The sequence below is a fragment of the Schistocerca americana genome, chromosome 10, assembly GCF_021461395.2.
Source record: "Schistocerca americana isolate TAMUIC-IGC-003095 chromosome 10, iqSchAmer2.1, whole genome shotgun sequence".
Classification (NCBI taxonomy): Eukaryota; Metazoa; Arthropoda; class Insecta; order Orthoptera; family Acrididae; genus Schistocerca; species Schistocerca americana.
The window spans coordinates 108848013-109136370 of record NC_060128.1 but is presented as its reverse complement, the minus strand read 5'-3'; the positions used below and the strand labels follow the sequence as shown (position 1 = coordinate 109136370).

Sequence of the window (288358 nt, the reverse complement as noted above, 5' to 3'; positions counted from 1 at the left end):
GGAGGTTGGGAAAAAAATGACATTTCCACAAAAAGAAAACGAGCGCACCAGCCAGGGCCGGAGCGCACGAAAGTCAATCTGAAGATCGCGAGACGAGACAAGGTCTACGTGTGCGCCGGAATGTGTCTGGCTACACGATAATTGCCGTCTCCCCGCAAGACTGATGGACCGGTAATTAAAAATCGACGCTGTGAACACAAGTAGTGCGTAGCAGTTTTTAAATGCACTATGAAGGTCAGTCCGCAGTTGGTACCTCCCGTATGAACTGCAGTTGCAACACGAGGAAACATAGCGGAATAAGTGGGGGTTTGGACGTCAAATGCGCCGTCTTGGAGCAGCAGAAACGCCACAGGACATTTTAATTCCCACTGTCGATAATTTTACAAATAAGTTCACAAAACATTGTCAGCATTATTGCAGCGAAAGGCAGGAAGATCTGCGGCGGATAGGCACTTGGTGCAGGGAATGGCAACTGTCCCTTAACATAGACAAATGTAGTTGTTGTGATCTTCAGTCCTGAGACTGGTTTGATGCAGCTCTCCGTGCTACTCTATCCTGTGCAAGCTCCTTCATCTCCCAGTACCTACTGCAACCTACATCCCTCTGAATCTGCTTAGTGTATTCATCTTTTGGTCTCCCTCTACGAGTTTTACCTTCCACGCTGCCCTCCAGTACTGAATTGGTGATACCTTGATGCCTCAGAACATGTCCTACCAACCGATCCCTTCTTCTAGTCAAGTTGAGCCACAAATTTCTCTTCTCCCCAGTCCTCTTCAATACATCCTCATTAGTTATGTCATCTACCCACCTAATCTTCAGCATTCTTCTGTAGCACCACATTTCGAAAGCTTCTATTTTCTTCTTGTCCAAACTATTTATCGTCCATGTTTCACTTCCATACATGGCTACGCTCCATACAAATACTTTCAGAAACGCCTTCCTGACACTTAAATCTATACTCGATGTTAGCAAATTTCTCTTCTTCAGAAACGCATTCCTTGCCATTGCCAGTCTACATTTTATATCCCCTCTACTTCGACCATCATCAGTTATTTTGCTCCCCAAACAGCAAAACATACTTAAAGTATCTCATTTCCTAATCTAATTCCATCAGCATCACTCGTCTTAATTCGACTACATTCCATTATCCTCGTTTTGCTTTTATTGATGGTCATCTTATAACCTCCTTTCAAGACACTGTCCATTCCGTTCAGCTGCTCTTCCAAGTCCTTTGCTGTCTCTGACAGACTTACAATGTCATCGGCCAATTTCTTCTCCATGGAATTTAATACCTACTCCGAATTTTCCTATTGTTTCCTTCACTGCTTGCTCAATATACAGATTGAATAACATCGGGAAGAGGCTACAACCCTGTCTCACTCCGTTCCCAACCACTGCTTCCCTTTCGTGTCCCTCGACTCTTATAACTGCCATCTGGTTTCTGTGCAAATTGTAAATGGCCTTTAGACAAATGTAATCTATTGCGAATACATAGAAAGAAGGATCCTTTATTGTATGATTATATGATAGCGGAACAAACACTGGTAGCAGTTACTTCTGTAAAATATCTGGGAGTTTGCGTACGGAACGATTTGAAGTCGAATGATCATATAAAATTAATTGTCGGGTGCCAGGTTGAGATTCATTGGGAGAGTCGTTAGAAAATGTAGTCCATCAACAAAGGAGGTGGCTTACAAAACACTCGTTCGACCTATACTTGAGTATTGCTCATCAGTGTGGGATCCGTACCAGGTCGAGTTGACAGAGGAGATAGAGAAGATCCAAATAAGAGAGGCTCATTTCGTCACAGCGTTATTTCCTAAGCGTGATGGCGTTACGTAGATGTTTAGCAAACTCAAGTGGCAGACTTTGCAAGAGAGGCGGTCTGCATCCCGGTGTAGCTTGCTGTCCAGGTTTCGAGAGGGTGCGTTTCTGGATGAGGTATCGAGTATATTGCTTCCCCCTACTTATACCTCCCGTGGAAACCACGAATGTAAACTTAGAGAAATTCGAGCGCGCACGGAGACTTTCCGGCAGTCGTTCTTCCCGCGAATTATATGCGACTGGAACAGGAAAGGGAGGTAATGACAGTGGCACGTAAAGTGCCCTCCGCCACACACCGTTGGGTGGCTTGCGGAGTGTAAACGTAGATGTAGATGTAGCATGACCAGGAAGGATTCAGGATACACACTCATAGCAGTGAAAGTTCACAAACATGAGAAAATAATTTTTTTTACATGAGAAATTTCATCTTTTTTTTTACTTACTATTTGCTGCATTTGTTGCTGTAGGTACACTTTTCTTCATAAGTAAGAGAGATTCTTCAATCAATTTTGCACAGCATACAAACTCACACTTACAGGTGTATCAAACTTTAAAAAATGGTTCAAATGGCTCGGAGCACTATAGGACTTAACATCTGAGGTCATCAGTCCCCTAGAACTTAGAACTACTTAAAACTAACTAACCTAAGGACATCACACACATCCATGCCCGAGGCAGGATTCGAACCTGCGACCGTAGCGGTCGCGCGGTTCCAGACTGAAGCGCCTACAACCGCTCGGCCACCCCGGCTGGCATCAAACTTTAGATTTGTATTTAATTTATAAAGAAATGAATGAACTGTTATATTTAAACTTCATGTTTACAAAAAATCTCAAATTTTATAGTCAATTATCTCAATTTTTATCACAGTTTTTAATAGATTTCGGAAATTCTGGCGTTTCATACACCTGTAAGTATACGATATTGCTGTGCCTGTGTTATTCTGATCCACTGCGCTGACCACAGCCGTTACATCAGATGAAATCGCAATTGCGAATAATGACTACCACCAGCTGTAGAACGGAAAAACGACAATGAAAATTTGTGCTGGATCCCGGATGTCCCGCGTATCATGAGCTTTCGCCTAACCATTTTTTTCTTATTTTTCGTATTTTTTTCTTTTTTGTAAATTTAATATTGCCATTTCATACAACACTAGCATAGCAACGCATAAGCAAACCAATTTTTAAAAAAAATTTATAATTTTATTTTAATTTTGTAGTTAACTGTTTAATAACATGAGGAAGAAAATAAAATGAAAAAGAGTGTTGGCAGGAGTGGCAATCGAACCGGAGCCGGCTGGTCACCTTGACCACTTTTTTTCATTTTTACGTTCCTCTTCGGGAGCATAACGAGAATATTAAAGGTCGTCCCGTTATGACGTAAGGAGACTCCATGCTATAGCCCAGTGCGGATTTTACGATGACTGTAGTTTCGTCGCTGTGTTTCCGTTGTTTGTTCAATCTCATTAATAAAAGGAACTGGAAAGAGGTTCGTAGGTTATCTTCTCATGTCATGGATAATCCAGCTGCGAGGCGGGTTATGGAATGCGTTCCAAAGAAAATTAGAAAATTATTGTCTGTATTTGGGTTCTTCACGATCGCACAATGTCGTTCGTTGAGGTAGTTCAAAATGTTCAAATGTGTGTGAAATCTTATGGGACTTAACTGCTAAGGTCATCAGTCCCTAAGCTTACTCACTACTTAACCTAAATTATCCTTAGGGCAAACACACACACCCATGCCCGAGGGAGGACTCGAACCTCCGCCGGGACCAACCGCACAGTCCATGACTGCAGCGCCTTAGACCGCCTGGCTAATTCCGCGCGACGTTGAGGTAGTACCAAAAATTGGGTACTGTCTTTTCGACACTGCCGAATAGCTAGTGAACAGCGTAGCCGCTAATCCACGTCACAGAGTTCGTTTTTGCCCTTGGAAAGTACAGTCCATCTGGGAAAAGAAGCCGCGTGGGATTAGCCGAGCGGTCTGATTAGGCGCTGCAGTCATGGGCTGTGCGGCTGCTCCTGGCGGAGGTTCGAGTCCTTCCTCGGGCATGGGTGTGTGTGTTTGTCCTTAGGATAATTTAGGTTAAGTAGTGTGTAAGCTTAGGGACCGATGACCATAGCAGTTAAGTCCCATGACTTCATACACATTTGAACATTTTTTGGGAAAAGAAGTGCTCAGGTAGTTATCCTGTCGGGAGTCTTGCGTGTGATAAAAACCAATATCTGACGCACCAAATACCAAACGTCCTCTGGCGACCCGTATTACGTCCATTTGGCTATTCATGCACGACTCACGGCCACACCCAAACTTCATGTGCCATCAACCATGCGTCTATGATCTGTACTCGCACTCCATTATATATTCTCCCGTATACATCAGAGGCTGTACTTGAAGGTCGCATACCCGGTATCCGCAGATAAACACACTACTGGACATTACAATTGCTACACCACGAAGATGACGTGCTACAGACGCGAAATGTAACCGAGAGGAAGAAGTTGCTGTGATATGCAAATTATTAGCTTTTCTGAGCATTCACACAAGGTTGGCGCCGGTGCCGACACCTACAACGTGCTGACATGAGGAAAGTTTTCAGCCGATTTCTCATACACAAACAGCAGTTGACCGGCGTTGCCTGGTGAAACGTTGTTGTGATGTCTCGTGTAAGGAGGAGAAATGCGTACCATCACGTTTCCGACTTTGATAAAGGTCGGATTGTGACCTATCGCGATTGCGGTTTATCGTATCGCGACATTGCTGCTCACGTTGGTCGAGATCCAGTGACTGTTAGCAGAATACGGAATCGGTGGGTTCAGGAGGATAATACGGAACGCCGTGCTGGATCCCAACGGCCTCGTATAACTAGCAGTCGAGATGACACGCATCTTATCCGCATGGCTGTAACGGGTCGTGCAGCCACGTCTCGATCCCTGAGTCAACAGATGGGGACGTTTGCAAGACAAAAGCCATCTGCACCAACAGTTCGACACCGTTTGCAGCAGCATGGGCTATCAGCTCGGAGACCACAGCTGCGGTTACCCTTGACGCTGCATCACAACAGGAGCGCCTGGGAAGGTGTACTCAACTACAAACCTGGGTGCACGAATGGCAAAACGTCATTTTTTCGGATGAATCCAGGTTCTGTTTACAGCAACATGACGGTCACATCCGTGTTTGGCGACATCGCGGTGAACGCACATTGGAAGCGTGTATTCGTCATCGTCATACTGGCGTATCATCCGCCGCGATGGTATGGGGTGCCATTGGTTACACGTCTCGGTCACCTCTTGTTCGCATTGACGGCACTTTGAACAGTTAACGCTACATTTCAGATGTGTTACGACTAGTGGCTCTATCCTCATTCGATCCCTGCGAAACCTTACATTTCAGCAGGATAATGCACGACCGCAACTTGCAGGTCCTGTACGGGCCTTTCTGTATACAGAAAATGGTCGAATTCTGCCCTGGCCAGCACAGTCTCCAGATCTCTCACCAATTAAAAATGTCTGGTCAATGGTGGCCGAGCAACTGGCTCGTCGCAATACGCCAGTCACTACTCTTGATGAACTGTGGTACCGTGTTGAAGCTGCATGGGCAGCTGTACCTGTACACTCCATCCGACCCAATGCCCAGGCGTATCAAGGCCGTTATTACGGCCAGAGGTGGTTATTCTGGGTACTGATTTCTCAGGATCTATGCACCCAAATTGCGTGAAAATGTAATCATATTTCAGTTCTAGTATATTTCTCGAATGAATACTCGTTTATCATCTGTATTTATTCTTGGTGTACCAATTTTAATGGACAGTAGTGTACGATATTACAGAGCCGGTGTTATTCTGATGACGATTCACTGCGGCGACCACAGCCGGACGGGCACAAATTTTCAATGTCGTCATTCCATTCTACAGCTGGTCATTATTTGGGCCATAGGAAACAAAATGGCTGCCATTTGGAAAAAATTGGTATTTTCCATCGATTTTTCGACTTCGTCGGCCAAGTAAAAATATTTATAGTTGATGGATCGGAATAAAAGTGGTACAACTCCTAGACAGTTTAGTTAGCTTCGTCGGAAACAAAGAATCGTGCCAATCGGTTCAGTAGATTTGAAGCTACCATACCGCGCGATAAAAAAAGTCAGTTCCAAAAAATACGTGTTTGAAGTTTTGACTACATATAAATGCATATTATGCAACTTACGTCCAATCTGCTATTCCGGGTCCATAAAGTAGTGCTTTCTCTGCCTCATAAAGGGCGTTCTGCTCGATGTGGGCCATCCTGCGCTGCTCCAGAGCCGCTCGTACAGCCGGTGACAAGCGGTTTTTGGCCGCTCGAATCCGGTGGTCGTCCGAATGCTTGGCGGACTGCGTCGAATAGAGTCCCAGTGTGACGTTCATCGTTGTCATGGTCTTCAGAATTGCTGAATACCCTTCGTTGATGCTTCTCTGCCAGGAAAGTCGCAATCTCCAGAGTCTTCGAACCAGAATGCCAGTGCTTGGGGGCTAACTTCCAAACGGACGCGTTCAAACTTTCATTTGAATTTTGTGTGTTTCCTCCCAAGCACCGGTACAATAACTCGTCCTCCGAAAGAAAAAAACACTGGTGCTTGAAAAAGGCCGATTTCAGACCGGTGAATTTTTTTGTTCAACCGCGAATAACAAACATTTCCGTTCCGTATTCGGAAAAATCGTTTCAGGGGTGGATTCCAAACACTTTTATGGATGCAAAAATGCAATTTTTAAAAAATCGATTTTTGGAACCAAAAGATAGTAAACCTCCCCTTAAATTTTCGTGACCACCTCTGCCAACAATCAAATACTGTGGCTAAACATTAGCAGACTACTGTTTACAATTGTTTCTCGTTCTTAATGTCTGTTGTGTCCACAGAACAGCTGTTTTAAGTAGTAAATATCACAGTGCTGCCACAGCATCAGGAAGGCATTTTCAAACATTTTTCTGGCATTAAAGGCTTAGTTGTTCCGATAATATGATTCACTTCGCCTCGTTAATGTAGTTTTGTTTTTGTTACACGTTTTGAAAGCGAAGTATGTGATCTTGTCAGTGCTGCTCTTGTAATCTTGCATTTTCCACAATACAGAATATCGGAACTGATTTCTATCTATGGCACCTTCGAAAATGCTGACGGCATATTTTGCTATATGTGGACGGTATGCAATATTTCCTTGTCACAGCATTCACGCAGAGTTTCGATGATAGGAAATCAAAGGTCAAGCTACAGAAAAAAAAACAACTACATTAAAAGAAAACAACTTAACTAATTTAAAAGAAAATTTCCGTTGAACGACTCCCCTTACCAATGAAGTGTGAATCACTTACACTTTAGACTACAATCAGAATGGCTAGTACACCAGTCAATGGTGCAAGCACGAATAATTTTATCAAAACAATTCCACCAGAAACTACTGTTCTACACATACATCTACAGCTGCATAGATACTCCGCAAGCCACCGAACGGTGCGTGGCGGAGGGTACCCTGTACGACTAATAGTCGTTTCCGTTCCTGTTCCACTCGGAAATTGTGCGAGGCAAGAACGACTGTGTACGTGCCTCCATAGGAGCCCTAATTTCTCGCATCTTACCTTCGTGGTCCACGCACTGTGTATCTTGGCGGCAGTAGAATCGTTGGGGAATCAGTTTCAAAAGCCGGTTCTCCAAACTTTCTCAATAGTATTTCTCGAAAAGAACGTCGCCTTCCCTCCAGGGGTTCTCATTTGAGTTTTTGAACGTTTGTGTTTTTTTTGGTTCTAATAAAACCCCATGCCATTCCAAGCATGTGTGCCAATTTGTACGTCTCTATCTACATTATTGCGCGATTTATTCAGTTTTCAAATTTATACTAACGCGAATTCCTTAGAGACGAATGGAAAATCTGATAGAAGCCGACCTCGGGGAAGATCAGTTTGGATTCCGTAGAAATGTTGGAACACGTGAGGCAATACTGACCCTACGACGTATCTTAGAAGAAAGATTATGGAAAGGCAAACCTACGTTTCTAGCATTTGTAGACTTAGAGAAAGCTATGGACAATGTTGACTGGAATACTCTCTTTCAAATTCGGTAGGTGGCAGGGGTAAAATACAGGGAGCGAAAGACTATTTACAATTTGTAAAGAAAGCAGATGGCAGTTATAAGAGTCGAAGGACACGAGAGGGAAGCAGTAGTTGGGAAGGGAGTGAGACAGGGTTGTAGCATATCCCCGACTTTTTTTTTTTTTTTTTTTTTTTTTTTTTGTACCAGTCTACTGACTGGTTTGATGCGGCCCGCCACGAATTCCTTTCCTGTGCTAACCTCTTCATCTCAGAGTAGCACTTGCAACCTACGTCCTCAATTATTTGCTTCACGTATTCCAATCTCTGTCTTCCTCTACAGTTTTTGCCCTCTACAGCTCCCTCTAGTACCATGGAAGTCATTCCCTCATGTCTTAGCAGATGTCCTATCATCCTGTCCCTTCTCCTTATCAGTGTTTTCCACATATTCCTTTCCTCTCCGATTCTGCGTAGAACCTCCTCATTCCTTACCTTATCAGTCCACCTAATTTTCAACATTCGCCTATAGCACCACATCTCAAATGCTTCGATTCTCTTCTGTTCCGGTTTTCCCACAGTCCACGTTTCACTACCATACAATGCTGTACTCCAGACGTACATCCTCATCCTCAGAAATTTCTTCCTCAAATTAAGGCCGGTATTTGATATTAGTAGACTTCTCTTGGCCAGAAATGCCTTTTTTTCCGTAGCGAGTCTGCTTTTGATGTCCTCCTTGCTCCGGCCGTCATTGGTTATTTTACTACCTAGGTAGCAGAATTCCTTAACTTCATTGACTTCGTGACCATCAATCCCGATGTTAAGTTTCTCGCTGTTCTCATTTCTACTACTTCTCATTACCTTCGTCTTTCTCCGATTTATTCTCAAACCATACTGTGTACTCATTAGACTGTTCATTCCGTTCAGCAGAACATATAGTTCTTCTTCACTTTCACTCAGGATAGCAATGTCATCAGCGAATCGTATCATTGATATCCTTTCACCTTGTATTTTAATTCCACTCCTGAACCTGTCCCTTATTTCCATCATTACTTCCTTATAGAGTCTTTCAGTGTATTCTTTCCACCTATCTTCTCTTTCCTCTGCATTTAACAGTGGAATTCCCGTTGCAGTCTTAATGTTCCCACCGTTTCTTTTAATGTCACCAAAGGTTGTTTTGACTTTCCTGTATGCTGAGTCTGTCCTTCCGACAATCATAAATTTTTCGATGTCTTCACATTTTTCCTGTATCCATTTCGTCTTAGCTTCCCTGCACTTCGTATTTATTTCATTACACAGCGACTTGTATTTCTGTATTCCTGATTTTCCCGGAACATGTTTGTACTTTCTCCTTTCATCAATCAACTGAAGTATTTCTTCTGTTACGCATGGTTTCTTCGCAGTTACCTTCTTTGTACCTATGTGTTCCTTCCCAACTTCTGTGATGGCCCTTTTTAGTGATGTCCATTCCTCTTCAGCTGTACTGCCTACTGCGTTATTCCTTATTGCTGTATCTATAGCGTTAGAGAACTTCGAACGTATCTCGTCATTCCTTAGTACTTCCGTATCCCACTTCTTTGCGTATTGATTCTTCCTGACTAATGTCTTGAACTTCAGCCTACTCTTCATGACTACTATATTGTGATCTGAGTCTATATCTGCACCTGGGTACGCCTTACAATCCAGTATCTGATTTCGGAATCTCTGTCTGACCATGATGTAATCTAATTGAAATCTTCCCGTATCTCCCGGCCTTTTCCAAGTATACCTCCTCCTCTTGCGATTCTTGAACAGGGTATTCGCTATTACTAGCTGAAATTTGTTACAGAACTCAATTAGTCTTTCTCCTCTTTCATTCCTTGTCCCAAGCCCATATTCTCCTGTAACCTTTTCTTCTACTCCTTCCCCTACAACTGCATTCCAGTCGCCCATGACTATTAGATTTTCGTCCCCCTTTACATACTGCATTACCCTTTCAATGTCCTCATACACTTTCTCTATCTGTTCATCTTCAGCTTGCGACGTCGGCATGTATACCTGAACTATCTTTATCGGTGTTGGTCTGCTGTCGATTCTGATTAGAAGAACCCGGTCACTGAACTGTTCACAGTAACACATCCTCTGCCCTACCTTCATATTCATAACGAATCCTACACCTGCTATACCATTTTCAACTGCTGTTGATATTACCCGATACTCATCCGACCAGAAATCCTTGTCTTCCTTCACTTCACTGACCCCTACTATATCTAGATTGAGCCATTGCATTTCCCTTTTCAGATTTTCTAGTTTCCCTACCACGTTCAAGCTTCTGACATTCCACGCCCCGACTCGTAGAACGTTATCCTTTCGTTGATTATTCAATCTTTTTCTCATGGTAACCTCCCCCTTGGCAGTCCCCTCCCGGAGATCCGTATGGGGGACTATTCCGGAATCTTTTGCCAATGGAGAGATCATCATGACACTTCTTCAGTTACAGGCCACATGTCCTGTGGATACACGTTACGTGTCTTTAATGCAGTGGTTTCCATTGCCTTCTACATCCTCATGTTATTCAATCTGTATACTGAGCAAGCAATAAAGGAAACAAAAGAAAAGTTCGGAGTAGGTATTAAAGTCCATGGAGAAGAAATAAAAACTTTGAGGTTCGCCGATGACATTGTATTTCTGTCAGAGACAGCAAAGGACCTGGAAGAGCAGTTGAACGGAATGGACAGTATCTTGAAAGGGGGGTATAAGATGAACATCAACAAAAGCAAAACGAGGATAATGGAATGTAGTCGAATAAAGTCAGGTGATGCTGAGGGAATTAGATTAGGAAATGAGACACTTAAAGTAGTAAAGGGGTTTTGCTATTTGGTGAGAAAAATAATTTATGATGGTCGAAGTAGAGAGGATAAAAATGTAGACTGGCAATGGCAAGGAAAGCGTTTCTGAAGAAGAGAAACTTGTTAACATCGAGTATAGATTTAAGTGTCAGGAAGTCGTTTCTGAAAGTATTTGCATGGAGTGTAGCCATGTATAGAAGTGAAGCGTGGACGACAAATAGTTTAGACAAAAAGAGAATAGAAGCTTTCGAAATGTGGTGCTACAGAAGAATGCTTAAGGTTAGATAGGTAGATCACACAACTAATGAGGAGGTATTGAATAGAATTGGGGAGAAGAGAAACTTGTGGCACAACTTGACTAGAAGAAGGGATCGCTTGGTAGGACATGTTCTGAGGCATCAAGGGATCACCAATTCAGTACTGGAGGGCAGCGTGGAGGGTAAAACTCGTAGAGGGAGACCAAAAGATGAATACACTAAGCAGATTCAGAAGGATGTAGGTTGCAGTAGGTACTGGGAGATGAAGGAGCTTGCACAGGATAGAGTAGCACGGAGAGCTGCATCAAACCAGTTTCTGAAGACCACAACAACAGCAACAAATCGAAGTCGACCATTCGCCTTACCCACATGATCATTCCACCTCATATCGCTTTCCAACATTGCGCCCAGATATTTAAACGACTTGACCGTGTAAAGCAGGACGCTAGGAATATTTTATCTGAACATTAGAGGTTTCTTCTTTCTACCCATCCGCAATAACTTACTTTTTTTTCATTTACAACTAACTGCCATTCATCACACAAACTAGAAATTTTGTCTAAGTGGTCTTGTATCTTCCTAAAGACAGTCAACTTTGTCACATTACTGTACGCCATAGCATCATCAGCAAACAACCTCAGAATGCCAACTACCTTGCCTGCCAGTTCATTTACGTATATAGGGAACAACAGCGGTCCTATCACACTTTCCTGGGGCACTGCTCACTGTACCTTCGCCTCTGAGGAACACTCGCATTCAAGGTGAACAACATACATCTACATCTACATGGTTACTCTGCAATTCACACTTAAGTGCCTGGCAGAGGGTTCATCGAACCATTTACATACTACTACTCTACCATTCCACTCTCGAATGGCGCGTGGAAAAAAGGAACACCTAAATCTTTCCGTTCGAGCTCTGATTTCTCTTATTATGATGATCATTTCTCCCTATGTAGGTGGGTGTCAACAAAATATTTTCGCATTCGGAAGAGAAAGTTGGTGACTGAAGTTTCGTAAATAGATCTCGCCGCAAAGAAAACCACCTTTGTTTCAGTGACTGCCACCCCAACTCGCGTATCATATCAGTGACACTCTCAACCCCATTGCGCGATAACACGAAACGGGCTGCCCTTCTTTGCACCTTTTCGACGTCCTCCGTCAATCCTACCTGGTAAGGATCCCACACCACGCAACCATATTCTAGCAGAGGACGGACAAGTGTAACGTAGGCTGTCTCTTCGGTGGGTTTGTCGCATCTTCAAAGTGTTCTACCAGCAAAGCGCAGTGTTTGTTTTGCCTTCCCCACTACTGGGCTCTGTTACTGAGGAAGTCTTCGAGCCACTCACATATGTGTGAACTTATTCCGTATACTCGTCGTTGTGTTGGCAGAAGAGCCAACACCGTGTTACTAGAGGAGGCCGAAATGCACGCGTTTTAGCTTACGCAGGCTGGAGTAAGGAGGGAAGGACTATACTGACGTGAGGTCTGGAACATGACAAGGAAGAATTCAGAAAGCGGACGTAATTAGTTTGATACTTAACTTTAATCCATTAATGATGAACGTCGCTCTTGACGCTACATGATTCACAATATCATCTGTTAGCAACTGAATATGGCGCCTTGCTAGGTCGTAACAAATGACGTACATCTACATCTTCATGACTAGTCTGCAATTCACATTTAAGTGCTTGGCAGAGGGTACATCGAAACAGAATCATACTGTCTCTGTACCATTCCACTCCAGAACAGCGCGCGGGAAAAACGAACACCTAAGCCTTTCTGTTCGAGTTCTGATTTCTCTTATTTTATTTTGATGATCATTTCGACCTATGTAGGTTGGGCTCAACAAAATATTTTCGCATTCGGAAGAGAAAGTTGATGACTGAAATTTCGTAAATAGATCTCGCCGCGACGAAAAACGTCTTTGCTTTAATGACTTCCATCCCAATTCGCGTATCATATCTGCCACACTCTCTCCCCTATTACGTGATAATACAAAACGAGCTGCCCTTTTTCGCACCCTTTCTTGTTACGTGTATACAATACAAGTGGAGAGGTAGAGTCATAAGCAGATTTACCAAAGTCTTTATTAGCAAGTTCAAACATATGGTAGGTACGATAGGCAATAACATTTCTATCATTAAAACTTTCAAGTCCAGGTACACTAGACACTCCACTACCACCTCTCACAATGGCGACAGTGAACCATCCATTTCTATGTGAGAATGTGTCGTTTATGTCCAAGCTAAAATTAAGTGAACATCCAAGAAATACAGCAGGTCCATCGACGAGAGCGTGGGCTGAAGGCTATGCTAAACTGTCGTCTCTGCCAATGAGAGCGTATGTAGTCAGTGAACCATCGCTAGCAAAGTCGGCTGTACAACTGGGGCGAGTGCTAGGAAGTCTCTCTAGACCTGCCGTGTGGCGGCGCTCGGTCTGCAATCACTGACAGTGGCGACACGCGGGTCCGACGTATACTAACGGACCGCGGCCGATTTAAAGGCTACCACCTAGCAAGTGTGGTGTCTGGCGGTGACACCACAGCTCGTTCCTTCGTTAACAGCCTGCAATGGGGCACCGTATCAAACGCTTTCCGGAGATCTAGAAATATGCAACCTGCCTGTTGCCCTCCATCCACAGTTGCAGTGTATCATGTGAGGAAAGGGCAAGCTGAGTTTCGCACGAGCGATGCTTTCTAAAATCGCGCTGATTCATGGAATGTTTGGCCATACTAAGGCAAGGCGGCGCATGCCTCTGGAAGCGCGGGAGTCGCCCCCCCCCCCCAAAAAAAAAAAAAAATTCACATCCCATTCCACGCCATACCAGACTGGCAGGCGTGAGGGGCGGGCAAGAATAACCGCAAGGCGCACAGGCGCAGACGCACCTTAACAAGTCATGACAGCTCCACTCATACCTGCCTGATGATATAAAAGCACTCCGACCGCCGTGTCATCCTCAGTAGAGGATGCGGATAGGAGGGGCGCGAGGTCAGCACACCACTCTCCCGGTCGTTATGATGGTATTCTTGACCGATGCCGCTACTATTCAGTGGAGTAGCTCCTCAATTGGCATCACGAGGCTGAGTGCACCCCGAAAAATGGCAACAGCACTTGGCGACCCGGATGGTCACCCATCCAAGTGCCGGCCACGCCCGACAGCGCTTAACTTTGGTGATCTCGTCAATGCAAGGACCAGAAACGAATTAGTTTACCAAAACGTAAAAGTACTCCGTCTTCAGGCCACGAGTGGCCTACCGGTACCATCCGACCGCCGTGTCATCCTCAGGGAGAATACGGATAGGAGGGCCGTGGGGTCAGCACACTGCTCTCCTGGTCATTATGATGGTATTCTTGACCGATGCCGCTACTATTCAGTGGAGTAGCTCCTCAATTGGCATCACGAGGCTGAGTGCACCCCGAAAAATGGCAACAGCACTTGGCGACCCGGATGGTCACCCATCCAAGTGCCGGCCACGCCCGACAGCGCTTAACTTTGGTGATCTCGTCAATGCAAGGACCAGAAACGAATTAGTTTACCAAAACGTAAAAGTACTCCGTCTTCAGGCCACGAGTGGCCTACCGGTACCATCCGACCGCCGTGTCATCCTCAGGGAGAATACGGATAGGAGGGGCGTGGGGTCAGCACACTGCTCTCCCGGTCATTATGATGGTATTCTTGACCGAAGCCGCTACTATTCAGTGGAGTAGCTCCTCAATTGGCATCACGAGGCTGAGTGCACCCCAAAAAATGGCTACAGCATTTGGTGACCCGGATGGTAACCCATCCAAGTGCCGACCACGCCCGACAGCGCTTAGCTTTGGTGATCTCGTGGGAACCAGTGTATCCACTGCGGCAAGGCCGTTGTCACACCAGCCTCATGATATACGTAAACAAATGTAAACCTACAGAATCTGTGGATGAAACTACAAAGCTGTCAATATAGAACCACTTACGAAACCAGATGGCAGTTATAAGTGTCGAGGAGCATGAAAGGGAAGCAGCGGTTGGGAAGGGAGTGAGACAGGGTTGTAGCCTCTCCCTGATGTTATTCAATCTGTATATTGAGCAAGCAGTAAAGGAAACAAAAGAAAAATTCGGAGTAGGTATTAAAGTCCATGCAGAAGAAATAAAAACTTTGAGGTTCACCGACGACATTGTAATTCTGCCAGAGACAGCAAAGGACTTGGAAGAGCAGTTGAACGGAATGGACAGTGTCTTGAAAGGAGGATATAAGATGAACGTCAACAAAAGCAAAACGAGGATAATGGAACGTAGTAAATTAAATCAGGTGATGCTGAAGGAATTAGATTAGGATATGAGGCACTTGAAGTAGTAGATGAGTTTTGCCATCTTTTGCCAGCAAAATGACTGATGATGGGCAAAGTAGACAGGATACAAACGTAGACTGGCAATTGCAGGAAAAGAGTTTCCAAAGAAGCGGTTTTCTTAACATTGAGTATAGATTTAAATCTCAGGAGGTGTTTTCAGACAGCATTTGTATGGAGTGTAGCCATATATGGAAGTGAAACATGGACGATAAATAGTTTGGACAAGAAGAGAATTGAAGCTTTCGAAATGTGGTGCTACAGAAGAATGCTGAAGATTAGATTGGTAGATCACATAACTAATGAGAAGGCACTGTATGGAATTGGGCAGAAGAGGAATTTGTGGCACAACTTGACAAGAAGAAGGGACCGGTTGCTAGGACATGTTCTGAGGCATCAAGGGATCACAAAGTTAGTATTGGAGGGCAATGTGGAGGGTAAAAACCGTAGAGGGAGGCCAAGAGATGAATACACTAAGCAGATTCAGAATGATGTAGGCTGCAGTAGGTACTGGGAGATGAAGAACCTTGCACAGGATAGAGTATCACGGAGAGCTGCATCAAACCAGTCTCTAGACTGAAGACCACAACAAGAACAACAACAACAACAACAACAACAATAGCAAGACAGCAGCGATCAGACCGATGTGCAGTACTTACATACACTCCTGGAAATGGAAAAAAGAACACATTGACACCGGTGTGTCAGACCCACCATACTTGCTCCGGACACTGCGAGAGGGCTGTACAAGCAATGATCACACGCACGGCACAGCAGACACACCAGGAACCGCGGTGTTGGCCGTCGAATGGCGCTAGCTGCGCAGCATTTGTGCACCGCCGCCGTCAGTGTCAGCCAGTTTGCCATGGCATACGGAGCTCCATCGCAGTCTTTAACACTGTTAGCATGCCGCGACAGCGTGGACGTGAACCGTATGTGCAGTTGACGGACTTTGAGCGAGGGCGTATAGTGGGCATGCGGGAGGCCGGGTGGACGTACCGCCGAATTGCTCAACACGTGGGGCGTGAGGTCTCCACAGTACATCGATGTTGTCGCCAGTGGTCGGCGGAAGGTGCACGTGCCCGTCGACCTGGGACCGGACCGCAGCGACGCACGGATGCACGCCAAGACCGTAGGATCCTACGCAGTGCCGTAGGGGACCGCACCGCCACTTCCCAGCAAATTAGGGACACCGTTGCTCCTGGGGTATCGGCGAGGACCATTCGCAACCGTCTCCATGAAGCTGGGCTACGGTCCCGCACACCGTTAGGCCGTCTTCCGCTCACGCCCCAACATCGTGCAGCCCGCCTCCAGTGGTGTCGCGACAGGCGTGAATGGAGGGACGAATGGAGACGTGTCGTCTTCAGCGATGAGAGTCGCTTCTGCCTTGGTGCCAATGATGGTCGTATGCGTGTTTGGCGCCGTGCAGGTGAGCGCCACAATCAGGACTGCATACGACCGAGGCACACAGGGCCAACACCCGGCATCATGGTGTGGGGAGCGATCTCCTACACTGGCCGTACACCACTGGTGATCGTCGAGGGGACACTGAATAGTGCACGGTACATCCAAACTGTCATCGAACCCATCGTTCTACCATTCCTAGACCGGCAAGTGAACTTGCTGTTCCAACAGGACAATGCACGTCCGCATGTATCCCGTGCCACCCAACGTGCTCTAGAAGGTGTAAGTCAACTACCCTGGCTAGCAAGATCTCCTGATCTGTCCCCCATTGAGCATGTTTGGGACTGGATGAAGCGTCGTCTCACGCGGTCTGCACGTCCAGCACGAACGCTGGTCCAACTGAGGCGCCAGGTGGAAATGGCATGGCAAGCCGTTCCACAGGACTACATCCAGCATCTCTACGATCGTCTCCATGGGAGAATAGCAGCCTGCATTGCTGCGAAAGGTGGATATACACTGTACTAGTGCCGACATTGTGCATGCTCTGTTGCCTGTGTCTATGTGCCTGTGGTTCTGTCAGTGTGATCATGTGATGTATCTGACCCCAGGAATGTGTCAATAAAGTTTCCCCTTCCTAGGACAATGAATTCACGGTGTTCTTATTTCAATTTCCAGGAGTGTACGTTACGAACAACATAACTATACCTCTGTACATACTCTAGGTAAACTACCATCTAAGAGAAGGCACCCGTACTGCGCATAGTGATGCAGGTTGCACTAGGTAATGACAAAAATGCGAGATAATCTTATAGTACAAAAGTATGATAATAAACTCTGAGCAGCTAACGCGAATTAACACTTCATTAAAATGTCGTACTGTGAACTACAGTCCCTGGCCCCATTATTGGACGCCCCTTGAGTTGTTAACATAATACAGGTTTAGTATGTACAGAAAGCTGCAACGACTATAGTACCGGCCATTAAAATTGCTACACCACGAATATGACGTGCTACAGATGCGAAATTTAACCGACAGGAAGAAGATGCTGTGATATGCAAATGATTAGCTTTTCAGTGCATTCACACAGGGTCGGCGCCTGTGGCGACACCTACAACGTGCTGACATGAGGAAAGTTTCCAACCGATTTCTCATACACAAACAGCAGTTGACCTGCGTTGCCTGGTGAAACGTTGTTGTGATGCCTCGTATAAGGAGGAGAAATGCGTACCATCACGTTTCCGACTTTGATAAAGGTCGGATTGTGGCCTATCGCGATTGCGGTTTATGATATCGCGACATTGCTGCTCGCGTTAGTTGAGATCCAATGACTGTTAACAGAATATGGAATCGGTGGGTTCGGGAGGGTAATAAGGAATGCCGTGCTGGATCTCGACGGCCTCGTTTCACTAGCAGTCGAGATGACAGCCATCTTATCTGCATGACTGTAACGGATCGTGCAGCCGCGTCTCGATCCCTGAGTATACAGATGACGTTTGCAAGACGACAACCATCTGCACGAACAGTTCGACGACGTTTGCAGCAGCATGGACTATCAGCTCAGGGACCACGGCTACGGTTACCCTTGACGCTGCATCAGAGACAGGAGCGTCTTGCGATGGTGTACTCGACGACGAACCTGGGTGCACGAATGGCAAACCGTTATTTTTTCGGATGAATCCAGGTTCTGTTTACAGGTCGCATCCATGTTTGGCGACATCGTGGTAAACGCACAATGGAAGCGTGTATTTGTCATCGCCATACTGGCGTATCACCCGGCGTGATGGTATGGGGTGCCATTGGTTACACGTCTCGGTCACCTCTTGGTCGCACTGACGGCACTTTGAACAGTGGACGATACATTCCAGATGTGTTACGATCCGTGGCTCTACCCTTCAGATGGTTCAGATGGCTTTGAGCACTATGGGACTTAACATCTATGGTCATCAGTCTCCTACAACTTAGAACTACTTAAACCTAGCTAACCTAAGGACAGCACACAACACCCAGCCATCACGAGGCAGAGAAAATCCCTGACCCCGCCGGGAATCGAACCCGGAAACCCGGGCGTGGGAAGCGAGAACGCTACCGCACGACCACGAGATGCGGGCACTCTACCCTTCATTCGATCCCTGCGAAACCCTACATTTCAGCAGGATAATGCACGACCGCATGTTGCATGTCCTGTACGGGCCTTTCTGGATACAGAAAATGTTCGACTGCTGTCCTGGCCAGCACATTCTCCAGATCTATCACCAATTGAAAACGTCTGGTCAATGGTGGCCGAGCAACTGGCTCGTCACAATACGCCATTCACTACTCCTGATGAACTGTGGTATCGTGTTGAAGCTGCATGGACAGCTGTACCTGTTCACGCCATCCAAGCTCAATTTGACTCAATTCCCTGGCGTAACAAGGCCGTTATAAAGGCCAGAGGTGGTTGTTCTGTGTAATCATTTCTCAGGATCTATGCACCCAAATTGCGTGAAAATGTAATCACATCTCAGTTCTAGTATAATATATTTGTCCAATGAATACACGTTTATCATATGTATTTGTTCATTGTGTAGCAATTTTAATGGCCAGTAGTCTATTTGGACATCTAAATGAAGTGATTTAATTTCATCAAACATTAGAGATTACTAATAACGTATAAACCACAGTTAAATGTTCAATAAGTGGAACTAGGTGTAAAACTTCTCAATCCTGCCTCGTGCATGGATGTGTGTGATGTTCTTAGGTTAGTTACGTTTAAGTATTTGCCAAGTTCTAGGGGACTGATGACCTCAGATGTTAAGTCCCACAGTGCTCAGAGTCTTTTTTTTTTGTTAAGTCTCATAGTGCTTAGAGCCATTTGAACCGTTTTGAGCTTGTTTGGAGTCTCCTGGAAGACATCGAATCTTACAACAGCTGTTCGTATAGTCTTTGCGTATACCGCGCACCCGTAAAGGACACTTGTTACCCTACCTCGTAGTATCAGGGAATCGTGGAGACATTGCAGTGTTCTTACGCACACGGTGTGCGACATTCGGTTCTTTTGTGACGTTTGGATTTCCGTGGCGCCAGCGACGAGCTGTTGCGTAGCGCCGGGAGAAGGACAGCCCTGTTCTTGGCCAGGACCAGAGAAGCAGGCTGCCCTTGCCGCTTAACGGCGGTGCGGCGATTATGTGGACCCGGTAATTTGGCCCGCTTGAGCACTGCGGCCTCCGAGCTAAATACAGGGTTCCATGATGTACGACCCGTGCGGCGGCCGTGATCGCTGCGCTCCCACACTACGCCTGAAAGTCGCGAGGCGCGCCTTTTAGCCAGCTATACGGGAAGACAGAGAGACCGACGCTGCCGCCTAGTTACACAGTAGTTAAAAGCGAACGTCCGGTGCGGGCTGTGATTGTCGTACGGAGATATCTTGATGCTTAAGGGGAGCCGGAACGTCCTATCTCCTCCACGTTAATTTCACCAAACACACTACTGGCCATTAAAATTGCTACACCAAGAAGAAATGCAGATGATAAACGGGTATTCATTGGACAAATATATTACGCTAGAATTGACATGCGACTACATTTGTACGCAATTTGGGTGCACTGATCCTGAGAAATCAGTACCCAGAACAACCACCTCTGGCCGTAATAACAGCCTTGATACGCCTGGGCATTGAGTCAAACAGAGCTTGGATGGCGTGTACAGCTACAGCTGCCCATGCAGCTTCAACACGATACCACAGTTCATCAAGAGTAGTGACTGGCGTATTGTGATGAGCCAGTTGCTCGGCCACCATTGACCAGACGTTTTCAGTTGGTGAGAGATCTGGAGAATGTGCTGTATCCAGAAAGGCCCGTACAGGACCTGCAACATGCGGTCGTGCGTTATCCTGCTAAAATGTAGGGTTTCGCAGGGATCGAATGAAGGATAGAGCCACGGGTCGTAACACATCTGAAATGTAATGTCCACTGTTCAAAGTGCCGTCAGTGCGAACAAGAGGTGACCGAGACGTGTAACCATTGGCACGCCATACCATCACGCCGGGTGATACGCCAGTATAGCAATGACGAAAACACGCTTCCAATGTGCGTTCACCGGGATTTCGCCAAACGATGCGACCATCGTGATGCTGTAAACGGAACCAGGATTCATGAAAAAAATGACGTTTTGCCATTCGTGTAGCCAGGTTCGTCGTCGAGTACACCACCGCAGACGCTCTAGTCTGTGATGCAGCGTCCAGGGTAACCGCAGCCGTGGTCTCCGAGCTGATAGTCCGTGCTGCTGCAAACGTCGTCGAACTGTTCGTGCAGATGGGTGTTGTCTTGCAAACGTCCCCATCTGTTGACTCAGGGATCGAGACGTGGCTGCACCATCCGTTACAGCCATGCGGATAAGATGCCTGTCATCGCGACTGCTAGTGATACGAGGCCATTGGGATCCAGCACGGCATTTCTTATTACCGTCCTGAACCCACCGATTCCATATTCTGCTAACAGTCATTGGATCTCGACTAACGCGAGCAGCAACGTCGCGATACGATAAACCGCAATCGCGATAGGCTGCAGTCCGACCTTTATCAAAGTCGGAAACGTGATGGTACGCATTTCTCCTCCTTACACGAGGCATCACAGCAACGTTTCACGAGGCAACGCCGGTCAACTGTTGTATGTGTATGAGACATCGGTTGGAAACTCTCCTCATGTCAGCATGTCGTAGGTGTCGCCACCGGCGCCAACTTTGTGTGAATGCTCTGGAAAGCTAATCATTTGCATATCACAGCATCTTCTTCCTGTGGGTTAAATTTCGCATCTGTAGCACGTCATCTTCGTGGTGTAGCAGTTTTAATGGCCAGCAGTGTACATTCCCGCTCCGTATGATGCATCAGCAGCATCCTCTTCTTTTTCTACTGTAAGTTTTCTTTTCGCAGGTCTCTCGTTCCCTTTTGCTGTAGTTGTAGACTTTTGTCTCTTCTTGCTGCACCTCTTAGTCTTTCCTCGTCAATTAGGTGCATTGAGGAAATGGTGTTGTGCCCTGGTGGGAAACCTATTCCTTTCAGCACATCACATTTTGTAATGTTTCCAGCATTGCATGTTGCAGCTGTATCATACATTCCAAAGTGCAATGTTTTTATCTGTACAAACACTGTTTTTGGAATCCTAATCCAAATTAAATTGTTTATACTTTCATTGGGATTTTGTGTTTTCCCATGTAGGCACTTTTCCAATAAATTCGTCTGTGACAATTCTCTGAATATTGGCTTAATTACATCAATTACAGCATTTGGCAAATTGTATTTGATGTGTTGGCAGAAGAGCCAACACCGTGTTGTTAGAGGAGGCCGAAATGCACGCGTTGAAGCTCACGCAGGCTGGCGTGAGGTCTGGAACTGTTAAGGGAATTATAGTAGCAAATAAAGTACGTAATTGATGTAATACTTAACTTTAATCCATAATTGAAGAACATCGCTCTTGATGATACATTAATTATAATCTCAATATAAACTGGTAATGGGGCCTTGCTAGGTCGTAGCAAATGACGTAGCTGAAGGCTATGCTAACTATCGTCTCGGCAAATGAGAGCGAATTTGTCAGTGTAACATCGCTAGCAAAGTCTGCTGTACAACTGGGGGTGAGTGCTAGGACGTCTCTCTAGACCTGCCGTGTGGCGGCGCTCGGTCTGCAATCACTGACAGTGGCGACATGCGGGTCCGAAGTATACTAGCGGACCGCGGCCGATTTAAAGGCTACCACCTAGCAAGTGTGGTGTCTGGCGGTGACACCACAGTATTTATGGTCATGTTCCTTTCCTCATTGGTACTGACACCACGAGTCATCACTTGTGGGACATAGCGCATGTTGTGGATGCTTACTTGTTTTGCAGTACGAAAAAATAATGCCCATACTGCTTTCCTCATATGTTCAGCGCTTCCTGTGTTTTGCGTAGCTGCACAACCATAATACCTCTCCAATCTCTCTTTGTTTCATCTGTCAGTCTCCCTCTTCTTCCAAGGGTCTTACCAACACTAAGCTTCTGGGATCCTAATGTCTGCTTCAGTTTGCACAAGTGAGTCCCCGTGCACCTGTGCACTTGTCCGGTGCACTCCTGTTTTTTAATGTGAATTTCATTGCCACAAGGTTCGAGTTCCTCTACAGTGTTACATCCATTAGAACCACCATCCCATAAATAGTTAGTATATCCTACATTATACCACTCCCCTGACCTGGAAAAAATTCTTTTGACGCCCTCTATTTCTATCGCCCCACTTGTGCCGTGAAAAATTGCTTCCTTGTTATTGCCCTTACGTCTACAATGTTTGGAGAGAATAGCAACATCAGTAACTTAGCGCTGACATCGATTTGTTGTAGAATCATGGAACATATTTTGTGTTCAGTCATAATGACCTTTCTAGACTCTGAGAAGCTCATCAGCAGAAACCAGCACGGTTTTAGGAAACAGCGGTCATGCGAGACACAGCTGGCACTCTTTTTGCACGATATTCAACAGGCTCTAGACACCGGCTCCTAGGTTGATGCCATATTCCTCGGCTTTCGAAAGGCGTTCGACTCAGTTCCGCACTGTCACTTGCTCCAAAAAGTGCGCGCTTACGGTCTATCCGATGACGTATGCGGTTGGATAGGAAGTTTTTGACAGACAGGGAGCAGTATGTCGCCCTGAACGGGGTGACTTCAACAGAAACAAGCGTAACTTCAGGTGTGCCCCAGGGCAGCGTAATAGGTCCTCTGCTTTTTGCGATTTACATAAACGATCTGGTTGATGGTATTGACAGCGGCATTAGACGGTTTGCCGATGATGCTGTAGTCTAAGGAAAGTAGTATCACACGAAAGTTGTGAACAAATTAATGAGGATTTGCAGAAAATAAATGCATGGTGTAATGACGCAGTTATCTCTCAATATTAGTAAGTGTAACGTAATGCGTATAACAAAGCGAAAATCCCCATTAATGTACGAGTACAAAATATATGCCCAGTCTTCGGAAGCGGTAACATCCGTCAAGTATCTGGGTGTGACTATTCGAAATGATCTCAAGTGGAACGATCAGATTACGGAAGTAACGGGTAAGGCGAACTCTAGATAGCGGTTTATTGGTAGAATCCTGAAGCGATGCAGTCCTTCAACAAAGGAAATTTGCTTACAATACGTTAGTTCTTACAGTCTTAGAGTTTTGTTCGTCTGTATGGGACCCTTACCAGTTGGGTCTCATTCAAGAGATTGAGAAGGTCCAAAGAAGAGCGACAAGATTCGTGACTGGTACATTTAACCATCGCGAGAGCGTTACAAGTCCTATAGAAAGTTTGAAGTGGGACACACTTGCAGATAGACGACGCGCTAAACGGAAGGGGCTGCTCACTAAATTCCAAAATCTGATCTTCGCCGAGGATGTAGAGCACCAACTTTCAAATCGCGCAATGATCACCATTCAAAGCTAATGGAAATCAGAGCTCGTACTGAGGCGTTCAGACAGTCGTTTTTCCCTCTCGCGATCCACGAATGGAACAGAGGCGGGAAATATCACTTTGGCGCGAATAGTGCCCTCCGCCACACGCCGCCTGGTGGCTAGCGGAGTATATACATAGATGTAGATGTAGCAACTGTCTCCACTGGTAGCTGTCACGACTCCATTTAAAGATTTATGACCTCTACGTTGCCGTGATCCATCTAAAGCAACGCTAAATCTCTACAGTTTCCATTATGTCACAGCCTTCATTGTTGCTTCTAAAATGGTAATTAGCGTTTGGCGTCATTGGCCGGGGGGCCCCTTACGGGGCAGGTCCGGCCGCCTTGGTGCAGGTCTTATTACATTCGACGTCACATTGGGCGACCTGCGCGCCGGATGGGGATGAAATGATGGTGAAGACGACACAACACCCAGTCCCTGAGCGGAGAAAATCCCCGACCCAGCCGGGAATCGAACCCGGGGCCCTTCGCACGCAGTCCGTGACGCTGACCATCGGAAGATCTCGCCAATTCATTATAAAATCCGAACTTGATTGGTGGTTTTGGCAAGTTCATAATTCCACATAACGTTGTTCCTGCAATACCGCTCCTTCCTATGAAAAGAAAGCCATACACTAGCCTAAAATTTATGTCATGCACCTTCTTTCCACTATTATCACTACGGTAAATACTATCAGAATTATAAAACGAAATCTCTGCACCACATTTGTCTCACTTCAATAACATTTTACATGCCAAATCAATGCGAGACATTATTTTCAATTAGAGTCCTGTTTCTTTGCAAACTTGGCATAACACAAGGGTTGGAACTTAAATAGTGGCAACTATTTATTTACAGCTCGTACAAAATAGAAACGTGTTTCAAACTTTAACTGATCTTCATAATAGTCACCAGCATTGTGTATAGCCCGTTGCCAGCGATGTGGAAGTCGTAGGATACTCTTAGCAGCGCCAGTTGTGTTGACAATTCGAACGGCGCGGTCTATTGCTCGACGAATTTGTAGCAGTTCTGAAGCGAATGCCGTGAAGTGTTTCCTTCAGTTTAGAAATAAAGTTGAACTGACGAGGGCTTAAGTCAGGGGAGTGCAGTAGGTGGTATAGCACTTAGCAGCCCCATCAGTCAAACAAATCAGTAACAGCTTGCTCTGTACGTACTTGAGCATTGTCCTGCAAAATGATGGCCAGGTCTTGCAGGAAGTGTCATCACTTCTGTCTCTATGCTATTAATTTCTGGAACACAACCTACGACCACCTTAGAGACAGGAGGGATGACACTGTCTGCAGGAGCTGACCATTATTTTGCAGGACAATGCTCAAATACGTACAGTGCAAGTTGTCACTGATTTGTTTGACTGATGGGGCTGCTAAGTGCTATACCACCTACTGCACTCCCCTGACTTAAGCCCTAGTGAGTTCAACTCGATTTCTAAACTGAGGGAAACACTTCACGGCATTCGCTTCAGAACTGCTACAAATTCGTCGGGCAATAGACCGCGCCGTTCGAATTGTCAACACAACTGGCTCTGCTAAGAGTATCCTACGACTTCCACATCACTGGCAACGGGTTATACACAATGCTGGTGACTACTTTGGAGGTCAGTAAAAGTTTGAAACACGTATCTACATTGTACGAGCTGCAAATAAATAGTTGCCACTATTAAAGTCCCGACCATGTTCTAAAGTATTAGACAGCAAGAAAATGTTAATTATTGCATTCACATCATTACTGTCACTTCCACACTTTTCATTTATTTCTTTTTTTTTTTTTTTTTTTTTTTTTTTTTTTTTTTTTTTTTTTTTTTTTGCTGTCAAAAAGTTTCTTGCTGGAAGAAGTTTACTCACACAGATTTGGAGTCTTTATGAATCAGATGGAAACAACAACAAAGGATTTCTTCTTCCACTCATTGCGTCTTTTCTTATACACTCCATTGCTGAAATGTGGCGTATTTATATCCATTAACCAAATACGTAAAACAGATACGAGAAAAATTCGACAAATACGCAAAATTGCTGAGCCAAACAACATGCACATAGCAAACCTCACAAGTCAACAAACACGGCGCTCCGTTTATGTTAACGGATGTGAACATTCACTTGTCACAGAGATCAAGGCCTACAACGTTGGAAAACAAAACACTGGCAAATTCCGCCAAGAAACGCTGCCTAAAGACAGGGAGCGGTGGTGTGAGAGAAGAGAGAACACACGGACTCGCTACTGCCATTAACGCGGCGCGGCGCATCAACTTTGAAACTACAAAAAACGCACTTAAAATTCACTTAGAAGAGTGAAACTCGATTGGTTTTAATCATAAAACTGGAAATAATTTTACAATGAAAAAACCCAAAAATGTTAATTTTGCTATTTTCATCGTTCCAGCTCCCATTAAAAGTGGGTCCGATTTACTCTTGAAAAGAATTAGTTCCAATTTTGGCCACCAGGTGCCAGTCTGGCCTTGTGCGCTGTCTGTTTGACGCTTAGACGTCCGCGCAGTCATTTACAAGCCCAAACGCTGGTGAACAGTGTGGCTACAGAGAAGAGTGACCTTCCGCTGTTAGTGAGACTGTTTCATATGAACGGCACCTATTACGGTACCGTATTGAGACAGTATCGGCGTCTGAAAGGTCTGAAAAGAAAGATACTGTGCCATTAAACGGTACAAACAAGATGACAATGAAATTTGACAACACGGTTGAGCTTCGTGTGGCACCTGGAAGAGGAAGACGTCCTCTCCCGGTGGAAGTTGGTGACGAGGTCGCCGTTGCTGTTAACTGATCGTGCAGTGTCACGAGAATTGTCCATCACGTGGTCAACAGTACGGAAAGTTTTGCGGTCTATTTTAGACTGCAACCCGTACAAGATACATCTGGTACAACAGCTGAAGGCTGACGATCTGCACCAACGTTTTGAATTCTCTCTTCGGTTCCTGGCACGGATCGACGTGACCGGCAAGTCATCTATGAAGTGGTGAAACACCCTTCACTCTACAGCGTGCACTGAATACACAGAATTGCCGGATTTGGGGTACTATTAAAACCGCGTGTTGTGTACGAAGAGCCACTACACTCGCCGTATGACCTTGTACAGTACCTGAGTCCTTCTGCGGAACAGCGCAACTGTTTGGAAACCACTGTTCCCACGAAAGATGGGGCAAGATCTCGTGTCCCTCGCACTGTCACGGATCCGCTGACTGCAGCCTCCCACGAACCGAGGTCGGATTAAAGGGTTGGGGGGGGGGGAGGGTGAGGCCTAGGCCGGTATTACACTATCAAATTTCTTTGTCAAAGATTTGCTCAAAGATGTGATCAAATATTCCGTCAAATATATTTGACAAAGATCTTTGACGTAGCGCTAGAAGGGGTATTACACTGTCATCAAATTTTTCGTCAAAGTTCAAGATGGCTGACAACAACTTATTAACCGCAGCAGTTGCGCGTACCGCAGTTGCATTGTGTGCACATGCGGAAAAGAAGTGGAGGAAAAAAAGGAACCGTACATACGAGGTTGACAGTCTTAAATTCCCGGTATTACAACTTGATAATAAATTCAGTTGGGAGGAGCACACCACAGAACTGCAGAAACGCCTTAACAAATCTGTATTTCCAATTCGAGTGTTAATAGCAGACATAGGCAACATAAAAATGAAAAAGCTTGCATACTTTGCCTACTTTCATTCCATAATGTCATATGGTATAATATTTTAGGGTAAATCTTCAAGTCAAACAAAAGTTTTCAGAGTCCAAAAGCGTGTAACACGTATTATTTGTGGAGTAAATTCACGGAAGTCCTGCAGAAACCTCTTCAAAGAACTGGGTATACTAACTACTGCCTCTCAGTGTATTTACTCTTAATGAAATTTGTCCTAAATAATATATCTCTTTTTCCAACATCAACTCAATTCATACATACAATACCAGGAACAAAAATGATCTGCACAAGGACTTAAAAGCACTTACTTTAGTTCAAAAAGGGGTCCACTACTCAGGAACACTCATCTTCAATAATTTGCCAGCAAACATAAAAAATTTAGTTACAAATAAAGATCAGTTTAAAAGGAGCCTGAAAGACTTACTAGTGGTCAACTCATTCTACTCCATTGGCGAAATTTTTAATAGAAACAAATTATGTATTTATTCATACTATTAGTATTGTTATTTCAGCTTTAAAAATTGACATGTTCCACATCCACGAGGATCTCCTCAGCACGGATCTATGGAACGAAAACCTAATCTAATCTGGGTGAAGCCGTGGGTTTTACGACGACACGATAAAAGCATTCAACAAAACTCGTTACGTGAGCTTACAGTGGAAGACGTCAAGTCAAGTCGTACATCAATTACTTAAAAATGGATGAGCATACATTTCTGTATGTGCTCAGTGAAGTGTATCCTCATATCACAAAGCACAATATTCACTTAAGAACTGCTACATCTGCAGAAGACAGGCTCACTGTAACGTTCCGATTCCTTGCTACAGGAGAGGGTTATGTTACGTTAGGTTAGGTCAGATCAGGTCAGGTCTCCAACCTTCGTAATCTATTTTTGTATTCAGGGTGCCTCACGTTGTAAAGCGCCTCATCCGCTTCAGACATCTCTATTAATTTTGTAGTTGTCGGTACACACCAATCGTATTTACCGGCTACGTCTATAAAAACACTACAGACGACAGAACGCTACAGCGATGCTAGCGCTCCATGTGGTAACATGTCACACTGCAGTGAAGTGTGAACAGAAGACAAGCGATTTCTTTGATCAAATCTACAGCGAGGCCCTAGATTTGATCAAATATTGGACGACATTTGACAAAGTCCCTATTACACAATCAAATATCTTTGACAAAGATATTGGACAAAGAAATTTGATAGTGTAATACCGGCCTTAGATGCATTTGAAACATTTGAACCAAACTTCGCTGGGGAAGGTGTAAACTTCGTCTTGGGTATTTTGTCTATTTTTATCAGCATGAGTTGCACTGTATATTTCATATAGTTTGCGGTAGAAGTGTACCTAAATCGCTCTTTTTACTCATTTTACATTTGTTAAATAAATTGAAAATCACAAAATTGTAGAACTGAAAAAAACGCGTCTGTCACTTAGCGGAATTAAAGTTTCTACTGAACGATATAAAGCCGGCCACAGTGGCCGAGCGGTTCTAGGCGCTTCAGTCCGGAACCACGCGGATGCTACGGTCGCAGTTTCGCATCCTGCCTCGGGCATGGATGTGTGTGATGTCCTTAGGTTAGTTAGGTTTGCGTAGGTCTAAGTCTAGGGGACTGATGACTTCAAATGTTAAGTCCCATAGTGCTTAGAGCCATTTGAATTTTGAACGATACAAACAAGTCAAGGAAGACGAAATCAGAGCGGTGGGGTTTTTGTCGAAGCTTCAAAGACGGTATCGGCCTTTCGACGTGTGTCAAAGGCGGCTGTGGGTATGGCGAATAGTCATACAAACAAATGTTGGTAAATAATAATGGGAGAATTGCTAACGTTTTAAGGTTTTCCGTTAAAGTTTAGAGTTACACTGCAAAACACGACAAAACTGTATACAGTTTTTGTCGTGTTTTGTAGTACAACTGTATACCTGTAACGTCGCGAAGCTTACAAATCGTCAAACCCTTCCACCACCATGCGCCATCCCCTCCAAACTTTGTCGACCCCCTCCGTTCCCCCTTAACGTGTGACGCAATATGTGTGTATGGCCCCTTACGTGAGTAATGTGAACCACTTGCAACCAGCAATAAGTAAAGTTACGAGTGGCTACTTCTGCATAAAGTCCTCAAACGTGAATGGCAATTTTCTGTGTGGGTAGTGGGCAATCGTTAAGAGGCTGGATGGTCTCAGTGGAGAGCGAATAAGGTGAAGTAAATAAAGTCGTGTAACAAGGCGTGCGCGACTTCACGTAGCGGAAATTGCTCCTTTCGAAGCGAGTTTGCGATTTATTTGCTTTACAAGGCGTCGGCCTGGAACTGTATGAGAAGTCTTTTCCAGAGTTCAGAAGCACCGTATCAGCTGTCCACTGCACCCCTGAACTGCGAATGCAATTTGGACCACCTGCTACTGGTATCGAGGTCTGCAGTCCAAAGACTGGTTTGACGCAAACACTCCATAACCTCCGCACTCTCATCATCCTCCCCCCCCCCCCCCCCCCCCCGCCACGCACAGACACACATTTCTTTCCATTACCAAACTCAAGACTTTTTGATGCTGCCCTAGTATGTATTCTATTAACCGATTTCTTCTTTTAGTCAAGTTTTTGCATAGATTTATTTCTTCTAAATTTCATGGAGTACCTCCTCATCTGTTGTTTAATCTATCCGTTTAATCTTCGGCATTCTTATGTAGCATCACATGTGGGTAGCTAGCAATATATTTTTGTCTGAACTGTTTATTGTGCACGTTTCACTTCTGTGCGAGGCTAGAGTACAGCTAAACATCTTCAAAAACTGCTTCCTAATACTTAGACTCCTACTAGATAGTAGCTAATTTCTATTTTTCAGAAATGCTATTCTTGCAGTTAGAGTTTGCATTTAACGAGGCAGTGCTGTAAAATAATGCCTTTCAAGTCTATCAGAATTTGACAGTATAACTAGAACAAAAATTTGGAGTTCACTGGGAACTTTGCCTTCTATCCCACAGTTTCAACGACATGAAAGACAAGCTAGAAGATCTGAAATCTGCAGGGAAGGAAATTGGCTTGAAAATTAACGCCAAAAAAAACTAAAGACATGCGGGCAAATGATAACAGAACTGCAGAGCTTAAGCTTGGGAGCCAGATAATTGAAAAGGTGGATAAGTTTTGCTACCTTGGAAGCACCATTACACCAGACGGCGGTGCAACTGAGGACATTAACAGCCGCATCAACAAAGCAAGAGGAGCTTTTACAACTCTACGCTCTCTCTCTCTCTCTCTCTCTCTCTCTCTCTCTCTCTCTCTCTCTCTATATATATATATATATATATATATATATATATATATATATATATATATACAGGGTGAGTCACCTAACGTTACCGCTGGATATAGTTCGTAAACCACATCAAATACTGACGAACCGATTCCACAGACCGAACGTGAGAAGAGGGGCTAGTGTAATTGTTTGATACAAACCATACAAAAATGCACGGAAGTATGTTTTTTAACACAAACCTACGTTTTTTTAAATGGAACCACGTTAGTTTTGTTAGCGCATCTGAATATATAAACAAATACGTAATCAGTGCCGTTTGTTGCATTGTAAAATGTTAATTACATCCGGAGATATAGTAACCTAAAGTTGACGCTTGAGTACCACTCCTCCGCTGTTCGATCGTGTGTATCAGAGAGCACCGAATTACGTAGGGAACCAAAGGGAACGGTGATGGACCTTAGGTACAGAAGAGACTGGAACAGCACATTACGTCCACATGCTAACACCTTTTTATTGGTCTTTTTCACTGACGCACATGTACATTACCATGAGGGGTGAGGTACACGTACACACGTGGTTTCCGTTTTCAATTACGGAGTGGAATAGAGTGTGTCCCGACATGTCAGGCCAATAGATGTTCAATGTGGTGGTCATCATTTGCTGCACACAATTGCAATCTCTGGCGTCATGAATGTTGTACACGCCGCAGTACATCTGGTGTAATGTCGCCGCAGGCTGCCACAATACGTTGTTTCATATCCTCTGGGGTTGTAGCCACATCACGGTACACATTCTCCTTTAACGTACCCCACAGAAAGAAGTCCAGAGGTGTAAGATCAGGAAAACGGGCTGGCCAATTTATGCGTCCTCCACGTCCTATGAAACGCCCGTCGAACATCCTGTCAAGGGTCAGCCTAGTGTTAGTTGCGGAATGTGCAGGTGCACCATCATACTGATACCACATACGTCGACGCGTTTCCAGTGGGACATTTACGAGCAACGTTGGCAGATCATTCTGTAGAAACGCGATGTATGTTGCAGTGCTCTCCGATACACACGATCGAACAGCGGAGGAGTGGTACTCAAGCGTCAACTTTAGGTTACAATATCTCCGGATGTAATTAACATTTTACAATGCAACAAACGGCACTGATTACGTATTTGTTTATATGTTCAGATGTGCTAGCAAAACTAACGTGGTTCCATTTAAAAAAACGTAGGTTTGTGTTAAAAAACATACTTCCGTGCATTTTTGTATGGTTTGTATTAAACAATTACACTAGCCCCTCTCCTCACGTTCGGTCTGTGGAATCGGTTCGTCAGTATTTGATGTGGTTTACGAAATATATCCAGCGGTAACGTTAGGTGACTCACCCTGTATGTATATATATATATCACTGAGGACCAAATCTGTGCTCCTTTATGGATGTGAAACATGGAAAGTGACAAAACAGTTAATCGACAAGCTGCAGACATTCAACAGATGCTTGAGGAACATCCTGGGGATACGGTGGCCAAATGTCATCTCTAGCGAAACTCTTTGGGAAAGAACAAACCAGAAGCCAATTGAGCTGCAAATCAGAAGCAAGAAATGGCGATGGTTAGGATGTACTCTTAGAAGACCAAATGAAGATATTGCTAGAGAAGCACTTGACTGGATCCCGCAAGGCAGGCCCAAAATGACATGGAGACGGTCAGTTGAAGCAGACGGCCATCAGCAAGGAATAGGATGGGAAGAAATGAAGATTACTAGCAGAAGACAGAACAAGATGCTGATCCTTTGTTGCAACTCTATGCTCCACATAAGGAGTTAAAGGAATAAATAAATAATAAGACTGTGTGTGAGATCTCTTTAGATAAAAGAAATTTTAATGGCATCGTTCATCTTTGTTTTGAGTAATAAATTTCTAGGCATGAAAAATAGTCACCCTGGCGACGAACAAATTTCTTGCAACGAGAGGCTGTTTGATACCGTTACTGTAGGATATTCGTTGACGGTGTGACAACCTCACCCCAGCTTGTACCGCTTCATCACTAAGTCCTGGAAGATGTTCTTTAAGTTTTGGAAACATGAAAATCGAATGGAGCCAAGGCGGAATTGTATCGAGGATGATCGATGACAGGGAACCCGAGGTGTCAGATTGTTGAAGATGTCGCAGCGCTCTGCCATTGTCATGCTGAAGAGAGGGCGCTCCGCGTGTGTGGGCGAACTCTCCCGATTCGTATTTTCAGGTTTCTGAGTGTCTATCAGTGCTTTCCAGAGATTGTAACGGTGCCTTTAGGGACGAGTTCCAAATGCTCCATGCCTTGAACATCTCAGAAGACGGTGAGCATGACTGGCAGCTGCTGGGAGGTTCTCGTTCTTTTTTGGCGTTGGTGATCCTTTTGTGGAGAAATTCTGTCGTTTTCGGGGTCAAAATGGCTTGCCCAGCTGTCATCACTTGTCACTGACCGTCCTCACGCAACTGAAACTGTCCACAGATGTCCAGTCTTCTGTGTTTCACGTCAAGAATGAGCATTCGAGGCACACACGACGCGCGTACCGCAGTTCTGCAGTGGTGGCCTGCACACGCTCTCGTCATACGCCACGCTTACCTCTGTGTTATCCGGCAGTTTTCCCTGACGATGAGTTCATCAGCCCGATTCCAATGAGTCTCGTCGACTGTCGTAACTGGTCGTCCACCCCGAGCTCAGCCACAGGCGTCGAGGTTAGCATAGGGTGTCCATTCCATTTTCATTGAAAAAGGGGACATTTAAAATAAATTAGAGAAAAACCTGGGACAATGAAGAAAAAAAAACGAGACATAAATATTGTATTGACTAAATACACACACAAGATTACCTTTACAACGAGCACTCAGATGATCCCAAATCACTTTTTACAATTGTTCTGCTACTCTATCACCGTACTTTTCACTTTTATGTACTTTATCAAGAAGTGCATTTTCGTTTGAAATTGTACCATAAAAGTCAGTACACGATACACAATTAAAGTGTTTTGACAATGAGCAGGGACCTCACTGTTTCAACTTTCATTCTGTTTTTTTCATCTGACCACAAAGAGTTCACTAACGAAAACACACGTTCCACAGCAGCATTTGACCCAGGAATTGCCACACAAAACTCCACCAAATGAATCATGTTTTTCATGTTAATGTTTTTACTTTTGAAGTAAGCAAATATTTTACACCACGTTGCTCAAAAAATGGTTCAAATGGCTCTGAGCACTATGGGACTCAACTGCTGTGGTCATAAGTCCCCTAGAACTTAGAACTACTTAAACCTAACTAACCTAAGGACATCACACACATCCATGCCCGAGGCAGAATTCGAACCTGCGACCGTAGCGGTCGTGCGGTTCCAGACTGAAGCGCCTTTAGCCGCGCGGCCACTCCGGCCGGCCAACACCACGTTGCACTAACACTTTCTTTGTCTCCTTCTTCACTTTTTATGAAGTTCTGTGCACATGAAAATTCATCGAACAGTTGGTCTTCATCAACAGGAAAATTTGGTACAATACTTTTAACAAAAACACAACAGTCCTGAATATCCTTCCACTGTAGCTGCTCCTTTTCAGTATTAAACCAGTCACAGGCTTTAAAAGGTGTCAGAAATCGTTAACACCATTCTTTAATATACTCAATGCAAGAGTCGTAGAAGTTGTCAGCATAAATATGAAATTGTTCTACAGTAATTTCACCCTCTTCTTTCAGCTTTCTTAGAGTCTCATATACAAAGGATGTGAGAAATCTTTCATATTTTCTACATTGTAATTTGCCTAATAATTTGTTTATTTCTTGAGAAACTTCCACTATTGTGTTTTCTTGTTTCTCAATACATTTAACTGTTGTGGAGAAAGGTTTTAGCTGACTAACAATAAAATGTAGAAGAACAATAGACACAGGGTTATCAAAGAATTGTTTAAGGATAACAGGACACTTATCAAGGGAAATGAAATATGATTTCAAAGCAGGAAATACCTCTATAATTCTTTTCAATGCTGGTAGCAGAGATAGTCACCTTGTCTTGCTGTGCCCAAGTACAGTTTTATATTCATTTTCAGTAAACTTACAGAATGACTTCAGAGATTCAACACTTATTGTATATATGTGGAAATGCTGGTAGATTTTGTTTACAATTAATTGGCAGTCGATGGGTAGGCAATATGAGCCAGTTTGTAAGGAATTGTGCACCACATGTGCTGGACAGCCAACACCTACTATAGTATTCACTGTGTTGTGTTGCAGTTTATAGAACAAATTGTTTTTTCTTTTCCTCTGCTTACCACCAAAATTGGTGTTAGTGTTGTCTGCAGAATCTGCAATCACCTTTCCCTCAAGATCTTATTTCTTTAAAACCTCCAGCACATAATTCTGAAGTAAATCTGAAGTTTCTCCAGCTAAATTAACCAATTTGAGCACTTTCACCGTGATGCCATTTTCAGGGTGAAAATACCTGATAAGGAGAGGAACCAACTTCAAATCCAGATGATTCGATGGAACAATCATTGCAGAAATGAATCGAGTACTTTTCAGTTCATTTAAAACCTGCTGAGCTGCATACGGTGCAATAACATTTGAAATGATTGCATTACATCCACATGTGAATTTAGGATTGAAAACTTTTTTAGTAATTGCTGTAGTACAGTCCATTGACTTAAAGCTATGGTAATGCATTGCACTGTGGTACGCAAACGTAGCTTGTTGTGCTGCTAGCTGCCTATCCATTTCTGTTACTGATTTTGAGTTTACATAGTAGTCACTCACGCATTTATTTGCTCTTTTCGTTTGATCACTCATGCGATGTTTCTTTGTCTTAATGTGATTCACAATATCAGACCTTCCACCATGACCAATAGCAAATTTTGATCTGCACAACGTACATTATACAGTTTCTCCACTACCAGTGATAAATGGAAACTCGCTTTTTATATTGCTGTTAAAATTACACTTTCGTTTTGGCATAATGAAACAGTGATTGCACAGTGCAAAACATTAACAGTGTGGTGACGAAAGCCAGAAAGCAAGTATCAGTGGTGTAGAGTATCTCTGGACCGAAAGGACAGATTCTGAGGATCGATTTAGAAGAGAAGAATCTTCGTTGTTATTCGTAACCTTTATGCGTGTAAAATTACTTGCGATTTTTGACACTTCGGTACATGTTTGGGATATAGTGAAAGTCATCACACGGTTCCTAGTGTAAATAATTGCGCAGTTAATAGCAAGTCAAACAACCAGTAGCGTAAAATACTCTAGCCAAGCGGAATCACAAAAAAACGGGACATTTGAGCGTCCCCAAGAAAACTTTCGGGACAGCGGGACATTCTGGTAAAAAACGGGACAGTCCCGGGAAAAACGGGACGAATGGACACCCTAGGTTAGCACCACCGCTAATCATTACGAGGACGCACAGCCCAATGGCGTACATAACGGATGACGCTACAATCATTACAGGTACACGGCTGTCATTCCTCTATGACTTTAGATTCGAGGCACGTCTTCTACGGTCGGAAACTGGTTCACAGCATGCCGTTTCTCATGAACCGACAGAGTCACGTGACACGCCGCCATGTTACACGCTACAATCCGGAGCCCTCTAGCGGCAGAGGGCTGCAACTTGAGTAAGTGGACCGGGAAGGTCGACGTCACATGTAATACCTCACCCGACGTTGAGAACAGATAAAAATTTCGGAGGCACTAGTTTTCAGCTTACCTATGTATAATCCTATCTACTTCTGCCCTTAACAGTTATTTTGTTGCCCAAATAGAAAAACTCAGTCACTGCTTCAGTGTGTCATTTCATTACCCATCCCCTCATCACTACCGGATGCATTTCGAATACATTCTGTTGGTATTTTTTCACTTTTTTGATGGGTCTAACGTCCCGTCGACATCGAGGCCACTAGAGACGGAGCACAAGCTCGGGTTGTGTCAAGGATGGGAAAGGAAATCGGCCGTGCCCTCCCACAGGAACCATCCCGGCATTGACATGGAGCGATTTAGCGAAATCACAGAAAATCTAAACCTGGATGGCAGGACGCGGGACTTTGCCGTCCTCCTCCCAAAAGCGAGTTCAATGTTCTAACCAATGTGCCACCTCGCTCGGTGTCGATTTTAGTTTTATAATCTCTTTTCAACACAGTGTCCTTTACTCCAACACCTTTACCGTGTCTTACGGAAATGCAACGCCATCGTCAACCCTCGAAATTTTAATTTATGCCCCGGCCTAGTAATAACAAACAAGGTAGGAGTTAAGACGCAAAGGAATTACAGAGATTGGCTGCGAGCGAGCATTGTTTGAAATCAGTGGCGAAAGCTGAAAATTTATTGCGGTCCGGGATTTGAACCCCATTCTCCCGCTAACTAGAAAAAAGCTCTGACCTCTTTTTCCCCATACCTAGGACGTAAAGGAAGGGGCCAGGGGGCAGAGTGGGCAGGCAGCGCAACCCGAGACCTGGCTACGGTATTCCGTCACACCTTGAGGACAAGGGAGTGGAGTATGTGGAAAACCAAAAACAAAGACAGATACTCTATTGTAACAAATAAGCCCTCGGTCACAAAGATTAAGTCAAAATTGACCTGGTTTCGACGCTACTATGAGCGTCGTCTTCAGAATTAGACTAACTGCACTAAAACATTAGGTATATAGTACATTAGTCTTGTTGCAACCCTTGTTCACGGTACGAGCAGCCCTTAGCGGCTCGCCATCTCACAAGTGTTCATGATGTCGCCTTTTCGGCTCAGATCTTTTTTAATATATATCTTGTAAGTACTGCATCTTTTCGAGTCAGTACAAACTTTAATTTTAATAATGTACTATATACCTAATGTTTTGGCGCAATTAGTCTAATTCTGAAGACGACACTCATAGTAGCGTCGAAACCAGGTCAATTTTGACTTAATATTTGTGACCGAGGGCTTATTTGTTACAATATAATTCTGACACGGTCACTGAACCATAGCAGCTATGTTCACCGATACTCTAGTTTACAGTCATTGAGCAACAATTGTGTTACTTTTTCACTTTATTTTATTTCAAATGTTCAAATGTGTGTGAAATCTTATCGGACTTAACTGCTAACGTCATCAGTCCCTAAGCTTACGCACTACTTAACCCAAATTATCCTAAGGACGAACACACACACCCATGCCCGAGGGAGGACTCGAACCTCCGCTGGGACCAGCCGCACAGTCCATGACTGCAGCGCCCTAGACCGCTCGGCTAATCCCGTGCGGCTTATTTTATTTATTTATTTTTATGTATACATGAGGACTTCTAGTCAAGTGAATATAGGGCTATGAATACATAATCAAATAGGGATGATGCAGGAGTAGCTTTAATAATGAACAAAAAATAGGAACGCGGATAAGCTATTACGAACAGCATAGCGAACGCATTATTGTGGCCAAGATAGACACGGAGCCCACACCCACGACAGTAGTACAACTTTATATGCCAACAAGCTCCGCAAGTAGAGAGCAATGTATGATGAGATAAAAGAAATTATTCAGATATTCGGTAGCTCAGATGATAGAGCACTTGCCCGCGAAAGGCTAAGGTCCCGAGTTCGAATCTCGGTCGGGCACACAGTTTTAATCTGCCAGGAAGTTTCATATCAGCGCACACTCCGCTGCAGAGTGAAAATCTCATTCTGGAAACATACCCCAGGCTGTGGCTAATTCTGCACGGAGCATAATTTAATTATCGCTAACACTCAGAGAAACGGTTCAGTTTTTCTATTTGGGCAACAAAATAACTGTTAAGGGCAGAAGTACAGAGGATATACATGGGTGTGCAGAAAGGCAATGCCTCCGTAATTTTTATTCTGTTCTCAGTGTCAGGTAAGGTATTACATGTGACGTCGCGCTTCCCGCTCCAGTGAATCGAGTCACAGGCATCTCTGCCGCTAGAGGGCTCCGGATTGTAGCGCGTAACATGGCCGTGTGTAACGTAACTACGTCGGTTCGCGAGAAACGGCGCGCTGTGAAAGAATTTCTAATCGCAGAAAACGTGCCTCCAATCTAAAGCCATGCAGGAATGACAGCTGTGTGTGGTAACGACTGTAGCGACGTCCGTCATGTGAGGCATTGGCTTGTCTGTACTCATAATGAAAGAAGGTTGTATACGTGGAAGAGACCTGAAGACACCAGGTTTCAGATAGATTATACGAGGCGTGTTTTTTAAGTAAGTACCGTTATGAAATTTAAAAAAAGACGTGCTAAGATATCTCAATAATTTTATTTTTACATGAAAGCCTGTACCTTTATCTACTTTTCTACATAATTTCCGTTAATATTGAGGCACTTGTCATAACGTTGTACCAGTTTTTGAATACCCTCCTCATAGAAGTCTGCCGCCTGACTTGTTAAGCACTGCATCACCACTGTTTTGACTTCGTCATCGTCTTGAAGACGCTGACCGCCCAGGTGTTTCTCCAAGTGCAGGAACAGATGGTAGTCACTGGGCGCAAGATCGGGGCTGTACGGAGGATGATCTAGAGTTTCCCATCGAAACGATGTGATGAGATCTTTGGCCTGATTCGCCACATGCGGACGGGCATTGTCTTGCAGCAAAACGATGTCCTTGCTCAACTTCCATGGACTGTTGCTTTGATTCTGGTGTGACGTAGGCCACCCATGTTTCATCACCCGTAACAGTTTGGCTTATGAAATCATCACCATGGTTGTGGTACCGCTCAGGGAAAGTCAATGCGCTGTCTAAACGTTTGGTTTTGTTCACATCCGCCAACATTTTCGGTACCCAACGAGCGCACAATTTTCGGTAATTCAAGTGCTCGGTCACAATGCCGTACAAAACACTACGAGAAACATTAGGAAAGTCATCCCACAATGAGGAAATCGTAAAGCGTCTGTTTTCTCTCACCTTATTGTCTACTTCCTGCACCAAACTTTCATTACCGCCCGAAGGACGCCCACTCCGTTGTTCATCGTGCACATCCGTACGGTCATCTTTAAATACTCTCACCCACTTTCTTAACATTCCATCACTCATAATGTTTTCTCCGTAAACTGCACAGATCTCACGATGAGTATCGATCGCTTTTAGGCCTTTAGCACTAAGAAATCTTATAACAGCCCGTACTTCACAGTAGGCGGGACTCACGAGTATCGGAGGCATCTTAAACACTCAGTACACAACGTAAACAAGGAAGAATCAGACTGTATTGGCGTCAGTGCGTAGATTAAGGTACAGGCTTTCATGTAAAAATAAAATTATTGAGATAGCATGTCTTTTTTTAATTTCAAAACGGTACTTACTTAAAAAACACGCATCGTACAATTGTAAGACAGAGATTTAGGAACCATTATGCACAACGCTGTATTATAACCACTACAAGGTGAGTCAGCAAGAGAAGTGAATCGGATACAACATTACCAATTACTATGGCAGGATAGGGCTCTAGGGTACGATATATTAGCAACAGTACCACCCTCAAGGAGGAAACCAATACGTGCTGTAACTGTGGGTGCGTAGTAGAGCGCGTATTACACCACAGTCGCTGTAACAAAGTATGATTGGAAGGTCTTTAGGATGGAAACCATGCATTTTCGGACATAAGTTCATTAGCCTTTTTTGTTCCATGTTCTCTCATCGAGCAATCCCTGGAGTTTGTACACCCTGGGAAAAATCATCCTGCCCCATCGAGAGCGTTACTTATGCCACACTTCTTGACGCATGTAACAGTAATGTCCTCTCTCGCTCTAGACCACCAATGATTTATTCGCATATACTCTTGTTTGATTGCACGTCGTTTTAAAGCTCCCTTCGGCGTGAATTCATGTTGGGTTTCGTCCATCATCCATTTGTTCCATTCGTCTCTCATATACACTTTAAACGATTTATTTGTCGAGACATCAAGAGGTTGCGATTGCGAAGCAAATCCTCCCGGAATAACGGAAAACTTTGTATTTTCCTGTCTCAGTTTCACTTTCACAGAATTTTTCAAATGACGGTTAAACAGTTACAGTAGCTGACGCATCCACAGCGCAAGATCTGATGATGGCACGTAATTAAAAGCCCGAAATCCGTCAGTAGTTAACATCGGCTGCGATCAAGACTGCATTTAAATAAATTTACTGCTAAACTGGTCTAGCACAAGAAAAGAACTCTTCTTCACTGAAGCACCTCTCTCGCACTCGGTTAATCCACAATTTCATACCAGCCGCGTCCATCCAGCCATTGTTGTGTACGTGAACAAAACCTGGAGGTATTTTAGAAGTTTTTGGCGTTGTTCTGCACTCGAAAATGACCGTCGGAGTAATTTTAGTACCGTTTTCATGTCCACTTGTTGTAATCACAGGTTTAGTACCTTTCTTGGCAACAGTTCCGTTATTTGGCACATCAACTGTCAAAGGAGTTTCGTCCACATTCGCCATTTGGCTTCGCTCCACAGTGGTTTCCTTTCGATGTTGAATAATAAAGCGAGTATTTTCTCTTCAAACTCTTGCGGCATTTTCTGAGACTTCATAAACTCCACCTTTAAGGTTCTTAAGCTTCATTGCAGCGCTAGCGTACGACCGTGTATTTGAATAATTTTTGTATTAATTCCAATGCCATTTTGACGGTGTCCTTGAATCGATGACTGGGTGTTGTGTGCTGTCCTTAGGTTAGTTAGGTTTAAGTAGTTCTAAGTTCTAGGGGGCTGATAACCATAGCTGTTAATTCCCATAGTGCTCAGAGCCATTTGATTTGTCCTTGAATCCAATTCAACACGTCGCCTCCTAGATTCGGCCACTTTGTATTCGTCCTCTATTTGCATATTTAATCTTCCTCATTATTTCAGTCCTCCTTCACTAGCCCGACAAACTTGAAAGTTTTTTTTTTCTGTTGGTGGAGAGCCGAAATGCCGCTCAGCTGTTCGGTTTTCACGTTGTTTTGCATACGCTGTTACTTTCAATTTGGAGCCCGCATCGTACAGTACTGGCCATTAAAATTGCTACACCAAGAAGAAATGCAGATCATAAACGGGTATTCATTGGACAAATATATTATACTAGAACTGACATGTGGTACATTTTCACGCAATTTGGGTGCACAGATCCTGAGAAATCAGTACCCATAAAAACCACCTCTGGTCGTAATAACGGCCTTGATACGCCTGGGCATTGAATCAAACAGAGCTTGGATGGCATGTACAGGTACAGCTGCCCATGCAGCTTCAACACGATACAGCAGTTCTTCAAGAGTAGTGACTGGCATATTGTGACGAGACAGTTGCTCCGTCACCATTGAACAGACGTTTTCAGTTGCTGGGAGATCTGGAATATGTGCTGGCCAGGGCAGCAGTCGAACATTTTCTGTATCCAGAAAGGCCCGTATAAGACCTGCAACATGCGGTCGTGCATTATCTTGCTGAAATGTAGGGTTTCGCAGGGATCGAATGAAGGGTAGAGCCACGGGTCGTAACACGTCTGAAATGTAACGTCCACTGTTCAAAGTGCCATCAGTGCGAACAAGAGGTGACAGAGACGTGTAACCAATGGCACCCCATACCATCACGCGGGTGATACGCCAGTATGGCGATGACGAATACACGAATATTCTGCTAACAGTCATTGGATCTCGACCAACGCGAGCAGCAATGTCGCGATACGATAAACCGCAATCGCGATAGGCTACAATCCGACCTTTATCAAAGTCGGAAACGTGACGGTACGCATTTCTTCCCCTTACACGAGGTATCGCAACAACGTTTCACCAGGCAACGCCGGTCAACTTCTGTTTGTGTATGAGAAATCGGTTGGAAACTTTCCTCATGTCAGCATGTTGTAGGTGTCGCCAGCGGCGCCAACCTTTTGTGAATGCTCTGAAAAGCTAATCATTTGCATATCACAGCATCTTCTTCTTGTCGGTTAAATTTCGCGTCTGTAGCACGTCATCTTCGTGGTGTATCAATTTTAATGGCCAGTAGTGTATAATTCTTACATTGTAGTCCGACGAACTTCATATTTCTAGGCAAGTAATAAAATTTCGATATTCACTCCTTGTGAGTCCGTTATTATTATTACAACATCTAAATTCGTGAGATGGGTAAAACTTTTTAAAAATTTATGAGACACAAGAAGACACGTTCTGTATAAACTTACATAATATGGCTGAAGTATTCTTACCTTTATATTATATCTCCATTTATTAAAATATAATAAATATATTGTTCATCTTTTTTACTAAAGAGTTCATAGATGGCGCCAAATGTCAGTCAGATGCATGGTTGGTGCAATTCGGCTATTCCGCTATTGATACAGAGGGTACTAACCTCATTATCCCTTAAAACCAATTTTCCTTGTAAATGCAAAGCAACCCCGATCAACAGGGACATACATGCATTGAACACAACATTAGTGGTATGTAATATACAAACCATATGAGTTAAGCCAGCCGGCCGGTGTGGCCGAGCGGTTCTAGGCGCTTCAGTCTGGAACCGCGCGACCGCTACGGTCGCAGGTTCGAATCCCGCCTAAAGCATGGCTGTGTGTGATGTCCTTAGGTTAGTTAGGTTTAAGTAGTTCTAGGGGACTGATTACCTCAGTCCCATAATGGTCAGAGCCATTTGAAGTTAAGCCATTACTTGTAACTTTTTTATGACATCATCTGACTACGTACTTCTTGTATTCTTAACATTGAGAATGACTAGCTTATAGCCGAAATCTAGATCTGCATAATAAAATTTAAAAAGGACGACTCATTGCTGCAATCTATACTTTACAAGACACAGCATACGTGTAAGGTCGAAGTGACAACTTTTACATCAGTATGAGTACTAACCGTCGTTACGTTAATTGTAATTTTGTGCGTGGTTATCGGGTAATTGTCGCGTTAGTGGAAGGCCTCAGTGGAGAGCGACCTTTGTTGAATGCTAATGGGGCGACGTAAATAAAAGGGTGTGTAACAAGACGCGCACGACTTCACATAATGAAAAGTGTTCCTTTCGAGACGATAAATATCTTTTCGACTGCTTTATTGTCGTGGTCGGCTGCAAAAAGAGACGAGATGGAGCGTGGCGTAAAAAGATTAGGGCTGCGAGGCGGGACTGGTTGTTTGGAGGTCGGCTGGTCGCCCCCCCGTGTGTGTGTGTGCGCGCGCGCGCGCGCGCGCGCGCGGGCCGTGAAACACGTTCTGGCTGCAGCGGCACATCCCAACTGCACCCGGTGGCCTTCCTCAAGAGCACAACACGTCACAGCAGTAGCTCGAACCAGACCCAACTTTGTCCGCCTGCTGAGAGCCAGGAAGAACGCCGCGAACACACACTCAGTGGTTCACACCTGCAAGTCTTTCGATCGCCCCGTACTAAAGTACGCTGCACCAGTACGGATGGCAAACAGCGGAGAAGATAATGGCAACAACAAAAAAATATTACAAATTGAGGGAAAGATGAATGCCAGGACCAGAAACGTATTACTTTACCAAAACGTAAAAGTACTCCGTCTTCAGGCCACGAGTGGCCTACCGAGACCGTCCGACCGCCGTGTCATCCTCAGGGGAGGATGCGGATTGGACTGTCTGCCATCGGGTGCCCCTAAATGGCAGGCATCACCGCATAACAGCCACGCTATGCGAGAAACAAACCGACAGCCAAACAGGAGAAGACATCAGGTAAACACGCCGAAGATTCCAGTCCATTAATAGGAACCTTTCCTTGCAGAGGTCGCCGCGACATATCCGGCCACGGGTGCCTACGCCGGGTTTCTATTGGCTCCAGCTCACTATATAGGCCCGGCTGGTCGAAGGCAGTCCACTGCTAATGGCAACTGCTATGGCAGAGTCTCCGAGAAGATATCACCGAAGCCGTTGTACTGCACCACCGATCGAAGTACCAGCCGACTGAGAGGAACCACATCTCCGGCTAGATCGACGGACGTCTACATCTATTGTACAGACAGCTATTGTATTGTAGAAGAAGTTACGTTCAATAAACTGTTGGAGAATACAACACGGATAGGAGGGGCGTGGGGTCAGCACATCGCTCTTTCGGTCGTTATGATGGTATTCTTGACCGAAGCCACTACTATTCAGTCGAGTAGCTCCTCAATTGGCATCACGAGGCTGAGTGCACCCCGAAAAATGGCAACAGCGCATGGCGGCCTGGATAGTTACCCATCCAAGTGCCGACAACGCCCGACAGCGCTTAACTTCGGTGATCTCACGGGAACCGGTGTAGCCACTGCGGCAAGGCCATTGCCAAAAGCGTAAAAGTACGACCGTTAAAGAAAAGATGGCTTGAACTAACCGCCGAAATTGACTCCAGCCAATTACAGAACAAAACAGCGACACCAGAACTCCTACAGAGACAATACACAGTTCTCATGTACCGAAAAACGAAATATCCCTATCCGACAACAATCATTGAAACTTGCACAAAGGCAACCGATACAAAAACAACAAATTTTACCATCACAGATATATAAGGCGTGCCAGCCGCTGTGGCCGAGCGGTTCTAGGCGCTTCAGTCGGGAACCGCGCTGCTGCTACGGTCGCAGGTTCGAACCCTGCGTCGGGCATGGATGTGTGTGTTGTCCTTAGGTTAGTTAGGTTTAAGTAGTTCTAAGTCTAGGGGACTGGTGACCTCAGATGTTAAGTCTCATAGTGCTTAAAATGGTTCAAATGGCTCTGAGCACTATGGGACTCAACTGCTGAGGTTATAAGTCCCCTAGAACTTAGAACTACTTAAACCTAACTAACCTAACGACAACACACACATCCATGCCCGAGGCAGGATTCGAACCTGCGACCGATGCGGTCGCGCGGCTCCAGACTGTAGCGCCTAGAACCGCTCGGCCACTCCGGCCGGCTCATAGTGGTGGTGGTGGTGGTGGTTAGTGTTTAACGTCCCGTCGACAACGAGGTCATTAGAGACGGAGCGCAAGCTCGGGTTAGGGAAGGATTGGGAAGGAAATCGGCCGTACCCTTTCAAAGGAACCATCCCGGCATTTGCCTGAAACGATTTAGGGAAATCACGGAAAACCTAAATCAGGATGGCCGGAGACGGGATTGAACCGTCGTCCTCCCGAATGCGAAGCTCATAGTGCTTAGAGCCATTTGAACCATATATAAGGCGTCAAGCTAAAACACCTTCTAGAAGACGAACCTAAAGAGTAACACGACATTAAAAAATATGGGGACAGAGCAGAACAAGTAACCCCACGCTGAACAACCGTAGAAGATATAAGCAATAGAAGACTCAAGACATCCTTGCTGAGGCTTTACGGAGCTTTCCCTCAGCACTGGGGCAGATGGCAGGATCTTTACCACCCTACCGCCCGAAAGAAAGCAGTTACGTAGGAGCAGGTAGTCGAAAGAGTAATAGGAAAATCCTACCCCTATTCAAAATAAAAAAGTGCCAAAACAGCATAATTAAGTCAATATAAGGCGCCAAAGAGCAGATGTCCGCCTCCCCCATTCTGGGAGAGGAATGAAAGAAAAAAATTTCCAGAGCAGCGGCGGCAGATCGCGGGACTTTAGGCTAGCGAGGGCTAGCAGGATTGTTTCGGTTCGGATGGGCGTTTCTGCGGCATGGCATCGACACTTTTGCACATTGATGGGGAAAAAAATCGCAACACAAAAAAATTAATGTAGAGTAATGAAATTTCGGCAATACATTTGTCTACGTAACATAATTAAGCGATTAATGTTGCAAGATCACTGGCTAATATAAACGCGACAAACATCTGTGATGCTCCTCAGACTATTGCAGTTGACAATAATCCTGTTCACAAAACAGATTCCTTTAAATACCTAGGAGAGTGGATTACATACAATGCAAGAGAAAAGACAGCTATAGAAACTAGAGTGCACAAAATGGAAAGAGTGTTTCATATTACCAAAAACGTTTATAACAAAAAGTCCTTGTCCTGGAACAGGAAATTAAGACACTACCAAACACTGGCCAGACCTGGAGCTCTGTATGTGGCAGAACACTTAAACTAACAAGAAATGTAGATGAGAAACTACAGAAGGTCGAACGAAGAATTTTAAGGAAAATACTGGGAGCTAAAAGAAACGGTAATGCTGAACACAGGTTAAGACCAAACAGAGAGCTGTACTTGAAAAGTGAAAAACTGACTGATGTAATGGGGAAGGGAAGACTACAGTATTTTGGATGGATCTGAGCACTATGCGACTTAACTTCGGAGGTCATCAGTCGCCTAGAACGTAGAACTAATTAAACCTAACTAAGGACATCACACACAGCCATGCCCGAGGCAGGATTCGAACCTGCGACCGGAGCGGTCGCTCGGCTCAAGACTGTAGCGCCTAGAACCGCACGGCCACTCTGGCCGGCTTACTGTATTTTGGACATATATTCAGAATGGATGACAACAGACTAACCAAGCGGATATTCACATTGCTCAACAGCTATAAATCCAAGCCTGCATGGTTCATAGAGACTGAAAAGGATATGGAAAGCGCTGGAATTACAATAGACACAATAGAAAACAGAACACATTTCAGAAAGGCAGTTCAAAAGGCAACTATACGAAAAGGGAACAATGCTCTAAAAGGATGAAGGAAATTTGGAAACTAAGGTAACCTAATACAATGAAGACTAGCCAAAGTTGATTTTCGTACCCTCCAAATGGGTTATTCGAAAGAAGAAGAAGAATAAGCGCAAGATAAGGCATTGCAAATGTGAAATGCTGGTACATTAATAACATGTGAAACCGCCAGAATGTTGAATGCAAGCATCCAAATGCGTATATACACTCCTGGAAATTGAAATAAGAACACCGTGAATTCATTGTCCCAGGAAGGGGAAACTTTATTGACACATTCCTGGGGTCAGATACATCACATGATCACACTGACAGAACCACAGGCACATAGACACAGGAAACAGAGCATGCACAATGTCGGCACTAGTACAGTGTATATCCACCTTTCGCAGCAATGCAGGCTGCTATTCTCCCATGGAGACGATCGTAGAGATGCTGGATGTAGTCCTGTGGAACGGCTTGCCATGCCATTTCCACCTGGCGCCTCAGTTGGACCAGCGTTCGTGCTGGACGTGCAGACCGCGTGAGACGACGCTTCATCCAGTCCCAAACATGCTCAATGGGGGACAGATCCGGAGATCTTGCTGGCCAGGGTAGTTGACTTACACCTTCTAGAGCACGTTGGGTGGCACGGGATACATGCGGACGTGCATTGTCCTGTTGGAACAGCAAGTTCCCTTGCCGGTCTAGGAATGGTAGAACGATGGGTTCGATGACGGTTTGGATGTACCGTGCACTATTCAGTGTCCCCTCGACGATCACCAGTGGTGTACGGCCAGTGTAGGAGATCGCTCCCCACACCATGATGCCGGGTGTTGGCCCTGTGTGCCTCGGTCGTATGCAGTCCTGATTGTGGCGCTCACCTGCACGGTGCCAAACACGCATACGACCATCATTGGCACCAAGGCAGAAGCGACTCTCATCGCTGAAGACGACACGTCTCCATTCGTCCCTCCATTCACGCCTGTTGCGACACCACTGGAGGCGGGCTGCACGATGTTGGGGCGTGAGCGGAAGACGGCCTAACGGTGTGCGGGACCGTAGCCCAGCTTCATGGAGACGGTTGCGAATGGTCCTCGCCGATACCCCAGGAGCAACAGTGTCCCTAATTTGCTGGGAAGTGGCGGTGCGGTCCCCTACGGCACTGCGTAGGATCCTACGGTCTTGGCGTGCATCCGTGCGTCGCTGCGGTCCGTTCCCAGGTCGACGGGCACGTGCACCTTCCGCCGACCACTGGCGACAACATCTATGTACTGTGGAGACCTCACGCCCCACGTGTTGAGCAATTCGGCGGTACGTCCACCCGGCCTCCCGCATGCCCACTATACACCCTCGCTCAAAGTCCGTCAACTGCACATACGGTTCACGTCCACGCTGTCGCGGCATACTACCAGTGTTAAAGACTGCGATGGAGCTCCGTATGCCACGGCAAACTGGCTGACACTGACGGCGGCGGTGCACAAATGCTGCGCAGCTAGCGCCATTCGACAGCCAACACCGCGGTTCCTGGTGTGTCCGCTGTGCCGTGCGTGTGATCGTTGCTTGTACAGCCCTCTCGCAGTGTCCGGAGCAAGTATGGTGGGTCTGACACACCGGTGTCAATGTGTTCTTTTTTCCATTTCCAGGAGTGTATTATGTTGTACAGGTGCCGGATGGCAGGCTGTGGGATGCAGTTCCAGGGCTGTTGCACTTGGTCTGTCAACACAGGGATGATTAACGCTGTTAGTGAATAATGCTGGAGATGTCCGATGCTGTGCTGTATGAGCTCGATTGGAGACACATCTGGTGATCGAGCAGTCCAAACCAACATGTCGATAGTCTGCAGACCATGTTGGGCTATAACAGTGGAATGTGGGCAAGCCTTATCCTCTTGGAAATCAACGAGCGTTATCCTCCTGGAAACCACCGAGCGTTATCCCCTTGGAAACCACCCTCTCGAGTGCTGCATAACAGGTCAAATCACCAGAGGTATAAATTTGCAGTCAGGGTGCATGGGATAACCACGAGAGTGCTCCTGCTGTCATACAAAATCGCACCCTGACTGTAACTCCTGGTGTAGGTCCAGTGTGTCTAGCATGCAGACATGTTTGTTGCGGGCCCTCAACTGGTTTCCTCATAACCAACACTTGACCATCACTAGCACCGAGGCAGAACCAGCTTTTACCAGAAAACACAACAGACCTCCAACCTGCCCTCCAATGAGCTTCTCATTGCTGAAGTCACAAATGTTGGTGGTTTGGGGTCAATTGAATGCACGCTACGGGGCATCTGGCTCGGAGCTGCCCTTGAAGTAACCGACTTGTAACAGTTCTTTGTGCCACTATGGTGGCAACTGCTGCTCAGATTTCAGCTGCAGCTGCACTAAGATGCGCCAAACCCATACAGCGAACACGGTGATGTTCCCTCTCGGTAGTGCGACATGGCCATCCGGAGCCCGGTCTTCTTGCTACCTTACATTCTCGTGACCATCACTGCCAGCAGTCTTGAACAGTGGCTACATTCTTGCCAAGTCTTTTTGCAATATCGCACAAGGAACATCCAACTTCTCTTCCCCCTGTTACATGACCTAGTTCAAACTCAGTGAGGCATTGATGATGGCTTCTTTGTTGCCTTAAAGGCGTTCTTGACTGTCATGAACTCAACATATCAATCTCAAAGGTAACCTATGCTCACGACCGTTATAGGAAACTTGATTTTCATCCCCATAGTGGTGCTGCTATCGCTACTCTTATTCGCCTGCCGCGAAATTTGAGTAGACACGTGCCTACAAGCTTTCGTTTATGTCGCTCAGTGTTCCGATCATTTTTCCGTTAGTGTATTTGGTATTGTGTGGGCGCTGTTGCAGACACTATGAACCCAAGATGTTTACATGTGAACCGTGTGGGAACAGTTTGTGTTGGGAAATGATTCTTGGAATCATAGATTCATGGATTCGTTGGATCCATTATGTTTTCTTTCTGAATGTGAGGAGTATCCGACAAAGAGCCACACTAAATTTTATGAATGTTTCCAGACGTGGAGACTTACACCTAATGTTTCTAACAAGGAGACCTTACAGACACGGAAATTTGAATTTGGGGTGAGACTTGGTAGGTTAGTAGTACACCTCAAATGTGTGCGATCACCATTTCTCATCAGACCACCGAAGTTAAGTGTGTCAGGCTCAGCAAGCACTCGGACGGGCGGCCGTCCGGGTCTGCCGAGTGCTATTCGCAAGCGGGGTACACTCGGCACTCGGAAGGCCAGTTGAGGAGCAGTGCGATTAAGAAGTAGCGGCTCTGGTGACGACAACTGACAACGGCCAGGAGAGTAGTGTTCTGGACACATGCCCCAATGTTTCTGAATCCAGTAACGACTATCGGCGTGGGATGACATTGCGGTCAGTCCGTGCCATTAGGGTTTTGAGGCCTGTTCGGATGGACATTATGGAACCGTTGTGGGCGGTATTGGAGTGCAGACTCTGGAGTAGATATCCTCCTCCCTCGTCACTACAGGAGTTAGAAGAGGTTCTGATCGAAAAGTGGCATATCATTCCACTGGCGACTTCACAATCATTATATGTCAGTATTCCAAGAAGAATTGCAGCTGTATTATGGGCAAATGGGGGTGCAACACCTTTATTAGTAAACCATTCCCAAGTAAGTACAGGTGTTCACATTATTTTGCCTATCTCCTATACATGGATATTCTGCAAACCACACTTAAGTGTCTGGCAGAGCTTTCATCGAACCATGTTCATAATAATTCTCTATTATTCCAATCTCGGAAAAAACGAACACCTACATCTTTCCATTCGATCTCTGATATCCTTTATTTTATTATGATAATGGTTTCTCTCTATGTAGATCGGAGTCACGAAACACTTTCGCAGTCGGTAGAGAAAGTTCGTGACACTCACTCACCTATTTCGCAATAACACAAAACGTCAATGTTAAATTTCCTGCCATCCTAATGGCCAGAAACTTTCTGCTTTTATATCTTTGATAGATAGAGCCTTTAGAGTCCCTATGAATGACGAAGACAGAATGACTGAGCTGAACATCGTGAAACAAATAGCCAGAACTAACAGATATCACCAAAACGTTGTCAATAAATTAATACGACAGAAACAGCGCGCGCATGCAAGTAAGAATACCAAAAATAATATTACGAGAGCCACAATACCATGCTTCGGTGATATTTCGCAAAAAGTGGCTAACTTTTCAAACCTTTTAAAGTTGACACCGTTTTTCAGACCAATAATAAGCTGCGGTTTAAATTAAGAAATAATTTGCAGCAGGAAAGCGATAAATATGAGACAGCTGGAGTCTATAAAATTCAGTGTAACACGTGCAAGGCAAGCTATGTAGGCCAAACTGGTAGGTCCTTTAAAGTACGTTACAAAGAACATAGCGATGCTTCCCGGCTTAATAATTTCGAAAAGTCAGCTGTAGCCACGCATATTTGGGAAACGGGACACCCCATTTTGGGAATAGATCAGGATCTCGTAATTTTATATAGACAGGACAAAGGCAAAAAGCTGGATCTACCAGAACAGCTGGAAATTACGATACACAGCGTGGATAATCAGAACACACTGAATGACCAACTAACTGGTGATACAAATAACTTTTTCAAACATTTCACTGGTTTCTTTTTGTAATTTTTGACATTGACATTCACAACCACGACCTCTCACCCAGTATGGATAAAATCAAAATTCAAAACGTGCTGCCCTTCTTTACTTTCTCGATGTACTCCGTCAGTCCCAACTGACTGTACTCCAAAGGAGAGATCTGTTACATTTTCTAAGTGTCCTGCCAATAAAACGCAGTCTTTGGTTTGCATTCCCCACAGCATTTTCTATGTGTTCTTTCTCATTTAAGTCATTCGCATCTGTAATTTCCAGGTGTTTTGTTGAATTTACGGCCTTTAGAGGTGACTTATCATGTAACTGAAGTATAACGGATTCCTTTTAGCATCCATGTGGATGACCTCACACTTTTGATTATTTAGGGGCAATTGCCAATTTTTGCACCACATAGATATCTTTTCCAAATCGTTTTGCAATTTGTTGTGATCTCCTGATGACTTTACTAGACGATAAACGACAGCGTCATCTGCAGACGAGTTAAGACGGCTGCTTGCATACAGTGTGACTTGGCCCCACGCTATTTTCATCTGTTTCCAAAACTTAAAGAACGCTTTCGAGGACTTCACTTTGACAGTGATGAAGTGCTGCAAGCGGAGGTGAAGTTGCGGCTCCGTCAACACAGTCAAATAACAAACTTGTCTCGTGTTGGGAAAAACATCTTCGCTTCCAGGGTGACTATGGTGAGAAATAAGTATGTTGACATTAAGAATAAAGATACAGAATATTAATAACGTTCCTTTTATTTAGAAACCTGCAAGAGCTTTCACATAAAAAATTCGGTGGCGTTAATAATGGGGGCACCCTCCTATATAAGAAATTTAGTGCGCACCTTACAATCCCTTATTTGCAGTCTGAAAGTTTTCTTTGCCTTTCCCTGCCTTTTACGAAAATATTAATAAATGCAGTATATTGAGCACTATTTTCGTTTATTAGCCATACAACTAACGTAGAAATCATATTATTACGTAAAAATTTTTAGAACAATTTTCAAGGGAAACAGCGACCTTTATAATATTACAACTTGTTTCAGTACTTACAGTCGTGATGGTATTTAAGTTGCTTAAAATAAAGAGCTTAAATACGGCTACGACCGTGCTTATTGAAATAACTTGTAATATTATTATACATTACTTCCCAAGTCAGCATCCCTTTTTCTCAATACTGACGAACCGTACAGGCATGCATGAGGTATCGTTAAAAAGGCTTTTTAACCGGCTTTTGACACTGCATGTCGATTTTGCGCTAAAATTTACTATTTGTGGAAAATTTTAACGTAAAAGAGACTTAAATGGATACTGTTCTTTCGAGAACAGTGACTATCTTCATATACGTAGTTAAAGGCTACCCAGCCATTGACCTTCGTCTGTGCGAATGCGCACAGGTTGCCCCGATCTCTTACGGGAATCGTCACCTTAGGGTGCGCGAGTAATGAGTGGATGGGCAAATATCTATTAGGTACATTACGTATGTAGGCTGTGGACAGTAGGGAATGTGGGTCTCACGTGCAAAGGATAAGTCCCTGCAGTCGCGCTATTCATCTGTGTCCTCGGTGGCTGAGATCGATGCCGGCACGCTAGATCAGCGTGTTCGGTCAGAGAGCTGGTTGGCCTCTGTAATAAAAAACTGAGTGGAAGGGTCAACAAGCGAACTTGAACAGATGTCATGTGATTTCCGCAACGACCAACCACAACGATAAAAGAAAGATGGATCGAGCGTCTGCCATGTAAGCAGGAGATCCCGGGTTCGAGTCCCGGTCGGGGCACACATTTTCAGCTGTCCCCATCGAGGCATATCAACAACACCTGTCGGCAGCTGAGGGTTTCAATTAATTATCATTTATTAAAGAGACTTTTGACTACCATAGGAAAAGGGCACCATGGATGACCTACTTAATACCTGTTTTTATGAAGCTAACTTATTACATTAGGCCTAATCACGAAAAAGACTCCCTTTTCATGTTAGCTTATTGCAAATACCATTTTATTTGTTTTAATGTACTTATTAACCGGATCATTGGTATACAGCATTGTCATAGATAATAACCGTGGCCATTGTCGTAGTCTGTCATCATCCCCCATCGTACATGTTGACTTGTGTAAAGGAATATACCTTCCGAAACGACAAACATATTTGTCATTGTCGCCTTGAATTGTGATCTACCTAATACTACTAAGGCCTAACGTTGTTGCATGACGTTGGATGTGCAGTTATATTCTCAAAATGCAGTTAGTGATGCACCGGGTGCCGGCCGCTGTGGCCGAGCGGTTCTAGGCGCTTCAGTGTGGAACCGCGCGACCGCTACAGTCAAAGGTTAGAATCGTGCCTCGGGCATGGATGTGTGTGATGTCCTTAGGTTAGTTAGCTTTAATTAGTTCTAAGTTCTAGGGGACTGATGACCTCAGATGTTAAGTGCCATAGTGCTCAGAGCCATTTGAACCATTTGAACTCACCGGGTAAGAAGCGAACACTACGTCCTAACCTATACATTACGCATTTATTTACTTATTTGTATTTTATATTCGTATTTACTTCAGCAACAGGTAAATGTAAATATTGCGGTCGAAAATTACATGCAATACCGGTACGTCGTTAATTAAAACTAGAAACTGCGCAAGTTTCACACGGGTCCCCTGGTAGAAAAAATAAAATATAATGAAAAAGTTTCCATGTAGGGACCCGACCCTACCGTTACCGTTCTTTCCGCTGCCCCAACCGCTGCTTGTTAACATACACAGAGGTGGCGAAAGCCACGGGATAGGGATATCCACATATATAGATGGCGGTAGCGTCGCGTACCCAAGGTATCAAAGGGCAGTACATTGGCGGAGATGTCATTTATGCCCAGCTGGTTCATGTGAAAAGGTTTCCAACAGTGTTATGGCCACACGACTGGAATCTACATCTACATCCATTCTCCGCAAGCCACCTATCGGTGTGTGGCGGAGGGTACCTTGAGTACCTCTATCGGTTCTCCCTTCTATTTTGACAGGGAGCTAGACCCATAGGTCATTCAACTTCGGAAATCGTTTGGTAATTAAGTATTCCGAGATCCACAGTGCCAAGAATGTGTCGAAAATACCAAATTTCAGGCATTGCCTCTCACCAAGGACAGCACAGTGGCGACGGCCTTCCCTTAACGACCGAGAGCAGCGTCGTTTGCTTATAGATGTTAGTGATAACAGACAAGCAACACTGCGTGAAATAGCCGCAGAAATCAATGTGGGACGTACGACGAACGTATGCTTTAGGACAGTGCGTCAAAATTTGGCGTTAACGGGCTGTGGCAGCGGACGACCGACGCGAGTGCCTCTGCTAACAGCACGACATCCCCTGCAGCGCCTCTCTTGGGCTCGTGGCCACATCGGTTGGACCCTAGACGATCGGAAAACCGTGGCCCGTCAGATGAGTCCCATTTCAGGTGGTAATAGCTAATGGTTGTGTTCGATTGTGGCGTACATCCCACGGACCCACGGACTCAAACTGTCGACGAGGCACTCCTCAAGCTGGAGTTTGCTCCATAATGCAGACGTTTTCAGGTTATTAGCGTAGAGTTTTCTTGTTTGGGAAAGCAAATAAAAGTGTCATTAATGAATATCTTCATAAGTCAGCACCAAGCATTCACTGCTGGACAGAAAGATATTGAGCATCTTTGGTTGGAATTTAAAGGTACTGTCCACCACCTGCTAGAGAAGTATGTGCCTAGCAAAAATATAGGGGAGGGAAAGGATCCACACCGGCCGAAGTGGCCGTGCGGTTAAAGGCGCTGCAGTCTGGAACCGCAAGACCGCTACGGTCGCAGGTTCGAATCCTGCCTCGGGCATGGATGTTTGTGATGTCCTTAGGTTAGTTAGGTTTAAGTAGTTCTAAGTTCTAGGGGACTAATGACCTCAGCAGTTGAGTCCTATAGTGCTCAGAGCCATTTGAAAGGATCCACCTTGCTACAACAAACATATTAAGAAGTTGCTGAAAAAGCAGATAATTTTGCACAGTCGTTTTAAAGTCGTCACTGCCCCACTGACAAACAGAAATTATGCGAAATGAAAGCAGCTGTCAAAAGGTCAGAGATTCCTTTAACGAATTTGAAAGCAATATGTTATCTGCATATTCTAAAAATAATCCCAAAAAATTTTGGTCGTACGTAAAATCTACGAACGCTACAAATAATTCAATACCTTCTCTTGCTGACAGTGCAAGATGATAAACAGAAGGCCGAAATTCTAAACCTAGCTTTCAAAAACTCGTTTACGGAAGAGGACTGGAGCACCATTCCCCGTTTCAATTATCGAACAAGCGTAAGGATGGCTGACATAGTGTTTAGTGTACCTGGGATTGTAAAACAGTTAAGATCCTTAGACGCCAGGAAGGCATTTGGCCCAGACGGTATCCCCGTAACATTATATGTTGACTATGCTACAAATATGGCACCATTATTTCCCATCATCCATGAGACATAATTAGGACAGCGGAAAGTTCCACGGGACTGGAAGAAGGCCCAGGTCATAGCAATCTATTAAAAGGGTAGAAAATCGGATGCACATAATTACCGGCCAATTTCACTGACATCTACTTGTTGTAGAATCATGGAACATATTTTGTGTTCAGACATGATGACCTTTCTAGACTCTGAGAAGCTCATCTGCAGAAACCAACACGGTTTTAGGAAACAGCGGTCATCCGAGACACATCTGGCCCTCTTTGCGCATGAAGGACAGCGTAATAGGTCCGCTGCTTCTTACGATTTACATAAACGATCTGGTTGATGATATTGACAGCGGCATTAGACGGTTTGCCGATGATGCTGTAGTCTACAGGAAAGTAGTACCACGCGAAAGTTGTGAACAAATCAATGAGGATTTGCAGAAAATAAATGCGTGGTGTAATGTCTGGCAGTTATCTCTCAATATTAGTAAGTGTAGCCCGCTGTGCATAACAAGGCGAAAATCCCCGTTAATGTACGAGTATAAAATAATTGCGCAGTCTTTGGAAGCGGTAACACCCGTCAAGTATCTGGGTGTGACTATTTGAAATGATCTCAAATGGAATGATCAGATTACACAAGTAACGGGCAACACGAACCCTAGATTGCAGTTTATTGGTAGAATCCTGAAGCTATGCAGTCCTTCAACAAACGAAATTGCTTACAATACTTTAGTTCGTCCAGTCTTAGAGTATTGTTCGTCTGTATGGGACCCTTACCAGATGGGTCTGATTCAAGAAATTGAGAAGGTCCAAAGAAGAGCAGCAAGATTTGTGGCTGGTACCGTTAGCCATCGCGAGAGCGTTACAAATCTCATAGAAAGTTTGAAGTGGGACACACTTGCAGATAGACGACGCGCTAAACCGAAGGGGCTTCTCTCTAAATTCCGAAATCCGATCTTCGACGAGGATGTAGAGGTTATATTATTACCACCAACTTTCAAATCGCACCATGATCACAATTCAAAGATGAGGGAAATAAGAGCTCTTACTGAGGCGTTCAGACAGTCGCTTTTCCCTCGCGCGATCCACGAGTGGAACAGGGGGTGGGGGGGGGGGGGGGAGGGGAAATATGAATTTGACGCGAATTCTGCTCTCCGCCATACACTGCTTGGTGGCTAGCGGAGTATATATGCAGATTAGACTAAACGATTATTTTTGATACTCGTAAGCTTTCTGGTGTAAAAATAGGGGAAAAAAGTGTAATAAATGATTTGTTTCAATTTTTTGATTGATGACACGAAAATTCCGTTCCAAGCAACCGACAGATCACTGTCATTTTGCCACTATGTACATGCTTCGAAACTGTGTTTACAGTAATGTTTTATGTTTCTGTGATGTAGTTCATTTTGTTATTTATTCTGTCATCTTCTCGCTACATTAACAAGATATTATTTAGGTTGTGAACTCGCACGTTTCTAGCTATAGGAATAAATCGTGGAGTTTCCAAAGAAACTGAGGTTATGGGGAACACAAAAGATGTTTCACTTCGGAAAGTTTCGGGTGTGGTAGCACTTCTTGCTGAAAATCGTTATACGCAGCAAGAAATTGCTGACAGAATGAGAATATCACAGAAAACTGTCAGAAGAATCAAAGTTACAGTACATAAAGGTGGTGAGTACAACCCAAACAAGATAGGAAAATGGGGATGTAGAAGGAAAATCAGTCCTAGAACAATGAGAAGACTTTCAAGTGGCAACAATGGAGTGTAAACGTATTTCTACAGGCATGAGCCATCAGCTGAGAGGTTTGGATGTTGAAGCTTCACCTGCGACAGTGAGGAGGAGTCTGTTTGAATGTGGAAAAAAAACAGAAAATCACACCTACCATGAAAACCAAAAGATTGTAGTGGGTTAAACAACTTCAGGTGTGGGCAAGTGAGGAATGGGCCAAGATGTATGCAATGATATGGTAAATTAAGTGGGTCTCATCTCTAAAGTTAGGAGTTTTGTCGTGAAATTGTGATGTATTGATACTGAGGAAATGCACATTTGAATTTTGGTAGTGTTGAGGTCTCCTATGCTACTATTCTCAACTCTTCTAACTGGTAATTTTATACACATGCTTCAGGAATGCTTCACTGATGAACCTGTATTCACTGTGATGGAAGAAAGCAGTCAGTATATTCGTCGCTGACCTGGAGAAGTTCAAAGCTGAGTGTGTGCAGCAATGTGTGAAGCATCCAACTTCCGTTATGGTCTGGAGTGTGATGTCTGTGAAAGGTCCTGGCAGATTAAACATTGTTGAAGGGACAATGAGGCAAGAATAATATAAAGAAATCCTTGAAAAGGAACTATTCTCCCCCAAATAAATGAGTAGTTTCCTAAAAAAGCTGCCATTTTTGTGCATGATGGGGCACCGTGCCACAAAGCCAAAAGAGCATCCAAGTATTTTGAAGAAAAGCAACTGAAAGTGTTGCCCTGGCCAGGGAATAGCCCTGATATGAACCCAATTAAAATTTATACGCTATTGTGAAACAGAGTATAAGGAATTTTACACTAACCACCAAACAAGATCTCATGGCGAAAGTAGAGGAAATCGAATACCATGACAATGGTGTTAAAATCTCATGGCAAAAGTTAATAAAAAACTATGCCAAACAGGATAAAAATGTTGATTAAGAACAAAGCCATGCATACAAAGTGTTGAATGTACAAATATAATCTACACTACTGGTCATTAACATTGCTACAGCACGAAGATGACGTGCTACATACGCGATATTTAACCGACAGGAAGAAGATGCTGTGATATGCAAATGATTAGCTTTTCAGAACATTCACACGAGGTTGGCGCCGGTGGCGATACCTAAAACCTGCTGACATGAGGAAAGTTTCCAACCGATTTCTCATACACAAACAGCAGTTAACCGGCGTTTCCTGGTGAAACGTTGTTGTCATGCCTCGTGTAAGCAGGAGAAATGCGTACCATCATGTTTCCGACTTTGATAAAGATCGGATTGTAGCCTATCGCATTTGCGGTTTATCGTATCGCGACATTGCTGCTCGCGTTGGTAGAAATCCAATGACAGAACGGAATCGGTGGGTTCAGGAGGGTAATACGGAACGCCGTGCTGGATCCCAACGGCCTCGTATCACTAGCAGTCGAGATGACAGGCATCTTATCCGCATGGCTGTAACGGATCATGCAGCCACGTCTCAATTCCTGAGTCAGCAGATGGGGACGTTTGCAAGACAACAACCATCTGCACGAACAGTTCGATGACGTTTGCACCAGCATGGGCTATCAGCTCGGAGACAGTGGCTGCGGTTACCCTTGACGCTGCATTACAGACAGGAGCGCCTAAGATGGTGTACTCAACGACGAACATGGGTGCACGAATGGCGAAACCCCATTTTTTCGGATGAATCCAGGTTCTGTTTACAGCATCACGATGGTCGCATCCGTGTTTAGCTACAGCGTGGTGAACGCACATTGGAATCGTGTATTCGTCATCGCCATACTTGCGTATCACCCGGCGTATGGTATGGGATGCCATTGGTTACACGTCTCGGTCACCTCTTGTTCGCATTGACGACACTTTGAACAGTGGACGTTACATTCCAGATGTCTTACGACCCGTGGCTCTACCCTTCATTCGATCCCTACGAAACCCTACATTTCAGCAGGGTAATGCACGACCGCATGTTGCAGGTCTTATACGGGCCTTTCTGGATACAGAAAATGTTCGACTGCTGCCCTGGCCAGCACATTCTCCAGATCTCTCACCAACTGAAAACGTCTGGTCAATGGTGGCCAAGCAACTGGCTCGTCACAATACGCCAGTCACTACTCTTGATGAACTGTGGTATCGTGTTGAAGCTGCATGGGCAGCTGTAACTGTACACGCCATCCAAGCTCTGCTTGACTCAATGTCCAAGCCTATCAAGGCCGTTATTACGGCCAGAGGTGGTTGTTCTGGGTACTGATTTCCCAGGATCTATGCACCCAAATTGCGTGAAAATGTAATCACATGTCAGTACCAGTACAATATATTTGTCCAATGAATACCCGTTTATCATCTGCATTTCTTCTTGGTGTAGCAATTTTAATGGCCAGTAGTGTATATCTTTAGTCTAATAATTTGAACATGGGTGAAATTTGGGCTGTGTTTGCATCGAGCATCTGGAGTCACTAATGGACTTCTTGTACGTAAATACGTCACCAGGCCGGAGTTGTTCGCCACTGGTTTGAATATTATTCTGGACAATTTGTTTGACTGATTTGGCAACCCAGATTTTTGGTGAAATACTTCGCCACAGTGGAATAATAAAAATCGGAAATAAACGATAATGTCAAGTGTATCTTGAAAATCATGTGAACAGCCGTCTGATGATGAACTTGCAGTTCGAAACCGGTAACGGCGCTATTTACCTAAATAAATAGCAGTATTAATAGTGGATGGTTGCTGTTTTCTTCTTTGTAAGAATTAACCTACATTACTTGTACACAGCCACGGTCTCACCATGTCAGTTTTAGACAAAATAGCAATTTCTTGATTATTATGACAGCAGTTTTGTAAGATTTCTGTTTTGAAATTCGTCTACGTTGTCCTAACGTAAACATACGGCATCTGGCGTGACAGTACCTGGTGACTGTTCTCGTTGTATTTCGCGCCAAGTACACTATGCGATCAAAAGTATCCGGACACCTGCCTGAAAATGACTCACAAGTTCGTGGTGCCCTCCATCGGCAATGCTGGAATTCAGTATGGTGTTGACCCACCATTAGCCTTGATGACAGCTTCCACTCTCGCAAGCATACGTTCAATCATGTGCTGGAAGCTTTCTTGTGGAATGGCAGCCCATTCTTCACGGAGTGCTGCACTGAGGAGAGGTAAGGATGTCAGTCGGTGAGGCCTGCCACGAAGTCTTCGAAAACATCCCAAAGGTGTTCTTTAGGATTCAGGTCAAGACACTATGCAGGTCAGTCCATTACAGGGATGTTATTGTCGTGTAACCACTCCGCCACAGGCCGTGCATTACGAACAGGTGCTCGATCGTGTTGAAAGATGCAGTCGCTATCCTCGAACTGCTCTTCAACAGTGGGGACACAGAAGGTGCTTAAAACATCAATGTAGGCCAGTGGTGAGTGTTCATCGGAGATGAGGGTACCATCTGGATTGCCCCAGGGAAGTGTGGTAGGTCCGCTGTTGTTTTCTATCTACGTAAATGATCTTTTGGATAGGGTGCTTAGCAATGTGCGGCTGTTTGCTGATGACGGTGTGGTGTACGGGAAGGTGTCGTCGTTGAGTGACTGTAGGAGGATACAAGATGACTTGGACAGGATTTGTGATTGGTGTAAAGAATGGCAGCTAACTCTAAATATAGATAAATGAAAATTAATGCAGATGAATAGGAAAAAACTCCCGTAATGTTTGAATACTCCATTAGTAGTGTAGCGCTTGACACAGTCACGTCGATTAAATATTTGAGCGTAACATTGCAGAGCGATATGAAGTGGGACAAGCATGTAATGGCAGTTGTGGGGAAGGCGGATAGTCGTCTTCGGTTTATTGGTAGAATTTTGGGAAGATGTGGTTCATCTGTAAAGGAGACCGCTTATAGAACGCTGGTGCGACCTATTCTTGAGTACTGCTCGAGCGTTTGGGATCCCTATCAGGTCGGATTGAGGGAGGACATAGAAGCAACTCAGAGGCGGGCCGCTAGATTTGTTACTGGTAGGTTTGGTCATCACGCGAGTGTTACGGAAATGCTTCAGGAACTCGGGTGGGAGTCTCTGGAGGAAAGGAGGCGTTCTTTTCGTGAATCGCTACTGAGAACCAGCATTTGTGGCTGACTGCAGTAAAATTTTACTGCCGCCAACTTACATTTCGCGGAAAGACTTACATTTCGCGGAAAGATCGCAAAGATAAGATAAGAGAGATTAGGGCTCGTACAGAGGCTTATAGGCAGTCATTTTTCCCTCGTTCTGTTTGGGAGTGGGAGAGAATATGCTAGTTGTGGTACAAGGTACCCTCCGCCACGCACCGTATGGTGGATTGCGGGGTATGTATCTAGATGCTGTGATAGTGCCACGCAACACAGCAAGGGGTGCAAGCCCCCTCCATGACAAACACGACCACACCGTAACACAACCGTCCCCGAATTTTACTGGCTCTGAGCACTATGGGACTTAACATCTATGGTCATCAGTCGCCTAGAACCTAGAACTACTTAAACCTAACTAAGGACGTCACACAACACCCATTCATCACGAGGCAGAGAAAATCCCTAACCCCACCGGGAATCGAACCCGGGAACCCGGGCGTGGGAAGCGAGAACGCTACCGCACGACCACGAGATGCGGACCCGAATTTTACTGTTGACACTACACCCGCTGGCAGATGACGTTCACGGGGCATTCCCGATACCCTCAGCCTGCCATCGGATCGCCACATTGTGTACCGTGATTCTTCACTCCACACAACGTTTTTCCACTGTTCGATCGTCCAATGTTTACGAGTGGGGTGAAAAAACCTGTAATGTTCGCATACAGCATTACTTGTGTCCTGCTTGAAACAGTCAAGTGATTTAAGTATCTGGGCGTAACGCTGCAAAGCGATATGAGATGGAATCAGCATGAGAGAACTGTGGTACGGAAGGCGAATAATCGACTTCGGTTGTCTTCCCCCGGTAGCTGTGGTCAGCGCGACGGAATGTCATGCCTAACGGCCCGCGTTCGATTCCCAGCTGGGTCGGAGATTTTATCCGCTCAGGCACTGGGTGTTGTGTTGTCCTTATCATCATCATTGCATCCCCTTGACACGCAAGTCGCCGAAGTGCGTCAAATCGAAAGACTTGCACCAGGTGAAAGGTCTACCCGACGGGAGGCCCTCGTCACACGACTGAAGAAGAAGAAGACTTTGGTTTATTGTGAGAATTTTAGGAAAGAGTGGTTCACCTGCAAAGGAGACGGCATTTAGGCGCTGGTGCGACCTATTCTTGAGTACTGCTCGAGTGTTTGGGATCCGTTCAAAAATGGTTCAAATGGCTCTGAGCACTATGCGACTTAACTTCTGAGGTCATCAGTCGCCTAGAATTTACAACTAATTAAACCTAACTAACCTAAGGACATCACACACATCCATGCCCGAGGCAGGATTCGAACCTGCGCCCGTAGCGGTCGCTCGGCTCCAGACTGCAGCGCCTAGAACCGCACGGCCACTCCGGCCGGCTTTGGGATCCGTACCAGGTCCCATTGAAGGAAGACATCGAAGCAATTCAGCAGGGGGCTGCTAGATTTGTTTCCGGTAGGTTCGAACAACACGTAAGTGTTACGGAGATGCTTCGGGTACTCAAATGGGAATCCCTGTCCGGAAGGCGACGTTCTTTTCGAGCAACGCTATTGAAAAAGTTTAGAGAACGGGCATTTGGAGCTGACTGCCGAACGATTCTGCTGCCGCCAACATGCGTTGCGCGCAAGGACCACGAAGATAAGGTACGATGAATTAAGGCTCATACGGAGGCATACAGACAGTTGCTTTTCTCTCACTCTACTTGTGACTGGAAAAGTACCCTCCGCCACGCACCGCAAGGTGGCTGGCGGAATATCTATGTAATCTCCATGCTCATAAATTAAGGATAACTGCAGAATGTGGTGCCACACAACGTGGCACTTCACAAAACTGGCGCTAATAGTATAGGCACATAGCGAAAACACACGAGACAGATCTGCAGGCCCACGGTATTGGTGATAAGTTGAGAAAACCGTGCCGAAACACATGTGCTACAAAATTGTTTCTGCGCATGTAACCCGACATCAGTATGGCCTATGATCACCATGCTCACGTACACAGACCGCACAACGGGTTTGAGTACTCTGGAACAGGTGGTCGAGCAGCTGTTGGGATATATCCTCCCATTCTTGCACCAATGCCTGTGGAGCTCCTGAAGTGTAGTAGGGGTTTAAAGACGCGCAGCGTTACGTCGATCGAGAGCATCCCAGATGTGCTCGATGGGGTTTAGGTCTGGTGAACAGGCAGACCATTCGCCTGATATCTTCTGTTTCAAGGTACTCCTCCACGATGGCAGCTCAGTGGGGCCGTGCGTTATCGTCGATCAGGAGGAAGGTGGGACCCATTGTACCCCTCAAGAGGCGGACATACTGGTGCAAAATGACGTCCCGATACACCTGACCTGTTACAGTTCCTCTGCCAAAGACTTGCAGAGGTGTACGTGCACCGATCATAATCCCACCCCACACATCAAACCACAACTTCCATACAGGTCCGTTTCAAGGACATTAAGGGGTTGGTATCTGATTCCTGGCTCTCGCCAGATGAAAAACCGGCGAGAATCACTGTTCAGACTATACCTGGACTCGTCCGTGAACATAACCTGGGACCACTGTTCCAATGACCATGTGCTGTGTTCTTGAAACCAGGCTTTACGGGCTCCCCTGTGACCAGGGGTCAGTGGAATGCACCTTGCAGGTCTCCAGACGAATTGTTCAGTCGCCTGTAGACTGTGTGTCTGGAGACAACTGTTCCAGTGGCTGCGGTAAGGTCCCGAGCAAGGCTACCTGCAGTACTCCGTGGCCGTCTGCGGGCACTGATGGTGAGATATCAGTCTTGTTCTGGTGTTGTACACTGTGGACGTCCCGTACTCCAACGCCTGGACACGTTTCCTGTCTGCTGGAATCGTTGCCATAATCTTGAGATCACACTTTGTGGCACATTGAGGATCCATGCTACGACCTCCTGTGTTTGACCAGCCTCCAGTCGCCCTAGTATTCTAATCCTCATAACGTCATCAATATGTGTTCTTTGAGCTATTTTCAACACACAGTCACCATTAGCACGTCTGAAAACGTCTGCACACTTACTCGCTGCACCGTACTCTGACATGCAGCAACACACCTCTGCTGCCAGCGCCACCGTGCGTCGACCGCAGGTCAAATGCACCGCATGGTCATACCCCGAGCTGATTTAAACCCGCAAACCGCCCACCAGAGCGTCGTTTCACCATGTGTCAGCATTATCCTTAATTTATGAGCATGAGTGTAGATGTAGATATCGGCAAGGCACTGCAGCAACAAGTCAGTAAGCACCTGAAGATAACGAGTAGTTGTCTCGTTGAAATATTTTACAACTTCCACAACATTTCCCGACGCGACGCCCGTGAACCAATGAAGAAGTTACTATTAAGTCGGGAAAGTCAGAAACAGCACATCCGGTACCTTTACGGGAAGGAGGCTGTCAACAGAATGGGCAGGTTCGTTAAACTGCGCAACCAGAGAAAGAGACTGTTGTCGTCCCTCGCGTTTTTACCTAGATGTCGGGACCAGCAAACTATACCTACATTCCCTGAGTTCGCTCATTATACAGACTGTGCGGACCGCCAGGAGCCAACACGGCACTGGTGGGAGAAAGAATCGGTTACAGCAAAGGAGAATTAGACTTAGTCTCGAGGAGTTCGCTTTGACTGCATCTGGACATCTCGTCGCGTGCGTCAGCGGATTTCTGGGAGCGGGTGGACGACGCTACACGGTCGGTTTCGGACTGGACGAGGCAGCAGGCCGAGGCGAGTCAAATTTCCATCGCCTTACACGCCAATCATCGCAAGAATGTAAACCGTCTGGATGTACTGTGTTTAATCTCACAGATAAACGATTGAGTGACGCTGTGATATCGGTGTTGGAAAAGGGACTACATTTAGGGGCCACTCCAAAGACCTTGTCTATCGAGGATTTCGTCAGTGTTGTGTACATAGTTCTGCGTAGTCAGCGCGTACACAACTTCCCCAATAGAGCGCACCCCGCTAAGCACAACAGCGCAGGCGCAGCGCTCGTCCGTCTCCGCCCTATGAGATGGCGCTGCCTTAGAGACGGACCAAATTCTGCTTCCGCCGATCCTCGTATTAATATGTAATGCAGCCAATGAGATTGCTGCTAACGTAGAACCTTTTCTCCTCCTGGATCACACTCGTGCAGTGATACATGAATGCGCGAGGTATTATAACGAGTGTACAGACCTCCGATTAGTCAGTCAGCATTAGTCTGCACCAGTTTGCATTAGTCTGCATTAGTCTATAGTCAAATTTCAGCCTGCGCCTAATAAGATTAGCATATTCCTGTACCATGAAGATAAATGTATAGACACTTTTGTCAAGTATCAGAGATATATGTGAGAATAATATTAATGTACCAATACCAAAGGAACTTCAGATTGTCATTTGTAAATAGCACCCAGAACCAAGTTAAGTAATTTTTATGCTTGTTATTATTTTAGTGAATGTGTGTGAAAATTAAGTTCTGTTTCAAGTTGGTCACCGTCAATCTGCTACTCTAAGCGTGCAAGTGGCATTTCTATCGTCTGACCTAACAGCAGAAGATAAACACGCCACGATAAGACCACGAGACATATTGCTGACACTTGCCTACTTCGTTAGAGCGACAAGTCAAATAACCTGATGGTGTGTGTACCGAATGTCTTACGGTACACACACCACAGTCAGCGTCATTGAGCAAAATTCCGAGGGTGACTGCTGAAGAAAAAGGCCGAGAAGCTTTTAGGGCCGTAACCAGGACGCCCGCCCCGAAGCAGAACGTCAACACTGAAGAGAAGAAAGCTCTCTGTTCCTCAAGAGAAGACAAAGAAATAGCGATACCTGCTGACAAAGGGAAACGCTACTGTTCTTCTGCCTGCAACATCTTACTTTGTCGAGATGACCGATTTACTGCAGGACTCAGTGTATAATTGTCTCCAGAAGGATCCAGTTGACGCAGTACAACGGAAGACATCCGAACTCCTCAAATCCAGCCAGTTTCCTGAAAAGAAGACGTTAACAGTACAAGCGCCAATTCCAACACGACTTTGTGGGCTGCCTGTACCTAATACACAGATGTAGTCTTTCACCTGTATTGTTCAATCTGTACATCGAAGAAGCAGTGATGGAAATAAAACAAAGGTCCAGGAGTGGCATTAAAGCTAAAAAGATATCGGTGATAAGATTCTTTGATAATACTGCTATCTTTAGTGAAAGTGAAGAAAAAATGGTTCATATGGCTCTGAGCACTATGCGACTTAACTTCTGAGGTCATCAGTCACCTAGAACTTAGAACTAATTAAACCTAACTAACCTAAGAACATCACACACATCCATGCCCAAGGCAGGATTCGAACCTGCGATCGTAGTGGTCGCTTGGCTCCAGACTATAGCGCCTAGAACCGCACGGCCACTCCGGCCGGCCGAAAGTGAAGAACAATTACATGATATGCTGAACGGAATGTGTTGAGTTGGCAGAAGATCCAACACCGTGTTACTAGGGGAGGCCGAAATGTACGCGTTTTAGATCACGCAGGCTGGCGTGAGGAGGGAAGGACTATACTGACGTGAGGTCTGGAATTAGAAATCAGAAAGCGGACGTAATTAGATTGATACATAACTTTAATCCATTAATGATGAACGTCGCTCTTGACGGTACATGAGTCACAACATTATCAGTTCAGATTATAGTAACTGAATATGGCGCCTTGCTAGGTCGTAGAAAATGACGTCGCTGAAGGCTATGCTAAACTGTTGTCTCTGCAAATGAGAGCGTATGTAGGCAGTGAACCATCGCGAGCAAAGTCGGCTGTACAACTGGGGCGAGTGCTAGTACGTCTCTCTAGACCTGCCGTGTGGCGGCGCTCGGTCTGCAATCACTGATAGTGGCGACACGCGGGTCCGACGTATACTAACGGACCGCGGCCGATTTAAAGGCTACCACCTAGCAAGTGTGGTGTCTGGCGGTGACACCACAGAATTAACAGTCTAGTAAGTACAGAATATGGATTGAGAGTAAATTGAAGAAAGACGAAAGTAATGTGTAGTATCAGAAATGAGAACACCGACAAACTTAACATCAGGATTGATGGTCCTGAAGTAGATGAAGTTAAGGAATTCTGGTACCTAGGCAGCAAAATAATCAATGACGGAGGAGTAAGGAGGACATCACATGCAGACTAGCACTGGAAAAAAGGGTATTTCTGGCCAAGATAAGTCTACTAGTGTCAGATGTAGGCAGCAATTTGGGGAAGGGTTGCACTTCTGTCACGTTCAACGATTCTCTTCAGTCGTCGTTTGTCCCGTTCTTGCAGGATCCTTGTCCGGCCGCAGCGATGTCCGAGATTTGATGTTTTACCTGATTCCTGATATTCACGGTACACTCGCGAAATGGTCGTACGGGAAAATTGCCACTTCATCGCTACCTAGGAGGTGCTGCGTCCCACCGCTCGTTCGCCGACTATAATACCGCGTTCAAACTCACTCACATCTTGATAACCTGCCATCGTAACAGCAGTAACCGATGCCTAGAGGAATTTTTTTGTTTATATTTAATCGAATTTTTGTGTTTCTCACAAATTGCAGCACCTTCTAAACTTTTCAAACTACTTAAGGCCATAGAACTTTAGCCTTTTCCGAAAGTGACCAAAAAGCGATTCTGGGAGCTGGAGTCTGAAGTTTTTGTTAATCATACCTTTTGCGTTCTTGTGGAGGTATTTGCATAGCAACTTTCATCCCCTGACGAATATTTCTTTATATCGAACCAAGAAGTGAAGTAGTATGATATATATAGCTTTCAATTTTTTTAATGTAACGAAATATTTTCTTATAAATTTGCATCCCCCGTTGCATTGCCTCAAGGGTTGAATGTCCAGAAACGCTGAAGCACGTATTTTTTGTTTCTAATTGACATGTCAAATAGCAACTGCCATAGATGTAGCCTTAAAAATCCCTTACTAATACTTTACCAATTATTTATTGAAAAAAAATAACCCACTATTTTACCCCCTTAGCGGTTGAATTTCCAAAATTGATGAAATACGTATTTTTTATTTTCTGACTGAGAAACCCGTTTTATTAGTTCTAGCTTCAAAATTCACTTAATAGCGGCAGACTTTCAGAAAGCCTTTTATCGCCTATTTCACCTTCTTAGAATTTCGGACAATCTCTTCTTAAGCGATAGCTACAATATAAGATCCACACCCTCTCCAAATTTCAAGTTTCTATTATTAGCGGTTTGGACTTGACAGTGATGATTCAGTGAATGCCTGATGCTGTTTTCCCCTTAGGGGTTGAATTTCCAAAAACAGTGATAGGTGTATGTTTTATTTCTAACAGAGAAGCCAAGCACAAATTTTCATAGATTTAGCTTCAAAAATGCTTGCACAATGAAATATTTCCATAAAAAATTTTATCCCCCGTCTCACCCCATTAGGGACGTATTTTCAAAAACAATGAAGCGTTTTTTTATTTCTAACTGGGAAGCCAATTTTAAATTTTTATGGATTTACCTTTAAAAATGGTTTCATAATAAAATAATTTCATAAAAAGATCTCATCCCCTATTTCATTCTCTTAGGGGTTCCATTTTCAAAAACGTTTGTTATTTGTAACCGAGAAGTTAGAAACCAACGTTCATAGATGTAGCTTTAAACATACTTTAGTAGTTCTTTAATAATGATATATTTTCAAAAAAAGCTTTCACCCATTATTTCACCCCCATGGAGTTAAATTTCCAAATGTGCTGAAACACTCATTTCTTTATTTCTGACAGAGAAACCAAATACAACTTTAGGACTTGTAGAGAGAAGGTAGTATTTTGAATGATAATCCATGTCCGGTAACATATCTTTTCCGTGCTACAACCATTGGAAACCAAGTTCGTAGCGCGACCCCTTTTACGAGTAAAAGTACATCGCCTGTTATACAATTCCACTCATTAATAATCAAGCAGACAGAAAGGAAACTTAATCATTTTTCACAAAACTGTTGTTTACATTAATTTACGTGCGCGGCTTCTCGTTGCTGCACCACAGCCGCTCCTGCTGGCCGTGAAGGTACGGATTTCTCGAAGGCTTTGTGCAATTGTGACGAAAATGGTGTGATGGAATCGTACGTTATGGAGCACTCCGTCTTCAGGCCACAAGTGGCCCATCGGGACCATCCGACCGCCGTATCATCCTCAGTGAGGATGCGGATAGGAGGGGCGTGTGGTCAGTACACCGCTCTCCCGGTCGTTGTGATGGTTTTATTTGACCGGAGCCGCTACTATTCGGTCGAGTAGCTCCTCAATTGGCATCACGAGGCTGAGTGCACTCCGAGAAATGGCAACAGCGTATGGCGGCTGGATGGTCACCCATCCCAGTGCCGACCACGCCCGACAGCGCTTAACTTCGGTGATCTCACGGGAACCGGTGTATCCACTGCGGCAAGGCCGTTGCGTACGTTGTGGAGGACGGTCTTAAAGGTGACGAGCACCTCTTCCGTTACCGCGAGCTTAGCTGTACTGAAGGATCATGTCAGTGCATTCTGGAAATGTGTACTCTGCCACGTTGCTCCATCACTCAGAGTCAGGTGATTGAGGCTCAAACCGTGTCAGATATGTAGGTCAGACGTCAGATGACATCAGAAAATCCGGCGTATCCAACCGCCCAGCATGATTACCCAGTTGCGCACCTCGCTAACAAACACATTACCAAACGCCTGTAGCAAGGGAACGGCGTGTTTCCAGATATGGGTTCCAAAATGTAGTCTATTCGGTTCCCTCTACTAGAAGTTGCTAAGCAGAATTTTGTTGTGCCCTGTATACAGGTGTTTCCGAAGCAGCGTGCAAAAATCTTACAGGGAATCTATAATGCTCCATCTAACAATCTGAGGTGGGGAACCTGGGTCAGATACAGGATACAGGGTACTGATAAGTGGTGGAAAAATCGAAATTTTTTGAAATGACTTTATTAAATTCTACAGTGTTTCCTGATTACATTGACATATACATATTAGGGTTTCAAATGAAAAATGACCTATATTCTACCAAATTTAAAAATTAGGCGATGGGAACTCTAAAGCTTTCGATAAGATTAATGAGTTCAATGTTTATGGTGACACCTTGCTAACAAAACTGGCGTGTTGTGGACAAGTGCAAAAGAGGATGGGTGCCAGATTGAGGAAGCTAAAAAGAGAAATGAAAGGAAAGAACCTTCAACATCGCAGAGTGTCAGCAATCGTTGGTTAATATATTAAAATCTAAAAACCCGCCTCGATTGCGAAAAAAGCACCTAGTGTTAAGTGTTAACCCAGGTTTCAGCGTAGATAACTACACCTTCTTCAGAACAACAATAAAACCCACCAGTGCCATTTACAAAGGTCTTCTTAGGCACTTGTGGGTATTATTGTTGTTCTGAAGAAGGTGTAGTTCAAATGGTTCAAATGGCTCTGAGCACTATGGGACTTAACATCTATGGTCATCAGTCCCCTAGAACTTAGAACTACTTAAACCTAACTAACCTAAGGACAGCACACAACACCCAGTCATCACGAGGCAGAGAAAAGGTGTAGTTATCTACGCTGAAACCTGGGTTAACACTTAACACTAGGTGCTGTTTTCGCTATCGAGGCGGGTTTTTAGTTTTTTATTATAAATGAAAGTTGCTATCTGATGGAAATTGTCTGGCTGAGGCAGATTGACAGAAACTGAAATAGACCTTCTTCAGAGTTATCATGGACTGGCCATTAAACAAACTGCACCTCTGAATGATGTTACAGCAATGATAAAAGCTGTATGGGCCACCTACTTTCATAAGTTGTCCACAGATGACCACCCCGTTCACGGACTTTGCCCTAAAGGACCAGCGTCCTGGTGTGGTTACCAAAAATCAAAAAAAAAAGTGGTCAAATAAACCAACATAAGCATTCTCTTCCTAAGTCTGTTATGAACGAAATAAAACCAATGTTTAGAGACATGAGTCACCCTGTTTTGCTTAGTAAATGTCTTCATGAGGGCACTCAGAATACAAAAGAAAGTTTCAACCATTGCGTATGGGAAAGATTACTCAAGAATGTTTTTGTAGGACTAAATACGTTAAAAGTTAGTGTACTAGATGCAGTGATATGTTTCAATTATGGAGTGATAGGAAGGTTGAAAGTCCTGGCAAATTTAGGCATAAAATGTGGCTCTAATATAGAAGATTAATTGCTTACGTGTGACAGACAATGGGTGCACGAAGTTGAAAAATTCGCTCTTCATGTTACTAAAGAAGCAAGAAGAGCTAAAAGGAATGCCAAGAGGAAGCTTGGAGATGAAGAAATGCTGCAGGATGAAGACTATGCTTCAAGAATGATCTGAGGCATAGTTTAATTGGATTCATATCGTCTTTCACAATTTCCCATAAGTTGTATTTTTCAGAATTTAGGTACAAGTATTTCCTAAAGTTTATAAAGCATTGCTCTAATTTTTTTCTGTAACTTGCAATAGCCCATACTTATGTAGTAGACCTAAGCTTTATTGCAGAATCAACTAAATTATAGAAAAAATACCATTTTTATTACGAAAAAAATTATAAAAATTAAAATGTGAGATGTGATATTTTTTATCATTGTGATATACGTAATAGATGGAATTTAATTTGGTCCAGTACCTCAGCCATCATGTCATGTATACCAGGTAAAAATTTGATCTTCTTCAAATGTATAACATTGGATTAAATGGTACCTCAATTTGAAGAAGCATTTTGGAAAAAAATTGCATCAGTTTCTTTGTAGTTTTTTTAAATAACCCTAAGCAGGTTCAAAAGTACTCCAAACACCTCTGATTTGTTTAGAAAGTGCGCTGCATTACCTGATATCAACAAAAAAAAATGTAAATCATATACATTATAAACAGTGCCTGAAAGACATAGGTGTTGATTTTTACATAATATTGAGCCAGAAAAGTACCCTGCATCCTTAAGGAGATACGGAAGTAAACTTTTCTACTGCTTTGCCTAACATTACTGCTTTCCAGTTTATTTACAACTAACAAATGTACAGGTTTACAGGTACTGTGCTGTTTATTTACATATACATTCTTTATTTCCTGCAAGGAAACATGGAGGACGAGACTGATTACTGTGGAGTCATGATGCAGGCTATGTGTACTTTATCTGTGTGTAAGGTAACCCCTGACAGAACATGTTATGAATCAAGACAGACCCATTTACGAGGTGCATTCAAGTTCTAAGGCCTCCGATTTTTTTTCTCCGGACTGGAAAGAGATAGAAACATGTGCATTGTTTTAAAATGAGGCCGCGTTCATTGTCAATATGTTCCAGAGATGACAGCACCATACGGCGGATGGAATTTTACCGCCAGCGGCGAGAATGAGAACTGTTTTAAATACTTAAAATGGCGACGTTTTCCTTACTTGAACAGCGTGCAATCATTTGTTTTCTGAATTTGCGTGGTGTGAAACCAATTGAAATTCATCGACAGTTGAAGGAGACATGTGGTGATGGAGTTATGGATGTGCCGAAAGTGCGTTCGTGGGTGCGACAGTTTAATGAAGGCAGAACATCGTGTGACAACAAACCGAAACAACCTCGGGCTCGCACAAGCCGGTCTGACGACACGATTGAGAAAGTGGAGAGAGTTGTTTTGGGGGATCGCCTCCAGAGTTGGCATTTCTGTGGGTTCTGTGCATACAATCCTGCATGACGACCTGAAAATGCGAAAAGTGTCATCCAGGTGGATGCCACGAATGCTGACGGACGACCACACGGCTGCCCGTGTGGCATGTTCCCAAGCAATGTTGATGCACAACGACAGCACGAATGGGACTTTCTTTTCGTCGGTTGTGACAATGGATGAGACATGGATGCCATTCTCCAATCCAGAAACAAAGCTCCAGTCAGCTCAATGGAAGCACACAGATTCACAGCCACCAAAAACATTTCGGGTAACCGCCAGTGCTGAAAAAATGATGGTGTCCATGTTCTTGGACAGCGAGGGCGTAATCCTTACCCATTGCGTTCCAAAGGGCACTATGGTAACAGGTGCATCCTACGAAAATGTTTTGAAGAACAAATTGCTTCCTGCACTGCAACAAAAACGTCCAGGAAGGGCTACGCGTGTGCTGTTTCACCGAGACAACGCACCCGCACATCGAGCTAACGTTACGCAACAGTTTCTCCGTGATAACAACTTTGAAGTGATTCCTCATGCTCCCTACTCACCTGACCTGTGTCTCCTAGTGACTTTTGGCTTTTTCCAACAATGAAAGACACTCTCCGTGGCCGCACATTCACCAGCTGTGCTGTTATTGCCTCAGCGATTTTCCAGTGGTCAAAACAGACTCCTAAAGAAGCCTTCGCCGCTGCCATGGAATCATGGCGTCAGCGTTGTGAAAAATGTGTACGTCTGCAGGGCGATTACGTCGAGAAGTAACGCCAGTTTCATCGATTTCGGGTGAGTAGTTAATTAGAAAAAAAATCGGAGGCCTTAGAACTTGAACGCACCTCGTATTACTCATTGGTATTCAGAGACGTACAGTAAAGTACAATGAAGCAGCACCGGTACAGTTTCACAGAACTCACTAACATCCACAATGTGTATGGGGATGGATGTTGCAATGCTCTCACTGCTGAAAGGTTGTACAGAGAACGATTACCCAACAGGCATCATCTGTCATGACGAGGGTTTATTTCTCTCGATCGAGGATTGTGGGATACTGATTGGTTGGAAAGATGATACGAGGGACCTGGCAACATGAGGACCACTCGCACATCCGATTTTGAAGAGGAGATGCTGGAACGTATTGCAGCAGACCCCACTGCATGTGGAATGGGCACTACACATACTAGTGTGTGGCGAGTACTCCACGAACAAAAATTGCACCTATCACCCACAGCGAGTCTATACAATGCTTGTGACTGACTTCCATCAAGGATTGCATTGTGTTAGGGGTTGCTCCATCAATGGATTCATCGACCAGACTTCCTCCAAGTCGTGCTGTTTACAGACAAGGTCTCATTTGATCATGATGGTATTTTGAACAGCAGTAAAAGCCACGTGAGCGTTGAGGAAGACCCTCTCGCTGTACTAGAGTCGCACCATCAACTACGTTTTCCTGTGAATATGTAGGTGATAATCTCATTGGGCTATATATTCTACCTGGCCATAGCCACCTCTACTTGAGGTTCATGCAAGTTCATGTGAGTTGTCGGAGAACATACCTTTCGCTGTTCACGGGACGATGTGGATACGACATGACAGTGGACTGTCTCATTTCAGTGTGGAAGTCTGCAAGTGTCCCAATGTTGTATTTTATGGTCGCTGGGTTGGAAGGGGAGGTCCTATTCCGTGCCCTGCCAGGCCACCATATCTGAAACCCCTCGACTATTTCCTGTGGGGATATCTAAAGTCACTCGTGTGCAAGACCCCAGTGGATACAGAGATGGAATTAGCTGGCACAATTGTAGCTCCCTGTCACATGATTTGAAAGACACCAGGGAGATTTGTCAGGCTGCATCAGAATCGTATTTGCCGCTGTCACACTTGCACTGAGATTTGGGGCCGGCAGATTCAGCACATTTTGTAAGATAAAGTAGAACGGGTACATTCATTGTGTCACTGATGGTATTTGCAGTGAATGAAAGAGTTCGCAGTAATGTGGTTTTGGTCCTACTACGTCCTTAAGCTGGCTCCTCCCACCCCAGGTTCCGTACCTCAAAGTGTTCAGTGGAGCATCCTCTATGTTCTGCTATATTTTTGCACGCTCTTACAGAAACAGGCTGTATACAAGTTTCACACAATCAATGCTCGCGGAGTCCATCACGATTACTGGCTCGTATCTTCCACTCCACGTACCTCGGCCACCTTCACCTCATAGCTTGTCCACCTGCTTAGCTGGGCAGTAACGTGCTCGCCTCCCACACAAGTGGGACCGGGTTCGATTCCTGGCCGGGTCACAGATTTTCTCCACCCTGGGACTGAGTGTCATGTTGTTGTCCTCTTCATCATCTCTGACACGCAAGTCACCCAATGTGGTGTCAACTGAAATAAGGCTTGCACTCAGCGGTCAAACTTCCCTCAGCCTCCAGGCGTACTATGCCGTATGCTCATTTTCATTTTACCTCATGCTTTAAATTAATATTCAAATTTGCACCAAAATTAGTTACCAGAATTCTCGACTAATGTTAAGCTTCGAATCCTGCCTACTCTTTAGTGCAGGTAGTGACTCCTTTCTGTTTCTGGCTGTGCTTGTCCACTGCCTTGCTGCTTGTTTTCTGTCCAACCATTTGCATCTCGGTCTTTCTGGGAGTCTCTTGCCGGCCCGTCTGGAGGGCGTGGTGGGACGACTAACGCTGCGCTGCCTCTGCCTGCAGGCGCAAGACGTTCTGCGAGCTGGTGCGCGTGTCGGCGGCGGTGGCGGGCATCGAGTTCTCGTACGCGGCCGAGACGGCGTTCGTGTCGCCGACGCTGCTGCAGATCGGCGTGGCACACCGCCTGATGACGCTGGCCTGGGCGCTCAGCCCGCTGGTCGGCTTTTTCGTGACGCCGCTGTTGGGGTCGCTGTCGGACCGCTGCCGCCTGCCCTGGGGCCGCCGCAGGCCCTTCATCGCGCTGCTCGCCGCCGGCGTCCTGCTCGGTCAGTATCCGCTCTGTCCCTCTACTCCACCCACTCACTCACTGGTCGCTGTCTTTACCTAATCCCAAAAGTTCTTGTTGTTGTTGTGGTCCTCAGTCCATCTCTTTCTCTCTCTCTCTCTCTCTCTTTCTCCCCCTCACTCACTTACCCACTGGTCGCTGTCTTTACCCACTCCCAAAATTTGTTTTGTTGTTGTTGTCGGCAGCTGAGAGTTTGAGTTAATTATCATTTATTCTAGAGAAGCTGCACAGTCATCAATGGCATCTGTTCTTTCGAGAACAGTTGCTATCTTGATATATATAGTGTATATTTTGCCCAGTGGATAATAAGCTTTCAGATTCCTTAATGGAAGAGAGAAATTGGCAGCCCCAGTAGTCATCTGCGTACTTTGTCCACAGTGTTGTCTTCGAAATGTTCCCCTTCTAATGCCTTCTTCAGTGGTCTGGACTTGTGGTGGTCACACGAGAACAAGCCTGCACTGTCAGGGTGGATGGTCTGCTTGTGCCACTTTGTGAGTTTTACACAAGTCGGATCTCCTCTACGCAGCCACGTGTTGTGCAGGAGGAAGACACCGCAGATCGGTTGCTGGCATAGGTTGTCGCAACAAGCGGTCTGGGCATCGGCTGACAGTCTGTGGTAGTAGGGCACATTCACCTTCCTTGACCCGTGCAGGTACACAGTAATACCTCTGTTGACTCCTCAAACTTTCCTCACAGACGGGTCTTGGTTTCTGCTCCCTCTTCCAACATTCCCCCATCTCCATCTCTGGCGTTAGTGATGGACACACGTTTCATTTCAGAAAAGCGTCTGCTGTTTCTTCTTCAAAGAGATTGTCAACAATTGTCTTTCCACACGCTTTTTGGTTCCTTATTGTGGACACATGTAGACCACCGTGTGACATTTTTCAGTGTCCAAATGAGCCCGATAAAATGGTACAGACACGCTGACACTTATCCCCACCTGTCACGCAATCTTGGCAGCAGTAATGTGGCGGTCACCTTCAGTGAACTCACACGTGGTTCGATTATTGTCTTCAGTGTCTCTAGTCGCTGGACACTAATTATGGCTTTGATTTTTCCATTTTATCACGACCCTTCTGGAAATTGTTGGACCAATTTAAAACTCGGGTTTTACTCACATTAGCAACAACAAATAGTATTTGTAGTCTCTTCTGAATGTCGCTCGATTTCTTTCCTTTCTTGGCGAGCAAACTTGTAACCATGGTTTGTGCAACAGTGGAAGCAGAATGGCCATCCTGAGCGTGCGGGCCATGTGCAGGGCTGCCAACTCTCCTGTCCATTCTTCCTGCAAGCGATTGCCTATTGCACCGCTCTGTTGACGTCACTTCGAGAGTCAAATGAACATAATACCGATTTATATGCAGTGACCCACTGATATGGCTGTTTGCGAATCGCTAAGTTTGAAGTTACCTCGATACAGTGTTAAGGTGAAGCAGCTGACTTGGACTTCCGTGTATTTCACTACAGCCTTCAGAGATGAGAGAAAGTGGATGTGTTTGAACCATCAATTAAAGGGCGGTTCACAAACAACAACTCAAGTTTGCATGTTATTCCAAAAACGTTATCGTGGAAGTAGGGGCCAGGAGATGCTGGTGAAATAACACACACTGCTAAGGTTATCTTTTTATTTTAAAGGCTCTCTCAATAATAAATTTTTAAGTCTGGCATTTAAAAAAAAAATTTCAAAAACAATTTCGAATAGCTGACAATTTTTCTCTATGTAAAGGATATTGCAAGGTATGACGTTAACAACTTCCCAATAGTAAGATTCTAAACTTGTTATAAGAGAACAATTCCTTAAAAAACACCTTGAAGTAGTTAGTTTGTACTAAAGCTAAAATGGTTGTCTCTCGCCAGTTAAATAACCTACATTACGCCTGTCAGTTGTTATAAGATAAATGTGAATAAGGCAGCACACAAACCTTCACATTAAAGGCAGTTTCCAAAAAAATTTTCCTTGGCTCGGTCAGGGTGTGACACGTGTAAAGGGGCCCAAATCACAGTAGACAGAATAGTTACTGGTGGTCAACAGGGCCACAGCAGATCAGCCCCAAAACTTCCATTACAAGCCACCACCTCCCCGAGTTACCCAAAACCAGAAGATGTAGCGAGGGCGGTGCCTGCACAGACTCCGAACCACAGAGACATGCGAAACTGACCCTAAATCACCCAATCGAGGTGTGAATAAAGCGGCCCGACCAAGAAGCAATTACCACATTCCCGCAGACAGGCAAACGAAAACTGTGGTGGGAAGACCCCAATAAAACCACTGGCGAATAAGCTCATACACTTCACTAGAACTTGAAAAACCCCTTTCTATATATATATATATATATATATAACTCTGTTACATAAAAACAGTACTCAACTTCTCACACTCCACCACAGCGCCAGGAACACAATGCAGTTCCAAATGTTCGTCAGAGCCAACCGCTGCCAGTGGTTTCAACGGCCGTTACGAAGACATACGGTCCCACGCGCTGATCTCCTGCACCACGGCTTCTAAGCTTCATAAGCCACGTACATGCGGGTAAGGCAGACTCAGCCCGTGACAGCCAAGAGGACGGCCAAAGCAGTAGACGACCCCAAACAGCAGGGCCCCGCTCGCGCCACCACCTCTCTCGGTCACCGCCCACTACGTACTCCTCCATCGTCACTCGACCATACACTTGCTCCACCTCCCGCCAGAGGGCGGTAGCGATCCAAACAGCGCGCCAAACCGAAAGCGCCACTGCAAACACTAGACGCGAAGCGATAGCACTCCGCCTGGCACGCTTTTCGAAGAGCCAGATTCAACTATGGCGCAGTGTTCTTTCACTGAAATGTAGGATTTTATTAGGTAGAGTACTTAGAGGAAATTTGATCATTACAGCTTTATTCGAGTGAGTGCAAAACTGGTTTACAGGTGATTCAGCTACCCCTACCGATCCGTTTTATGCAACCTGCACTAGTCTGTTTCAGGAATTGTATACAGATAGGCAACAGCCATGTAATCGAGACAAGTACGCTCGGTTCGCAAATGGAATCGTACTCTAATAAATACAAGTGAGGTCAGTGTCCTATATATGTTGGCGATTAACCCCTCCATCAGTCCACTCTCGTTGTTGTACCTGCAGAAACAACCACAGACAGTGGGAGTGGTGGGGGTGGTGGTGGTGGCCGCAGTGTTGTCGGTAATGGGACTGTGGGTAGTAATATACTGTGGGGTTGAAACAGAAAGCTTTAGTATGTTATGTGATTTGTGTTGTTATATGTGTGATTACTTGTAGATATCACTAGAAAATGGCATGAGACATTAGCCATGGACATTGGTCCATATAGAAACAGTGTCATCCTTCACAGAGGTTCACGATTGAAACTTCCCGGCAGATTAAAACTGTGTGCCCGACCGAGACTCGAACTCGGGACCTTTGCCTTTCGCAGGCAAGTGCTCTACCATCTGAGCCACCGAAGCACGACTCACGCCCGGTACTCACAGCTTTACTTCTGCCAGTATCTCGTCTCCTACCTTCCAAACTTTACAGAAGCTCTCCTGGTAGAGCACTTGCCCGCGAAAGGCGAAGGTCCCGAGTTCGAGTCTCGGTCGGACACACAGTTTTAATCTGCCAGGACGTTTCGTATCAGCGCACTCTCCGCTGCAGAGTGAAAATCTCACTCTGGAAACATCCCCCAGGCTGTGGCTAAGCCATGTCTCCGCTATATCCTTTCTTTCAGGAGTGCTAGTTCTGCAAGGTTCATGGGAGAGCTTCTGTAAAGTTTGGAAGGTAGGAGACGAGATCCTGGCAGAAGTAAAGCTGTGAGTACAGGGCGTGAGTCGTGCTTCGGTAGCTCAGTTGGTAGAGTACTTGCCCGCGAAAGGCAAAGGTCCCGAGTTCGAGTCTCAGTCGGGCACACAGTTTTAATCTGCCAGGAAGTTTCATATCAGCGCACACTCCGCTGCAGAGTGAAAATCTCATTCAGGTTCACCATCGCTTCCTGCCATTATGACTTTGTGACGTGGTATGTGGTGCTCCTACAGGGCTGATCCTGGTGCCCAATGGGGCGGACATCGGGTACGCCCTGGGCGACCCCCGGCCCGCGCCGTCGCCCAGCCCCCCTGGAGCGCTGAACGCGACTCCCCCACTAGAGATGGTCACACCCTCAGAGTGGCAGGCTACCAACGCCAGCCTGGCGCCCGGACTCTCCACCACGGAGAGCCCCGCAGGGCTGGCCAACGAGTCGTCGGTGGTGTCACGCAAGCCGCAGTCCAGCCACCCCTGGGGCGTCGTCTTCACCATCCTGGGCACCGTCTTGCTCGACTTCGACGCCGATGCCTGTCAGAGCCCTGCCAGGGCCTACCTGCTGGACGTCACCGTACCAGGTACCTTCCAGTCTACTCTGGCCCAAGTGTCTAAATCAGTACTGTGTGGTGCGGGACAGCGTTCTCATATCTCCTCATTGCTTACACAGTCAAATTGGCAAACTCGTGCGCTCCTGTCAAGTGATCCACTTGTTCAAATGTGTTGAGGCGTCGCAGCTAGGGCGCAATCGCCAACTTGTCTATTTAAGCTTTCTTGTATGAATGTATCTGGCCCCAGTGTAAGCAGTCAGAATCTTATACGACCTGCAACGGGCGAGCTGTGCCCTGCAGACGTGCGTCATGACCATATGGCGTGACTGCAGCGTGTAAAAGGAGCGGAGAGGTGCTTACAAAATTCAAATGGCTCCGGGCACTATGGGACTTAACTTCTGAGGTCAGTGTCCTAGAACTCAGAACTACTTAAACCTAACTAACCTAAGGACATCACACACATCCATGCTCGAGGCAGGATTCGAACCTGCGACCGTAGTAGTCGCACGGTTCCAGACTGTAGCGCCTTGAAGCGCTCGGCCAGAGACGCTTACAGAGTAGTTACATTCTCTGGAACTATAAAAATTAATAACTGAACTAGAAATAGCCCGATGAACTTCATATTACGTATATAACCTTCTGTTGTAGAAAGGAACAATCTGTCAAGATCTGAAGTCAATAACTGTCATAATTTGGAAGTTACAAAAAGAAAAAAAAAAGTCAGTCCTGATTGGCCGTAATTCTGTACAGCCAATAAGAGTGAGACGGTTTGCCACGTCACGCAGGAGATAGAGGTGCTTGTGGAGGCAGAGAGAGAAGAAGGAAGTGGTGGACTAGCTTTCGAAGGAGCCGGTCATGCTGAAAGTGTCCGAACGCATTATGTGTAAAATGAAGTCATATTGTGACTTCCGTGTCTCGGTACAGTGATAAAAGTAGCTGGTGTTTACCATTAACAATTTGTGAAATTTTAAGAGTCGAGATATACACTACTGCCCATTAAAATTGCTACACCAATAAGAAATGCAGATGATAAACGGGTATTCATTGAACAAATATATTATACTCGAACTGACATGTGATTACATAAACCGCAATCGCGATAGGCTACATTCCGACCTTTATCAAAGTCGGAAACGTGATGGTACGCATTTCTCCTCCTTACACGAGGCATCACAACAACATTTCACCAGGCAACGCGGGTCAACTGCTGTTTGTGTATGAGAAGTCGGTTCGAAACTTTCCTCATGTCAGCACGTTGTAGGTGTCGCCATCGGCGCCAATCTTGTGTGAATGCTCTGAAAAGATAATGATTTGCATATCACAGGATCTTCCTCCTGTCGGTTAAATTTCGCGTCTGTAGCACGTCATCTTCGTGGTGTAGCAATTTTAATGGCCAGTAGTGTAGTAACAGTGTGGTGCTGCATTTCAATGATGGGGGTTGTTGGACCCTATTTTTTTGAAGATGAAGGAACTGCAGTTACTGTGACATCGGCTCGCTACGTTAAAGTGTTGGACAACTTTCTTCGTCCAGAATTTGAAAGGCGTCAAGTGAACATGAGAGAGAAATATGGTTTCAGCAGGACGGTGCCACAGCTCACACGGCGAGAACATTCATGGAAGTGATTCGACAGATGGTCCCAGGACATGCTATTTCGAGATACGGTGATGTATATTGGCCTCCTCGCTCACCCGACTTGTCGATATGCGACTTCTTTTTTGTGGGGACATTTAAACTCAAAAGTCTACACGAAGAAGCCTTGCACAATCGATGACCTAAAAAATTCCATTCGTCAGGAAATAGAAGCTGTGCCGAATGAAATGTTGGGGAGAGCCATGCGTAACTTTCGGGAGAGGATCCAAATTAGTATCCGACTACAAGGACGTCATCTCCAAAACCTTATTTTTCGATCCAAATTAAAATATGTATATTTCAAAACTGCATTAAAAAAAATCTATCACTTAATGCTTGTTATTATTATTTTTATCAAACCGTGTCGCAGTCATTAAATAGTGAAAAACGTGCGTTTTCTCTGCTCCACCTCGTTGTACGGTAATAGAGAAGGCGAATGTTCGACTGCCGTTTTATTGGGAGAATTTAGGGTTAGTGTATCAAACTAGTACGACCAATTCTTGAGTACCGTTCAAGAGTTTGGTATCCCCACCAGCTCGGATTAAAGGAGGACATCGAAGCAATTCAAAGGCAGGCTGCCAGATTTGTTACCGGTAGGTTCGATCAGCACGCAAATGGTTCAAAATGGCTCTGAGCACTATGGGACTCAACTGCTGTGGTCATAAGTCCCCTAGAACTTAGAACTACTTAAACCTAACTAACCTAAGGACAGCACACAACAGCCAGCCATCACGAGGCAGAGAAAATCCCTGACCCCGCCGGGAATCGAACCCGGGAACCCGGGCGTGGGAAGCGAGAACGCTACCGCACGACCACGAGATGCGGGCAGCACGCAAATATTACGGAGATGCTTCGTGGGCTCAAATGGAAATCCCCCCTTGACGGAGGGCGGCGTTCTTGTTGAGGACCACTGCTGAGAAAATTTATAGAACCTGTTTTTGGACTGACCACGAAGATAGGTGATCTGTGAATTTATTTTCAAAGAATATTCTCAAGAACTTATTTTATTTGCTAGCTTTTCATCACGAACATTAGAACATTTAATCACACTATGTAAGCGTGCAAGTAGTTGCCAGGGAGTAACTGATGAAATCATAACCAAATTCTTTTTAACAAATGGTAATTTATTCACTTTAATGGTGCCTAAAGCATTTTTAAAAAGAAGCAGATTTAAAATTATAATCAGAAAACACCCTCTAAATACCAAGTTACAATTTATTCAGATGCAGAAAGAAACAAATTTTTGAGTGTATGAACTTTCGGGCTGAGAACCTTGCCGCTCCGTTTTGACACGGCTGTAGTCACGACGACTCACAACAACCTCTGCAAGACTACACTGGTGCAAATCTGCAACACACCAGATTACCTTAAAGTAAAAGTTTTAACTATTCACACAAGCACACAAACTATGCACCCCGTAGGAGGGATGGAAATGGTACAAAACAATAAAATTAAAAGATTAACTTGCCACCGAAGGTGAAACTTTATTTTTACTTCTAAGAAAAGTCTTACGGTGGAAGGGTGGCAACTTTATATACTAAAATGACCATTTAAATAAAATCCCATGAAATGCAATCTCATATAAAATTATACAAGGTTGGCCAAACGAGTTAACATGCTCTACAGTACACATATAGCACCTCTCTAGACGATAGGCAAGATCAAAATATATTTCAGGCATTAGGCCGTTACACTCCAAGCAATAAATTAGGTAATACGCCGAATCCGGCAAACATGACACAGAACGCTCTGGACGACTGTTTAGCAAAAGTGACAAAAAGCGGATTACAGAGTACCTGACGGCTCAACACAAAAGATTTGTCTCAAGTATAGATAGTGTTGAGGATCAGTGGACAAAGTTCAAAACCATCGTACAATATGCGTTAGATGAGTATGTGCCAAGCAAGATCGTAAGAGATGGAAAAGTGCCACCGTGGTACAACAACCGAGTTAGAAATCTGCTGCGGAAGCAAAGGGAACTTCACAGCAAACATAAACATAGCGAAAGCCTTGTAGACAAACAAAAATTACGCGAAGCGAAATGTAGTGTGAGGAGGGCTATGCGAGAGGCGTTCAATGAATTCGAAAGTAAAGTTCTGTGTACTGACTTGGCAGAAAATCCTAAGAAATTTTGGTCTTATGTCAAAGCGGTAGGTTGATCAAAACAAAATGTCTAGACACTCTGTGACCAAAATGGTACTGAAACACAGGATGACAGACTAACGACCGAAATACTAAATGTCTTTTTCCAAAGCTGTTTCACAGAGGAAGACTGCACTGTAGTTCCCTCCCTAGATTGTCGCACAGATGACAAAATGGTAGATATCGAAATAGACGACAGAGGGATAGAGAAACAATTAAAATCGCTCAAAAGAGGAAAGGCCGCTGGACCTGATGGGATACCAGTTCGATTTTACACAGAGTACGCGAAGGAACTTGCCCCCCCTTCTTGCAGCGGTGTACCGTAGGTCTCTAGAAAAGCGTAGCGTTCCAAAGGTTTGGAAAAGGGCACAGGTCATCCCCGTTTTCAAGATGGGACGGATGTGCAGAACTACAGACCTATATCTCTAACGTCGATCAGTTGCAGAATTTTGGAACACGTATTATGTTCGAGTATAATGACTTTTCTGGAGACTAGAAATCTACTCTGTAGGAATCAGCATGGGTTTCGAAAAAGACGGTCGTGTGAAACCCAGCTCGCGCTGTTCGTCCACAAGACTCAGAGGGCCATAGACACGGGTTCCCAGGTAGATGCTGTGTTTCTTGACTTCCGCAAGGCGTTTGATACAGTTCCCCACAGTCGTTTAATGAACAAAGTAAGAGCATATGGACTATCAGACCAATTGTGTGATTGAAGAGTTCCTAGATAACAGAACGCTGCATGTCATTCTCAATGGAGAGAAGTCTTCCGAAGTAAGAGTGATTTCTGGTGTGCCGCAGGGGAGTTTCGTAGGACCGTTTCTATTCATAATATACATAAATGACCTTTTGGATGACATCGGAAGTTCACTGAGGCTTTTTGCGGATGATGCTGTGGTATATCGAGAGGTTGTAACAATGGAAAATTGTACTGAAATGCAGGAGGATCTGCAGCGAATTGACGCATGGTGCAGGGAATGGCAATTGAATCTCAATGTATACAAGTGTAATGTGCTGCGAATACATTGAAAGAAAGATCCCTCATCATTTAGCTACAAAATAGCAGGTCAGCAACTGGAAGCAGTTAATTCCATAAATTATCTGGGAGTACGCATTAAGAGTGATTTAAAATGGAATGACCATATAGATTGTCGGTAAAGCAGATGCCAGACTGAGATTCATTGGCAGAATCCTAAGGATATGCAACCCGGAAACACAGTAAGTAGGTTACAGTACATTCGTTCGCCCACTGCTTGACTAATGCTCACCGATGTGGGATCCGTACCAGATAGGGTTGATAGAAGAGGTAGAGAAGATCCAACGGAGAGCAGCGCGCTTCGTTACAGGATGATTTAGTAATCGCGAAAGCTTTACGGAGATGATAGATAAACTGCAGTGGAATACTCTGCAGGAGAGACGCTCAGTAGCTCGGTACGGGCTTTTGTTAAAGTTTCGAGAACATACCTGCACCGAAGAGTCATGCAGTATATTGCTCCCTCCAACGTATATCTCGCGAAGAGACCATGAGGATAAAATCAGAGAGATTAGAGCCGACACAGAAGCATACCGACAATCCTCCTTTTCACGAACAATACTAGACTTGAATAGAAGGGAGAACCGATAGAGGTACTCACGGTACCCTCCGCCACACACCGTCAGGTGGCTTGCGGAGTATGGATGTAGATGTAGACACTATCTGCCTAACAAATGCGGACGAGAGACATACGAGCAAGCTGGGGACGAGAGACTGACCAAGAAAACAAGTAAAATTTAAGAAGAGTAAATCACACAACATATCACCAGTCACTTAACTTCTAATAAACTGCGATTTCTCGAGACGACCTGGCGCAGCACCCCCAAATCGCTCTCCCGAACCGTCCGCTGCCAGCTGCTTCAACGGACGCAGGAAGGCGCGCCGATCTCCCGTCTTTTCTGGTCCACAACAACCGACCGACTGCCCGCTACTCCGTCCGTGGCTGCTGCTCCGTCGCGACTGCACTGCTGGTGCGTCTCCCACTCACTTCCAGACACACGACGGCGGAAATACTGGCTCGGACGCAACCATGCAGAGGAAACACGCCCACTGGCTAAGCGACATCCCTGCACCAGGGAAGAACCGAGCCGAGCTCCACAAGATGGTAACTGAAGGGGCCCAGAAGCGCTCGGAGAGCCAGTTACACCACGGCGTCGCAGCTCGCACCGGCCAGACTGATGTCGTGGGTTGACTCCTGTTGCTCTCGTGTCGACCGCGAAGCCACTACCGCTCGCTATACGGCGCGGCCCACTGGACTCACGTGGCGACCTCACATGCGCCGACGCTCAAGAGGGGCAAGTCATCTTGTGTGTCAGTGCGCGACCGACCAACCGATAGATCCAACCGCCAATGACCATTGCCCGAGCAAAGTCGAGCAGACTGGCGGCCTAACGCACAGACTCAGATGCAGGAACTAAGCCCCGACCGGGCGACCACTCGCTGAGTTCTCTTACTGGCGGAGTGGAAAGACTCTCATTTTGCCGGCTTTAAGAGTTGGTCCGAACGAGAGACATACTAACAGTCCGAATGAAAGACACTAACTGCCTAACAGATGCGGACGAGAGCCAGTTGATTCCGTATTTCTAGATTTCCGGAAAGCTTTTGGCACCGTTCCTCACAAGGGACTTCTAATCAAGCTGTGGGCCTATGGGGTACCGTCTCAGTTGTGCTACTGGATTCATGATTTCCTGTCAGGAAGGTCGCAGTTCGTAGTAATAGACGGCAAATCATCGAGTGAAACTGAAATGATATCAGGTGTTCCCCAGGGAAGCGTCCTGGGACCTCTGCTGTTCCTGATCTATATAAATGACCTGGGTGACAATCTGAGCAGTTCTCTTAGGTTGTTCGCAGATGATGCTGTAATTTACCGTCTAGTAAGGTCATCCGAAGACCAGTTTCAGTTGCAAAGCGATTTAGAAAAGATTGCTGTATGGTGTGGCAGGTGGCAGGTGACGCTAAATAACGAAAAGTGTGAGGTGATCCACACGAGTTCCAAAAGAAATCCTTTGGAATTCGATTACTTGATAAATAGTAAAATTCTCAAGGCTGTCAATTCAACTAAGTACCTGGGTGTTAAAATCACTTCAGTTGGAAAGACCACATTGATAATATCGAGGGGAAGGCGAGCCAAAGGTTGCGTTTCATTGGAGAAGATGCAACAAGTCCACTAAACAGACAGCTTACACTACACTCGTTTGTTAGAATATTGCCGCGCGGTGTGGGATCCTAACCAGGTGGGATTGACGGAGGACATCGAAAGGGTACAAAAAAGGGCAGCTCGTTTTGTATTATCACGTAATAGGGGAGAGAGTGTGGCAGATATGATACGCGAATTGGGATGGAAGTCATTAAAGCAAAGACGTTTTTCGTCGCGGCGAGATCTATTAACGAAATTTCAGTCACCAACTTTCTCTTCCGAATGCGAAAATACTTTGTTGAGCCCAACCTACATAAGTAGGAATGATCGCCAAAATAAAATAAGAGAAATCAGAGCTCGAACAGAAAGGTTTAGGTGTTCGTTTTACCCGGGAGTGGAATGGTAGAGAGATAGTATGATTGTGGTTCGATGAACCCTCTGCCAAGCACTTAAATGTATATTGCAGAGTAATCATGTAGATGTAGATGTAGATGTAGAAGAATAAATCACACAGCATATCACCAATCACTTAACTTCTAATAAACTGCGATTTCTAGAGAAGACCTGGCGCAACACCCCCAAATCGCTCTCCCGAACCGTCCGCTGCCAGCCGCTTCAACGGACGCAGGAAGGTGCACCAATCTCCCGTCTTCCCTGGTCCGCACCAACCGACCGACTGCCCGCTGCTCCGTCGCGACTGCACAGCTGGTGCGTCTCCCACTCACTTCCAGACACACGACGGCGGAAATACTGGCTCGGACCCAACCATGCAGAGGAAACACGCCCACTGGCTAAACGACAGCCCTGCACCAGGAAAGAACCGAGCCGAGCTCCACAAGATGGTAACTGAAGGGGCCCAGAAGCGCTCGGAGAGCCAGTTACACCACGGCGTCGCAGCTCGCACCGGCCAGACCGATGTCGTGGGTTGACTCCTGTTGCTCTCGTGTCGACCGCGAAGTCACTACCCCTCGCTATACGCCGCGGCCCACTGGACTCATGTTGCGACCTCACATGCGCCGACGCTCAAGAGGGACAAGTCATCTCGTGTGTCAGTGCGTGACCATCCAACCGATCGATCCAACCGCCAATGACCGTTGCCCGAGCAAACTCGAGCAGACTGGCGGCCTAACGCGCAGACTCAGATGCAGGAGCTCAGCCCTGACCGGGCGACCACTCGCTGAGTTCTCTTACTGGCGGAGTGGAAAGACTCTCATTTTGCCGGCTTTACGGGTTGATCTGAACGGGAGACACACTAACACTCCGAACGACAGACATTAACTGCCTAACAAATGCGGACGAGAGACAGACTAGCAAGATGGGGACGAAAGACTGACCCAGACTGACCGCCTGACGAGTTTTTTTTTTCTTTGTTGTGATTTTAATACCCTTATAACAACAGGTAGGCTCGCAGCAGCACATTACGCCGCTTTTCTGCCCAAGATATTACAATGGTAAAACAGAGAAGACACAAGAGTTGGAACAATCGGTGGGGAAAAAAACAGTAGACACATCAACATAAAAAACATGAAGCCGTTCACACTCGATGACAATCCACACTACAAAGTGTTGACACGACTCACATACACTCATGCCTTGATGGTACACATGAACGATTGAGCGTGACGGTGAACACGGAACACAAAACACGACGGCACACACGAGACACAGATGACGATGATCTCCAGCCCACGAATGTCTGCGAGTCCGCCAAGAGAGGAAGAGGGGAAGAAGGGTGAGGGGGGGAGGGGGGAGAACAAAGATGCCAATGCCAGTGGAGATGGGAGGAGGAGTAGAGGGATGGGGGAGGGGAAGCCCAGGGGAGGAGTGGGGAGAAATGGAGGAGGGAGGAAAGGGGGAGAGAAGGGTGGGAGGGTGCCCAAAGGAACAAACACAGGAAGAGGTAGGGAGGATCAAAGTTGATAGGAGGGGTAGATGGAGGGGAGGAGGGCATCATCAGGGAGGGGGAGCCGGCGGAAGCCACCTTGGTAAGGAGGGTGGAGAGATGGAGAGCAGATGGGATGTGGGAATACAGGCGCGGCAGCGGATGGGGGTGGGAGAGGATGGGCGAGACAAGCGGGTGAGGAGGATCGAGTTTACGGGAGGTGTAAAGGATCCGTATCCTCGCCTGGCGAGCTCATAGCGCCCCTTAAATGCACGTGAACAGGCAACCTTTCCCCTTTCCCACCAGAGGGAGACTCCAATGCTGCGATTGCCACAGCGGCGCCACCGCCAGAAACGGAGAGTGACTGCTTCACACTACGCGCTGCGGCGCGCTCTTCAAAACAGTAATTTTTTCCTCGGTTCAATAGTGTACGAGAAATTAGGGCTGATACTGAGGCTTATAGAGAGTCGTTTTTCCATAGCTCTATTTGCGAGTGGAAGCGGAAGGGAAATGACAACTACTAGTACCTCGTAGTCTCCACCACGAAACGTACGGCGTCTCGGAGTACGTAGCTCTAGCTGTTGAACCGTATCTAAACTGCAAGTTATAAAGTCAGCGGTGCGTGCACAAGCCTTACAGTCGGCATCTCTGGTGCGTTACCTATGTTTTGCTCAACCAGATGAGGCTGAAGCACGAGCAGCACCGTATACCTGTTCCTAAGGTGCCGTGTCGAGCCCGTATAATAGGTGCCAATTTAATGTTTTTTTAAGTGGGTAACAACCTAGGGAGCGGCATTATCGAAATAGACGGCCTTAGCGTAAACCGGTTTCGTCAGTTACGAGCGTGTCCGATATTTAGATCATAAGCAGAGTTCTTAGCAAGTGCTTAACATATTTGATCGACTCTAACACTTTGTAGCAAAACTTTTAGTCCCTCACGGCGCTAATTCTATCGCTTGCATCTACATCTTGGAACTTACCACCATGTTTTGAATCCGTCTATCTCGTCGAATTTCTTCTCTAGTCTTCTTCATGTGTTTATTAAATGTTACACCGGCCGCGGTGACCGAGCGGTTCTAGGCGCTACAGTCTGGAATCGCGTGACCGTAGCGGTCGCAGGTTCGAATCCTGCCTCGGGCATGGATGTGTGTGATGTCCTTAGGTTAGTTAGGTTTAATTAGTTCTAACTTCTAGGCGACTGATGACTTCAGAAGTTAAGTCGCATAGTGCTCAGAGCCATTTGAACCATTTGAGCCTGTTCTGAGTCAAAATCAGCTTTGTTAAATCTGTGTTACATGCCAACAGAAAAGAAAATTACGAGGAGAAGTTAGCCGCAAAGGAACTGGGGCCTCTCAGACCAGATCCATTGTCTGAGGAAGTGACGATATCAAATAAGCGTGACTGCTACCGAACATTTAACAGCGAAGTGTATAATAAGCGTGTCTTGTTCTGCGGGTGGAACGTAACAATGCTTGATTGTCAGCCCTGAAGGTAGTTCGTTAACTAATAGATCTGCTAGGAATCTTGTGCATTTGTCCGAAAAAATGAAAAAGCTCGAAGACTCTCATTTACACAAAAATACGAAATGAAGAATAGTGAAAACTTAAACGTTATTTGTTCTTGCCATAAACTGTACTTAATTATGTACAAAACAACAAAATTCCACAAAAGCAATTCTGCATTTTTTCAGACGAGTTATGAATATTATTATTACTACTATTGCTATTATCGATTGTGGTCGAAGTTATATATATACGGTGACAAAGATAACTGTTGCACAGCAGATGTTAATTTCACACGCTCATATTTATCTCAATTTAAAAATTTGTGAATACCCAGAATGCATACCTACGAGCCACCATAGCCAACAGCCACTCCCACCCCATTGCTGCTATGCGTCAGTCCTTCATCCCTACCATCCCTTCATCACATGCTTGCCTTGCTCACATGTCAACCTTTCCCACTTCAACAACAGGCTTCCTATCCCAGGGCAGGTCGTTACGGTTCTTAGTGGAAGCAGAGTGCTTCTTTTAAATGTCATTGTTTCGGCATCTAGTTTTAAATGTTTTTAAATGTGCGCTTTTGTGTTTTCGTTTTACATTTTTTTATTATGGTTTTTAACAAACAGTGTAAGAGGTCACATCCCTCGTATATCTAAAAATTTCCAGTTTGTTTCTCACCTCTAAAGGTTTCAAAATCAATGAAAATGTCTTGTCCTGTGCGGCCACACCAACTTAGAAAATTTTCTGGGCGCCACAATTAGTCCGTTACCTCCCAACCTCCCAAGCGAGTTGACTGTACCGCTGACACACCCGCCCATACGGGCACTGGAGGCTAAAAAAAAAAAAAAAAAAAAAAAAAAAAAAAAAAAAAAAAAAAAAAAAAAAAAAAAAAACGAAATATGGTAGAAACTATTCAACATTTGCAGATCACCTTGAACAGGAATACGATAGGCCAAGGTCAGCATAAAAAGATGTGAACATCGTAAACATCCTTTGCAAGGAAACTTCAATGTACACAAAGTGAACATTTACTCGATGATCAAATATTCGACGCCACACACTATATAAAATAATTTCAAACCTCAAATAATGGAATAAAGTTTTCCTTTCCAAAACCCAACTCTCTCTCACTCCATCTCTCTCTCCCCTCATCCCCCCCTTTCATTTCATCTAGCCCTCCTCACCCCTTTTTCTTCGTTTCTGTCTCCGTTCACTGTCACTCGTTTTTGCCCCGCCCCCATCTTTTCATCTTTTACATCTTGAACTCCATCGCTGCTTTTTCATTTTCTCTTACACAAAATAAATACACTCCTGGAAATTGAAATAAGAACACCGTGAATTCATTGTCCCAGGAAGGGGAAACTTTATTGACACATTCCTGGGGTCAGATACATCACATGATCACACTGACAGGACCACAGGCACATAGACACAGGCAACAGAGCATGCACAATGTCGGCACTAGTACAGTGTATATCCACCTTTCGCAGCAATGCAGGCTGCTATTCTCCCATGGAGACGATCGTAGAGATGCTGGATGTAGTCCTGTGGAACGGCTTGCCATGCCATTTCCACCTGGCGCCTCAGTTGGACCAGCGTTCGTGCTGGACGTGCAGACCGCGTGAGACGACGCTTCATCCAGTCCCAAACATGCTCAATGGGGGACAGATCCGGAGATCTTGCTGGCCAGGGTAGTTGACTTACACCTTCTAGAGCACGTTGGGTGGCACGGGATACATGCGGACGTGCATTGTCCTGTTGGAACAGCAAGTTCCCTTGCCGGTCTAGGAATGGTAGAACGATGGGTTCGATGACGGTTTGGATGTACCGTGCACTATTCAGTGTCCCCTCGACGATCACCAGTGGTGTACGGCCAGTGTAGGAGATCGCTCCCCACACCATGATGCCGGGTGTTGGCCCTGTGTGCCTCGGTCGTATGCAGTCCTGATTGTGGCGCTCACCTGCACGGCGCCAAACACGCATACGACCATCATTGGCACCAAGGCAGAAGCGACTCTCATCGCTGAAGACGACACGTCTCCATTCGTCCCTCCATTCACGCCTGTCGCGACACCACTGGAGGCGGGCTGCACGATGTTGGGGCGTGAGCGGAAGACGGCCTAACGGTGTGCGGGACCGTAGCCCAGCTTCATGGAGACGGTTGCGAATGGTCCTCGCCGATACCCCAGGAGCAACAGTGTCCCTAATTTGCTGGGAAATGGCGGTGCGGTCCCCTACGGCACTGCGTAGGATCCTACGGTCTTGGCGTGCATCCGTGCGTCGCTGCGGTCCGGTCCCAGGTCGACGGGCACGTGCACCTTCCGCCGACCACTGGCGACAACATCGATGTACTGTGGAGACCTCACGCCCCACGTGTTGAGCAATTCGGCGGTACGTCCACCCGGCCTCCCGCATGCCCACTATACGCCCTCGCTCAAAGTCCGTCAACTGCACATACGGTTCACGTCCACGCTGTCGCGGCATGCTACCAGTGTTAAAGACTGCGATGGAGCTCCGTATGCCACGGCAAACTGGCTGACGCTGACGGCGGCAGTGCACAAATGCTGCGCAGCTAGCGCCATTCGACGGCCAACACCGCGGTTCCTGGTGTGTCCGCTGTGCCGTGCGTGTGATCATTGCTTGTACAGCCCTCTCGCAGTGTCCGGAGCAAGTATGGTGGGTCTGACACACCGGTGTCAATGTGTTCTTTTTTCCATTTCCAGTAGTGTACATAGTAACATAATTAAACGTTCTAAGACTCGTATGGCGAATAGTAAAAAAAGAGAACATTTTTAGATCATAGGAAAAAACTAAAATAAAGATGGTAACCTACCACACAACACGCGAGAAATGTTTAGTCGGAAAAATACAAACGAACAGTAGTGGTAGTACGTTGTGGTTTGTCTCACTTCAAGAAATGTATAGATGTGTAAAGCAGTGTGGGGGTAAGGTAGTATCAACATCGTCGAAGGAACGAGCGCCTCAAAAACGTGCACGCAGATCGCTTTAGCAGACGTGAGCGAAACGCTCGCAAATAATGTACCGCTTGCACCTGTGTTTCGGCCCAGAAAACGAGTCAGATTATAACCATCTTTCATTATAGACCACAGATATACTTTATTTCACTAAAAGAAACACATTTCGTGATTTAACACGCATTTCCTTGTTGTTGGAAAGAGAGATTTAAAATACCTTCAGTAAAGGTAAAATAGTAGGACTGTTCAAATGGCTCTAAGCATCATGGGACATCTGAGGTCACCAGTCCCCTAGAACTTAGAACAACTTAAACATAACTAACCTAAGGATATCACACACATCCATGCCCGGAGCAGAATTCGAACCTGCGACCGTAGCGGTCTCGCGGTTCCAGACTGAAGCGTCTAGAACCGCTCGGTAACAGGGGCCGGCAGTAGGTACTGTTACATTAACGGGAATTTTTAATGTGCATGCAAAGATCGCCATAATTTTCAAGGAGGTGGAATTTTCTAACTGGGATAATTAACAAACTAACAGGCTATCTAAGTAACAGTATACGTTTTTGGAAACAGTAAAACCTGGCAACAGAACTATGTCACTGAATTTCGGGCGGTGGACCACTTGCAGATAGGAACATTCTACAGCACGAAACTTTCGAATAGGTATAAGCTTAGATATATTAAGTTCTCAGAAAAATTAAAACGTTTCATCCCATGTAGGCTTTCACGGCCGGCGTCTTCATCAGTAAACACTTCCGGGCTAAATTGCCGTGGTCGATCTGTAGAACTTCTTCTCCCTGACGTTTCGTTCTCAACTACGGAGAACATCTTCCGAGGTGATGTTCTCCGTAGTTGAGAACGAAACGTCAGGGAGAAGAAGTTCTACAGATCGACCACGGCAATTTAGCCCTGAAGTGTTTACTGATGAATTAAAACATTTGCTGAAAAGTAGAAAATGACTTATTGTGAATAAGCTATGTTAATCTTAAAATAAACAGACTTTAGTACTAGCCTATTGAATTTCGCCGTGGACATGCTTTGCAGGTATTGTTAATCATGAATACTCTTATTTCCTTAAATAAATGTTTCTATGTGTAGTAAATATACTATTATCATAAGTAAATTATATTGTGAATAATAAAATTCAGTGAAATACTCTACCCCCGAAGAGCTCATGAAGATCGATCGGTACCGACTGGCCGACGTGTCATCCTCAGTCCACAGGCGTCACTGGATGCGGATATGGAGGGGCATGTGGTCAGCACACCGCTCTCCCTGCCGTATGTCAGTTTACGAGACTGGAGCCGCTACTTCTCAATCAAGTAGCTCCTCCGTTTGCCTCACAAGGGCTGAGTGCACACCGCTTGCCGACAGCGCTCGGCAGGCCGGATGGTCACCCATTCAAGTGCGACAGCGCTTAACTTCGATGATCTGACGGGAACCGGTGTTACCTCTGCGGCAAGGCCGTTGACAGTGAAATACTGCGTGATAACAATTTGACAATTTTGTTAAGCTACGGTACGGCAAACTATCAAGGATATTGCAGTGGCTGTGTTATTCTGAATTACGATGCAATCTTCCTTCGCACATACAGTGCGGCAATTACAGCCGTTATGAAATACACGAAATGTATTCGCAGTCGCGAATATGGACAACCATCAGCTGTAGAATGGAATGACGAAAATGAAAAGCGGCCGCTCTGGCCGAGCGGTTATAGGCGCTTCAGTCCGCGGTGCTGCTACGGTCGCAGGTTCGAATCCTGCCTCGGGCATGGATGTGTTTGATGTTCTTAGGTTAGTTAGGTTTAAGTAGTTCTAAGTCTAGGGGACTGATGACCTCAGATGTTAAGTTCCATAGTGCTCAGAGCCTTTAAAAATAAAAAAAAAATAAAAATAAATAAAAATTTGTGCCGGACCGGGATTCGAACCCGTATCTCCCCTTTGTCACGAGCGGTCGATTTACCATTAGGCTACCTGAGCACGAATCGCTGCGGACCCAAAATTCCAAATGTCGTCAAACATACGCCTAAGATTTGTACTGGCACATCCATTATGTGTATTCCCGTACAGCTGAGACATTTTACTGGAAAGTCGCTTGCTCAGAGTCGGCGAATAAATATGAGATTGCAGTGCCTGTGTTATGGCACTTTATTCCATTTTTCAAGCAAAATTTAATGCAAATTCTTTGATCCACCTGTTTCGTAAGTAAAAATTCGCCGTGCACTCGTAAACACGTATAACCTTTTCGACTGTCAACAAAAGACTAAATATTCAAAAGAGCTGAAAATGTAAAAATGTGTACCAACAAGGAAAAAAAACTTTAAAAATTGTATTTATAAAGCCCGGGAAACTTAAAAAAAATAGCTCGTAGCTTGTGCAGATCCTTCCAGACTGAATTTTTTGCAAATGCATCTTGAAGTCCTCAATTCCATCACAGCCTTGACTGCAATATTTCTTCGTGTTGTCCCTTTCCTTCTATACATCTAATTAACTGTGTACAAATCTCACTGCAGACTGTTCTTTGACCTGGGTGAAGGCGATAAACGATACAAGTGTCACCTCCAAAGGATTTGCAGAGCGAACTTTGTTTTAACACAGGGAAATACTTCACTTTGTAAGTAGGCTGTTTAGGTTTTTATGTTGGTAACGCCACGCAGCGCTCTGTATAAAAATCGCAGACTGCGCTGTGTGCAGTCAATGGCTGGTTGGACTCATTGTTGGAATATTCGCTTGTTTAGTGTTGGGCGGTTGGATGTGAACAGCGCGTGGCGTTGCGCAGTTGGAGGTGAGCCGCCAGCAGTGGTGAATGTGGGGAGAGAGATGGCGGAGTTTTGAGAGCGGACGATCTGGACGTGTGTCCATCAGAAAAAGGAAATTTGTCAAAATAGATGTCAAAAATCTTGTACATGGCTGCACGTTCAGAGACCGTGAATAGTTACAATTGAAAGAAATTCAGCCCTCGGTCACTATTTTTAACAAATTAACCTGGTTTCGACACTGCTAGGAGTGTCTTCCTCAGAATTTAAATCAAAGAATGGTCTATAACATGGTCATAGAATAATGACTAAAATCGTATGATAGGGTATAAGTACGGAATCGTCGTGGAAGACTGGCAGTACTTATATGTCATTTATAAAATAATAAATATGCCAAAAGGGCATTTATCTTAAATATCTTTGTGACTAATGCCCTTTAAGTACTGCCGGTTTTTCACGACGATTCCATACTTATACTCTATCATACGTTTTTAGAGATAATTCTGTGGCCGTTATAGAATATAGACCATTCTTTGATGTAAATTCTGAGGAAGACACTCCTAGCAGTGTCGACACCAGGTTAATTTGTTAAAAATAGTGACCGAGGGCTGAATTTCTTTCAATTATATATATATATATATATATATATATATATATATATATATATATATAATGACTTTTGGACACTGTAAAGGTAAATACATTGTTTGTTCTTTATCAAAATGTTTCATTTGCTAACTATGCCTATCAGTAGTTAGTGCCTTCAGTAGTTAGAATCTTTTATTTAGCTGGCAGTATTGGCGCTCGCTGTATTCCAGTAGTTCGAGTAACGAAGTTTTTTGTGAGGTAAATGATTCATGAAAGGTATAGGTTATTGTTAGTCAGGGCCATTCTTTTGTAGGGCTTATTGAAAGATATTGCGTTGCGCTAAAATATTGTGTCAGTTTAGTGATAATCGGAATAATTAAAGAAAAAACTGAGTACGTTGAGTTTTGATCAACTGTTTGAAAATCAAATATCGTAGAAGTTTACTAGCACAGTAATTCATAACATTCAAAGGGGAAGTTTCACTTGATCGGATCGATCGATCTTACTAATTTTTCAATTTTTTTCTTTCCATTTTAATAATTCCTTGTTTTTTTTTTCGTTTATTGCTTTCAGACGCTAGGGGCATCCTATTCTTGGAGGCCCCAGCGCAATGCAGTGTCGCGGTTGACCCAACTCAATTACGCCGCTGGTTTCAGGCAGTAAAGAGTCGGTTACTCATCAGTAGGACACGGTAAGCGCCACCACCGGATTCCCCGGAAACTTGGCTCAGTGGAAGAGGAGTCAGATTATCCGGCACGTGTCTCGGCTTATTCATAGATGGAGCTCGGCCGTTTCTGAGAAAACCACGGTCAGAGTTTTGCAGGTAGTTTGTGTGCGTTTCGCACTTCTAAATGTTGCCCCCCAGTGTTCGAAACACGATTATTGCTTTTATTTTTGTGTTTCGTTTGTATATCCAGATCTGCAGTAGATCGTTAGACGAATGTTTTCCACTGTATATCGATATAACGACGTCCGTACTCGCCAACTACTTTCTTGTCAGATTAATGAATTAATATTGAATATTGTAATCCCGAAATCCTCGAAAAATAAGCGAAAAATATACTTATTCGAAAAAGCGTATAAAAATTTACTTGAGGCCTTCCTGAGAGACAATCTCCACTCATTCCAAATTAATGATATAAGTGTAGACCAGATGTGTCTTAAAGAAATAGTATCGGCAGCAATTGACGGATTTATACCAAATAAATTAACAAACAACGGAGCTAATACTCCTTGGTACACAAAACGGGTTATAACGCTGTTGCAGAAACAACGGAACAAAAGTGCCAAATTTAAACAGACGCAAAATCCCCAAGATTATGCGTTCTTATACAGAAGCCCGAAATTTAGCGCAGACTTCAATGCGAGATGCTTATAACAGTCTCCACAACGAAACTTTGTCTCGAAACTTAGCAGAAAATCCAAAGAGATTCTGCTCGTATGTGAAGAACGTTGGCGACAAGAAACAATCAGTGCCTTCTCCGCGCGATAGCAATGAAGATACTATTGAAGACAGTGCTGCCAAAGCAGAGTTACGAAACACAGCCTTCCGAAATGCCTTAAAAAAAAGACGAAGTAAATATTCCAGAATTTGAATCGAAAACAGCTGCCAACATGAGTAACATAGAACTAAACATCCTCGGAGTAGTGAAGCAACTTAAATAACTTAATAAAAGCAAGTCTTCTGTTCCAGACTGCATACCAATTAGGTTCCTTTCGGAGTACGTTGATGTATTAGCTTCATACTTTACAATCATATACAACCGTTCGCTCGACGAAAGATCCGTACCTAAAGACTGGAAAGGTGCACAGTTAAGAAAGGTAGTAGGAATAATCCACTAAATTACAGGCCCATATCGTTAGCGTCGAAATGCAGCAGAATTTTGGAACATGTATTGTGTTCGAACATTATGAATTACTTCGAAGAAAACGGTCTATTGATACATAGTGAACATGGGTTTAGAAAACATCGTTCCTGTGAAACACAACTAGCTCTTTATTCACATGAAGTGTTGAGCGCTATTGACAAGCCATTTCAGATCGATTCCGTATTTCTGGATTTCCGGAAGGCTTTGGCACTGTACCACACAAGCGGCTCGTAGTGAAGTTACGTGTTTATGGAATATCGTCTCAGTTATGTGACTGGATTTGTGATTTCCTGTCAGAGAGGTCACAGTTCGCAGTAACTGACGGAAACTCACCGAGTAAAACAGAAGTGACTTCTGGCGTTTCCCAAGGTAGTGTTATAGGCCCTTTGCTGTTCCTTATCTATATAAACGGTTTGAGCGACAATCTGAGGAGCCGTCTTCGGTTGTTTGCAGATGACGCTGTCGTTTATCGACTAATAAAGTCATCAGAAGATCAAAACAAATTACAAACCATTTAGAAAAGATATCTGAATGATGCGGAAAGTGGCAGTTGACCATAAATAAAGAAAAGTGTGAGGTCATCCACATGAGCGCTAAAAGGAACTCATTAAACTTCGGTTACACGATAAATCAGTCTCATGTAAAAGCTGTACATTCAACTAAATACCTAGGCATTACAATTACGAACAACTTAAATTGGAAGGAACCCATAGAAAATATTGTGGGGAAGTGAAACCAAAGACTGCGTTTTATTGGCAGGACACTTAGAAAATGTAACAGACCTACTAAGGAGACTGCGTACACTACGCTTGTCCGTCCTCTTTTAGAATACTGCTGCGCGGTGTGGGATCCTTACCAGATAGGACTGACGGAGTACATCGAAAAAGTTCAAAGAAAGGCAGCACGTTTTGTATTATCGCGAAATATGTGAGAGAGTGTCACAGAAATGGTACAGGATTTGGGCTGGACATCATTAAAGGAAAGGCGTTTTTCGTTGCGACGGAATCTTCTCACGAAATTACAATCGTCAATTTTTTCCTCGGAGTCCGAAAATATTATGCTGACACCGACCTACATAGGGAGGAACGATCACCAATATAAAATAAGGGAAATCAGAGCTCGTACGGAAACATATAGGTGTTCATTCTTCCCGCGCGCTATACGAGATTGGAATAATAGAGAATTGTGAAGGTGGCACGATGAACCCTCTGTCAGGCACTCAAATGTGATTTGCAGAGTATCCATGTAGATATAGATGTATATGTAAAACAAAAATAGAAAAATTTTTGAAATTGTTTTCAGTGAAGTGTCCTATACCGTATCTTGATTCATAATCAAGTGCAAGCGCCAGTTTTCTGAAAAATGATCCGTTATGCATCGTTCGCCGCGGAATTACTGGCAACTCTCGAAATCTTCGTTTGTTTCCCGAGCGAAACTCGTACGAAGAAATGTCATTGTAGAAAAGCTGTCTTAGCGCGATGCTCGTTGTGTTCGGAATATCTGTGTATCGATTATTTCTACTATCGCTATCATCCGAGGGAATACACCATATTTTTATGAAGAATAATATATGAGCAAAACGTAATAATTAATATAAGAATTGGTATCAGAATTAAATACCAAAATATGAGAATTTTAAAGAATTGTAACCCTCAAAATACTACACACAGATACGTAATATATGTATTGCACTTACTGCGAAATCCAGCACTAATTTCTGAATTAATGTAACGCCCTTGTATGCCATAATCTGATAAGAAACATTTGTGTAGTTATCTTATACGGACATTTGTCAGGCTTTGAATATTGCGTGTACCAACTTGCAATGTCCTTTTCCTTACCAATAATTGTCGTAATGAGTTTCTATCCAATTTCCTAGGTTCCGCTTTAGATTCTCGAGCTTATTGAAGTTTTTTGTGGATAATGGGATGCTGGCTCATTAACCCAAACCCCGAACTTGGAGGACCAGGATTTGATGGTTCAAATGGCTCTGAGCACTATGGGACTTAACATCTGAGGGCATCAGTCCCTAGAACTTAGAACTACTTAAACCTAACTAACTTAAGGACATCACACACATCCATGCCCGAGGCAGGATTCGAACCTGCGACCGTAACGGTCGCGCGGTTCCAGACTGAAGCGCCTAGAACCGCTCCGTCACACCAGCCGGCCAGGATTTGATATCAGCGTTAAAATGGGACGGGCATATGATGAGAATGCCAGATCATCGGTGGCCAAAGAATGTTTACGAATGGAAACCACCCGGCAGACGTAAGCGCGAAAGACCACGACGTTCTTGGAAAGACCACATAAGTGGAGTAATAGAACATCGCAGCGTCGACAAGGAAGATGCGCTGGATAAAGAGGCTTGGCGGAGGATAACAGGAATACAACAAGATGTTGTTATTAATTAATCTTTGTACTGATTAATCCTGTAATAATAATAATAATAATAATAATAATAATAATAATATCCAAACAAATTCAAATAATATCACATCACAGCCAATACAGATTAAGCGTGGAATATACCAAGGAGACTCTTTAAGTCCTTTCTGGTTCTGCCTTGCTCTGAACCCACTATCCAACATGCTAAATAATACAAATCATCGATACAATATTACTGGAACATACCCACACAAAATCACACATTTGCTATACATGGATGATCTAAAACTACTGGCAGCAACAAATCAACAACTCAACCAATTACTAAAGATAACAGAAGTATTCAGCAATGATATAAATATGGCTTTAGGAACAGACAAATGTAAGAAAAATAGCATAGTCAAGGGAAAACACACTAAATAAGAAGATTACATATTGGATAACCACAGCGACTGCATAGAAGGGATGGAAAAAAAACAGAAGCCTATAAATATCTAGGATACAGACAAAAAATAGGAATAGATAATACAAATATTAAAGAAGAACTAAAAGAAAAATATAAACAAAGACTAACAAAAATACTGAAAACAGAATTGACAGCAAGAAACAAGACAAAAGCTATAAATACTTACGCTATACCAATATTGACCTACTCATTTGGAGTAGTGAAATGGAGTAACACAGACCTAGAAGCACACAATACACTTACACGATCACAATGCCACAAATATAGAATACATCACATACATTCAGCAACAGAAAGATTCACATTAAGCAGAAAGGAAGGAGGAAGGGGATTTATCGATATAAAAAACCTACATTATGGACAGGTAGACAATTTACGAAAATTCTTTCTAGAACGAGCAGAAACTAGCAAAATACACAAAGCAATCACTCGTATAAATACATCGGCTACACCACTGCAATTTCATAACCACTTCTACAACCCTTTAGATCACATAACGTCAACAGATACGAAGAAAGTAAATTGGAAAAAGAAAACACTACATGGCAAGCACCCGTATCATCTAACACAGCCACACATCGATCAAAACGCATCCAACATACGGCTAAGAAAAGGCAATATATACAGTGAGACGGAAGGATTCATGATTGCAATACAGGGTCAAACAATAAACACCAGATATTACAGCAAGCATATTATTAAAGATCCCAATACCACAACAGATAAATGCAGACTTTGCAAACAACAAACAGAAACAGTAGATCACATCACAAGCGGATGTACAATACGAGCAAATACAGAATACCCCAGAAGACATGACAATGTAGCAAAAATAATACATCAACAGCTTGCCTTACAACATAAACTTATAAAACAACACGTTCCCACATACAAGTATGCACCACAAAATGTACTGGAGAATGATGAATACAAATTATACTGGAACAGAACCATTATAACAGATAAAACAACACCACATAACAAACCTGACATCATACTCACCAATAAAAAGAAGAAATTAACACAACTAATCGAAATATCCATACCCAATACAACAAATATACAAAAGAAAACAGGAGTAAAAATTGAAAAATACATCCAACTGGCTGAGGAAGTCAATGACATGTGGGATCAGGATAAAGTTGACATTATACCAATTATACTATCAACTACAGGAGTCATACCACACAATATCCACAAGTACATCAATGCGATACAGCTACATCCAAAATTATATATACAACTACAGAAATTCGTAATTATTGATACATGTTCAATTACCCGAAAGTTCCTAAATGCAATATAACATATATCATACTGTTAAAAGGAAGTCACGCTTGATCAAGGTCCGTGTCACTTCCCATTTTTGACCAGACATAACGTCTGAGAAAAGAAAGAAATAATAATAATAATCATCTACGGACATGTGTAGATAAATAAAAACAATAAAAATTAAATGAAGTTAACTATAATCGCGTTTCGAACACTGGGCGCAAAATTGTGCTATCATTTTTTCTTATTGTTGTTGTTGTTGTTGTGGTCTTCAGTCCTGAGACTGGTTTGATGCAGCTCTCCATGCTACTCAGACCTGCGCAAGCTTCCCCATCTCCGAGTACCTAGTGCAACCTACATCCTTCTGAATCTGCTTAGTGTATTCATCTCTTGGTCTCCTCTTTTTACCCTCCACACTGCCGTCCAATACTAAATTGGTGATCCCTTGATGCCTCAGAACATGTTGCACCAACCGATGCCTTCTTCTAGTCAAGTTGTGCCACAAATTCCTCTACTCCCCAATTATATTCAGAGCCTCCTCATTGGTTATGTGATCTACCCATCTAATCATCAGCCTGTAGCACCACATTTCGAAAGCTTCTATTCTTGTCTATGGTACGGTGCGGTAAGACGTACACAAGTACCTAGAAAATGCCTCGGAAATTTTGGCCATGGTTTTTTCAGAAACGGTCGAGTATTCACGGGTAATCCGAGACACGTGTTCGCGTGTTTTGGCTCCTCTTCCATTGAGCAAATTTGCTGGGAAATCTGGTGATGACACTCTCCGTGTTGTCATCGTCAGTAATACGCGAAGGCCCTAATTAGGACTAGATCGATTGGTCGTAGTCGATCTCCCATTTTTGAAAAGAGCGGCTCTTACCTGTTACAGAGGCAGAGGTTGAAAATACTGCTTCAGATGCAAATTACTTTATTTTCACACGACCAGTTTCAGACTGTTATAAGCCCATCCTCAGGTGTCGTAGCTGGGCTGTGGTCCCCGAGCGCCGGGTGTACCAGACGCCGTGTGCTGCCTATGAGCGCAAAACGACACCTGAGGATGGGCTTATAACGGTCCGAAACCGGTCGTGTGAAAATAAAGTAATTTTCAACTGAAGCGTTATTTCCAACCTCTGCTATAATAGTTGCGGATGTTCTTCCAGCAGGATTGTTTGCTGTTGCAGAGGACCACGCGCGGGGACTCAGCACGTTCACCATCATGGCCGGCCTGGGCGGCTTCATGGGCTACGCCCTGGGCGGCATCAACTGGGACGCCACCTTCATCGGTGAGTAGCCCGCTCTCTGACTTTTCCTCTACCTCTCCCCCTGTACTCTGTTTACTTTCCGTAGCCGCCTGACACCAAGGGAAAAGTACAGGGGCAGCCAGGGGCAATCCGTGCTGGTCACAGGCTCCCCTAACATCCGTACATTGTCGACGGGCTGGGCGCTCACCTGTGCCTTCAAATCTCAGCACAACCATGAATTCGATGGGTTCTGGTCAGGTGAACAGGGAGGCCATGCTATTGGACCTGCTTGACAAATCCATTGGCCACGGAACATTGGATCTCTAGAAAATGCGGTGGCGCCATCTCGTGCATAAACAATAGTTGTTTCTTCTCTGTAAAGGTAACTTGCTCCAATAAGAATGGTACACTACTGGCCATTAAATTGCTACACCAAGAAGAAATGCAGATGATAAATGGGTATTCATTGGACAAATAAATTATACTAGAACTGACATGTGATTATATGTTCACGCAATTTGAGTGCATAGATCCTCAGAAATCAGTACCCAGAACAACCAACTCCGGCCGTAATAACAGCCTTGATACGCCTGGGCACTGAGTACAGGTACAGCTGCCAATGCAGCTTCAACACGATACCACAGTTCACCAAGAGTAGTGACTGGCGTATTGTGACGGGCCAGTTGCTCGGCCACCATTGACCACACGTTTTCAATAAGTGAGAGATCTGGAGAATGTGCTGGCCAGGGCAGCAGTCAAACATTTTCTGTATCCAGAAAGGTCCATACAGGACCTGCAATATGCGGTCGTGCATTATCCTGCTGAAATGTAGGGTTTCGCAGGGATAGAATGAAGGGTAGAGCCACGGGTCGTAACACATCTGAAATGTAACGTCCACTGTTCAAAGTGCCATCAATGCGAACAATAGGTGACCGAGACGTGTAACCAATGGCACCCCATACCATCACGCCGGCTGATACGCCAGTATGGCGATGACGAATACACGCTTCCAATGTGCGTTCACCGCGATGTCGCCAAACACGGAAGCGACCACTGTGATGCTGTAAACATAACCTGCATTCACCCGAAAAAATGACGTTTTCCCATTCGTGCACCCAGGTTCGTTGTTGAGCACATAATCGCAGGCGCTTCTGTGTGTGATGCAGCGTCAAGGATAAGTGCAGCCGTGGTCTCCGAGCTGATAGTCCATGCTGCTGCAAATGTCGTCGAACTGTTGGTGACGATGGTTGTTGTCTTGCAAACGTCCCCATCTGTTGACTCAGGGATCGAGACGTGGCTGCACAATCCGTTACAGCCATGCGGATAAGATGCCTGTCATCTCGACTGCTAGTGAAACGAGGCCGTTTGGACCAGCACGGCGTTCCGTATTACCCTCCTGAACCCACCGATTCCAAATTCTGCTGACAGTCATTGGATGTCGACCAACGCGAGCAGCAATGTCGCCATACAATAAACCGCAGTCGCGATAGGCTACAATCCGACCTTTATCAAAGTCGGAAACGTGGTGGTACGCATTCCTCCTCCTTACACGAGGTATCACAACAATGTTTCACCAGGCAACGCCGGTCAACTGCTGTTTGTGTATGAGAAATCGGTTGGAAACTTTCCTCATTTCAGCACGTTGTAGGTGTCGCCACCGGCGCCAACCTTGTGTGAATCCTCTTAAAATCTAATCATTTGCGTTTCACAGCATCTTCTTCCTGTCGGTTAAATTTCGCATCTGTAGCACGTCGTCTTCATGTGTAGCAATTCTAATGGCCAGTAGTGTAATACATTGAGCAGAAATCGGATTTACGCAGCACCTTCTTAGTCTGTTTGGTAAAGTGTATGGCCCAAAGACTGTTCCTGCCCGTAAACTGATCCTGAAGTGATCGAGATACCTCAGCCCGACGGTTGCTCGAGGATTACACCCGCCAACACGCGCTTGTTGTCATAGTTTACTACACCAACTTTCGTGAATCCCACCTCATCTGTGAATAAAGTTCGCATTACGGGTAGTAAGTATAACGGCCCATTTCGCAGCAGGTACTGGTTTCCTGACATACACTCCTGGAAATGGAAAAAAGAACACATTGACACCGGTGTGTCAGACCCACCATACTTGCTCCGGACACTGCGAGAGGGCTGTGCAAGCAATGATCACACGCACGGCACAGCGGACACACCAGGAACCGCGGTGTTGGCCGTCGAATGGCGCTAGCTGCGCAGCATTTGTGCACCGCCGCCGTCAGTGTCAGCCAGTTTGCCGTGGCATACGGAGCTCCATCGCAGTCTTTAACACTGGTAGCATGCCACGACAGCGTGGACGTGAACCGTATGTGCAGTTGACGGACTTTGAGCGAGGGCGTATAGTGGGCATGCGGGAGGCCGGGTGGACGTACCGCCGAATTGCTCAACACGTGGGGCGTGAGGTCTCCACAGTACATCGATGTTGTCGCCAGTGGTCGGCGAAAGGTGCACGTGCCCGTCGACCTGGGACCGGACCGCAGCGACGCACGGATGCACGCCAAGACCGTAGGATCCTACGCAGTGCCGTAGGGGACCGCACCGCCACTTCCCAGCAAATTAGGGACACTGTTGCTCCTGGGGTATCGGCGAGGACCATTCGCAACCGTCTCCATGAAGCTGGGCTACGATCCCGCACACCGTTAGGCCGGCTTCCGCTCACGCCCCAACATCGTGCAGCCCGCCTCCAGTGGTGTCGCGACAGGCGTGAATGGAGGGACGAATGGAGATGTGTCGTCTTCAGCGATGAGAGTCGCTTCTGCCTTGGTGCCAATGATGGTCGTATGCGTGTTTGGCGCCGTGCAGGTGAGCGCCACAATCAGGACTGCATACCACCGCGGCACACAGGGCCAACACCCGGCATCATGGTGTGAGGAGCGATCTCCTACACTGGCCGTACACCACTGGTGGTCGTCGAGGGGACACTGAATAGTGCACGGTACATCCAAACCGTCATCGAACCCATCGTTCTACCATTCCTAGACCGGCAAGGGAACTTGCTGTTCCAACAGGACAATGCACGTCCGCATGTATCCCGTGCCACCCAACGTGCTCTAGAAGGTGTAAGTCAACTACCCTGGCCAGCAAGATCTCCGGATCTGTCCCCCATTGAGCATGTTTGGGACTGGATGAAGCGTCGTCTCACGCGGTCTGCACGTCCAGCACGAACGCTGGTCCAACTGAGGCGCCAGGTGGAAATGTCATGGCAAGCCGTTCCACAGGACTACATCCAGCATCTCTACGATCGTCTCCATGGGAGAATAGCAGCCTGCATTGCTGCGAAAGGTGGATATACACTGTACTAGTGCCGACATTGTGCATGCTCTGTTGCCTGTGTCTATGTGCCTGTGGTTCTGTCAGTGTGATCATGTGATGTATCTGACCCCAGGAATGTGTCAATAAAGTTTCCCCTTCCTGGGACAATGAATTCACGGTGTTCTTATTTCAATTTCCAGGAGTGTATAAGACCTTTTCTGGTTGTGACCAATACCATCGCCTGTAAGAAGATGTAATGCTTTTATTTTAAACTGCCATATACAAATGTTGCTTATCGGACGCGTAGACTCTATATCCTGAAGAGGTCTTTTGTTTTGTTTTTATTTTATTGAATTTTTATGTTGTTCACAAACTGCAACGCCTTCTAAGCTTTCCACTCTAATTAAGGCCATATAAGTATGTCCTTTTCCGAATGTACTTCTGACCAGAAAGCGATTCTCGTAGCTGCAGTCAAAAGGTCTTTGTTAACCATGCCTGTTGCGTTCATGTGGACATACACTGAAGCGCCAAAGAAACTGGTATAGGCACGCGTATCAAGTACAGAGATATGTACAGTGTCAGAATACGACGCTTGCGGTCGGCAAATCCTTTATAAGACTACAAGTGTCTGGCACAGTTAGAACGGTTCGTGCTGCTACAATGACAGGATATATCAAGATTTAAGTGAGTTTGAACGTGGCATTATAGTCGGCGCACGATTGATGTGACACAGCATCTCCTAGGCAGCGGTGAAGCGGGGATTTTCCCGTACGACCATTCCACGAGAGTACCGTAATATCAGGAACCCGGTAAAACATCAAATCTCCGACATCGCTGCTGTCGGAAAAAGACCGTGTAAGAACGGCACCAACGACGACTGAAGAAAATCGTTCAACGTGACAGGAAGCGTAGCATTTCACCAAATTGCTGCAGATTTCAGTACTGGGTCATCAAGTGTCAGCGTGTGAGCCATTAGACAAAACGTCATCGATATTGACTTACGGAGCCGAAGGCCCACTCATGCACGACACAGAGCTTTACGCTTCGCCTGGGCCTGTCAGCACCGACATTGGGCTGTTGATGACTGGAAACATGTTGCCTGGTCGGATGTGACTCGTTTCAAATTGCATCGTGTAGAGGTATGGAGACAATGTCATGAATCGAAGGACCCTGCATATCAGCGAGGGTCTGTTCAAGCTGGTTGAGGCTCTGTAATGGTGTGGGGCGTGTGCAGTTGGAGTGATATGGGAGCCCTGATACACCTAGATACAGCTCTGGCTGGTGACACGTACGTAAGCATCCTGTTTGATCACCTGCATCCATTCATGCCCATACTGACGGACTTGGGCAATTCCAGCAGGACAATGTGACACCCCACATGTCTAGAAATGCTACGGAGTGGCTCCAGGAACACTCTTCTGAGTTTAAGCACTTCCGCTGGCCACTAAACTTCCCAAACATGAACATTATTGTGCATATCTGAGATGCCTTGCAACGTGTTGTTGAGGTAGATTTATGGACAGGCCTGCAGGATTCATGATTTCAGTTCCATTCAGCACCACCTCATACATTAGCCGAGTCCGTGCCACGTCGTGTTGCGGCACTTCTGCTTGCTTGCGGGGGCTCTACAAGATATTAGGCAAGCGTACCAGTTTCTTCGGCTCTTCCATGTATCTTTCGCCTGCAGTTACCGCGGCGCGAAAAATCACCAAGATTCGGACGGGGGAATTCTCCTAGGCAGTGTTCTCCAATGAAACAAGGCAGTGAGCAAGTGCTAGTCACATCATCAGTAGTCTCTAGGAGTTGCCGTCAGGTGGCGGAGGACGCAGCAAACTCGCTAGACATGAAAATTATAGAGGACATCTGGGGCATTGCAACGTGCTGTTCAGAAAAGACCTCCAGCCCCTCGTACTCTTACAGATTTATGGACAGCCCGGCAGGATTCATTGTGTCAGTTCCCTCCAGGTCTACTTCAGACATTAGTCGAGTCCACGCCATGTCGTGTTACAGCACTTCTTCGTGCTCGCGGGGGCCCTACACGATATTAGACACATGTACCAGTTTCTTTGGCTCTTCAGTGTATTTCCACTGCAACTTTCATCACATAGCAAATACTTCTTTATGTCTAACTTGGAGGTGAAATACCAATTTTCATAAATTTAGTTTTAAAATTCTTTTAATGCAACGAAATATTTTCTTAAAAATTTGCATCCCCTATTGCACTCTCTTATGGTTTGAATTTCCAGAAACACTGAAAAACGTTTTTTTTTCATTTTTGATTGAGAAGTCAAATACCAATTACCCTAGATGTAGCCTTAAAAATCCTTTAAAAAGTGCGCGTCATATATCTTGGCGGCCGAGTTTAGGTTCGTTCTGCGCATCTGACGTCACAAAACACAGTCAGCCAATGAACAGAGAACGACGTTGCCAGATCTCGACAGCAGTGCAGAGCACGGACGAGTCTTCAGTTTTAGAAACGTTCAGTCATAAATAAAGCAATAGAACAAAAGCAATGTCTTGATAGCAGACTTTATTTTACAGAATTTTGGAAAAAGCATTCTTTATACCAATTGCTTCATATTCTATTAATTAATTAAACCAAACAAGCAATAAGACTCCTAATTCAGGCGATAGCAAGGAAAGGTGTTTGTTTCAATCTCACGAACTGCTTTTTCGCAATAAAGAACAGCGGTAATTGTTTATTTCCTATTGTACTTCGACGAAGCGTGAGTAATTCATAGTCATACCAACAGTGTTTATAAGTAGTTGCGTGAGCTGTTAGAGCCCTTATGGAGTTACACTGTTTGATGAGCTGAGGTAGCGGAATGGTTAAGGTGTTGGGCTGCCAAGGGAAAGGTTATGAGTTCACACCTTGTGCGGTGCGTAATATTTTCTTTATTTAAAAACAATATTAGAGTGCCTTACTTCACGAATTTTATTCGTTTGAATGAAATTTCTAGTGCTTTGCCTCTTCATTAACTTTTTCGCTGCTGCAGACACGTGCTCCCCGCATTCCGCGCTGTGCGCGATTTTGTCATCACTGCACTTCTCGCCTGTGCAGACACATGGTGTTCCCACTGCTTTGACACACTTATCATTCGATTTCACAAAAACTATTTGACCAAAAAATTTGATTTTTACACGTCTTCTTGCCTTATCCCCTCATAAACGACTTAATTTTGTTTTGATGTGCAGCATTAAATGTAGTAAACCACTGCACGAAATTTTGAAGAGTTTGCAGAGGTAAAAGTCCATAGCGTATACTTTCCGTAAGGGCCGGCCGCGGTGGTCTAGCGGTTCCAGACGCTCAGTCCGGAACCGCGCGACTGCTACGGTCGCAGGTTCGAATCCTGCCTCGGGCCTGGATGTGTGTGATGTCCTTAGGTTAGTTAGGTTTAAGTAGTTCTAAGTTCTAGGGGACTGATGACCACAGATGTTGAGTCCCATAATTCTCAGAGCCATTTGAACCATTTTGAACTTTCCGTATGGTCGATTTTAGTTGCCACAATGTTGAGAATGAAATGTGGACAAGATACCTAAATTTCATATAATATTTACTGTATAACAATATCTCATTTAATTTAAGTACGACATAGGTGTCGTATGTAATACTGAGAAATATTCCGTCTTTCGCGACTGTAATAAAAGTATTATTTACACACGGCGCCTTTGGCTTTATTTTAAAGCACTTCCATCGATGAAAGGTATGGCACATACACAATGGTATTCATGTTCTATTTCTTGTTTTTGTTCCACAGTCGCAGTTTTACCAATGGTATTGAAATATATCCCTCTTCTGCAACTGTAATAAGCGACTTATTTAGACCAGACGCTTTTCTCTCTTTTGAAGCATCATAAGAGGACTGTATTTTGTGTCCTCCATTGTCAAGTCACCTTTCGTAGTTTTGTGCTGCGGTAGCACAATATTCAACGTTTGTGTTGGCTCATCAGTGTTTTAGCAAATAAATGCTGTTTGTGTGTGCCACACACAAAATTATATTTGACATAGCTCTGAGCACTTCACTGACAGACGGTATATTCAAGTCCTAATGTTTTTGTAAGTCCACAGTTTTGTTTAATGTATTTTGTCTACTTCCTTTTGATTGATTGAAGTGCTTTAAAATAAAGCCAAACGTGCCCAGTGTAAGTAAAACTTTTGTTACAGTCGCGAAAGGTGGAATATTTCCCAATATTACATACGACGCTTATGTGGTACTTAAATTAAATGAAATATATAGGTATCTTGTCCACATTTCATTCTCAACATTGTGGCAACTAAAATCGACCATACGGAAAGTATACTCTATGGACTTTTACCTCTGCAAACTCTTCACAATTTCGTGCAAAGGTTTACTATATTTAATGCTGCATAATAACTGCGTTGAACATCGAAACAAAATTAAGTCCTTTATGGGGGAAGGTATCAGTCAAGAAGATAGGTAAAAATCTAATTTTTGAGCCAAATAGTTTTTGTGGAATCGAATGATAAAGAGTGTCAAAGCAGTCGGAACACAATGTGTCTGCACAGGCGAGCAGTGCAGTGACAAAATCGCCCACAGCGCGGAATGCAGGGAGCACGTCTTTGTAGCAGCGAAAGGGTTAATGCGGCCGTGGTGGCTTTACTTCATGAACTGCGCGCTCCCCCCTACACGTAAGCTTGCGAACTATGCTATACTATGGCGCTGCTTCTATTGGCGCGTGCGTCGTGTTCAACTGGCAACGCAGCAATCTCCAGCGTCTGGGCGAGCATGCGCGAGCCGCCAAGATAAAAGAATTGAACTATAGTAGTTCTTTAGCAATTATTTATTTTCATAAAAGTTTCACCCTCTGTTTTACCCCCTTAGTGGTTGAATTTCTAAAAATGCTGAAACACGTCTTTTTTTATTTTCTGACTGAGAAACCGAATACGAGTTTTCGTAGTTCTATCTTCAAAATTTCCTTAATATCGACCTACTTTCAAAAAAATTTTTCATCGCCTGTTTCTACCTTATTTGCAGTGGAATTTCAGACAACCCTTCTTAAACGATTCCCACAGTATAAGATCCACACTTTCTCCAAACTTCAAGTTACTGTTCTCAGCAATATGTGCTGGGCGATGGTGGGCCAGTCACGCAGTCACTCAGTCAGGACATTGCTTTTTTATGTGTAGAGTGTGTTATGTATGAGACGGAACTATGGGCCTCATGGAAAAAGGGTGACCCGGCTGAGTCACGCAATTTGACTCTTAGTCTGATCACAAGGGGTGGCCATTATAGCACGCGTTGATCAATTAGGCTGACGTGAGGATCAATGAACTGTACTTGACGGGATGTATCTGGAACAACTTAGGTGATTAGAAGCTAGTAGACAGGAATACAATAAAATACTTAGCTTTAATTCAGCATCAGCGATGAACGTCGATCTTGACTTTGTACAATAATATTTACAAGTGCATTTACAGACTGAACTGCGACTACTCCTTTACAATTCTGATTGCTTCACACATATAGATCAATTGTCAATGCATAAACTGTATGTGGCGCCTGGCTGGGTCGTAGCTACTGACTTAGCTGAAGGCTATGCTAACTAGCGTCTCTGCACATGGGATCTCAGAAGCTCTACCGAGTGAACCATTCCTACTAAAGTCGGCTGTAGAACTGGCCAGTGCGCCAGCTTGTCTCTTAAGACCAGCCGAGTGGCGGCGCTCGGTCTGCTAGCGTCGACAGTGGCGACTCGCGGGTTAGATGTGTACTGACGGACCGCGGCCGATTTGAAGCCTACAGCCTAGCAAGTGTGGTGCCTGGCGGTGACACCACAGAGTGCTTCAAAAGTAACTGTACATACTTCGTGGGTGTTGTCTGAAACTGCTTATTCCACAGTTAACCAGTAGCATACGGATCGCAAGTGCAACAAAAAATTAATTCTTCTCAGAAGGTAACGACACGAAGTGACCCGAAATTCAACGCAACTACGTACTGTAGGTTTACTCGAGGACATGTTCAAAATTATGTCCATGTGGGCGAAGACAGTGACGTGCTCGATTTGTTTCCGACTCCGTTCATCTCGTTCAGGACAGTTGCGCAGCCATTTTCAGTTCGTTGCTGCAGTTTGCACTACGTGCTCAACTGCGTCACCGTGCACGAGCTCCTCGGGACGGCCCCAGAGGTGGTAGTCGAGGGCCGAGCAACTGGTCCCGCACGATCTGTCCACTAATCGGGATGAGCGACACTGAACCAGCGGCCTTGCCGCAGTGGTAACACCGCTTCCCGTCAGATCTCCGAAATTAAGCGCTGTCGGGCTGGGATCGCACCCGGATGGGTGACCGTCCGCCCTGCCCGGCGCTGTCGGCAAGCGGGGTGCACTCAGCCCTTGTGAGGCAAACTGAGGAGCTACTTGACTGAGAAGTAGCGGCTCCGGTCTCGGAAACTGACATACGGCCGGGAGAGCGGTGTGCTGACCGCGTGCTCCTCCCCACCACCTTACCCCCCCCCCCCCCCCCCCCGCCCCACAATATCCGTATCCAGTGATGCCTGAGGTTGGAGGATGACACGGCGGGCGGGCAGTACCGCTTGGCCTTCACGGCCTGTCTGGGTGGAGTTTAGTTTCTTAGTTTTATGGATACTCTCTTGGCTGCCGACTGAAATATGCAGGGGCACATCAGTCGATATGCAGGCGAAGACGATGCGCCTGAAGCCATGTCTACCGCAAATGATGTTACGCGTCTTTAATCCGAAATAAAGCAGTTTCACACAAAAATTTATTTAACATTTTACTCTTATTTTGATGCATACATTACACCCACGAATTGTGTACAGCTGCTTCTGAATTACCCATATATGTAGTGTGCTCTAATCGCGTTACCAACGTGCTTCCAAATGGTTGTAACACGGTGCGTTACCGGACTTGAATTCCCATTCGAAATACCACACACACACACTAAAAAAAGTTTTGCATCGCCTGGGTTCCGAGAGTTCCGGAACCTGTACAGAAAATTGGAATAGAGATCAACATAAACATCATTTCCGCCCTTTTTATTGCTCATGAAAACAACACATTGCACCTTCAGAGGTGGTGAACACACCGGTACACAGCGGTAGCTCTAATACCGAGTAGCCCGTCCTCTTACATTGATGCATGCCTGTAGTCGTCGTGCCATAGTATCCACCAGTTCATCAAGGCACTGTTGATCCAGATTATCCCACTCCTCAACGGCGATTCGGCGTAGATCTGTCAAAGTGGTCACGTCGTCCAGAAACAGCCCTTTTCAATCTATCCCAGGCAATTTCGACAGGGTTCATGTCTGGAGAATATGCTGGCCACTCTAGACGAGCGATGCGTTACACTGGAGGAATTTATTCACAAGATGTGCACGATGGAGGCGCGAATTGTCGTCCATGATGACGAATGCGTCGCCAGTATGCTGCCGATATGGTTGCACTGTCGGTCGGAGGATGATATTCACGTATCGTACAGCCGTTACGGTGCCTTCCATGATTACCAGCGGTATACGTCGGCCCCACATAGTGGCACCCCAAAATAGTAGGAGACTTCCATCTTGGCCACAAAGTGTACAGGAAACCAACCAATACGGACAGGTACCTTCATGCCTCCTCCCACCATCACCCCACGCAGAAGAAGTCCGCCCTGCACACGCTAACGAAGAGAGCGTACAGGATAAGCGACGAAGAACATCTGAAGACAGAACTTGAACGCCTCAGGTCCATTTTCGGAACTAATGACTATGGGAAGCAGATGATAGACAGCACCATGTCGACAAGGGAGAAGACTAATAGGAAAGAGGAGAAGGAGGCACAGAGCATTGCTGTGTTACCATATGTACAAGGGGTCACCGAACGTATTGGCAAAATTCTACGAAAAGCCGACATCAAACCAATTTTCCGAAGCAGAAACAAAATATCAGACATGCTCGGTTCTGCCAAGGATGCAGCTGACAAACTACACACAGCTGGCGTGTATGAAATTGGTTGTGGATTAGTCTACATAGGTGAGACGGGACGTCCGATTAGCACAAGGCTCTCGGAACATGAAAGATATATCCGCCTGAAACAACACACTAAGTCAGCAGTGGCGGAACACCGAGACGAGTGCGGGAAACCAATATTTTTTCAAGAAGCCCGCGTCCTGGCGAAACAGCCTCTCACTTTCAAAAGAAAGATTAGAGAGGCGATAGAAATAGCCAAAAGACCCGCCAACATGAATAGAGAGGACGGGTACAAGCTTCCGAGGTCTTGGCTGCCTGCAATAGCAGGGCTACGGAACGGCGGCAGAGCCGTGGCGGCCCATGCAGACACGCGGAGAGCCGCAGTAGTGGTCGCGAGCACACAAAGCAATGGCACGCCGCAGCCGGCTTCTGGACAGCATGGAAACAGTGTGACGTCACAGCCATCACCTGTTCGCTATTCGTCCGTCTCCTCCAATGGGGTGGATTAATATAAAGACCAATAGAAAACAGCTATTTCAGCCAATGACAGATAATAAAGGAAACACCAATAAAGCATACCTTTCACCCCTCCTCCTCCTCCTTTTACAGCCAATCAAGTAACGACACGGTTTCCTCGTGCAGCTATTTAAGGAACCAAGTGTGTTCATTTAGCAGTTAACGTAAGGCCCTGATGAAGGCTAGCTGCAACGCTGGCCGAAACGTTGGCGCATTTTAAAATTATGACGATGCGGTCTGATACCCTGAAGAATTTTATTGAAGAAGACAACGGCCGCGGAAGCCTACGCTTACACTTCCATCTTGCTTTATTCGCTGAACAGTGTACCTAAGGCGTTCAGCCTGACCGGGTTGTCTCCTAACACGTCTCCGACGATTGTCAGGTTGAAGGCATATGCGACATCGGTGAAGAGAACGTAATGCCAATTTTGAGCAGTCCATTCAGCATGTTGTTGGGCATATGCGACATCGGTGAAGAGAACGTAATGCCAATTTTCAGCAGTCCATTCAGCATGTTGTTGGGCCCTTCTGTACCGCGCTGTATGGTGTCGTGGTTGCAAAGAGGGACCTCGCCGTGGATGTCGCGAATGAAGCTGAGCATCATGCAGCCTATTGTGCACGCGGCGCCCTGTGGCTGCACGAAGAGCATTACTCGTGGCGGCTTTGCTGTCAGGCTTCCTCTGATCCGTAATCCGTAGGTAGCGGTCATGCACTGCAGTAGTAGCCCTAGGGATGCCTTTGCGAGGCATGTCATGGACAGTTACTGTCTCTCTGTATCTCCTCTATGTTGGAACAACATCGTTTTGGTTCATTCCATGACGCCTGGACACTTACCTTGCTGAGAGCCCTAAAGTAACAATACACACGCGATCGAACCGAGGTACTGACTGTCTAGACATGGTTGAACTACAGACAATACGAGCCGAGTACCTCCTTCCTGGTGGAATGACTGGAACTGATCAGCTGTCGGACCCGCTCTGTCTAGTAGGGGCCGCTCGTGCATGGTTGCTTACATCTTTGGGCGCGTTTAGTGACATCTCTGAACAGATAAAGCGGCTGTGTCTGTGATACAATATCCAAAGACAACGTGTATCTTCAGGAGTTCTGGGAACTGTGGTGATGTAAAACTTTTTTGGATGTGTGTATCTACTCAGGCCCCTGTACAAGTTTGTAAGGGAAGTTTTAGAGCACCCTGCATAGCACTGCCGGTTATGTATGGGAATTGCATGACCTACAGACGTCTTGTGCTTGAACCTGTGGTGTAACCGCCAGACACCACACTTGCTAGGTGGTAGCTTTAAATCGGCCGCGGTCCATTAGTACGTGTCAGACCGGCGTGTCGCCACTTTCAGTGATAGCAGACCGAGCGCCACCACAGGACAGGTCTAGAGAGACTGACTAGCACTCGCCCCAGTTGTACGGTCGACGTAGCTAGCGATGCACACTGACGAAGCCTCGCTCATTTGCAGAGCAGATAGTTAGAATAGCCTTCAGCTAAGTCAATGGCTACGACCTAGCAAGGCGCCATTAGTAACATTGCATGTATCTAAAGAGTCTCACTTGTATCGCCACAATCTCCAGATGTACCAAAAGGATGGATTAAAGTTAAGTATTCCAGAAGCTACGTACTTTTCTTTATAGCATTCATTACGTAACCTGTTTCAGACCTCACGCCATCCTGCTTTAGCTTAGCGCGTGCCTTTCGGCTTCCTCTCATTGTGTCTAGGCTGTCTTGTCTAGACACAACATTTTTTGGCGACGAGGATGGGATCCAAAAAATGTTGTGTCCAGACAAGACAGCCTAGACACAATGAGAGGAAGCCGAAAGGCACGCGCTAAGCTAAAGCAGGATGGCGTGAGGTCTGAAACAGGATACGTAATGAATGCTATAAAGAAAAGTACGTAGCTTCTGGAATACTTAACTTTAATCCATCCTTTTGATACATCTGGAGATTGTGGCGATACAAGTGAGACTCTTTAGATACATGCAATGTTACTAATGGCGCCTTGCTAGGTCGTAGCCATTGACTTATCTGAAGGCTATTCTAACTATCTGCTCTGCAAATGAGCGAGACTTCGTCAGTGTGCATCGCTAGCTACGTCGTCCGTACAACTGGGGCGAGTGCTATTCCGTATCTCGAGACCTGCCTTGTGGTGGCGCTCGGTCTGCGATCCCTGACAGTGGCGACACGCGGGTCCGACATGTACTAATGGACCGCGGCCGATTTAAAGCTACCACCTAGCAAGTGTGGTGTCTGGCGGTGACACCACAGAACCCTATTAAGAGCTTATCAAATACACGCCACGCAGGATTGCTGCTACGTTGCTTCCCAAAGGTGGACCATCGTGCTGTTAGGTTAGTGGTCATAATGTTTCGGCCCAGTAGTGTATGTCTGGAGATACGGGGCATTCAGTTGGGCTACCTGTGTGCTGACACTGCAAGCGGCGCCCCGTACGGTCAGCCACCACGACCCGTGTGGTGAAGCGTGGCTGGAAAGCTTGAGATGCGTGCCACCTCCTTCCATTTTCCTGCTAACTGCAGGAGTCTCGCGTTCCACAGGTTGCTTCAGGAGGAAACACGATGAAACCCTCCATATAGTGTGTGTCCAATTGGCGAACACATTTGGGTGTGGATGAACTGTGCTCCTAAAATGTGACTGCCATTTGCAGTCTGTTGCAATAGGACCCTTGTTTGCGTCGTTCACACTCCACTGAATGCCTGACTTTTTCTCATATCAGGTAAATGTGAAAGCCATACGAATGTAACAGCTCAGCTTGCCTATGAGACTGTTACAAATGAGTGCTGACCGTTCTCTGCACAAGTTAATTATCCAATATCTCAAGATTCAATTGTTTCCAGACATAAGCTTCTAACATTATTTTGCAATACTGACCAGGACTGTCTGCTGGGAAAGCTTGAGATACTTATTTTTAAAGACTGTCAATATCTTAGTGTTTTTTTTTTTTCGGTTGACAGGCTGTTTGCGTAATGACCATGTAGGGTCAGGGCCTTCTTCGCCAAATACTAGGCTAGTCAGTAGAGCGACATTGGGAATTCCAACCTGGAATATTTCAGTTTGAGACAATACGAGGTGCGGCTAGAAAAAAACCGGACTGATGCAGGAAAAAACATTTATTTACAATTATTTACAATTTCATGTTATCTCCTTCAATGTACTCTCCTCCTCGGTCTCTACACCGCTCCATACGAATTTTCCACTGTTCATAGCAATGCTGCAGATCATTTTCGGTAAGTCCATACATTACTTCCGTCGCTTTTTCTTTCACTGCTTCAACAGTCTCAAATCTAGTTCCTTTCAAAGCTGATTTGACTTTAGGGAAAAGAAAAAAGTCACAGGGGGCCAAATCAGGTGTGTAGGGTGGATGATCTAAGATGGGAATGTTGTGTTTTGCCAAAAACGTCTTCACTGACAACGCACTGTGAGCTGGGGCATTGTCTTGGTGAAGGATCCATGACTTTTTTCTCCACAAATCGTTCCGTTTTCTCCGTACTCGCTCACGTAGGGTAGCCAGGGCGCTAATGTAGTAATGCTGATTCACTGTTTGTCCCTCTGGTACCCAATCAATGTGCACAATCCCTTTGATGTCAAAAAAAAAAAAACAATCATCATTGCCTTGAATTTCGATTTTGACATTCGTGCTTTTTTTTGTCGTGGAGAACCAGGAGTTTTCCAATGCATCGATTGGCGTTTAGTTTCGGGATCGTAAGTAAAAAACCACGATTCATCGCAAGCAATAACATTTTGTAAGAAGGTGGGATCACTTTCAATGTTTTCCAGGATGTCAGAACAAATCATTCTTCGGCGTTCCTTCTGTTCAATTGTGAGACACTTTGGAACCATTTTTGAAGACACTTTGTTCATGTTGAAACTTTCATGAAGAATCTGCCTATCACTTTCCTTGTCAACTCCTGTTAACTCAGACACTGCTCTGATTGTTAAACGGCGATCTTGTCGAACAAGTTTACCGATTTTTTCAATGTTTGCATCAGTTTTTGCTGACAATGGTCTGCCAGTGCGAGTGTCATCACTGGTGTCTTCGCGGCCATCTTTAAATCGTTTAAACCACTCAAACACTTGTGTTCGCGATAAACAATCATCGCCGTACACTGGTTGTAATATTACAAACGTTTCACTTGCAGATTTTCCTAGTTTGAAGCAAAATTTGATGTTAACACGCTGTTCTTTCTGTACACTCAACAGTTTCCGACGCACAGACAAAATGTCAACTACTTAAAACAGACGCCACGGGCAGACTGAGTGCAGGAGGCAGATGAAACTCGAGCAGTAGGCGGAGCGAGAGTCACGTGACAGGCCACGCGACTTTCAGTCTTATTGCATTCGTTTTATTGTTTCACCAGTACTAGTCCGGTTTTTTTCTAGCCACACCTCGTATGCCCCACTCACAAAATTACGAGCGTAAGACAATTATTATCGGCAATTTAGTTATATTTATAACGCTGATTCGCGGACAGCTACCAATCGTTGACGACATGGACATCCACGAATAGCCTGTTTCCTTCCATCTTCCCTTACGTCATGACTAGCCAGTCATATTAGAGCGCCAAATAAAAGTTTTACAACAGTGACATGAGACATCGATAGTCTGTAATAAACAGAAGCACTTATCCCCATGCAAAACCAATTGTGCTCTGAGGAAGGCCGTTTCAATTCGGCCGGAACGTTTGTTTTAGTTTATTATTGTTGTTAGTTTTTAGCAATGACGTGGCAATACCCAGAAGACTTTTAATCGCTATAATCACTAGTTATATTTCTGTTTATTTTGGTAATACTGTCGTTATGCGTTGATGACACATGCTTTGTTCGTTTGTTGTTATATCTTTGCAATTTTCAAGCTGCTAGGTTAGTTTCGCTATCGCTGCCGTGCTGTTAATCATGGCTGCTCCGCTGCCTATTTGCGCCAAAGAAGAGCAACGTTCAGTGATCCCTTTTTTGTAGTCGGAAGGCGTATCAGGGGCCCAAATTCATCGAAGACTTTCGGTACGGTACGGGAACAGTGTTCTGCCACAACGGGGTGTCTACGAATGGACTGAAAAATTGTCGCACAAGTGATATGCATGAAGGAGCCGGACGACCGTTTTCCGCCACTAACAAAGAAGCCATTGAACGTTCACGTGAAATGATTCTCTTAGACAGACAATTAACTATTGACAAAGTGGCACATCGTCTGCAAATTAGTCACCGTTCTGCCTACGAAATCATCCAAAAAAGACTTGGGTTTCATAAAGTTTGTGCAAGATGGATCCCAAAACAACTCACACACTTGCATAACGAAACGCGGTTGGACATCTGTAAAAACATTTGGATCTCTATGGTAACGAAGAGGACAACTTAGACAGGATCATTACTGGTGACGAAACATGGATGCATCATTACGAGCCGGAGGGTAAACGGCATAGTATGGGATGGAAACATCCAAATTCGCCGTGCAGGAAATAGTTAAAGACCCAACCGTCCGCAGGAAAACTGATGCTTATGGTTTTTTGGGACGCACAAGGTCCAGTACTGGAACATTATGAGGAAAGGGGCACAACACTAAACAGTGTACGTTACAGTGAGATGCTTACTGCCAGGCTAAAGCCTGCAGTTCGAAGCAAACGTGGAGGACTGCTGTCAAAAGGTGTTGTGTTGTTGTACAACAATGCCCGTCCGCATACTGCTGCCCACACTGCTGAAACGCTCCACAAACTCAGATTTGAAGTATTGGATCATCCTCCATATAGTCCCGATCCTGCCCACTTCTATCACTTGTTTGGTCCACTCAAACAGGCATTAAGGGGCTGTCGATTTGCCTCGAACGAAGCAGTGAAAGAAGCGGTGCATTCCTGGCTCGCAGCTCAACCGAAAACCTTCTTTTATGAGGGCATCAGGAAGTTTGTACAACGATGGACCAAGTGCTTTGAAACGCAAGGAGACTACACTCCTGGAAATTGAAATAAGAACACCGTGAATTCATTGTCCCAGGAAGGGGAAACTTTATTGACACATTCCTGGGGTCAGATACATCACATGATCACACTGACAGAACCACAGGCACATAGGCAACAGAGCAAGCACAATGTCGGCACTAGTACAGTGTATATCCACCTTTCGCAGCAATGCAGGCTGCTATTCTCCCATGGAGACGATCGTAGAGATGCTGGATGTAGTCCTGTGGAACGGCTTGCCATGACATTTCCACCTGGCGTCTCAGTTGGACCAGCGTTCGTGCTGGACGTGCAGACCGCGTGAGACGACGCTTCATCCAGTCCCAAACATCCTCAATGGGAGTCAGATCCGGAGATCTTGCTGGCCAGGGTAGTTGACTTACACCTTCTAGAGCACGTTGGGTGGCACGGGATACATGCGGACGTGCATTGTCCTGTTGGAACAGCAAGTTCCCTTGCCGGTCTAGGAATGGTAGAACGATGGGTTCGATGACGGTTTGGATGTACCGTGCACTATTCAGTGTCCCCTCGACGATCACCAGTGGTGTACGGCCAGTGTAGGAGATCGCTCCCCACACCATGATGCCGGGTGTTGGCCCTGTGTGCCTCGGTCGTATGCAGTCCTGATTGTGGCGCTCACCTGCACGGCGCCAAACACGCATACGACCATCATTGGCACCAAGGCAGAAGCGACTCTCATCGCTGAAGACGACACGTCTCCATTCGTCCCTCCATTCACGCCTGTCGCGACACCACTGGAGGCGGGCTGCACGATGTTGGGGCGTGAGCGGAAGACGGCCTAACGGTGTGCGGGACCGTAGCCCAGCTTCATGGAGAAGGTTGCGAATGGTCCTCGCCGATACCCCAGGAGCAACAGTGTCCCTAATTTGCTGGGAAGTGGCGGTGCGGTCCCCTACGGCACTGCGTAGGATCCTACGGTCTTGGCATGCATCCGTGCGTCGCTGCGGTCCGGTCCCAGGTCGACGGGCACGTGCACCTTCCGCCGACCACTGGCGACAACATCGATGTACTGTGGAGACCTCACGCCCCACGTGTTGAGCAATTCGGCGGTACGTCCAACCGGCCTCCCGCATGCCCACTATACGCCCTCGCTCAAAGTCCGTCAACTGCACATACGGTTCACGTCCACACTGTCGCGGCATGCTACCAGTGTTAAAGACTGCGATGGAGCTCCGTATGCCACGGCAAACTGGCTGACACTGACGGCGGCGGTGCACAAATGCTGGGCAGCTAGCGCCATTCGACGGCCAACACCGCGGTTCCTGGTGTGTCCGCTGTGCCGTGCGTGTGATCATTGCTTGTACAGCCCTCTCGCAGTGTCCGGAGCAAGTATGGTGGGTCTGACACACCGGTGTCAATGTGTTCTTTTTTCCATTTCCAGGAGTGTATGTCAGAAAATGATGTTCTTGTAAGTTTTCTATTTGATTACAACAAAATTTTATTACTACTTTGCGAATAATAATTGACTTGCCCACGTAAAAGCTCAGTGAATGCGATAATGTACAAGGGTAATCCCAAAAGTAAGGTCTCCTATTTTTTATAAGTACATAGACCTGCTTATTTCTACAATGGTTTACAGCTTGAACATTTAGCTATTTCTCGACATAATCACCATTTCCGTCGATGAATTTTTGTAGACGCTGGGGCAGTTTTAGTATGCCCATGTCATACCAGCTCGCCGCCATGCTGTTCAGAAAGTTATAAATCTCTTCTTTCAACTCGTCGTCGGAGCTGAATCGCTGGGACCACAATTAACGCTAACAGGTACTGTGAGATTCTGAAAATACTCAAACGGGCAATTCAGAATCGGAGAAGAGGAATGTTGAGCGAGGGCGTACACATTCTCCATGACATCGCTCGCCCACACATCTATCGGCAAACCGTTGCTCCCCTGCAACAGTTTCAGTGGAACATTCTCACTCAATCACCCACTCTATAGTCCTGACTTGGCGCTCAGTGACTTTCACCTGTTCCCTATGTTAAAAGATTTGGCCGGAAGGCGATTCAGCTTCGACGACGAGATGAAAGAAGAGGTTCATAACTTTCTGAACAGCTGGTATGACATGGCACACTAGAACTACCACGGCGTCTACAAAAATACATCGACGGAAATGGTGATTATGTCGAAAACTGGATAAATGTTTAAGCTGTAAACTGACGGAAACCATTGTAAAAATAAACTAGTCTATGTACTTATAAAAAATAGGAGACCTTCTGCACTACATCTACTTCCACACATAATGATGTGTGGCGGGGTACCACCTCACTGAGCCTTCCCACTCTGGGAAGAATAATTGTCGTCTCTGTATAGGCTTTCTCCTGGTGGTCATGAAGCGAGACGTTTGGTGGGGGAGGAGTAATATGTTGTCCGACTCTTCCAGTAAAGTGCTCTCTCGAAACCTTACTTTTGGGATTACCCTCGTATGTGTCTGTATGCGAGTGTCTCTGGGAGGGGGGAGGGGGGGGGGGGAAGCCGTCAGTCTCCTTATGCAGAGTGAAGTCAATATCTGGCCAGTCTTGTGGGATGTACTCACGTCGATTGATCACTGTGCACGGCAACTGACGTTTTACATTTCATGTCGGTTGATTTAGACACTGGAAGTTTAGAGGGACCTCAGTGTAACGAGATGTTGTTGTTGTGTTGTTTTGTATGGCAGGCCGCGTGCTGGGTGGACACGTGCGGGCAGTCTTCACGCTGATCACATTCATCTTCGTGGCGTGCGTCACGTACACCGTGACCAGCTTCCGGGAGATACCGCTGGACGTGCTGGAGGCGGACGAGGCTCGTCAGCAGCTGCACAGCCAACAGGTGAGTCCAGCTGCTGGAGGAAGAACACCGGCACACCAGCTCTGAGAGCAGACACTCCAGTGGCTAGCTATATCTCCAAAGGACCATCTAAGATCAGGGTCCTTTAGGTTCCATAAAGAGGCAGTTCGATTTCCGTAAGGTGGGTGTTTATCGTGTTCATTGCAGTTGTGGAAAGTCATATATTGGTCATACTACGAGGATTGTGGAGGACCGGCGTACTGAGCGTAGCCGTCTCATATACCGACAACAGCTGAGCAAAGTCAACGTTGCAGAACGTTGTCTTGTCACCGGTCATCCTAGGAGATATAGCAATGCGGAATTCTGGCATACACTCTTGGCTGTTTGAATAGTTTTATGAAGGAGGTCATTCTACATCTACATCTACATCATACTCCGCAAGCCATCTAATGGTGTGTGGTGGAGGGCACTTTCGGTACCACTATCTGATCCCTCCAACCTTGTTCCAGTCATGAATAGTGCGTGGGAAGAATGAGTGTCAGTAAACCTCTGTATTGGCTCTAATTTCTCGAATTTTCTCCTCGTGGTCAATACGCGAGATGTATACGGGAGGAAGTAATATGTTGTCTGACTCCTCCTGAAAAGCTCTGTCCCGAAGTTTCAATAGTAAATCTCTGCGTGATGCATGGCGCCTCTCTTGTAACGTCTGCCAGTGGAGTTTGTTCAGCAACTCCATAATGCTCTCTCGCCATCTAAACGATCCCGTGACGAAACGCGCCGCTCTTCGTTGGATCGTCTCTATCCCCTCTATCAGTCCTGTATGATAGGGATCCCAGATAGATGAATAATACTCAAGAATCGGGCGAACAAACACCTTATAAGCCACTTCTTTCGTTGGTAAGTTACATTTCCTTAAGATTCTTCTGATGAATCTGAGGCTGGTGTCTGCTTTTCCCACTATCTGTTTTATGTGGTCATTCCATTTAAGGTCGCTCTGGATAGTTACGCCTAGATATTTTACGGCAGATGCTGTATCCAGCTGTTTGTCATCAATAGTGTAGCTGTACATTGATATTAAATTAACCAGTAACCTTCTTCTTCTTGCGTTACGGCCTCTGTAGGAACACAAGTAGCCCCTTCGTGAACTGCATTTTCCTCTTCTTCGCCCACAACCTTTCTTCTCTCCCGCTCTTCTTCCGAGATCTTCAGTGCCCTTTTCTCCTGTCGGCTCCACTGGTGACACTCTAATCTTCTCCTGTATTCTTCTCTGTCGTTGATCTCCGGCATATTGGTCGGTGTATATTTGTTCCTCCAATTTTCCTTTCCTTCGACCTTGATCTCAAATTCCAACCAATCCTTCCGAAGTTCCACAATCCACTTGGTTCCTGTCTTTCCCCTTGTCCTCCCTGTTGTTTCTGACATTCTCTTTGTCATTCTGTCCATACTCATCCCAACTACATGTCCGGCAAATCTTGCCCTTTTGAGTCTGATTTCCCCGGATATTGTTCTCATGTTCCTGTACAATTCTTCCCTATGTCTTCACATCCACATCTCTCCACCTCTTTTGGGACCGAGTATTTTACTCAGTATTTTTCTCTCTTCTTTCTCTAGTTGTTCTGCCCCCATTTCTTCCTAGTGTCATCGTCTCAGCAGCATATAATACTGCACTTCTCATCGTTGCCTTGTAGTGGCTTATCTTTGCCTCTTTGGATATATTCTTTCTTTTGTATATCTCTTTCGTAATGCAGAAGGCTGACCTCATCTCTTTATCCTCTCTGTTATTCCCTCCTTGCTCCTGTTCCTTCCTGTTATAAATTCTCCCAGATATTTAAATTTGTCCACCATTTGCACAGTGCCTTTCGGTGTTTCCCAGTCCGCAGTGGTACTTAATGTCTTTGTCTTGTTATAGGCGATCCTCAGTCCCACCTTTCTGGCTACCTTACATAAGTTGTCGAGTTGTGTCTTTCCGTCTTCTTCCATCTCACTTACTATTGCTATGTCGTCTGCAAAGGCTAGGCAGTCCACTTGAGCTCTGTTGTCATTTGTCCCCCACATGGGTCTTTGGTATTCCCATTTCCTCGTTTACTGCTCTGCGCTGCTTGATCACTTCATCCAGTGCTATACTGAACAACAATGGTGGCAATCTACCTCCCTGTTTAACACCAGTCTTGATCTCAAATTCTACTGACAATACTCGTCTGAATCTCACCCTTGCTTTTGTGTCTGTCAGAATTAGTTTTATGAGTTCTTGTGTAGTTCCATCAAGTCCTCTGTTTTTCAGGATCCTGACAAGAGACTGTCTGTCTATGGAGTCATATGCCTTTGTGAAGTCCACAAAGGTTATTACTGTCTTTTTTGTTTTTTAAGGCTCTGTGTTCTATCAGTTGCTTCAGGATAAATATCTGTTCTATACAACCTCTTCCCTTCGTGAATCCCGCTAGGAGTCGCCAACTGTTCTTCTACTCTCTTGAGCAATAGTTTTGACAGCACCTTGTATCCGACCTCTAGTAGCGATATTCCTCTGTAGTTGTTTGCATCTCTCTTGTCCCCCTTTTTATGTATTGGTACTACAATTGCAAGTAACCTTATAAATAGAGATGGTGGTTTTTGTTTAAATTCTGAATGCAGTCCAGCTCTCTTCTTTGTCAAAGAACAGAGGGACAGAGTTAATGCTGCTTCACCTTTTGACTATTAATTTCACTATTGGTAAGGTCTGACATCGGTCATGTTTAGTTTGTGATGGCGGTAGTGTTTACAGCGTGTTATTGTGTATGTGTGTTGTCTTTCCATAGTTTCTGTGCAGATCGAGGTTTTAAATTCCCTTGCACAGCACTTACTTGCTGCAGTTATGCCTTGAAAATGGCAGGATATGCTGCTGTCGTAAAACATCGGTGGTTGTCAGTGACGTCACCCGGCTGCATTCCCGCAAGTTGTTTGAATATTTGTCACTCGTTTCACGAGGTCAATCGTGTGCTCAGCGTGTGAACGTGATACAGTGTGTGTCGTCGCCCAGTTGACTTTATCCCTTATCGTGCAACATTGCAATTTGCTTATGCTGCACTGTTTGACTGTCCCGCAATAAAGTAACATCACATCTAAAATTTGACAGATGTCAGCTCAACGTAGGACCAGTTAGTGGTAAATACGTAGCACTGCCGGTCATCCTTTTGGATTTCTGCAACATTATTCTATGTCTTACTGCAGCCTACTATCATGAAGTATATCCCACCTAAACTCATAAAATTCCTATAAAAAACGCAATCAGGCGCGGTGTATCAATTTGATACTTGATATTCAGACAACTGTAAGAGAAGACTACACGCTCCAAAAAGAATATAAGTGCATTTTATATTCTAAATTAGCTTTCTATTACTTACTAGGTTATGTTCATAATCAAAGAAATTACCTGTTGAAATGACACAGGAACGGGCGCAGTGTATCAAACAGAGCAGACGCGTTGATACTGAAGCACACAACAATGGAAGCTACTAGCGAGAAGGCGTCAGTGCTGCCAATTGCTGACATATAATTTACAGCAAATATCGACGTGTATTTATTTGAACAGCTCCCCCAACAGAATTCACAGCAGTGCGCTAAGAACATACTGAACGTTCATCAGCTGTGGGGCACACGTGATGTAGGTGTGCAGAACAAGCCTATACTCAGCCACCATCGTCGGTGACCTTCTGCTACTACAGTGGGTTCCACGAGTGTGTCGGTAACATTGTACCGCTCTGCCGTCTTGTACCACATTCCATAATTGTGTGTTGTCGCGTGTTGCAGAACCAGCAGGGGAAGCCGGACAGCGCCGAGTACACAAAGATATCCACGGAGGCGTCGGTGAATGGCTACGGATACGGCAGCGTGTCGCCGGACTACGCTAACCAGGTTAGTTTTCTTTATTCTCTTTTTTTTATTTTTGAGGAGTGGCTGTATGCAGCCACATGGTTTACTTAAATGGAAAAGAAAGAAAAAAGAGAAACCACATTTTTCTAACATGTGTGGGAATTAGATGTACATCCTAATCTCCTTCTCTCTCCTGCCTCTGTCCATCTCCACCTCTGCCTTTCCTTGTCCATCTCCTCCTTCTGCCTCTCTCTGTTCATCTTCTCCTCTCCCCTCTCTCTCCAACTTCTCCTCCCCTCTCTCTGTATCTTCTCCTTTCCCTCTCTCTCCGTAATCTCCTCCTCCTCTCTTTCCATCTTCTCCACGCTTTCCACTTTCCATATTCTCCTCTTCCTCTCTCTCCATTTTCTCCTCCCCTCTCTCTCCATCTTCTCCTCCTCCTCTCTCCATCTTCTCTTCCCTTATATCTTCTCCTCCCCCTCTCTATCCATCTTTTTCTCCCCCTCTCTCCTTCTCCTCCCCGTCTCTATCTTTGCCTCATCCCCCTCTATCCATCTTATAATCCTCCTCTCTCTCCACCTTCTCCTCCTTTCTCTCTGCCCATCTCCTCCTTATACATCCATTTCGTCCCATCCTTCTAGTGATCTCCTCTTCCCTCCCCCTCTCTGACCTTGAGCCTTGTTTATTGTTATTGCAAATTCAGATTCTGTAGTAGCATTTTAATCATAAACCAATAAGCCATAAATACAACTTTCCTGTTTCACTATTGCACATTTTATATATATACTAATATATTAGAAAATATACAGGCTATAGCTGTCTGAACGTTTATTATGGTAACGTATAAAAATTTGAAGTAAATCGGAAATGTACATTTAGAGATTTTTGATAACCATGCTTTTCATCTATATATATATATATATATATATATATATATATATATATATATATATATATATATATATATCAAAGAACTGGGTATCTAAAAACGCACCCGTATTACAATTCAACGTTACGTCAAAAATTTCAAAGCAGTCAGTGGTGGAAATAAGCGTTTGGCGTCATTGGCCAGGAGGCCCCTTTCGGGGCAGGTCCGGCCACCTTGGTGCACGTCTCATTACATTCGACCCCACATTTGGAAACCTGCGCGCCGGATGGGGATGAAATGATGATGAAGACAACACCCAGTCTGTGAGCAGAGAAAATCTGCGATCCAGCTGGGAATCGAACCCGGGCCCGTAGTACGGCAATCCCTCATGCTGACCACTCAGCTATCGGGGCAGGCAGTCAGTGATAAACCTACGGAAATTAACGATTTTAATCACACGAACATTTTCATTTTTATGTATAGACATCAGTTTACTAGACCCGATTTCCAATTCCTCGTGACAGCCAGTAGAAACTAATCTTACTGTGTACACCAGGTCCGCATTTACTTGTGGGCTAACTATGCCGCATGGCTAAGTGCCCAGTCACCCACTCTTTTTGTAACACCCCACCTGTCACTTAGCTGGTTTTGGCATGTGTTCACCCCAACTAATTGACTAACAGATCAACAGAGAGTGCAAAACTGCAGCAATATCGGATAACGCAAAAAAGTAATATGGCCCTGTGACTCCTGATTGAACTGCGGTGGCAGTGTTGACACTAATTTATTCAGAATTGATCACTTTTAATTAAAAAGGGGTGCACATTGATGCTATATTCAGCTGTTGAACACAGATGCAAATGTTGAACATAAAATTAATTAAGAAAGTGACTTGAGATTTCAACTACTTGATTGAAAACAGATACAGTCGATTAGCACAAATTTATTTTAACTCCCGACCTTCAATCATCACATTACAAGACTCTCCTATCAGGCAGTGGTAATAAATTGCGTTTGCGTGGAGTAAAGCACGGTAACTCAAAAGTAATTCTTATCGACTGACCCAGGTGTAATGCGAAGTGCGAGAAGAATTCTACAATACACGGCCCATGCTTCCTCGTGGAAACTTTGCCGACATGAACCAACAAATTAATCAGTGGCCAGAGCCGGTGCAATATCACCGAATACAGCATGGCAGAGCGGCATCGTTGTGTGGACGTCGGCGGACCTTATGGTGCTGCAAGGCTGCGCTTGTCTATTCACTCCTAGCTATCTTGCTCAGTACCAAGCTCAATCATTCCATTTACTAAGTCCTAAACTGCAGAGATGCTCACTCTTTCTCAGGCAAGCTGAGTAAAGAACACCACGTCCGCACTCTAGGCAAGCTGGGAACGGAAGACCTCTACTGAGACTTCTGCCAGTCTGCTCTTTGCCTCGGTTTCCCCTCCAGTAAAATCACTTACGCCAATTGCAGTGCAAGTCGCGTTAATTATGCGTCGCTTCCCAGTGCCGACCAATGCCTGCTCTGGGAAGTGAGCAAATTCCCACAAAATTTCCCTTCCTCTCAACTTCTTCTATTTAGCTCCCCCCAGACCACCCATAAAGGTTAGCGTCTGCACAAACACCAAGTTTTCCAGAATTCTGACTCCCAGGAGAGTACTTCAAATTCCTTGGTCCTACGTTCCCATCGGAGGCCGGCGTATTTCATGCTGTCGTTCTTCACCTTATTTACTTCAGGCTCTGCGGACCGTGAATTCACCGTGAAGTAGCTATAGTCACGAACACGCATATTTTGACCTCTGTTAACTGATCCACCGTAGCTTTGCGTGGCTTCCTCGCATGTTTCACAGAAAGCGGGATGACGGACATTTATCAACAGGCATAAAGATCTCCATCTGTTTCCCGGTACAGCAGCAAGGAGTCGGGGTCAACCGCCCGCTCACTGTCACTCATCTTAAGGCGGCTGGAGGCGGCGCACCATTACCGCTTTCTCAGAGCTTGAGCCACCCTAAGCTGCCTATTGTCGCTTCTCTTAGCCATTCTCCCAGCCGGCAACGCTCAACTCTAAATGATTCCCTGGGATAAACTAGCGTCCAGTGAATCGACTCGTTTCCACAAAGTTTTCATGTTGTGTGACTTACTTTAAAACCATCACCCGACATTAATTATTCCAATACGTCCATACTATACCCTCTACAAGATGCATTGAGCCTCGTCAGTCATTTTTGTTCAGCCCTACTGTTCGCTCAACGTGAGTTAGGTTATCTTTAATGACTTCATGTAAGGGGCATAGTTCTTGCCATCTTACATTTTCACTGCACACTAAAGAGTACACGCAGTTGCGCAGACGGCCATCCGCAACTCGGCTGCCTCCCCCTCTCGCTGCTGCATGTTGATCGGAGCCGAACACAGGCGATATTACACGAATGTTGCCGACACAAGTCGTACCGTTCACTCACTTGTGAGCTTTTGATAGGGAAGGCGTCTGCAGCCGTGCACTTTGCAACTTGTGCCGCGCTTACAAGACGATTTTGAGTAGAACAAAGGCAGATTATCGCAGCTTGGTGCAAAGAGCACACGAATGTTTTAATCGCAGCCAGTGGACCCGTATGAAACTTTCGTAGTTTTAAATAATGGCAGTATTTGGAATAAGTATAGTCACTGGGACAAGGGTAGTCGTGGGAATGTGGAGAAAACATCTTTAAAAATGAACCGAATGACACGAAATAATAATCATGAATATATGATACATCCTTGTATATACATTTCCATGGATAATTGCTCGTAATTTCCCAGTTGTTGAAGGGAAGTTTAATTAGAAATACGACTATAAAATACAAAGAAGTAAATAAATGCAAAATGTGTAGATTAGAACGTAGTCTTCGGTTCTTGCCTGATATATCACAAAGGCCGGAATAACCTCTAACTGTATTTTCAGATTTTAATTGCACTTCAGCGCCGGCTGAAGTGGCTGTGCGGTTAAAGGCGCTGCAGTCTGGAACCGCAAGACCGCTAAGGTCGCAGGTTCGAATCCTGCCTCGGGCATGGATGTTTGTGATGTCCTTAGGTTAGTTAGGTTTAACTAGTTCTAAGTTCTAGGGGACTAATGACCTCAGCAGTTGAGTCCCATAGTGCTCAGAGCCATTTTTGAACCATAATTGCACTTCATACTTTATGTAAACATGTCAGTCCATGGTTGGAATAAGTAAATCATAATCAAGGCGACAACAACAAATGTGTTTGTCGATTCACAAAAGTATATTCTTTTAAAAGAAGTAAGCTTGCACAATGGGCAGAGATAATGGACTGCAGCGTTGTTCACAATTATTATCTATGACATGCTGTATACAAATTATCCACTTAGTGCGTATTTTAAAACAAACGAAATGAGATTTGTAATAAGGTAATATGAAAAGTGTGTCTCTTATTTGTGGCTAATAAATTAGCTTCGTAAAAAATAGGTATGAAGCTGGGCATTTAAATGCCCTTTTTCCTATTATAGTTAACCGTCTCTTGTATGTTAAAATTTTCCACGCAACGATACATCATTCGACCTTGTACGATTGGCATATGCTGTGAGAAATATATATAGGGTGGTCCATTGATCGTGATCGGGCCATATATGTATATGTGTGTGTGTGTGTGTGTGTGTGTGTGTGTGTGTGTGTGTGTGTGTGTGTGTGTCAAGAGACAACCTGTTTGTATCCCATCCTGTCATAACCATTCGTCTACAATCAGGAAAAGAGCCCCGCATCAATTTTTGAACATGTTTTAATATTTTTTCATTAATTCATCATCTTTATTTAACCTGCTTACAAAATCATAAAACTTGCTACATTCGTATAGGAAAAAAAATTGCCGAAAGGCAGATAAAAACATGACTTCAGTTCTCACACATACACACACACACACACACACACACACACACACACACACACACACATATATGCCATTGCAAAGGTTGTGAGTTGCATTGGCTGTTGTATAAAGCGTTATCTTTCGTCAGAGCTGTATTGAAATATCCTCTTCCTACCGAAGTCACCATTAAAAAGAAAACAGGCAATTTAGCCTTCCATCAAGTTTTATTGATTTAACTCTTAGTGTTTTGAAAACTCAAAGCTATTTACGAAATTTGAGGAAGAAAAAATGTCGACTACATTTATACCTGTGTGCAAGTTAACACTTTCGCGGACGCATTTTTTGTGGAAACTCAATAAAGATAATTTTTTTGCTGTCCCATTACAAATTTGATCAACTGACTGTGTTTCTTTTTCGATAATTTCGTTTTTGTGATTTAGGATGACAAACTGTGGTGATACATGTATTACAACTGCGCCTTTGTTAGTTATTAAAACTGGTGGTAAACAGATTTACCACTTCTCTTTTGTGATGCCATTACACATAAAAAGTAATGGACCGTTTTTCCTGCTTTTATTTTATGTTTTCTGTTGTGACTTGCCGGCCGGTGTGGCCGTGCGGTTCTAAGCGCGTCAGTTTGGAACCGCGTGACCGCTGCGGACGCAGGTTCGAATCCTGCCTCGGGCATGGATGTGTGTGATGTCCTTAGGTTAGTTAGGTTTAAGTAGTTCTAAGTTCTAGGGGACTGATGACCTCAGTAGTTAAGTCCCATAGTGCTCAGAGCCATTTTTTGTTGTGACTTGGCCAGACAGCCAAGCCACTGTGAGGTAGCCGAAAGGCACGCTTTTAAGCTCACGCCGACTGGCGTGAGGTCTGGAACAGTTAAAGGAGTTATTTTATCAAGAAAAGAACGTAAATGCTGTAATACTTAACTTTAATCCATAATTGGAGAACATCGCTCTTGTTTATACATTAATTGCAATCTCAATATAAACTGGTAATGGCGCCTTGCTAGGTCGTAGCAAATGACGTAGCTGAAGACTATGCTAACTATCGTCTCGGCAAATGAGAGCGTAATTGTCAGTGAACCCTTGCTAGCAAAGTCGTCTGTACAACTGGGGCGAGTGCTAGGACGTCTCTCTAGACCTGCCGTGTGGCGGCGCTCGGTCTGCAATCACTGACAGTGGCGACACGCGGGTCCGACGTATACTACCGGACCGCGGCCGATTTAAAGGCTACCACCTAGCAAGTGTGGTGTCTGGCGGTGACACCACATTTTCTTTTACTTAATTTGTTACCGATATTAAAGTTCACTTACCACAATGAGAAAACAATCCTCGAAACCTTATCACGCAACAAAGGTACGAGCTGATACAGGCCACAATAATTTATACTGCAGAAGCGAAACAATGTGTTAAGACAACAGTAGTGATCCCGCGACAAACGGAAACTGATTGTTGTAGCAGTTTTCATAGGCCTGGTGCTGTGTGCTGCCACCAGAGGCCAGGCATAGACAGAAGTCGTAAAACGTATTCGCAGAACCTTTGGGATACACCTAAGTTGGTGGTAAGTACGCTTCCCAAGGACCACAAATGACAGATTAATTTTGTGCCAAGTGTATTTCCCAAGCCCCTTCCATAAACCACATTGGTGGTAACCATAATTCCCAATAACCATTAAAGCACTGTTGTTTGGTGGCATATACAGGGTGATTCGCGAAGATATGCAAATATTTTAATATCTTCAATCAAATGGCTCTGAGCACTATGGGACTTAACATCTGAGGTCATCAGTCCCCTAGAACTTAGAACTACTTAAACCTAACTAACCTAAGGACATCACACACATCCGTGCCCGAGGCAGGATTCGAACCTGCGACCGTAGCGGTCGCGCGGTTCCAGACTGAAGCGCCTAGAACCGCATGGCCACACCAGCCGGCTTTTAATATCTCATACTGCAAGTAAATCTAAAGAAAAAAGTTCATATAAAAATAGGTCCACAAATGTTTGGTTACGGAGTTACAGCTAGTAAAAGGTCTTGCCTGAAATTTAGCAACTTCGCTAACGTGAAGCCATCGCAAAACTGTATGAGGTTAAAAGTAAAGCACGATTACTACTTGCTACGCGATTGCAATTTAATTTTCAACATGACGGCGCGCCTCCACATTTCACTAACGCCGTTCTACACATTTAAATGAACATTTTTCCCCAGATATGGATTGGTCGTGGTGCTACACGTCTGTGGCCACCCAGATCGCCCCATTTAACACCAATGGATTTTTGTATATGGGGATGGATGAAAGACATAGTTTATGAGGACAAAATCAATATACGTGAGGCATTACTTGTTCGCGTTATGAATGCAGTAGACGAAATTAAGAACAACCCTGAGAAACTGAAACGAGCAACAAAATTTGTTCATACTCCTGCAGCTAAGTGCATTGAACTCGGTGGAGACATTTTTGAACATTTATTGTCACTGTATCGTGAAATTGTATGTACAGTGTACAACTTCGCTAACACTAAGCTTCGTTCACATTCATACAGATTCAGTTAACGTTATTACCATCTTTTTTCCAAAATGAAATTCTTTACAACTTCTGTTGAAAACTTGGTGCAATTTGCAGTCTGGTGTCGCAGGAATGAGTGGATCAGGTTATGGTTGTGGAGGGGGCTGTAATCAGTTACTGTTAGTTGCACAAAACACACAAACTTTTATTTTCCTAAGATCCACGAAATTACACATTGCCTTAAAGGACCAAATCAAAACGATATGGCTGAAGGCCTAGTTAGGAAAACTTCCGATACCTCCTGGGCTGAAGGCCCAAAACAACGCCAAAAACAAGAACGGCTGAAGGCCCGAACACAAGTTATAAAAATTGCTTTAAGGAATACACGCAGCTGAAGACCTTACTTAAAAAAAATATTTCTCGTAAATACTAGGCTGAAGGCCACACACAAGACAGTGAACAACCCAGGGATTAGGGCCTGGATAACAAGAATTTCAGATAGAGCAAATTTAAAAAAAAATTAGTTTTAAGAAATCACTTTTCCAAATTTTAATTTAAGACAGCTGAAGGCTTTATCTTACAAATATTTCACGTAAAAGCTCGGCTGACATAGAACATCTCAGGGCTTAAGGCCTGGATAACAAGAATTTCAGATAGAACAAACTTCCAAAATTTAGTTTTTAAACAAGTGGGAAAAACTTCCAAAATTTAGTTTTTAAACAAATGAGTCTTCAAATTTTAGTTTAAGTCGGCTGAAGGCCTTATTGTAAAAGTAAAACAAACTAAATTAATAAATAGCTGAAGGCCTCCCACAGTACTTCAGACTAAAATGGAAATCACAATCTAAAAGCAACAGAACAGTGGTGCTCAGAAGTGTTCCAAGGATCGGCCTGAGGAGGTAGCTCTAACGTAAGGAGAGGTGAGACAGGCAGTCAATAGTTGAAGTTAAATAATCGGATGGCAACCCGACCCAGGGATGGCTGAAGGACCGATCAACAACCAAATCAATTCCCTTCTGCCCGACCAATGGTACGGCAACGGAAAATATCAGCGAAGGACGAAGATAGCAGTTGCACTTGAACGTCGCGAGCTCTATCTTTTTATCTCGTGTTTTCTACTGAAAATCTCGTGCTTGTACTCTTGTTAACTTTACTATTACAGAGATCGCCTAAACTTCATTATTTTTTTAATTGGTCCTGTGCGCAAGAAATAACTAATTTTGTCTTTCTGCTGCCACTGCTTGATCTGCTGCATTCCATTATTTAACAAACACATAAAAAAACCTATTATTCATGCTGAGTGCAATGCATGTTCTGTATGGCGGGTCCTGCTGTTGCTGCGGCTGCTGCTGCTTACTACAACTACATATAATTCAAGAGAAAGGGTTCGGTCAAATCTAAACTCGATAAATGATAACCCAAACAAAAAACTAAATTCTGAAAGCGATTCTTTCTCATTCAATTAACAAAACACTAAAAGACAAATGTTGATGTTGTTAGGACAGCAACCAGCCACAAATTTGCTTGCAGTTCCTTTATTCAAAGGCTACCGTTATCGGTTTCGAATCGTTGTGATTCATCCTCAGACGGTTTACACGCTTTCTTTATGACATATGGTGTGTTTTTTACAGGTTAATTGTCCTAAAATATAAATAAAACATAATTATAAGCACGCCACACACAGATGGTTGCGTTACAGATTTTCGTTGCATGTGACTTACGTGAAACGTCGGTTTCGAGTGTTTGTTTTCATAAAATTCGTCCAGCAGATGTAAATGCATTCCCACTGCATTCTCATTGTTACACACGTAAATTGTTCTCACTGAACACTTAAGATTTGTCACTGAGATGATTTCTACCGCGCACCACATGTTTTGATTCATACAAAGAGCTTACTAACATATGAGTGTCACAGATGCTATGATATATCGTAGCATTTGACGATGATGTCCTATGTTTGGAAAGCATCATATATTCATTTACACAACTGTAATGCCTTTTACACTAGTACAGAGACATTGAATTTTTTTTTAGTTGATATTGCTAAAATAATTATAAAGTTTTAATATATATATATATATATATATATATATATATATATATATATATATATATATATAACTCTATAGGTAAAATAGTATATCATTTAATTATATTTATCATCATGAGAATTATAGTAACATATAAATTTGCTACTTGATCCGCAGATAGGTTTTTCTAATATTATTTACTTTGGAGGCTGGAAAGTAATTTTTGTAAATTTTTCAGGAATATACTATGGTTATAATTATGTACTATTTATATTTTAGGACACTTAATCTGTAAAAAAAACACACCACATGTCATAAAGAAAGCATGTAAACCGTCTGAGGATGAACCACAACGATTCGAAACCGGTAACGATAGCCTTTGAATAAAGGAACTGAAAGTAAATTTGTGTCTGGTTGCTGTCCTAACAACATCAACATTTGTCTTCAAACAACAGCCACGGTCTCCATCATATGACAAAATTGCACAAAACACTAGAAGCTCTTTGAAAAATCGCTTCTTATGTAAAACTGCCTCCAGTGGTATTAAAGAAATATTACAAATTAATCAAACTCTTGAGACAGACTGAAATACTTCTCAATTAAATACATACTCAAACAATTCCCTGACAATTACAAAAGAAATCAATGACAAAAATCAATACTTAATCTATTCGCCTAACAATGGTTTCCCTTAAGAATTCAACTCCAATCATTACCAAAATTACCGTCTGCTGTTACCCACATACACAAACCCTTTTCTTTAAACTAATAAGCGCGCTGCAAATTATGAAAAAAATATATCAACTCAATACCAAATCGTGTGACGCTGCTGGCGGACACGGCAGTACCGCAGCTCGGAGACAACCCCTCGCCCAACACACGTGCGCACCACAGCAGGCGGGCTCCTGCACTGGCTTCAAACTGACGCTAATTAATCCGTGCGCTGCGAAGCGCGACAACAATATCTTAGATTCCAGAGCTTGTGTATGCGCACTGTAGCCAACCTTTACATCCTAAGACAGTATTGCCTACTCTCACACTACATCTTCAAAATTGGCGTCTAAAAACAGCAAAGGCACAGTAACCACTCTTATGAAAAAAATATGAACAAACAACTAAAAGGCTGTTGAACTACATACCGTGCCAGACAGCATCAACACGGCAATGAGAAACACACTGCTGGAAAACTACGCTAATGATCAGGGCAGGAAAGTGGAATGTTGACGGCCACAAGGCAGAAAATACCGCTGGTGCACTTCACTGATAAGTAACAACCAATTTAATAGTTAAGGACCATACAGGAAGACAGCTGCAAAATTTCGCCGACTCCAACACACCATATGCTGCTGCTAGCCGGAACGGCCCAGGAAACAACAACTGGCAATGAACGAAGAGATGTCACAGCAGTTGAGGTTTCAAAACAGGTTAACTGATCACTCAACTTCAGTGTGCAGGTTCGGTGGGCAACGAACTCTGTAGCTCTCGCAGCTAGTGCCTCACAATCCGACCGTGCTTGCATGCGGCCAGCGGTTCCGGCCTGCCTACGCACTGCGGAGACTTCCTCTCTGGTCTGTCCCAGCTGACCCTCCGCCACACACACTACCACACGGAAATATAGCGGTCAAACCAAAGATTGTACAGCAGTACTAGTATCGATAAGCGCTGCTGCTGGCACTGACGGAGGCAAGTCTGCAACTCGTTACAGTAGTAACTCAGGGAGAAATAAGACGCCACTCGATTGCAACAAAATGCCGAAGATCAAACGGCATCAACGCGAGGCGGCCACGACTCACAATTACCTGGAATTTGAAAAACAAAATGGGCCAAGTAGTTAATAAATTAAAAATTTTACGAAATTATTTCTTTGCTTCTCTGGATGTTGTGCAAAACTGCTGCAGGCACACGTCTGGGAGGGAGCGAAAGGCTATTTACAATTTGTACAGAAACCAGATGGCAGTTATAAGAGTCGAGGGACATGAAAGGGAAGCAGTGGTTACGAAGGGAGTGGGACAGGGTTGTAGCCTCTCCGTGATGCTATTCAATCTGTATATTGAGCAAACAGTAAAGCAAACAAAAGAAAAATTCGGACTAGGTAATAAAATCCATGGAGAAGAAATAAAAACTTTGAGGTTCGCCGATGACATTGTAATTCTGTCAGAGACAGCAAAGGACTTGGAAGAGCAGTTGAACGGAATGGACAGTGTCTTGAAAGGAGGGAATAAGATGAACATCAACAAAAGCAAAACGAGGCTAATGGAGTGAAGTCGAATTAAGTCGGGTGTTGCTGAGGGAATTAATTAGGAAATGAGACACTTAAAGTAGTAAAGGAGTTTTGCTATGTGCGAAGCAAAATAACTGTCGATGGTCGATGTAGAGAGGATATAAAATGTAGACTGGCAATGGCAAGGAAAGCATTTCTGAAGAAGAGAGATTTGTTAACACCGAGTATAGATTTAAGTGTGAGGAAGTCGTTTCTGAAAGTGTTTGTATTGAGTGTAGCCATTTATGGAAGTGAAAAATGGACGATAAGTAGTTTAGACAAGAAGAGAACAGGATCTTTCGAAATGTGGTGCTACAGAAGAATGCTGAAGATTAGATGGGTAGATCACATAACTAATGAGGAGGTAGTGAACAGAATTGGGGAGAAGAGAAATTTGTGACACGACTTGACTAGAAGAAGGGATCGGTTGGTAGGACATGTTCTAGCCACGAAGGGATCACCAATTTAGTATTGGAGGGCAGCGTGGTGAGTAAAAATCGGAGAGGGAGACCAAGAGATGAATACATTAAGCAGATTCAGGAGCACGTAGGCTGCAGTAGGTACTGGGAGGTGAAGCAGCTTGCACAGGATAGAGTAGGAGCTGCATCAAACCAGTCTCAGGACTGAAGACCACAACAACAGGTGAATAACAATAAAATAAACGGAAATCGTGCTTTGCTTTAACCTCGTACAGTTTTGTGATGGCTTCATGTTAGCAAAGTTGCTAAATTTGAGGCAACATCTTTCATTAGCCGTAACTCCGTAACTAAACGTTTGCGGACCTATGTTTAAATGAACTTTTTTCTTTGGTTTCAATTGTAGAATAACATATTAACATATTTGCATATCTTCGTGAATCACCGTGTATATTCCTCCGACAGTCCTGAAGGCACAGCAAACATAAACTACAGCTCGTTCGACACACTGCCACTAGGTTCCAGAAGCATACAGAAGTGGTCACACATATTCTCTTCACCGCTGTAAAAAATGCGTTTAGTGGGAAAGATATCCCCCACAGCATGCGAGAGGGTTAAACGTGGGTTCTAATCTCTCTGATTTTATCCTCATGGTCTCTTCGCGAGATATATGTAGGAGGGAGCAATATACTGCTTGACTCCTCGGTGAAGGTATGTTCTCGAAACTTTAACAAAAGCTCGTACCGAGCTCTGTAACGAAGCGCGCTGCTCTCCGTTGGATCTTCTCTATCTCTTCTATCAACCCCATCTGGTACGGGTCCCACACTGCTGAGCAGTATTCAAGCAGTGGGCGAACAAGCGTACTGTATCCTACTTCCTTTGTTCTAGGATTGCATTTCCTAAGGATTCTTCCAATGTATCTCAGTCTGGCATCTGCTTTACCGACGATGAACTTTATATGATCATTCCATTTTAAATCACTCCTAATGCGTACTCCCAGATAATTTATGGAATTAACTTCTTCCAGTTGCTGACCTGCTATATTGTAGCTAAATGATAAGGGATCTTTCTTTCTATGTATTCGCAGCACATTACACTTGTCTACATTGAGATTTAAATGCTATTCCCTGCACCATGCGTCAATTCGCTGCAGATCCTCCTGCATTTCAGTACAATTTTCCATTGTTACAACCTCTCTATATACCACAGCATCATCCGCAAAAAGCCTCAATGAACTTCCGATGTCATCCACAAGGCCATTTATGTATATTGCGAACAGCAACGATCCTACGACACTCCCCTGCGGCACACCTGACATCCCTCTTACTTCGGAAGACTTCTCTCCATTGAGAATGACATGCTGCGTTCTGTTATCTAGGAACTCTTCAATCCATTCACACAATTCGTCTGATAGTCCATATTCTCTTACTTTGTTCATTAAACGACTGTGGGGAACTGTATCGAACGCCTTGCGGAAGTCAAGAAACACGGCATCTACCTGGTAACCCGTGTCTATGGCCCTCTGAGTCTCGTGGACGAATAGCGCGAGCTGGGTTTCACACGATCGTCTTTTTCGAAACCCATGCTGATTCCTACAGAGTAGATTTGTAGTCTCCAGAAAAGTCATTATACTCGAACATAATACGTGTTCCAAAATTCTACAACTGATCGACGTTAGAGATATAGGTCTATAGTTCTGCACATCTGTTCGACGTCCCTTCTTGAAACGGGGATGACCTGTGACCTTTTCCAATCCTTTGGAACGCTACGGTCTTCTATAGCTCTACGGTACACCGCTGCAAGAAGGGGCCTAAGTTCCTTCGCGTACTCTGTATAAAATCGAACTGGTATCCCATCAGGTCCAGCTGACTTTCCTCTTTTGAGCGATTTTAATTGTTTCTCTAACCCTCTGTCGTCTACTTCGATATCTACCATTTTGTCATCTGTGCGACAATATAGAGAAGGAACTACAGTGCAGTCTTCCTCTGTGAAACAGCTTTGGAAAAAGACATTTAGTATTTCGGCCTTTAGTCTGTCATCCTCTGTTTCAGTACCATTTTGGTCACAGAGTGTCTGGACATTTTGTTTTGAATCATCTACCGCATTGATATAAGACCATACGTGGGTGTGCGGCAAGCAGGTTGACGGCCCGCCAGACAGGGCGGAGTACCGGCCCATCGCGGGCACGGACTCTCCGCTGCACGGCAACGGCTATGTCAACTTCGGCTACGACGAGAGCTACCACAAGCCGCCGCCCCCGCAGCCGCTGCCGCCGCCGCGCCCACCGCCCCCCGCCGCCCCCGCACCGCAGCAGGAGCAGCGCAGCTGGCTGCAGCCGCCGCCCACCGCCGAGACCTCCTTCAGCGCCCCGGAGCCGCAGGTCAGTCAGACACAGCCTGCTGCTGCTGAAACTTGCGCGTTCTGCAAGGCTTAATCTTAGGTCCAGTACTGTTTCTCATAAAATGTACCTCCACCAGGGGCGTTCGGTATATGACGCAACTATTATTTCGTCGGGACCGATGACCATAGCAGTCTGGTCCCTTTAATCCCACAAACCAACCAACCAACCAACTATTTCGTCAGTTTCGGTCGAAAAACTGCGCAATTTGTTGTGGGCCGTCGTGTAATATTTCCTCTTCAACCCCTTTAATTTCGTAAACTTCCGATAGGTGGCAGCCTTCAAAATGGCGCATGTGATAGAGGTGTCATCCGAGCAGATAGCTGTCACTGGACTCATTTGGCGGAAAACCGGAGCAACACAAACATTCGACCTGGCACTGGACAAAAGCACGGTGAGTCGTTGGGCGAGACGTCTGTCATCATCGCGACAAGGTCACACAAACGTGTCCCATCTCCTGCATACTGTCTGGCTGCACACAACTACAACTATTGCAAAGTCAGAACGTGCGGACACTCTCATTCGAGGAAATCGAGCACTACACACGATCCAGTGGACGCCCCTGACGATAGTGCTGACACACTTGTCCACCATTTGGGGTATTCAAAGTGAAACGAGTGGTTAAATCCGCAGGACAGATCAGCTTGTTGGAATTGTGGAAAGGGGCCAAAATTGAGTGGCTGTCAGTTACACTCGAAGACATATAACTATATTCAGTTGCCCAAACATTACAGCGCAAATTTTCCAGCTTAACTAACGACTGAATATGTCACATAATCTTATGGCTTAAGAGGAAAACCTCTTTAATTTTAAAACAGCTGGAGGCCCATGATTTAAAACACAACTAAAATAAATTTTCAAAAGGCAGAAAGCGCTAGGTTTTATCCTTAATGATACTTCAAATGAGGCTGAAGGCCTAAATAATCTAAGACTTGACAAGAAAGGAATTTTAATTTTACAACGGCTGAAGGCCCATGATTCAAAATACAACTACAATAAATTTTTACAAGGCAGAAAGCCCAAGGCTTTATCCTTAAATAATTTTATTTTTTTATTGGGGCTGAAAGCCCAAACAATCTAAGATTTAACAAGAAAGGAATTTAAATTTTTAGACGGCTGAAGGCCCACAATGTGAACACACTGGTTTCAGTAATTAAATCACCACTCAACTTTGATGCCCGGGGTCAGTCAGCCACGAACCTCGTAGTTGATGGCCCATTATTTAAAACCCAACGAAAAGCATACAAATTCAAACCATCGGCTATGAGCCATTTAGATACACAATGAAACACTAGTAAGAAAAGGCAGTGCAGCCATCGGCGCTCAGAAGTTTCCAGGGGTCAGTCTGCACTTGAAATATTAACGTTCACTTAGGGGAGACAGGTAGTCAGCCCAACTATATCCAATCCGCCGGCAAGCCAACCAAGAGACAGTCAACGGACCCACCAACATGACAACTTGCTTTCCACCCGACCAGTACACAAGGAACTCGAAAGCCAAAAAGGCAGAAAATTCCGCTGGTGCACTTGGACTTCAAATAAGCAAAATACAGTTAAACTCCACTGGATGGTGGCCAAACATTCGCCAACTCGAACATTCACTGTTGCTCATGGGAATACCGCCAATGGCCAACCATGAAAACCAAAGGCACAATGTGAACAGACTGGCTTCAGTAATTAAATCACCACTCAGCTTTGATGCCCGGGGTCAGTCAGCCCCGAAGCTCATAGTTGAAGGCCCATTATTTAAAACCCAACGAAAAGCATACAAATTCAAACCATCGGCTATGTGCCATTTAGATACACAATGAAACACTAGTAACAAAAGGCAGTACAGCCATCAGGGCTCAGAAGTTTCCAGGGGTCAGTCTGCACTTGAAATATTAACGTTCACTTAGGGGAGACAGGTAGTCAGCCCAACGATATCCAATTCGCCGGCAAGCCAACCAAGAGACAGTCAACGGACCCACCAACATGACAACTTGCTTTCCACCCGACCAGTACACAAGGAACTCGAAAGCCAAAAAGGCAGAAAATTCCGCTTGTGCACTTGGACTTCAAATAAGCAAAATACAGTTAAACTCCACTGGATGGTGGCCAAACGTTCGCCAACTCGAACATTCACTGTTGCTCATGGGAATACCGCCAATGGCCAACCATGAAAACCAACGGCACAATGTGAACAGACTGGCTTCAGTAATTAAATCACCACTCAACTTTGATGCCCGGGGTCAGTCAGCCACGAACTTCGTAGTTGATGGCCCATTATTTAAAACCCAATGAAAAGCATACAAATTCAAACCGTCGGATATGAGCCATTTAGATACACAATGAAACACTAGTAAGAAAAGGCAGTACAGCCATCGGCGCTCAGAAGTTTCCAGGGGTCAGTCTGCACTTGAAATATTAACGTTCACTTAGGGGAGACAGGTAGTCAGCCCAACTATATCCAATCCGCCGGCAAGCCAACCAAGAGACAGTCAACGGACCCACCAACATGACAACTTGCTTTCCACCCGACCAGTACACAAGGAACTCGAAAGCCAAAAAGGCAGAAAATTCCGCTGGTGCACTTGGACTTCAAATAAGCAAAATACAGTTAAACTCCACTGGATGGTGGCCAAACGTTCGCCAACTCGAACATTCACTGTTGCTCATGGGAATACCGCCAATGGCCAACCATGAAAACCAACGGCACAATGTGAACAGACTGGCTTCAGTAATTAAATCACCACTCAACTTTGATGCCCGGGGTCAGTCAGCCACGAACCTCGTAGTTGATGGCCCATTATTTAAAACCCAATGAAAAGCATACAAATTCAAACCGTCGGATATGAGCCATTTAGATACACAATGAAACACTAGTAAGAAAAGGCAGTACAGCCATCGGCGCTCAGAAGTTTCCAGGGGTCAGTCTGCACTTGAAATATTAACGTTCACTTAGGGGAGACAGGTAGGCAGCCCAACTATATCCAATCCGCGGGCAAGCCAACCAAGAGACAGTCAATGGACCCACCAACATGACAACTTGCTTTCCACCCGACCAGTACACAAGGAACTCGAAAGCCAAAATGGCAGAAAATTCCGCTGGTGCACTTGGACTTCAAATAAGCAAAATACAGTTAAACTCCACTGGATGGTGGCCAAACGTTCGCCAACTCGAACATTCACTGTTGCTCATGGGAATACCGCCAATTGCCAACCATGAAAACCAACAGCACAATGTGAACGGACTGGCTTCAGTAATTAAATCACCACTCAACTTTGATGCCCAGGGTCAGTCAGCCACGAACCTCGTAGTTGAAGGTCCATTATTTAAAACTCAACGTACAGCATACAAATTCAAACCCCTAAAAATTTCGCGGGTGCACTTGGACTTCAAATAAGGAAAATACAGTTAAACTCCACTGGATGGTGGCCAAACGTTCGCCAACTCGAACATTCACTGTTGCTCATGGGAATACCACCAACGGCCAACCATGAAAACCAATGGCACAATGTGAACAGACTGGCTTCAGTAATTAAATCACCACTCAACTTTGATGCCCGGGGTCAGTCAGCCACGAACCTCGTAGTTGAAGGTCCATTATTTAAAACTCAACGTACAGCATACAAATTCAAACCCCTAAAAATTTCGCGGGTGCACTTGGACTTCAAATAAGGAAAATACAGTTAAACTCCACTGGATGGTGGCCAAACGTTCGCCAACTCGAACATTCACTGTTGCTCATGGGAATACCACCAACGGCCAACCATGAAAACCAATGGCACAATGTGAACAGACTGGCTTCAGTAATTAAATCACCACTCAACTTTGATGACCGGGGTCGGTGAGCCACGAACCTCGTAGCAATCGGAACACCTCCCACACACTCCGACACTGCGTAAAGACCACCAGTGGGCCCGGCCCACTGCGCCGCGCTGAGATTTCCTGTCTGATCCACACCAACCGACCGACTCCTCAGAACCAGCACACCGACAACATTTAGAATAACTTGTCAGTCCCAATCACACTGAGTACACACAGTTTTCAAACACTTGCAAGAAGAACTAGACTATGCTAACGGCAGTGACTGTACAATAACAGGGACAAATCACGAGTCGGCACACACAGGCAAGCCATAAGCGATCGCCAGCCAAACACACGTTGTCCGGCAAGACAACCGACTGACAACAAACCAAGCCGTCCCCACTCAACTTATGTGTGTCGGCAACCGTTGGGCAAGTCGTGGTGTTCTGGACCTCACTGCTTCCACGCCCCGACTGAACTTGTGCCGCGTGCCAACTCAAACACTGCCAGGTCCAAACTATCTGCTGGCGCCTTTCAAATGACTGGTCGACACACAATGACCAGGAAGTAATAGCTGTCTAGCAAGCATAATACGGCAGGGCCTATGTCCATAAGCGCTGCTGCTGCCACTCATGGGCAGGCAAGCCAGCAACTAAGTGACACCAGTAATTGAAAATTAACATAATGAGGTGGCAGTACGGTAATAATAAGATGTAAAATAAGAAATGGCACGAACACGGGCCATGCACAGCTCACAGAGGTTTGTGCAGGCTCGGTTCCTCACAGTGTAACAGGAGACCGTGAAGAACGCCGGAGGACATCAGCACGGAATTGCTCGCACGTTACGAGGCTGATCATGACAATATTTGCTGAACATTGTCACAGGCGATGAAACAAGGGTTCGTCATTTCGAATCGAAAACAATACGGCAATCCGTGAAGTTGCGCTACACCGTCTGTACTCTGAAGAAAAAGTTCAAAGCTGCACCCTCAACCAGTAGTCATGGTGATAGTCTTCTGGGATTGTGAAGGGATTATTGTCCTCGATGTTCTCCGTTGTGGTGCGACGCTCAACTCTGGAGTGCGTTGTCTTAAAAAAATGTTCAAATGTGTGAGAAATCTTATGGGAGTTAACTGCTAAGGTCATCAGTCCCTAAGCTTACACACTACTTAAGCTAAATTATCCTAAGGACAAACACACACACCCGTGCCCGAGGGAAAACTCCAACCTCCGCCGGGACCAGCAGCACAGTCCATGACTGTAGCGCCCAAGACCGCTCGGTTAATCCCGCGCAGCTGCATTGTCTTGCCATTACTAAACTGAAGAAAGGAGTTCAGTGAATTCGTCATTGCCGACGGACTTGTCCTTCGTCACGACAGTGCGAGGCCTCACACAATTCTCTGCACCCAAGTGGAGATCACAAAACTTTGTCTGACTGTTGTTCCCCATCCACGCTACGGGCCAGACCTCGCACCTTCCACCTTCCATCTGTTTGGCCCAGTAATGATGCACTCCATGGGAAACAGTACTCGGACTGTGGGGAAGTTACTCGTGCAGCAAGATATTGGCTACGACGTCGACCAGCGCAACGGTACCACGCGGCCATACAGACTGTTCCAGTAAAGTGGCGTAAGGGCGTCACAATGAATGGTGATAATTTGGAAAAATAGGGTTTTGCAGCCAAAACAGAGGAGAATAATATGATATATTGGAGTCCTGAATAGAGCCACCTGTTCTTTGTTGTAGTACATAGTGATGGCACCTCGTAATATACAATGAGTGGAATTAGTTCGTTTTTGCATACGACACTAGTACAGTAATTAATCCAAACATACATGTTGCAAAAGAAAAAAGTGATAAACGGTGCAGTTAAAAGTATTATTGAGTCGATGTCTGCATGAAGTCTCAGTACCACTTTCAGTTTCAAAGGGTGAAGCAGCTACAAGGAAATGAGGAAAGTAATGAAACATTATGGATTCAGAGAGTATGTGACTTTATTTCAGCGGTTACAAAACTGATGCAAATTTACAGAGAACTTGGCTGCATGAGCCCAATTAATGGCGTTTGCAGCTCGTGATCGCGCTCTCGCTTCCCAAGCACGGAGTCCCGGGTTCGGTTCCTGGCGGGGTAAGGGATTTTCACCTGCCGCGAGATGACTGGGTGTTTGTGTTGTCCTCGTCATTTCATCATCATTAATGACAGTGGTGAGACTGGACTGAGCAAAGGTTGGGAATTTGTACAGGCGCTGATAACTGCGCAGTTGAGCATGATGTAGCAGCCCCTCCCCTGCCACCACCCCACCTTCCTGTCCTGGGCCCATTCACTAATTCGGTTGGGAAAGCTGTCACCACCTGTCCCAAAACTGGCTGCTTTCCACGACTGTTGCAGCTGGCCTTCCACACTGGGGCGGAGCTACTCCCTCACAGGGTCTGTCAGGGACGAACCTAGGAATCTTGCCGGACGGAGGAGTGACTCGGCGTCATGCAGACACCTCCGAGAGGCATGTGCTACGGAATGGCGTACTTTCACACGAGAGGTAACACATGGTGGTGCAGGATTCCGTGATGTACTGTCGTAGAGTTTCTGTAGTACCGGCGGCGGCCTGAAGTGGTACCCAATGGTTCCCCACACTGAGACATCTGGAATAATGGCGCTGGGCCTCTCCAGAACACTGGAAGCGCGGCACCTCCACCCACGCCACCATCACATTCGCCAACAGCGGTCAACTGGATGTAGTTCAGGAACGCGGTTCGCCGCCAAATACAGTGCGACGCCATTCGTAAGCTGTCCACACTTCCCATTCGCGCTACCACCCCAAATGCAGGCTGTTTGCGTTGTAGTGTCAGTGGCAGTTTACACGTCGGACAGCCATTCCCCAGCCCAGCTGCTGCTGATCTCCACCCGATGGTATTGGATGACACAGAACGGTGCAGACGGTCCTTTACTCGCTCACGGACGGCAGGCGCAGGTGTGAAGGTGTCAATGTGCTCAATGCACAGTAAGGTGAACCTCGCCCACCTGCTTAGCTGTGCTGTCTAATTCATAGCTTTCTGGATTGGGAAGGAGCGCCTGGTCCCTGCCACTTGTGTCGAGGTCCGGTCAGGCAGCCAGTCTGTGGATGGTTTTTAGGCGGTTTTCCATCTGTCTTGGCGAATGCAGGCTGGTTCCCCTTATTCTGCCTCAGCTACACTGTATTTGCGACTGCTGCGCAAACAAGTTCTCCACGTATGTGTACACCACCATTACTCTACCATGCAGACATAGGGGTTGCACTTCTCTGGTGTGAGACGTTCCTTGGGGAGGTTCACTGGGGGGCCAAACCACACAATAACTCTGAAAGAGTGGTTCGGTGTGGAGCGGTGGAGGGGTGAAGTGGACTGCAGTAGTCGTCGCGGGGTTGTGAACCACTGCGGCTGAGGAGGGGTGCAGCATCGTTTCTAGGCACCCGGTTTACAATACGATACAATGTGCTCAAATGTGATCGACCATGCCCTCGATGACGAGTATGCCTGCCCTCAGCTCCCTGTGTTGTCACGCCCAAGTGTCCCAGAAATGTGGATACTGCACGATTCTACCAACTGGCCAAATAGAGTCCCTAAATGAGATACCTGACAAAGTCTGTCAGGTGCTGATAATGCTGTCTCCCACAAGTACAGAGCATGTCCGTGTTCTTCAGTCTCTGTCCACGCCCCTTATACACCCTAAGAGGCCTGCTTAGAACACTAAACACAGACAACACTAATGCATGCTAGTGACCATTCACTTGTCACAGAGAATTACAACCCTAATCGTTTACATATATGCTGACTGTGTGTACATATAAGAAAATACGAGGTGCGGCTAGAAAAAAACCGGACTGATGCTGGAAAAAACATTTATTTACAATTATTTACAATTTCATGTTATCTCCTTCAATGCACTCTCCTCCTCGGTCTCTACACCGCTCCATACGAATTTTCCACTGTTCATAGCAATGCTGCAGATCATTTTCGGTAAGTCCATACATTACTTCCGTCGCTTTTTCTTTTACTGCTTCAACAGTCTCAAATCTAGTTCCTTTCAAAGCTGACTTGACTTTAGGGAAAATAAAAAAGTCACAGGGGGCCAAATCAGGTGAGTAGGGTGGATGATCTAAGATGGGAATGTTGTGTTTTGCCAAAAACGTCTTCACTGACAACGCACTGTGAGCTGGGGCATTGTCTTGGTGAAGGATCCATGACTTTTTTCTCCACAAATCGTTCCGTTTTCTCCGTACTCGCTCACGTAGGGTAGCCAGGACGTTAATGTAGTAATGCTGATTCACTGTTTGTCCCTCTGGTACCCAATCAATGTGCACAATCCCTTTGATGTCAAAAAAAACAATCATCATTGCCTTGAATTTCGATTTTGACATTCATGCTTTTTTTTGTCGTGGAGAACCAGGAGTTTTCCAATGCATCGATTGGCGTTTAGTTTCGGGATCGTAAGTAAAAAACCACGATTCATCGCAAGTAATAACATTTTGTAAGAAGGTGGGATCACTTTCAATGTTTTCCAGGATGTCAGAACAAATCATTCTTCGGCGTTCCTTCTGTTCAATTGTGAGACACTTTGGAACCATTTTTGAACACACTTTGTTCATTTTGAAACTTTCATGAAGAATCTGCCTAACACTTTCCTTGTCAACTCCTGTTAACTCAGACACTGCTCTGATTGTTAAAAGGCGATCTTGTCGAACAAGTGTACCGATTTTTTCAATGTACACATCAGTTTTTGCTGACAATGGTCTGCCGGTGCGAGTGTCATCACTGGTGTGTTCGCGGCCAACTTTAAATCGTTTAAACCACTCAAACACTTGTGTTCGCGATAAACAATCATCGCCGTACACTTGTTGTAACATTACAAACGTTTCACTTGCAGATTTTCCTAGTTTGAAACAAAATTTGATGTTAACACGCTGTTCTTTCTGTACACTCAACATTTTCCGACGCACAGACAAAACGTCAACTACTTAAAACAGACGCCACGGGCAGACTGAGTGCAGGAGGCAGATGAAACTCGAGCAGTAGGCGGAGCGAGAGTCACGTGACAGGCCACGCGACTTTCAGCCTTATTGCATTCGTTTTATTGTTTCACCAGTACTAGTCCGGTTCTTTTCAAGGCCACACCTCTTATATTGACGTGACTACGTATTCTGGATCCTTCACGTTTTTGGTCGGGCAGTGGACTCATTTCTGCACATCTGGAGATACTACATTAACGACAAACGTAAGATATGGTGAAGAAAGAGTAACTGGAATGGAACCTTCGACATTGTCGGTGTTCATATTGACGAGAATTTCAACTATAAAATGGAAACTTCTGAATTTCCAAACAAATAAGTTCTGTCACATTTATACTTCGAATCATGGCAGTTCAGTAAGTTAACCTTTTGTGTGCATTCGTTTAATAATGTCATATGGATATTGTTCTAGTGTAAGTTTTCGCAATTAAAACTTGGCGGTAAGAAAAATGTGTGGAGCTCACCCACGATATCTGTTTAAAGTGTTAGACATAATAACTAGTGCTTCACAGTCTGCACACGTGTTCCCTCATGACGTTTATTGTAAATAACACAGTACAGTTCAAAAGAAATAATGATGTTTGTAATTATAATGCTAGAAGGAGAAAAATAACCCTCATAATTCCATTTATTGACTTTAGCACAAAAATGGCTGCACAATGCAGCCACCAAAATATTTGGTCACTTACCCATTGATACAAAATGTCTGACAGACAGAAGAGATAAATTCGAGAGCAACGTGAAAAAATTTCTCCTTGACCAGTCCTTCTATTCCAAAGAAAAATTTATGTTTATGTAACATGTAAGTCCGCCGTCGTAGTCTCGCGGTAACGTTCTCGCTTCCCGAGCACAGGGTCCCGGGTTCGATTCCCGGCGGGGTCAGGGATTTTCACCTGCCCCGAGATGACTGGGTGTCTTCATCATCATCATTCACCTCCATTAGGGTCGGAGGAAGGCAACGGCAAACCACCTCCACCAGGACCTTGCCTACAGCGGTACGGGTCTCCCGCATCGTTCCCCAATGCTCTGTCAAGAAGCATGCGACTTCATTTCCATTCCATAGCATGTAAAAGGTGGTGGGTAGCAATTACTAATTCAGATCTACATGTATATCAAGAAACTTGCAAATGATCAGAATGCATCCATATTTACATATGAATGTGAAATGACTCATTTTATGTACACGTTATCTGTTGAACTCAAAACTAGTCGACAAACATCAAAGTCAAGATTTCTCAGGAAGAAGCTATTGATCATGGTGTCGTTTACTATCATCACAAGATAACCTATTCTCACCACGCTCACTTAATTTGTAGTAGTGAAATTTCCGCTTTTGAAATTTCTTACTCTTTATATTAGTATTTACTTGAAATCCACAACACTTTGCGAAGACTGCGCGAGGACTTGGATGTTCTTACACAATTCTGATCTTTTGAAATCTTAGGACGACTTACATTCACCTCTCAGTGATGTGGAAAATTTACCATGTCACATCCTAGTTGTGACGGCAGAGAGTGCAAGAGAGATGGTACAAATGTTAGATGTTCTAAACACAAAATTAGAAGAATATGGAATGAAGATTAACAAGAGGAAAACGAAAAGCACTGTAATTGGAGGAAAGGGGGGGGGGGGGGGAAATGCCGTAAATAGGGGGAGAGGAAATAGAGCAAGTGAATAACTTCAGTTACTTGAGAAGTGTAATAATGGATGATAAGTATTGCTCAACAGAAATTCGGTAAACAATTTCAATGGGAAAAGGAGGATTCAAGAAGAAGCAGAAATTACTTTGCGCATCACGAAACGAAGATCTAAGGAAAAGACTGGCAAAATGTTACATCTGGAGCGTTGCACTGTATGGTGCAGAGACCTGCGCACTGAATAAGGAAGATGAAAGAAGATTGGAGCCACTAGAGACAGGAATATGGAGAAGAATGGAAAAAGTGAAATGGGAAGACCGAGTAAGGAATGAAGAAGTATTAGTTGGAGAAGAAAGAAACATGCTGAAAGTCATCAGAAAAAGAAAACGGAACTGGATTGGACATTGTTTGACGAGGGACTGTTTAATGAGGAAGGAATAGAAGGAATGATGGAGGGAAAAAGGGGAAGAGGAAAAAGAATATATCAAATGGTGGACAATATCAAAGAAGACGAATATTCAGAAATGAAAAGACTGGCTATGGCCAGACAAAAGTGGAAGAGGCTTAACCCACAACAAGACCTGCCGTAAGGGAGAATACCATACTACTACTAATTCACTCAAGATTTACTGTTGCAACAGTGCACATGGATTATATGAAATGATTACATTAACAGATCAATAGCACAAGCTGTTCTGACATAACAGGTATGACCCATGCTGAGACACCAATGTTAGTATGCGGTGTAGCCTCCACAGGCGGCAATGCAGAGACTGCCTCTGGCATCCAGTCGATGGCAGAGGTGGCGAATACTGCTCGACCTGTTCTAATAGTTCCGTTAAGATCTGTCAGTTGAAGAGTCACTCGAGTCACTTCTCGTCCCATCGTATCCCACACGTGCTCGATTGGAGACAAGTGCGAATATTGTGCTGGCCAGGGAAGTTGCTGCACGTCTTGCATTGTACGTTGAATCAGCAAGCGGTCGAGCGTTATCCTGTTGGAACAACGCATCAGCTTCCCATTGGAAGGATGGGAAAAGAACGGATCTAACGATATTCTGAACATATCGAGCACTGGTTAGCGTCCCCACCAAAACACCAAAGATGAACGAGTGTTACACCTTGCCGCACTCCAGACCATAAGGTTTGCGATGGGGCCAGTGTGTCTACGAGACAGTGTTCATTAGGTTTATGTCGTATGAGCAAGCGACTGTCACTCGGTTGCAGGCAGAATCTACTTTCAATCGCTGAAGACCATGGCGCGGCATTCCATCCTCCAAGTGATCCTCTGACAGCACGTCGATGCTGTGGCGCGAGTGGAAGATGGGCTAGAGCTGTGCGTGGCCGTAGTCCCACTACTAACAACAGGGTTGCAACAGTTTGTGTTCACCTGTCTGCTCTCACAAGCCCTCTTATTTGTGCTGTGGTAGCTGTACGATCTGCCACTGCTGGCCTTACAATACGGAGATTTTGGTGGGCATTTGTGCTGTGTGGACGTCCAGAATACAGTCTATGGTTGTGTGAGAATGTCCACATGACCACTGATACCAGCATCGTGGTACAGCTGGCCCAGCACGTCCAATTTGTGTGACAATTCTCCAAAAGGAATTCCCGCCACTCGGAAGGCCACCATTTGACCCCTTTCAGTCTCGCCCAGTTGGCTGTAGGAAGCGTGAGTGCGTCTCTGTGGCACGAGTGCCCGCTTGCTGCACACATTTGCACCACACTCAGCCTTCTGCGCGCAGCATACTGTCTTAAAGGATAGATGCAAATTGCGCTCTGGTAGCTATGCCACTGTGCTATCTCTTTGGGGACGACGCCGAAACGAACAGTACATCTACTATTCTCCAGCTGGCATATGATTGCTTCACATCAAAATCGACATCGTCTCTCCAGGTGTACAGTTTTTTTCTTCTGGCAGTGTACAAGAAATGAGAAGGCTATCTACAGAATGGGCTACAGAAGGAACATTTGGAAAACAATGACAAGGAAAAGGGACGCGATGATGCTTCAAATGACTCTGAATACTATGGGACTTAACATCTGAGCTCATCGGTCCCCTATAACTTAGAACTACTTAAACCTAACTAACCTAAGGACATCACACACATCCATGCCCGAGGCAGGATTCGAACCTGCGACCGTAGCAGTTGCGCGGTTCTGGACTGAAGCGCCTAGAACCGTTGGGCCACTCCGGCCGGCGGACGGTGTTCAGGCATCAGGGAATAACTTCCGTGCCACTACAGAGAGATGTGGAGAGTAGAAATGTGACAGGGAGTGTAATGTATCAATCAGATGACATAGGACGTCGGGCGCAAGTGCTACTCTGAGATAATCACCGCTGCTTTCTTAATGGTTCTGGGCCTAGAGGGACCAAACAGGCCTCACCGACCACTTTGTCATCCTCTACCATCAGACGTGGTATGCAGGGGCACACGGTCAGCACACTACTACGCCCGTTGCCAGGTTTCTCGTCCTAGCAATCGTCACTGATTGAGCTCCTCAGCTGGCCTCACAAGACTGAGTGCTCTCTCACTGAGGAAATATCTGTGCCCTTACCGGAAAACGAACCCGGGTCCCCCACATGACAGTCACTCGCACTGACCACTAGGCTGTGGAGGCGAACTTCTTCCTCAGTACTCACACCATATTCTGGTTTTTCGTAGTACGGACATTATCGTATAGCCTAAGTTTCACCATACTGATGTAAGAGAAGTGGTTGTGAGTTGATGTTTCTTCTCATGTGAGTATACCTCCAGTGGAGTGTGACGATCCATTGTGTCGATGTTCCATGTGCAGTGACCAATGACTGACTGGCAGAATCTGCATCCAAATGTCCAGGATTCAGTTCTCACTCGGTTCCCCTCTTTTTTCACCTCTGCCAATGATTTCTTAATGTGAAAAACGCCTTATTTTATACTGTGCTTCAGATTCTGTTAAACTATGGTCTACCCTAACTGGTGGGGTAAATAAGATCAAAAGTTAGAGGATAGCAGGGCATACCAAACCCAAACAGGACTGTTCTTAGTAAAGCGCTGGGTCCCCAACCAGAATCCACGTTGTGTAAAGCTTAACTTTTCTCCTCCTTCAGTGCTGAATCCCAGGATAGGCTAGCAACAGTCTGGTCAGCACCATTTCCAGTCTTCACGTCTTTCTGTCTTCTTCATTTCTTTGTAGCAACTACACCAGAAATCTTTTATAATTTCATTTATGTACTCCAGTTGTGGACTTATTTATCTGTGGAAATGCCCCTGTGACTTATGATGGGTTGGTGATAGGAAAAGGGCCCTGCACTGATGACTGTGCGTGCAACGTTGTCCTTGGGGCAGTACCTGCTGTCCGTCATGTGGATGCCTGGCTCCCTGTGTGTACTCTGCTTCACCAACCTGTACATCTAGACATGACTTATTGCTTGGTATCGACAGAAGGTAGACGAACCACCAGTGACAGAGCATGCGACAACCGTACTTTCTCAGTAGCTGCCATCCACTGTGTGGAAGCCTGGCTCCGAGTGTACGCTCTGCCTCGTGAACCTGTAGATCCAGATGTGTCTTACTGTGCGCTTTTGACAGGAGATGGGCCATCACCTTGTGATGGAGCATGACACCCTTACTGTGGCAGTACCTGCTGTCCACTGTATGGAGGCCAGGCTCCGTGTTTACACTCTGCTTCAGCTGTCCCTATATCTAGACAAGATCACGGTTTTCTTTTGACAGGAGGTGAGCCCGCCACTGGTGACAGCACACGCGACGCCCTCGCTGGGACAGTACCTGATGTCCATCGTGTGGATGCCCGGCTCTCTGCGCGTGCTCTGCCTGACCAACCTCTTCTGTTGGATGGCCCACGTCTGCTACTCCCTCTACTTCACGGACTTCGTCGGCGAGGCCGTCTTTGGCGGCGACCCTCAGGTTAGTACTGGTATGACATCTGATAGCCTGACCCTATCCTTTGCCGTGATGTTCGTGTTACTGGGTTCAGTGTGGGGACTTACCTGTACCTCAATCTGTTTTCTACTCTCTCTATTCACCTACTAAGTTGTGCTTGGATTACTTAAATTTCGTGCATAGTGTACATATTTTAGATTAAGCAGTGGTGTTGTTGTTGTTATGGTCTTCAGTCCTGAGACTGGTTTGATGCAGCTCTCCATGCTACTCTATCCTGTGCATGCTTCTTCATCTCCCAGTACCAACTGCAACCTGCATCCTTCTGAATCTGCTTAGTGAATTTATCTCTTGGTCTCCCTCCACGATTTTTACCCTCCACGCTGCCCTCCAGTACTAATTTGGTTGTGCCACAAATTCCTCCTCTCTCCAATTCTATACAATACCTCCTCATTAGTTATGTGGTCTATCCATCTAATCTTCACCATTCTTCTGTAGCACCTCATTTCGAAAGCTTCTATTCTCTTCTTGTCTGAACTATTTATCGTCCATGTTTCACTTCCATACATGGCTACACTCCACACAAATACTTTCAGAAACAGCTTCCTGACATTTAAATCTATTCCCGATGTTAACAAATTTCTCTTCTTCAGAAACGCTTTCCTTGCCATTGCCAGTCTACATTTTATATCCTCTCTACTTCGACTATCGTCAGTTATTTTGCGCCCCAAATAGCAAAACTTATTTACTGCTTTAAGTGTCTCATTTCCTAATCTAATTCCCTCAGCATCATTCGATTTAATTCGCCTACATTCGATTATCCTCGTTTTGCTTTTGTTGATGTAGTGGTTGGTTGCACCTTTCCTCAAACTGTTACTGTCTTAAAAAGAACTGATTTACTTCGTGTTTTCTTCCATTTGTCTATGAAAGCAACGTACTCTTTTGACACAAAATTGCCTTAAACCATTCGTTCACTTCGATGCAGAAGCAGGTATGCTGCAAGTAGAGTGGTGGCAATGGTGGGCTGACATTGTGGTGCCTCTTACTCTGCGCTCCCCTCACCTGCCCTGAGCCACCACACTTTCTTGGAAAACAGGCCAGGCAGAGTGTGCTTCTAAACTAACACGTGAATATTTTGCTATACCAATCACAGCCCAGTATTTTACCAGTCATTACAAGAAAACAGCCAGCCATATAGTTTGACCTTTGTATTCTATTTCGTGCAGTACATAGTGGACCCTCATGTTAAGTTCCACCATATTATTTCCACATCTAAGTTATGTATCATATTGTTATATAACAGTAAGAAATATATGTGGCACACGTGTTAGCACTAATGATCTAATTTACTCGTTAAGCAGACCCCTATAGCGACAACATAGATCTCTACCAACATTTAACCGATTATTTCTTAAACTATTCCAAATATCACTACCAAATTTTTACTAGTTGAACATCTGAACATATTTATTTCACTGATGTAGAATTGGGAAGGTATACATAGTGAAAACTGAGAGACAATTTTTTATATATACGCCTGTTTCTTCGAAAAGGTAGTGTTTTATACAGCATACCATCAGTTATATAACTCTCAAAACACCGATTATATATCCATATAATCACCTCCACTACATGAGTAAATTTTACAATTTGTATATTTATTGGTTCGTGAGAGAATGAGGCTTTTGTCAGAAAATTAACAGTTTTAAGAAAATTCAAATGAAAGTAGTAAGTCTATGGAAACACATCTTTTTTCCTAAAATATTGGTCGGAAGCCGCCTGCTTCATAGTCTGATCCTTCTTGTTCACCTAAATTCTTCCTTCTTCTCTTCTTTCTTGCCTCCTCGATCATTTCAGTCTTCTGCACTTTTTTTTTTATCTTATGGAACTTAACTGTTGAAGTCATCAGTCCCTAAGCTTACACACAACTTAACCTAAATTATCCTAAGGACAAATACACACACCCATGTCCGAGGGAGGACTCGAACCTCCGCCGGGACCAGCCTTCTGCACCCTTAATTGGTCCACAGCTTCCAATATTCTTGGCGTAGCCTGCCCTATACTTCTACCCTACCAGAACCCCCGTCATTGTAATACATAACTGCATCGCAGAAACATAATCTTCAAGTTTTTATCCCTACAAAGACAATTTTTTGCAACCCAGGTTTGCACAATATCGTTAAGTGCCTCATTAAACATTCTGTGTCCTACCGTGGAAGCATTTCTTTATCAAGTTGGGATTTGCTGAGTCTCTGAACATAGGCTGAATAGCCTCCATTACTGCTTCAGGTACTGAATGTTTATGTCTGAATTAATCTAGTTTGCTTGCTACCTCTGCTCTCCTATATTTGCATGATGTATGTGGTGCAGGCAGGCACGAGTTAGCTACAGGGTTGTTACCTACAGAGAGCCTATTATAGGATGTTGCCCAGACTTTTCTGTTTATGCATTCCGAATCACGTGTGTTTTCTCTAGTGGCTTTGCCACAGTATTCCTGAAATTCACCGATAACTTTATCAGTAAGCCGTCCAGCATATTTTATACTTTCTCCATATGATAAGTTGGTGTCACCAAGTTTTCTTTTTCAGCTGACAAAGGTGTGCTCCTCTCGTTTTCTTTACGTGACCTACGAATACGAGCTTTGTAATAGGCTCACCGTAGGGTTTGCTCTTTAAAACATTGTCGAAAGACTTACGCTCTCCACGTCCCAAGTATTTCGTACACCGAAAAGTCTCACTCTGATTGTGAGGGAAGAAAAATAGCCGTAGCTGCTGCTACCTCCGTACTATCACTTGACCCCCCACAATTTTTTATACCTGAGGGCCTACGGGCACTCTTTTCCTCTTCCTTATCACCTACTGAGTTGCATCCTTGGCCGTATTTAGTAAAACCTTCAAAGCCCGACACCTTACCTGTATCAACACTTGTTACAGTAGAAAATCTGTTTTTGGAAGTGAGACACCTCTTTAGCCATTACCCATAAAATGTACTAATATCTGTCACACCCCAGTCTGATTGCTTCTACAGCTGCAGTTTTCATGGATTTTGTTGCAACAGAGTCTATGCAGTTGCCAGTAATCGCAGTACACTTCTCAAATTGTGTGGGTGCGTTTCGTTCATTCAGGAGAGCTCAAAGTAATCTACCAGTACACCTACGTCCGCACAATGACCCTACATTGACTTCATATAGTTCATTATTTGAGCATTTGACAGAAGTTAGAAATGACCTATAAACACCACAATCGGTGCATATAATTTTAAGTTTAAAGACTAAACCATTTCTGGCAGTCACATCTTCGGAAGTCACGGTATCTCCACCACATAACTCGCATGTTATAGTCTCTTTCAACGCATGTTAAAATATTCAAATCTATATTTACCTCACGAGTTTCAGCTGTCTTCTCAGCACTACCACTATTATTTTGCTCTATTTCACTACTATCCACAACTGGTGAAGTTCTACAGCACCTGTTTTCTTCGTTTACCCATTTTAAATTAGAGCAACAACACACAACAGTTTCACAATAAACACAGCAAGCTACCAAATATAAAAATTCGTTTTGTTTTCAAAGACTTACAATGATATGAGCAAAAAATATTTAAATATTTAATAATTAGTGCATCCAACCTTCGTAAACAAATCGAAAGGGAACATAAAAACCCACAAACAGGCTTCTAGAGCACGTAGTTTCTGAGATTTCCACACAAATCTGACAGGACGTTAAGATCAATGAGGACATCGTGATGTGTGAAGTATAAGTTAAAAAAAGTATTAAAATTGTATTTACACGGATTTTGTTCAGAAATTAGGGACCAGCTTGTTTAGGAAAGTCCAAATATTCATGCACTACAAAAAGAAAAAATTAAATTTTCTTGGAAAATTTGGAGTCTGATCTGATCTAAAGGTGCAGTTGGCAATGACCATAGTTCGATTATTGTACCATAAAACTTTAAACAAACCAAAAAATTTCTGTAATATTTGACAAAATATGTAAAGATATGTTCTGTAACACTAGTGTAACCTAAAGGTTGAGGAACACTCGAAGCCTTAAACACGTCGGTTCGGTGGATGCTGAAATTAAGTGTCACAATTTTATAAATGGCAAAATCTTTAACTTAGTGTATCGCTTAAACTGCGTATTTTCGTAATATGCAAGTTGTTGTTGTTGTGGTCTTCAGTCCTGATACTGGTTTGATGCAGCTCTCCATGCTACTCTATGCCGTGCCAGCTTCTTCATCTCCCAGTACCTACTGCAACCTACATCCTTCTGAATCTGCTTAGTATATTCATCTCTTGGTCTCCCTCTACGATTTTTACCCTCCGCGCTGTCCTCCAATACTAAATTGGTGATCCCTTGATACCTCAGAACACGTTTCACCAACCGACCCCTTCTTCTAGCAAAGTTGTGCCACAAATTCCTCTTCTCTCCGGTTGTATTCAGTACCTCCCCATTAGTTACGTGATTTACCCATCTAATCTTCAGCATTATTCTGTAGCACCACATTTCTAAAGCTTCTATTCTCTTCTTGTCCAAACTATTTATCGTCCATGTTTCACTTCCATACATAGCTGCACTCCATACAGGTACTTTCAGAAACGACTTCCTGACACTTAAATCTACATTAGACATTAACAAAATTTCTCTTCTTCAGAAACGCTTTCCTTGCCATTGCCAGTCTACGTTTCATATCCTCTCTACTTCGACCAATATCAGTTATTTTGCTCTCCAAATAGCAAAACTCATTGACTACTTTAAGTGTCTCATTCCCAAATCCCCTCAGCATCACCCGACTTAATTCGACTACATTCCATTATCCTCGTTTTGTTTTTACTGATGTTCACCTTATATCCTCCTTTCAAGACAATGTCCATTCCGTTCAACTGGTCTTCCAAGTCCTTTGATGTGTCTGACAGAATTACAATGTCTTCGACGGACCTCAAAGTTTTTACTTCTTCTCCATGGATTATAATACCTACACTACTGGCCATTAAAATTCCTACACCAAGAAGAAATGCAGATGATAAACGGGTATTCATTGGACAAATATATTATACTAGAACTGACATGTGATTACGTTTTCACGCGATTTGGGCACATAGATCCCGAGAAATCAATACCCAGCACAACCACCTCAAACAGAGCTTGGATGGCGTGTACAGGTACAGCTGCCCATGCAGCTTCAACACGATACCGCAGTTCATCAAGAGTAGTGACCGGCGTATTGTGACGAGCCAGTAGCTCGTCCACCATTGACCAGACGTTTCCAATTGGTGAGAGATCTCGAGAATGTGCTGGCCAGGGCAGCAGTCGAACATTTTCTGTATCCAGAAAGGATCTTACAGGACTTGCAACATTTGGTCGTGCATTATCCTGCTGAAATGTTGGGTTTCGAAGGGATCGAATGAAGGGTAGAGCCACGGCATGTTCTGCCGTAGAGAAATGTAATTGAAATTACTGACTGGCATTATATTTGCTGTACTTTGTGAAAGTTCCGACTTAGCTGTGTATCTTAACAGGCAATGCTTGTGATTGCCATTATGAGGAAGGCTGCAACTATTGCTGATCAGGACTCTGGCGCCGGGACTCTCTAAAAAGTTCACACACCGTCCTGCTTTCCTTCTGACAGTCAGCTATTAAACAGTACCCAGAGCTAACGCCAAGACAGGGTCTACACCATGTTTATCCGCTGATGTCACATTTTCCAATACCTTAGCGCAATAAATCACATTTCAAATGACATGTTTTGGAGTTATCTACATACACACCCACACATACATTAATCCTTATTCCATAGATTATGAATACGACATTTCGTTATGATGTGGAACGTGTCACTTTAATTATTTTGTGTAAAGAAAACTTACGTTAATTTTTTTACCGTTACTGCTTCATATCTAAGCATTCATCTATTGAGTAGAAGGAGTTGTCATTCAGAAATTCTTTTAACCTGCTTTTGAATGATGGTTGGCTATCTGCCAGACTTTTAATACTATTTGTCAAATGACCAAAGATTTTTGTGGCAGCATAATTCACCTCTTTCAGTGCAAAAGCGAGATTTAATCCAGATTAGTGAAGATCATCCTTTCTTTAGTGTTGTAGTTATGCACTTCGCTGTTATTTTTGAATTGGGATGGGTTATTAATGACAAATTTCATAAGACAATATATGCATTGCGAAGGTACTGTGGGTATCCCAAGTTCCTTAAATAAATGTCTAAAAGGTGATCTTGGGTGGGCTTCTGCTATTATTCTGATTACACGGTTTTTTGCAATGAATACTTTCTCTCTTAATGACGAATTGCCCCAAAATATGATGCCATATGAAAGCAGTGAATGAAAATAGGTATAGTAGGCTAACTTACTAATATGTTTATCACCAAAATTTGCAATAACCCTAATAGCATAAGAATCTGAATCTAACTGTTTCAGTAGATCGTTGATGTGTTTCTTCCAATTCAATTTCTCATCAATGCACACACCCAGAAATTTTGAGTATTCTGCCTTAGCATCAGACTTCTGTTCATAGTCTATACTTATCAATGGTCTTATGCCATTTACTGTACAGAATTGTATAAAGTGTGTTTTCTCAAAATGTAATGAGAGTCCATTTACAGAGAACCAATTAATAATTTTCTGAAAGACATTACTTGCTATTTTCTCAGATGATTCTTGCTTGTTGGGTGTGATTACTATACTTGTATCATCAGAAAAAGAACTAGCTTTGCATCCTCTTGAATATAGAGTAGCAAGTCGTTAATATATATTAAGAACAATAAGGGACCCAAGACTGAACCCTGTGGGACACCATTCTTGATACCTCCCCAGTTAGAGGACTGCTTGTTTTTGCAGACTGTCTGTAGTGTTAATTTCAACCTTCTGCATTCTTCCAGTTATGTATGAATTAAACCATTTTTGCACTCTCCCACTCATACCACAATACTTAAGCTTATCTAGAAGAATTTGATGATTTACACAATCAAAAGCCTTTGAGAGATCACAAAATATCCCAATGGGTGCTTTTAACATTTGACCAGTGAAAGCATATATAGCATTTTCTGTTGAAAAGCTTGTTAGTACTTCATTTTTACAGATATGTGATGCTACCCTTGAATACGATCTTTTTCAAGGATTTTGGATAAAGCTGTCAGAAGTGAGATTGGGCGGCAATGCAGTTTATCATTTAAACGCCATATTTCGTAATAAGCAAGAATAACTACGAAAAGTACGAAATAGGGCACGGTAGCTTCATAAAGAGATCAGAATGGCGGCTGCCCTGTTTGCAAGAAGGCTCTCACAAGAGAAATTCCCCATCATATCCTCTCAGATTTAGTGGTAAGACGGCCCACTGGAATGCCTGTCAAAACCTGAACACAGATCGAGCACGAAAATAGGAATAAGGTGTACTGGACTGTGAAAAAAAAAAGCAAAACATAAACAGTGAACGGCCCAAGAACAAGGATTGCAATATAGAGCAGCCTGAAACAGCAACGGCGTCGTGGGTTGATGGTGGACTGGGTGTTGTGTGTCCTTCATCATCATTTTAACGCCGGCACGGTAGCTCAGCATGTTCGGTCGGAGGGTTAGCAGCCCTCTGTAATAAAAAAAAACTGAGTGAATGGATCGACAACGAGCCTGTAGGGTGTCATGGGACTACCGCCCCGAAGAATGAAACGAACATGAACGAACAAAATGAGATTAAAAAAAAAAGTCATGGCGTTGGACAGCCGAGCCGACAAGGCCGTGTTCAAAACTGCATCGTGTTTTTTCTCCCCCACAGTATTATGAACAAGGTCTGTCCAGTCACTGAAATGTTTGTTCTCTTTCTGTAGTCTTGGCAGTTGTCATACTACACATTGACTATAAAATATGAGTCACTTCGTAAGAATACGTTGCCGTCGTACGTAAACGTGATGAATAGTGAGAGCAGACGAGATACCACTTACACGTCTGGCACATAATATGAAAACGACAAATAAACGGGTGTGGTCTTTGTTACAACAAAGGAATTTAAGGGTCAAGACTTCCAAAACGGAACACAGCTTCAAAAACGTTAAACACGAATGTTTTGACAGAGCACAGAGAAACTGTGTGATTGTGAAACTGACGCATTCATTTTTTTTTAGCTTATGTGGCAAGCTTCTGTGTATTCATCATTTCCTTCGGAGTGACCACGTTCACATTCATACTAACAGCTAAATCAACGTCCCGCCGACAAACTGGGATTAGGGAATGATGGTGAAGCAAATAGGCAGCGCCCTTTCAAAGGAACCTTCCCGGCATTAGCCTGAAGCGATTCAGGGAAATCACGGAGGACTGAAATCGGGATGGCCGGATGTGGGTTTGAGCCGCCGTCCTCCAGAATGCGAGTCCAGCGTACCAACCACTGACCAAGCTGCCTCGCTCTGTCTCAAATGTGAACTGAGGTACTGTTCAGCGAGCTGTAGTATTTTCAGCGCTACAATACAACAATATCACGATGAGACTCGTCTATGGCATACTATTGAACCACAGTAGGCAAACACTTTCTAACACCTATTTTGCGCCCCTCTGTAGTTCACCTGTAGGTTACGGTCAGTCACTTTGCGAGTATCGAAATACAAGGGGCGTTTGAAAAGTCCGTGCAAAGCCCGAGAGATGGCACCACCGGCGCGTATCGAGGGCATCACACCAAGTTTCAGCCATATTGGTCTATTTCTTTGTGTTTGGCATTCGTGTGAATCTAGGAAGTCGAGTGATTGTCAAAAAATGGACGAAAAAGAATTTCGTGTGGTGATTAATCATTACTTTATGGAAGGCGAAACGCCTCAGGAGACTAAAGAGAAGCCTGATAAACATTACGGTGACTCTGCACCTTCGATTAGAACAGTTTATAAGCGGATTCAAAATTTTCGGAGTAGCCATATGGGCATAAGTGATGCTGAAGGTTCTGGACGCCCTGTGGAGGTTACGACTCCAGAAATCATTGATGAAATCCATGATATGGTGATGGATGACATAAGAGATAAAGTGCGTGAGATTGCTAGTGCTGTTGGCATCTGGAATGAACGGGTACATAATATTTTGCATAAACATTTGGACATGAGAAAGTTATTCGCAAGATGGGTTCCGCGATTGCTCACGCTTGACCAAAAATCGGAATGGTGTTTATGTTGCAAGGATTGTTTGCAGCTGTTCAGGAAGAATCCGGAGGACTTAAAGCGTCGTTTCGTCACTGTGGATGAAACATGGATACATTACTATACTCCTGAGACCAAACAACAATCTAAACTATGGGTTACCAAGGGAGAATCTGCACCAAAAAAGGCGAAGACCATTCCTTCGGCCGGAAAGGTTATGGCGACTGTCTTTTGTGATTCGCAAGGTATAATCGTCATCGACTATATGGAAAAGGGTAAAACTATTACAGGTGCATACTATTCATCGTTATTGGACCGTTTGATAACCGAGTTGCAAGAAAAACGCCGGCGATTAGACCGCAAAAAATTCCTTTTCCATCACGACAATGCACCAGCACACACCTCAGCAGTTGTGGTCGCAAAATGAATGGAAAGGTGATTCCAACTCGTTTCACATCCACCCTATTCTCCAGACTTGGCTCCCTCTGATTACTCTTTGTTCCCCAATTTGAAGAAATGGCTGGCAGGACAAAGATTTTATTCAAACGAGGAGGTGATTGCAGCAACTAATAGTTACTTTGCAGCCTTGGACAATTCCTATTATTCAGAAGGGATCAAGAAATTACAACCGCATTGGACGAAGTGTATAAGTCTAAAAGGAGACTATGTCGAAAAATAAAAAGAGGTTTACCCCAAACACGTAAGTAGTTTTTATTTTTGCTCGGAGTTTTCAAACTCCCCTCGTATGTGACACACGTGGCAGTGTGTTTCGACTGCATTGACTTAGAAGCTTAACTGCTAAGGGGCCACAGACCTCAGGGTGTGACATAAATTCCAACTCGACACGTTGACCCTTTCACGAGAAAAGGGGGTCTTAGGTGTCGGACACGCAGACAACCTAATGATCCCATAAGCGTTCCGTTTCTAACGACAGATTTTTTTTTTCTTTATTTCCCACCTGATACAGGTAGGCCAGCAGTGGCACATTACGCTGCTCTTCGGTCACAGATAAAACTAATGGCATAAAAGACGACAATCGCAGAACAGACAGGGTGGATATGCAAACATAGACATACAAAATGAAAACACACGGAGCCGTTCACGGGTGCAGAGTCCAAAATAAAAATGTTCAGACACGTGGACACGCACAGAGATGACAGATGGCACACGCGAACGTTGGAGCACAAACGAGTAACACTTGAACACGAACACGGGGACACACTCAAACACTAGGCGATTATCTCCGGCGCACGGAAGTTCACTAGACGTGTATGAGTCTGGGGACCTGTCAAAAGGGGGGGGGGGAGGAGGGGGGGGAGTGTGTAGATGCCAGTGGCAGAGGAGATGGGAGGGGGAGGAAAGAAGGTACGGGGGGTAGGGGAAGCCCAGGGGGAGGAGGGAGGGAGGAAGGGAGGGGGGAGAGAAGGGACAGAGGGTGCCCTCGGAAGAAAACACAGGGTGCCGTAGAGGAGGATCAAGGTAGGAGGTGTAGATGGAGGGGAGGAGGGCATCATCAGGGAGGGGAGTTGGTGGAAGCCACCTTGGGGGAGGGTATGGAGAGTGGAGAGATGGAGAGCAGGTAGGACGTGGGAATGCAGGCGTGGCAGCGGACGGGGGTGGGAGAGGACGGGAGAGACAAGCGGGTGAGGAGGATTAAGTTTGCGGGAGGTGTAGAGGATCCGTATCCGTTCGAGGAAAAGAAGCAGGTGTGGGAGCGGAATAATGTCATAGAGGATTAGCGTGGGGGTGGGGAGACAGATGCGATAAGCGAGGCGGAGCGCGTGGCGTTCTAGGATTTGAAGGGATTTGTAAAAGGTAGGAGGGGCGGAGATCCAGGCGGGATGAGCGTAGCAGAGGATAAGGTGGATGAGGGATTTATAGGTGTGGAGGATGGTGGAGGGGTCCAGACCCCATGTGCTGCCAGAAAGGAGCTTGAGGAGAAGGTCGGGAGCGTGCCTTGGCTTTGGAATGTCCGGAGATGGGGGGATCTGGGAGAGGCGATGGTCAAGGGTGACGCCAAGGTACTTAAGGGTGGGGGTGATAGGACGACCATAAATGGTGATATAGAAGTCGAGGAGACGGAAGGAAGCTGGTTTTGCCTACAATGATCGCCTGTCTAACGACTGACGAACGAGACCGTATAAAAGCGGCAATAGTTTCCAAAGTTGCAATGAGAGTACCGCTTATTGTAACGAGCTGCTTCCTTACTTCGCCTGCTAGAATGGCTACAGCCGTGTAGGATTACGATACCCTGAAAGCGAAGACATCTATCGGTTCCTGCACGACCGAGCTGCCTTTCTTATGACGTCACGAATGTTAGCTAATCGCCAAGCGCGTCGCACAGCAGGTGTACATCTGAGACTGGACTCGTGTTGGCAGGCGGAGGACGGCACGAAGGCGCGCCAGCTGTACGAGGAGGGCGTGCGCTTCGGCTGCTGGGGGATGTCCATGTACTCGCTGTCCTGCGCCTGCTACTCCTTCATCATCGAGAGGCTTATCAACAGGTTCAGGTGAGACCCGGGCTCCCACAGTGCAGCGCACACTCAGCTCTTCTCGCAATTTTTTAATATATTTTTTTTTGTTACACTTATCGTCTTTAAAATGGTTTAGTCTTATAACATGTCTATTAAAATGTAACAGAGTATACAGGGTGTTACAACAAGGTACGGCCAAACTATCAGGAAAAATTCCTCACACAAAGAAAGAAAATATGTTATATGGACACGGGTCCGGAAACGCTTACTTTCCATGTTAGAGCTCATTTTATTACTTCTCTTCAAATCACATTAATCATGAAATGGAAACACACAGCAACAGAAAGTACCAGCGTGACTTCAAACACTTTGTTACAGGAGGTATCGAATATATTGCTTCCCCCTACTTATACCTCCCGAGGAGATCACGAATGTAAAATTAGAGAGATTAGAGCGCGCACGGAGGCTTTCAGACAGTCGTTCTTCCCGCGAACCGTACGCGACTGGAACAGGAAAGGGAGGTAATGACAGTGGCACGTAAAGTGCCCTCCACCACACACCGTTGGGTGGCTTGCGGAGTATAAATGTAGATGTAGATGTAGATGAAATGTTCAAAATGTACTCCGTTAGCAAGGATACATGCATCCACCCTCCGTCGCATGGAATCCCTGATGCGCTGATGCAGCCCTGGAGAATGGCGTATTGTATCACAGCCGTCCACAATACGAGCACGAAGAGTCTCTACATTTGGTACCGGGGTTGCGTAGACAAGAGCTTTCAAATGCCCCCATAAATGAAAGTCAAGAGGGTTGAGGTCAGGAGAGCGTGGAGGCCATAGAATTGGTCCGCCTCTACCAATCCATCGGTCACCGAATCTGTTGTTGAGAAGCATACGAACACTTCGACTGCAATGTGCAGGAGCTCCATCGTGCATGAACCACATGTTGTGTCGTACTTGTAAAGGCACATGTTCTAGCAGCACAGGTAGAGTATCCCGTATGAAATCATGGCGGTGAATCCAGGAAGTACAGTACATACTGACGACACTAAAATGAGCTCTAACATGGAAATTAAGCGTTTCCGGATACATGTCCACATAACATCTTTTCTTTATTTGTGTGTGAGGAATGTTTCCTGAAAGTTTGGCCGTACCTTTTTGTAACACCCTGTATACAGGGTGTTTCACTAAACGTGTTCGCCGCCGGAGTGGCCGTGCGGTTCTAGGCGCTACAGTCTGGAACTGCGGGACCGCTACGGTCGCAGGTTCGAATCCTGCCTTGGGCGTGGATGTGTGTGATGTCCTTAGGTTAGTTAGCTTTAAATAGTTCTAAACAGGGAACCTCACCACCGCACCCCCCTCAGATTTAGTTATAAGTTGGCACACTGGATAGGCCTTGAAAAACTGAACACAGATCAATCGAGAAAACAGGAAGAAGTTGAGTGGAACTATGAAAAAAATAAGCAAAAATATACAAACTGAGTAGTTCGTGGCAAGATAGGCAACAACAAGGATAGACTGAGCTCAGGAGCGCCGTGGTCCCGTGGTTAGCGTGAGCAGCTGTGGAACGAGAGGTCCTTGGTTCAAGCCTTCCCTCGAGTGAAAAGTTTAATTTCTTCAGACATTTATTATCTGACAAACTCTTATGTTTTCATCACTTTTTAGGGAGTGATTATCACATCCACAAGAAAACCTAAATCGGGCAAGGTACAAGAATCTTTTTACCCATTCACCAAGTGTACAAGTTAGGTGGGTCGACAACATATTCCTTTCATGTGACGCACATGCCGTCACCAGTGTCGTATAGAATATATCAGACGTGATTACCTGTGGAGGAATCGGTTGACCTATGACCTTGCGATCAAATGTTTTCGGTTCCCATTGGAGAGGCACGTCCTTTCATCTACTAATCGCACGGTTTTGCGGTGCGGTCGCAAAACACAGACACTAAACTTATTACAGTGAACAGAGACGTCAATGAACGAACGGACAGATCATAAATTTGCGAAAATAAAAAAAGTAAATTTTTCACTCGAGTGAAGACTTGAACCCAGGACCTCTCGTTCCGCAACTGCTCACGCTAACCACGGGACCACGGCGCTCTTGAGCTCACATTCTGCTTGATGTTGCCTATGTTGCAATGACCTACTCAGTTTGTATATTTTGCTTATTTTTTTCATAGTTCCACTCAACTTCTTCCTGTTTTCTCGATTGATCTGTGTTCAGTTTTTCAAGGCCAACTTATAATTGAATCTGAGGCGGGTGCGATGGGGAGGTTCCCTTGTAAGTTCTAGGGGACTGATTACCTCAGATGTTAAGTCCCATAGTGCTCAGAACCATTTTGAACTAAACGTGTTTGCCTCTGTAAGTTACGAAGTAATAGGCGACGGAAATATTTATTGCAGTAGGACACCGTAAGAAACATTACACTGTCTGCAGAGCTATGAACATAATATATTGTGTTATTATCCAAAGAGTTGCAGGAAAAATATACAATTTTTTAAATGGAACAATAGTTGTTTCTATCACGTACTGGAATCAGTAACACCAGCTGTGTATACATCAATTGAAATTACGTTCCTATCACTTTTAGTTTGGGAGCTACAACCCTTCGAAGTTCCAGGGACAGATAAATGTGGTGCGGCCGAGTTGTAACGTCGCCGGTGTCACGGAGCGAGAAGCTTGCTCGATGCGCTGTTAGACTGCCGACTGTCGCCGCACACGGCTGTATACCCGACAGTTCGAGCCACACAAACAAACGGGGCTCAATATACCACAGTTACTAACACCGGATGAATATGGCACACACAAACAATGAGTATGTTGACATGTTGCTGATGCTCGGCGAGTGCCGACACGATGCCACTGGAGCAGCCATGGCGTACGCCGTGAGATATCCTAGGCGAAGAGCTCCAGCAGCCATTACGTTCTTACGTGCTGAACAACGACTTCGGGAAACAGGCAGCTTGGTAATGCGCCAAAGAACTGCAAGAAGTGAGGAAACGGAGGTATTTGTTTTAGCTGTAGTACACTACGATCCTCATATCAGCTTACGAGCCTTTGTTGCAGTCGCTGGTGTCAGTCTCACATCTGTGTGGCGTACAGTCATGGAGGTAAGAATAAGGGGAGATGGCGCTACGTATCCCAGCCGTACTACGTTTTGAAGCCATGGGGGCGTGGCTCGCTGCCATGACACTCTGACCAAAACATTGCCAGTGTGCTATAGCGCTGCGTGTATTACAGTCGCTAATTGCACCATGTACGCATGTAACGTCATCAGATTGGTTGTTTCAAAGTTTTTGTTTAAAATAAAATCTCGAAAAGGCGAAATTCCGCGTTTCTTTTGATTAAAAATAGTTTTTAATGTAATATTACGAATAGCTAGCCTTCAATGTAAACGATACAATTTTGTTAATTCAGTAATAAACGTGTATCACAAACTAAATAATAGAAACTGAAAACTAAGTTAGCTATACCCTCCCTCCAAAGCCCCATAAATGCATATTGTTTGTAATACGTACTGGGACATTTCAGTTACGTTACACTACTGGGAAACACTGTTCATTACCACCAATATTTACTGAAATACGGTACATAGAATGGCAAATCTACACAGTGTCCTGTTTAGGCCTATACTTTACGCCAGTTAATGTAGTGTTAGCTTTTAATTTGGTACATGATGAAGACAAAGTGAGTTACTCAACACTTCGATTATCGACGATACGTACGTATTATACTGAAACGTGAACTTGAAAACTAAGAATTTAATTCTTTGAATTAACATACCTTTTGCAGATGTTTTGGGTGTGTAGGGAAAACTGATGGTACAGCATTTTCTCGGAGCCTTACTGTTGAAAGGGAAGTTCGGTCTATGTCCTCTTCTCGGAAATGCTGAGAACATATAGTGCTCCATTTAGACGCACGCCAATTCGTCCTCCTCACGGCATTCTCCCACAGAGCTTTCCGACTTTCATTTTTAGGAAATTAAAATCATACAGGAGAAAAACACGCTATAGTACAAGTACCGATGTAGCACACGTTCATTCACAATGAAGTTGTAAAATCACACTTAACGAGACAACTTAAACATGAAATGTTATTCTCCTCGATTTCGCATCACAATCAGAACGATTCGTACATCCGAACACCACACAAGTCACCATTATAGCGCAAAATCCTTCCAAAAACGAGCGACAAGCCTATGCACACAAGCTTACAGCAGCAATGTTTTGGTCGGATTGAGATGGCTACCTTCGGCTTCACATGGCTTCACAGCTGTGACGTCACGGCGTCTCCCTCTATTCTTACCTCCATGCGTACAGTACACGGCCACAGGTTTCACCCGTACCGCCTGTCACTGACCCAGTAGCTGCATGGGAACGATTTCCGTGTGAGAGTTACATTCTGTGGGCCATGCGTAATTTCACGGTGGAGTCTTTACAAGGTGTTATGTTCTCTGATGAGTCCAAGCTCACAAATTATAGTGCACTGAATCGCCATAACGTGCACTACTGGGCCGCAGACAATCCTCGGTGAGTTCGACCTGTCGACCGTCAACGTAGGTGGTCTATTAATGTATGGTGTGGAATCCTTGGGGATGAAATCATCGGTCCACACTACTTCACAGGTACACTGACAGGTGAGTTATATCGTGCGTTTATAGTCGACAGTTTGGGCGGTCTCCTTGAACATGCGCGTCTACACATGAGAGTCCATATGTGGATGCAGCACGATGGTCACCCAGCCCATTCTGCGCGTGCTGTTGTGGAAGAACCAAACATCAGGTTTGCAGGAAGGTGGTTGGCTCGCCATGGTCCTCATTCATGGCCCGCAGGGTCGCCCGATTTAACACTATCAGATTTATTTTTGTGGGAATATCTAAAGGATGGTGTTTGTTTCACTGAGCCCAGATTCCCAGATGATCTAAAACGGGGCATCGAGGACGCATGTTGCTCCGTGACACCGGCTATGTTACATCTCATCTGCAGATCCTTTAGAAGGCGCATTGCATTGTGCATTCAGGAACATGGACACACATTTGAACACCTCATTTAAATCAACTTCCCACCGCCAGAACTTCCATCACCCACCACACAGCCACGTATTATGTACAGCGTGTGGTATCTGCCCCTGAAACTTTGAAGGGTTGTAGCTCCCAAACTAAAAGTGATAGGAATGTAATTTAAACTGTTGTATACACAGCTGCTGTTACTGATTCCAGCGCATGCGAGAAACAACTATTGTTCCATGTAAAGAATTGTATCTTTTTCCTGTACCTCTTTGGATAATTACACAATAAACTATGTTCACAGCTCCACAGACAGTATAATGTTTCTTATGGTGACCTCCCGCAATAAATATTTTGGTCGCCTATTACTTCGTAACTTACAGAGGTAAACACATTTAGTGAAATACCCTGTATATAGAGAATGTCCACAAAGTCCCTTTACAACTTCAAAATTTTACTACAACAGGAGTTGTTGAAATATTTTAACATTTATTTTATTGTAATTAGTGTATATAGAAGTTTTTTGACAGTGATTAATAGACCTCTATATGGGCTCATTTAGTTGCACGAAGCAAACCAAGACGGTACTCGGTTTCTTGCCATGTTCGCTGTAGCATAGCTTCATCAATGGTGGCGATGGTATTACGAATCTTTTGCTTCAAGTCAACAATGTCCCGTATCTGTGTTTGATACACGATATCTTTTACATACACCCATAAAAAGAGGCCAAGGGGGTGATATCTGGCCAACGCGTTGGCCAAGAACTGGCCCATCCCTCCCAATCCATCTGCCTGGAAATGTTTCATTAAGGAACCGACGAACATGCAGTCCCCAATGTGGTGGTGCACCATCTTGCTGGAAAATTATAGTTGGTTGTAAGTCAATCAGTTGTGGTGCTACATATTCGATCAGAAGTGCGAGGTAAACATCTGCAGTAATTGTTGACTCGTTGAAGAAAAATGGATCAGTTACTTGGTTGCACATGATTCCACACCACACATTCACTTTTGGACTATCCCGGTGAAGCTCCCTAGTCACATAGGGGTGTTCAGATTCCCAGATTCTCACATTATATCTGTTTAATGTCCCAGAAACATGAAAAGTTGCCTCTTCACTGAAACAAACTCCCTTGACGAATGCTTCATCCTCCAAAAGGCGTTCCAGCATGTTGAGCGCAAACTCTGTCCGTTTTGTCTTGTCATTTGGCTGAAGTGTCTGTAACAGTTGCATTTTGTAAGCGTACAACCGTAGGTTCCTGTGGAGGACCTTATGCACAGTTGAACGTGGTAGCTGCAACTGTCTGGCAGCAGAGTGGATGGACTTCGTGTGTGAACGAGAGAACACGTTTAATACGGGATCGATGTTTTCCTCGGATGCTCCCGGTCGCCCGCTACTCCCTTTATCCAACACTGTCCCTGTCACCACAAATTTTTTGTGGCATGCACGGATTGAATGGCGCGATGGTGGATCTGTTCCATACTTCGCTCTGAAGTTTCGTTGAGTCTGAACATCAGATTTTGTCTCAATAAACAAGGATACACATTGTGCCTTCTCTTGAGGAGCTGCCATTTTATGAAGGTTCAGTTGCTGCCATCAACAGAGTATCTGAAACACAAGATTTTAGTATACAGGGTGTAAATTTTGATTCGGCAAACCAGAATAACTCGAAAAATAAGCTTCACTCGAAAAAAAAATGTGTAGAATGCATAGTAGATTATTTTCGAGGGGGACATCTGCTGGTGCTAAAATTAGCCCGCCACCCCAGCCCCCTGGGGGTGGGGCGGGGGGGGAACTTTAAAATTTCAAATGGGAACCCCCATTTTTTATTGCAGAATCAGACTCTACATATAAAACATTTTGCCTTAAACATTTGTTTTGCTTCTTAGTAGTTGGCGCTGTAATTCAAGAAAATCCATGTTCTCATTTTTGCGTGGAAAATGGTTACGGATAAATAAAAAATACTGATTTATTTCGTAAATTTTGACTCGCTAAAACTAAAACTCTCCCTCTCTCCCCATAGGGTGGGGTTTGAGAGAGAGGAATTAGAGTTTTGCAAATGTTGACCCACGTATCCGAATCTGCGGAAAAAAATTAATATTTAGGTTTCCTGTTTCGATTCGTGAACTCAAATGAAATCCCTGGAGGAAAGAGGACGCTCTTTTCGCGAGGCACGACTGCGCAATTTCAGAGAAGCGGCAGCTGAAGCCTACTGCAGAACGATTCCACTGCCGACGACGTACATTTGGAGTGAGGACTGCGAAGATGTGATACGAGAAATTGGGGCTTGTACGCAGGCGTACAGGCAGTCGCTTTTCCCTCGCTCTGTCTGCAAGTGGAACAGGAGAGGAAATGACTAGTAGTGGTACAGGGTACCCTCCGCCACGCACCGTGCCGTTTCTCGCGGTGTATGCATCTACACTCATGCTCATAAATTAAGGATAATTGCAGAATGTGGTGCCACACAACGTGTCACTACACAAAACTGGCCCTAATAGCACAGGCACATAGGGAACGCACACGACACAGATCTGTAAGTCCACGGCATTGGTGATAAGTTGAGAAATCCGCTCCGAAAGACACGTTCTACAAAACGCCACTGTTTCTTGCCCATGTACCCTGATCACCAGGCACACGTACACAGGCCGCACAATGGGTTGGCATACTCTGGATCAGCTGCTGGGGTATAGCCTCCCATTCTTGCACCAATGGCTGTCGGAGCTCCTGAAGTGTCGAAGTGGTTTGAAGACGTGCAGCGAAACGTCGACCGAGAGCATCCCAGACGTGTTCGATGGGGTTTAGGTCTGGAGAACAAGCAGGCCACTTAATTCGCCTGATATCTTCTGTTTCAAGGTACTCCTCCATGATGGCAGCTCGGTGGGGCCGTGCGTTACCAACCCAGGAAAGTGGGACCGACTGCACCCCTGAAAAGGCGGATATACTGGTGCAAAATGACGTCCCTATACACCTGACCTGTTACAGTTCCTCTGTCAAAGACATGCCGGGGTGTACGTGCACCAATCATAATCCTACCCCACACCATCAAACCACAACCTTCATACACGTCCCTGTCAAGGACATTAAAGGGTTGGTATCTGGTGTCTGATTCACGCCAGATGAAAACCCGGCGAGAATCACTGTCCAGACTATACCTGCGCTCGTCCGTGAACATAACCTGGGACCACTGTTCCAATGACCATGTGCTGTGTTCTTGACACCAGGCTTTATAGGCTTTCCTGTGACCAGGGGTGAGGGAATGCACCTTGCAGGTCGCCAGGTGAATAAACCAAGTCTGTTGTCTGGAGACAACTGTTCCAGCGGCTGCGGTAAGGTCCCGAGCAAGGCTACCTGCAGTACTACGTGGCCGTCTGCGGGCACTGATGGTGAGATATCGGTCTTCTTGGGGTGTTGTACACTGTGGACGTCCAATACTGTAGCGCCTGGACACGTTTCCTGTCTGCTGGAATCGTTGCCATAATCTTGAGATCACACTTTGTGGCACGACCAACGTCGTCGCCTTAGTATGCTACCCCTCATAACGTCATCAATATGTGTTCTTTGAGCCATTTTCAACACACAGTCACCATTAGCACGTCTGAAAACGTCTACACACTTACTCGGTGCACCGTAGTCTGACATGCACCAACACACCTCTGCGTATGTGGACTGCTGCCAGCGCCACCGTGCGACGACCACAGGTCAAATGCACCGCATGGTCATACCCCGAGGTGATTTAAACCCGCAAACCGCCCACCGGAGCGTTGCTTCACCGTGTATCAGCATTATCCTTAACTGATGAACATGTGTGTAGATGTAAATGTAGATGTACCGGCTGTCCCAGACTCAGGACTCAGGGCGGGGCCATTTTCGTCAAAACTGACGGCTTTTTTGCAATGATAACCAGATTCGTTCTTATTCTGTGCATATTCAGATCTGTTGAAACGGAGTTTGACATTATGTAACTAGTCTCAAAGACATATATGATAAACACAGGGAGGACATAAAATGTATTTCTGAGGAACTGCTAGACACAGCTACACGGTTTGCTGCAAATGGTAGCTTAACCCACGCAGTGTTTTATGGATACACTTCCGCATGCCCTTCGTTTGCTGCCCATATAAGATCCAATCCAGTAGTCGCCAAATTTATGAATATGGTGAACTACCGAAGCTTGTTTACACCCTATTGTTGGACGGGAAAAGAAAATAGGACAGAAATAAGAACTTTTCAAAGAATCTTACTTTTACGATAACGACCGAAGCAGACGAAATGAATTACAGTCTGTGCTGCGACGGGACTCGAGCCCGTGTCTTCTTGCTTGATAAACAGAATTGCTAACCGCTACACCACCGCAGTACGACGGCAACAATGCTGCACGAACTACCTAAGTCAATTGCCCTCCCCAACACAAACTTCATTTTTCCTTTACATATTGTCAGTACCGCCAGGACTCTCCGATATTGGCTTTGGACATAATGGGATGTCCTTGTACTTTTGGCGATCTTATAGATCTTATAATTAAATGTTTCCCTGACACATTTAAGCCCCTTTTTATTGTCTACGGTAATGATCGAAGGTACAAGGAAGTCCCATTACGTCCAATGCTGGGGTGCTTGCCAATATCGGAGAGCCCTGCCAGTAGTGACAATATGTAAGGGAAAAATGAATTGAAGTTTGTGTGAAGGAGGGCACTCAGCTTAGGTAGTTCGTGCAGCAATGTTGACAATCGTACTGGGGTGGTGTAATGCTTAGCATATTTGACCCGCAGGCAAGAAGACCCTGGTTCGAGTCCCGACTGTAGCACAAGTTTTAATTCATTCCTTCTCCTTCGATCATTGTCGTAGATAATAATAAGATACTTAAATGTCTCAGGAAAACATTTAATTATAAAACCTTACATTTCTTTAGTGCTTATAAACTAGCATTTCTAGTATACAGGATTAATCACAAAAAACATGCGCTGCAAATATTGGGAAATGGAACGTGCTATTCATGTGTGTTTGCCACATAATGAACTGGTAGTCGGTGCTAGTCCGCGGCTCGTGTTCTGGCGGTAGCGTTCTCGCTTCTTGCGCATGGGGTCCTGTGCTCGACTCCCAGCGGGGTCGGGGATTTTCCCTGTTTCGAGATGACTGGGTGTTGTTGTGTCGTCTTCATCATCATCATCATTCATCCCCATTAAGGTCGGAGGAAGGCACTGGCACACGACCTCTGCTAAGACCTTGCCTAATACAGGGTGTTTCAAAAATGACCGGTATATTTGAAACGGCAATAAAAACTAAACGAGCAGCGTAAGAAATACACCGTTTGTTGCAATATGCTTGGGACAACAGCACATTTTCAGGCGGACAAACTTTCGAAATTACAGTAGTTACAATTTTCAACAACAGATGGCGCTGCAAGTGATGTGAAAGATATAGAAGACAACGCAGTCTGTGGGTGCGCCATTCTGTACGTCGTCTTTCTGCTGTAAGTGTGTGCTGTTCACAATGTGCAAGTGTGCTGTAGACAACATGGTTTATTCCTTAGAACAGAGGATTTTTCTGGTGTTGGTATTCCACCGCCTAGAACACAGTGTTGTTGCAACAAGACGAAGTTTTCAACGGAGGTTTAATGTAACCAAAGGACCGAAAAGCGATACAATAAAGGATCTGTTCGAAAAATTTCAACGGACTGGGAATGTGACGGATGAACGTGCTGGAAAGGTAGGGCGACCGCGTACGGCAACCACAGAGGGCAACGCGCAGCTAGTGCAGCAGGTGATCCAACAGCGGCCTCGGGTTTCCGTTCGCCGTGTTGCAGCTGCGGTCCAAATGACGCCAACGTCCACGTATCGTCTCATGCGCCAGAGTTTACACCTCTATCCATACAAAATTCAAACGCGGCAACCCCTCAGCGCCGCTACCATTGCTGCATGAGAGACATTCGCTAACGATATAGTGCACAGGATTGATGACGGCGATATGCATGTGGGCAGCATTTGGTTTACTGACGAAGCTTATTTTTACCTGGACGGCTTCGTCAATAAACAGAACTGGCGCATATGGGGAACCGAAAAGCCCCATGTTGCAGTCCCATCGTCCCTGCATCCTCAAAAAGTACTGGTCTGGGCCGCCATTTCTTCCAAAGGAATCATTGGCCCATTTTTCAGATCCGAAACGATTACTGCATCACGCTATCTGGACATTCTTCGTGCATTTGTGGCGGTACAAACTGCCTTAGACGACACTGCGAACACCTCGTGGTTTATGCAAGATGGTGCCCGGCCACATCGCGCGGCTGACGTCTTTAATTTCCTGAATGAATATTTCGATGATCGTGTGATTGCTTTGGGCTATCCGAAACATACAGGAGGTGGCGTGGATTGGCCTCCCTATTCGCCAGACATGAACCCCTGTGACTTCTTTCTGTGGGGACACTTGAAAGACCAGGTGTACCGCCAGAATCCAGAAACAATTGAACAGCTGAAGCAGTACATCTCATCTGCATGTGAAGCCATTCCGCCAGACACGTTGTCAAAGGTTTCCGGTAATTTCATTCAGAGACTACGCCATATTATTGCTACGCATGGTGGATATGTGGAAAATATCGTACTATAGAGTTTCCCAGATCGCAGCGCCATCTGTTGTTGAAAATTGTAACTACTGTAATTTCGAAAGTTTGTCTGCCTGAAAATGTACTGTTGTCTCAAGCATATTGCAACAAACGGTGTATTTCTATCGCTGCTCGTTTAGTTTTTATTGCCGTTTCAAATATACCGGTCATTTTTGAAACACCCTGTAGGTGGAGTGGGTCTCCCGCATCGTCCCCTACACTCCTTGGAGTATGGGACCTCATCGTCATCTGTCGGGGCTAGTACTGTTAGCCAATAAACGGATTGTAATAATACTCACAATGTGTATTTTTTGTGCACACAATGGCTGTTGACATTAATACACTGATAGTAGGGGAATTCAGAATGTCAGTGGTGTTTGTCACAGGATTCCAGTGAGAGTCATTTGCGAGGTATCTTATTTTGAATAGTGTGGATACCAACACTTGTTTTTGGCATTCAACCTGCGCTAGTTGCCAGGTACAATGATGTTGTGTTTGCTTACAGTGTGTTCCTTGAGTACACTGCGACTTGTTCATCAGTCAGTGAATGACAGTCCAGGCAGTGGGGCTTGAGCGGACGATGGGGTTTACCAATGCAGGAAAAACCGGCATGCTGATCGTGTATGGAGGAATGCAGATCGTTCTTGTACGGTGTGTGCGGCAAGATATTCCAATAGACAACTAGACAACAACTGTTGTGACTTGGCAAGACAGCCAAGTCACTATGAGAGGAAGCCGAAAGGCACGCGTTTAAGCTCACGCAGGCTGGCGTGAGGTCTGGAACAGGACACGGAAATGAGAATAGCCAAAAATGTACGTAGCTGCTGGAATACTTAACTTTAATCCATAATTGGTGAAAATCGGTCTGACGGTACATGCATCACAGGATAAATAGCAAATGATAATGGCACCTTGCTAGGTCGTAGCAAATGACGTAGCTGAAGGCTATGCTAACTATCGTCTCGGCAAATGAGAACGTAATTTGTCAGTGAACCATCGCTAGCAAAGTCGGCTGTACAACTGGGGCGAGTGCTAGGAAGTCTCTCTAGACCTGCCGTGTAGCGGCGCTCGGTCTGCAATCACTGATAGTGGCGACACGCGGGTCCGACGTATACTACCGGACCGCGGCCGATTTAAAGGCTACCACCTAGCAAGTGTGGTGTCTGGCGGTGACACCACAACAACCATCTCGGTAATTATTTACCAACCTCTTCAACTACGAGGGCTATTCAGAAAGTAGGGAACGTTTTGGCATCAAAACAAACTAAGTACAGGAAATACATTTTATTATATACATCTGAAAGAGCGACTGACATACTACTTTTCCATATAGTCACCAAACACATTGAGGCACTTATTATAGCGGTCGATAAGCTTTGAAATACCTTCGTTGTAAATTTCTGCCGCCTGAGACTTCAGCCTGTGAGTCACACCCGCCTGAAGTTCCGCGTCGTCATCAAAGCGGTGCATTGCAAGACAGTTCTTCACCTTGGGTAACAAGTGGAAGTCGCGTGGTGCAAGATCGAGGCTGTAAGACAGATGAGGGAAAATTTCCCATTTGAATGAATTAAGGAGTGCGGTTTGCCGTGTGAGGTCGGGGATTGTCGTGCAAAAACAAAATTTTGGACGCCAGCTTTCCTCGGCGTTTGTTTTGAACTGCTCTTCTAAGGCTGTGCAAAGTTTGGCAGTATTGGACAGAATTTATGGTTGCTCCACGTTTGAGAAAATCAATAAGAAGCACACCTTGCCTATCCCAAAAGACTGTCGCCATCAATTTCCTTGTTCACAAATTTTGCAAACATTTTCTTGGTTTTTGGGGGAAAATTGTGTGCCCCCACTCCATGGACAGTAATTTTGTCTCGCAGTTGACGTGTTTCACCCAAGTCTCGTCACTGGTTACGATTCGATCCAGTAATGAATTACCACATTTGTGGTAGGCCTCCAGAAATGTCAACGTTGCCTCCATTCGCTCTTCTTTATGGTACTCTGTAAGCATTTTGGGCACCCATTGTGCACAAAATTTGTGGTAGCCTAGCTTTTGAGTGTCAGTTTCAAACAACAAAGTCTGTGAAACTTGTGGAAGAGAAAGCGAAAGCTCCGTTATTGTGTAGCGACGGTTTTCACAGGCGTCCACTCTTCTATTCATCATGAAAGTTGGTTCGGCCATTTTTAAACCGAAAGCACCATTTCCAGAAGGAACATTTGCTTATTACATTGTTCCCGTACACTTTGCACAGTTCACGGTAAATTTCTGTGCGTTTTAGGTTTTTTGCCAACAAAAACCGTATCACAGACCGCACTTCACAGCTGGCGGGATTTTCGATTGCAGCGTTTATTTCAAATTCGAATATCGAAAAAACGAGACGCGCAGAGACATTTCCGCTGTCACGGATGGACGCCGACTGAGCTGCCGAGCACACGCACACCACAATATATGCGATCGGCGCGCGCCTAGCGGCGTCAGACGGAAACGTTCCATACTTTCTGAATAGCGCTCGTAATTACGTACAAGTGGTAGTGTAGCTCTTAGACAGCTTAACAGAAGGAATCAAGTGAGGGCATGAAGAAAGCACCCCTCTCTCGGTGAAACTGTCTGCCCTAGAGCTTCCACACCCTCTTCACACTAGTTCACAGGCTGATAATATGCCGTGTTTGCATCGACCATCTCTTCCGAATTATGCTATACAGATGGAGGTGATATTTTAATTTTAACTACTGACGACGCCTTTGGTACGATTGTTTTATGCATCTCCACTTCAGGATGCGATTTTAGTAAGTGACTAAAAGTTTTTGTGCTTGTAATACTTTGATGGTTTCTTAAAGCTATAAGTGTTTGTATTTCTCTTCTATCTCAGTTATGTTGCTTTTTGGTAATGAACGTGTCTTCCCATTCAGGTGTATTTTTGCTTCTGATGAAGGTATATTGACATATACCGAAACCATGGTCAAGGATTTCAATAAATCTTCATCCTGCAACTGTTTGGCTGTTGTCATCTACCGTGGAGAAGAGGGGTGATTAAAATTGTTGGGTGTGGGGTCCGCCAGTCATGCAAAACACGGTGTTTTGCGTAACTGGCGGACCTCACATCCAACAATTTTGACTGCAAACACGGGCAATACAAGGAGCTGCAAATCAAGATGAGGGGTAGTTAATGTTGTTGCTGCTGTTCCAGCTGAACCACACGTTAGCCCCGCGCAGGAAGTGACACGAGGCAGGCAACTGCGCTGAGCATTCTCTGTCGACATAAGTTCGACCCCTATCACATCGCTCTCCACCAAGAGCTGCATGGAACGAATTATGGGAATCGTGTTAACTTCTGCATATGGGTATTAAGACAGGAGACAAGCACCATTACTTCGCCAGCCAGAACGTCAGCGTCTGTCGAATGTAGAGGTGTAGTGTGGGATAGCGAACCATCAGGTCATAGGCCCTGTGTTTTGTAGATGGAACACAGAACATGCACAAGTATCGCAGCCTCCTAACAGACCATCTTTCGCGGATGCTACAGGACTTTCCTCTGCAGCCCAGAAGGAGCCTGTGGTACCAACATGGTGGGTGTCCAGCCCATACTGCACCGAGTACTGCATCATGTCTTCACGAATTGTTTCCAAATCGTTGCACTGGATGCAAAGGACCTGTACCTCGGCCAGGACGTACCCTGGATTTGACACATGTAGAATTTTTTGATGTGGGGAATGCTGAAAGACGCTGCCTACAAGGACACACGAACTACAGCCGATGATAAGGAGCGATGTATTACTGCCGCCTGCTCGGACATCTCGGCTGTAACGCTGGCACGTATGCAGCAGTCGTTCCGTACCAGACTGGAAGTGTGTACTGACACTGCCGGTGGTCATTTTGAGTGAAACCTGTGATAACCAACCGTCTCGTTACTGTTCAGAACCCTCATAACTTGTCTTGTTGTTTAGTGTGTGCTATCACAGGTGTTGTACAAGTGTCGGTGTGGGAACTTTTCAAAATACGATGTGTCGCAAACGACTCGCGCTAGAATCCTGCAACAAACACCACTCAAATTCTAATGTTCCTACTTTCAGTTTGTTAGTGTCAATAGGCATTGATCTATTTTTTAAAAAATGTACGTTTGCACAAGAAATGCAATTTTTAAGTATTATTACAATCTGTGTAATGGCTAAGAATGCGAGCCACTGGCTACCACTCCATTGTGTGAGAACCGTACACCAATAGCACTTTCCGTTTCCGCAATATTTGCGGTGCAAGTTTTGGGTGATTAACCAGGTGTATGAAGTGAATTTTAATTGAACTGTGTATAAGGAAAACTAAATTGAATTGTACATAATAAAAAGAAATTGAAATATTGAAATTGAATTGTGTGTTACAAAAAGAAATGCTTTAAGAACATAGGCTTCTGCAGCCGGTGTCATAGTGATTAAAATTCTTCTGCGTATTATACCGCGTCATTGCTAAAACTAACAACAATAATAAACTAAAACCGACGTTTCCGCCGAATTGTAACGGCCTACCTCACGGCACGGCTGGTTTTGCATAGGGATAGGTGCTTCTGTTTATTACAGACGATCGATGTCTGACGTCACTGTTGTAAAACTTTTAATTGGCCCTCTAATATGATTGGCTAGTCATCACTTAAGGGAAGATGGAAGGAAAGAGGTTATTCGTTACATCGTCAACGATTGGTAGCTGTCCGCCAATCAGCGTTCGGCTTCTGGTCGGCAAGTTTTCCTCCTGGTGTGCTCAAAAGTGGACTGACAGTTGCTCTACAGCTGTTTGTGCAGAGACGTCCGTGTCCCGTGTAGCTTCTGCCCCGCGACCGCTCGCGGCCCGTTGGACTGGGATGGCCGGCAACCAGGACGCCGGGAGTTTGTAGCCATCTTCTCTGTTGATGTCGTCAGGCTGCTTAATAATTTCGAAAGCCTCCAGTATTTTGCCTTCTCGCATCCACGATTCTTTCGCCAGTATTCGGGCTTCCTGGAACCTGACACATTCTCCACAGTCACGGTGGTGTTCCGCTATCGCCGATTTATTATGTTGTTGTAATCGTACATAGCGTTCGTGTTCTGCAACTCGTAATCTGACAGGTCTCCCTGTGTCTCCTGTGTAGGCAGTTCCACACTCACACCGTAGTTCGTGAACACCTGCAGTGATACCAATCATTGACGACATGGACATCCACGAATATCCTCTTTCCTTCCATCTTCCCTTTCATCATAAAAATGGCTCTGAGCACTATGGGACTTAACTTCCCAGGTCATCAGTCCCCTAGAACTTACAACTACTTAAACCTAACTAACCTAATGGCATCACACACATCCATGCCCGAGGCAGGATACGAACCTGCGACTGTAGCAGTCGCGCGGTTCCGGACTGCGCATCTAGAACTGCTAGACCACCGCGGCCGGCCTTTCATCATAACTAGCCAATCATATTAGAGGGACAATTAAAAGTTTTACAATAGTGACGTCAGAGATCGATTGTCTGTAATAAATAGAAGCACCTATGTAAGACGTCGTGGTCTCCTGACCTTCATTGCTTACATATTCCGCCCTCACAATCATATTCCGCACATCAAGACGCTTCATTCGAACCCAAACACGATAAGATAAAGTCAATGTTGTATGCATTGATGTAAACGATATGCAAATAACTAATCGCAAGTGTGCACCGTGGTTGAAATACTCGAGGCTGGCGTACACACATACATTCCAGACACGATGGTCACAGGAGCTTTCAGTTCGAGAGAGGCAACCGCACGCCAGGAGGCCAGCCCCAACCCATCTACATCGGTCGGTGACCGCCCGTGGAGCGGACAGCGTTTGCCCGAGGGAAAGGAGGAACGATCGCGTGTTCAGCTTAAAAGCAAATTCCGCTACATTGTGCGGGAGCGGCCCGCCTACGCATTCTTTACACATAGCACGCAGTTTCAGAGATTTTCACAGGAGACAGCAAACGCCAAACGCCGATACTACAGGTTTCCGGACTGGTCGCCTTAAACGAAACGTCATTCTCCCATTTTAGAAGAGCAATGCTGATTGGCAGGCGATATTTCTGACGCCTCGAGCTGAAGGAGTAATGGAAGAGACCCAAAGATATACCCCATCACATCTGGAATGGAGCGGGGCCATTCGATTGTCGCTCTTGGAGCGAGGAACAAGTCTCTCCTCAGTACTTCACTGGGAGAGCACCTCTGTCGAGAGCGAATCAAAGTGCGACTCTCTATATTGAGTCCTTGCGATTAAGTGTTGTTCACTGTGTTGGCCGACACACTTATTGTGCGGTGTAAACGAACAAAGTTATAGTTAAACGCCTGCGAGCGAATTATTGAGTGGCATCACGGTGGATTGGTTATCTGACCGGTGTACCACGCCAATAGTTAGACTAGGGGCGAATAGGAGTCCTTCACTTCATCAAGGCATAGGGAGATTTTGATTGGCAAAGGTCAATCCAGATAGAACGAGAGTTATCTTATTTGTCAGCAGCGAGCGGCGCAGACAGCAGTCATCACAGCTTACGGTATTGTTGGCTACAGCTATTGTGAGCACCATAGTTCCTCCACAATAGTACACTTCACTGCATTTCACACGCGACAGCCTCGACCGTACCTAGCAACATTCTAATGGATAATTATTCAAGTTGAGTAGGTGCGCCTCTCAGCCATTCTGCCAAGTCAACAACCATCTTAAACTTTGTATAGAAATTTCATTAGCGAATCCTATCCTTGAACCAGGATATAACTTGTTCAGTTCATAACTAAAATTTCCATTGTGATTTCTCAGAATTTTTGCAAAATAAATAATAATTTTCATTAGGTTCATGTTTTTCTTACACTAACTAGCGCTACTCCAGTACCCAAGTATCCCACTAGTTACGTAAGAAATTATGCGAATTTTTGTGTCATTTCCTTACAGCGGACGACTCCAGAAGATATTTATTGCTGAAAGTTTTTCAGGCATTTCTCTTTAGAACGTTAGGAGCGTCTGTCTGACTTCTGTAATAGTGTGGGGATGGAAATTGCATCTTGCAGGAGCCACAGGGTAAAGGGTACATCTGAGATTAACCCGTTGCACAGAATAACAGATCAACCCCAGGCTCAGACCTATCCCCGTGCAAAACCAGTCATGCCCTGAGGAAGGCCGTTGCAATTCGGCCGAAACGTCACTTTTAGTTTATTACTGTTGTTAATTTTAGCAATGACATGGCATAATACCCAGAAGAATTTTAATCACTATCAAAAAGGAATGTATAAGAGAAAGAAATTGAAATCGAATTGTAACTGAAAAAGAAACTGAAGTGGTAGTTAGAGTAGTGAATTTCAGTTGTAACAATAGATTTTTTTGTGTGTTGTCAGACTTGTGCTAAGCCATTAGTGTACGAGACAGCAGCCCACGCTGTACGGCGTCTTTTTGCGCTGCAGGGCGCGCAAGGTGTACGTGGGCGGGCTGCTCTTCTACAGCGCCGGCATGGCGCTCATGGCGCTGACCAAGGGCCGCGTGGGCGTCATCCTCTTCTCGTGGACGGCCGGCGTCATGTACTCGACGCTCTTCACCATGCCCTACCTGCTGGTCGCCCACTACCACGCCTCCGGCACGGTACGGCCGCAGCTCTCCTCCTGCGCACGCCACGCTCTCTCTGGGCTGCCGCCTCCAGGCTTCACCCTTCAGCCGGCACTCTGACACGACTTTAATATACACGCTTATTCTGATGGTCCCATTTCCAAAAATTTGTATGTATTCAAGTAAAAATCCAAGCTTTTTCACAATGAAAAGGGCTAGGTTCAAAGTTTTTGGCGGGAGACAGAGGGCGGGCAGTGATGGTTTCATAAGCGGCCAGTAGAGTTCGCGCGCGGCAGTATGGCCGCCATTCCGTTTCACTGTCAGTCGTGAGTGAGATGGCGGCTGTGGAGCATGCAGTGGCGCGGTTCTTTCCGTCCCTTTACGACGAACCTGCGCCTACCTGTGAACATTGTCTCAGTAGATCATCAATAGGGAAGCCGAGCGAAACCTACTGTACTTCGACGTGAACCAGGCTGCAATTGAAGTCACCAATCTATGTGTCGGGAGAAAGTTTTCACACGAAATGAAAGGTTGGAAATTTTGCCCTCAATTAACATATTCTGAAACTTAGGTGAACAAGTATCACTGCCAAGCCCGTGCTAGTCTTAACGCAGTCACTCACTATCCCTTTCACTCACGTTAGCAAGTTTACGGTGTTGCATTTCCCAAAAACGTAATACGAGGGCTATCCACGAAGTACATTACGTTTTGGAATTAAAAATAAATTAAGTATTGGAAATTTTTTTTATTATATACAGACGAAAGCCACACTTAAATACTACATTTCTACATAGCTGCCATTTAAATTAAGGCACTTATCGTAGCGATGTACGAGCTTGGACATTCTTTCGTCGTAAAATTCGGACGCCTGCGCCTTCAACCACGTGGTTACCTCTTCTTGAAGTTGTGCGTCGTCATCAAAACGCTGCATAGCCAACCACTTCTTCATTGCTGGGAATAAGTGGAAGTCGCTCGGTACCAGGTCGGGACTGTACGGCGATGAGGAAACAACTCCCACTTAAAAGATTTGCCGTGTGGGCCCGGGTGTTGTCGTGAATCAGCAAGATCTTTGAGCCCAACTTTCCCCTGCGCTTGTTTTGTATTGCTCTTCTGAGGTTGTGCAGAGTTTGGCAATACCTTTTGGAGTTTATTGTAGTGCCTCTTTCCAGGAAATCCACAAAAATAACTCCTTTTCTGTCCCAAAAGACAGTCGCCATCACCTTCCTTGCCGACAATGTCTGCATGCATTTCTTGGGTTTTTGGGGGTAATTTGTGTGCCCCCACTGCATTGACTGCAATTTTGTCTCGCAGTTCACATGCTTAACCCATGTTTCGTCACCAGTAACGATGCGATCGAGTAATGAGTCGCCATCTTTCTCGTAAGCGTCCAAAAACGTTACCGCTGCAGCCGTTCGCTGATTTTTATGAATCTCTGTCAAGGTTTTTGGTATCCACAAGACTTGTGGTAACCAAGCTTTTCGGTAATGATTTTGTGCAACAAACTCCGTGAAATTTGTGGAAAACTCATAGAGAGTTCCGTCATTGTGAAATTACGGTTTTCACGGACTGCGGCATCGACTTTTTCGACAAGTTCGGCAGTCACTATGCTGGGTCTTCCACTTCGCTCATCGTCGTGAGCGTTAGTTCGGCCATTTTTAAATTTTATGACCCATTGACGCACTCCACCTTCAGTGATTATGTTGTCCCCATACACTTCACAAAGCTGCCGATAGATTTTTATCGGTGTACAGTTTTTTGCAGTCAGAAACCTTATTAAGCACGCACTTCACACGTCGTGGCATTTTCAATTAACGCTGACATTTCAAACTGTCAGAGTAACTCAACGGAGTACAGCACGAACCTCTCACTAGCACGGCAGGATGCCGCCTGAGCGGCGGAATGCCATGACACCAAGATGGCCGCGCTAGCCCCGCCCCTAACGGACACAAACGAAAACGTAATGTACTTTGTGGATAGCCCTCGTAGCTACAAAAATACGTATTGTTTTTGGTTGAGAATGCTCGCCAAATATTAAGTCTGTCGGTACCAAATACAGTCACAGTTTTTAGCCACCGACTTGCTCAATACGCCACGTGCAATATATCTTTTCTCGCCACAAAATTCACTTAAAAATTCCGAAATTTCTACACGCACATCGGAATAATAATGCCATCACTTTACCACACTTTTGATGTATGTAACACTGCTAGATCCGGCAACTTATCATTTCCATCGGAACTACTACTACACACGTCCGAACTGTTCCATGGCTAGCCTGCGACTCTTCTCTAGAATACTCTAAGTCTTCTCTACCAGCAGAGAAAGGCGCGCGAAGAATATTGCTTTACCATTGGTCAGTTTATTCAACAACATTCTCCGGGGTCAGTCCGCGCTTTTCATCAATAACCAATCGCAAAATAGTAAACCTAACGATTGCACTTTTTACCGACGTAATTACCTAATATGCTGAAGTTTTGCTTATGCATAAAGTTATTTACTATCGTTATTTATACCTGAATTAACTTTCCCTTTACCATAAACTTACTTCACAAATCTATTCTACCAAAATCCCCTTTGTCCACATCCATACTTCTTCGAAATGCTCCCACGCTAAATCTTACTACATAACTCGTTAAACACTTATCTTCATATTAACCTTAAACCACACTCACGCATCATTCATACTGCTACAACACATTTATAACATTTTACATACGCAAAAGGGCATAATAACGCTTTATGAAAATACTAGAACAGTTTATGAAAAACATTCTATTAGTTTAGTGCACTCTAGTGGGATACATAAACTACGTGCGCGTCCAGTCTCGCGTCTCCATCTGTCACCATCCAGATCTGAGACACATCTCCCACTTAACCGCCTCCAAGGCAGGATCGGTATACGGCGCTACGCCTCAAGCACAAGGTTTTCTGCGTTCTCGAGTTCGCAAAAAGTGAGTCGCACGTTGCAATGCAGCGGCCATTTCGAACCAAATTCGGTATTCGTCCTCCAACTCGTTAAAGCATTAGCTGTCGGCTTAAGCAATTTAAGCAGAGTGGAACTGTGTGCAAAGGAAAAAGCACAGGCTAACTGCGTGTGTCAGAGGCTGGTATCCTACAGATTCGAGAAAGTTTTGTGCACAGTCCCAGTAAGTCAACCACTATAGCTAGTCGAGAACTTGGAATATCCCAACCAACTATATGGAAAGTTCTGAGATGGCGTTTGCTGTACAAGCCCTACCCATTACAATTTGTGCAGGCCCCCAATTCCAATGACAAACAGAAACGTCTCGTACTTTGTGGTTAAGTGCTAGCAGGAATGGATGTGACGCATTTCTACGGCGTGCAATTTTTAGCGATGAACCGAAATTCCACTTTAGTGGAAAAGGCAACAGACACAGTGTTCGCATGTGGGATTTGGAAAATCCACATTCAGCACTGCAACACGACTCACAAAAGATCGACGCCTTCTGTGCAGTATTCCATATAAGGGTTGACCGGTCATTGTTCTTTGCCGAAAAAACTGTGACAGGAATCGCATACCTGGACACGTTAGAACAATGGCTGTTACCTCGACTTGTGGAAGCTTCTCAGCACTTCATTTTCCAACACATGGAGTTCCGCCCAATCGGCACTGCGATGCACGAGGCTTTTCAAATGACTCCCTTCCTCAGTGCCGGATCAGTTGTAGGGGACTTGAGGACCTGGCTCTGCACTTCTGGCCACCGAGATCTCCTGACCTCACACCCTGCGACTGTTTCTTATGGGGTTTTGTGAAGGGAGTTGTTTACCTCCCGCCTCTGCAGACCATTCTGGACGATCTGCGGAACCAGTTCACTGCTGCCGTGCACCCAGTAACAGCAGATACGCTTTCACGTGTGTAGGATGAGTTTGGATACCACGTCGATGATTGCCGTGGAGCCAACAGTGACCATATTTAACATTTATAACATTTATCACAGTTCTAATTACTAAATGGTTACGAAAAACTAATTAATTACAAAATGAGATTTCCACTCTGCAGCAGAGTGTGCGCTGATATGAAACTTCCTGGAAGATTAAAACTGTGTGCCAGACTGAGACTCGAACTTGGGACCTTTACCTTTTGCGGGCAAGTGCTCTACCATCTGAGCTACCCAAGCACGATTCACGGCCCGTCCTCACAGTTGTACTTCCGCCAGTAGCTCGTCTCCTACTTTTCAAACTTCACAGAAGCTCTCCTGTGAACCTTGCAGAAGTGACACTCCTGGAAGAAGGGATACTGTGGAGACATGGCTTAGCCACAGCCTGGGGGATCTTTCCAAAATGAGATTTTCAATCAGCAGCGGACTGTGCGCTGATATGAAACTTCCTGGCAGATTAAAACTGTGCGCCGGACCGAGACTCGGGACCTTTGCCTTTAATTAATTACAAATTATTCAACTGATATCAAAGATTACAAAAAACTTTGAAACTTCCTCTTTTCATGGGTATAAAACTTGTTCATTATGGGTTTGTACCTAAATAAATACGAAGTTTTGGAAATGGGTCCATAATTTAGAATAACCCTGTATTTTAATATTGCATTTCTAATGATAGCATTCAGTGTGTCCTGTCATCTTCTTTCACAAATTACAAACATTACTCTGAAAACAAAAAATCTCGAAGTTGCAATATTGTCATTTACTTAAGGAACGTATACTCTACTGACATTTAAAAGCGCAGGAGTCGGGAAAATCTCGTCCGTACTATGTCTACTGTTACAGCTTTGATCTACCACACACCAACAATCAGCGAGAGAATTCAGATTACGCAGAAGTATTATGAAAACGAAGTTGCAAGTTAAATACAGGGTGGTTATATTACGTCGGTATATAAATTCGTTGCGTTTTTGTTTTGTATGTCGTTATTTAAGTTGTCATGGGTTTATTTAGCGATTGTCATTTATTATTTATAGTTCGCTGTTGCTATTTGGCTTTACACATTGTCATTTCGTCATTTGGAGCTAGTGGCGACCGGAAAATGGGAGTGACAAGTGGAGAAATCTGAACAGTCCCGACATATTTTTCTGTTTGGATCCAGTGGACGGGTGACAGCAGAGGAGTCAGCCAGAAACGGTACTGCGGGCTCTAAGCTAAAATCAGGAAAAATCTACAGATGGCCACATGTGCATCCCAACTTGCTCGTCATCAACGAGCTCGTGAACGACACCAAATATTCCTTACTGTTTCGTTACTGGTGATGACAAATTGGGAGAGCCAGCCCTGATAAAACCATCTGGTGAGCAAGATGTGTGAGACAGGTGAAATACCGTCAGACTTCAAGAAGAATATAATAATTCCAATCTCAAAGAAACCAGGTGTTGACAGATGTGAAAATAACCGAACTGTCAGCTTAATAAGTCACGGCTGCAAAAACCTAATACAAATGCTGTACAGGCGAATGGAAAAACTGGTAGAAACCGACCTCGGGGAAGATCAGTTTGGATTCTGTAGAAATGTTGGAGCACGTGAGGCAATACTGCCCCTACGACTTATTTTAGAAGATAGATGAAGGAAAGGCAAACCTACATTTCTAGCATTGGTAGACTTAGAGAAAGCTTTTGACAATGTTCACTGGAATAGTATCTTTCAAATTCTGAAGGTGGCAGGGGTAATATACAGGCCGCAAAAGGCTATTTACAATTTGTACAGAAACCAGATGGCAGTTATAAGGGTCAAGGGGCACGAAAGGGAAGCAGTGGTTGGGAAGGGAGTGAGACAGGGTTGTAGCCTAGCCCCGATGTTAGTCAATCTGTGTACTGAGCAAGCAGTAAAGGAAACAGAATAAAAATTTGGAGTAGGAATTAAAATCCATGGAGAAGAAATTAAAACTTTGAGGTTTGCCAGTGACACTGTAGTTCTGTCATAGACAGCAAAGGACCTGGAAGAGCAGTTGAACTGAATGGAGAGTGTCTTGAAAGGAGGACATAAGATGAACACCAACAAAAGCAAAATGAGGATAATGGAATGTAGTCGAATTAAATCAGGTGGTGCTGAAGGAATTAGATTAGGAAACGAAACACTTAAAGTAGTAGATGAGCTTTGCCGTTTAGGAAGCAAAATAACTGATGGTGGTCGAAGTAGATGGGTAGAGGACACAACTAATGAGGAGATACTGAACAGAATTGGGAAGAAGAGGAATTTGTGGCAGAACGTAACTAGAAGAAGGGATCGGTTAGTAGGACATGTTCTAAGGCATCAAGGGATCACCAGCTTAGTATTGGTGGGCAGCATGGAGGGTAAAAATCGTAGAGGGAGACCAAGAAATGAATACACTACTCACATTCAGAAGGATGTTGCTTGCAGTAGTTACTTGGAGATGAAGAATTTTTTTGTGGTATGTTCCTATGGGACCAAACTGCTGTGGTCATCCGCCCCTAGGCTTACACACTACTTAATCTAACTTAAACTAACTTACGCTAAGAACAACATACACACCCATGCCTGAGGGAGGACTAACCTCCATTGGTGGGAGCCAAGAGCATTGTGGCAAGGAGCCATAGACCACGCGGCTACCCCGCTTGCCTCCACACGCTGCTCGAGATTGGTATAATATAGAATTATTGTGAAGGTCGTTCGATGAACCCTCTGGCAGGCGCTTAAGTGTGATTTGCAGAGTATCCGTGTAGATGTACAAGGGTCATTCAATCATTAAAGAGACAAATCTCTCTGGAGAAAAAAGTGCTTATTTTTACAAAACACCACTTTTTCTACTTTTCAACACAATCCCTTTGAACATTTATGCACTTATTCCAACGGTCTACAAACTTTTTTATTCTGGCTGCAAAGAACTCTTTACCTTGATGTTTGAGCCAATTTGCCGCAAACTTTTTCACGTCGTCGTCGTCATGGAACCTCTTCTCAAGTAATGCCCCCTTTAGTGCACCAAACAAATGGAAATCGCTAGGTGCTAAATCAGGCCTGGAAGGGGATGAGACAGTACTTCCCAGCCCATTTTGTTGATGGTTTGACGGGTTATTTGAGCAATCTGAGGACGTGCGTTGTCTTGCTGGAGAATCACACCTCTTGTCTGAGATCCACGACGTCTCTCTCTCACGGCTGGCTTCACCTTGTTTAAAAGCCAATCCGTGTAATATTGGCTGTTCATTGTACGCTGCTCTTCGAGATAATCACAAAAAACTGGAGCCTTAGCATCCCAAACCACCGTCAACATTACTTTTCCTGCAGATGGGTATTGAACTTTTTTTTTTTTTTTTTTTTTTGACAGGTGAGTTTGTGTGGTTCCACTCACTGCTTTGTCTTTTTGATTCTGGCTCATAATAGTGAACCCAAGTTTCATCACAAGCTAAAATTTTGTTGAGAAAATGCTCACCTTCTCTTTCATAACGTTCCTTTAGCTCTGTGCGCACTCTCAACCTTGTTTCTTTGTGTAACCGTGTCAACTGCTTTAGGGAGCCATCTTGCACATGTTTTGCGGTACTTCCGCTGGTTACAGATAATATTATGAAGTATACCGGTGCTAACTCGAACCTTATCACCTATCATTTCCACAGTCACACGGTAGTTGGCACGAATGATGTCATCAATTCGATTTTCAAGTGAGGCAGTTGGAACTGCAACTGGGCGGCCAGGACGGTATTCGTCAGTCACTGAGTCGCGATCATTTTTGAACTGCTATACCTACTTGTAAAAATTTGCACGATTACCATAAACGTTAGACATTCGACAGTATATATTCACTGGTTTCTCACCTTCAGCAAGTAAAAAACGAATAACAGAATGCTGTTCAACTAATGTGGTCGTTCAAAGCGAACTCGCGATCCTGAAATGTATTTTTAGGTTGTAAACAAAACAATGTTGATACATCAGCTGATCAGGGCTCATCCTTGTGATGCCAACGTAAAGCCATAAAAGTACCAAAGTTGCCTTACTAACAGTTTTTTCGCCAGACCAATTTGTCTCCTTAATTATTGAATGACCCTCGTAGATGCAGATGTACAAGGATCACTCCAAAAGAAATGCACACTATTTTTGTAAAAATACAGTTTTCATTCTGCATGTGTGAAAGTTTTATAGTGTGTAGATACATCCTTCCCGCATGTTTTCAAACTTAGTTCAACCTGTTCACATGAGTGACGCCGTCACAGCATGTCTCCAAGATGGCTGCTACACTTGACGTTCGTCAGAAACAACGTGCTGGCATAGAATTCCTGTGCTCTGAAAACGAGACAGTGGGAAACATCCACAAGAGGTTGAAAAAGGTGTACGGAGATGCTGCTGTCGATCGCAGTACAGTTAGTCGGTGGGCAAGTTGATTACGTGATGAAAGCGGCCACGACAATATTGAGGATTGTCCTCGCAGCGACAGCACACTCCAGACAATGTGCAGAGAGTTAACGAATTGGTGACTGCTGACAGACGCACCTCAGTGACGAATTGTTACGCTGCCTTGGGATAGGGGAAGGAACTGTTTGCAGAATACTGAAAGTGTTGGCGTTAAAAAAGGTTAGTGCCAGGTGGGTTCCCAGGACGTAGACAGTGGCTCACAAAGAAACAAGAAAAACCGTGCGCAGCAAACTTTTGGAACAGTACGAGAATGGTGCAGATGAATTTCTTGGATGAATTGCGACAGGTGATGAAACATGGCTCCATCATTTTTCACGAGAGCGGCATCATGCAAATTCACCCAAGAAAAAAAAATTCAAAACCACACCTTCTGCTGGAAAAGTTATGGTTACGGTGTTTTTCGATTGCGAAGGACTCTTGCTTGTAGACAACATGCCAAGTGGAACCAACACTGAAGAAACTGCAAGCTCGACTGAGTCGTGTTCGACCACATCGGAAAAAGCAGGATGTTTTGCTGTTGCACGACTATGCACGGCCACATGTCAGTCAAAAAATTGTGGAAGCGATCACAAAACTCGGATGGACAACACTGAAACACCCGCCTTACAGTCCTGACTTGGCTCCATGTGACTATCATCTCTTTGGGAAACTGAAAGACTCTCTTCATGGAACATGGTTTGAAGATGATGACCCCCTTGTGCACGCTGCCAAACAGTGGCTCTAACAGGTTGGTCCACAATTTTACCATGCAGGTATACATTCGCTGGTTCCGAGGTGCACGCTGCCAAATAGTGGCTCCAACAGGTTGGTCCAGAATTTTACCATGCGGGTATACAGTCGCTAGTTCCGAGATGGCGTAAGGCAGTTGAGAGGGATGGAAATTATGTGGAGAAATGAAAATACTGTTCCTAAAGGATGTATCTACACACTGTAAGACTTTCAAACATGTAGAATAAAAGATGGGTTTAAAAAAAACATAGTGTGCATTTCTTTTGGAGTGATCCTCGTACTTAGGGGGTATCCATTCTCAGGGTTAGTGCTCATTTCGAGAGATTACTTTAAAAGTCCGCGCGATGTAGCCGTGCAGTCTAAAGCGCTTTGCCACGGCTTGTGCGGCTACCCCCGTTGGAGGTTCGAGTACTCCCTCGGGCATGGGGGTAAGTGTGTGTGTGTGTGTGTGTGCGTGTGTGTGTGTGTGTGTGTGTGTTTTGTCCTTGTGGCCGTGCGGTTAAAGGCGCTTCAGTCTGGAACCGCGTGACCGCTACGGTCGCAGGTTCGAATCCTGCCTCGGGCATGGATGTGTGTGATGTCCTTAGGTTAGTTAGGTTTAATTAGTTCTAAGTTCTAGGCGGCTGATGACCTCAGAAGTTAAGTCGCATAGTGCTCAGAGCCATTTGAACCATTTGTTTTGTCCTTAGCCTAGGTTAATTTAAGTTAGATTAAGTAGTGCATAAGCCTATGACCTTAGCAGTTTGGTCCCATAGGAAGTTACCACAAATTTCTTTTTTACTTTAAAAACACATTGAGATCAATACATCGATATATTGGGTGAAAAAAATCGCCGATACGTATTGATATTTTATCGACAGTCCTCGTCAGCACACCCACCAAGAATAGTTCGAAGTCTGGTCAGAGTTCAGGCACAGTGGGTACGCGTAACGATGAAACTCGTAGCACCTCGACACGTCTGGGTAAATTGTCGAAATATCGCGCACGGTCTCGGCCGAATACATGGAAGCACACTGTCGAGGACTTGCCTCGTCTACCACATGACTGGATTCACACCCACAGCCACACCCACACGTCCCCCACTGTTGCAGTTCTCGGTGTCGGCGACGGGGGAGGCGCTGCCGGGGTCCCATGTGCGCGGCCTGGGCACCGACGTGGCCATCGTCAGCTCCATGGTGTTCCTGGCGCAGTTCGCGCTCTCCATGTGCATGGGCGCCATCGTGAGCGCGGCCGGCACCACCACCGCCGTGGCGGCCGTCGCCTCGTTCCTCGCGCTCTGCGGCGCCGTCTGCGCCTCGCAGGTGATGTACCTCGACCTGTAGGCCGAGGGCAGCCCAGCAGGCCCTGTGGGTGGTGCGGCGTGGAGGCGGCAGCTGGCGGGGACGGCTCTGCCGGGACTCCGAGGCTCCCGGACCCCGATCCCACCCACTGGGAGGTCAGCGGCGAGGTCCCAGGAGTGCTGCAGGAGGACGAGAAGTTGCCTCGCACCGCACTGTCGAGGAGACCTGCTACTTCACACCGATGAAAGAGCGTGCTGCTGCACGTTCACGAAAAAGTGAGCAGCAGTTCCGGGTCCTCAGAGGAGAACGCGAGGGGTTCTCTGTCGAGTCGTACTGCAGATCACACACCAAATTGTGGACTGCATTTAAGTGAACAATCCAGAAACGACGGGAACATTTCAGCTTCGGAAGAGGTTTGCAGAGTCATCGGGTGCCTCTGGTGAACACGAGATGCACCGATACTGAAGGATTGCATAACGTCACTACTGCCGCAGCACTGGAGCCCGCGGTGTGCTGGCCTCGTGTTTCACATTTCAGTCCTCGTGACATGGACAGTCAATGCATGCGTGTCAGAGGGCTGGGGGCGGAAACATAGATGCAAGTATTAGGTGTCTAATATCGATGACATTCTGTAGAATTGTGAATCACACTTTCCATAGTCAGGGCTCACTGTAAAAATCTGAGCCACCCTCAAGATTGCACCCAGCATTGCGGAACTAGAAGTGTACACCATTCTGTACAGTGATCCACAATGGATAGATAAACCGTCAATACCATTTACTCGTTAAATGGTGGGCTACGGTATGAAGTGATACCGGTCATCAATCCTCAAAAGTTCAGATGCACCGGTTTAGAGATCAGACCAGTTAACACCTTTCCATCCATTAATGACCCCATTAGCGAAGAAAGGCAAGGGTGAGAGGGACTGGAAGAAGTGGACCTGCAATATCAGATCACGTGTGGTGTCTGGATAGCTGAACTGGTAATACGATGTCACTGGATCTGAATCAGAGACTGGTACCTAATTTTAACACTTCGGCAAGCTTCAAAGGCGAGGGTTATTCACAGAGTCTTGTAACTAGTGGTTACAAACTTCTGTGTCCCCTCTGTTACCTAAACTAAAGGCACCTCTTCTTCACCATTATACAAAACTACCCTATAGTGTATGTTCACCACCACTACTGCCATACGTATCCACAGTTACAGCAGCTAATAAGCTAATACTTTTTGCAAATAGATATGTGCAGATGTGCTTTACTGTGAATACATGTAAACACAACACAGTAGAGTTATCACTGTACTGTCAACATTGAGGCCACAGAGTCGAGAATCACTAAATAATTTGAAATGACCGCATTGTGATGTCACGAAGTTTTCATTCATTTCACTTAAACACAGACACATTGTGTACCATGACGACGCAGAGCATAGAGCACTTGACTCAGGCAGCAACCGAGCATCCCAGGTTGGGATGGCATTTTTCCTCATTCCATTCCCTTCAGAACACCTTCAGATCCACTCAGCCTCCTGTGAAAATGAGTTATTGGAATCTTTGCCCAGACCACCTTCATAAACACTATATATTGCATTCCTTTAAGGGAATGTAGAATAATCGAGCTGTGGAACTTCCACTGCACATTCCATTGCAGCGTACGACTCGTTTCGTGCATTGCATTGTTTGCAACTGGCACACTATGTAAGGTAGACATTGTAGCATTTGAGTCCACAGGACTAATGAAGGTGCTACACAATGTCAAGTGGCATACCAGAAGCGTTAATGTATAGGGTACACTTGCACAACAACACTACTTATCTAAAATACCCATTCCACTTCGTGCTCACTTGTCACCTATTATGTCCTAATTACATATATGTCGACTGCTTCGACTCTCACATTAGAAACCGTATAAGGTTTCAATCAGCTATTCACACTGAAACTTCTTAATATGATTTTACTTTATCACTTTGCTATATTTTTATCATTTCAACATTGACCTACAGAATTCTCCCTGCAAATGCAGCTCAAAGTCATTCTATTCATTTATGACCCATAATATCTAACTATACACAATCTGACTGCACAAATAATTAACACAAAAGAATCGCCCTGAATAAGAATAAATCCTAACAATAACCCATACATTTCATAAGTCACTTACCTCACAGAAAATCTTCATTTCACGAACTACAGCGATACAGCAAACACCAATACAGCCAGCTAAATAAAAGATACTAACTACTGTAGGCTCTAACTACTAGGTATGTGGTTAGCAAAGGAGAGATTTTGTTGCAGAGCAAACAATGTATTTGGCAAATTTCACCTTAATAATGTGACATCCAGTTCAGAAACATATATAATCGTCCCTGACATCCAGTTCCAAAAATTATATATTCGTCAACAATATTACATTTCCATGATGGACACACGTCCAGATCGTCTGCTTGTGCTAACACTTCATAGACCTCTAAGCTCCATAACTGCCAACTATTAACATCCAACCTCCTTCACTGCTGGCCATACACCTCCAACTGTGAGTCTCTTACTGAGGGCGCTCAGCGCTGCCAGAGTTATTAATGCAGTCTTCGCACTGCTAACATATAAACAGGCTACTTACAACACTTGCAGCTCCGTGTACGTTTGGGCAGGATAAGAAAGCCACTTGCAGTAAGGTGGCTCTGTGTAATTTCATGTTTCTCATCTACATCGTGAGTGGTGGCTACTGATGGATGTTGGCTTTCGTGGTACTCGACTAGCGGTATAACCGACTGATGTCCTGATGATAGAAGAAACTCTTTGTCGTTTGGATTTAATTGGTAAAGGCAGGAGAAGTGGCAAAATCAAGTGCACAGTGACCAGATTATGTGAAGCATCTGCAGTGTCTCCTGCAGTCAGAGCATACATCATTATCGATGACAATGCGTACAGGAGTGCGAATGTTAGGCTTGATAGCCCGTAGGTTCCATTTCCAGTGGAAGCAGTGGCACTGCTGAGGATACTTTGCCATGCATATCACCTTCAGAGTGATGGAAATGGAGGTTGAAGCTGCTCAGAGCAGCAGTCGGTAATCGGGGTTCCTCGTGTGTCAGCCTGAAATGGCTTTTCTCTCTCTTCAAGAAAGCTCATTGGACAAAAAAATTAGTCACCTCCAGAGAAATCATTACGGGCACGATTTAATACCGTGTAATTCCACCCCTGGACTCGATGACCAGTTGGATTTGGTCACGGAGAGAGTTCACGAGGTTATACAGGTACGCAACACCCGGGTTCAGGATCTGCTTGGGCAAATTGCAGCGGATGCTGATGTCATTGGTCCAACAAGTCCCACAAATATCCTATGGGGTTCAACTTGGGTGATTTAGAGGGTGGGGGATGTGTTCAGAAAACGAGTGACGTATTCTTTCAGCCCGACGAATGGCTGTTGCCTTTATGTACCTATGCGATCAATGGCCCCTTGCCATGCGACACACTCCAAATGTTCACAGCGTGCTGTGCCTGTCACAACTTCCATCGCTACCTGGTGTGGGGATGGACGTTCACTCACAACCTGCAGAAATTCTGACGAATTTGGAAGCGATTATGAATCACGAGCCCTGGAATATGCCTCTTCTGACGCCGCGTTTTGTGGCCACATGTGTTGCACCACTGCTTGCAGATTCGTTGAACACCGACACAGCCAGCAACTTCACACACAGTACAGCCAGTGATACGGCCAAACACGACTGGCCCTTCTTCCCACCCTGTCACGTCCTCACACTCACCCACGTTTACGTACAGTTTACGCTTGAAACGTGAATGCCCCACTGATCGCTACTGCCTTGAGCTCACACAGAGGCAGTGCGTGCACAGCCCAGCACGTGGCTCGACCGCTGCACCATCTGTAAAGGCTTAACGCTTCGTCCTTGCCTGCACACTGGGGCTCCTAATTTTTTTTTTTTTTCTGGTGAGCTTATATACAGCAGGAAGCAGCGGAGTTTAAGTGCTTCGAAGTACGGTGTGCATGCAACCAACCCAGTGCGGAAAAAAAAACAACCTGGTACTACGAACACAGCACGGCAGGGTACGTCGAATCGACCGAGATCTTCCAGACGGCCACTGGCTGAAGACGCATCGCTATGGAGTTGACAGCCATAAAACGACAGCCGACCGGCAAGGGGCATGAGGAAGTGTGCCCATTGAAACTAACTTGGTCGCAGGTAACACCTATTATGCTAGTCCGCCTGCTAAGCTGGGTGATAACGTGCTCGCCTCCCACGCAAGAGGGCCCGGGTTTGATCCCCGGCCGGGTTGGAGCTTTTCTACACTTGGGGACTGGGTGTTGTGCTGTCCTCGTCATCATTCCATCCTCATCACCGGTGCGAAAGTCGCCCAATGTGGCGACTGGAATAAGACTTGCACTTGGCGGCCGAACTTCCTCGGATGGAGCCTCCTGGCCAACGACAGCGTATGCTCATTTCCATTTTACCTCTTATACTAAAGAGTTGCCAATTAAATTAAGTGGAGGTAGTGATTCCACATGAACCGTCAAAGCTTGGCAGACTTTAATTTCATATCCTTTGCTCGTTCCTTTAGACACGAATTTTCTCTATCGCGTTTACTGGGTAAAGCTTGACTATTAAGTCGATTCCTTACTGCTGTTGACGCTTCTGCAATACAGCTTACTGCCTTAACAAATTAAACAGTTAAACTTTATTTCGTAAACATGACAGAAAAATTCCTGTCTAACGTAACCTGCAACGGATAGAAAATTCAAGTTGGTCTAGCTTTGACTGGTTGAAATAAGTTTAATGCATCGTACAGCTCTTAACCCTTCGAGTTGCACAAGTACAGAAAAACAGTTTATCTTAAAATTTGTCACAAAATTAAGCTTTATTGTCACAGCAAGCAATTAATATAAGAAGATACTGACCGAAAGTAAACAACCAAATGTTTTAAGGAGCTGGTTTCACTTTGGAACCACTAGGACATACAATTTTCGACAACCCATCGTTTCATGTGATATATTTAAAAGGAAATTCGCATTTTTGTTAGACACACTCCCACATGCCTAAAACAAATTAATCCAACAAGCAAAAATGGCTCTAAAATTTAATAAACTATGTACCAAAACTACGTACTGCCCCTGTGGTTTCATAGCAATAGTACAAGCTCAAATAGGCATACTTAGTTTCACTGTCAATGGTATCCTCAATGTGGTCACATTCTCCTAGAATCACAATTAATTGTGTAGCACAATCTCCAGCCTGACTGTTGCTTTTAACTCTACAATGCACTACATTAGCTCAGTGTACCACTACAAGTCAGTGTTCTGCAACAGCATTTGTGGTTCCTTGCTAAAGGCACTGGTGCTTAAAAAATTGAAAAAGATCGTCGTTTCAGACGAAATCAATGGTACTCAAAGAATTGCATGTGTAGAAGAGAAAATATTTACAAATATCAACAATGTAGGAAAAGACAGACTCCTACTTATCGTAAGACGCCCGCCCGCCCTGTTGGCCGAGCGGCCTGTGTCGAGGTCCGGTGAGCCGGCCAGTCTGTGGATGGTTTTAGGCGGTTTTCCATCTGCCTTGGTGAATGGGGTTTGGTTCCCCTTATTCCACCTTAGCCACACTATCTCGGCGGTTGCTGCGCAAACAATTCTCCACGTACGCATATGCCACCATTACTCTACCACGCAAAAATAGGGGTTACACTCATCTGGTGTGAGACGTTCCATGTGGGGGGGTCCACCGGGGGCCGAACCGGACAATAACCCTGGGTTCGGTGTGGGGCGGCGGAGGGGTGAAGTGGACTGCGGTAGTCGTCGTGGGGTTGCAGACCACTGCGGCTGCGGTGGGACGGAGCCTCTCCGAGGTTTTTAGGTCCCCAGTTAACATAAAATACTATACAATACCGTAAAAAAGGCACATTAAGTTGCAGACAGGCACACTTAAAAGACACTTACACAAAGCTTTCGGTCTCAGCCTTCATAAGGAACAGAGACACCCACAGCAATCATACAGACAAGCAAGCACGCGTCATGCACACATGACCACAAACTCCAGCATCTCTGGCCAGAATGTGTTTATGAGGTGTGCTTTATTGTGTGTATGATTGGTGTCCCTCTTTTCCTTATGGAGGCTGTGGCTGAAAGCTGTATGTGTCTTTTACGTGTGCCTTCTTCACAGTAAGTAGCAGTCTGTCTTTTCCTACACTGTTGATATTCCTACCGGAGTTTCCATTGTCTAAAATATTTAGAAATGTTGCACAAAACACAGCTTCATCTCTCATTGGAACAAAGACAATTCCAAATACTGGAGACTGCTTGTTGAGGGTTTTGGTGGGCTGTCCTTCATCTGATTGTAAAATGAAGTCACTAGATCGAACATCACGCACTCCTAGGTGCACTATTCTGAAGGAACATCACTCTCCGCTGCTGTGAGGTGCAATGTCATTAGCAATGAATTGAGAAAGGGCAAGAATTAAGTTTTGGCTATGGAGTCTTTCGCGATGAGTCCTTGCACGGAAAGTGCTCCATTGAAATGATCGTATGGCATTGCTGGCCGGAAGGACCCATGCGAGGGAGTTGGGCGACTTGCGAGTCAATGATGATGAAATAATAATGAAAGACACACAAAACCCAGTCATGTCGAGGCAGAGAAAATCCCTCACCCCCGCCGGGAATCGAACCCGTGACCCCGGCGCGGGAAGCGAGAACGCTACCGTAAGACCACGAGCTGTCCCGTTAACTTGCCGTGACAAATTCGTATTTTATCAGACTTTGGTGATTAAAGGTCGAATAAACACTTCTGACGGGTGAATCAATTTTCTTTCTAAGAAGGGCAGCACATCAATAAATGCGGCCTAATAAAGCACGAATTAAATTTTAAACACTCACTTTTTCTCGGATCACATATTCCACATCAAATGCTGCCTCCAGCATCAGTACAGATTTGACACCAAGGAAAACACGCCTAGCGCACCCTCTGAACAATTCCTGGGCTGTTGCGAAAAAACATACGCTTACCGGACAAAGTTGTTTGTTTCCATTGCTGACTGGCTGTCATTTCGTAGCCGTTGTTCCACACACTGGACTTCCCAACTGTGATTGTCTGAAAACTTGTCGGATTCAACATCGCCCAGCCAGCACTTGACACTATCACCAGACTGTTTTTTCCCACTAACTACTGTCGAAAGGCTTGTCTCTGCCCTTTCTGCACCCACTGCAAAATTAACATCGTGCACATTTCAAAATTTTGACTGTGGATTGTGAAACATTTGCAACACTATAACACATAAATGTTGCCTGATATCAAATATTTGGTGGGAGAATCTAGTGGATGAAAAGCAGACACGTTCCTGGTGATTCTCAAGTGTTTGTGTACTCCAATTGACAACGCTGACTTGACTCAAGGTTTACACAGAGACAATAAACTGGTAGTACACTTGAGTCACAGTGTAAACAAAATGACACCTCAAGCCACTACACGTTTGACGGCTCAACCGTAAAGAAAGTAATCTGAGTATAACAAATACAAAAAGCCCCTTTAGTACCTAATCTGGGCACCTGTAATTAAGGAAAAACAATATCAACTCTCCTGTTTTAATATTAATGTCTGAAACTTTGTGTGTGTTTGTGTGTGTGTGTGTGTGTGTGTGTGTGTGTGTGTGAGGCTATTTGATGTTAAATAAAATATGACCATGAACTGATGATACATTGGAGGTGTTAGATATAGCAGAAAGGAAAATTGGTGCTCCTTATTGACTGTTAATTTGACATTCCTCAGTTACCACCTTTGGTCCTATCTACACTAAGTTCCAAGGCAAAAACTTTGGTAAAAGGTAATACTAGCACTATTACAGAACAGAATTAAATAACAACACTTCGACTTTAGTTTTACTGACGTTCTGGAGGAATACAAGGATAGCTGGTGATGGGGAGGGGCTGAGAGATTTTGTATGAAAGCCAAATCGACAGTGCCAAAAGCTGTAATTTCCCCAAAACAGTGTTTGTCATGCCCTGAACTTTAACGTAGTGAAAGATATGTATATAGTTTCGTTTCAAGGCAGAGAATTTTTCTGTGGACCATCTCCCTTACACTATTGTGACAATTTACTGTGATTGATTGTTAAGTTTCTGTCATTCAATGTGATAAAGATGGATATAGAGATAGATTATTAAGCACAACAGTGTAAAAAGAATATCTATTGACTATATACTACAAAAATTAAGATGTCCTATTCTGTATGTACCTGCCAAAATTAAATACATATGTTGTGTCTAAAAATATTTTATCAGTGTACCTACAATATTCTAAATAAAAAGAAATTTAATGTACATATTGCACATGTTGCACCTGAAAGAAATATTTCACCTAATTGAGCTATTCTACATCACTCCAGGAGATTCAGTGTGCCCATTATTCAGGATACTGGATGTTTCCGTACGAGCGTGCAAAAATTTAACAGGACACACAGGAAGCTCCAATGAAGAATTTGAGGCAGGAAACTTGGGGTCGGAGAAGCCGGCTTAAGGAGATCATAGGAATACAATCACACTACTATGTAGAATAAAATGTTATCGGGCTTCCAACCGCGGCAATTGGTTAAAACTACACGAGAAAGGATTCACAACACAAGGCAACAGCTGGATGCAAATGGACGTGCTCTTATGGCCTCGCACCTGCAGTTATCGACAACGCTCACAGCTTTGGACTGAGAATGGGTCGACACTGCTACGGTTTCTCAACAGACGTCAGCACAGAAACGAACTGCAGAGAAGCAGAAAGGAAAGTTCGGCTGCCTTTCGCAACAACAACATGGTGCGAACCACAGATCTTCAGAACGCACCGTCATCAACTTGACGGCGAGAGATACAGATGCGGGTGCAATGTTGGCACTTAAGAAAGGACTTAATTTCGCACCTTCACCGCGGGACATTCCTGTCTGTGAAATAATAAGCGTTGTTGAACAGGCAGTCCAGAAGCTCCCACATGAAACAGCGGACGAAATACGGCGAGAAACCAGCCGTACACTGACAAAGGCGAAGTTACCAACATCCAGCATGACCAGGGCTGAGCGCAACGTCCATCGAGCGCTACATAATGATGAAAGCATTGTGGTGTTTCCCGCTGACAAGGGCAATGCCGCCGTAATTATGAAGTTCGAGGACTATGATACGAAGATCTGTGCGCTACTGAACGAAGATACTTATCGGAAGCTCCCACGCGACCCGACATCAAGAATAGTAAGAAAAACATCAGAACTTCTTAAGCGGTCTTCAGCGGAAGACTGTGGTTAAGAATCTTCTCCCATAGGCGCCTAGACCACCTACTGCTTATGGTTTACCGAAGATACACAAGGACGGAACGCCATTGCGCCTTATTGTGTCCACAATAGGTTCTGCAACATACAAGCTGGCGAAGCACTTGGCCAAGCTCCTCGCTCCACATGTCAGACACTGCGAACATCATATAAAAAAATTCAGCAGAATTTATCAGCAGAATCAACCGTCTACGCCTTAGTGAGGACGATATTATGGTCAGTTTTCATGTAGTGGCGCTGTTTACGAATGTGCCTATCAAAGATTCTTTGGATCTAATTTCCCAGTAAGTGACGTGGTCGAGCTGTTTAGGCACACACTTACGTCCTCCTACTTCGTGAACAACGGACAGTATTACGATCAGACAGACGGCGTAGCAATGGGTAGCCCGTTGGCTCCAGCTGTTGCAAAGCTCTTCATGGAGAATTTTGAGGATATGGCCATAGATACTGCGCCATTGAAGCCGAAGTGTTTCTTTCGATACGTTGACGACACGTTCGTCATTTGGCCACACGGACGCGAAAAATTAGATGAGTTTTTGGAACACCTCAATAGCATCAACAGTAATATCCAGTTCACCATGGAGGTGGAAAAAGATAATGCATTGAACTTCCTCGATATCCTCGTCCACCGTAAACGAAATGGGTGACTTGGCCACAGCGTCTACAGAAAACCCACCCACACAGACCTGTACCTGCACGCTACCAGCCATCATCATCCAGCACAGAAGCGCACAGTAATGCAAACATTGGTGCATCGTGCAAGAGTAATATCAGACGATAACCTGCCCCACGAACTGAGCCACCTACGCAAGGTTTTCAGGTATAACGGCTACAGCAGCCATCAAGTGAAAGAAGTGATTTCTGGGAAACATCTGAATAAGACCACCGACGAAAAGCAGGAAAAGAAACTTGCTTTGCTGCCATTCTGTGGCTCTGTGTCGGGCAAGATAAGCCGCCTATTGAAAAGACACAAGATCAAATCAATCTTCAGGCCTCCAACGAAAATCCGTCAATTACTGAGACCAGTTAAAGACGATGTAGGTCTCAGAACACCTGTAGTCTACGAAATACCTGGTGAGTGTGCCCAGTACATCGGACAAACAGTGCACACTGTGGAACAGCGCACGAAAGAACATGAGAGGTATTATCGCCTACGCTATCCAGATAAATCTGCGTTGGCTGAGCATGCGTTAGAAACGGTCCCCACATAAAATTTGGCGATACCTCTGTCGTGGCTCGCACTAACGGCTTCTGGGACAGTTTAATAAAGGAAGCTATTGAAATAAAAATTACCGCAAACACCCTGAATAGAGACGGTGGCTTGCAGCTCAGCGCTGCGTGGGATGCAGCTATCGCGCGGTTGAAGGGGGCACATCCAACGCCGACTCAAAACATGCCCATATATGGCAATGACACGGGCACCAGTGACGTCACAGCCGGCAGCTAGCGTATATAAGGGGGCACCAACAGCCCACTGGCAGTCATAACACTTGACAATGGCCAAGGAGTGCTTGGCCGAAAGCCCGTGTAGTTTTAACCAATCAGCCAGCCGGAGTGGCCGTGCGGTTCTGGGCGCTACAGTCCGGAGCCGAGGGACCGCTACGGTCGCAGGTTCGAATCCTGCCTCGGGCATGGATGTGTGTGATGTCCTTAGGTTAGTTAGGTTTAATTAGTTCTAAGTTCTAGGCGACTGATGACCTCAGAAGTTAAGTCGCATAGTGCTCAGAGCCATTTGAACCATTTTAACTAATTGGCGCGGTTGGAAACCCGAGAACATTTTATTCAATGTTATCGCCGCGAGACTCTGCATTCATACAACACTACTATGTACTTTACTATTTATATTAGTTACATTTAACTGCGAATGCCATCATTGACACAATCAACGTAAGATTTCTCCTGTGTGTTACAAAATGTCCATGAACCTCAGCACAAGCATGACATCAGTGATAAAGATTCTGATGCGCCCTGTCGAATATCCCTGGTGCGTTTCAATTCACATCACAGGGAGCTACACACACAAGTGACTTTAGATACCCGCATAGGAAATAATCGAGGGGATTCGGGTAAGATGACCTCGCAGGCCATGGAATGAGACCTTTCCTTTCAAACCAGCAACCAGGAAATATAGTGCTGAGATGGTTGCGGACATCCACACTGAAGCTGGACTGCCATGTTGTATCCACATCCTCTAACAAACAACCAAGGGTACGTTCTCGAACAACTCAGGTGGAACTCCTTGCATTAACCTCAAGTATAGGTGGCCATTCAGACAGCCAGGTAGAGTATACAGGGTGTTACAAAAAGGTACGGCCAAACTTTCAGGAAACATTCCTCACACACAAATAAAGAAAAGATGTTATGTGGACATGTATCCGGAAACGCTCACTTTCCGTGTTAGAGCTCATTTTATTACTTCTCTTCAAATCACATTAATCATGGAATGGAAACACACAGCAACAGAAAGTACCAGCGTGACTTCAAACACTTTGTTACAGGAAATGTTCAAAATGTCCTCCGTTAGCGAGGATACATGCATCCACCCTCCGTCGCATGGAATAGCTGATGCGCTGATGCAGCCCTGGAGAATGGCGTATTGTATCACAGCCGTCCACAATACGAGCACGAAGAGTCTCTACATTTGGTACCGGGGTTGCGTAGACATGAACTTTCAAATGCCCCCATAAATAAAAGTCAAGAGGATTGAGGTCAGGAGAGCGTGGAGGCCACGGAATTGGTCCGCCTCTACCAAGCCATCGGTCACCGAATCTATTGTTGAGAAGCGTACGAACACTTCGACTCATATGTGCAGGAGCTCCATCGTGCACGAACCACATGTTGTGTCGTACTTGTAAAGGCACATGTTCTAGCAGCACAGGTAGAGTATCCCGTATGAAATCATGATAACGTGCTCCATTGAGCGTAGGTGGAAGAACATGGGGCCCCAGCGAGACATCACCAACAATGCCTGCCCAAACGTTCACAGAAAATCTGTGTTGATGACGTGATTGCACAATTGCGTGCAGATTCTCGTCAGTCCACACATTTTGATTGTGAAAATTTACAATTTGATCACGTTGGAATGAAGCCTCATCCGTAAAAAGAACATTTGCACTGAAATGAGGATTGACACATTGTTGGATGAACCATTCGCAGAAGTGTACCCGTGGAGGCCAACCAGCTGCTGATAGTGCCTGCACACGCTGTACATGGTACGGAAACAACTGGTTCTCCCGTAGCACTCTCCATACAGTGACGTGGTCAACGTTACCTTGTACAGCAGCAACTTCTATAACACTGACATTAGGGTTATCGTCAACTGCACGAAGAATTGCCTCGTCCATTGCAGGTGTCCTCGTCATTCTAGGTCTTCCCCAGTCGCGAGTCATAGGCTGGAATGTTCCGTGCTCCCTAAGACGCCGATCAATTGCTTCGAACGTCTTCCTGTCGGGACACCTTCGTTCTGGAAATCTGTCTCCATAAAAACGTACCGCGCCACGGCTATTGCCCCGTGCTAATCCATACATCAAATGGGCATCTGCCAACTCCGCATTTGTAAACATCGCACTGACTGCAAACCACGTTCGTGAGGAACACTAACCTGCTGATGCTACGCACTGATGTGCTTGATGCTAGTACTGTAGAGCAATGAGTCGCATGTCAACACAAGCACCGAAGTCAACATTACCTTCCTTAAACTGGGCCAACTGGCGGTGAATCGAGGAAGTACAGTACATAATGACGAAACTAAAATGACTCTAACATGGAAATTAAGCGTTTCCGGACACATGTCCACATAACATCTTTTCTTTATTTGTATGTGAGGAATGTTTCCTGAAAGTTTGGCCGTACCTTTTTGTAACACCCTGTATAGCCCAATGAGATTGTCACCTACATTGCTGGCCTACATATTCACAGGAAAACGAAGCTGATGGTGTGACTCTACTACAGCGAGAGGGTTTTCCTCATCCCACACGTGGCTATTCCTGCTGTTAAAAATACCATCATGATCAAATGAGGCCTTGTCAGGAAACAGCTCGATTTGGAGGAAGTCTGGTCGATCAATCCATTGTTGGAGCAACCCCTGACTCAGTGCGATCCTAGGTGGAAAGTCAGTCACAAGCATTGTATGGACTTGCTGTGGGTGATATGGGTGCAGTTGTTCGTGGAGTACTCGCCACACGCCAGTATGTGCAGCGCCCATTTCACGTGCAGCACTGGTAGTGGGGTCCGCTGCAACGCGTTCCAGTACCTTCTCTTCAGAATCGTGTGTGCGAGTGGTGCTCACGTTGCCAGGTCCCTCGTTTCTTCTTTCCAATGAACCGGTCTCCCGCATTCGTCGATAGAAAGAAAGAAACATTCGTTGTTATGGATGATGCCTGTTAGGAAGTCGTTCCCCGTACAGCCTCTCAGCAGCGAGAGCATTGCAACGTACTTCCCCATACACAAGGTGCGTGTCAGTGAGTTCTGCAAAAATGTACCGGTACTGCCCCGTCGTATTGTACTGTACGGCTGTGAATAGATCTGAGTAATGAATGGGTCACAGTACGTTCTGTTATGGGACAGTGTAAATACGATACAACGGAGCCACCTTATGGACAAGTAAAGTAAACAAAACCTGCATCATAACTTCCTCGTAATCGAACTCGTCTTCCTGGTTTTGTTCCAGGAAATAAAGAATGTACACGTAAATAAAGAGTACAGCACTTGTAAACTTGTACGCTTATACGCTTGTTAGTTATAAATGAAACGGAAAACAGTAACGCTACACAAAGCGGTAGACAAGTTTACTTCCAAATCTGCTTAACCAGTTATATCCCATCGTATGATTTATCAACACCTGGAATATTTCTTTTATGTTTCATTGTTAGTTTGAAAGCCGTTTGTTGAAAGTAACAGTAGCGGTGGAGATCGGGACTGTTTATTTCCTGGTGGAAAGCATTTTTTTTTTTTTTTTTTTTTTTTTTTGCCATTGTTTCTGCTGGTTCTCGTCATAGACAGGCGGTAAGTAATAATAAAATTATGATGTTTAGGTTCATAATTTCGCTCATATTATTACGGATTAGTAATTTCAATGCTTAAATGCAATATATAAGGATATACAGGACATAAAATCCCCTCTGAGGCCTGCGATCATTTTTATGTTAATAATTGGCAACCAATGCTGTACAATCGCAATAACGTCATTCGTGTAGGCTTCCATACAAGGAAGAAGTTGGGGGGAATATTACGGCATAAGGAAGAAGGGAAAACAGATAAGTTTAAGCAATCCGGTGTATACGAAATTAAGTGTGAAGGATGTGCTTGGACATACATTAGCCAGACGGGTAGGGATTTTGCCACAAGGTTTAGAGAACATAACTATAGTAATAATAGTGGGCTGGGTGCCATATGAGGGAGACTGGCCATAAGCTGGTCCCGATAGAAGATAGCCTAAGGATTACGCATTTAGAACCAAAAGGGAAGATTTTAGGTAACCTTGAAGATGCGCGTATACGGCACGCTGCCTACCCACTCTTTAATGAACAGGCTTCCGGTGGGAATAACTTGTTTCTTGGCTTGTTTGAACGGATACTATTTTGAACTTGGTGTCTATTATCGCCTCATAACAAGTATGACAGTGTATTTTGTAGGAGCTGGTGGTGGTCTGTGCACGTACCGTTATGATTGGATAGGTTTTTTTTGCTGAGTGGTTGGCTAGTTTAACATCATACGGGGAAAGATAGATTGGCATACACGGATTTGTTCACCATCGTAGCCTTTGGGTGGTCCTTGGTGACACAATCGTTTATTTTATTGATTTTAGACTTTAAGGTTTTAACACTTTTAATGTTTGGTTTTTTAAAAATCTAGAGCTCTCCGTATCCGGATCGCATAGGTAGGACTCAGGCAATCGTCGTGCCACTGGTTATATAAGGAATGTATGACGTATAACCCACGTGTATGTTTTGGGATTTTATGAAAATCCTCTTCCTCTCACCACTAAACTTTTTCCATGTAGTAGAGGGGTGTAATTTGTTGTTTGAGGGCTTCTATTTGGGCAATCATGGCCCATGAATATCACTTGGCTGCAATTCGATAGGCGGATGGCTACCGCCGATGTGGTTGCCGTTGGCTTTAACAGATGGCGCTTAAGACGTTTGCGTACGCGAGCTGATCGCAGGGTTTTAGTTTGTGACGGATAATGTTGGTTATATTTAATTTGGTGGTATTCTTTTAGAGATTTGAGATGTTGAAAGGTTTATTCATGATTAAACTCCCCCACCCCCCTATAATTAATTTTATATTGACATACAGTTTGAGTTGTGCTTAGTGCGACTACTGGCTATAGGCATAGTGATGATGATGATGAGTCCTATACTTCTTTACAGAGCGTAGGGGAGCGACACGGGAGAACCGCGCCGCCTTACTAGGCAAGGTCCTAGTGGAGCTGGTTTGCCATTGCCTTCCTCCGACCGTAATGGGGATGAATGATAATGATGAAGACGACACAATAACACCCAGTCATCTCGAGGCAGGAAAAATTCCTGACCCGCCGGGAATCGAACCCAGGACCCCGTGCTCGGGAAGCGAGAACGCTACCGCGAGACCACGAGGGGCGGACAATAGGCATAGCATGGCTATGTAAAAATTTTTGAAGTATTAAATTTAAAAAAAAAAATCCTTTAGTGTTAACGTGTACGGAGTACTATTCCGATTGTTAGTCGTAATTACACCCTGTTAGATCTTATATGCTGAGCATATTATTATCAAATTACATGTGAAGGCATGGAGCACATGACCATGCAGCGCCCCGTACTGAGGGCGCTTCGCTGCTAGTCGACTTGTTTAGCGTCAGAATACGCTCTGCTTCAAGACTGCTTGCCTCGCAGTCATGTTATTGGACACTTTCTTTGAGCTGTCAAGGCTGTACGCCTGGTTGTTTAGGAAGGAGTTGAAGCTTGTGGTATGACCAGATCTCATTTTCTGCGACGTTGAGACGTGTTGAATGTGTTGTTCACTTATGTTTTGTACTTTTTTGTAACAGATGTCTGAAGATGGGTGTAATCCCTAAACGCGTAACACGTTCTAATAAAAGAGTCAATTGAACATCTCATGACTTTATTGCGATTGTACAGCATTGGTTACCAATTATTAGCAATATATAAGCACAAATCGAAAAAGAGTACTTTATTTGCTTTGTTGCGGTACTGGCTTATGTCTTTAAGTATTAAATATCATACGGTCGGCGGTAAGGGATCATTTTCTCGCAATTGGTCCAATTTATTTCAGTTATTATTTGGAAAAGGAGAGGGATTCTAAGGAGGTTTCTAAATTTCCTATTCACCACTGAAAAAGTTGAAACTTTGACATATTTCATACATGTCACGAGCTTGAATTTGTGCTTCTTACGACAAATGATGATGAGGAGCTGATAAAGATGTTGCAGATGGACAACTCACCACTATTGCTCGTTTAGGGAAGAAGGTTCTGGCATAAACTGCAGAGATAAGGTCAGTAAATACCGACGGCGTTCTTGAAAATGTTACATCTTTATCCACTCAAGAGGAAAATCCCTGCTGCTCCAAATCACGATCGCGGTACCGAGTTAGGAAAACAAGACACAGGATAGAATAATGACTAGACTCTTCAGAAAAATTTGAGGTACCTCCTGATCCTACACCTTATATAATAGAACATCTCCGCACATCAAACTCAAATGCAGTAGATCTTTTTCGTAAAGCTTTTGTTGCTGATTTGGTTGAGATTCTGAGGAGGGAGACAGCAAAATATGCTGCTCTATAGCAACACAACATACAAATAAGTCATGACGACATCTACAGATACATCGCTATTTTGCTGTTATCTCGATATTGTAAGGTCATGCATAGACATATGTACTGGCAGACCAGATCTGACGCAAACTGTGCCCTTGTTTCGAAATACTCTTGACACTTTTGACAAAGTTCATAGATTCTTCCACGTCAATGATATTGACAGCATTGAAAAAGAAAACAAAGTTTATAAGATTCGGCAACTAATTTCACATGTAAATAAAATTCAAGACATCACAGAGCCTCTAGGGTCAAACTTCTCCTTGGATGAGGCCGCTGAGCCTTATTATGGCCAACACTTTATGAAACATTTCGTAAGAGGCAAGCCAGTTCGCTATGGTTTCAAATGTTGGTGCTTAGCTATATCTAATGGATATCTCATCAAATTTGAGCCATATGTTGAAGCACGTCAAAGAGATCCCCATAAGCCACTGGGACATTCTGTAGTTGAAAGCTCTGTGTGGGCTACATCCCTCAGAAGAGCAGAGTGCACATTGATAGTTACTTTAACTCTTTGCCACTACTTGAATCTCTTACTTCAAATGGAATCAAATGCATAGGAACCCTGACAAATGACCGCTTGGAGAAGGCACCAACGCACAAAATTTCACTGTGTACAATGCAGTGTGGGACTCCATCCTTTTAAGCAATGTTTCATTTTGTATCACCGGCGCTAAGAAGACTAAGTTGTCTAATAAACTATTATTTTTGTCACTTGTCCCTTATCATTGCCATGTCTTACTTTATTCACGTAAAGCAGCACAGTTATTTTGTTGGTTAGACTATATGAATTTGCCATGTATACTTACTGTATAAATAACTAAGATAACCTCAAAGTGACATTGTAATTCTGTCAGAGACAGCAAAGGACCTGGAAAAGCAGCTGAACGGAATGGATAGTGTCTTGAAACGAGGGTATAAGATGAACAACAACAAACGCAAAACGAGGATAATGGAATGTAGTCGAATTAAATCGGATGATGCTACGGGAATTAGATTAGGAAATGTGACACTTAAAGTAGTTAAGGAGTTTTGCTATCTGGGGAGCAAAATAACTGATGATGGTCGAAGTAGAGAGGACATAAAATGGAGACTGGCAATGGCAAGGAAAGCGTTCCTGAAGAAGAGAAATTTGTTAACATTGAGTATAGATTTAAGTGTCAGGAGGTCGTTTATGAAAGTATTTGTATGGAGTGTAGCCATGTATGGAAGTGAAACGTGGACGATAAACAGTTTAGACAAGAAGAGAATAGAAGCTTTCGAAATGTGGTGCTACAGAAGAATGCTGAAGATTAGATGGGTAGATCACATAACTAATGAGGAGGTATTGAATAGAATTGGGGAGAAGAGGAGTTTGTGGCACAACTTGACTAGAAGAAGGGATCGGTTGGTAGGACATGTTCCGAGGCATCAAGGGATCACCAATTTAGCATTGGAGGGCAGCGTGGAGGGTAAAAATCGTAGAGGGAGACCAAGAGATGAATACACTAAGCAGATTCAGAAGGATGTAGGCTGCAGTACGTACTGGGAGATGAAGAACCTTGCACAGTGTAATGTCTCTTGCAGCGGTCTCTCCGCGATATTTTCAGAAATTTTATAAATTATATAACTCAGTCATCATCATCAGTTATCTGCTATATTAGCGGGTCCTTTGCCTCTCCATTTTCTGCGATCCATTGCTTCCTTCTTAAGGCTGCTGTATGTTGTACCGTCCATCATGTCATCCAGTATCTGGAATCTCTTGCTTCCTCGCTTCCTTTTCCCTTCTACGTAACCTTCTAAAACTGTTTTTATCAGTCCGTCATTCTTTCTTAATATATGCCCAATCCAATTTCTTTTTCTTCTCTTTATTACATCTAGTAACTGCCTTTTCTCTCCCACTCTTCTCAGTACCTCTTCATTTTTTACTCTGTCCATCCAACTTATTCTTTCCATCTTCCGCCATGTCCAGATCTCAAAAGCCTCCAGCCTTTCTCTGTCTTTTATCCTCATAGTCCATGTTTCAGCGCCATATAGAAGAACACTCCATACAAGACATTTTATGAGTCTCTTCCTGAGTTCTCTGTCCAGACCGCTGCAGAAGATTCTCCTTTTCTTATAAAACGCCTCTTTTGCCATTGCTATTCTTGTTTTAATTTCTGTGGTGCACTTCCAGTCGGTGTCTATCCTGCTTCCAAGATACTTAAAATTTTGCACCTGTTCCGGTGTTTCTCCATTCAGCACAATTTTTATTTCCTTATTTCCTCCTATTGCCAATACATTTGTTTTATTTGTGTTAATTTTCATTCCATATTTTTTTCCGTTAGTTGCAATGGTGTCCACCAAATCCTGTAATTCTTTTTCCCCTGTGGCTAGAAGGACCATGTCATCAGCAAATCTCAAGCACCCTACTCTTCTTCCTCCAATTTCAACTCCTTTGTCATCTAATGAGCATTGGTCAATCATATTTTCCAAGTACAGGTTGAAAAGAGTAGGTGATAAACAGCATCCTTGTCTTACTCCTTTCCCTAGTCTGATCCAGTTTGTACTTTCTCCTCTCACTTTAACTGAAACTTTTTGCTTAAGGTACAATGAGTTTACAAGTCTTCTGGTTTTCCAGTCCACTCTCTTTTCCCTCATAATAGTCGCCAGTTTGTCCCAAACCACATTGTCAAATGCCTTTTCTAAATCGATGAAGCACATATATAGGTCTCTTCCTTTTTCAATAAACCTTTCTCCCAAGATTCGTAGGAGCCCTATTGCATCTCTGGTGCCCGTATTCCGTCTAAAGCCAAACTGCTCCTCGCCGAGATTCTCCTCCATTACTTTTTCAAGTCTTTTATTAATTATTCTTAACATCACTTTGGCTGCATGTGAAATGAGGCTGATTGTCCTGTGCTCGCTGCATTTCTTGGTTCCTTGTTTTTTCGGTAATGGAATCATTACTGTTGTCAAAAAGTCCTCAGGCCATTCACCACTGTCATATATTTTATTACATAACCTCAATATTTCTCTTATTCCATTGTGGTTCAAGCATTTTAGTATTTCTCCCGGTAATGTATCTGTACCTACTGCTTTGCCATTTTTCATTGCAGCAATGGCAGACTTTACTTCTTCCATTATGATGGTCGGTCCTTTCTCTTCATCACTTACACTGTTGTGTGATTCAAGTTCCAGAGTTTCTGGTTTGCTATTTGTGTCATATAGCTCTTTTATATATTCTTCCCATCTCTGGAGGACATCGTCACGATCTTTGTACACCACCTCTTCGTCTTTACTCAAAATTTCCATAGTAGCACTTCCTGTTCTGTTTTGTTCCCATGTCATAGTCTTTACTCTGTTGTATAGTAAGTCGTATCTTCCCTTCCTGTCCAGTTCTTCAGTTTCATCACATTCCTCTTTTAGCCATTTTTTCCTAGCCTGCTCTGTTTCTCTTCGCAGTTCGTTATTTAACCTTCGGTATATCTTTCTTGCATCTTCAGTGTTCTTGTTTTTCAATTTTCTTCTCTCCTCCATCTTGGAAATCATTTCTTGTGTGACCCATGGTTTTTTTGACCTTTTCCCTTTTACATATCCTATATTTTGCTGTCCTGCTTTAATGATTCCTTCTTTCAGCATATTCCAGTACTCGTTGGCATTATCAGGTGCTTCTTTGTCTCGTAATGTGTTTAGAAAGTCCCGAGACAGCATTTCTGTAATTTGTTCTTTGTTGGACCTTATCTTCTCTAGATCCCACTTCTTCACCATTGTCCCCTTTTTCAGTTTTTTCATTCTTATTTCTATTTCTGCCATAAGTAAGTTGTGGTCACTATTAATATCTGCACCTGGTAATGTGTGCACCTTCTTGATTCCATTCCTGTATCTTTCTTCTACCAGTATAAAATCGATTTGGTTTCTATATTTATCCCCTGGTGATTTCCAAGTGTAGAGCCTCCTCTTATGGTTCTTGAACCATGCGTTTGCCGCTATCAGCTGCCTTTCCCTGCAGAAGTCAATTAACCATTCACCTCTGTCATTTCTCTTTCCAAGACCATGACTGCCTACTATGTTTCCCTCTTTCCCTTCTCCCACAATGGCGTTCCAGTCTCCCATTACTATTTTGCAGCATTTTTTATTTTCGTCCATTATTCTCTCTATTACATTGTACGTTTCCTCTACAATTTGGTCATCATGTTCTGAAGTTGGCATATACATCTGGACAATCAGTAAATCTTTTTGTGCTCCTTTTAGCCTTACACCAATAACCCGGTCATTTGCATAGTCTACATATTCCACACATTTAGCCAATTCCTTTGTCATAATCATTCCTACTCCATTAATTCCTTTTACTTCTCCTCGTGAGTAGTAGAATACATATTCATCTGACTGCAACTCTCCATGTCCATTCCATCTTACCTCAGCAACTCCTACGACGTTCATATGATTCTTTTCCATCTCTCTTTTAAGGTTTTCTAGTTTTCCTGCTTGTAGCAGAGTTCTGACATTCCAGGTACCAATTCTCGTTTTGATTTTTTGCCTCCTTTCAAGTTGCCCCCCTTCCCGGAGATCCGAATGGGGGGGACTATTTTACCTCCGGACACTGATTTAACATGAGAGGAAGCCATTTTTTTTGCATAAAATGGAGACTGCATTATGCAGGGAAGATAATCTGCGGTGGTATTCCGTTGCCTTCCGCAGTTCTGGAGGCCGCCCCTAACATGGGATACAGACGCCTGTTGCAGCCGCCCGCTCCGGGTCAGACGCTGCATGAGAAGTATAGGTTGGAAAATGAAAGACCCCCAGCCCTCGAAACCCAATAGCGTCAGGGTCGGAAAAGAACAAGAGCTGGCCGAGGGTGGCCAGATAGGAAAGATAAAAGTGAGGAGCCTGGCATAAGTAAGTGGAAGCAATGCCAGGACTCAGCTCGGGACCCCGTGGTCGCCAGCCACGTATCACTAGGTGTGACTCCCTGAGGACATATAACTCAGTACATATCTCGAAATATCTCTTCTTATCTTACCGATTCCTAAACTTAAATATACGATGATTATCAATGCAACGTAGTTTCAAGCCCTATTATTCCTTGGAGCGTGCATTTACTCCATGGAATAGCTTCTCTGCTATCTATGTTTTCTCTTATGAAAAGAATGAAGGAGATCTTGCCGATTAGCCATGGAAGAAGGAGGATGTATATGTATGTATTGTTGAGCTAGTCGCTATCTTGATGAGATTCTGTATGAGAAGTATTTAATACATGAACTAAACTAAAGTAAGTGTGTTCGCGTATTATTTAACTGATTATTACTGACAGTGTCTGCTTACTACGCTGTGTTGCACGGGATCAGTGGGGAACATCTGATTTACACTGGACGAATCTGCCGTTTGTATGCTCAAGATATCCAGTTTATTACTTCAAATAAATAGGCTAACACCGTCTTACCAGCAGATCTCCGGTCTTCCCCATGTGATCACCGAAAGTTAATAATTATTACAAATGTTTTCAGGAGATCGACTGACAATTTTCGTCGCACCGAGACTTCGAAATTGCTTCACTGCCTTATGGAATTTAAGTTAAGCTCAATTTAATCAGGATAGAACAGTATTGAACTGTGTGAATGTGATAAGCCTGCTTTGTGAATGAAAATTCCCTTAATATACGCATGTTTTTACTATCCTGTTCAGTGAAGCTAAATCAGGCCGGTGTGTGAGAGGTTTTTTAAAAGTTAGATCCCACAAAAAAATATTAAAACAGGATAGAGTAGCATGGAGAGCTGCATCAAACCAGTCTCTGGACTGAAGACCACAACAACCTCAAAATGTAAATAAAACGAACATTACAATACCTGGACATTATTATAGTCCTTTTCCTTTATTTAATCGAATAATGAATGATAAGTACGACAAAATCAATATATTACTTGTGATAAAATTGTGTACTGCCCATCATATGATATATCATACCTTAATAATTTTACCCCTTACTTCGCACCATATGATGTAACGCACGTAAAAAAAAATTATGAGTTTAAGGCAACCGTCATAAATTAACATTCATAACGTGTGGGTAGTGGATCTGAAATTTTATCAAAACAAAAAAAAATTAATTCTGGGATATAACGAGTTAAGATGGCTTCTCCGACCCCAGGTTCCCTACCTCAAATTATTCAGTGGATCATTCTCTGTATCCTGTTACATTTCTGCACACCCTATATAGCAAAAGCGTGCACCGGTTCAGGGTACACAGAAGAAAAATACATACAGGAAGATGGGCCAGGTGGCCGACGTGGGAAAAGCAGCCAGAGCTCCAGCCTGCCCAGAAGTGGTCACCTAGTGTACACCATCACGTCATTCAGTTTGACTGAGGAAGCTCATTCCGTTATTTTTTTAGCAAATCTTTTTTGATTTTCAGGCATCTGATGTAAAGTAAGTCATTTGTACTTTCCCTGTTACCTGATTTAAAGACAGAGTAATACTTTTTTTTACAATAGCAATATACAAACAACGTCTTTCGGTCTAGAAATGTAGTTCTTTGTTGTTTCTTTCGGTTCAACAGTCTCATCTATGAACCAATAATGTTCGAATGGCGTCCTATCGGGAAAGTTGGCCACTCTACAGGGTGGGCGAGAAGTGACCGTACACCGAGTATTGGAAGCTGCTTGATTTGATTTGTTTTACCACAAATACTCACTCACGTATTAAGTGTGGAATACATCGTTATGTTCTCCATATTGCTGTAAAAACATTTTCATACGCCTCCAAGTCCTTCCTGACATATTTTTGAGCATGAAATGTCTTCGCAGCTGCGAATACGTACAACCATCAGCGAACACCGACAGTGAAAGTTTATGCCGCACTGGGGCTCGAACCAGGATTTCTCATTTTGCGCGAGCGGTCCCCTTAAGCACTTTGGCTACCCGTCGACGAGTGGAAGCCAGACCCAAACTTGTCGTTCTTGCATCACAACCTGCACTCGTACATTCATCACGTAATTCCGATACAGAGGAGGACATTTTAATTGAAATTCGCTGCATAGTATCGGCGGACAAATACGACATTTGCAGCGGGTGTGTTGTTAAGAAGAATGGTGAAATGTCCCTTCGGACGTGCATGCATCTCATAACGAACACTGCATTGTCCTTTTAACAACACAGACACTGTAATATCTTATTTTTGAGTGTGTCCGGTGCGGTAGAGGAGATCGATTCTTCCCTCGCGCTTTTCGCAAGTGGAGGACAGAGTGGGAGGGCTGAGTCAGTGGTACCACACCACACAACATTATGTGTGGAAGTAGATGTAGTGCAGAATGCGTCCTTAACAGCATCGGGCAGTTCCTCGTTTGTAGCACAAGGACGTGCAGACGCGTGCGTCGTATAACCAGTCACCACTCGTAGTGAGGTCAAGACTTGTTGGCGGCAGGCAGACTCCCTGAGACTAACAGGACCTACATCTATATCTACATTTCTACATTTATACTCCGCAAGCCACCCAACGGTGTGTGGCGGAGCGCATTTTCCGTGCCACTGTCATTACCTTTCTGTTCCAGTCGCGTATGGTTCGCGGGAAGAACGACTGTCTGAAAGCCTCCGTGCTCGCTCAAATCTCTCTAATTTTACATTCGTGATCTCCTCGGGAGGTATAAGTAGGGGGAAGCAATATATTCGATAACTCATCCAGAAACGCACCCTCTCGAAACCTGGCGAGCAAGCTACACCGCGATGCAGAGCGCCTCTCTTGCAGAGTCTGCCACTTGAGTTTGCTAAACATCTCCGAAACGCTATCACGGTTACCAAATAACCCTGTGACGAAACGCGCCGCTCTTCTTTGGATCTTCTCTATCTCCTCCGTCAATCCGATCTGGTACGGATCCCACACTGATGAGCAATACTCAAGTATAGGTCGAACGAGTGTTTTGTAAGCCACCTCCTTTGTTGATGGACTACATTTTCTAAGGAATCTCCGAATGAATCTCAACCTGGCACCTGCCTTACCAACAATTAATTTTATATGATTATTCCACTTCAAATCGTTCCGCACGCATACTCCCAGATATTTTACAGAAGTAACTGCTATCAGTGTTTGTTCCGCTATCATATAATCATACAATAAAGGATCCTTCTTTCTATGTATTCGCAATACATTACATTTGTCTATGTTAAGATTCAGTTGCCACTCCCTGCACCAAGTGCCTATCCGCTGCAGATCTTCCTGCATTTCGCTACAATTTTCTAATGCTGCAACTTCTCTGTATTCTACAGCATCAACCGCGAAAAGCCGCATGGAACTACCGACACTATCCACTAGGTCATTTATATATATTGTGAAAAGCAATGGTCCCATAACACTCCCCTGTGGCACGCCAGAGGTTACTTTAACATCTGTAGACGTCTCTCCATTGATAACAATATGCTGTGTTCTGTTTGCTAAAAATTCTTCAATCCAGCCACACAGCTGGTCTGATATTCCATAGGCTCTTACTTTATCAGGCGACAGAGCGGAACTGTATCGAACGCCTTTCGGAAGTCAAGCAAAATAGCATCTATCTGGGAGCCTGTATCTAATATTCTCTGGGTCTCATGAACAAATAAAGCGAGTTGGGTCTCACACGATCGCTGTTTCCGGAATCCATGTTGATTCCTACAGAGTAGATTCTGGGTTTCCAAAAACGACATGATACTCGAGCAAAACCTCCGACTCTTTGTCTAAAACGATGCGGTATTTTGTCGCGGAATGTCGGCTGCACTGCGAATGTGCAGAGACAGTTGGGTATAAATCCATAAAATTGCTTTTCCATTTAAAAAATACACTCCATTGGGTTCCCGTAATCTTTTATCCATCTGCTGCATCTCCGTTCTTTACTGGAGCTCTTCTTTACTTCAAAATCGTCACAAATAGTTAGAGTGATCAGTGATAGCTTTGTATGTAGAACTAGTTAGAAGTCAATCTACAGTATTGTGTGTGATGTATTCAAGCAGCCGGAGAGAATGGGTACATCACAGAAATGATGAACAAACTGAACAACAAAATTTAAAGAAAAAATTAAAAGAGAACAGACTCTGAAGAAGGTGGAAGGAGTATATAGAGGGTCTATACAAGGGCGATGTACTTGAGGACAATATTCTGGAAATGGAAGAGGATGTAGATGAAGATGAAATGGGAGATACGATACTGCGTGAAGAGTTTGACAGAGCACTGAAAGACCTGAGTCGAAATAAGGCCCCCGGAGTAGACAACATTCCATTGGAACTACTGACGGCCTTGGGAGAGCCAGTCCTGACAAAACTCTACCATCTGGTGAGCAAGATGTATGAAACAGGCGAAATACGGTCAGACCTCAAGAAGAATATAATAATTCCAATCCCAAAGAAAGCAGGTGTTGACAGATGTGAAAATTACCGAACTATCAGTTTAATAAGTCACGGCTGCAAAATACTAACGCGAATTCTTTACAGACGAATGGAAAAACTAGTAGAAGCCGACCTCGGAGAAGATCAGTTTGGATTCCGTAGAAATGTTGGAACACGTGAGGCAATACTGACCCTACGAATTATCTTAGAAGCTAGATTAAGGAAGGGCCAACCTACGTTTCTAGCATTTGTAGACTTAGAGAAAGCTTTTGACAATGTTGACTGGAATACTCTCTTTCAAATTCTGAAGGTGACAGGGGTAAAATATAGGGAGCGAAAGGCTATTTACAATTTGTACAGAAATCAGATGCCAGTTATAAGAGTCGACGGAAATGAAAGGGAAGCAGTGGTTGGGAAAGGAGTGAGACAGGGTTGTAGTCTCTCCGCGATGTTATTCAATCTGTATATTGAGTAAGCAGTGAAGGAGACAAAACGAAAAATTCGGAGTAGGTATTAAAATCCATGGAGAAGAAATAAAAACTTTGAGGTTCGCCGATGACATTGTAATTCTGTCAGAGACAGCAAAGGACTTGGAAGAGCAGTTGAACGGAATGGACAGTGTCTTGAAAGGAGGATATAAGATGAACATCAACAAAAGCAAAACGATGATAATGGAATGTAGTCGAATTAAGTCGAGTGATGCTGAGGGAATTAGATTAGGAAATGAGACACTTAAAGTAGTAAAGGAGTTTTGCTATTTGGGGAGCAAAATAACTGATGATGGTCGAAGTAGAGAGGATATAAAACGTAGACTGGCAATGGCAAGGAAAGCGTTCCTGAAGAAGAGAAATTTGTTAACATCGAGCATAGATTTAAGTGTCAGGAAGTCATTTCTGGAAGTATTTGTATGGAGTGTAGCCATGTATGGAAGTGAAACATGGACGATAAATAGTTTGGACAAGAAGAGAATAGAAGCTTTCGAAATGTGGTGCTACAGAAGAATGCTGAAGATTAGATGGGTAGATCACATAACTAATGAGGAAGTATTGAATAGGATTGAGGTGAAGAGAAGGTTGTGGCACAACTTGACCAGAAGAAGGGATCGGTTGGTATGACATGTGCTGAGGCATCAAGGGATCACCAATTTAGTACTGGAGGGCAGCGTGGAGGGTAAAAATCGTAGAGGGAGACCAAGAGATGAATACACTAAGTAGATTCAGAAGGATGTAGGTTGCAGTAGGTACTGGGAGATGAAGAAGCTTGCACAAGATAGAGTAGCATGGAGAGCTGCATCAAACCAGTCTCAGGACTGAAGACCACAACAACAACAATCTTTTTGGCATCTGCTGCATCTCCGTTCTTTACTGGAGCTCTTCTTTACCTCAAAATCGTCACAAATAGTTAGAGTGCTCAGTGATAGCTTTGTATGTAGAACTAGTTAGAAGTCAATCTACAGTATTGTGTGTGATATATTCAAGCAGCCAGAGAGAATGGGTACAACACACAAATGATAAACAAACTGAACAACAAAATTTAAAAAAAAAATTAAAAGAGAACAGACCCTGAAGAAATCACCAGCCACAACAGAGAACCAAGAACACAAACTCTAGACAAACACAGGGTACCAGGTACACCCTACAAAGGGTACAGCACTATGCGGGGTATAAGTGGACGTCCCACGATATTCAAAACAAGATCATTGATCCACTAGGAAAGTCTGTATTGAGAAAGGTATTGACCTCAGTCAAGAAGACTGAACATTTTGCTATTGTGGTTGACGAAACAAGTGATTCTTCGGTTTACGAACAAGTGTCATTTTGTATTATTCGTACCGTCGATGATTCCTTAATCATCAACGAAGACTTTATTGGCTTATACGAGACAACACTGAATCACAACCTCTGTTTAGTATTTTAAAAGACGTTTTTGCTCGTCTTGATTTGTCAATGGATAACTTAAGAGGACAGTGCTGTGACGGTGCCTCGAATATGAGTTCAAATGACTAAAAAAGCTAGTTTTGGATAAACAACCAAAAGCACGTTATGTGCACTGCACTGCTCACAATTTAAACTTGGCAGTTGTAGACAGCCTCCGCCATCTTACGTCTATGAGGGATATTGTGGCTTTAGCCAAGGACTTAATATACACCGTAAGGGAATCCAACAAAAGGATGAGACTTTTCAGAAGCGTACACTATGAGAGTGCCAACGACCAAGCTGGTCTACGACCCCTTTGCCTAACTCGATGGACTACGCGATCTTATAGAATCTTGAGAATACTGAAAAACTTTGAAGAACTTCTAGAGTTTTTTGAAACATTTTCTGCAAAGGACAAAGCAGAGGCAGGTTACAAATGTGCAGGCTACCTTGAGTCAATGTTACAATGCAAGACTTATTTCTTTTTACGTCTTTATTGCCATGCAATGAACTCAGTAGAGGATGTCAATGAAAAAATTCAGTGCCCTCATCTAAGTAGATGATCTGGAAAAAATTTATGAGGGCTTGATTTGTATATTGAATGGAAGACGTGATAGTTCTGAATACTTTGGGAATTGTGTTTAAAAGAAAAACCTTCACAAGTTGATGATCCTTCGCTTCCTCGGAATCGAAGTGTACCAAAGAAGTATGAAAACAACGAAGCCAGCTCAGCACATACTTTCAAAACCCCAAAGGAATACTACAAAACTATTTACATTGAAGTTTGTGAAACGGTGCAATCTTGCATTACTGAGCGTTTTGTTTCAACTGGACTCACACAGGGCATTGCAGTTGAACAAGAGTGCTTGCTTTTAGTAAACAGAGGTGAAACAAATTTGTAAAAATCAACTGAGTTTTTAAAAAAATGACCTCCTGCATTTACACTTTAATATGTTAGTTGATATCGCTAATAAAAAACAACTGGTCTTAAAAAACATGCTTGATGTAAGAAAGTATATTACACAAGAGCCTGCAGTTGTAGAAATGTTATGTGAAGTAGTGAAGTGCATTAAGCTTTTCCAATCACGACAGCAACAGCAGAAAGGTCATTTAGCGTCCTTGGATGTCTGAAGTCATATCTCCGATCAACAATGGGACAGAAGCGATTGGACAACTTCACTGTTCATCATGCCCACCGAGATGTTTTGAATGAATTGAATATCCGACCAGTCATCAACGACTTCATATTCAGTAATCCAGTCAGACGGTCGACATTTGCACCTTTCTAAAGACACTCTAGCCCTAATAATGCCATTTAGAGCAATATTAAGAATCTTTATAAAATTGAGAATTAAATACACTCCTGGAAATGGAAAAAAGAACACATTGACACCGGTGTGTCAGACCCACCATACTTGCTCCGGACACTGCGAGAGGGCTGTACAAGCAATGATCACACGCACGGCACAGCGGACACACCAGGAACCGCGGTGTTGGCCGTCGAATGGCGCTAGCTGCGCAGCATTTGTGCACCGCCGCCGCCAGTGTCAGCCAGTTTGCCGTGGCATACGGAGCTCCATCGCAGTCTTTAACACTGGTAGCATGCCGCGACAGCGTGGACGTGAACCGTATGTGCAGTTGACGGACTTTGAGCGAGGGCGTATAGTGGGCATGCGGGAGGCCGGGTGGACGTACCGCCGAATTGCTCAACACGTGGGGCGTGAGGTCTCCACAGTACATCGATGTTGTCGCCAGTGGTCGGCGGAAGGTGCACGTGCCCATCGACCTGAGACCGGACCGCAGCGACGCACGGATGCACGCCAAGACCGTAGGATCCTACGCAGTGCCGTAGGGGACCGCACCGCCACTTCCCAGCAAATTAGGGACACTGTTGCTCCTGGGGCATCGGCGAGGACCATTCGCAACCGTCTCCATGAAGCTGGGCTACGGTCCCGCACACCGTTAGGCAGTCTTCCGCCCACACCCCAACATCGTGCAGCCCGCCTCCAGTGGTGTCGCGACAGGCGTGAATGGAGGGACGAATGGAGACGTGTCGTCTTCAGCGATGAGAGTCGCTTCTGCCTTGGTGCCAATGATGGTCGTATGCGTGTTTGGCGCCGTGCAGGTGAGCGCCACAATCAGGACTGCTTACGACCGAGGCACACAGGGCCAACACCCGGCATCATGGTGTGGGGAGAGATCTCCTACACTGGCCGTACACCACTGGTGATCGTCGAGGGGACACTGAATAGTGCACGGTACATCCAAACCGTCACCGAACCCATCGTTCTACCATTCCTAGACCGGCAAGGGAACTTGCTGTTCCAACAGGACAATGCACGTCCGCATGTATCCCGTGCCACCCAACGTGCTCTAGAAGGTGTAAGTCAACTACCCTGGCCAGCAAGATCTCCGGATCTGTCCCCCATTGAGCATGTTTGGGACTGGATGAAGCGTCGTCTCACGCGGTCTGCACGTCCAGCACGAACGCTGGTCCAACTGAGGCGCCAGGTGGAAATGGCATGGCAAGCCGTTCCACAGGACTACATCCAGCATCTCTACGATCGTCTCCATGGGAGAATAGCAGCCTGCATTGCTGCGAAAGGTGGATATACACTGTACTAGTGCCGACATTGTGCATGCTCTGTTGCCTGTGTCTATGTGCCTGTGGTTCTGTCAGTGTGATCATGTGATGTATCTGACCCCAGGAATGTGTCAATAAAGTTTCCCCTTCCTGGGACAATGAATTCACGGTGTTCTTATTTCAATTTCCAGGAGTGTACATACATAATGTTAAATTTTCAGTTTCGAAATATTAGTACTGTATTACTATATTACTATAGCACTGTATTAGTTATTTTCAAATACTTAAATATTTTTAGGGCGTAAGAACCAATTAAAACTCGCTATTTACACACTTTTTGACTGAAAGTATTAGGAATAATGTATTAACTTTATTAACTGTATTAAAGCATTAATTTTGAGATATTGCTTTTATTTAATGAACCCTGAGCCTTATTCAAAGTAAGTTTAAATTAATTATTTCACTTATTAATCAAAGTGCTATTACTGTGCAACAAAAATATTTTATGTTTCATTCTTTTAATGATAGTTTAGGATTTATTTAAATATAATTCCACTCTTTTCAGAGCTATTTATTATTTATTAAATTAGATTTTTACGAAAATACCGTGTGTATTCATTTTGTATCTTTTTTCAAACCCAAAAAATGTGTGAGGCTTGTCGAGTTTCCCCTAGTGTCGAGTTATCGAGAGTCCAGTTTTCGGTGTTCTAATGTTGATCATATGACTCTAAAATGCTTCAAAAAAATTTAAAACTCACTATTTTTCATCTAAAATTTAGAAAACTTACCGAGGCAGGACCCACCGTATGCCCCCCTCCCCCAATATATTTTTTATAAGTCGGCGCCTCTGATGGCACATACTAACATACAGTAACAAAAACGTCCACAGGGTGGGAAACATACTTAAGAAAAAAGGGCCACAAATATCAATCCATACAAATAACACAGCACAGAAAAATCTACGCATTAAGAACATTTCTGCAGACAAACTGCCCAAAGCTCGAATGTATCAGTTAACCTGTAGTTCATGCCAGTCGGTCTAAGTAGGCCAAACATGCAGAAATTTCAAAACGATGTACTCCGAACACCTCAAGAAAACCACCACCTAAAAACCATGGAGACTTATCTTAAGATTGGCAAAGAAAGCAACAGTCTCTACCAGAAACTCACAATGCAGGAGAGCAATCACACGCAAAAAGCGATAATACAACAGTGCAACAAAACGTTGTTTGGAACACTCAATGAACTATGCAAAGGCGCTTCCCCACATAAAACATAACACTCAAACAGTCGAGAGAGAAAAAAATGAAGACATGTGTTTCCCCCCCCCCCCTCTCTCTCTCTTTCTCTCTCTCATTGCACACACACACACACACACACACACACACACACACACACACACACACACACAAATTACATACATTCTACCCTATTCCAGCAGCCACACCACAACGGTACTGACGAAACTTTCAAAATTAGCGCCATAACAAACACAAGACCAACGATGAACAAGTGTGAGCAGCGACAATGACATCACACCTCTGACTGAGTAAAATGTCACCAGTGTCTGCTCAACCACATTTTGGGAAAGTGCATGCGACATGAACTGGTAAGCGAAAATTTTGTAAACAAAACCTGTGTGCAAACAGCGCAGTGAACAGCAGTTGATGGAGGCACCAGAGACACGCAACAGGAAGAATAATGTAAGTACGGAAACGCACATAACCTCTACCCACAAACAGTTCTTCACAAATACCAATAATTTTCTTCATGACTAGTTTGCAGATGACATGCTGTCAGAAAAACGACGAAAAAGAGCACAAAAACTGGTGTACAATAATACAGTTCATTTAGCGGTAAACGTCTAAACAAAACAAAGCAAACTGCACATATTGTAATTCCTAGGCCTACAGCAGTTAAATTATTAAGGTTACGGAAATAAAAATTTGACACACAGAAGGCGACATGTAGGTGTCGGAACATGTCTCAGTATATATAAAAATAAACTAATTGTGTTTGCATGAGGCTGAATTTCAAAACAACCCAACTTTTACCAATCTTGTCATTTAGAATTTTGTTCATCAATTTTACCAACTTTTTTTGAAGAGTACCTATGTGAAGAAATAGCACACCAGTCGCATTAAAAATTGTTTTTTTATCACCGCTGGTAGAGCGGATATCTCACTATCTCATTCACACCCCCCTCCCCCTCACCCCCCCCCCCCCCCCCACTTCCCCATTGCAACTGAACTTCTTCTTTGTGCCATCTATACTTGTTTCATAGAGTCAAAGAGAAAGACTGGACGTGACGAAAGCTCAAAAAGTAGCAAGAGTCCTCCACACAGTGACAGTAAAGTTATGCTCTTCTACAATTTAAAAATAACAATCTCAAATATCTATCGAAAATTGCGAAAAACAAAAAAAATATAAAATAAAAATATCGGCATTCGAAATTGGTATTTCGATATCTATGTATCGATATAACTATGAGGAAAACATCGCAGAGTTACATCGACATATTCTGAAAAGAATTTCGATACATCGACATCATATCGACAATTGTGGGACGAAGGACAACACACAGAGCAGAGAATGAGGCAGGTTACAGGAGCATTACAGGAAAGATGTAATAAGACTCCACAGCAAAAGGCAAGGTACGCTTTTGCTTTTGGCGTTGTTAAAGATAAGCTGTGGAGTGGGAGGAAGAAGAGACGAGAAGGAACATATGCCAGAGTCTCTGCTTCCACTGAACAATCTCGTGTTGTGAGGTCAACATGCAAACGTGCTTCGGAACTCGGTACATCGAGGGCAACGACGCAAGAGTGCACGGAAGACGTCGGTTAATGAGTTACCGGATGCAGACCAGAATGAGCGCGTCTCAGTGTGGCGTGCTTTGTTAACTCAGTTAAAAATTCAGTGAACCGTGCGACGTTTATGTTTTCAGGTGAATCTGCCATTTGTCACAGCTGCCTTGCTAGAAATATTTCCGTTTGCGCCAAAGGGAATCCTCATTACACAGTCGTGTCAGATACTAAAATGTAGACTTTCACGGCCGGAAATATCATGTCCATTTAATTATCCGGGCTGTTATGCCGTGGTCGGTTGATGAATTTTGTCTCAATTCCCTTTTCTTTTCTTTTTTTTAACGTTACGTCTCCGACTGCGGGAGACATCTTCAAGGGGGTCCGTAGGTCGATGGAAGGTCCAACACACCCACTGGCTCGCTACTGACTGCCGCTAAATTCCGTGTCCGCGCGCTCCCGCGCCGCGGCGTGACGTCACGTGTTTTGAAAACGTCAGTGCAATTGGCCGCTGTCCGTCGCCGTCGATCGCCGTTGCCATCACCCAGTAGTGGACGGGTGGTACACATCTTCTTTAACATAGGCATCCATATTCCATTTAATTTCACGCCCTCCTCCTTTGGGTTGGAATTATTTGGGTTTTTAGCGATTTCGATTGCCTCCCTGTAGAGCCTTTCGTACTATCCGCTTGTGGCCGCTAGTACTTGCGTCTCCTCGAAACGAATATTATGGTTCCCTGGCTGGAAAGCATGCTCCGCAACAGCTGATCGTTCTGTTTCTCCTCTTCTACAATTTACCTTGTGCTCTTCCAAACGTTTAGAAACAGTTCTTTTAGTGGTACCCACATAATCACCACCACAGCTGCATGGGATCCTATATACTCCAGCTTTTTCCAAAGGTTTGCGAGCGTCCTTGGCAGGCTTAAGGTATTCCTGTATCTTCCCGGTGGGCTTGTAAATTCCGGTAATATTTCGCTTCATCAAGATCCTCCCTATTCTTTCCGTTACATTTTTAACAAACGGCAGGAAAACCTTAGATTTTGCAGTAGCCTGTACGCCAGTATCATTTCTGCGTGGCTGCCTCAACGGAATTGAGACAAAATTCATTAGCCGACCACGGCATAACAGCCCGGTCAATTATAACGGACAGAGTCGTGTCAGAAAGGAACCTGATCCATGTGATAATATGGGCGGCGGGTGCATCACCACACCTACTCGGACCGAGACTGTTCCGAAGGGACTGTGAACGGTGAAAATTATTCACACATGTTACAAACGTGGTGAGCACCTTAGCTCAAGGGAAGGGGACTCATGGGACGTATGTGGTCACAGCAAGAGCATCGCCCCCTCACTATGCCCTTCCAGGGCACGAATTCCCAAATGAACAATCTCCAGGACGAACTTCCAGCATGCTGCAGTAGCTTGGGTCAGCATCTACTGTTAATCAGTAGAACGAAAAACCAGTCCAAGTTGCAATTTTTTTTTGCTTTTTATTCATGCGATGACTAGTCTCTGGAATTGCACTGCCTTCACTGTGCTGTAAATGTTCATTGCACATTTTTGACATATTTGAAAATGCCGTTTTCGACCATGTTATGATGATTTGAAAATGGGCCTCGGCGCGCAGCTAGTCATCGAATGAATAAAAAGTAAAAATTTGCTACTTGGACTGGGTTTTCGTGGTAAGAGGTGCATTCAAGTTCTAAGGCCTCCGATTTTTTTTCTAATTAACTACTAACCCGAAATCGATGAAACTGGCGTTACTTCTCGATGTAATCGCCCTGCAGATGTAAACATTTTTCACAACGCTGACGCCATGATTCCATGTCTGTTTTGACCACTGGAAAATCGCTGAGGCAATAGCAGCACAGCTGGTGAATGTGCGGCCACGGAGAGTGTCTTTCATTGTTGGAAAAAGCCAAAAGTCACTAGGAGCCAGGTCAGGTGAGTAGGAAGCATGAGGAATCACTTCAAACTTGTTATCACGAAGAAACTGTTGCGTAACGTTAGCTCGATGTGCGGGTGCGTTGTCTTGGTGAAACAGCACACCCGCAGCCCTTCCCGGACGTTTTTGTTGCAGTGCAGGGAGGTATTTGTTCTTCAAAACATTTTCGTAGGATGCACCTGTTGCCGCAGTGCCCTTTGGAACGCAATGGGTAAGGATTACGCCCTCGCTGTCCCAGAACATGGACACCATCATTTTTTCAGCACTGGCGGTTACCCGAAATTTTTTTGGTGGTGGTGAATCTGTGTGCTTCCATTGAGCTGACTGGCGCTTTGTTTCTGGATTGAAAAATGGCATCCACATCTCATCCATTGTCACAACCGACGAAAAGAAAGTCCCATTCGTGCTGTCGTTGCGCGTCAACATTGCTTGGCAACATGCCACACGGGCAGCCGTGTGGTCGTCCGTCAGCATTCGTGGCACCCACCTGGATGACACTTTTCGCATTTTCAGGTCGTCATGCAGGATTGTGTGCACAGAACCCACAGAAATGCCAACTCTGGAGGCGATCTGTTCAACAGTCATTTGGCGATCCCCCAAAACAATTCTCCCCACTTTCTCGATCGTGTCATCAGACCGGCTTGTGCGAGCCCGAGGTTGTTTTGGTTTGTTGTCACACGATGTTCTGCCTTCATTAAACTGTCGCACCCACGAACGCACTTTTGACACATCCATAACTCCGTCACCACGTCTCCTTCAACTGTCAATGAATTTCAATTGGTTTCACACCACGCAAATTCAGAAAATGAATGATTGCACGCTGTTCAAGTAAGGAAAACGTCGCCATTTTAAGTATTTAAAACAGTTCTCATTCTCGCCGCTGGCGGTAAAATTCCATCTACCTTACGGTGCTGCCATCTCTGGGACGTATTGACAATGAACGCAGCCTTATTTTATAACAATGCGCATGTTTCTATCTCTTTCCAGTGCAGAGAAAAAAAATCGGAGGCCTTAGAACTTGAATGCACCTCGTATTGAATATCCAGTACAGTGGGCAGGACGTGGTTCATCAGCTACACCAGCGACTTCAAATGGACGACACGCTTTTAACAAGAGCAATGTAGGCAAGTTTTCTGATGCCCTTAAAACAAGGAACAAAAAACAAGAACGTGACCCTGTTCATCACGCACGGTGTCCTACATAAAACCGGTATGCCCGATGTACCGGTTAGTCATCTCTAGTAGAATTGCTTGTGAAATGGCAGCACTGTCTCGCAAGTTGGCTACACTGCATGTTACCGGAAAGTTGAGTGCAGATAACTACTTGTTTTTTAACGTTGCTACTATCTATCTTCTTTACTTACCTCCTTGTTACCTGAATCTCGGGCTTGAGGCGTATCGATTTTACATGGGACAGCCTGGACTTGGGGATGAAACCATTGACAGTTGAGTCCGAGAACTGCAAAGCGTTTGCTCTTAAAGGGAGACACCAAGGCAGTGGCGCTAGTTCAGTTGAAAGTGGGTTGCTGTCCACTTTTCACATTGACATATTTCCCTTTTAAGTTGGGAAAACTGGCCTCTGTGTAAGGTGCAGTGTAACATGTCAGAATAACATGTTGCACTTGTAATAGCTCAGGCCGACGAAAGATGTTCGTGGAAACCGGAAACACTTGTTAAGTGTGGATCACATAGCACTGTGCAAACTTTGGCCTTCTGGCTCAGTACTTGGACCTCTTCACAGGGTCTCCACCACACCTGAACCCTACTGTCTGCTCTTAACGACAGAACTTGGGACTCACTTGCCTGCACCACGGTTTTCCATTTAGGGCTCAACTGAGCCAACGGCCTTGCCACAGTGGTAACACCAGTTCCCGTCAGATCACCGAAGTTAAGCGCTGTCGGGCTGGGCTAGCACTTGGATGGGTGACCATCTGGTCTGCCGAGCGCTGTTGGCAAGTCGGGTGCACTCAGCCCTTGCGAGGCAAACTGAGGAGCTACTTGACTGAGAAGCAGCGGCTCCGGTCACAGAAACCGACATACAGCCGGGAGACTGGTGTGCTGAACACATGCCCCTCCATATCCGCATGCAATGACGCCTATGTGCTGAGGATGACTCGGCGGCCGGTCAGTACAGTTGGGCCTTCATGGCCTCTTCGGGAGGAGTTTAGTTTAGTTTTTATGGCCCAACTGAGACGGTAACGATCCCAGGAGGGGCGCAGCACGTGATGTGCCGTCAGCAGAGACTTTCGAGTCGGCTGTCTGCCACCGTAGCTCTGTAACGCCAAATTTCACTGCAGTGTTCTGTTTTGCGCTCCACGCTGATTTCTGCAGTCATTTCAGGTAGTGTTGCTCGTCTCTTACAAGGGAACCTCCCCATCGCACCCCCCTCAGATTTAGTTATAAGTTGGCACAGTGAAAAACTGAACACAGATCAATGGAGAAAACAGGAAGAAGTTGTGTGGAACTGTGAAAAAAATTAGCAAAATATACAAACTGAGTAGTCCATGTGCAAGATAGGCAACATCAAGGAAAAAGCGAACGCAGGAGCGCGGTGGTGCCGTGGTTAGCGTGTGCAGCTGCAAAACGAGAGGTTCTTGGTTCAAATCTTCCCTCGAGTGAAAATTTTAATTTTTTATTTTCAGACGATTATTATCTGTCCGTCCGATACGAGGTAACTATTCTATGATTTTGCGAAGCTGCACAGGTACACAGAGCAGTATTGTTTACGTGATCGTGTATCAATTATCAAAGTTCAGGTACTCACACACAATCAACTTCGCTCTCTAAAATTCCACGACATGTTCAGATTTGCCTGGACATATGCAGTATTTGACGGTCTACACACGGAAAAATTTGAAAACGTTAAAAACATATGTTTTGACAGAGCACTGGGAAAACTGTGCAACTGTGAAACTGTTGCATTCATTTGTTACTGTTTATGTGACAAACTCGTATGTTTTCATCACTTTTTTGGGAGTGATTAGCACATCCACAAGAAAACCTAAATTGGGCAAAGTGGAAGAGTCTTTTTACCTATTCGCCAAGTGTACAAGTTAGGTGGGTCGACAGCAAATTCCTGTTTCCCTATGACTTGCGATCAAATGTTTTCGGTTCCCATTGGAGAGGCACGTCCTTTCGTCTACTAATCGCACGATTTTGCGGTGCGGTCGCAAAACACAGACACTAAACTTATTACAGTGAACAGAGACGTCAATGAACGAACGGACAGATTATAACTTTGCGAAAATAAAGAAAGTAAACTTTTCACTCGAGGGAAGACTTGAACCAAGGACCTCACGATCCGTAGTTGCTCACGCTAACCACGGGACCACGGCGCTCCCGAGTTCTACATTCCTTGATGTTGCCTACCAGGCGCACAGACTTCTCAGTTTGTATATTTTGCCTTTTTTTCCGTAGTTCCACACAACTTCTTCCTGTTTTCTCGATTGATCTGTGTTCAGTTTTTCAAGGCCTATCCACTGTGCCAACTTATAACTATATCTGAGGGGGGTGCGATGGGGAGGTTCCCTTGTTAGCACTGAAAACTCTATGCAGATGCCACTGGTCTTGATCCGTTGCCCACAGTGGGAAATAATGCCCTAAATCTGGTATTCTCGGTAAACTCTGGACAGTGTGGATCTCTGATTATTGAGTTCCCTAATCATTTCTGAAATGGAATGTCCCATGCCTCTATCTGTAAAGGTGCGTTTACACTGCGATTTGTATCGGCACATGTATGAGATACATGTATATACGACTTTTCGACATGTATCGCGACTTGTATGAGTTGACAAGTATCAACCTCATACATGTATGAGCGTGTGTTTACACTGGTTGATGTGTATCACTGTGCGATAGCTTCCGACGACGATTTGGAAGTTTTCACATTTTTATGTGCTGATACACTTGCTCTTTTGGAAGATGATAGGAAGAAAAGGCGGAGGAAGCGTAGATGATGGCACAGAGAGTTTCTCGCGAATTAACGCCATATTTTAGAAATTATGTTAGGATGAGTATGGAGGATTTCCGCGGTTTGTTATCACTTGTGGCTCTTCTTGTGTCCAAAACCAACACAAACTTTCGGGAAGCGATTCCACCAGAGGATCAGTTGGCAGTAACACTCCGTTTTTTAGCCACTGGGGATTCCTCGTAAAACGAAGATTTCATGACAAAACATTTGCATTGTCGCGCGATTGCTAATGCCGACGACTCACACACGATTGTCGGCATCCGTTGTCAACATTATCACGCGAGGCCGCCGGAATAACAGCAAAACATTGATATACGTGCCAGATGCATGAAAAAATTATTTAATGTATGACATACTCTGATATATATAAAACTTTTACCTTCACTTCTTGGGATAAAACTTGCACACTGGCCTCGCGAACACGAAGAATAATGTTGCATATGGCACTTTTTGATATTCTATGGAGATACATTAACGTCGAAACGACAGTCGGCACCTTCAAAACTCAAACAGCCGCCAAAGAGCCTGGTACTACGCATGCACTAACCGTAGAAATAAGCAGCAGTCGACAAGAAGACAGGAAATGATAGTACTGCGCATGCACGAGTTCTTCAAATGTCGCTCATACATGTCGCGTATATGGCCAAAAAGCGATATACAAAATGTATACGCGACATGTATGAGCTCGAGGGTCCGCATACAAGTTCCGTGAATTTTTGTATGAGGTGATGTATCGCGACATGTCAAATTGACATGTCGCTCATACATGTCGCGATACATGTATCCCAGTGTAAACGTACCTTAACCACTATTCCTCGTTCAAAGTCTGTTAATTCCAAATGTGCGGCTATACATCACAAACTGCCTGTTGGCTTCTGTCTCGGGTTCTTCGGCCGACGTTCGTCTGACTATTTTTCTGACGTTTCGCCAGCACGAGTGGCTGGCATTGTCAAAGCTTCACCCTCTACTGCCGATGGTGAACTGGAGCCGAGCTCGAGGCCGCAGACTATATGTACCTGGCGCGCCAACGTCCGAGGGCTTCTCCGTGGTCATTTCCGGTGCGGTTCTCCTCTTGCTACCTGCGACGGTCGTTCGCTGCAGTCCGTTTACCTTAGGCTGCTGCAGTCCGTTTACCTTAGGCTTTCCTCTTTCTTGTTGAAGCTGTTCGCGTGCTTTAGTATTTCTACAGCTTCTCTGAACAAGCGCATGTGATAGTGCTTCTCTATAGCCAGAACTTCCGTGTCGGCGAATTTTAATGCGTGGTCGACCTCACTCAGTGCGTGTTCTGCCACGGCCGATTTTTCCACCTGCCGCAGCCTGCAATGTCGCTTATGTTCTTTGATCCTGGTGTTGATTGATCGTCCAGTCATTCCGATATAAACTTTTCCGCATGTGCATGGTATACGGTATATTCCCGACATTAAGAGGGTATTAATAAGTCACAGCTGCAAAATACTATTAGGGTATTAATAAGTCAAGGCTGCAAAATACTAACGCGAATTCTTTACAGACGAATGGAAAAACTAGTAGAAGCCGACCTCGGGAAAGATCAGTTTGGATTCTGTAGAAATGTTGGAACACGTGAGGCAATACTGACCTTACGACTTATCTTAGAAGAAAGATTAAGGAAAGGCAAACCTACGTTTCTAACATTTGTAGATGTAGAGAAAGCTTTTGACAATGTTGACTGGAATACTCTCTTTCAAATTCTAAAGGTGGCAGGGGTAAAATACAGGGAGCGAACCATATGCCAGTTATAAGAGTTGAGGGGCATGAAAGGGAAGCAGTAGTCGAGAAGGGAATGCGACAGGGTTGTAGCCTATCCCCGATGTTATTCAATCTGTATATTGAGCAAGCAGTAAATGAAACAAAGGAAAGATTCGGAGTAGGTATTAAAATCCATGGAGAAGAAATAAAAACTTTGAGGTTCGCCGATGACATTTTAATTCTATCAGAGACAGCAAAGGACTTGGAAGAGCAGTTGAACGGAATGGACAGTGTCTTGAAAGGAGGATATAAGATGAACATCAACAAAAGCAAAACGAGGATAATGGAATGTAGTCGAATTAAGTCGTGTGATGCTGAGAGAATTAGATTAGGGAATGAGGCACTTAAAGTAGTAAAGGAGTTTTGCTATTTGGGGAGCAAAAAATGGTTCAAATGGCTCTGAGCACTATGGGACTTAACAACTATGGTCATCAGTCCCCTAACTAACCTAAGGACAGCACACAACACCCAGTCATCACGAGGCAGAGAAAATCCCTGACCCCGCCGGGAATCGAACCCGAGAACCCGGGCGTGGGAAGCGAGAACGCTACCGCACGACGGGGAGCAAAATAACTGATGATGGACGTAGACTGGCAATGGCAAGGAAAGCATTTCTGAAGAAGAGAAATTTGTTAACAACGAGTATAGATTTAAGTGTCAGAAAGTCATTTCTGAAAGTATTTGTATGGAGCGTAGCCATGTATGGAAGTGAAACATGGACGATAAATAGTTTGGACAAGAAGAGAATAGAAGCTTTCGAAATGTGGTGCTACAGAAGAATGCTGAAGATTAGATGGGTGGATCACATAACTAATGATGAAGTATTGAATAGAATTGGGGAGAAGAGGAATTTGTGGCACAACTTGACAAGAAGAAGGGATCGGTTGGTAGGACATGTTCTGAGGCATCAAGGGATCACCAATTTAGTATTGGAGGGCAGCGTGGAGGGTAAAAATCGTAGAGAGAGACCAAGAGATGAACACACTAAGCAGATTCAGAAGGACGTAGGCTGCAGTAGATACTGGGAGCTGAAGAAGCTTGCACAGGATAGAGTAGCATGGAGAGCTGCATCAAACCAGTCTCAGGACTGAGGACCACAACAACAACAACAACGAGGGTATTAATCATGCCTCTTTTCTGGCTCGGGTGGTCGTTTGATAGTTTATGCAGGTATCTGTCCGTGTGTGTCGATTTTCTAGGCACGCTGTGTCCCAGGTTTTCTCCATCCCTGCCTGCCGATAAGGGGAATGCAACCGTCGTAATGAAGACCGAAGATTATGAGCAAAAGATCCGAGACCTATTAGATCTGACGACGTACCGGAAACTAAACGCAGATCCGACCCAGTGTATCAGACGGAATACGAATCGATTAATGAAGGCGTCTTCTCTGCCGGCGGACGTACAGAGAAACCTGCGCAACACAGAAGCCCTACCACCTCGGCTGTATGGATTACCCAAGATCCATAAGAACAACGTTCCACTGAGACCGATTGTTAGCGCTGCTGGTTCACCGACGTATAAACTGGCAAAATACTTGGCCTCTCTGCTCCAGCCACACGTGGGGAAATGGCTCTGAGCACTATGGGACCGCATGGCCACACCGGCCGGCCACGTGGGGAAGACCGACACATACATAAAGGAGTCAGGGCATTTCATTGAGAAGCTGAACAAACTGAAACTCGCATCAAACGACGTCCTGGTCAGCTTTGATATTGTTTCTTTGTGCCACTCAGTGACGCTCTGGAGCACATCGGCTCCATTTTCCCGCAAGACATCACACAGCTCTTCCATGCATCTCTCACCACGAGCTATTTCACGTGGAATGGCGATTTCTACGAACAGCTGGAAGGCGTCACCATGGGTAGTCCTCTCAGTCCAGTGGTGGCCAACTTCTTCATGGAACAATTCAAAGCACAGGCATTGGACTCGGCGACTTGCAAACGTAAGGTGTGGTACAGGTACGACGATGATACTTTCGTCGTGTAGAGCCACGGTGAAGAACAGCTCGCTGACTTCCTAAGACACTTGAACAGCCTCCACAAAAACATAAAATTTACCATGGAAGTAGAAAAGGACAACAAACTGCCATTTCTAGATGTGCTGGTCACAAGGGATGGAGAAAACCTGGGACACACGAAAGCCTTAATTTTGCGTACATCACAAACGTTTTCACATTAATCGCCTGAGTACAAATGAAAGCTGCTCCGACGCACTGTCCTTTCGTACCTCGTGCACAAAACACTTCTGCCATCTGTATGTGTGCATGTAGTTACCCCACGACTTTTGTAACGTTAGTGTACAGCTGACCAGCCGATGGCAGAATACACTGTAGAGCGCAACACGGTGGGTTTCCACGGATATATACACTCCTGGAAATGGAAAACAGAACACATTGACACCGGTGTGTCAGACCCACCATACTTGCTCCGGACACTGCGAGAGGGCTGTACAAGCAATGATCACACGCACGGCACAGCGGACACACCAGGAACCGCGGTGTTGGCCGTCGAATGGCGCTAGCTGCGCAGCATTTGTGCACCGCCGCCGTCAGTGTCAGCCAGTTTGCCGTGGCATACGGAGCTCCATCGCAGTCTTTAACACTGGTAGCATGCCGTGACAGCGTGGACGTGAACCGTACGTGCAGTTGACGGACTTTGAGCGAGGGCGTATAGTGGGCATGCGGGAGGCCGGGTGGACGTACCGCCGAATTGCTCAACACGTGGGGCGTGAGGTCTCCACAGTACATCGATGTTGTCGCCAGTGGTCGGCGGAAGGTGCACGTGCCCTTTGACCTGGGACCGGACTGCAGCGACGCACGGATGCACGCCAAGACCGTAGGATCCTACGCAGTGCCGTAGGGGACCGCACCGCCACTTCCCAGCACATTAGGGACACTGTTGCTCCTGGGGTATCGGCGAGGACTATTCGGAACCCTCTCCATGAAGCTGGGCTACGGTCCCGCACACCGTTAGGCCGTCTTCCGCTCACGCCCCAACATCGTGCAGCCCGCCTCCAGTCGTGTCGCGACAGGCGTGAATGGAGGGACGAATGGAGACGTGTCGTCTTCAGCGATGAGAGTCGCTTCTGCCTTGGTGCCAATGATGGTCGTATGCGTGTTTGGCGCCGTGCAGGTGAGCGCCACAATCAGGACTGCATACGACCGAGGCACACAGGGCCAACACCCGGCATCATGGTGTGGGGAGCGATCTCCTACACTGGCCGTACACCACTGGTGATCGTCGAGGGGACACTGAATAGTGTGCGGTACATCCAAACCGTCATCGAACCCATCGTTCTACCATTCCTAGACCAGCGAGGGAACTTGCTGTTCCAACAGGACAATGCACGTCCGCATGTATCCCGTGCCACCCAACGTGCTCTAGAAGGTGTAAGTCAACTACCCTGGCCAGCAAGATCTCCGGATCTGTCCCCCATTGAGCTTGTTTGGGACTGGATGAAGCGCCGTCTCACGCGGTCTGCACGTCCAGCATGAACGCTGGTCCAACTGAGGCGCCAGGTGGAAATGGCATGGCAAGCCGTTCCACAGGACTACATCCAGCATCTCTACGATCGTCTCCATGGGAGAATAGCAGCCTGCATTGCTGCGAAAGGTGGATACACACTGTACTAGTGCCGACATTGTGCATGCTCTGTTGCCTGTGTCTATGTGCCTGTGGTTCTGTCAGTGTAATCATGTGATGTATCTGACCCCAGGAATGTGTCAATAAAGTTTCCCCTTCCTGGGACAATGAATTCACGGTGTTCTTATTTCAATTTCCAGGAGTATATATATATATATATATATATATATATATATATATATATATATAGAGAGAGAGAGAGAGAGAGAGAGGGAGAGAGAGAGAGAGAGAGAGAGAGAGAGAGAGAGAGAGAGAGAGAGAGAGAGAGAGAGAGAGAGTGAGAGAGAGAGAGAGAGTGAGAGAGAGGGGGGAGAGAGGGGGAGGGAGAGAGGGGGGATGGAGAGAGGGGGGAGGGAGAGAGGGGGGAGGGAGAGAGGGGGGTGAGTGGTGAGAGAGAGAGAGAGTGAGATGGAGAGACAGACAGAGAGAGAGAGAGAGAGAGAGAGAGAGAGAGAGAGGGAGGGCGGGGGAGAGAGAGAGGGGGGGGAGGAAGAGAGGGGAGAGAGGGGGGTGAGTGGTGAGTGAAAGAGGGTGCGATAGAGAGATGGAGAGAGAGAGAGAGAGAGAGAGAGAGAGAGAGAGAGAGAGAGATAGCGACCTACAGAACACACAAGTGCATCCAAATACAACTCTAGACACAGGACTCGTACCATGTTGTCTTCTTTGTGAGCTCCCAGTTCTGCATATACAGAGTATCCCATCTATTTTGACCACCCTAAATAACTGTTTTTCCAGACGCAAATCACAAAACGTTTCAAGCAAATGATCGTTAGCCGTCAGGGGAACATCAGCATAATTGGCTTCGTTGTAGCTTTTCTTCTTACAAAGATATGAACAGTGGTATGACTTTCTGAAATGGCACCCTGTATTTTTTATTCAGTAATTCATTCCGTCTCTTAGAGACCTATTCAAAAATGTATCACAGCGTACCATTCACTGAAACACAACGTTATTAATTACATAACACAACACTGACGTTGACGTTTCCAGCACTTAGTGCAGCTACTTGGGGTAATGGAACACATCCATGTACTGGCGTTGACAGAGGACAAATGTAAACATAAGTAGAATGCACACCCATCATTCCGTTCAAATGGTTCAAATGGCTCTAAGCACTATCTGACTTAACATCTGTGGTCATCAGTTCCCTAGACTTAGAACTACTTAAACCTAACTAACCCTAAGGATACCACACACATCCATGCCTGAGGCAGGTTTCGAACCTGAGACTGTAGCAGCACCGCGGTTCTAGACTGAAGTGTCAGTCCGTCAACCATCGTCAGTTGAAGAGCTGAACGAGTAGAATGTACTCCAACGGAGAGAAGGTAGAAATGCTACTGATCTATGGGTAATGTACGTTAGCAGAACAGTAATTGCAATACTGTTTTCTTATGTACGGTTACATTTAGTACAGTGGTTTAGTCCTTTTAAATACTATTGTGCAGAGGAGGCATACAGCAAAGGCTGTCCTCCCTGCAAACTGCATCGACATAACGTCTCTTTTTATTGTTGTTGAAGGTAGGCGGAATGCTATGCAGACAGCGGAACTGTACAGAGAGCGATATACTGACAAGAATCCACCTTCCCGACAGACATTTTCTCGTCTTACTGTGACGCTTCAGGAAACGGGAAGTTTCAACCCACAACAGCGCAATCGTCAAAGCACTCGCTCAGACGAAGCTGCCGAAGTTACAGTTCTCACTTCCGTTGCTATGAATCAATATGTGAGCACACGACAGCTTGAACACGAGACTGGTATTCCTAAGACCAGTGTACATCTTATTCTTACACGTCACCGGTTCCATTCTTGCCATGTACACCTACATCAGTGGACACAGCAGCAAATCCTCGCCAACCCCAACTTCTTCTCCAATGTTCTATTTACCGATGAATGTTCCTTCTCGAACAAAGCACTGGAAAAAAAAGGAACATGCATTATTGCTCCAGCGACAACCCACAGTGGCTTAGACATGTGGAACATCAGCGCCAATGGAGAGTTAACGTCTGGTGTGGGATGCTTCGTACTACAATTATTGGCCCTTATTTCATGAATGGTAGTCTAAACAGCACAGTGTATGCCCACTTCCTCAGACGAATTCTTCCTCCTCTTCTGGATGAAGAGAAGCTAAGAACAAGAACGCTTCCGTGGTATCAACACGATGGATGTCCAGTTCAAATACCTTGCGTGCACGTCGTGTTCTGAACCGAAGGTATCCTGCCAGATGGATTGGTCGAGGAGGAACAGTTACTTGGCCTGCTAGGTCTCCTGATATAAATCCTCTGGACTTTTTCCTTTGGGGACACACTAAAGACGTTGTCTATGGCGATATTCCAACAACTCCAGAGGACATGCCTGAACATATCGTGCTTGCTTGGAATTCTCTGCAGCAGGCAACACTCGAAGCAGTAAATAATTCTTTCATTCAACGAGTGCACCAGTGTATCGGTGACCAAGTTCACCACTTTGAGCACCTTTCAATGTTCTACTCCCGGACAATGGTACAGGAGAGTCAATGTCAATTTTGTGTTATGTTTTTACTTGGTTTTCATTTTGTTTTCTGACAACTCCAGCATGTGGACGTGTTTGTGATCCCAGGCTCAAAGTCAGTGTTGTGTTATGTAATTAATAACGTTGTGTTTCAGTGAATGGTACACTGTGATACATTTTTGAGTAGCTCGTTAGGAGAGGAAATGAATTACCGAACAAAAAATACAGGGTGCCATTTAAAAAAAAGTCATACCGCTGTTCATACATTTGTAAAAAAAAAACAAAGCTACCACGAAGGCAAGCATGCTGATTGATGTCCTCCTGATGGCTAAAGAAAATTTGCTCGAAACATTTTGCAATTTGATTCTGGACAAACAGTTACAAAGGGTGGTCAAGATACATGGGACGCCCTGTATAGGGCGATTCGTTTAAAGCTCAACTACCGACGGGTTATAATTTCCCTCCAAAAGTTCACAGAAATGGGAAAGTGGTTTTAATGATCTCAGTAGGTCAGGAAGACTCAGAAGCACAACAGACTCATTTGGAGTGAAATTGTGGGCCAATGTGAGTGAGCCAGAAGTCAGTGAGTGAGCCAACCTTTACTCCTCTTGCCCATATTTGTTTCTTTTCACATCTGTAATGGCGCTGATAACCTCGCTGTTAAGCACTTGTACAACCCAAAGCCACCACCACCACCACCAACAACAACAACAACAACAACGACGACGACGACGACAGAGAGACTCACTGGTTACAAGACAATGGGCATTCTGGAGATAATTCAATGTCTGCCATGTTCCGACACAGGCAACAATTTTATCGATTATAAGGAAGCCAGAGACAACGGGTGTACTAAACAGTGACAGTGGTAAACATATATCACCATTTAGCACAGAGGTTAGTCGTAATGTTCAAAGACACACTGAGAACTCTCCGAGGAAGTCGTCTCGTCGAGTGAGCAACGAGATGGACATTTCGTACGGCGCTCGTCGGAGAGCTGCGGCGGAATCAGCACTGCGGCCGTACAGATTACACGTGGTGTAAGCGTTCCGAGAAACAGATTGTGAAATAAGAATGTGTTACTGTCGCTGGTTTCAAGTGTTTCTAATTAAACGTCCAGAGAGTTTCACCATAACTGGATTTACAGAAAAGTACGGTGCCATGTGTCAGGTTACATCAAACTCGAAACAGTAGATAGTGGGCTAGTGTGAGCCCCGTATCATGTGCGAAACACCACTGCATGACGACAAGGTTGGAGCGTCCTGTCAGCTTCCAGGATTGCTGGCCCCACTCCCTTTGATACGATCGCAGACACTACAGTTTGTACGGGCATCTTCAATACGTTTGTGGAGGAGCTAGATGACGTCAATCTTAGACAAGGTTATTTCCGACAAGATGGAGCAAGGTGTCAAATGATCGACGCTTGCATGCAACTTTTAAGTCATTTGTTCGGTGACCAAATACTGTAAAAAAAAAAATTGTGCTCCCGCCCCCGACCTCCGAAATTTTTCTTGTAGGGTTATCTTAAAAGCCAAGTGTACAAGAATACACCGACCGAGGACAACTGCGTAACTCTGTGAGGCCATTGCCCACAATATAAGCGACAATGGCGAGGATACACATCACAGCATGTGCTGAAACAAGTGCAGTTGCGCATTGATGTCGGTGGAGAACACTTCCGACATTTGCTGTGAGGACTTTTCAATTTCCCAATTGCGTATTCTCATCTCCCAAAACTGCAAATATGTCCCACTGTCTGTTCAAATCTTGTTACTCATTAAAGCAGTTCAGATTTACACGGATCACACTGCCGCATCGCGACGGACCTATCCGTGAGTAGAGATTCCGAAGCGAACGAGTACTGTCAGATCGCTTTTGTCGACATAAGGTCCTGGCGTGTATGTGTGCCGTGGCTGGCTCGATTCATGCTTGCACTCCTGTGGTTTTATTTCTCCTGTGGTTATCGCGATAATGTTGCTGTCCTCTCCATGGCAGCAGCAGTGTGTATCAATACTAGTACTGCTGTAGTATCTTTGGTGTGGCGGATATAGTTTCTGGCTGGGCGGTGTGTGACCAGTTGGTCAATTGGCGTGGAGCAGCAAGGAAGTTCCCGTCATGCGGAGTCTGGCCGGAGCCGCTGGCGGTGTGCATGCACAGTTGGAGTGTGAGGTGCTGCTTGTGAGTTATAGGAAGTTCGTCGCCAACCGATCTTGGACATGAAAGTTGAGTCCTCACTTGACCTACTGTCGACCCTCAACTGTTTACATTTCTTCGTTTGATCCTGGTTGTCACTTTTGGGACATTCCCGCGAGCAACAACCTGTGTATTTAAGTCGGCTAAGATTCCAGCCGTCTTCCTGTGGAGCTATACTGATTTTGTTGATTGGTCAGTCGGCTATCTGTCGGTTGGGTTGCCTTCAGATTAAGAAGTCGTTGGACAGGCTGCCTGTCTCACCTAAACGGGCGTTAGTGTTACAATCCCAGGATGACCCTTGGAAAGTTCTGAGTGCCATTCCTTGTGATTTACATAGTAATTTCCCTGCTTGGGTTTTAGTTATTTGGTTGATGTGTGGCCTTCAGCTGAGTGTCAATATCTCTTGAATTAATGTTCTTGTCTTGCCCTTAAGTCATGACATTGTTATTCTTTATAGGGGCCTTCAGCCGAATTTTATATGAAATGTGTTAAGATACAGCCTTCTGCCTTTTAAAATTGAAACTCTTCTTCCTACGGCTTAGGCCGTTAAATTATTTGCTGATGTGTGGCCTTCAGCCGAATTTTAATATCTCTTAAATTAATGATCTTGTCTTGGCCTTAAGGCATAAGATTGTTATGCTTCAGCCGAATTTTGCACGAAATGTTTTAAGATAGGGCCTTCTCCTTTTGATTGAAACTCTTCTTATTGCTTAATATGGAGCCTCCAGGCAAGTTCCATTAAAATGAAATTGCTAAGGCCTTCAGCCTGTTTAGATTGAAGATTTAGAAAAAAATTTTTGGGTGAAACCTCCAGAAGAACCTCATATTTCAATTTCTTGCTTAGGTCTTGTGTCTTTGATTTTGAGTCTGGCCTACAGCCGATCTAAGGTTAATCAAGGGAAATCGATTAAAGTTTTGAGTGTTTTGCATCCTTGTTGTAATATTGTGTGTTGATTAATAAAGTTTGTATGTTGAGAGCAACTGACAGCAACTTATTTTGGCCCCTTCCACAACCTAACCCGTTCTGTCCTGCTAACCCAGGCATTTCAGTGTGGTGTTCCAATATCGGGTGGCGTCGGGGTACGACACTATCGTCTCTGGATCGCACAGCTAGTAATTTGGACGGCAGCCGTTACACTTCCGAAGTGCTGGGGACAGTGCCCGTGCCCTACAGTGAGACGAGAGGAGACCACGAGCTGCCAGTCCCATCCCGACGTGCCTGAATACAGACAGTGTTTTTCTGTTGTCCTGGCCAGCCTGATCTCCACATCTCACCCACTGAAAACATCTGTTCATTAGCTGCCGAGAGATTTGCATTTCACCACTTACCAGTCTCTACAGCTGATGATCCGTCGCGGAGACAGACTCGAGGTCAGCTGACTCGATGCTCGACCACGTTAGAGCCGTTGCTGTTGCCAGAGAAGAGGGTTGTGTGTGCCAAATTTTGCACCCCGTATAGCCCCAAATCGTCAATAAATTTTGCTGTCGTGTATTGTTCCTATTACTTACATTTATACTACAGGCTGTCCCACTTGGTATGCCTCACTTGCCAGTCAATTGTCTCAATTCGGATTGCTCGTGAAGTGTCAACACTGTTTCAGTAGTTGGCTACACTGCATGTTATCGGAAAATTAAGTGTAGCCGAGTGTTCGTGTGCCACTGTTGTGAAAGGCTCATATTGTTGAGTCGTTACACAAGTGGGGGCAGTTTTCATTAGAACACTGAATTTACATTGTGGAGTGTTACATACAGACAGCCTCCCTTGAGGAATTTTAAGAAACGTTTAGAGCCAAGTGTGCTGGTACGAAACTCCCCACAGCCAGTACTTTCAAGATCTGTACGACCAATGGAGGGCTGTAGGAAGTTCAGAATGTGCAGAGGTGTAGGCGGAGGACACTGAGGACTCCTGAAACTATAGTCATAATTCACACTGACATTACAAGTCCCCACAAGTGGGTAGAGAGGTTATTGCAGCAGGCCGGTGTATCTCGTACCTCCTGTGCTAAAAGATACGTTATTAAAAGCCTATTGTGTGAGTGTGGTGCAAGAATTGAAATTTGAGGATCAGGAAAAAAGTGTTCACTATTGCAACTGGCTGTTAACATAAAGTGCTAACAATTACTTGGAGCCGGCCCTTGTGGCCGTGCGGTTCTAGGCGCTTCAGTCCAGAACGATGCAGCTGCTACAGTCACAGATTCCAATCCTGCCTCAGGCGTGGATGTGTGTGATGCCCTTAGGTTAGTTAGGTTTAAGTAGTTCTAAGTTCTAGGGGACTGATGACCTCAGATGTTAAGTCCCATAGTGCTTAGAGCCATTTGAACCAATTACTTGGACCCCCCGCTTTACTTCATGCCAGATGAGGCACGGTTCCATTTCTCATCTCTCCATCTCTCAGAATTCCAGATACCGATCACAGGACAACTCGCGTGTTCTGCACGTCGAACCTCTCCACTCGAAGAAGACGGGTCTTCGGTGTGCGTTGTCTTAAACAGTGCCAGATACCTGCAGATCTTTGACTACTCCTGTGCACAATTTACTAACAGACACAGAGAAGCTGTATGCAGTATTTCATCAAGATGGATAAACAGCTCGTACATCCGACCAAAGTACAGCCCACTTCAACATGTTCACTGAAGACTGACTTGTTAGCACAGCCCTCTGTCCCCCAAAGTCCCAGACTTTGCACTGAGTGATTTTTATTTACAGGGTGCACTAAACAGCAAAGTGTACACCCACAATCCTCGCACAATAGATGATCTTCAACGAAACGTTACTAGAAAAAATTAACATCGTCACACCTGCAAAATTACAACGTGTTTCTGCCCAGGGCCGCCGCTTCCTTGGGTTAATGTTACTTCTCTTTTCTAGTTAGTCCACTGTTACTCTAATCTCGGGCTTGAGGCATACCGTCTTTATGTGAACACCCCATACTGTATAAAAACGAGACATCACTCACCAGTCTCACAAAAAGCCTCGAAAAATTCTCGATCGATTTACTTCGAACTTTTACACCGTACTTTCGTAAATGTTAGCGCATAAGATCTTAGGAACTACTTAGATCTTAAGACATATGTACAGTCTTCTTCTTCTTATGTTTCCAAAACTTCATGCAGTGTCCGAGAGCCTGCCTCTGTTAATTTCAATTGAAATAATCCTCCTAGGTGGTTGTTTTCTTCTCGGCCAGGACATTTTGCAGTATTAATCAGCAGCCCGAAATTTTCCCTTTACTGTATAGTCTCTCCTCTTACGTCAAGTTTTCCCAAACCCCTTCTTGTCTCTTCCAGCCATCCCCTGGTGTTTTTTAATTTGGAAATGAAATTAAAAATTTTCTTCGTTAGCCTATTATCATTCACTTTGTAAATATGACTGCAAAATTTTAATCTACTCTTCCTTATAGTGCCTGTGATAGTTTCTAAGTTTGTGTATAGATCGTCATTTCTCCTCTTATCTTTGTTCTTTTGTGGTCTTACAATTTTTTTGTGTATTTTCCTTTCTTTCTTTCTTTTCTAGTTCTTCTTATTCGCCTCCTTCATTCATTATTATGCATTCATATCCTAATAGTGCTTCTCGTTTAATTATTGTTGTGCAATGTTTAATTTTTGTATGGAACAATATTGATCTTCCATTATATTGATTTTGACTGAGTTTGTATGCTAATTCTATTTTCTTTGATATTTCTTTATTTGTGCTGTTATCTAATTCATTTGACTGTAACCATTCTCCTAAATACTTAAACTTATCAACTTATCTGTCGTTTCTGTGTCGTGTTCACTATACTTTTCTCTGACACGTTTACGTTTGACGTATTCCGTTTTATCGTATGATGTTTGTAATCCGGCTTTAACTGCAATTTCTTATTTTTGCATATGTTTTGTCCTTAGAAACACTCCAATATAGTCAGCAAAAGTGAGACATTTCACTTAAAATATTCCTTTTCATTGTCCTTGATGGATTCCTTCGATTTTCTCCCTTGTTGTTCCTCATCCCACTCTCATGACCCCAAGAGGTGTGGACAAGGAAGCGAAGGACATTGAGTTTACAGAAACATGCTACCTTCAGAAGTCTGATATAAGGCAGCCAAGGAGACCCAGGAAACGAAACTGTGAGACCACACATAAACGTTGTGTATCGAGATAGAGGTCCGGATCGGGGCGGATCGTAGTACGGCGACAGAAGTGGACCACCCACAATTTAAAGGAGAGAATTGAAATCCGTGTGACAGGGTCCATGCAGAGGCACGCCGCATAGCTCCCTGGAGCTGCCGCTCTGCAGATTCCATCGAAGAGTAACTAACCCAAATGCAGAAATCATCCACATACAGGGTAGGGGCGACCAAAGGACCGACAGAGGCCACAAGTCCATCGATAGCAATGAGGAAAAGAAGTACACTCAAGACAGAACCCTGTGGGATGCCATTCTCCTGGGTCTGTGGAGAATTAAAAACAGTACCAACCCGAACCCTGAACGACTGATGGAACAGGAACTGGTGGATACAAATCGGGAGTGGGCCCCGAAGACCCCACAGATGAAGTGTAAGTAAGATGTGATGGCGCCAAGCCGTGTCATAGGTCTTGTGAAGGTCGAAAAATACTGCAAACAAATGGCGGCGCTGGGAAAAAGCCTGCCGAACTACGGATTCCAAGCGAAGTAAATGATCGATCGGAGACCGTCCCTTTCAGAAGCCACACTGATAAGGGGACAATATATCCCGAGATTTGAGGGCCTAATTGAGCCGACGGGCTACCATTTGCTCAGAAAACTTGCAAACAGCATTTGTCAGACTAAGTGGCCAAACTGGGGGTTCTTACCAGGCTTAAGGACAGGAACCACAATGCTATCCCTCCACTGAGAAGGAAAGTCACCCTGGAGCCAAATACGGTTAAACACCCAGAGAAGATGTTGCCATTGTGGAGCATTGAGATGTTGAAGCAGCTGGTTATGACTGGAGTCTGGGCCAGGGGCCGTATCATGAGAAGAAAAAAGTGCGGAAAGAAGTTCCCATTCAGTAAAAGGTTCGTTGTAAGATTGTGACTGACATGTGGTAAAACACAAGGCAGAAGCTTCGGCCTGCTGTTTCTGGTGAAAGAAAGTAGCTGGACAGGAGGCTGATGCTATTGCAAAATGGGTTGCAAGATGTTCCGCGAGAATCAACGAGTCCATGCAAAGGCCATCCGGGAGGTGAAGGCCTGGGCGGGCAGACTGCCGATGGCAACCTTGGAGAGAGCAAAGTGTAGCTCATACCCATGACATAGGGACAGTAGAACTGAGGGAAGAAACAAAGCTTTCCCAACACATCCATTTGCTCTGATTGATTAAGTAACAGGCTTTAGCACAAAGGTGTTTAAAGGTAATAAGGTTGGCAATGGATGGGTGCCTCTTAAGGTGTTGCAAAGCTCGACAGCAATCACGAATGGCAATGGCAATGGCCGTACTCCACCACGGGATGTGATGGCGGCGAAATGGTCCAGATAAGTGTGGTACAGCAAGGCTAGCAGTGCGAACAATTGCGTCAGACATGTTACATAGGACGTCATCAATACAACGTGACAAAGAGGGAGGGAAAACGACCTGTGCTGTATATAGAGGCCAATCGGCGCGTTGGCAAGACCAACGAGGTAACCTGTCCATCAGGGAGCGAGAGAATCAATGGGAAATGGTCACTATCACAAAGTTCGTCGTGTGGCCACCAGTGTAATGAAGGGAAGAGGGAGGGAGAAGAAAGAGAAAGATCAATGGCAGAAAAGGTACCATGACCGGCACTGAAATGAGTAGGGGAGCCATCATTAAGAAGACACAAGTCGTGGTCTGCAAGAAACTGGTCTACGAGAAAACCCCGACTAGATGGAAATGCACTGCCCCACAAGGGATGATGAGCACTAAAATCCCCAAGAAGGAGGAAGGGAGGAGGAAGTTGCTGAAGAAGGGCATTTAAGGCAGCAGGTGTAAGAGTCCTGACAGGAGGGAGATAAGATTGCAAACCGTGACCTCAGAGTCCAGGTGGACCCTAACAGCAACTGCTTCCAATGTAGTTTGAAGTGGAATCCATGAGCTTACGGACCAACATACAACCACCACCAGAGGCCCGCAGGGGGCCAACGCAATTTCGACAGAAAACGCGGAACCCACAGAGGGTCCGTGAGTGATCATCAATAAAATGAGAGTCCTGTAGAACCACACAAGCTGCAGAGTAAGACGAAATAAGGGATTTCAACTCCGGAAAGTGACTGTAATATCCATTACAATTCCATTGGATAACCACAGAATGATGATTCAAATGGGGGTTGAACAGGCTATAGCCAGTCATGCCACCGGATCACCACCCATCACCGACAAGGAGGGGGCGACATCCATGAACAACAGGTCAGAATCAGGGTGCAAAGTTGAGGATGGGACCTCTGATGACACCAGAGGCTCCTTGTCCCAGGACATGTTTCTTCTTCTTTTGTGCTTGAGATCGTGGAGGGCTGTGCAACATAAAGGAGCCAGCTGCATCAAGATCTGGAACAGGAAGAGATCGGGCTACCTGGCGGCCCACAGACCGTGGTTCTTGTGATCGTTGTGGCAGCAGACCTTTGGCCTGGAAGGTGCCGGGAAGATGTATCCCAGGAGGGGCGCCCTTGACCGGCAGACGCCGAAGAAGTGGGACACTTCTCCGGCTAGGGAGGGGGACGGGCACCCGGAGGGGAGGGTGTAGCTAGACGTCATGGACACCGGGTGAAGACATGCATACTTCTTACAAGCCTCAGTGTAGGTTAGACAATGAGGGGACTTAAACTCTTTTTCCTTCTTATAAACTGGGCAATCTGGTGTATATGGAGAATGATTGCCATGAAAATTAACACACACAGGAGAGGGAACACAGGAACTCCCCTCATGGAGTGGACATCCACAGTCACCACAGAGAGGGGCCTCTGAACAGTGGGAAGACGTGTCCAAAATCCATGCACTTAAAACACCTCATAGCAGGTGGGATGTACGGCTTCACGTCACATCGATAAACCATAATCTTTACTTTCTCTGGGAAGGTATCCCCTTCAAAGGCCAGGATAAAGGCACCAGTATCAATGCGATTGTCCTTCGGGCCCTTCTGAACACGCCGAACAAAATGAACATCACACCGTCCGAGATTGTCACCAAGTTGCTCATAAGTTTAAAGGATGAGGTCCCTGTGAAAAATCACACCTTGAACCATATTCAGAGACTGGTGGTGGGGGGGTTAATGGACACAGGAATTGTGCCAAGATGGTTATAGACACAAAGGGCCGCAGACTGGGCAGCTGAAGCAGTTTTGATCAACAACAAATCCGACTGCATCTTGCTCAGAGAGTCCACTTCGCCAAACATGTCTTCAACATGTTCCACAAAAAATAAGGTGTGGTATTGGTGAAAGTATCCCTATCAGTCGTGTTGCAAACCAGATAGTGGGGGAAAGGTTTCGCCCCTAGCCGACGAGCCTGACCCTCCTCCCAGGGGGTAGCCACGGAAGGGAAGGCCGAAGGGACAGAAGAAGCAGCACTAAATGAATCAGTTCCAGGCAGAGAGGCGACCACAGAAGAATGGCCAGACTTATGGATCCATATGCATTTCATTTGCATAGCGTCCGCCCTAAAACCCCCTCTCCAATCAGGGGCTCTCCCCATGGGCCCCATCCAGCCACAGCAAGGGCCATCTGGCACAGCAGCCATTGCCAGAAGTTCCGATGTTCCAGGAAGAAAAGAAACCACTCACAGGCTTACATGATGAGGTCACAGCACAGCCAGTTACAGGGCTATTATTGGTGGTGGTAGGAGGGTGCAGAGGGCAAGTCTTGCAGCAGAGGCGGCCACAGAGGTAGAAGCCATAAGGTAGGGAGGTGGGTGCAGAGGGAGCATAGGATCTCACAAGCACATTGTTTTTCTAGGTGTGGTGAAAAAAATTTCAGACAGAATGGATCTCATTTCAGGGAAAGATTTTAGGAAGTCACAGCCCTGTCGAAGAAGCTTATTAACACATGCCAGATCAGGATAATATTGAGTCACCAATGGTGTGCTCCGAAGCTGTTTTGTGGAGGGTTCAGCAGTACCAGGATTGGATGTGATAGGCTGGCAAATCTGCTTTTTAACTAGGCTGGTGGGATAATTATGTGCAGTGATGGCTGAGGAGAGAATGGCGGTCTATTGCTGTAAAGAGGCTGTAAAGAGTCTGCATCCAAACAAATATGTTTCCCTCGGATGCCAAGACTGTATGGGAGGGAACATTTGACGTGGAAAGGATTGCAACTGTCACAATGTAAGTACTGTTGTCTGTAGGTAGGTTTAATGTGGACAGAAGTATGTAGCTGGCCTTCAGTGAGGACGAGATCAACATCAAGGAAAGTGGCACAGGATTCAAAATAGGACCACATGAAATTTAATTGGGAGAACGTATTCAGAGATTCCAGAAATTTTAGCAGGTCTGCCTCACCACGAGTCCAACCCCCTCCAAGTGACCCATGAAAAAGTTGGCATAGGAAGGAGCCATCCTGGTTCCCATGGCTGGTTCAAATGGCTCTGAGCACTATGGAACTTAACTTCTGTGGTCATCAGTCCCCTAGAACTTAGAACTACGTAAACCTAACCAACCTAAAGACATCACACACATCCATGCCCGAGGCAGGATTTGAACCTGCGACCGTAGCAGCCCCGTGGTTCCGGACTGCGCGCCTAGAACCACTAGACCACCGCGGCCGGCAGGTTCCCATGGCCTTACCCCTCATCTGTGTGTATGTCTGCGCCTCAAAGAAGAAGTAGTTGTTGGTAAGTATAAAGTTGATTAAGGTGAGTGGGGAGGATGTCGTAGGTTTGGAATCAGATGGGCACTGACTGAGGGAGGAAATGTTCAGCCGTGGACAGACCACGTACGTCGGGGATGTTGGTATAGAGGGAGGTGGCATCAATAGTGACAAGCAAGGTGTGTGGTGAGACTGGGATGGGCACGGATTTTAGATGATCTAGGAAGTGGTTGGTATCTTTGATGTAGGAGGGGAGTCTTTGTACTGTGGATTGCAGGTGCTGATCAACTATGGCAGATATACAATCAATGAGTGCTTTGAAGCCAGAAATTGTAGGATGGCCAGAATGATTGGGCTTGTGGATCTTAGGAAGAAGGTAAAAGGTGGGTGTGCGTGGTTTGGGTGAGGTGAGAAATTCTATGCATTGGGGTGTTGGTCCTTGTGAGGGGCCTCAGGTTTTTGGGGGACTGCAGGTCAGTCTGAATCACAGGGAGAGGTGTCAGACAGCCGGCGTAGATCTTCACTAACGTACTCTTTTCAGTCAAGTACTACAGTGACAGATCCTTAGTCTGCTGGGAGGATAGTGATGGAGCCATCAGCTTTTAGGGAATGTAGAGCCTGGAGTTCTGCAGAGGACAGGTTAGGGTCATGTTGTAGGGAACTAAGGAAGGGTTGTGAAGCAACACTGGATGCACAGAATTCTTGGAAGGCTTGTAAGGGACGATTTTGAGGTAGCAGTGGTGGATCAAGTTGGGATCATGGTCTGAACTGTTCAAGGTAGGGTTCAATGTCAGATTTGCTGTTGGAAAGGTTTTGGGATGGGATTGCAAAGTGATATTCCCAATGGATATTACGAGTGAAGGAAACTAGGTCCTTCACCAAAGCGGCATGATCAAATGCACGTTTAGGGCTAAAAGTGAAGCCCTTAGATAATACAGGTAATTCAGGAGGGGAAAGTGCTCTAGATGAGAGGTTAAGGACACTGTACTGTTGTGACTGGTTGTTAGAGGTTATGGGTTATTCTTGGTCTGGGAGGCAGTGGTGAAGGCTGGATCTTCCCCAGACACCAGTTTCTCAGAACTACACAAGAGGGAACTAGCACTACAACATGTCCTTGGTTCTCGCCACCCACCTGGAATTAATTTACGTTAATTTCTTCTGTCTCAGCATTTCTTCACTGTAATTACTCTTTGCTCTGCATCATTATAGTTTTCTACAGCTTTCATTGTCTTTCTCATCTATTTTTCACTGCCCCCTCCCACCCCTGTTATGTACAATCCTCTTAGCTTTTCACTCTTTATTAACTTGTGCACAGTGTTTAAGCAGTAATCTCTCTCTGCATGCTACCCTGTCTTCCACCTTTAAGCCCTCATATTTTCAAATCTCGTCAGATGCAGTCCCCAAACATCAGTCTTTCCTTCTCATCCCACACAGTTAAGCCTACCCTGGATCGCACTTCTGGGTGACTTTCCCGAAATCTATCCCTTTTCCTAGACCTTTCCAGTCCTTTTCCTTCACCCCACTTCCTTCCCCTTGAACCCTTCTGCCTGAAGGAGCCACTGGCTCCGAAAGCTTGCCAATTGCAACCATCTTCTATGTGGGTGTTCTGCTGCCGCTTGGCGAGTAGATGTTTTATCTACCAGATCAAATAATTTTGTCAATAACTGACTGTTTTCATTGTTCTACAAAAATCTGTCAGATGCATGAACAAAATACCAAAACACAATGTCAAGACAGTAATAGAGAATTTTATGCCAAGGTCACAAGTCATGTCGTACCTCCTAATATCGTGTTGGACCACCTTTTGCCTGAAGTAGTGCAACAACTCAATGTGGCACAGACCCAACATATTGTTGGAATTTCCCTGCAGAAATATTGAGCCCTGCTGCGTCTGTTGCCATCCATAGCTCTGAAAGTGTTATCAGTGCAGGAGTTTGTGCACAGACTGACCTTCGACAATGTCCAACGCTGATAGGGTTTACGCTGATCAGCCAGAACGTTATGACCACCTACGTAATAGCCAGTAGGTCCACCTTTGGCACAGATGACAGCAGCGACACATTGTGCCATGGAAGCAATGAGGCCTTGGAAGGTCGCTGAAAGGAATTGGCAGCACATCTGCATACACAAGTCACGTAATCCCTGCAAATTCTAGGGGGAGTGGGGAGGGGATGAGAGAGAGGGGGGAGATGATGAGGAGAGGGGGGGGGTGAGGAAGTGCGACGTGTTTGATCATGTTCAGATCTGGCGAGTTGGGGGACCAGCACAACTGGAATTCACCAGTGTTCCTCAAACCATTCCATCATACTCCTGGCTTTGTGACACGGTGCCCTATCTTGCCGAAAATTGCCACTGCCGTCAGAAACACAATCGTCACAAAGTAGTGTCTGTGGTCTGAAACCTGCGTACGATACCTATTAGCCATCATGGTGCCTTGCACAAGCTCCACTGGACATGTGGATGCTCACATGGATGTTCCTCAGAGCAATTGGAGCTGCCGCCAACTTGTCGCCGTCCCGCTGCATAGGTATCAAGGAGCTGTTCTCCTGGAAGACAATGGCATCGGTATTCATCAGACTGTGCAATGCACTGCCACTGCGCCAACATCCAGTACTGAGGGTCATGTGCTCATTTCAGTCGCAGCTGCCGATGTTGCGGTGTTAACATTGGCACATGCACTGGTTGTCAGCTGTGGAGGCCCATCGTTAGGAGTGTTCGGTGAACTGCGTGTTCACACACACTTGTACTCTGCCTAGCATTAAAGTCTGATGTTAGTTCCGCCACAGTTTTCTGCCTCTCCTGTTTTACCAGTCTGCCCAGCCTACGACATCCGACATCTATAATGAGAGGTGGCCACCCAACCCCATGATATCTAGATGTGGTTTCACCTCGGTTACGCCACGAGTGGAAGACACTCACCACAGCACTCCTTGAACACCTGACAATTTGTGCAGCTTCCAAAATGCTCATTCTGAGCCTCCGAGCCATCACAATCTGCTCTCGGTCAAACTCAAGACAGATCATGTGCCTTCCCCATTCTACACACGAACAGCACACTCACTGATACTACACGCACCATGCTTGTGTCTGACTAGCAATCATTTCTCACCAGGTGACACTGCTACGGTCTGGATGGGTTTATATCAACAGCCAGTCAGTAGTCGTAATGTTCCGGCTGATCAGTGTGTGTTGAGTGATACAGGTGGCCAAATCATTCACTCTCACTGTCCAGAACAATTGTGGTCCAATGACACGGTGCATTGTCATCCTTAAAAATTCCATTGTTGAACGACAGCAAATGGTCTCCGAGTAGTCGACTATAACCTCTTCCAGTCAATGATCGGCTTCAGTTGCATCAAACGACCTAGTCTATTTCATGTAAACACAGCCTACATCATTACGTAGCTGCCACCAGCTTGCACAGTGCCTTGTCTCCAGCTTAGTGGGGATCCGCACCACACTCGAACCCTACCATCTTATCAAGTGAAATTGGCTCTCATCTGACGAAGCCACAGTTTTCCAGTCATCTAGGGCCCAACTGGTATCACCACGAAGCCAGGAGAGGCACTCAAGGCGATGTCGTGCTGTTAGCAAAGGCACTCACATCAGTCGTCTGCTGCCAAATTTTGCCGCACGGTCCTAAGGAATAAGTTCATTGTGTGTCATACATGGATTTCTCCGGTTACTTCGTGCAGTATCGCTTGTCTGTTAGCACTGACCACTCTACACAATCACCACTGCTCTCGGTCTTTATGTGAAATTTGCTATTCTCGGCACACCCTTGACACTGTTGATCTCAGAATATTGAATTCCATAACAATTTCCAAAGTGGAACATCGCAAGTGTTGTGTCCTGCCTACTCGTCAAATATGGGGTGTGTAGGAAACCTGCTTCTCGGATCGCTAAGCAACAATTCAAGCAAATTGTTTTAGTGAATTATTACAGTAAGATAAATGACAATACTTAACCCATTACTGGCCAAAACTCTATCGGACCATTTTTTGCAAACTTTTACACATAAATACGTTACATTGAGTGATTAATTGAATAAGAAGTTGTTTTGAAAATTTTCAGTTTATTAGAACTAAAACTACAGACCGTCCCATTTTTGGGACATTGGCCAAATACGCTATCCAAATTCACAACCTTATTCTCCATGCATAATATTGTAAGAAACAATACAAACAATAAATAAAGAATGTTTTAATATTATTGAATGTCTATTCAGTATGAAATGAAGCAAAACACTAGTCGTGTACACCAACATTGCACCTATCACAGCCGGCCGCGGTGGTCTAGCGGTTCTAAGCGCTCAGTCCGGAACCGCGCGACTGCTACGGTCGCAGGTTCGAATCCTGCCTCAGGCATGGATGTGTGTGATGTCCTTAGGTTAGTTAGGTTTAAGTAGTTCTAAGTTCTAGGGGACTGATGACCACAGATGTTAAGTCCCATAGTGCTCAGAGCCGTTTTTTTGAGCACCTATCACAAATTTTTGTTTTTTTTTTTTTCTTGCACTAACCACATCTCTTCTGTGTTTTACTGGCACAATGAAATGATTTCCTGAATCTAGTCGTACATCTGTGCTCACCAGTCCTCCGATCAATTTGCTTCCTTGTGGTCCTCTGCGCGCGTTTTGGTACTGATCCTGTTTTCTTTGATAGGTCAAACATCACTATTCTCCGTCGGACATCCAAAAGTGAGAGCAGCTCATTAGAGTTAGCAATTTGGTATGCACGCCATGCGTTTACTACGCAGATATCTGTCATCTGCGTGAATAATGGCCACCACCATTTCTTTGACCTTATCCTCGTCCTATAAAGTGATATCTGCTTGTCCAGTAGATCTACGCCACCCATATGGGCATTGTATAATTCAATGAGGTGTGCCATTTAACAGGTATTTCCTTTTTCTTTGCTCGTGAGTATCTTTTAGTAGAACTCTGAGGAGTAATAGTACTGTAATTTGTTGCTAAACATACTGGTTCGTTGTCACTCCATTTCACAACCAGAACTTTGTTCTCTTTGTCAAACATGTAGTCACAGAATCCACGTTCCTTTTATTTTGCCATTCTTTTCAAGTCAATCAAAGGACATGTATTAGTTCAGATCTCTTATTGTTCCTGTAGCTATCATTTTACTCTTTCTGAGTGTGATCAGTGTGTCAACACTGCTGAAAAACTTGTCAAAGAAAAGCTTATAATTCGGATACTCTGATTCTGGAATACTGCTGGTTAGTTCATTTATTACCCTTGCACCTAAAGGCTCCTGTTTGTTGTCAGTCTTGCCACAGTATGGCGAAAAATTATAAAGAAAGCCATTGGAACTTTTGAGACACCAAATTTTAAATCCAAATTTGATAGGGTTTCCTCTCAGAAACATTTTAGCTGAATGTTTGCCATAATAATGTACCATCATTTCATCAATTGAGAGTTCTGAATTAAATACGCCAAATTTACCAAATTCCTTTTTCAGCATTTCAAAGTACAACCTCGGTTTGTACATCTTGTCGTTTCTGTCTATTTTGGAGTTGTCATTGAGATGAATGAATATCTCTATTTGCCGAAATCTATTTCTTGATGTGGAGTTGAAGACTAAAGGAACACCAACATAAGGAGCCTGTTCCCAGTACATATTCTCAAGGGGAAGCTTATGATAACCACTCAGAAGCAGTATGCCAATAAATGATTTTAGTTCTTCTTTGGTTAGCAGAAAATTTATTTTGTTATGTTGGCAAGCAAAGATTTCGCTTTGTTCAATGATAGTATCCAATAGTTTCCCAGAAAAAAAAAGTTCTCAAACACCTGGGGCACTGTCTTATTTGCTAGACATTCCGCAACAATGTTTGTTGCTCTTCCCTGGTTCACTAGTGTTTGTGTACGTTGGTTGACATTTATACCACTTACCTTCTTTCGGCTTCTGGAGGTACAACTGTAGCATTAGCTTCTTCTCGACTGGTTATGAGCTCTAAAGTACCAGTCACATCTTGTACAACAGACTCATTGTTCAGTACATTTTCATCAATGTCTTCATGTGTTATTACATCTGCTTCGGGTGGAATAATCGCCAATTCTACATCATCATCTTCATCGTCACCGTCTTGATGGTTCTCTAGTTCTGCTAGAATTTCTTCAAGTGTAAGTCCATGCATGATGATTTTATCCAGTGCACTTCTTCTCTGTATAATACGTGTATACAAGAATAGGGCACATCAACAATAAATGATAGTGTAACATGCCATCGTCCCATTACTGGGACGCATAAAATATATCGATATTGCACTTACTTGAAAAAAATCTGAAGTATACTTAATCTTACACAGACATCCATATGTTCATAACAAACACACTCAGAAAACTAAATCATGGCTGATTGTCGTCCAGGAACTACCAGCAGATATACAGTGCTGCCAAGTGCGAGAACCAAAAAAAAAAAAAAAAAAAAAAAAAAAAAAAAAAAAAAAAAAAAAAAAAAAAAAAATCGACAAGTTTATAATTTTCCTGACGTAAAGTACTTAGAAAAAAGTTATTTATTTTACATTTACAGGCAGTATAGCAGTTAGTTGAACCTACAGGTGCAACAATAAAGGCTAAAAGCTCCATTGCTTAGGCCAGTATTACACTATCAAATTTCTTTGTCAAGGATTTGATCAAAGATGTGATCAAATATTCCGTCAAATATATTTGACAAAGATCTTTGGCGCAGTGCTAGAAGGGGTATTACACTGTCATATTTTTCGTCAAAGTTCAAGATGGCTGACAACAACAACTTGTTATTAACCACAGCAGTTGCATATACCACAATTGCACTGTGTGCATATGTAGAAGAGCAGTGCGGGAAAAAAAGGAAATATACCTGGGTGAAGCTGTGGGTTTTACGACGACACGATAAAAGTATCCAACAAAACTTGTTATGTGAGCTTATAGTGGAGGACGTCAAGTCATATATCAATTGGGGACTGATGACCTTCGCTGTTTAGTCCCCCTTAAACATCCCAACAACCACCACCACCACCACCATCATATATCAATTACTTAAGAATGGATGAGCATACATTTCTGTATGTGCTCAATGAAGTGTATACTCATATCACAAAGCACAATATTCACTTAAGAACTGCTACATCTGCAGAAGACAGGCTCAGTGTAACACTCCGATTCCTTGCTACAGGAGAGGGTTAGGATAGGTTAGGTTAGGTTAGGTCAGGTCTCCAATCTTCGTAGTCTATTTTTGTATTCAGCGTGCCTCACGTTGTAAAGCACCTCATCAGCTTCATACATCTCTATTAAGTTTGTAGTTCTCGGCACACATCAATTGTATTTACCTGCAATGATTATAAAAACACTACAGACGACAGAATGCAGCGACACTAGCACTCCATGTGGTAACATGTCACATTGCAGTGAACAGAAGACAAGCGTCTTCTTTGATCAAATCTACAGCGAGGCCCTAGATTTGATCAAATATTGGATGACATTTGACAAAGTTCCCTATTACACCATCAAATATCTTTGACAAAGATATTTGACAAAGAAATTTGATAGTGTAACACCGGCCTTACGTAGAAATAAGTAAAATATACGCATCCCAAAAAAGGAACAATGGCCAGTAATGGGTTTGAGAATTTACAATGATGTGTTGCAAGCAATGGGTGACAGACAAAATAAGAAAATCTCTGCAATAAAGAGAATTCCTAATACAAGTGAAATAATACAGTTCCTGCTGTAGAGCTCGTACAATGGCTAGTCTTCAAGTGGGCTGTGGCCAGGCAGCACAGCACTTATGTCCTCTTCGTGTACACGCCTCCGCTGTCCTGTTGTCGTCCTAGAGAGGGGTCAGTCTGCATACTATTGGCTGATGTCTTCTTCACAGATCTCTCTGCTTTAACATTCCTGACCGGCGCGCCGGCACTCGACTTTACGCTGGAGCAGTACAGGTCTAGCCGTGACTACTATTCTGCATTCAAAGTGTGTTAATTCCCATTGTGGAGCCATAATCATGTTGGAAGCCTTTCCACATTATTGAAACGATCTTTTAAGTATTAATGACCGCTACACACACATCAGAAACTAATTACTCTAAGTGTGAGTGACTTCTGGATTGGATGAGTTTTTTTATTTCAGCTAATTGTTATTAATTAACTTCTTTCAAGGTTGAAACTTCATCAATGGTGTTACGCTCATTCAGTTTAGCAGAACAATAGATAGTACTAGCTACGCTACCATTTATAGTTTTAAAGGAAAAGAGAGAGCACATACATGTTTTTCTTTTGAGAAATTTTAGTATTTTAGTACTTCAGTCATCAGTCTTCTTAACCCAGAGGCACGAGTGATGTTCCCTAACAGCACTACAATATCGTGAACCACCACAAACATGTGCACCCTTCTCACTACATTTCTGCATTGAAACCCTGAGATATAGCCGCGGTACGAAGAAGGAAGAAAGAAGAGGAAAGATCAGCGAAACAAACGGAGCAAAGAGAGAAAGGGAGGTCACACAACACTTTCTAAAACAATGCTGATTTATGGACATAAGCTTCTCAGTCTGTATATTCGAACAGAGAGATCACTGTGGCACAGTTCAGCGCCCACGAGAAACATGGGCCCTGCAACAAGCCCGTGACGACACACTAGTTGCCTGTCTGCCACACTTGGTGAACGCTCAGTACCTCGCAGAGTCCACAGGAACTGAATATGTAACTGAAATGGTACCCACTGAAGATCTTAACTTTTTTGTGAGCCTGTATGCATTTAAACACATAGTCAAGAATCATTAAACTCATCTGAAAAGTTTCTCGTTCCCCACCGGAGACAGCTGTTGGCAATCTGTGGTATCATGTACTGTGCCATATGCACTTTTGCTCATCTTTCTCGTGGACCTTGGGTTGGGTGTTTTTGAGTGTGGTCGTGTTTTTAGGTGGTTCATTGTTGTATTTGGTGGTGCACTCTACTGGTGGACGTTCATGTCAGAAGATGTTTGTATTATGTGTGATATTCGGTTATTTGACTTTGCGTAATCTTTCTATGAGGTGGTTGTTAGAGGAAAGTCCTGTGTTGCCAGTGAATTACGTTGATTTATTATTTCGTGTTTGTCTAAGGTGTGATTAGTATTGCACGCTTTTTATGGACTGAAATGTAATGGTGTTTTTCTCATTTTTGGTAGAGATGTATATGACAGAAAAATTTAATAGTTATTCTCTCTGGGTTGTGGTGGATGAAGATATGATCGACAATTAGGTCGTTGCAGGAATTCAGCTTGATGATTCTTGACAGTGTGTTTAAATGCATGCAGGCTCCCTATAGCACACAGCAAAGTTAAGATCTTCAGTTGGTACCATTTCAGCTACATATTGATTTCCTGTAGACTCTGCATGGCACTGTGCGTCTGCCACGTGTGGCAGACAAGCAACTAGTGTGACGTCACGCACTTGTTGCAGGGCCCATATTTCTCATGGCCACCGAACCGTGCCACAGTGATGTCTCACTTCGAATATACAGACTGAGAAGCTTAAGCTCATGAATCAGCATTGTTTTAGAAAGCATTGCACGTTTGAAACTCAGCTCTCCATTTTCTCACATGATACACTGCAAACAATGGCTGAAGGGCAACAACCAGATTCCATATTTCTAGATTTCTGGAAAGCATTTGACATGGTGCACCATTGCAGGCTGTTAATGAAGATATGAGCATATGCAATAAGTTCATAGATATACGAGTGGCTCAAATACTATTATAATAGAACCCAGTATGTCATGTGTCATGTGCAATGTGAGTATGGAGTTCACTAAGAGTCATGGCTTCTTGCACTAGAAGGTGTCGCCATGACAATATTTGGCAATCTCTCCGACAGGGGAACCCGGTTAGGGCGATTTACGTTGGTCATCAGGGAGATTGTTTTACTTACGTTTTATTTTTGTTATCCTTCGTCTTTAAATCTTTGATGAATTATTCGTTTTGTTTTCTGAAGGCTGGTTTGGTTTTCATATCGTAATGTGTGCACGGTTATTGTGGTAAATTCTGTCCCTTTGCTGTATGTTGAAGAGGGGTGGAGGATGGGGGGCAGGGGGGTGACCAACGTAGTTGTATTCATTGGTGGCTTTGGTTGGAAAGTATTTTTCTAAATTTGGTTTTTAATTCTTTACTTGTGATTTGGCTTGTTTAGGTGTACAGCTTTTTTGTTTCTATTTTAACTGGTTAAGTGAACCTGTGGGTTTGGGGTTTTCAATGTGTGTGTGTGGTGGTTTTGTATCACTGGCTTTGTTTGAGCCATATGGCTGAGGGGAATTTTGTCATACAACATTTTGGATTTTTGGTATCAAGAGTTTCGTGAAGCAAAATGTACGATCCTTGTGGTTTCCATGTTTGTTGCGTTATGCAGTCTTCTGACAATTTTTTGTGATTTTGTAGATAATATTTTATTTTGGGATGTGCTCTTTTCTGTATTGTCTTATATTTAGCTTGTCCATCTCCTAAACCCCCTACTTATCAGGGTTGTCAAGTTAGTCTCATTTTATTACTAGACTGAACTATTCCAGTGTCACTTATTTCTATTCGTGTATGTAGATGTGGTGATGTTAAGGTCACCATACTGTATGTATTGGATGTGTCCACCATCTCGACGATGTCACAGGTCAAACAAGACAGGTGGAATCGGATGCTTCCATAACACTGAAAAATGGAAGTGTAGTTTTAGAGCATCGGCTGACAAATGTTGGAAAACTCAACATATTGAAAATGTTACTCAGATCAGAAGACTGGAAAGCTGTATACAGCAATAATGTGGGATAAAGCTGAAAAACTTTCATCACATAAAAACAGCTCGTCCAGAGGTCAGCAGAAGGTAAATATCAGACATAGTAAGAAGTGGATCACCAGAAGTATCATGAATGCTAGAGAAGATTTAAAAGATCTGTGTGTGTGTGTGTGTGTGTGTGTGTGTGTGTGTGTGTGTGTGTGTGTGTGTGTGTGTGGAGGGGGGGGGGGGGGAGCGAAGGGGAAGGGGGGTAGGGCGCAAAACATCTAAGGTCATAAGTGCCCAGTAAAGAACCACAGAATGCTGGGACCGCATTGGGGAAAAACCGTTGCGGGGTCCAATACAAAAAAAAAAGAAAAAACAAATCTAAAACAGCAAGACTTTACGGAAGACTATCTAAAAGACGTCCACAAGAAACTGGAGTCACCAGGTAGATATCAAATTTCTTTTGCCATATTACTGCTTTCTAAAAAACTTAAAACGCGAGCCACAGCTCGCACGTCATCTGCTAAAATGTTCAGCAATGCGGGCGGCAGGCCGACCCTGAGACGTAAGTGGCTATAATAGGAGCAGAGCATCAGGAATTGTCTGACAGTTAATGGCTGGCTACAGAAAGGACAGATGGGCGCAGGGTCGCCACTCAACAAGGGGCGGTGACTAAAGTGGCAGTGCCCTATTCGCAACCGAGCTAACATCACTTCCTCACAGTGACATGGCCTGGAGAAAGTTGACCAGGCTGCTGGAGAGGTTTCGCTCCTCCGAGTTTGTTCCCATGATGGGAGCACCAAAGTGATGTGATGCGCTGATAAAGAAAATTACAAATATCTTGTGAGGGAACAGAGTAAGAGGCGGGTCGACCAAGATGGACGGCAGCCTTAGCTGCAGCATCAGCAGCGTCATTCCCAGGCAAACCAACATGGTCAGGAACCCACATGAACATCACTTGGGCTCCCCCATCCGGGAACAAATGGAAGCAGTCCTGGATCCGTCGAATGATGAGGTGGAGTGGATCGGGATCATCCAGACTCTGAAGGGCACTGAGGCAGTCAGAGCAGATCACACAGCAAGTGAGCTGGTGCCTCTGGACGTAGTGAACAGCCTGATAGAGGGCAAAAAGCTCTGCTGTAAACATTGTGCACTGGTCGAGAATCCAGTATTGAAACTTATCAGGCCCAATGACAAAAGCACAGCCAATGCCATGGGCAGACTGAGAGTCATCAGTGTACAAAAACATGCTATAGGCAAGTTGTGAGCGAAGTTTGAGAAATTTGCAGCAATATGTCAGCTTGGGAATCGAGTCCTTCGGGAATGAGCTGAGGTCAAAACGAACACAAACCTGGGTCTGAAGCCAAGGTGGTGAAGGGCTCTCCCCCATTTGGAAAGTGGCAGTAAGTGTGAACTGCAACTGATGAAGCAGGAGACAAAAGCGAATGCCGGGAGGCCACAGTGAAGAACCGTACCTGTCGTACTGGCGGTCAAGAATGTTATAAAAAAAAGGGTCAAAGGTTGGGTGGCCTGGCATGGAAGAAAGCCGACATGCATAACTACTGAGTAGGATGTTGTGCTGGTATGACAGTGACAGTTCACTGGCTTCTGCATAGAGACTCTCAACAGGGCTAGTACGGAAGGCACCAGTGGCGAGACGGATCCCCATATTGTGTATTGTATTTACATGGCATAAGATAGAAGACCATGCAGAGGAGTAGACAATGCATCCATAATTCAATTTGTAGTGGACAAGAGATCGATAGAGGTGCAGGAGGACAGTCCACTCAGCCCCCCGAGAAGTACCACTCAATACACGAAAGGCATTGAGGGACCGGGTGCAGCGTGCAGCCAGGTAGGACACGTGGGAAGACCAACTGAGTTTCTTATCGAACATATGCCCTAATAACTTCATTGCATCCACGAATGGGAGAGCATTTGACCCAGTCTCAAGGACGGTGGAAGAGACGCCTTGTACTGCCAGAAGTTGACACAAATGGATTCGGTAGCAGAAAAGCGGAAACCATTAGTGACACTCCACAAATAGAGATGGTCCAGACAACGCTGAAGACAGCGTTGCAGGAGACACGTCCTCTGGGAGCTGCAACAAATAGCAAAGTCGTCAATGAAAAGAGAGCCGGAAATGCCAGCTGGAAGGCAGTCCGTAATGGGGTTGATGGCTATGGCGAAGAGGACGACACACAGTACGGAGCCCTGAGGCACCCCGTTCTCCTGTGAAAAGGTGTGGGATAAGGAGGAACCCATACGTACCTGGAAAACTCAGTCCGTTAAAAATTCCTGGATGAAAGGGGGAAGACGACTGTGGAGGCCCCAAGTGTGCATAGTGTGTAGAATGTACTTCCACCAACGGGTATCATAGGCTTTCTCCAAATCAAAGAAAATGGCCACTGTCTTTCGTTTCTGCAGAAAATTATTCATGATGAACGTCGACAGGGTGATGAGATGATCAACTGCGGAGCAGCGCTTTCGGAATCCACACTGAACATTCGTGAGAAGATGGTGCGACTTCAGCCACCACACTTATCGACCATTGACCATGCATTCCATCACCTTACAAACGCTGCTGGTAAGGGAAATTGGACAATAGCTGGAAGGAAGAGATTTATCTTTACCAGGCTTAGGTAGGGGAATAATAATTGCTTCACGCCAGAGTGTGGGAAATATACCGTCAGTCCAAATACGGATGTAGGTATCGAGGAGAAAGCATTTTCCCACAGGAGGAAGATTCTGCAGTATGTGGACTGTATCGGGCTCAGGAGCAGAAGACCTGGATGAGGAGAGAGCCCACTCGAGCTCCCTCATACTAAAAGGGGTATTGTAGCATTCCCGAGTCAAAGAGAGAAAACAGATTGGACGAGCCGCCTCCACCTGTTACCGAGGAAGTAAGTCAGGATGGTAGTGGGTGGAGCTTGAAACCTCTGCAAAATACCAACCCAAAGCGTTGGAAATATCGACTATGACGTTTCCCGCCACAGTCAGACCAAAAATCGGGGAGAGTGCGGTAGTCCTGGAAAGCCGGCGCAGGCCACCCCAAATGAGAGAGGATGGAGTAAATCTATTGAACGAGCTGGTGAAGGAAACCCAGGATGCTTTATTGCTTTCCTTAATAGTGTGACGGCAATGTGCACGTAGTTGCTTGTAGCGGATGCAGTTCGTTAATGTAGGACACGAAGTGCACGTCGTCAGGCACGAATCGCATTGCCGCAATATACAGTCCACCAAGGAACCGGGAACCGATGGGGAGAAGTAGTGGTACGAGCGATAGAGGATTCGGCAGGCGAGAGAATAACGTCCACGAGGTGCTTGACCTGATCATCGCAGCTGGGAAACGTCCAGTCGTCAAAGACTGCCTCCAGTCAGCTAGAGAGAATTTCCAATGAGAGGATTGATGTGGCAGGCTATGATTTTACAGGCGAGTCACACAAGGGAAGAAGTTACTCTAGTTAAGTATCAGAAAGAGCACACCACTTGAGACATCGAGCGAGCTGGGCAGAGCAGATCGAGAGGTCTAAGTGGGAATAAGTGTGTGTGAATCAGAGAGGAATGTGGCTTTGCCAGTGTTAAGGCACACAAGATTAACATGATTAAGAAGATCCGCCAAAAGAGAACCTCTCGGGCAGGCAACAGGCGAGCCCTAAAGAAGATGGTGGGCATTGGTCTCACCAAGGAACAGAAGCGGTGGAGGAAGTTTAGCAACAAGCTGCGTCAGGTCTGCCCTAGTGACAGCAGAAGACGAAAGGATATAAAGAGCAGAGGGAAAAGGTAAATTCGGGAAGGAAAACACTGGCAGCAGCTGCTTGCAGGTGGGTGTGCAAGGCGATCCGATGATGACAAACATCATCTCGTAAAAGCAGCATGACCCCACCATGAGCAGATATCTCTACCATAAGGGGAAGGTCCATCCATAGCGAGGTAAAATGGGAAAGAGCAAAATGGTCTTGAGGACGTAGTCTGGTTTCTTGGAGACAGACTACAAGCGGACATTGCGATTGCAAGAGCAGCTGGAGGTCCGCCCTGTTAGACCGAAGGCCACGGATATTCCATTGTAAAAGGGCCATAAAATTTAGGAACATTGGAGAATGAAGAAGAAACACTCACCTTGATGGCTGGTTAGGGCAAGCTGTCGAGGGAGGTCAGCCACTGGAATCCACAGGTGGATGATCTTCGTCCATCAACTCAGTGGGATCAATGGAACTTCCCCAGTGCCGGTAGTTGAAAAGGACCAACGAGTTGAAAAGGACAGATGAGTCGAAGAGGTCTGACGAGTCGGAGAGGGGGAAGACTGTTTGCGTTTGGATGATTGTTTTAGCTTTTGGCGATTGGCAGAAGAGCCAGATGGCTGCGAACTCGAGGTACGCAAGAAATCTTCCCGGGAATATTCCTTTTTGAATTTACGGTTTGCTGGCTGCATTGCAACTGTCTTTGTCGGTAAGGGTGAAGAACGGGTAGCATAATCTACAGCCCGGGAAGTGGGAGACAGAGTGTCAGCTTGAAGGCGAGATGACTTTGCCACCATCGAACTGAACTGTAAGTCGCAAGTTTGTGTAGCCATGTTTTTTGTGGGATGGGGAGAGGCTAACACAGTCTGTTTATGGCTCGCCAACAGTTTCCGGGTAACAGGAAAAGGTACCGCCTTCTACACCCTTATCTCCCGAACAGCCTGCTCATCTCGATAGAAGGGACAAGAACGAGAAGAAGCACCATGGTCTCCATGACAATTAATGCAGCCGGGGGAAGGAGGTGGAGTGGCGCTTGTGTGTGCATCCCTGCTACAAGTGACACATTTGGGTGCATTTTTACATGATGTGCTGGTATGATTGGACTGGTGGTATTCATAACACCCCAACAGATTGGGAATATAAGGGTGCACAAAGATGACTTCATAGCCTGCCTTTATCTTGGTACGAAACGTTAACCGATCAAAAGTCAGGAACAATGTGCGAGTGGGCACCGAATCGGCAGCTTCATATCAGAACGGGCAAAGGGCGGCGCGGGCAAAGGGCGGCGCGGGCAAAGGGCGGCGCGGGCAAAGGGCGGCGCGGGCAAAGGGCGGCGCGGGCAAAGGGCGGCGCGGGCAAAGGGCGGCGCGGGCAAAGGGCGGCGCGGGCAAAGGGCGGCGCGGGCAAAGGGCGGCGCGGGGAAAGAGCCAAACAGGAAAAGAGCAGTGTAGGGAAAGAGCGATACAGGGAAAGAGCGATACAGGGAAAGAGCGATACAGGGAAAGAGCGATACAGGGAAAGAGCGATACAGGGAAAGAGCGATACAGGGAAAGAGCGATACAGGGAAAGAGCGATACAGGGAAAGAGCGATACAGGGAAAGAGCGATACATGGAAAGAGCGATACAGGGAAAGAGCGATACAGGGAAAGAGCGATACAGGGAAAGAGCGATACAGGGAAAGAGCGATACAGGGAAAGAGCGATACAGGGAAAGAGCGATACAGGGAAAGAGCGATACAGGGAAAGAGCGATACAGGGAAAGAGCGATACAGGGAAAGAGCGATACAGGGAAAGAGCGATACAGGGAAAGAGCGATACAGGGAAAGAGCGATACAGGGAAAGAGCGATACAGGGAAAGAGCGATACAGGGAAAGAGCGATACAGGGAAAGAGCGATACAGGGAAAGAGCGATACAGGGAAAGAGCGATACAGGGAAAGAGCGATACAGGGAAAGAGCGATACAGGGAAAGAGCGATACAGGGAAAGAGCGATACAGGGAAAGAGCAGTATGGGGAAAGAGCAGTACAAGAGAGAGGAGTCCTACAAGTAAGCCAATGCAAATGAGCTTCAAGAGCACATGGAGGCACTAAACATCTCCCCAAGAGAGGAGAAAATGACAGAAGAAGAGGAGACAAGCAGCACTGAAAGAGAAGCGGTGCTGCGATTGCTGGGGCCCCATGCTCGCCAAGCACGTACTCACCAAAGAGCAGTGAGCCCCCTGGGGGGTCAAGGAGACTGTGAAATGTACCGACATAGGTAGAGAGAATGCAGCAAAATGATATGGCAAGTAGAACTGACATGATTGCAAGATCAAACAGTAACTTCATCAATTATTTCTAAGACAGTCTGATCACATAAATACAATCAGGAATGACTTAAATGAGGCAGAAAGCTGGAACATAGTACTTACAGCACAGGTAAAAGATCTGACTCACCTGCTTGAAGTTTGTTCCACTTTAAATCAGTATTCTGTAATATAGTTTAGAAGGCAATGAAACAAAATGAAGCATAGACTGAAAAGAGTGCAGCTCCATCAGATACAACAGAATGTCTATTCCTATGTGCAACACATGAAACAGAAGTTACAGATATAATCAGATCACTGGAAAACATAGACACAGAGGGTACAGATGAAATATTAGCAAAAGCAATCAAACACTGTTCATAGTACCTGGTTAAGCATTTGATATTCCTATTGAACTTGGTAGTGGAGAAGGGACAGTTCCCCTAAGTCTGATAAAGAGTAAAGTAGTGCCAATTTACAGAGGCAGCAAAAAAGGAGATGCTGGAAACTGCAGACCAACACTGATTACACCCACCTTATCAAAAATTGAAGCAATATCTGTTACAAACAGAGTTAATTCATAGAAAAACAAAATATCCTGGATGAAGCACAGCATGGATTTAGGAAATAGAAGTCTACAAAAACAGCTGTGGCAAGTTTCATGACATGCATAATCTGGGCTTTGGAAGAACAAAAGAAAGTTTGTAACGTATTTATAGATATTTCAAAAAGCCTTAAACTCTGAATGCCATAATACTCTGTTAGGTAAACTGCACAGATTTGGTATCGGGGAATGCAGCCAGCCTAATAAACTCATTTATAGAAGAGAAATTGTTAAAGTATGGGGTTGCACAAGGCTCAACATTTGGTCCACTAATGATTATATTGTATGTAAATGACATTGCACGTTCAGTAAAATAAAATGTAGTCGTATATAGTATGCAGATAATACATCTCTCCTTTTAAGTAGTAGCTCTATGAATGATTTAGAAACAAAAACTGTCATGGATACAGAAAGAAGAAATGGATATTTAAATGAAAACAATATATTTGCAAATGAAAAGAAAATAAACTACATAGAAATACATGCAAAGAGAACAACAAATGAAGAGAGGCTAGCAGTAAGTCTTAGAAGTTGACAGTTGCAAGTTCCTGGGATTGCCAGTAGACTGACTTATGACTTGGGAAAAATCACACAAAAAAGATGAACCCAAAAATGAGCAGCAGAGTATTTTTAATGAAGAAAATGTCTCATAAGTTGGTGTAGATACACTGTTAAATATGTACTATGGACTAATTCATCTACATTTATCATTACTGTGCTTGACCGTACCCTCTATGTGAATCATATATTAAATTATATCTTCCTCAAGTTAAATTGTACATCAATGTTAAACAGGGAACTACACAATTACAGCACAAGAGCAAAAGATGACTTTCACATCAATGGTGCCAAACTACCAGTGGCTGATGAGGCCCCGACTGAAGCAGGATGCTTATTATACAACAGATTACCAAGCAGTTTAAAAAATATAAAACCACTACCAATTTTCAAAATGCATATTTTTACAGTGTTAGGGAATAATTTGAGACCAATCCAAAAAATTCAGAGAGAATTTACTATATTATAGCAATATCTTGAGAACTGTGCTGCATCTACTGTAGCAGAAACTGAAATTGTTTGCCTGTATGCAGTAAATTAAATCTAATATTAAAAGCTTTGTTACATCTGGGCTTTCATTAATTATTTTACATATCTGTAAAAGTATGTTGTAAAATAATAATGTCTGTGCTCAAATTGTAAATTACAGTGTAGCTGAAATTGTAAATATGTACAGACATGCCAAGTACCACTCTAAACATTGCTCAATGGACAAATAAATAAGTAAACAAATTGAGTGAGATCAGCAACTACTTAGCTGAGTGACAAAATATGGAAGGTTGGGTTTGGTTGTCGGTTGGTGTTTTTATATATGCTGAGTTCTCTCTGTGGGTTTTCATGTTTGTGTGTCATTAGAATAAAAAGTTACTCATTGTATTAATGATAGTAACATTGCCAGCATTATATACCTTTTTTTACAGAATAATCGCTTTCCTGTCTATATTTATTAAGTTATTGTAACCTAATGTACTAACGTAAATCAACAGAACATCGAAACAGCAGCTCTCTAATTTTTATAGTTGGGCTGTATGTTTTTATTTACAAGTTACAATTTTTGGTTTACATAGTGTAACTTTTTATATGTACAATAATTTTACAACCCTGAACATACAATTTCACATCTTACAGCTGACAACACTGGTAATAAATAATATTTTAAAGGAACAGGTAGGTTTAAGATATTTGAGGAAGAGTTGCTGAAATGGTATTATTTAAGGGAATTTTTGTCCGCTATGGGGGAATTTCGAATCCTCTGTCTGGAAATACTGATTCCAATGCTCATTATTAACAGAGCAGTTAGAAATAACCATACTGTTGGAGCAGCTGGAACTCTGCACGTCGAGTATACAACACAAAGTATTGTGGCTCTGTTTCTGTGGCTGCTTCCAAATCAATTTTTGGGGAATAATTTACAAACTCTTCATTTATAACTATGGAAGCTTCCTTCTTGTCTTTGGCATATCCACATTCTGATCTAAGATCTTATGTTTGTTGATGTTAATAACTTGCTCTTCATTTTCAGCCACGTCAAACATGCTTACTCCATTGATAAGACAGTTCGTCAAATTCACCATCAATTTTATATCTATATGACCCAGTCTTATGTGCCAGGATGTGAGGTTATTCATGGTCGACAAATTCACATCACATTTTTCATACAAAAGCTGTTCTGCAAATCTTGTTTTCTTGTTTTATTCCTTGGGCAACGACACACCCATCATGAGAAATGTTTATAATCTTATCTACAAATCTCACCCCATAACTTTTCGCCGTACAATGACAGGAAACATACTCTTCCTTATTTTTGGGACTTTTGTGCACCACCAATTTGTCCACCTTCCCAATGCCCATTTGCGAAATTCTTAATTTTAATTGGTCTGATTCCCTTCGCCTTGCATGTAGCATTGTCCCCGACTGAAATTTCGATATTTTCATATTTGAAAGTTTCACTGGACCATTCCTGCTGACAAGTAATGTGCCTGCTACCAGTAATCCAGATATTGCTTATGTCTGCATTCAGCATACTCTTGCAAATCAGTTTATCACTGGAACTTTTTCACGTGACCCTCCATCAGTAGACTGTCAGATTCATGTTCTACGGATTATTTTTCACTATAAATCATAAAGTGGAATGAGTCATTTACATTTATATCACAAATTAATTAATAAATATGTCTATACGCTGAACATTTATTTGGACACCTAAGAATTTTGTAGTTCCCCCATTTATATTTTCCATTCCACAAGTTACACTTACCATTGATGTAGTGTTGCTAGATGTGCAGAACTGAATATGATGTGTTTTTTTTTAAATTGAAGCGAAGACCATTTGCAGAAAACCATGGTACTTTGAAGAACATTGTTTACCATTTTTCTATTGAAAGTCTTCTAGGAATATCACAAGTTGTAAAGGAGAATCTTTTTCAGTTTGTTTTCAAATTTGACTTAACTGTCTGACATTTTATACCTCTGGGTAAGTGATCAAAAATTTTAGTAACAGCCTTGTGCACCCTCTTTTTGTGCTAAAGACAACATTAACTTGAAGTAATGAATGTCATTTTTCCTTCTGCTATTCTAATTATGTACTCTGTTGTTCCGTTTGAGCTGCAGTGGAATTATATACAACAAACACCATGAAGGAATAAATATAATGTGAAGCAATAGTCAGAATTCTCTACTTCTAAAGTATATGTCTACAAGATGATCAATATGAGCACTATTTATTACTCTTACAGAACATTTTTGAATATGGAAGAATGTTTGTTAAAAATGAGTTACCTAGAAAAGTATCCCATAAGACATGACTGAATAAAAACATGCAAAATATGTCCGCCTACTGATTTGCCTCTCACCAAGATTTTCAATATTTCTGAATGCAAATGTGGCTGCACTAAGTAGTTTTGCGATTTCCAAAATGTGCTTTTTCCACGTTTTAATTCTCACCGATTTGGATAGCTAAGAATTTTGTAGTTCCCATTTATTATTTCCATGCCACTAGTTACACTTACCATTGACTTAGTATAGCTAGATGTGCAGAAATGTATATGATGTGTTTTTTTTTAAATTGAGGGCGAGACCATTCGCAGAAAACCATGGTACTTTCAAGAACGTTGTTTACCACCTCTTCTGTTTCTGTCAGTATGCTTGGATTGATTACAATACTGGGGCCATCTCAAAAAGAACTGGTTCTGCTTTTTGTATATTATAGGCTTGATCTTTTACATATAAGAGGAACAATAGTGGATCTAAGATTGAGCCTTAGGAAACCCCATACTCGATTTATCCCCAGTCAGAATTACATCCCTGGGCCATACTGGTTGAATTACTAAATACAACTCTATGCATTCTTTTGGTCAGATATGATACCTATTGGTTGGGTATAACATCAATCCCATAAAACTTTAATTTATCTAGGAGAATACTGTGATTCACACAGCCAAATGCATTTACATTACCTACCTCTATTTTGCTCACTATTTTTTTCATTGGGACAGCAGCTTCTCAACAGACGGCCTCCTTCCTACAGGTGCAACAAGTAAATTCTTCTCCTGAATTTGCCTGATTTGGGTTCTTCTTTTCACCTTGAGAGGAAGGCTATGACACGACTTCAGATGCCTTCTCCAAGTCATTTCACTGTTTTTCTTCAGAGATGAACCATTCGTGGAGTTTCAGAACTGTTTGCTGATCAGCCACACTGTACCAGGCTGTAACTAGGGCACAGAACTTCTTCGGAAGTCTACAAAGTATCTTGGCTACAATGGCTATGCTCAACAGGTTTCATAGGATGTTTCTTTATGAATCGCACACAATTTCCCCACATTTTATGAGCAGTTCTGCTAGAAATCAAAAATCAAGTTGCAAAATGTGGCCAAAATGCAACATATGGCACAAGTATTGTCTTTTACTGGAGTTTTTCAGCAGACATCGTCAAATCTTTGGGCTCTGCCCTCTGGCCGTCCATTACATCTCGAATACTGTAGGCGACAAAGAAAGTCTGAATACAAAATTTTCACAGGTGGAAAATTCAATCCGTCGAATTTCATGGTAGTTCTTGTGATTCTGACGTGGTACAAAAAACAATGCATCAAGTAACTCAAATTGCATACCAAACCAAATGTAATAAACCTTTGTGCGGAGATTTTGCAATTAATCTGGACCTATTAAGGTTTATGGAAGTCCAGTTCAGATACAGGAATATCAGGAAACCACTTTTATTACATCTTAGTATAAAAGCATAGTGTAGCGAACAGCAGACACACACACAACAAATAAACAAAAGGAGACTACATCCAACAAATATCAAAATAAATGCGACTGTGGTGCCATCAGTATCTTAGGCAGGGGAATTTTAAATGCAAAAATAAGATTTCAGTTCCAACAGATAAGAACTATTTAATGTTTACTACAAATCACACTATATACACTTGTTCGTATGACTGCCAAATGTGCACGAATGCACGGAAAAAATTTTAACTGCAAGTCTGAGAAAAAAAATCCAAAGGTCTTACTGTACTATTGATGCAATTTCAGAGCATCTCTCTCTGTCTTGTGCTAACAGTTATGTGAAAGACACAGATACTGTCCACACAAACTAAGTTGACACTTAGCGCAGTGGCTGATGGAAGTTAACATAAATGAGAATTGCCTTTATGAGATGCAACCAGGTGGAGTCCTTTTTTTTTGCCATAGCTGGGATACACACTAGCTATACAGAAGTTTGACACACGGCTCCCCTTTACAATCTGTGAAATTCCTTAAAATTGTGATTTTGCACTAAACGAAGTTCTAACCATTTCCCACAGTACACAGTTTTAGAACTAACTCTCGCAAGGTAAGTCAGCACTGCACTGATTTTACTCATCTCTAGAACACTACTGATATTAGAAAACACTGTATTGTAAACAAAATCGGTATCTCACGCCACGGTGGTCGCTCGTTCAATACGTACCGCTTGCAATAAATCGTGAAATTATCTACCTTAATACTTTTTAATGGCTACATCTATGCAGAGCAAACCACCATGGGGTGCATGTCAGAGGGTACATCCCACTGTACCATTTATTAGGGTTTCTTCCTGTACCATTCACGTGCGGAGTGCAAGAACGATTCCTTTGTGAAAACGATTCCTTTGTGAGCGATACTTAGGCGGATGTAGCATATTCCTAGAGTCGTCATTTAATGCCTGTTCTTGAAACTTTGGTAGTAGAGGTTCTCCAGATAGTTTACGTACATCTTCAAGATGTCTGCCAGTTCTGTTCCTTCAGTACCTCTGCGACATTGTCCTATGGATTAAACAAACCTGTGACCATTCGTGCTGTTGTCCTGTGTATATGTTCAATATGCCCTGTTAGTTCTGGACAGTGTGGGTCCCCCAATTTACACAATATTCTAGACCAGATCACACAAGTGACTTGTAAGCAATCTCCTATGTGGACTGATTGCACTTCTGCAATATTCTACCAATAAACTGAAGTCTATCTCCTGCTTTACCCACAAGTGATCCTATGTGATCATTTCATTTCATATCCCAACAAAGCGTTACACCCAGATACAGGTGTGAGCTGGCCGATCCCAGCAGTGACTCACTTATATTATAGTCATAGAATACTACGTTTTTTCATTTTGTGGTGTACACAACTTTACATTTCTGAGCATTTAAAGCAAGTTGCAAATCTCTGCACCACTTTGAAATCTTATCGAGATCTGACTGAATATTTATGCAGCTTCTTTCAGACTGCACTTCTTTACAGATAATGCAGCATCTGCAAAAAGTCTGAGATTATTATTAATATTGCCTGAAAAGTCATTAACATACAACATCAACAGCAAGGGTCCCAACACACTTCCCTGGGGCACAACTGAAGTTACTTCTACATCTGACAATGACTCTCCATCCAAGATAACACGCTACCAAGAATTCCTGAATCTAACCACAAATTTCACTTTATATCAAATTACTTTTGGCAATAAATGTAGGTATGGTACCGAGTCAAATACTTTTCGGAAATCAAGAAATTCGGCATCTACCTTACTATCTTGACCAAAGTTTTCTGTATGTCATGTGAGAAATGTGCGAGTTGGGTTTCACGTGATCGATGTTTTCGGATTCCACGCTGGTTGACACTGAGGTGGTATTTCTGTTCACGAAACCTTGTTATGTTTCAGTTCAGAATATGTTCTAAGATTGTACAAGAAAACGATATCAAGGAGACTGGACCATAATCCTGTGGATCACTCCTACTACACTTCTTGTAGACAGGTGTGACCTGTGCATTTTTTGAAGACCTGATCACATTTTTTGTTCGAGGAGTCTACAACAGATTATAGTTAAAAGAGGGGCTACTCAGCCCCAAATTCGGTATAGGATCTAACAGGGATTCCATTGGGCCCTGGAGCTTTGTTCAGTTTTAATGACTTCAGCCGTTTCTCAACACCACTGACACTAATACTTATTTCTGTTATCTTTTCTATTAGCGGTACAAGGATTAAATTGGGGCAGTTCTCCTAGGTTTTCATTTATAAACAAATATTTGAAAGTGGAGTTAAGTAGTTCAGCTTTCGCATTGCTACCCTCAATTTCAGTTCCTATCTCATCTGCTAGGGACTGGACACTAATTTTGGTGCCACTAACAACCTAAGTTATTTTTACAGTGAGTGTATATCACAGATGTTCCCTCACATTATGAACTGTTCTACTGGGTACATATTTATCCAGTGCAAAGTCAACTACCCTTTTAAACTTGAGCCATAGTTCCAATACATGCTCCCACCCTATGCTGAAAGTTTCATGTTCCTCACTGAGGTATGACACTACTGATTTCTCATCTAGTTTACTGAACACATATATCTTTCTGCTTGTTTCAGTTGTCCTTTGTACTTTGATAATAACTGTTGCCACAACTGCACCATTGTCACTGATACCAGTTTTGATATGGACACCCTCAAAGAGGTCAGGTCTATTTACTGCCATTAGATCCAATGTATTTCCACCATGAGTAGGGTTCCTAACTATCTATTCTAGCTAGTTTTCAGAGAAGGCAGTAAGTACTGTTTCACTGAATATCTTACGTCCATCACTAACAAAACTGTAATTTTCCTAATAAGTTGTTGGATGATTGAAGCTTCCACCAATGATTACAGTATGACTGGGGACCTCATGTGAAGTGAACTGGGTGTTTTGTCTAAAGTTTTCCGTTACCTCAGCAGATGTGTACTCAGTAATGAAACAAAGCAGTAGGCTCCGCCAGTAATATCGACTCTTAGACAATGTGTCGTTTCTGAAAGTATTTGTATGGAGCGTAGCCATGTATGGAAGTGAAACATGGACGATAACTAGTTTGGACAAGAAGAGAATAGAAGCTTTTGAAATGTGGTGCTACAGAAGAATGCTGAAGATTAGATGAGTAGATCATATAACTAATGAGGAGGTATTGAATAGAATTGGGGAGGAGTTTGTGGCACATCTTGACTAAAAGAAGGCATCGGTTGGTAGGACATGTTCTGAGGCATCAAGGGATCACCAATTTAGTATTGGAGGGAAGCGTGGAGGGTAAAAATCGTAGAGGGAGACCAAGAGATGAATACACTAAACAGATTCAGAAGGATGTAGGTTGCAGTAGGTACGGGGAGATGAAGCTTGCACAGGATAGAGTAGCATGGAGAGCTGCATCAAACCAGTCTCAGGACTGAAGACCACAACAACAACAGACAATGTGTCTAATAGTGTAGTTTAATATGACAGTATGCCATCTTAGGTAATTTATAACACTTAAAACATTTGATAATAGCACTTTGAAGCGGAAGTCATGATTGTGTAAGTGTAAATGTAACACTGGAAATAAACAACAGTCTAATGGTGACACTGACTGTAAAGAAATATATTATGACTGTGGCCCCGCATTATGAAAAAATTATTAAACTTTTATGTATGTTTTACCTAAATTCTCTATGTGTCTCAGACACACACGTCCTGTAATTAGTTATAAATATGAATTTTCTTTGTTGGTTTGTCACTCACAACACTGTGTTATCAGAATTTGTTGTACCAACTATAGAAATATACATTTGTACTAATGTGCACAAAGAAAGGAGTTCCTACTGAAGAAAAATGTATTGGCATGAAACTAGACTAACAAGGTTTTTTCTTTTTTTAATAATAATGAGAAACTAAGAATTTTACCCTGAGCATCAACTATCTGATAGGTATTTCTTTAATTTTTATTTGTGCTATGATTAGACATGTTTGTAATGTGGGCCACACATAATTTCAGGGGCACCAGATAGCTGAATCCATAAAATTCGTGACAGATCAGAGCTGAACACATGATGGTGAAGCATCCTGTACATGAAATGAGAACATGATTGTAAGACTACGTGAAGAGAAAGAACTTCTATGAGGCATTTACAAGAAAAATGGTGTATTAGAATGTCACTGAAAACTGGTACAAAATTGTACTAGTCATATTTATATTTCAGTTTGCCGAATGTAATTTCAGAAGATTGATATTGCATATATTCAACACGTATAGTACACATACTTTAATGTTTATTTAATAATTCTATCAGAGCCCCTTGCAAATTGTAACTTATATAGACCATGTTGTTCACAGTGTTCACAATTATTCTCCCTATGCTTCTGACCAGTGAGTGCTTTTATGTTTTGCATAATGAAAATGTCATAAAAAAGGAAACTTGTCACAATAAGTTAATTTAAATTAGTAATGGGAATTTCACTTTCCAGCTTAAGTAACATCGTAATCAGCTTTTTTTTTTTTACTATTTTTTGTTGTACTATCTTGCAAATGTATGTCTTAAGTTCTTGTAATTTGTCCATCAAAGTCTTGTACATAGTTTTATGCCCAATACACTGGAAGAGACAACGACAGATTAAATACACTAAATCTAGCATTACTATGATCAATTTGGGTTGGTCAGAATTTATTAAGCCAGTATCATGTTTTAAATCCATTCATTATAGACGACTTTGAGTCTTATAGATTAATGTATTTTTTTCTGTACTGACATTTAACCAATTTCAATTAGAATATTAATATATTTATGTGATTAATTCATAGAAGGCCCTCAACATTTGGATTTGATTAATTTCCAAAATGGATTCCACAAAATCAGTAAGTATTCTATGGAAAACTGCTGAAAACATGTTAACATCTTTTATTTTACTGTAATGATATAGTAATTTGTATTTTTGTGGCATGTCATTATTTATAACATTAACTTCTGTATTCATGCACCATAGCATCAGTGAATTTGTAGCATTGGTTACCCAGTGCAAAGCTTTGCAGCCCATCAGTAGTTTTGCCATTACTAAATCTGCCAAATTAACACAATTTTTATCAAAATTTCATAAAAAAACATGCTCAACAATGAGATAATGTGTTGTACATTATTGTGAATCTACACTGCTGGCCACCCAAAATGCAACACCCTGAAGGAAATATCCTAATCAGGTGAAATTTGCAGCACGTGTGTACAGTGGCAAGAGAAGCACACGATTAACATTTCAACACAGGCACACACCACAGGCGCCAATAGCACCACCTGCGAATGCTACCTATTGAGTGAACAGACGGCTGTGCAGATATAACAGAATTTTTCTTTCGTGCGGTTGTTTTGCGTAAGCAGCTTTCGTATTCTCCAGCACACTTCGGAGTTCGACCGAGGAAGAGTAGTCGCTTATGGAGATTGTGGATTATCCTTCAGAGTAATCGGCAACCTTGTGGGACAGAACTGAGAGACAGTGGTGTGGATCTCTAATTGCTGTATGTGGGAGGGAATGACACCCCAAGGGGACTGATCGTACCCACCTCGTTGCAGCACTACGTGTGGTGTCATTCGATGTATCGTGTGCACAGCACTGGTGGATCACTCTGCCACATCACGAACTGTAACACGACAAATTCGACCTGTTGCGCGACAAGCGATGTCCACACATATTGTTCGACATTGTTCACAGCAGAGTGGACTTTCTGCGAGACGTCCGTTACTGCATTTACGACCGAGTTGATGCCACAGCTGTTTGTGCCGCCGCTGATGCAATGAATGACAGATACGGACAACTGAATAGAACGACACTGTTTTTACCGACAAATCCTGATTCTGTCTGCATTTCCACAATGGTCAGATTCGAGTTCGAGGCACCATAGTGAGAGACTGTCGAGAACAGTTGCCTTACGCAATGCCGTAGTGATCGTGCACACAGTAGTGTGATTTGGGATAGTATTGGACTGCACTCCCACATTCTGTAGTACATATTCTCACAACACTGACCACCCAGTGTTATGTCGCTGAAGTGCGGAAGCATCCTCCTTTACCTTCAGAGCTTGCTGAAAGACTCACTGCAACTCAATAATGCACAATCACATGTAACATGCAATTTTTGAGACTTTCCGTCGGCCCTCGGATTGCGTTGCTGCCTCGGCCTCCCTGTACTCCCAACTGCTTGCCTATTGACAACGTCTGGTCAATGATTGCAGAATGACTGGCCCAGGATAAACCGACCACTGCTACACCAAATCAACTTTGGCAATATGTGGAAGCAGCATGGACTGCTATACTGATTTCATCATCTTCCTCACTTCACATGGGGCTGTATCTTCAATGATGTGACCTTTGTACCACGCGTTATCTCCCAAATCAATTTGGCTTTGATATCTTGGGGCCTTTTAGGTGTTACATTTTGGATGGCCAGCAGTGTAAGAAACATTATTTTGCAAAAGTACTCTCTGTAAAATTGCTGGAAACATGTTAGCATCTTTCAATATACCATGCTGTTTTAGTAATTGATATTTTTATACATGTCATGGCGTAAGTGAATTTGTAGCATTATTATCCAGTGCAAAGATTTGGAAAATCTAATACATTTGCCATTTCTAAATCTTTCAAATTAACAAAACTTTGACTGTAATTTCATATGGAACATATACTCACCAATTAATGTGTTATAAATTATTGTGAATCTATTTAAGGAGTGGTCGAAGTCATGTAAGGGGCAGACTTGAGCATACTTCTGTGGTGAGAAACCTTTGATGATCTGATGTATAAACTTTAATTTTTGTGAATATCTGAAAGAGTGATATAATATCACTGTGTTGCATACATTATTTTAGTTAGACTGCTGACCGACATTTCAATAATGCTTAATGACCTTCAGGCAAAGTTGATCACAAAATTTGGATTTCATCAACTATTTTTTACCTGTCAACAGAGGGGCAAAGTACCGCAAGTTAAGTAAATGTTAAAACTAACATTTCACTACTCATCTGCATCTTATAATGTATTGCTCTTTGTCTTATAACGGATTGTACCTATTTACAATCAGTGCCTATTACAAGAATTTTTCTCCCTCTTGCGACAAAACTGTTCCAAATGGCTCTGAGCACTATGGGACTCAGCATCTGAGGTCATCAGTCCCCTAGACTTAGAACTATTTAAACTTAACTAAGCTAAGGACATCACACACATCCATGCTTGAGGCAGGATTTGAACCTGTGACCGTAGCAGCAGTGCAGTTCCGGTCTGAAGCACCTAGAACCGCTCGGCCACAGCGGCCGGCAAACTGTTCCACTACAGAAGGTTGTAATATGGTTTTCCTTTTACATCATCACATGAAAACCAGAATGACAGATCCTGAGTGAATGAAATTTTTTGTGAACATACCTGGAACATTTAGCTATACATTGAGCCTACTCAGTGTAGTCTCCATCAGCTGTGACACATCTGGCCCAATGTTCTTTCCATTATGTAAATGCACTTTGGTAAAATTCTGGGTATTGGCTTTTACACCATCACTTGACACAGGAAATAAGGTCTTTCTCACTATCAAACGTTTTATTGCACAGGTGGGCCTTCAGACGACCAAAAAGGTAAAAAATCAGACGCAGCCAAGTCCAGACTGTAGGGAAGATGAGGAACAATTTTCCAACCAATATTCCTGATTTTCTCCTGCATCATAAGGGCTGTATGGGGTTTGCCATTGTCATGGCGTAGTCTGTTGAGCTGACCCTGAAGCTGTGGTCTATGGGTCTTGATGGCACGTTGCAGCTTGTCCAACGACAAACAGTAATGGTCCCGGTTAATTGTGGAGCCAGGTTCGAAAGAGTCAATGAAAATGACACCACACTGATTCCAGAAGGAAGAGGCCATCAACTTTCGGCCTGCTGTTCATGAAAGTCTTGGTTTCTTCTTCCGAGGGGAACCTGGATGACGCCACTCCATGGATTTGGTTTTGCTCACAGGTTCGGACAAAAACAACCATGTTTCATCCTGGGTAATGACGCCGTCAAAACATTGTTTCCACTCTTCAGTAAAGGTCTTCATGAGACCCTCGCACACATTCTTCCTCATCGTTTTCATTTCTCTTGTCAATAGTCTAGGCGCCCAACGTGGACAGGTTTTTCTATACCCTAGTGACTGTACCAGTGATACCACACTACCCAATGACAAATGAGTCATTTCAGCAAGCTGTTGTGTTATCACACATCCGTCATTATGGATGATTTGATCAATGGTCTCCTTATTCACTTCACTCACTGCCGTCGATGGTCTACCGCATCATGGATTGTCCAGTACAGAGAAAGCACCTTCTTACCACCG

At 44.5% G+C, this 288358-nt stretch overlaps 1 protein-coding gene and 1 pseudogene across 1 annotated transcript; both read left to right on the top strand.

Moving 5' to 3' along the window:
• The first annotated feature begins 75176 nt into the window (after positions 1-75176).
• On the top strand, positions 75177-199400 carry LOC124552283 (proton-associated sugar transporter A-like). Its single transcript, XM_047126561.1, has 12 exons — positions 75177-75277; positions 76796-77058; positions 81097-81438; positions 105224-105325; positions 125649-125800; positions 129542-129646; positions 143685-143815; positions 143973-144030; positions 158125-158316; positions 169786-169916; positions 188887-189061; positions 199170-199400. Exons 1-12 carry the CDS (start codon positions 75177-75179, stop codon positions 199398-199400), a joined length of 1983 nt encoding a protein of 660 aa, XP_046982517.1.
• A 37456-nt stretch (positions 199401-236856) lies between these two features.
• Positions 236857-236974, top strand: LOC124552941 (annotated as a pseudogene).
• The last annotated feature ends 51384 nt before the right edge of the window (positions 236975-288358 follow it).

Coding starts and splice junctions, on each gene's coding strand:
- LOC124552283 (XM_047126561.1), top strand. CDS start 75,177: ATGAGGACCACTCGCACATCCGATTTTGAAGAGGAGATGCTGGAACGT. Junction 75,278..76,795: donor ACTACACATACTAGTGTGTG/GCGAGTACTCCA, acceptor CTCTGCCTGCAG/GCGCAAGACGTTCTGCGAGC. Junction 77,059..81,096: donor CGCCGCCGGCGTCCTGCTCG/GTCAGTATCCGC, acceptor GTGCTCCTACAG/GGCTGATCCTGGTGCCCAAT.